The 282,828-nt window shown below is 40.1% G+C and overlaps 13 protein-coding genes, 2 long non-coding RNA genes and 1 pseudogene across 22 annotated transcripts in view; 5 read left to right on the forward strand and 11 right to left on the reverse strand.

The window, feature by feature from the left end:
* tm9sf2 (transmembrane 9 superfamily member 2) overlaps positions 1-3,928 on the reverse strand; it is a 20,562-nt gene extending 16,634 nt beyond the window's left edge. Inside the window, exons 1-3 of one of the 2 annotated variants that reach the window (XM_051959829.1) lie at positions 3,701-3,926; positions 381-448; positions 1-88 (exon numbers count right to left, since the gene is read on the reverse strand). The exon at positions 1-88 is cut by the window's left edge and continues 6 nt beyond it. In XM_051959829.1, the coding sequence (XP_051815789.1) occupies positions 1-88; positions 381-448; positions 3,701-3,817 (273 nt within the window). In that variant the 5' untranslated portion in view covers positions 3,818-3,926. Of the gene's footprint in view, positions 89-380; positions 449-3,700 lie in introns of both variants that reach the window. The other variant, XM_051959830.1, reaches the window with a different exon arrangement.
* Positions 3,929-8,856: 4,928 nt separating this feature from the next.
* piezo1 (piezo-type mechanosensitive ion channel component 1) lies at positions 8,857-84,552 on the reverse strand. The gene is given in 54 exon segments (XM_051960120.1): positions 8,857-11,073; positions 11,364-11,505; positions 12,819-13,008; positions 14,031-14,110; positions 14,210-14,332; positions 14,702-14,874; positions 15,353-15,445; positions 16,111-16,299; positions 16,839-16,986; positions 17,271-17,429; positions 18,489-18,550; positions 20,536-20,688; positions 21,283-21,430; positions 21,617-21,755; positions 21,958-22,204; positions 22,411-22,590; positions 22,957-23,145; positions 24,254-24,512; positions 24,718-24,897; positions 25,320-25,432; positions 25,527-25,699; positions 25,967-26,038; positions 26,494-26,638; positions 26,797-26,897; positions 28,541-28,606; positions 28,841-28,923; positions 29,225-29,314; positions 31,268-31,433; positions 31,796-31,892; positions 31,991-32,234; positions 34,535-34,691; positions 36,251-36,358; positions 37,289-37,493; positions 37,753-37,953; positions 38,104-38,229; positions 38,884-39,060; positions 40,434-40,600; positions 43,032-43,138; positions 44,541-44,699; positions 44,930-45,078; positions 45,371-45,558; positions 46,837-46,942; positions 48,517-48,697; positions 49,881-49,960; positions 50,166-50,269; positions 51,666-51,738; positions 55,146-55,253; positions 56,046-56,214; positions 61,715-61,928; positions 63,387-63,615; positions 66,150-66,291; positions 67,276-67,441; positions 68,405-68,500; positions 84,033-84,552. Coding segments are annotated over 54 exon segments (7,809 nt in total). The 5' UTR covers positions 84,097-84,552; the 3' UTR covers positions 8,857-10,944.
* A 3,120-nt stretch (positions 84,553-87,672) lies between these two features.
* Positions 87,673-89,220, reverse strand: LOC127537544 (uncharacterized). Its single transcript, XR_007947264.1, has 2 exons — positions 89,019-89,220; positions 87,673-88,836 (listed from the first exon to the last, which is right to left on the reverse strand). It is a non-coding gene; the product is annotated as an uncharacterized LOC127537544 (long non-coding RNA).
* A 65-nt stretch (positions 89,221-89,285) lies between these two features.
* cdt1 (chromatin licensing and DNA replication factor 1) lies at positions 89,286-99,412 on the forward strand. The gene is made up of 10 exons (XM_022200338.2): positions 89,286-89,978; positions 94,467-94,622; positions 94,762-95,063; positions 95,159-95,353; positions 95,790-95,935; positions 96,100-96,200; positions 96,409-96,597; positions 97,194-97,367; positions 97,509-97,710; positions 97,880-99,412. The coding sequence occupies exons 1-10, from the start codon at positions 89,553-89,555 to the stop codon at positions 98,041-98,043; spliced, it is 2,055 nt and encodes a 684-aa protein (XP_022056030.2). The 5' UTR covers positions 89,286-89,552; the 3' UTR covers positions 98,044-99,412.
* A 1,509-nt stretch (positions 99,413-100,921) lies between these two features.
* aprt (adenine phosphoribosyltransferase) lies at positions 100,922-108,450 on the reverse strand. Its single transcript, XM_022200339.2, has 5 exons — positions 108,057-108,450; positions 104,970-105,073; positions 104,040-104,173; positions 103,519-103,597; positions 100,922-102,050 (listed from the first exon to the last, which is right to left on the reverse strand). Exons 1-5 carry the CDS (start codon positions 108,272-108,274, stop codon positions 101,911-101,913), a joined length of 675 nt encoding a protein of 224 aa, XP_022056031.1. The 5' UTR covers positions 108,275-108,450; the 3' UTR covers positions 100,922-101,910.
* Positions 108,451-109,348: 898 nt separating this feature from the next.
* tk2 (thymidine kinase 2) lies at positions 109,349-118,332 on the forward strand. 3 transcript variants are annotated; one of them, XM_022200342.2, is made up of 10 exons: positions 109,349-110,075; positions 112,391-112,424; positions 112,646-112,720; positions 113,151-113,204; positions 114,993-115,082; positions 115,549-115,622; positions 116,035-116,123; positions 116,838-116,917; positions 117,102-117,182; positions 117,480-118,332. In XM_022200342.2, the coding sequence occupies exons 1-10, from the start codon at positions 110,047-110,049 to the stop codon at positions 117,558-117,560; spliced, it is 687 nt and encodes a 228-aa protein (XP_022056034.1). In that variant the 5' UTR covers positions 109,349-110,046; the 3' UTR covers positions 117,561-118,332. The 3 variants fall into 3 exon arrangements, with proteins under 3 accessions (XP_022056034.1, XP_022056033.1, XP_051816079.1); XM_022200341.2 differs by having other exon boundaries at positions 109,352-110,075; positions 112,387-112,424; XM_051960119.1 differs by lacking the exon at positions 109,349-110,075 and adding an exon at positions 110,938-111,559.
* si:ch211-189a15.5 (uncharacterized) lies at positions 117,479-131,907 on the reverse strand. The gene is made up of 6 exons (XM_022200340.2): positions 131,429-131,907; positions 128,409-128,518; positions 127,645-127,771; positions 124,954-125,070; positions 122,647-123,160; positions 117,479-120,653 (listed from the first exon to the last, which is right to left on the reverse strand). Exons 1-6 carry the CDS (start codon positions 131,774-131,776, stop codon positions 120,397-120,399), a joined length of 1,473 nt encoding a protein of 490 aa, XP_022056032.1. The 5' UTR covers positions 131,777-131,907; the 3' UTR covers positions 117,479-120,396.
* A 495-nt stretch (positions 131,908-132,402) lies between these two features.
* On the forward strand, positions 132,403-151,884 carry nvl (nuclear VCP like). Of its 2 annotated transcripts, none has more exons than XM_022200343.2 (24): positions 132,403-132,458; positions 134,744-134,817; positions 135,122-135,192; positions 135,565-135,617; positions 135,869-135,959; positions 136,107-136,170; positions 137,651-137,854; positions 138,212-138,314; positions 138,527-138,603; positions 139,591-139,725; positions 140,093-140,194; positions 140,479-140,596; positions 142,191-142,335; positions 142,480-142,786; positions 143,435-143,656; positions 143,948-144,052; positions 145,486-145,548; positions 145,889-146,008; positions 147,015-147,114; positions 147,316-147,422; positions 148,814-148,890; positions 149,005-149,096; positions 149,849-149,946; positions 151,693-151,884. In XM_022200343.2, the coding sequence occupies exons 2-24, from the start codon at positions 134,761-134,763 to the stop codon at positions 151,735-151,737; spliced, it is 2,556 nt and encodes an 851-aa protein (XP_022056035.1). In that variant the 5' UTR covers positions 132,403-132,458; positions 134,744-134,760; the 3' UTR covers positions 151,738-151,884. The 2 variants fall into 2 exon arrangements, with proteins under 2 accessions (XP_022056035.1, XP_022056036.1); XM_022200344.2 differs by having other exon boundaries at positions 143,438-143,656.
* A 4,660-nt stretch (positions 151,885-156,544) lies between these two features.
* degs1 (delta(4)-desaturase, sphingolipid 1) lies at positions 156,545-165,905 on the reverse strand. Its single transcript, XM_022200345.2, has 3 exons — positions 165,632-165,905; positions 160,584-161,326; positions 156,545-159,286 (listed from the first exon to the last, which is right to left on the reverse strand). Exons 1-3 carry the CDS (start codon positions 165,711-165,713, stop codon positions 159,140-159,142), a joined length of 972 nt encoding a protein of 323 aa, XP_022056037.1. The 5' UTR covers positions 165,714-165,905; the 3' UTR covers positions 156,545-159,139.
* A 1,499-nt stretch (positions 165,906-167,404) lies between these two features.
* On the reverse strand, positions 167,405-177,661 carry fbxo28 (F-box protein 28). The gene is made up of 5 exons (XM_022200346.2): positions 177,370-177,661; positions 176,010-176,119; positions 175,089-175,227; positions 173,705-173,900; positions 167,405-171,133 (listed from the first exon to the last, which is right to left on the reverse strand). Exons 1-5 carry the CDS (start codon positions 177,556-177,558, stop codon positions 170,631-170,633), a joined length of 1,137 nt encoding a protein of 378 aa, XP_022056038.1. The 5' UTR covers positions 177,559-177,661; the 3' UTR covers positions 167,405-170,630.
* LOC127537542 (nicotinamide riboside kinase 2-like) lies at positions 177,627-178,936 on the forward strand (annotated as a pseudogene).
* A 1,683-nt stretch (positions 178,937-180,619) lies between these two features.
* Positions 180,620-188,183, reverse strand: polr1c (RNA polymerase I and III subunit C). Its single transcript, XM_022200347.2, has 9 exons — positions 188,065-188,183; positions 187,743-187,814; positions 186,920-187,027; positions 186,648-186,780; positions 184,483-184,614; positions 184,206-184,358; positions 183,330-183,479; positions 181,216-181,332; positions 180,620-180,943 (listed from the first exon to the last, which is right to left on the reverse strand). Exons 1-9 carry the CDS (start codon positions 188,134-188,136, stop codon positions 180,825-180,827), a joined length of 1,056 nt encoding a protein of 351 aa, XP_022056039.1. The 5' UTR covers positions 188,137-188,183; the 3' UTR covers positions 180,620-180,824.
* A 3,347-nt stretch (positions 188,184-191,530) lies between these two features.
* si:dkey-191g9.7 (uncharacterized) lies at positions 191,531-201,719 on the reverse strand. Of its 3 annotated transcripts, XM_022200350.2 has the most exons (3): positions 201,585-201,719; positions 201,069-201,391; positions 191,531-194,111 (listed from the first exon to the last, which is right to left on the reverse strand). In XM_022200350.2, the coding sequence occupies exon 3, from the start codon at positions 194,102-194,104 to the stop codon at positions 192,539-192,541; it is 1,566 nt and encodes a 521-aa protein (XP_022056042.2). In that variant the 5' UTR covers positions 194,105-194,111; positions 201,069-201,391; positions 201,585-201,719; the 3' UTR covers positions 191,531-192,538. The 3 variants fall into 3 exon arrangements, with proteins under 3 accessions (XP_022056042.2, XP_051816078.1, XP_022056041.2); XM_051960118.1 differs by lacking the exon at positions 201,069-201,391 and having other exon boundaries at positions 201,585-201,716; XM_022200349.2 differs by lacking the exon at positions 201,585-201,719 and having other exon boundaries at positions 201,069-201,564.
* A 4,660-nt stretch (positions 201,720-206,379) lies between these two features.
* ndst2a (N-deacetylase/N-sulfotransferase (heparan glucosaminyl) 2a) lies at positions 206,380-233,114 on the reverse strand. Its single transcript, XM_022200352.2, is given in 16 exon segments — positions 206,380-208,500; positions 209,259-209,361; positions 209,524-209,633; positions 212,938-213,108; positions 213,241-213,415; positions 213,921-214,044; positions 214,123-214,219; positions 214,445-214,503; positions 214,506-214,626; positions 215,633-215,761; positions 216,381-216,566; positions 218,093-218,247; positions 218,828-218,915; positions 219,410-221,081; positions 221,737-221,787; positions 232,969-233,114. Coding segments are annotated over 14 exon segments (2,718 nt in total). The 5' UTR covers positions 220,484-221,081; positions 221,737-221,787; positions 232,969-233,114; the 3' UTR covers positions 206,380-208,374.
* An 8,327-nt stretch (positions 233,115-241,441) lies between these two features.
* Positions 241,442-280,708, reverse strand: zswim8 (zinc finger, SWIM-type containing 8). 2 transcript variants are annotated; one of them, XM_051959901.1, is made up of 26 exons: positions 279,076-280,708; positions 268,634-268,787; positions 266,104-266,198; positions 265,803-265,975; positions 263,659-263,766; positions 263,451-263,532; positions 262,393-262,513; positions 261,707-261,908; positions 260,362-260,537; positions 258,858-260,187; positions 258,479-258,610; positions 257,398-257,577; positions 256,743-256,926; positions 256,110-256,208; positions 255,812-255,936; positions 253,226-253,547; positions 252,018-252,167; positions 251,558-251,780; positions 249,396-249,685; positions 249,032-249,255; positions 247,705-248,202; positions 245,631-245,808; positions 245,300-245,473; positions 245,095-245,214; positions 244,515-244,693; positions 241,442-244,188 (listed from the first exon to the last, which is right to left on the reverse strand). In XM_051959901.1, the coding sequence occupies exons 1-26, from the start codon at positions 279,251-279,253 to the stop codon at positions 243,985-243,987; spliced, it is 5,901 nt and encodes a 1,966-aa protein (XP_051815861.1). In that variant the 5' UTR covers positions 279,254-280,708; the 3' UTR covers positions 241,442-243,984. The 2 variants fall into 2 exon arrangements, with proteins under 2 accessions (XP_051815861.1, XP_022056045.1); XM_022200353.2 differs by having other exon boundaries at positions 252,018-252,173.
* LOC127537496 (uncharacterized) lies at positions 253,463-255,758 on the forward strand. The gene is made up of 2 exons (XR_007947168.1): positions 253,463-253,587; positions 254,314-255,758. It is a non-coding gene; the product is annotated as an uncharacterized LOC127537496 (long non-coding RNA).
* Positions 280,709-282,828: the final 2,120 nt, after the last annotated feature.

The following is a 282,828-nucleotide window of genomic DNA, read 5'->3' on the forward strand; positions in this document are numbered from 1 at the left end:
TGGTGACGGCTCAATTCTCTCCCCAAAGAGAACCTGACCCAGATTCTCTGATGGACGTTTCATTGTTTCCTCTGAGCAGAAGTCAAAACTGCAGAAAAAAAAGAACTCTGTTCAAAACACTGTGGACAGACGAAAGGTATTTACCTTCACTAAACTCATAAATACTGTAGTCTGTAATACTGATCTAGAGTTTCCCAACTCTTTTATTAGTTCATTTTCAAACTCCCAAATTCTCCGCATTCCATGATTTAGGGAGACCTCAGAAATAATTTTTGCTTTTGGACTAAGATAAGGCACAGAGAAGCTGTTTTTGCAACCTGATGAAATAAGACAATTTTGTTGAAAGTCTTACAAGAAACAAAACACATAGTGCTACTTACGCTGTATATTCATAAGGCAAAACAGACTCCACTGAATCAAGTCTGTTCACAAACAGTTCAATTTCTGACTAGAAGAGAAGAAAAGCAGACACATATTAGCAGAAGATACATTCACCATGTATGACCCATAACACCTAATATTGGCTTGTTACACATATATTGGTATCAGAGTACACCCCCTGTCAAAAGTTTTAGGACACTTTCTCATTCAAATAAATTTGAACCTGTCTGAAAACTTTTGACAGGGGGTGTATATGCTGTCAAATGTGCTACTGTTACATGGTTTACCAATATTAGAAAGGCTCTGTAGTACCCCGTTGTTAAAAATTGTTAAAACATTTTATTAGAAGCTTCATGTGCAACAGTGCTCTGCTTTCATTTCCTGCATTCATAGGGGCTGTGCCAGCTGTATTGACTTCTCTTTTATGCACACTGCAGCTTTCACTACGACCAAATGAGAGACATGGCTGCAAACACTAGTGCCCTTGCTGATCATCCACAGAAGCAGACGTGTAAGGCAAAATACAGTATTACTTCGCTTACAAAAGGCAAAAAAACAACAAAAACAAGATATAATATTACGAAAATGACACTCAAATGAGGAAAAAAAATGAAAGAAACAACAAAAATGAGACATAAAAACACAAAAACAAGACAAAATATTACAAAAATGAGACATAAAATGACAAATGAACAATCTAGTATTTTACTGTATGATCAAAACAACTTGTCGTGGTCTAGAAATTATTTTAAATTTATAATGCTGACAGTGAGGGTAAGCCCACAGACGCCGCAAGGTAAATCTGTAAGACATGTTTTATATCTACACAAACCAAAGGAACAAACATGCAATTTGTTAAGGAATGCTGGTGTGCTGAAAGACCTCCAAGAGTGAATGTTTAGCAAATGTGATCGATAACATAATGACATCTGAATCTCACAGCAAAACTCAACACTCATCAAGCGATATTCCAATCTTCTATTGTAAATTTTTGGTGAGCCCAAGCAAACCGTAGCCTCAGTTTCCTGTTCTAAGCTGACAGGAGTGGTACCTGGTGTGGTCTTCTTCTACTGATAAAGTGTAATTTCTCAAGGTGGGACGAGTTGTGCCCTCAGAGATGGGATTCTGCATTCCTTGCTTTTACTAGTGGTTATTTGAGTTACTGCTGCCTTTCTATAATTTGAACCAGTCTGACCTCTGGCATCACCAAGGCATTTTCACCAAAACAACTTCTGCTCACAGGATATTCTCTTTTTTGGGCCATTCTCTGTCAACCATAGAGATGGTTGCGTGTGAAAATCCCAGTAGATCAATAGTTTGTGAAATACTCAGACCAGCCTGTCTGGCACCAACAACCATGTCTTTCTTCCTCATGATACTCGGTTTGAACTTCAGCAGGTCGTCTTGACCACGAATGCACTAAGTCACTGCCATGTGACTGACTGATAACATATTTTTTATGAGCGGTGAAACACATAAACTGGCTGGTGTGAGTGTCCGTGTGTGTTTAGGTTTGTGATCTGAATGCTGTCTTTGAAAATAGAGATGTTTGCCATATTGTTCAATTAGCTAAAAAGATAAAACCAAATCAAACAGTGATCATTGAATGGCCTCATTAATCTCTGGTAGTTCCATCTATTACTGCTACACTCAACTCTATGGAAATATAGTCACCATTAAAGTACTGTTTGCCAAAGAAGCTCCGTCCATATTGCACAAAACCACTGTTGATAACTGGTCTTCTCCCCACACACAGACACACTGCCTTGGATCCAACATAGGTATGAGCAGTTAAGGTCTGATATTTACCCCACCTGTTCACCTGCATGGTGTAGTAATGATTGTGGCAGCTTTCTGCTAAGTATATCAGTCTGACAGTGTGCTAACTGTAGCTACCATAAATAATTTGTTTTCAACAATTCTACAACTTAATTTAGCAGACGCTTTTATCCAAAGTGACGTACACTACCATTCAAAAGTTTAGGGTCATTTCCAGCAGCTGATTTTTAATGGAATATCTACATAGGGGTACAACTGCCCATTTCCAGCAACCATCACTCCTGTGTTCTAATGCTACTTTGTGTTAGCTAGTTGTGTTGAAAGGCTAATTGATGATTAGAAAACCCTTGTGCAATTATGTTAGCACATGAATAAAAATGTGAGTTTTCATGGAAAACATGGAATTATCTGGATGAACCCAAACCTTTGAACGGTAGTGTACATCTGAGAGTAGATACAACACAAGCAAGGACCTAGAAAGGAGAAAACAACCTGGATAAGAGCCATGAAACCAGTTCAAGTTTGATAACAGGACTATGGAGTCTACAGGCAGCGCGGACAAAATTAGAAAAGCTATTCTTTCTCTTTTGGGGGGCTTTCTGTAAAGTTCAAAGGTGTTCAGTGAAAGCTGGGTTTTTAGTCTTTTCTTAAAGGCTGAGAGAGACTCTGTAGATGGAACAGAGTTTGGTAACTCGTTCCACCCCCGGGGAACCACAGAGATGAAGAGTCAAGCTATCTTTTGTGTACAGAGTGTATCTAGTTCATCCTTTCTTTTCAATTTTTTTTATTTTTTTTTTTAGAAAAAGTCAATGAGTGGGAACTTGTGCTTCACCTTAATAGTGGCATCTTGCTTGAACCATGACTTCCTCCAGCAGCTATGTAGAGTACAACATATCACACCTCCCAATATTTACTGTACAGTACTTTGTAGTATCAATGAGCTTGTTAAGATTCAACTACCCAACAGAACAATATAAATAAAAGAGGAAGGCTCTCGTAGTTTCTTGTAGCTCTACAGACAGTGGCCTAAAGTCCTTCCTTTTTAACAAAGCTTTTAATAAAACATGTTCCTGAAAATGTTACTTTTATTTTACATGTTTGTTTTGTTTTTATCATTTTATATCCTTAAACTGTAGCACAAATGAAACGTGCATTACAAATAAAATGTATTATTATTTCTTGTACGTGGGAACTTTTCAATAAACAGCATACCTCAAATAACATCATGCAACCAGTTATCATCACTCCTATTTACAGCAGGACTCATTTTGTAGCACAAACTAAATAAGGAGTTAGTCACAACCTAGTCAAGTTTAGTTACCCGTTTCTAGTTTGCTATCTAGACTGGGAACGTTACTTGACCTAATAAAAACAACTTCCTGATAACTGTAGCACCGGAACAGTTAGCTAGAACACAACGGCAGCACGTCAGGAACAAACGTCTCCTCTCTTTATTTACTGGGTGCTGTGAATAAGGAATGTTAGCTATTCGGTCATGTTGTTGAAACTACACTGGACATGTGTCACATGCAGTGTTTACCTTGCAGCCCGGAACTTTGTCGTTTCCGGGCTCACAGAAGCTGACGGGCGCCAGACCTGGGAGGTAGAAGGCGGCCGCTGGAGCCACAAGAGCCGCTGCAAGGAGCCACAGCAGCATGTTGAGCCGGACAGTCCTCGGACAGACGCAGCCAGCAGCTATCCCGCTCCTTCACTCCTCACAGACAGGACAGACGCCTGCATCCGGGTCTGTAGCAGGGAACAGCGTAGCCGGAAGTCCTGCTTGGTGGAGTGGAGCATTGTGGGATCGTGAACGGCCGACAGGAGGCTCGTCATTTCACTGATATCAGCTCAGAGACTCTTCGCTGCTGAGAAAGAGGAGAGAGGGGTGTCAAACTCATATTAGTTCAGGGGCCACATTCAGCCCAATTTGATCTCAGGTGGGCCGAAAACATTACAAAATGAGACATAAAATGACAAAAGCAAGAAACAAAATGACAAAAATGAGACATGAAACTAAACAAAAAAAAAAGAGATTAAAAAAAGTGCCAAAAAAACAAACGACAAAACAACAAATAAAGCAAAACACAAGATGACAAAAATAAGACCAAAAACACAAGGAAGACAAAAAGAAAACACTAAATGACAAAAACATGAGACAAATGACAAAAGGCAGACAAAAAAAGGGAAAAAAAACAAGATAAAATATTATGCAAATGACACAAAATGAAAAAATGAGAGGAACAAAAATGAGACATAAAAACACAAAAAATAACAAAAACAAGACAAAAAAATTACAAAAATGAGATACAAAAGAACAATGTGAACAATCTAGTATTTTATTTTATGATCAAAACAACTTGTCATGGTCTAGAAATTATTTAAAATTTATAGTTTTACTTATTTACTATCTGCAGTTAATGTCTTCTCTGGAGTTTTTACACTTTGAGGGCCAGATTGGACCCTCTGGAGGACCGCTTTTGGCCCACAGTGACAAAAGTACCAAACAGTTTGCTGATCATGATATTACCGTGCTTGATTGGCACCATAGAACCCCATGTGTGGTTTATTATCAAGAGGAAGACGAGCTGAAGGCTGCTCTCAAAGCAACCTGGGTTTCAACAACACACATGTACATGCTCTGTTACAGAAACTCTTTAAAGTCCTACAGCTGAAGTTGAATTGGAGTAAACTGGAGTAATAAAATGGCAACTAAAGGAAACCAGCATGATCAACACCTCTTTCATCAACTTTCATCAAAAAACAAACAACAAAACAAGAAATAAAGCAAAACACAAGATGACAAAAATAAGACCAAAAACACAAGGGAGACAAAAAGAAAACACTAAATGACAAAAACATGATGAGACAAATGACAAAAGGCAGACAAAAAGGCAAAAAAACAAGATAAAATATTATGCAAATGACACAAAATGAAAAAAATGAGAGGAACAACAAAAATGAGATATAAAAACAAAAAAATAACAAAAACAAGACAAAAATATTACAAAAATGAGATACAAAAGAACAATGTGAACAATCTAGTATTTTATTTTATGATCAAAACAACTTGTCATGGTCTAGAAATTATTTAAAATTTATAGTTTTACTTATTTACTATCTGCAGTTAATGTCTTCTCTGGAATTTTTACACTTTGAGGGCCAGATTGGACCCTCTGGAGGACTGCTTTTGGCCCACGGGCTGCATGTTTGACACCCCTGGAGTAGAGGATCCATCTATAATCTATATACCGCTTTATCCTCATTCGGGTCATGGGAGGCTGAAGTGTATCCCAGCTGACTGAGGGTGAAGGTAGGGGACACCCTGGACAGTAGTGATGTGAAGTTCAGCTCTTTTCAGAGAGAGCCGGTTCTTTTGGCACGGCTCCCAAAGAAGATCCGTTTTTTTTGGCTCCCAAATGGCTCCTAATATTTGTAGTCTCATATTTTAGCCTCACTAGGCAAATATGAATGATTTGTGTATTGATAAACCCTTTTGCATTCAATGTTTATATTAGAAGCCTCCTGATTCCCTCATTTTGTGCATTTGTTGTTACAAAAGCAGATATTCTTACTTTTGTTTATTATTCTAAAGAAATTGGGGGGGGGGGGTTTGCACAAAAAACAAATGAACAAAACACTGCACACAAACCCACCGAACAGAAACAGAATCGAACTTGGTATTCAAACAGTATAAATGTCCTCAGTGCTGGTTGGCATATGGAAAAAAAATCAGATGCCTGATCTGATCTTGGATGGGCTGATACCATTTCTTGATTTGATGATTATCTGCCCTCTTTTTGAGAAATTTCTCTTAGATGGAACAGAGACACAGTCTCTCCTCCATCACCTCACATCATCCACTGTGAAGACCGTAGGATGCAGTTAAAAGATCTGAAAGCATGTGGTCCATAGGCTTGTAAGATGTCCTCTATTGTTCTGGAGAAGGTTAAAATGTGATAAAATACTCGTGATGAGTGCTATACTCAGGATTATTAACCATGCCCGACGGGTACATCGGTGGGGTTATTGCATTTGGTGCGATATCTGGCTGGGTAAGTATGTATTATGTACACACGTGGACAAAATTGTTGGTACCCCTCAGTTAAAGAAGGAAAGACCCACAATTCTCACTGAAATCACTTGAAACTCACAAAAGTAACAATAAATAAAAATTTATTGAAAATTAAATAATCAAAAACAGCCATTACTTTTGAATTGTTGATTAACATAATTATTTAAAAAAACAAACTAATGAAACAGGCCTGGACAAAAATGATGGTACCTCTATAAAAGATTGAAAACTATTTGACCAGAGTGACATGATTAACTCAGGTGTGTCATTTAATTGACATCACAGGTGTTTCCAAACTCATAATCAGTCAGTCTGCCTATTTAAAGGGAGACAAGTAGTCACCCTGCTGTTTGGTGAAAAGGTGTGTACCACACTGAACATGGACAACAGAAAGCGAAGGAGAGAATTGTCCCAGGACATCCGAAAAAAAATTATAGACAAACATCTTAAAGGTAAAGGCTATAAGACCATCTCTAAACAGCTTGAAGTTCCTGTGACAACAGTGGCTCATATTATTCAGAAGTTCAAGACCCACGGGACAGTAGCCAACCTCCCTGGACGTGGCCGCAAGAGGAAAATTGATGACAAATTGAAGAGACGGATCGTTGGAGTTGTATCCAAAGAGCCCAGAGCAACCTCCAAAGAAATTAAAGGTGAACTCCAAGGCCAAGGTACATCAGTGTCAGATCGCACCATTCGTCGTTGTTTGAGCCAAAGTGGACTTCATGGGAGACAACCAAGGAGGACACCACTGCTGAAAAAAACTCATAAAAAAGCCAGACTGGAATTTGCAAAAATGCATGTTGACAAGCCACAAAGCTTCTGGGAGAATGTCCTTTGGACAGATGAGACCAAACTGGAGCTTTTTGGTAAGGCACATCAACTCTATGTTCATAGACTCAAAAACCAAGCATACGAAGAAAAGAACACTGTCCCTACGGTGAAACATGGAGGAGGCTCAGTAATGTTTTGGGGCTGCTTTGCTGCATCTGGCACAGGGTGTCTTGAAAGTGTGCAAGGTACGATGAAATCTGAAGACTATCAAGGCATTCTGGAGAGAAATGTGCTGCCTAGTGTCAGAAAGCTTGGTCTCAGTCGCAGGTCATGGGTCTTCCAACAGGACAACGATCCAAAACACACAGCCAAAAACACCCAAGAACGGCTGAGAGAAAAGCGTTGGACTATTCTAAAGTGGCCTTCTATGAGCCCAGATCTGAATCCCATTGAACATATGTGGAAGGAGCTGAAACATGCCATTTGGAGAAGACACCCATCAAACCTGAGACAACTGGAGCTGTTTGCTCATGAGGAGTGGGCCAAAATACCTGTTGACAGCTGCAGAACGCTCATTGACAAATACAGAAATCGTTTAATTGCAGTGATTGCCTCAAAAGGTTGTGCAACAAAATATTAAGTTATGGGTACCATCATTTTTGTCCAGCCCTATTTCATTAGTTTGTTTTTTTTAAATAATTATGTAAATCAACAATTCAAAAGTGATGGCTGATTTTGATTATTTAATTTTCAATAAATTTATATTTATTGTTACTTTTGTGAGTTTCAAGTGATTTCAGTGAGAATTGTGGGTTTTTCCTTCTTTAACTGAGGGGTACCAACAATTTTGTCCACGTGTGTATGTATGTATGCATGTATGTGGCTATGTCCGGTCCGATATCTCTGCAACCGCTGAAGTCAGGATAATCAAACTTGGTACTGAAGATCAGTCTAAGGTCCCCTGCTCATTTGTAGAGTTACAGGTCAGCAGATCAAGTAGGGAGGGAGATGCGTACAATGATCTAAATTGATACATATTGCATCAGTTGTATAGGGAGGACAGGGTTTTCGCCAGCAGAGGGCGTGGTTCTGCCCTCTACTGAGGGCTCATCTAGTTTCATACTATGCTGGGTGGATAAGGCCCTAAGCACAAAATGGGGTTCAAATTGGATACATAGAGTTTGAAAGACTAACATTCAGTGGTCTGTAGCTAAAAAGAAGCGTGACAGAAATTCAATTCTAAATAGCTAGAGTACCACTTGCTAGGTTGCACTTAGGTTGGCTATATCAGCTGTGTGTGATCTTATCATTTGTTGTGGTGCAAAAACCAAGTAGAAATATGTATCTTTGTCTATATCAGTGTTTACACAAACAAAAATAAAATGTTGTACTCTTTTACTGAAAACACAGATTTTTGCTTTGTTCAGATACAATCTAGAGCAGTGAAATCCTACTGCTGTCACAAAAAGTTTGATATTATCAGGGGTCGTGGCTTCTTACCTGGCAGGCATCGCAGTTGTCAGTCTACATGTGCAGCCTGTCATTCGACATATTAGTTCTACAGAATCACAACATGCAATACTTCAGTTCAACAGTGTACATATTCTTCATACCACATAGTCCTACCAACAAGGAGTAACAGGATTAAACAGAATAAACAAGAAAATGAAAATAAAAGAAGAAAACAAGTTCAGTCAGAGAGATGAGTCCAGCCCATCAACAAACTCATCCAACTACTGTGTTAGTATTTTATTTGTGATGTGTTTGTATTTGGTGAGCTATTCAGGACCATACTTTCAAACAAGGCTGTTGTAGTTTCTTGAAAGGATGGAACACTCACTGAGACAGAACAAGCTCAAGGTTTTTAATCGTTCATCGTAAAAAAAAAAAATCCACTCATTACATTTTATCTGGAAACATTCAAATCAAACATTTCTTTGAAAATGTAAAGAACTACAACTCAAGAAGCAATGAGCACTTTTATGTAATTTATCTCAGCTGTTCTGAGGTGTTTTGATGCAGATGAAATTTTGATTAAATGTCTTATCTCATGCAAATCAGAAATCCCAATTCTCAAAATATTAGAATATTTCATTTCGAATTTGAGTACATTACTGTTTAAACGGCATAAATACTGTGTGTCTCTCAGTCTAGTTCCATGCACACAACCGTGATCATGATCAAGACTGCTGCCTTGAAAGTTGTCCAGAAGGTGCTCATTGACACCTTCCACAAGGAGGACAGACCACAGAAAGTCATTGCTATAAAAGGTTGACCGTATCAAAGCATATTAATGGAAAGTTGACTGGAAGGGAAAAGTGTGGTAGGAAAAGGTGCACAAATAACAAGGATGATTACAGCCTTGAGAAGATCATCAAGAAAAGTCTTGGGAGAGCTTCATGAGAATTGGACTGAATTCTCACGGTGTCAGTGTATCAAGAGCCGCCAGCACAGATGTCTTCAGGAAAGAAGCTACAACTGTAATATACAGTCAGAAGATCTTACCTGAGCTAAGGAGAAAAAGAACTGGACTGTTGCTCAGTGATCCCTCCCGCTTTTCAGGTGAAAGTGAATTTTGCATTTCATTTGAAAGTCAAGGTCCTAGAGTCTGGAGAAGAAAATGATTTGAGGTGCCAGGTTACCTGCTGGTAAAATGATGTTTACCACTGTTGTCTCAAGGTTCAAAGGTCCTGGGTTTGAATCTCGGCCCGGGGTCTTTCTGTGTGGAGTTTGCATGCTCTCCCTGTGCATGTGTGGGTTCTCACCTGGTGCTCCGACTTCCTGCCACAGTCCAAAGCCATACTGAGGTTAACTGCTGATTCTAAATTGTCCACAGGTGTGAATGGGAGTCTGCTTGGTTCTCTGTCTAGTGACCTGTTCAGGTGAACCCTACCTTTGCCCTAAGTCAGCTGGGATAGACTCCAGCCCCCCATAACCCTACTGCCATCTGCTGGTGTTGGTCCACTGTGTTTTATAGAGTCCAAAGTCAGCACAGCCATCTACCAGGAGATTATAGAGAAATTTATTCTTGGAAATGCAGATTTTCTTTTCCAGCAGGACTTACCACCTGCCCACAGTGACAAAAGTACCAAACAGTTTGCTGATCATGATATTACCGTGCTTGATTGGCACCATAGAACCCCATGTGTGGTTTATTATCAAGAGGAAGACGAGCTGAAGGCTGCTCTCAAAGCAACCTGGGTTTCAACAACACACATGTACATGCTCTGTTACAGAAACTCTTTAAAGTCCTACAGCTGAAGTTGAATTGGAGTAAACTGGAGTAATAAAATGGCAACTAAAGGAAACCAGCATGATCAACACCTCTTTCATCAACTTGTCTCATCCATAGCTCCTGAACCTGTGACATGTAGTGATGTAGGACTGAAAGAACGTTTTTTTAATGTGTATCAAAACTTGTCTGCATCTGAAACATTCCTAAGTATCATTGACACCATGGTATGTTTTCCGTCAGCATACTACTGCTGTGATTGTGGCGACACCAAAGTTCAACCCACAGCTACTTTCAGCCACACAGTTACTCCACCTGGGTGGCTCAAATACAGGTTGTAAGTAAGATATCACTTGTGTTTGACCCATGACTATTAACAAGCACAGGTCAAACTGACAGTTGCTTTTTTGTTCCAGGAACATTATGTCCAGTCCAGCTGCTATCAGTCCCTTTTACTTTAGGACAGTAATTCCACTCTCATCCCGGTGGGTTAGTGGTCATTCAGCTGCAAAGATATGACAGCTTGTTTCCAGCAAGAGGAGATGTTTCATATTGCATGTCTATTGTGTGTCTCCTTTAGTGTGTCTCTTTGGCTGTAAATCCACTTGCATAATTGTGGAGTGTTCTGAAGAAGTCTTCCACTTGTTGTCATCGAGACATTTTTGCATTGTGTTGCTTTTTATAAGCAAACAACTCAGGCAGTCAGTCAGTGTCTGTCCTGGTCTTGACTGAGGCTCTCCCGAGTCCATTTGATCATCGTTTCTGGAGATCGATAGAGGAAGATGAGTTTGGAGTAAAGTTCCTCCTCCAACTCCAGCTCTCCTGTCTCACGCACCTGAAACAGGCCAACACCGATTGTTTGCGAAGGTAGATTTAAAAGAAGTGATGCTTCAAGACACCTCCAATGACACAAACAGAACCATGTGTCTTTTTTTAAAAAAAAAAAAAAAGAAATAAATCAAAGCTAATGGTGACTAGACTAGCATAACATTAAACATATCGTAGTTAAAGCTTATTCAAATTTGGAAATTTAATTTTACTCAGATTCGGATATGTGTATGCATGACAACAGTACATGCAGATTTAGTATGTGTGTGTGTTCATACGTAAGCACTGCAGACTAACCAGGAAGATGTCTGTGCAGAGCTTCAGGATGCGGTCCACACAGGGCAGCTCCTCAAACATGATGGAGTGCGAGATCTCACTAAAGAAACCACGCACAAACTTCCCGATGACCAAGACCACAGACACATAAAGACCCATGATACTGGAAGGAGAAATTAAAATAGACAAAAAAAAAAAGATTACACGCTAGCAGAGTGGGAAAAACATAAAAACTACTTAATGTGTCAAATAGAATAATCGGGTATATCAAAATATCAAAATGCCTAATCTTTGTCATAATTTATTTTATAAACCACAAACAAAGCACTTCAATTGTCTGCATTCAGCTGTAATGTAACAACATAGTTGCTGTGCATATTTAAAAACATCACTAGTGAACATTGTGGCACAGACACTGAACATAACCTGGAAGTTTGCGGAATCATGAAATCACCAACAGTTTAAATTCTAGTAAGGCTAAAGTTTTACAAAATTAAGGGCATTACTGCTTGACTGCAGGGTTGGTACCATCACAGGACAGTCGACAGCCCAGAAACATTTCTATGGTGGGCTTCAGATCTACTCCTGCTTCTCCTTTTTGTTCATTTTTGGATTAGTTGGAAGTTAGGAACTGTTAGGCACTGCCAAGATGGTGATGACCAGAGCCACGACACAGAACACTGAACCACTGTTCAGAAAACTTATGGCTCATGTCTTGGAGGATTTGCCCATCATTAGATACACTCCATGTACATCCCTGATGAATGGATTGAAGCAAACAGTTGGTATGTTTAAAAAGTTCTCAACAAAACCTGTTCTGAAGTAGGGCTGCTGCTTATAAATACTTCTGTCTAAAGTCTTTGCCTCTGGAGTTAGAAACTAAAAAACACAGACCTAGGTACTTACGATAAATTTAAGATTAAATTAATCACCAACCAACTCTAGCAGCTATTTTGACAACAACTGAGTCTGCAAATTAAAAACTATTAAGCACAATACAATACATTTTGATGTTTTTTTAGATCTCCCTTTTAATGGGTAAGTAAAGAATATTGTGCCTCATTTAATGTAAACATTTTTATTTCTTCAGTAGCTCCAACTTGTGCAGAATGCTTTAGGATAATGTTACTTTTAAACTGACAACTAAATAACGAAAGCATGGTTTTACCTTGCTGACATGTTTCAACTCTGTCTGCAATCTTCTTCTTGGACACTCCGAAGAAGACTGCAGACGTAGTCGAAACATGTCAGCAAGGTAAAACCATGCTTTCCTTATTTAGTTGTCGGTTTAAAAGTAATTCTATTCCAAAGTAAGATACAACAAAATGAACATAGTCCAACTATGTGCAGAATGCTGCTGCTTAAATCTTCAATGGCAACAAGAGGACTGTTCTGTCACCTGTGAGTGGTCATAATGTTATGACTTATCAGCATATATATGTATCCAACCCCTGTACACGTGTTTGTGTTCCTTACCCATATCCAGCCAGGAAACCCAGGCTAGGCGGACTGACTTTGTCATTGAATATTACCATGGGTAGAACACCACATGAGGAGGAGCCACAGCTTGCAATGGCAATATCCCACCACTCTTGGTTCCCACTGCTGCTAAGTGACCTGTCACTCTTCAGGGACAGGGTTATATTCAGGTAATCATCTTCATCATCTACAAAATAATCAGTCAGCTTTGTTAAAACACATACTTTGAGGTGTGAATTACAAATACACATAACTAAGTTTGGATCACCAAGGCACTATCATGTTTTCCATGAAAACTCACACTTTTATTCATGTGCTAATATAATTCCACAAGGGTTTTCTAATCATCATAGCCTTTCTACAACATTAGCTAATACAATGTAGCATTAGAACACAGGAGTGATGGTTGCTGGAAATGTTCCTCTGTACCCCTATGTCCATTCCAATAAAAATCAGCTGTTTCCAGCTAGAATAGCCATTTACCACATTAACAATGTCTAGACTGTATTTCTGATTAATTTAATGTTATCTTTATTGGAAAAAAATGCTTTTCTTTCAAAAATAAAGACATTTGTAAGTGACCCCAAACTACTGAACAGTAGTGTACATGCTCAGACTAACGACTCCATTTCTGTGAACACTGTGGAGCGGCACAGTTTCTAGTCAAGTGTGGCCTGCACAGTACCTCAGGCCTGTGAAAATGCACTTTTGATAACTTTAAGGAGGTGCTTGCCTAGAGAAATGCAGAAAAATGCAAAAAGATACTTGGAGAAAATAAAAGAGTAATTGCCTCATCACAAGTTATTCCAGTAGGGGGCACTCCAACACTATTTGTTATAATAGTTCAGTACTGTATGCAGGTATGCAGCACTAATAGCAAAGTATAGAGCAAGGTGTGCACCTCAGCTGAGCAGAGGAGGATGCAAGGTAGTATCCAGTCAGTGGATTGATTCAAATGATAAAAAAAACAGCATGAAGATGGAAATGCTTTTCTCAGTGACATAATGCTATTTTAATGCTTATAAGTGAATCTGACAGTTTACTTCTGATTCTTGATCTTGGTACAATCATTATTCTGTACTTTACTTCGAACTCATTTGGGTATTTTGATTCTTTAGTCTGATCATGGAATGGTTTTTGCTCCTTTCCTCTTGCTATGAAAAAATCTCATATTGTTAAAAGTGTAAAAGCAACTCTGTCAACTCTGACCTTCATAAAGTTGACTAACAGGTTTGGCCTCAGCTCCATTGGGGGCACGGATGTAGTTAGGGAACATATGAGGAACAAGTCTGGAAAAAAGACAACATCTGTTTGATACAAGTTTAAAGATTAAATAAAACATAAATCACTTGTATTTACATAAACCTCCTTGCAGAGAGTGAACCTACACAGGCTCAGTGCGATTGCCAACTAGCAATGAGGCCATTTCTGCTCTCACTGGGTTCCCTGGTTCCAGGTCTATTGAGTGTTTGTCAAAGGTGTGCTCCACTGTCCCACCTTTACCCAAGTCCCTGTCATGAAACAGACACAATCAGCTTTTAGAGACAACGATCAAAGATACATGTATCACAAATCATTAATCACAAAAAATATATCATAAAAGAAAATGGTGTATCAGAATTTAAAGATCCATATACTGTATTATTGTACATGGATAGTGATATTCTGTTACTGTTATACTTTGTACAAGTTAGAGTCTATTTTATTTTATTTTTTACAATTTAAACTGGTGTATTTTCAACAGTTGTATATTTTACACGGTGGATCTGCTCTGATACATCATACATATCACTACCTTGACAGTTACCTGGTTTGCTCTGTAAAAAAATATATATAATAGCATAATGTCACTGTTAGATTGATGATAGCCAATGGATCACCTCTGGAAAGTCCATGCCAGACGCAGCGTCAGGTCAACAGGACTTCCAAGCAGTTCTTTGATGACTTCCTGTCTGCTAGGGGGGCTGATCCTCCAAACCGATCCCGAACTACCTTCAATCTTGGCCGTCACAATGTCCTCGTAACTGTAGAGAGTGATGAACTGCATGGCTACCTAATCGCAAAGACACCCATGAATTAGTGCAACAGAAGGATGTACAGAAGAGCAGCAACCCAAGCAGGACACACACATATTCACAATAATGATCAATATGTATAAAAATGATATAAGAATTCTATATTTACATCAAGAAATTAAAACATACAGTAAGCTTAGTGTACAGTACGGATACAAAAATGGACAGCATATAGCGCTATTTAAACCTTTAAGCATTTTTTTCTCTTGGACATAAAGTTACATTTACGACACAATAGAAAATAAAGAGATCTGAATACTTTTTGAAGTGATTACAAATTCATACAGTGGAAGATACTTGTGCAGCTCCATGCCTTTAAAAGTCAAAAATTGAGACACTTAATGAATGACGTCGTGCAAGAAGTAGACTTACTCCAGCATTCAAACAGTAAGAAAAATACAAATAACTGTAATAAATCCAAGGGCACAAATAAATCAAAGTGAAATCAGTACGCACAGCATTGTCCAAAAATTTTTTGGTGAGGTTGTCATAATCTTCCTGTGCAAAGGGCTGGATGGACTGCTGCTGCACACTCATGGTAAACAGGGGCTGCACACACACAAACACACACACACACACACACACACACACACACACACACACACACACACACACACACACACACACACACACACACACACACACACACACACACAAAAATCACAGTAGAGGATTACATTGTTGCATCAACTGTGCTTCACATAGACAGTTATGACCCATTGCTGCTGGCTTTAGTTCAGTGATAAACTTATTTCTACACACCAAAATCTGGGATAATCATGGAACATGTATTTGTATGACTTTCTGGATTAACTTAGGAGCTAATTGATTCCCATCTTCTACTTTCAGTCAGAACAAGTAGAGTCTTGAAATATACCACTGTGACAAAATAACACAATTCAACACAATATAAGACCCAGATATGTAAAATTCATAACATTAGTTTATTTCTCTAGCTTTCAGTAGTCTCCATTTAAAGGCTGGAATAACCCCAAGCCCTTGGATAATTCATGTGCGAAAGGAGCAAAAAAAATTATATTAAGTGCAATAAGAAACTATAGCTACATTAGTTCCTATATAACAACAATATCTTTTGATTTAACACAGCACTGATACTATCTAATTTTAAAATTAATATACCAGCATTTACTCAATTTGTCTTAGTAATTTAACAATTACCAAAAAGAAGTACTGGCCATTTTATTTCTGCTTACCTCATATCCTCCTAGCTTGACCGTCACTGTGACATCAATGGGGTGGTTGACCACACCCACCACTGATCTGACCAATGATATGAAGAGAAGGGGAAACCAGATGATGCAGATCAAGAAGAAGATGATAAGTCCTCCCATTCCATATTTCACTATTTTCTTCTTCTTCTGCCCTTTAGGCTGCGGGTATTTCTGAAGGGAAAATATATGTTAAAAGATAAGAAGTATTTATTACACTTTTTGTAAATGTACAATATTCCCCACTTCATTTACGAACATAAACGAGGAGAAACCAGCACAAATCCATCTGAATAAAGTGGTTCTTGTCGGAACTGTGTAGCTGGAACCAATAGCCTCGGGTTGTGACTCCTAAGGAAAGTTTTCAATACAAATTTCAACATGATTTATAGTGGGGGCTGCACAGTGGAGCCGGTGGTTAGAAGTGTCGCCCCGCAGCTAGAAAATCCCTGGTTCATGTCCTGGCCTGACATCTTTCTGTATGGAGTTTACATGCATGGAACTGGAGCTTGCTGGCAAGTGTCTACTGGCTGCCTGTAAAATGCTAGACTTATGTGGTTCTTTCCATTTTTAAAAAGGCGTACCTGAGGTCGTATTGCTGTGTAGATTGTAGGCAGTTACAGTTTTCCCTTTAAGCAAAGACTTCTGTGCCTTCATGTACACAAAAGTAGGTATTTAGTGAGTTACTGTCACTGCACTCACACATCTCATACCTTCTCTGTCTCACGGCTGCATTTAATGATGAAGATGTTGGCATATATGTCCTCAACGCACATCCAGTTCGACAAAGACAGAGTGGTATCAGTCCACACCCAGTCCATCACTGCCCGCAGCTCCACCAAGAATGGGACCAGACGAAACCTATGCACACATTTACACACACAGCCGTCATCCTGTTAATACACCACACTGATTGTTGACCCATTTAATACTCTCATTTTCCTGTCATAATGAATTAGGGTTTATCTAACACAGATATGGAAAGGATCAGCTTCACTGTCTGACCTGCATTAATAAATTCTGAGTTTAACTTTGATACTTGGCATTTCTGTAACACAGTGTCTACATTCTACCAAAAACAGAAGGAAAGACAGACACAGATGGTACTTAGCGCAGAAAACTACATTTTTCCTTTGTGTCCATACCCTTGGAAGAGAAACAGGTTGAGGTGGTTGTATTTCTTTGTGAGGAAGTTGCCGAGGATACGAGTGGGGTATCCACAGCGGATCTGATAGGCTGACAGGCCGAAGTAAATGCACTTGACAAAGTACCAGAGCTGGGCCACAAAGTTCTGATTGAACATCCTAAACAAAGAAAAAAGAAAATTAAAGCTCATTAAAGCTACTATGGAGCAGTATTCTTAAGCTTCAGCTCTCTCTCTTTCTATATATATACCTATATATACACAAGCGTGGAAAAAAATAAGTACACTTGTTTTTTGGGGGGCGATATGCTCAGCAAATCACATTGAAAATTGTCATTTTCAACATTTAAATGAAAAAAACAGACCAAGCACTTGGAAAAAGAAAGTAATTCATCACAGCTGGACTAGATGGAGCTACAAATAAAACCGAAATCATTCCACTGGAAGGAAAATTATCTACAAGTGGCTTAGAATTCAAAGAACTGCCAATTTGTCTCGGACTGGCTGCCCAGCAAATACAGCCCAGGAGCACAGCATATAATTCAAAAAATGAGTCTCCAAGAACACTAAAAAGGATTCCCATGATCTGCCAGGAGCTGTTGCAACTGTTGGTGTCAAAGTGTCCAAAATCAGAAATAGAACACACATTTGAGAAGCACGGGATGCACGTCAGGACAAACTTTCCAGTCCCAATATTCGAGTAAAACTAGTTTGATAATTAATCCGGTGGCAAAGATGAATTGAAGAGAGCATTGTTTGGTGGCAGAAACAGCAGAATGTGTGGTACAGACCAAAGCCAGACCAAAAGACAGGGGTTTGAAATGAGCCACACATGCAAGAAAACATCCAAAATATCTTGCAGTTCAAAGAATTTCCAATTGAAAATTTTGAGCAAACTCATGTCAGAAACCGATAAACAATTAAGCAACACCTATAAGATGTGTTCAACACTAAAGGTACGCTTTAACTAGCCTTTTCCACTTTTTCCACTGAAGAATATTGCAACATTTTCCCTGTTATGCTGTTTAAGTGTATCACCTTACAATTGTCCAAGCAGTCATTTAGGATGCATTTAAAATGTGATGTACTTGCTTTTTATCAATGGTCTAAATTACTCTCTCGGATTAAGAAAAAGAAACTCTCTCTGATTTACTCAATTACTAGAGATAATAATCAGCTACAAATAATACAGTGAATGCTGAATTTAATTTGACAACACCTTTCAGTGACAGCAGGCAGGATGAAGAACATCCACAAGTGGATCCCAAAAACAAGGGTCACCTTGAAAAAGAATGACAGCAGGAGGAGAGGACAGAACCAACAAAAAACAATAAAAATGATTAAATATTTAGCATTTTGAAAAACACAGTAGATATAATCTAGAAACGAAGAGCAAATCAACTGTATACGTCATTCTAACAAATATTGCAGGTCACTCAAAGCCTTTCTTAAAGCTACCTAGTCTTCACCTGTAACATCAGTTACACGTGTTGTTAATTTCAAAGATGAAGCCTTCTAGGAAGTAAATCTGCAAGTTATGCAGAAAAGAGAGTTCACTAGCAAGGATCAGACCATTAATGAGGTAAACAAGGTGCCCGCCATGTGGAGAAAGCTTCATTGAGGATCAGTAGCAGTTCCCAGGCTAGCAGATCAACAAAGAAGCCCCCTGAAGAATGGAGAGAAGACTGAGCAATATGCAGATGTTGAGTGTTCAAGTAAAGCTAGCCAATGAAGACCAATGACCCGTTATTTTGCTCTGCTGTGAATGAAAGCAAAAGGTTGTTAAGATGAGAAGATAGAAGTAAGGAAGGAAACTGGTGTCCTGCCACCAGAATTGTGAGTTGTTGATGGTTAAAGTTGGGAACAGAGGCCAGTGAAAGTGCCACAAATAAGAGCAGGAGACAATTTAGGGTAGAGGTGAGACCAACAGGCATCCCAGTACCAGAAATGAGAGCTGTAGGATTGTTGGAGTTGGGGAAGGATGATGACACTGGCATCCTGGTGTCGGAAACTGAAGAAGATTGTTGACATGCAAGATGGAGGTACATATGCCACCAGTGTTCTAGTGTCAGAAATTTAGCATATGTGAGGGCAAGCGGGTGAAGAAAGACCGCTGGGTCTTTGAATTGATGTCTTTGGGGTGTTTTTGTAGGCAACAGCATATGTGGTGGCCGGGAGCCTTGACCTGAGGAGGAGGAAGGCTGGAGAAAGCAGACAGGTGCTAGTAAGGGGAGAGAGAGAGGTGAGCTGGCAACCCAGCGCCAGTGGAGGGATAGAGAGGTTGCAGAGAGAAAGTGAAATGGAGGGGAGAAGCTGTAAAAAGACTGAGGTTGATGGGGAGAGGGGATGAAGGAAAGATGACCTGGATCAAGGAAACAGAGAGAAGGAGCAGAGATGAGTGTCAGTAGAGAGAGAAGAGCTTGCTGAGAACAGGAGATATGAAGCAAAGGAAAGGGTAGCCCAGCGCCAGAAGAGAGAGAGGAAGAGATTCTTCAGAAGATAAGACAGTGAAGAGGTAAATCGCCTCTAGAATGCCAGATGTGGTGGAACTGAAAATAGGCAAAACTGGCAACCTGGGCAAAGCAACAGGGAGTGTGATGAGTTCATGCTCAGCACACAGCCACAGTGTCTGCTGGAGGGAGGACTGTTTTGGTCATTTATTTGTTGAGAGCTCCGGGAGTTTCTCAGGAGTTGAAATAGTTTAACTTTGTGCAGTGGCTGGTAAAACCTTCTTTTCAGTGGTCCGCTTAGAGGTTCCTATGGAAGCATATTGTGAAATCTGGGAGTATGACTGGTGCTGTTGAGTGCAGCAAGATAGTAACGGTACGTAGCCACTGGGCCATTTTTATATGCTAGACTGTTAATGCCTAGTCAAGGGGAAACCTGGACATAACATGAGTTGGTTCCCCTCTTCCCACTCCCAAGAAAGGCCAGCTGACAATCAAAGGGGCTGATGGATGTTTGAGATATCCATCATGAGTCCTGGCTGATCAACAACATTTGTTGTTCTGTGCACAAGAAGTAAGAACCATGGCAAGCAAGAATGAATCAGTGTGCAGAGCAGACCAGCATTTATAGACAAAGTGGCAGAAAGATGAGTATTTAAGGTGTGGTCCTGCTCCTGAAATTCAGTTAAATATTCTACCTTCATAAAATCCCCTCACTGGTTTCAAATATTAAGCCCTCCACCCTCTGATCTCTTCAAAGAGAAAATATAAAACCAGACAGATGGCTACATGAATGAAATTTAAATATATGGACTGAACCTGGAAGATGAGTTTCCCCAAGACAGCTTTGCGCAGGTATAGAGCCCTGTCAATGATCATAGTGCTGAACTGGATGAGGAGCATCACCAGGAAGGCCTCAGGTACCTGGTCTTCTGACAGACTGGAGGCTATGTCAGCTGCTGCACTATGTTTCTGAAGGGGGAAAAAAGACAAAATTCATATGGGATTTCCTATTTTCTCTGAATAATATATTATATTCCAATTATTAAATGCATTTCTAAATTTCATATATTTACTTAAAAAGATTTTTTTCAAAATGACAGTCATGTCTGCTAGTGGAAAAAATTGCAAAGTTATATTTTACAGTCTTGTAATATCACGTTTTCTATCGATAACAATCAAGCAATGCTATTTTCACACAGGGATCTAAAACTACTAACAGCTGCTTATTAAGAAGTACAAAAATATACAATTAACAGAAATACTTCACAGAAAATGTAATAAAAAATGTCATAAAACCTGCTATGACACTATAGTTTGGAATCTGTGCCAGTTTAGACAGGAAGACAAACACCTTTAGAAGCTATATGTCTGTTTATCAAAGCAGGAAACCATTACAGATCCTGACAGTTAGTAAATTGTATTCTCAGAAGTTGACACACTACCAATCCCTTACACTGTATAGAAAAGGGTTTCATTTTTGCTACCATATATCACTGGGAACTGACAAATAATCACAAAATCCCAACTTCCTTTCAACCATCTGTCCTTCCATCCATCTCTTACCCCAAAAGCCCAAAAACCAAAGACAATGATGATGAAATCAATGACATCAGTGAGGAACATGAGGGCATAGACATCTGTGGCAGCCCGATAGTCATCATGGAGAATATCTTTGAAGAAACCCTGAGCCGGCCTGTAAACACTCTGAACGCTGCGTGAGAAAAAAAAAAACATGGATTACATCACTGCATTACTGGAAAAAAAGTGATGACATTTCACTAATGTACCACATGCTTCTAAATCAATTGTATTAATCTTTTGCATTTAGCCATTACCATTGTTGAGCGTGCCCGGTGACTTTTGCTTTCAGTGACATCGCAGCTTCTACTCAACTTACCCAGATACCAAGGCATTTTTTATCTTGTGTCCTGCCATCAGTAATTTCTGACTGGCTTCCTCTCTCCTCCTGCCTTTATGCTTCTTCTTCTTCTTCCCTGGTTCCTTTTCAGAATCTGCAGTCTCAGCTGTGGACTCCTCTGCAACAATCAGAACCAAGAAGGAATTCAAACAGAATTTGCTCCACATAAAAAACAAAACAAAAGCAAGGACAGTTTTCACTTTGTTACACATGCTATGTCGATGTCTGTTGATTGCATTGATACATAAGAACAGCTGTAAAGAAATGCAGTTGGTGTTGCACTTCTACCATCACAGTCCACACCTAACAAAGTCACAAACCTTTATTGCGTTGTTTTTTGGGTAGTATAGTTTTTTTGCGGAATCGGATGCTGCTGCTTTTCTTTGAGACTTCCTCTGTCACTTGTTCATTTTCTCGCTCGATCTTTCCCCCAGAATCCAACATGTTCTCCATCCCAGGAAGCATTTCCTGTCCATCTATTGACACAGTGGTTGTTGGTTCAGGTTCAGGGGCTTGTTGGGAAGCAGCAGCAGAGCTGGTACTCGGTTCAGTGGAGTCCACACTATCCTATGTGGATGAAAAACAGATTTATAAAAACTAGGACTTCTGTCCTACTATCTTTTTTGATACTATAAAGAGTAAAAATCTTTTTAAGATAAACAGATAAGTCTTTATTCATTGCTTAATTAAGATATCACAGATTTGTTCAATGGCAAAAAAGTCTCTGATAGGATAGTCACCAGAGCTAAATAATATAAAGTGTTTGCTCTAACCTTTTGAGGTTGGTTCATTTCAGTAAATCCAAGGTTTTCCAGGTTGGATGTTGCATTAATTTGGTCCTCCTTCCTCTCTCCTGCTTCATCTCCTTCTGTACTTTTTCCTTCAGCTGTCAAACTTTCTGTTGTGGGACTCTGCTCTTCAAGGCGACCATCTTGGTCCCACAGGCCATATCGCTGCGCCCACACATAACAAAAACAAACACAAACACAGTGGGTCGCCTTTATGTGGCATGCTTATTTGTGTTTTGCTACAGTGAGCATGTGATCGAGGACAATGTTAGAAATGAAGATAGCAACAATAAAATCCAGATCTCTGTCTACAGAAGACTTTTTCACAGGATTTTAGTTTAAAAAAAAGTGTGTGGTTCAATCAGCGCCAAACCCAGGGCCCTGCCATTGTCAGCTGACACAAAGACTGATTCTAAATCAGCTGACACAATGATTAATCCTGGGCCAAATGACATAGTTAGAGGGATAGACTAGTTTAGCAACAAGAAGAACACTGAACCATCATGGCAATCATTGTCAAAACTAACTCACCATGAGCAAAGATCTGTGGAAGAACAGAGCCAGCAGCTGAAGAAGATCATATCTTATGTAGTTGTCAGTCTTTTCCAGGCCAAGGATGCGAGGTGGGAAGAAAGGCTTGTCTTCATTTACGGTCAACTCATAAACACTGTTCCACGGAAAGAATCCAAACTGGAAAATGTATTTAACCACCACCATTACCTGAAAAGAGGCAGATGAGAAAAGTGCAAAGACATGCTTCCCCATCAAATCGGTCAAAAACATACACAGTATGAACTATTGTTGTGACCTATAAAGAGCACTTCTACTTGACTAAATTACTGTAAGACAGCGGTTGAGTTACAGTGGGTCCTTCACCAATAATTGAGGGCTCACATAGCGTACACTGAACCAAAGCAAATAAAAAATAGATGCTTAAAGGATTACTATAGTGAGATCAGTGGGGTATGGTTGTGCCTGTAGGAGTTAGTTATACAATGTAATCATTGTATTGTCAGTGTTGCAAAGTATCCTACAAAACCTCTTAGTTTTAGGCTGCAACATAAGTACATAAAAACACAATTTTTGTAATTTTGCTAATGAATACCATCACAATGGAATGAAATTAAGAGGTGAAAGGTATTGTACAAAAATGTGGGTGAAGCTTTGAACCAGGGCTGTACAACGGAAGCTGATATTGTCCCATTCCACAACTTATCTACAATATATTTGTTGTTGCTCTGTCATATGCATCATCAAAATGTTGTCCAGTGGGCAAAAAAGTGTGCATATTGGCTGTGTTGCTTGGACTGACTGAATGAATTATTGAATGAATGTGGAAGACATCATTATGTGTGATAGAAACATGGACTGGTGGTGATACTGCTACCATCTTGGCCAAGAATATCTGCAGTGGCAGCTGAAGTAGGCAGTTTTTTTTGGCTTAATTTAGCAAAAAAAAAAAACATCCTAACCTTACATCAGTCTGCTTTGCAAAATGAATAAAAGGATGATTAAAATCGCAGATGGTGGAAAAAAAGATTTAAAAATAGATAATAAAGCTGCAGAGTGATCTGATGACAAATCTAAAGCATGATGACTGGTAGAGCTTTTAATCCTTTGTGCGAAACTGGGAATGGTGATAGTGTCACAGCGCAAAACAGGCCTGTGTTCTCAGATATTGTCGGATTTTTCAAATGAGGGCCACTGATGCTTTGGCATGTTTTTATGCACTCAGTGGCACAACATGAAACATTGCGCAATTTGCTTGTGATGGTTTAAAAAAGTCAACAAAGTTTCTTTGTGTATGTCTGTCACTCGGTGTTCATACCTCTGTGTAAACTATAGCAGTCATCCAAAACTTCTTGGTAGGTCTTGGAACAGCCAACATAGCCCATAGGAACACCAGTATGGGCAGGACCAGCGATATTGCAGAGGCACTGACCACATTGTTTAACACTATGATGAAATAGCACACTAGCTCTGAGTTTGCTGACAGTAAGTTGTACATGGCAAACAGCAGCTTCAACAGACGGTTCTGGTTGTTAAAGAACTCTCTGCTCTGTTCCAGCTCTTCAATAAAGAACTGCCTGTAGACATAGAAAGGGAAAACAATTTATAAAACAAATGCCCAGAATTAAAAGAGAAAGCATGAGTTGTAATAAGCTATTCTCCTACAGCACACCTATGACCCAAACATTCCTTTAGCAAGCATTGTGTTACTACTACTGTATATTTACTTACTATAATTACTGTTGCTTCACTTCTTTAGCCACAAATGTGCCCAGTATTTACCTGTCTCCAAGCAGCTCACTGGCTGTTCTCGAGTGCCTGTTTTGTTTTTGGTTTAGTGGCTCAGGTACTAACGCCATGCTGCTGGATGAGGGTTCTGGACTTAGGAGATTCCCAGTGCTGTTGAGCCTTCCCTGAGGAGTAGACGGGCCCGTCAAAATCCTGCTATCCACCTCCAGGCAGCTAAGACAGATACATTTGAAAAATAAGCATATTAAAAAGTGAGGATGAAAAGTGGCTTATTATATAAAAAAAGACTTTACATACATAGACCCTCCAGCTGCCAGCCTGTAAAACAGATGGTCAAAACAAACGCACTACTAATTACTACAGCAGGAAAGAAGAACCGCAGCAAATTTCAGCCTTGGTGTTTCGCTAGATGAAAGATCACGAAACACCAAAGGCACAGAGTATTCATCTTCTGATCATGCTCAGTAAATTTCATGGAAAACTTCAGCACTAAGAACATCCACGCTTAGGCAAGGACAATTGTCATCCATCACCTAGAATCTACAATAAGCCTGTGAAACCCTCTAAGAGAATGAAACCACATTCACAGCATGATGCGTTCTGTGTCTCTTACCCTATGACCCATAAACACTAACCTGTATCTGGTGGAGTTTTCTCCATCAGTCTCATCCAAACATGTCTCCAACGTGGAACTTTCACTGCCCTGAGACACCTGATCATCTCTGGAGTCTGCTGTTGTATGATGCTGCTAATCAGAGCCACAGGTTAAAGTGTGCATGTGTGTGTGCGGTCACTACCAAAGAGCAATTTTATGGAACAAAAAATATCTGTGCTGTGTTTACCTGCTGTATCTTGTGTATGATGAAGTAGCGTTCATTGCACAGAACAGTAGATGTCTCTCTGTACTGTTTGGTCAGCAGATTGAGCCACTGAGTCAGTCCGTCCACCATGGCCAAAATGATGGCCCACAAGAAGCGGAGAATATCCAAGATCCTCTGAACCATCTCACCATGACCTGCAGGACACAGACAGCAACAGATTACTGAGAGGTGCTTCAGGGAACACAGCAAAGGAAGCAAAATGTCACTGACTGGGGATTTTGTAGGAATCATAAAAAATGGCTTAATCTCCGATTCATAATTTTTTCACATGAAAAGCATTTTCACCCGAATCCTTTGGCTGGAGTAGTGGGGCAAGCGGGTTACAGAAGAGAGCTATTCATTCACATACTGTGGAGTGGATACAGCAGCATGCTAAGGGAGCAGAGACACTGTGAACCTACCAGACTCCTGTTCTTCTGGTTCCTCCACCTCATCGTGGATGACAGGCTCTTCAAAAACATTGTCGCCATAACCTAGACACAATCACACATGCAATTACTAGAAATGCTTCAATTAGTATGCTTGTGTGTAATCTGCTTTACCATTTACAACTAAAACGGGATCAAGATGAACTACAAGAACAATCAACAAGAAACTGTTGCATGTATTTGTTACATGGTTTCATGAGTTCTTGTGTTTGACCACTGCTACTACTAAAACTGCAGAGTATGTTGCAAATCCATTATTTTTACCACCATATCAATATTATACAACTTAATGGCTGATAAGTAGCAAATAAATGCAAACTGCTGATTATGAGTGTACTGATTATTTTCAGCAGAGATTTAAAAAATAAAAGATCACGTGGTCATCCTGAACCACAGTGTAAATTATAACAGCCCTGTTTCCCCTTCTATTTCACTCCATTTCTGTCTCCAACCATCTGAACTGTGAGATGTAAGAAAAAAAAGCATGTAGAAAATGCAACCTTCCACAGAGGAAGCCTCCTTTTGTGAATCCACTGCTTCTTGCTTCTCTTTCTCTTTTATCCCAGTCCTTTTCAACTGTTTCTGGCGCCTCTGACGTTCTCTCAGAGCTGTTTTCACGCTGCTTACCCATGCCTGGTACACCAACTGGAGAGAAAATTGGAGTAAGTAACACATTAAGCATACAGTATGTCACATAAAATGTCAACACTGAATGTTAACCGTTAAACTTTGTGACAGTTTGCAACACAGCAAACATTTGCAGCCATTCACTAAACACATTGCGTGAACCAGGCGTGTCTGACCTGACAGGCAGTCTGTTTCTGAGGCTTCTGCTCTTCAGATTGCTGTTCGTCTTCATCCTCACTGTCTGATTCAAAGAGGTAGTACTCTCCTGAGTGGAGCACTGCAAGGAGAAGAACCACGTTACAAACTTCTGTGTGCCACTTTATCACAGTGACAAGAAAAAGTCAGAGGACCCCTTTGGAATGATGCATCAGTGTTTGAGCTCACAAAATACGGTCAGATCTTCATCTAAGCTGAAATGGTGAACAAACACACCACATTGCAACTGCTCGTTCTTTTGTGAAAATCATTCTATGTTTCTTGCCGGTACTAAATACATTATTATTATGATTACATTATCATTATATACGTTGTAGTTCCCTGTCCAGGGTGTCCCCTGCCTTCGCCCGAGTCAGCTGGGATAGGCTCCAGCCCCCCCCACGACCCCAGTGAGGATAAAGCGGCGTATAGAGAATGGATGGATGGATGGATGGATGGATGGATGGATGGATGGATGGAAGTTGTAGTTTGTACGATCATGACATAAGACAGATGCTGATCAGAATTATGTCAATGCTTGCATTACAAGAGCAATGACGCTTGCTTGTTTTAGTGATGTAAAACCATTCAAAAGGACAATCCAGGATCCTTCTGCTGCTGTGAACTATGTCTTGTAAAAAAGAGATCTCAGAAGACTTACACAACTTAACAAGGTATACTTTGACACAATACAACTTAGAGAGTGTTTTATGGGCTGATTGAACTGGAGATGGAAGACAGAATTGTTTTGGAAGGAGCTCTGTAGAAGCTCAGAGATGCAGTAAATGTCAAAGTGAAGTTTATTTAGAAAGCATATTCAAAAAGAACAGAAGTTGGACCAAGGGTCTGTCCAATTAAAATATCAGATCATAAAACAGGATGGCTAAAAGACCTGTGTAATGTAAACACAATAAAGTAAGAAGAAGGGTCCAGGTATTTTCATATTTGATAAGAGGTTGCAGCACACACTATGGAGTCAGCAATGAAGTTATCAATATGAGAATATTTGCTTCAGCAATATTAAAAACATGAAGAAATGGAGAGGGAACACTGTCTAAGGCATAATGTGTAGGCTAGGACAGTGATATATGAACAAACTGATTTAAGACTGAGAGAGACTTAGCATCTAAAGCAAAGGATGAAGGAATAAAAGTAAAAAAAGTGTCAACAAAAAAATTTAGGAAAGACTGTAGGTTTTTCCACATTACAAGCTGTATAGCAGGGATTTATAACAGAGTTAAAAACACTAACAACGATCTCAGGCCTATGACTGACAAGATTAGGGGTGGTGTCATTCAACCAGGGCTCCAATTACGTTTTATTGTGTGACCCTAAATATCTCTATAGAACAAAGATACTTCATCATTTATAATCTGAACTACCTCTGGGTTGAAACACAAAACATCACAGAGGTTGAGCATTTCTGTCGCACTTCTTTTTCCACCAGCTTTGGTAATGTTTAATGGTTGTTTAATAAACACACATAATATGCTAAATGTCTTTGTTTTAGTCCATTAAAAACACTGTGTTGTCGATGAGATCACATTTTATGACCAATTCATGCAGAAAAACAGACAATTCAAAACAGTTTACTTTTTGTTCTGCTGCTGTATTTTGAGATTTTGTGAAGTCACATCAGAAGGACTGCTTTACATTTACAGTAAGCTTCTCATCTATCAGTAGTTTGTTCTTTTTATCCTAGATGAAATAAAATGATTGTCATACCTGTAGCATGGTCCAGCCATGGCTGGTGCCACTTCTTCCTGGACCTCCTCTTGTCTGTCTGACTCTCTGAAAGGAAACAAGAGAAGAATTAGACTTAAAAAAGGGCTTCTCAGGACAAACTTACTGTGATGTTGCTAAGGTGGATGGTGCAAGTCTAAAGATTATGAGGCCATTCAAATTCAACTGGTCCTTTATTTTTATGTAAAATTTAGTGTACTCTCATGTACATTACTGTCTGCTGACTGAAAGGACATGACAGGGATGGAACACATGTTTCACTGACAACTAACTGAGTCCTACCTGGAGTCTGGCTGCTGTTGGAATTTTCACTTGTTTTATGTCCATCTCTGTACTTCTGCTGCTTGGAGCGAATCCTCTGCATCCTAAGAGAAGAGGGCAGAAGAAAGAAGGAGTGGAGACAGAAGAAGTCAACTTCACCCATCTTTTGGAGTCTGTTCAATATACTTGTTTTTATGTTTGTTGCACACAAATGTCAGCAGTGCTTATGGTCTGTACGCTTTCTAAAAAAGTCAGATAGGCATAGTCATGCACAACATGTTTGATAAATAACTTTAAACACAATAGTATGTCATTTGATAACTACACAAACAATTCAATTTAATATGAGTTAAGTCTAGAGTAAATCAAAATGTCATCTCATCTTCCTCTACTGTGAACACTTACGATCTCTTGAGCTGTGACAGAGACTTCTTCTCAGCTTGTTGGTGAAACTTAATGTTCTTCACAATACTGGCTCTGAAGAGCTCAAACCCTCTGGAAGAAAAAAAAGGAGCTGTAATTATATTTATCAATAATAAATGCCATATGTAAGTAAATAAGAAGTCAATCTCTATAGCAGCCAGACTTCAAAAAAGTCTCTCAGTTTTGTTGTAAGTGTCTGTACATTTAGGATCTTCTATCTCTGTCTACCAACAAGGGCCCTATCTTATTTTAAATTGTTAGGAATGAGCATTTTAAATTAAATTTCATTGATCTGATCAATCTGACAGAGTAGCTTAACTCTCTTGATGTGAACTTCTGTCAGGATCCCTGCCTGCACCTATGACATTTAAAAATGAAAATGCAGGAGCACCTCGCTTTGCTTCTTGCAGTGCTCCTTTACAGGAGGATACTGTGCAACCTGAGTCATCCAAGCCAGGGTTTATTAAATGTACTTGCTTTTTTTGTAGGACTTTTGACCATATACCAGTCTACATATTCTTCATAATATTAGCTACACTTAATAGCAACCCCAAAGGACATGCTCAACCCACCAACTTTCTGATGTTGCTAGAGAACAGAATTGGACCATTTAGGTTTTGTACAATGGCTCTTATAGGCGGCGACTTTTAAACTGGGTTTAGGAGATCACTCTCATCCATATGTCACCCAAGCCATTATATATGACTTTTCCCAAAGGGTGAAGTTTCATTTAATGAGGTGATGTCAACAGATAACTCCTTCAGCAGGTCTGGCACTCTGTGACAGCACAAAGGTGAAAGCGATAGAGCAGCACAAGCTTCACGTTAATCATCTGGAATGGTTGAATGTTTTTTTGGCCCTTGTTCTAACACATACATCCATCCATTATCTATACACCGCTTTATCCTCATTAGGGTTGCATGAGGGCTGGAGTGTACCCCAGCTGACTTAAGGTGAAGGCAGGGTGACACCGTGGACAGGTCACCAGTCTGTCACAGTGCTACACATAGAGACAAACAATCACACTCACATTCACACCTACGGGCAGTTTATAATCACCAGTTAACCTCAGTATGTTTTTGGACTGTGGGAGGAAGCCAGAGCACCCGGAGAGAAGTCACGCATGCACAGGGAGAACATGTAAACTCCATGTAGAAAGATCCCAAGCCATGATTTGTCCCCAGGCCAGGAAGTGCCAACCACCAAGCCACCGTGCAGCCCTGTCTCTCTGCCTGTTGCTATGATGCAATACTCATTTTCTGTCACTCATAATCCAGACTGATGGAACCTATTGTCACTTGAACTGTGTGAGAGAATGGAGTTTACATCTATTAGTGGCATCTCAGATGTTGGTGAGGCAGCAGAGCATCTGTTTGCTTACAGAGAGTGGATAGTGGATAGTTATAAATGTAACCAAAGATCACACATCTTAGAGCCATAACCGTACAGGACTTTTAGTACTATGCATACAGTATGATAAATATTGCCACATCATATTAAATTGGGACTTAAGTTAAACTTGAACCAACTCCATTCACTGACAAAGACAGTGACATGTTTGAAAGTTCTGAAGAGCTATTAAGTGGGCCTTTGAGTTTAGATTATTGCATTGCATGTATTGTCACAGGGCTGCACAGGGGAGTAGTGGTTAGCACTTTGGCCTTGCAGGAAGAAGATCCCTGGTTCATGTCCCGGCTTTCCCGGGTTTTTTCTGCATGGAGTTTGCATGTTCTCCCTGTGCATGCGTGGGTTTTCTCCGGGCACTCCAGCTTCCTCCCACAGTCCAAAAATATGCTGAGGTTAATTGATTACTCTAAATTGCCCGTAGGTGTGAATGTGAGTGTGATTGTCTGTCTGTATATGTAGCCCTGCGACAGACTGGCGACCTGTCCAGGGTGTTCCCTGCCTTCACCTGAGTCAGCTGGGATAGGCTCCAGCACCCCCGCGTGTGTCTTCCTTCAAGCACCTGGCAGTTCTTAGCATTAGATCTAGTGCAACAGCTGTCAGTCAGTTATCAGTACATACCTCGAGGCCTGTTTTGCAGAAGCCTGCAGCTCTGCTATCACGTGCAGGAAATAAAAACTGAGAAAGATCCTCCTTTGCAGCAGCAGGCAGAGAAAACAGATGCTGTCCCAGATGATCCCGGCCTCTTCTACTGGGAGGCTGCACGTGTTGTCGCTCACTTCTTTGGCTGTCATTAAAAAAATAAATGAAAATAAGAATGCCGCGGATTGTAAGTGTCTGTTAAAACTACTAAGTAAATGGATTCTTATTTCAAAGACTCTGCATTTAGACACACTGTGATACCTATGCACAACTAAAGCTATGATAATGGAATCTTAAGTTGCAGTCCAAGCAGAGGAAAGGGAGATTGTTGGTGATTTCTTGTACTGTTTAATATGAAAGCACTTGTCCTTCAATAATCAAACATTCCCAAAAAATAAAAATGTAAAACAACTGAATTAAAAATAGTTTTTGTACAATTCTATGATTAAATACATGTGGAGATACTCCTTGCTCAAAAAAGCATTGTCATTATTATCACAGACTTACGATCATAGTATCCTTTGATTGTGCAAACCAAGCTGAAGAGCTGAATTACCCAACAGAAGCCCTTCTGCATCTCAGACACAAACACACACGCCAGGATCTAAAAAAGACGAGGAGATGGCAGTGCTTTTTACTATTGTAATGGAGATAGTCTACTAAAAGACCAAAATACAGCCAAATAATGAGCCGTATACTCACCGACAACAGATTTTTAGATATAATGACTGCCACGCTATAGATGATGAGACAGTCCCACAGGATGAGGCGGGTCCTTGATGGTTTGAAAAATAGTCGGGTTCCAAACAACAGAAAAAAGAAGCAAGCTAGCAGGTAGCCTAATCCAAACACAGAGATCCTAGTGGCCCCTGTGATGAAGACCACTGATAACACGAACCAAAAGAAGTGACGAAACACCAAAACTTTAGCCATGTCCAGGTAATTCCTGGAAGAGGAAGAGAAAATAAAATGTATGAATACAAATTTTATATCCAGACATTTTAGAAAAACAGAGAAGCAGGCAAGAAGAAAAACAAACTGTGAGTGAAAGCACAGGTTCAACTTATTTTGTCTCCATATTTGAACAAAACAGACAAAAATGAGGATACAAATTAGCTGCAGACAGTGATGAAGGTAAGTTTAGAAAGTTTAACACATAAAAGACTTCCAGAGATGTGTCCTCACTTCCTGTACAATTCCTGAAGTGACCATTTAAAAATAAAAAAATCTGTAAGATTCTGTTCGGATCTGGCTGCCAGTCAGTTTCTAATTTGGTTAACATTTGACAATTGACAATGTCCAAAGGTTTTTAATTAAACTAGAGTGCATTTTTCTGCAGAAAAAGCAGTATGATCGCTGCTGCTGAAGCTTTAAACTGCTGTTGTGCAGTTTCAGCAACTTGCTCACAGCTGTGGCAGCAGTTTCTCAGGTCTTAATGTTTCCTCAACTGGAAACATTTTTTCTAAATTATAAAGAACATAGGAGAAGGACCACATGAAACAAATTACCAGTAAAACTTTGGAGAGGACTGCCTGTGGGTTGTGCAATGGCTGGTTTATTGTTGAAAATCTGATGGAGTTCAGGATTCCTTGAGAGAACTTTAATATAAACAATTACACCATATTTAACTGAAATCTATGTGGAAGGGCTGGCCCATAGAAAAACACAAAACGTATTCTGAATTCAATTCAATTTACTACAGTTAAACTGAATCTTAGTTTTTTCAGTGAAGAGATTATCTCTCCACTCTTACATTTTTCAAATAACACGGATTTACCTCCCCCTGCTCATCGGGGTGCATGGGTATTTCTTTAAGACACATCGGCTCACTCAGTCATTCCCACAGTTTATCTGTAAAGCGCCTCTGCTGGTGTCAATTCATCTATAATTTGATCAAACCCTGTCTTCGAGCAGCCAAAAAGAGAGCTGGAGAGAACTCAACGAACCAAGGTTACAATGCAACCATACGTTCTCTATCGTCTCTACTACATTTTTCCTATGTGCAGACTAATTCTTTCAGATAATGCAGAGACAATGCAGCCCAAACACTGGTACAGGACAAACAAACTATTTACAAGTGTGCACTATTCACATATCAACCAAGCAGGGGAGCTGTGCAACACTTAAAAAGCTTAAAAAGCAGAAGGGCTGCTTAGGCTTCAGTGGATTTACTTCTTTCTGGGACTTGTTTTGCCTATAAAATAATCAAGTATCACATTAAAATCACCTCATCTTCATAAATCAATAAATCTTTGTTTTTGTATTGCAATCCTTTCAAATAAGGGTTTGAAAAAAAATGTTTTTTACTTTCTCATGTGGCATAAACATTAACTAGTCTCACCTTGTTGTTTTCTAACCTCCTCTCAACCAAAGCTCCACCTTTTTCTCTTGATTCTTTTTGACTTTCAAATTGTACTGATGACCACATTTGTTGGAGCTGCTGATGATATTTTGTTTAGGTGACTCCACAATGTAACCCCTCCTTTTAGGGTTATAGACTGCAGTCTTCATTCAAAGGCCCAGTTGACCCATATTTTAGTGACGATTGTCTGGAAACCATCTATTTGTTCAATATTATGTCCGAACTAATCTACACTATAGTTCAAAAGTTTGGGTCACTTAAAAACGTCCTTATTTTTGAAAGAAAAGCACTTTTTTCTTTGAAGATGAAATTAATTGAATCAGAAATACAGTCATTGTTAATGTGGTAAATGACTATTCTAGCTGGAAACAACTGATTTTTAATGGAATATCTACATAGGGGTACAGAGGAACATTTCCAGCAACCATCACTCCTGTGTTCTAATGCTACATTGTGTTAGCTAATGGTGTTGATTGTGCCATTAAGTTAGCAATTGAAAAAATGGGAGAGTTTTGATGGAAAACATGAAATTGACTGGGTGATCCCAAACTTTGGAATGCCTGCTGTCTCTTTTCCCTGTTAAATCTGCAGTATCTGTCAATGGAAGCACGAGTTTTAGAGAATTATCAGTCACAAGTGTGAAAGTAAATTAAACTGAAAGCTTGGTAGATTATCATTTATTTATATCATTATCATCGAAGTATAATTTATTTGTATTTACTCCTTTCCATGGAAGCAAAATAAAGAGGTATTTTAGGGTTACAGCTGACCGTTGCTTTCAGTTTAACATGTGTTTCATGAGTAGGTTTAAAAATAACACAGGCACAGCAGAGAAACAGCGGCTGACTTATAAATCGGACACACTTTTGAGAGACACAGTTTACCTGCAGTTGATGAAGTTGGGCGCAGGGTTAAACAGTCGACCTTCCATCGGTTCTGGTTCGTCCGTGTTCTCTCCCGCTAGAACCATCCACTCCTCCGTATGCTCACAGTCAAACACCTTCCACTGCTGGGACGCACACATGAGCAGCACAAAGTCCGCTGTGGACAAACACAATAATACAACACACCAACGCCATCATCATCATTATCATCATCATCATCATCATCATCATCATCATCGTCATCGTCATCATCATCGTTATGATCATAAGTACAGAACACTCGTTTCTGCCTCACATCTCCTTTAGTAGTGAGACAGAGTCACAGCATGTGTTGAGCGTATAATAAGAAAAGATAAAAGTGATGAAGGTTCAGAGGTTGCGAACACTCAAACAAAAGGGACTGGACAGTGTCTGCCTCATCGGTCACATTGGTTTATAGCAGGCCAGCATAGCTAACTGTGCTATCCTACTGTCTATCTGTGAAATAGGTGCCAAATTTGGTAAATATTTACCTTTATATATTTGGAAGACACCTGGATAGATTTTATTTTAAAGATGAATGTCAGGATTTATTGAAATAGAACCCTTTTCCTGCCCCCAAGCTCCTGTTTCAATTGTTCCTGTGCCACAATTATTTACATCCAAATTAAAATGAACAAAAAAAGACTTGATTACAATGTAAGGCAATGATAAACGAAAGAAAAGCATTATAATTTACACAATACAATGCTAACTTAATTGAACCATAGCAGTAGCGTGTACAGAGATGTATTGATATAGGCCATGGAACAAAGTTAACCAAATATAATGAAGCCTTTAACAAAGCTACATACCCTGCAACAAGTGTTGTATTTGACCCGGTTATGTTAAGTTGTTGATTTTTATTACGGCAAGACAATTCGCCATCGACTGTGGTCAGGCAGTTCAATGTTTGAGTAAATGAGAGATCTTAAGGTACTTACATTCTCCCTCACAGAAGCAGAGGCCTGTGTACTGAAGTACAGCCTTTAGCTAAACCCTTTCACAATGTTAACCACGTGTTAGGAAGCAACATTTTCTATATTATCAGGATGATATTTCCCAAGTGAGCAAAGGTTTTACATGCACTTATTCACCAGGCCACTAGAGGTTGCTTTGTCTTAACACTTAAATATTTGTCATGATGAGCTGCTGGCAAAACAACCCATGGTGTCAAACTAACATCACCATCCCAATGACTCCAGGACTAAAATCTACTTTAAGTAGCAGTATTGTTGGAATCCAGCATTTATCCACAGTGTTAAGTGTAATAATAATGCAAAATGTAACTAAAAACAGAATGCGATGATTTGTAAATCATTCAAACCCAATATACAATTGAAATGTGTACAAAACAACACGTAAACTGAGAAATGTATTGTTTTTGAAAAATACAGGCTCATTTTGAATTGGATGCTGGCAACACTTTTCAAAAAAGTTTAGACAAGGGAAAAGAAACCTGGAAAAGTTGTATAATGTAAATTAAAACTCGGAAATTATTTTCAGTTTTCAGATACATGCAAGTGATTATTTTATTTGATTCTCAGGGTTGCTTTAGATGAACGTATGTCAGATTTCATACACAATATTTTAAAACGACAAGGTGTCAGTGTGACCAAGGTAGGTGTGTTTTGTTCATCGGTGAATGAACTGACAGAAACATGCAGACACAAAACGTGCAGGCACAGGCATACAAACTGACCTATAAGGTTTTGGAGTTCGGCACAGTGTAGAAGTCAGGCAGATAGATCCATTTAATGAGAGCTGAGTTTATCAACACTGGAGTCTTCCACCGCCATGGGTAGTCTACAGGACAACAGACAGGGAATAAAGAGAAGTGCAGTCAGTCAAGTAAAAAATGTGTGCATTATTAACACTATTTAACTAACTTTGTACAATTCTGCAGTTATTATTTTTAAGAATACAGTAGTTCATTTTTATCACCATGTGATGTGATGCCAAATGGGCATAATCTAAAGTTTCCTTTACACAACATTCATTGTGTATGAGATTATTTAACTTTGTGACCTAAGTACTAAACTAAACATACAGGACATAAAGTTGTGCACAAAAGTTTACATAAACTCTAAAGACCATGTATATCATGGCAGTCTTGGGTTTCTAATGACTCCTGTAACTCTGGATTTTCTATTCAGAGGCTGCTGGTGGTGGTGTAACGGTTTGGGGGATATTCTCTTGCCACACTTTGGGCCCCTTAGTACCAATTGAGCATTGTTTAATCATCACAGCCTACCTGAGTATTGCTGCTAACCATGTCTATCCTTTTAAGACCACAGTGCACCATCTTCTAAAGCTACTTCCAGCAGATAATGCACCATGTCACAAAGCTCAAATCATCTCAAACTGGTTTCTTGAACATGACAATGAGTTCACTGTACTCCAGTGGCCTCCACAGTCACCAAATCTCAATCCAGTAGAGCACCATGGGGATGTGGTGGAACAGGAGATTCACATTATAGATGCGGAGCCGACAAATTTGCAGCAACTGTGTGATGCTATCATGTCAATATGGACCAAAATCTCAGACGAATGTTTCCAATACTTCGTTGAAAGTATGAAATGAAGAATGAAGGCAGTTTTTAAGGTACTAGCAAAGTGTACCTAATAAAGTGGCCACTGAGTGTACATACCGATAACAGCTGAACAACTGTTTTTGTGTGTATCATGGTTGTATTTTTGGCATCAAGTCACATTCAGCTTTAAAGCAGGACTCACCAATGCAGAGAGCGGGCGGTATTCCCACACACAGTAGATACTGGAAAATCATGAAGATGGACAGGAAGAGACAATATCTGGGCCAGATCCTAGCAATGGCTTCACGCCGCCGCCTCACCAACATTGCTACCAACCAACAGCCATGGATTATCACTAAAAAGTTCATCCGCTGGCCAATCACATTCACCGTCATCAGGAAGCAAATCTTTTTTTAAAAAAAGGAAGGGTTATTGACGATTAAAATCAAATAACAGTACAAAAAACTTAACTGCATTCAAAACACAGATGCTCTGGAATAGCTATTAAAACTAATGACTTTAGCATAAGATCTTCTTTAGAATAACATGAACAACATTTGCAATTTCTCCTGTTCACTGTTTTCCTTCATTTACTTTTACACATTTTAAATATTTTATGGTCCACAAAGTCCAAGTTCATGTGATGAAGTAATCTCTCCCAGCTACCTCCAGCCCAAACTTGTAGAAGGCGTAGTTGAGCAGATACTTGAAGCAGGGTATGAGGCCCTGGTCTAAAGTGTCCCTTGTGGCAGCAGGGAAGAGAGCAGGGATTGGTGGAGGGGATCGTTGGATCTGTCGGTAATGGTGAGCCTGGTGACGATACACCGTTGCTTCAAACACCAACAACATCAGCACTATTAAATGATTCTGCAAAAAGGACAGAAATAAAATTACTAGAAGGACTAAGTGGCCCCTTCAGATGTAGCCAAAGCACTTTACTGGGTCATCAGTCTGAGCATACCAAGGATTTTAAATGTATGGTTATGTAATCTTAATTATTTAGGAAAATGAATGTACCTTGCTGTAACCTAGAGCGGTAGCATCTTTCCTGATACCAAACCATTTGGCTGGATCCACCGGCTCCTTATACAAAGAAGAGTTCATCATCTCCTCCGGTAACAAGTTGGTGGAATTTGTTAGAGGCTGTGAAAGAAAGAAGAAATAACATAAGTTGTAAGTAGAACAATAACCACCTGATCACTCCATCTCCACTGCAGAACATTATTACTGCATCTACAGTTACACTATGAAAACCAACCAACGATGTCATAGTAAAGAACAAAGAGGAGACAAGGCGTATTTATGGTTGTTGATGGACAAGATAGTAGTAGAGTGCTTCCTCAGTTATCTTCTCTGTTTTTATTCCCATCTCTTTTATATTTTAACAGTAGCTAAACTATTTTTTGGGGATGTATAAAGTTAAATTTCATGGCAAATTGTTGGCTATGTAGAAGTTATTTTGACAACACATTGCCAGTATTCAGCAAAAAATGCTACAAACTAAGGGGGAAAAGTAACTGTCAAAATGAATACATTACTTTTATTTTTTCATACATGATATTACCACATGTAATTTCACATTGTGGGATTGTTAGATATAAAATTAGTTAAAGGAACACTGAATAGCCAGCAACTTTAAGTTACTACAGTTTAGCTGATTAAGTTGTGGGTTCTTTCTCTTATCCTGTTGCTTCTTTTTTTTCCTATATGCTCTAGGACTTTATGTTGATAGTAGTTCCAAACTGTATTATAACATCATTCCTGTGTTGATGCAGCATGTGTGCAAATGTGTCTCACCATGCTACAGTTGCGGGAGTACTCCTCAGGGTTGACAACACTTAGCTGGTATAGCATCTTGCACACAATGATGACACACACCCAGACTGTAGAAAGACAGGAAGCCATGGGCCTAAAGCGACCATAGGGCATCGCCAGGGACCACAACACCACCAGCACCAGATTCATTACAGATGGCTAAAAACGAGCACAGAACAGGAATGCATTTAGGTCATAATGCACACCAACTATACATCCATCCATCCTCTATACACCACTTTATCCTCACTAGGGTCGTGGGGGGTTCTGGAGCCTATCCCAGCTGACTCGGGCAAAGGCAGGGGACACCCTGGACAGGTCGCCAGTCTGCTGCAGGGCTACATATACAGCCAAACAATCACACTCACATTCACACCTACGGACAATTTAGAGTGATCAATTAACCTCAGCATAATTTTGGACTGTGGGAGGAAGCTACACCCCCACTGTTCCCTCCGCTTGCTAACACAGAAGTGCTTCTCTGGTCACTTACTGTAGCAGTAAGACTGCCACAACCAGGTGCTACAGCTTCAAGTATGTATAATCTAGTAAATATTAAATGACTCTGATCAGATAAGGGCAGGGGCGCCACAATGGTGTAGTAGTTAGCACTGTCACCTCCCAACTTGAAGGTCCGAGTTTCAAATCTTAGGATCTTCCAATGTGGAGCTTTCATGTTCTCACTAACTGCTCTGGCTTTGTCCCACTGTTTGAACACGTGACGATTAATTGGTGATTCTAAATTGTCCATACATGTGAAAGTGAGTGTGCTGGGTTATCTGTCTTTCTATGTGACCCTGGACTGGGTATACCCTGCCTTCACCTTAAGTCAGGGGGACTGAAATCCATCCCAGCTGACTTAGGGTGAAGGCAGAGTTCATTAGTCTATCACAGGGTCACACAGAGACACAGAGAACCAACCATACTCACATTCACACCTACAGACAATTTAGAATTACCAATTAACCTCAGCACGTCTTTGGACTGCCAGAGGAAGCCGGAGCACCCGGTGAGAACACACACTGGCACAGGGAGAACATGCAAACTCCACACAGAAAGATCCCAAGCCGAGATTCAAACCCAAGGACCTTTGAACTGTGAGGTAGTAGTGCTAACCACTGGACCACCGCACCTCCTCTTAATGAATACAATAATCCAAAAACATTCATTTCCAAAAATTTGCTCATCTTACACACTTTTCCCTAAAATATCTTTAAGCATTTGGGTCTACCATATCTATTGAATATACTGTAAGACAGAAATGGGTCCTTTCAACATTTGTCTGACTCTGTTATTTTGTTGTAAATGTTGAATGATACCCTGTGAAGCAAATTATTTCTGTTAACTAGTCACTTGTTAACCTTTGAAAAGTAATGTTGTCCCATGTTAACATTCTACAGCTGCAGTAAATACAACTGAACAACACGTCGCTTGTCAATAATAATTGAAGATATCCTATTTCCTGTGTGGTGTTTCATTAATTATCTATTCCATTCCTTGCACACATGCAGCACCATTCCTCCAGCATTTACCTCTTCAAGTGCAACCCACACAGACAACAAGGCCACCATCTTGAGGATGTGGAACTCCAGAAGCCTCCAGAGAAATACTTGAACTGTGGTGAGAATGTCAGAGAACCTTCTGGACAGAACCAATAACCTGTCCATCACCAGACCCCATTTACTGGGCATCAATTCCTCTAAACAAGGGAAAAGAAAAGATGAATGAACAAAATAGTGAGAGGATGAAGGTCAGACAGAAATCATCTGAGACATCAGTGCATGAGAACATTTAAAATATGCCTTACTGATTGTACTCACAGTCTCTAGACTACCAAAAGTCAAATAAATCAAACATATATTTTAGCATTGTTCTTTCTTAACAGCAGTATGAACATTCACTAATTGTAGATATGATCTAAAAATACAGCAAATACAAAGTATATGGGTTACTTTGAAGATCTGGCTGTTAGTAGTGCACTTCATAAGCCAGGCAAGCAGATACGGAGCATAGAATAGGTTATCATATACTGTAATGACATGCAAGACACAAGTCTCTAGTATTTAGTCCGATAATATTGCAGGACTAAGGGTGGCTGAGCTAGGCGAGGATCTTGGACTTCTGGAATTAGCATGGAATAGAGTCGCTGCCCTTTTGTGTCAAAAAGAGCCAGCAGAGGTGATTCGGGCATCTGATTAGGACATTTCTTTGAAGGTTTTCCAGGAACTAGGAGGCAATCACATCTAGTACCTTGTTCATTCTTTGGATAACTGTTAGCAACCCATCAGATAGCCACCGTCCTACTAACCCCTCGGCTGTTAGTGTTTTCGGGTCGGTAATTGACCTGGTGATTAGCCTCAAGGGCACTAGCTAAGAGCATACTCATCACCTAGTTCCAGTTACTGAGTCAATTAGCCTCCAGCCTTCTAGCCACCTCACAGGTCCAAAGTCAGTTACCTGCCAGCCAACAGGTCCCAATTTGTTACAGTTCCTGAGTCAGCTAGCCACATCCTGCTAGCCTCCTGCCACCTACTGCTCCAGTGTCAGCTTGCCACCTGCCGTGTTGCACAGCTGTCCATTGTTTCATTATAACCAACAGTGTTTATGATCTCTGTCAGATGAGCAGAACAATGTTGACAAAATAGGACGCATCCAGAGTAATGTCCTGCAGTCTGTGCATTGTTTCTATGATCCCATATAATTGTGTCAACATTAGCTTTTGGGTGGACGTAGACAAGTGTAAAAAAAAAAATCTGTGAACATTCCCTCAGCAAAAACAATGGCTGTAGGGAAACAGACAAAAGTTTTATGTCAGGAGTGCACAGCTTTTCCTTGACCACAATAGTGCTTTTAAACAGAACCCATCTCCGGGTGATTTTTTTTGTCACTGCCAGATCTTTGTCAAGTTGCAGCACTTCACCAAATCGGGTTGTAAGTGCTGGTGCTTGAGCTTTTGTTCCTGGGCTGGTCGAGGGCTCTCCTTCGCTTGGGTCAACAGTTTCCTTGCCCACTTCTAAATCTGACATAGCTGACATCAAGCCTTGACCACTGCAATGGTCAGCTGACGCAAAGGCCGTTCCTGAGTCAGCTGACGTTTCCTCCATTCCTCAGCTTTCAAATCAGCCGAAACAAAGGCCCAATCCCAATCTCCACTCTAACTCCAAAGTACTAGTGCTGTAGTGCTTAGGCATGTGATCTTGTGAGGGCTCAAAATGGTATAATAGGACAAGTGGAAAACGAGATACACTCAGATACCATATATCAGTATTGAAAAAGTGTATTTCAACTTCCGTTTCATTTGCAGTTTCATTAGCAGCTCAGTTGTTCACTCCAGGTTTTGTGGCATTACTATCAATTACAAATTATGTGAAGACAGGAAACCATCAACATTTGTAAATCCTACGTTTAACTGAAAAAACAAACAACTCTACAAACATGCACAAAAAACACACACACACAACGGCAAGCAACTATCATGCAGAGCTGAACGTTCTACCAATACACGTTACCCATTTCACTCTAAACTATGGGCAAAACAGTCTGCAGATGTGCAGAGTCACAGAGAGGGTTTATAAGAGTGTCAAACAGTCTGCATGCCTTCTGTACTAGATGATGTGAGAATGAGGCAGCCCTAAGCCTTCACACACTTGGCACACTTGGGAATATACATTAAAGGCAGTGATTCTGTGAGGACAGAGGATGGGATTGGGCCAAAAACTGTTTCTGAGTCAGTCAACACAAAGACTGTTTCTGAGTCAGTCAACACAAAGACTCCACATGAGCCAAGTAGCGTTTCTGCTCTTCCTGAGTTTGTTTCACAGCCAGCCGAAACAAAGATTGCTCCTGAGTCAGTGGACATTTCCGTGTTCCAGAGTTAGAGTTGACAGTCATCTTCTTCTATGAGTCATAGCTCACTGATTTCTCCTGGCCTCTCTCAGAATGCAAATATTTTAACAAGCCAGCTAAAAATGTACAACATTAAGCACCAAATGAGATTTGGCAGTGGTTTATAGCAAGGCAATAACGCAAAAATTGATTATAAAAGCAATGATGAGGTTAATGAGTCAATTTAAAAAAATACAGAATGAAACAACAGCAGCAACAACAGAACTAAGAATTTTTTTCGTTACCTTCATTTTCAGATTCCTCGTCGATGTTTGTCACCAGGTCTTCCTCCTCAGTGTTCAACCCCACATTACCAGAATCACTTTGTTCAGTTCTCTCACTGCTCTTCTTTCTGTAGGAAGATTTTTAATTTTACTTGTTACAGAAGACAAAAAGTATAATTTTTATTAGGTAATATGTGATGATGGGAAACATCAGCGTTAAAACAGACTTGAACATGAATATTCTTTTGTACATTTTTAGGGCATATTCTAAAAATAAAGAATTTGAAATGATTTCCTCTGGATTTACAGTAAAACATCAATTGGTCATTTAAGTTATGTCATTAAGTATGTCCTACATTCCAAGATGCTGCAATAATGCCAACTTTAAGCATGTTTCCATGAAAAGAAACATTCATTTATTAGTTCATTCACTAACTTGAGATTAAGGAGTTTATTTATTTGTTTGATGGTTTGGAGACTGTAACTGATTTTCAGCTTAAACAGATGTTCTTTTGTTATGTCTGCATTTTCTTCCCCTCATTTTCCATGGATGGAGTATTATCTTTACCACCACAAGACCCTATTTACTAAGTTGTAGTTCTGTGTCATTGTGTAAATTGTTTCTTCTTGTACAAAATACCTAATTTTTTTTCAAGTTCTTGCAGAGCAAAATTCCTTTCTCATCTCTCCCTCTCAAATACTATGACAGTACTAATGACTCAACTTGGATGCACAGACATATACATACGCAAATTTGTCCTCTATAATATAATGTGGGGCCACTAGTTAACCCTGCACATGATGTCAAAGCAAACTTCTGCATTAGCTTGTGTGTTCTAGTAGCTAGCAGAGTGATTGTTTGGACTGCAGCACGTACATCGCTTTAAACGTTTTCAAAGGATGTGACTAAGGTCTTATTGTTTGTTTTCTTAGTCATAGAACACTGTAGATGGAGCTGTGAGTGGATGCAGTTTTTTATGCTCCATGTCTCTATGCAACTGTGTTTATCAGTAAATCATTGACTTAATTAGACTCCACCCAAATATCTGGTCTCACTCAGAATTATCGCAAGGCCAACACTATAAAAAATACAGTAAAGATGCTTATACTATCGTTCAGAAGTTTGGGGTCACATAGAAATGTCCTTATCTTTGAAAGAAAAGCTGTTTTTTCAATGAAGATAACATTGAATTAATCATAAATACAATCTAGACATTGTTAATGAGGTAAATGGCTATTCTAACTGGAAATTGATGATTTTTTATAGAATATCTCCATAGGGGTACAGAGGAACATTTCCAGCAATCATCACTCCTGTGTTCTAATGCTACATTGTGTTAGCTAATGGTGTTGAAAGGCTAACTGATGATTAGAAAATCCTTGAATAACACGAATAAAAATGTGAGTTTTCATGGAAAACATGAAATTGTATGAACGGTTGCATATATTTCCATTTTATTGTGACTTTAAATAACAATGTCTGTTTGCGTCTTTAAAGAAAAAGAAAAAAATGTGTTTGGGTTGCATTACTTGTGTATGGGTGTAACATGGTCCAGGTCAGTGATTCGCATGAAGGGCTTGTGGAAGTAGTGCAGCTGCAGAATACAAGCCAGCAAGAAGAATCCCGGGATCAGAATACTGGTGAAGAGTTCGGACAGAGCAAAGGTTTCCAGACCAATCGCTGCCAGCCTGAGGATGAAAGGAGAAACGATTACACCTGTCTTCTTTCAGCTTTTTCTTGTATATATTTTTTATTCCTTACTTTTTAATATACCATACTATTAATATGGTAAAGTGTACACTCTGCGCACAGGGTGAAAGGAGCACAGTGGTTCCCAGGAATTTTAGAGTATATTTTGGCCCTGAGGTAAAGTATCAGCAAAGTTAAGACTGCCTCAAGCTTTTCTTGAAGTACGTACTGTTCTTCAGTGAATCCAGTAAAGTTTCGCCAGTACCCGGGGAAGTCTTCAAACTGGTAAGTGTAGATGGAGATCAACACCAGCATGGTGTAGGCCACAACAAGCCACCAGAAGAGCTTTAACATGCGTCTCCAAAGAGAATAATACACCTGAGAAATATGAAGAAGTTACTCATTGCAAGAGATTTTTGAAATAAACATTCAATTTGAAATCTAAATGCACAAATAACATTTAAAGAAGGTGTTGAGCTCAGATTAGTACAAAATTGTCACTGCCTAATTTTAGTTCATGAACATAATAGGATAAAGAAAATAATACTCTGGTCTGAAGTAAAAAATATATTTGTTTAAGTGAGAAATGTAAATGAAACTTTAAAAACTCTAGTCACTGACTCTTTGAAAGAAGAGAACCTTAGTCAGAGATCTGTATGTCTTTTCCTACCTGATAGAGACAAAGGCAGAGCAGGAACAGCAGCATGTAGATGATCTTGTATGCAACAAGTTTTCCAGCAAAGGAGACCATGATGAACATTCCTCCACACACATAGATCCAGTATTTGGCATAAGAGCTCATCACAATGCCTCCCAGAACTTTCAGTACTGATTCATTACCAGCCTCCTCTTCTGTACCTGTTTACACAGTTTGGGTTTGTGGACAAAGTAGACATTAAACCCAAAGCACTACACAAAACCTGCGTAGTTTAAAAAAGGGTTATTGCTGTAGGAGGCAATAAGTTGAAGTCCAACACATGCTGGATTTGTTTTTGTTGTCGGGCTTCACAAAGCCTAACAAGCACTAATCAAAGTTGGGTAAGTCAACCCAGGGTTTCTGAACCTAGCTATGAGGATGTTCACATAAAAGAGATGGTGTTGGCCACAGATGACCAATCGCAAACATGGACAGGTTGAGAGCGACATGGTGTATTTGTCAAAGGAGACCAAACTATAATCCTACACAAATATCCCAACCTGGGACGTGAACCAGGGATCTTCCAGCTGCAAGGCAACAGTGCTATCCACCGGGCAACTGTGCAGTCCACCTATACAAATATGAGGAATTTAATAATATAACAAAAGCTGGCAGGAAGCTGCTGACTTTTTGAATGAGTACATTAATAGTATCACTATTATCACTGCAAGTAACATTAACACAAAAGTAGATCTGACTAGGGCTACAACTGTGTATTGCATTGAATTAATGTGTTGCTCAGACATAGCCTACTTTTGTGTCATTTAGTTTAAGGCCTGTTCTTTCAGCTGCAATGCTAGTGGTTTTCACTTTTGAGAGGAAGTAAAGAACAAGAAGAGAACCACCCTCATAGCCAGTCTCAAACCTGATGTTACCTCACTAACCCTAAATCCTGCTTTATAGTACAGGCCTCAGTCTCACTGGAAGAAAGCGGTTTAGCTAAGGTTATGCTTCCCCTTTCCTTGTAATAATCCTCACTCTAAAGAGTTGGATTCCAGCATGAAGAATAACAATTTGCCAGCTTATGCCTTTACTTCTCCTTCACAGTCATTCTTTTTTCCCCAACCTATCTGAGAGTTTCTTCATAACAGATGATCTTATTCCCAACAATAAATTAGCCATTAAGTCCAAAATTAACTTAATGAATGCTAATGTCCTTTTTAGATGCTGGAAATGACTAAAAAAAAGCAGAAAATGACAGAAGAATAAACAGCAAGATTCACCTGAACATCCATTTGGGCGTTAGTTTTTTATTGAACACTTTAACAGCGGTAAGTTAGCATCAGTCAATATTCTTTTGTGTGTGTGTGTGTGTGTGTGTGTGTGTGTGTGTGTGTGTGTGTGTGTGTGTGTGTGTGTGTGTGTGTGTGTGTGTGTGTGTGTGTGTCTGTGTGTGTCTGTGTGTGTCTGTGTGTCTGTGTGTGTAAAACATGTCTGACCTCCTGTAGCGACTTCCTCCAGTGGTGTGGCCCTTTTCCTTTTCCGGCTGAAGTTTTCCTTCACTGATTGACGCACCAACAGCCAGAACGTCAAGGTAAATAATAGCTGAAGATAAAGAGGTAAAAATAGAGAGAAAGATGGAAAAACATGACATGACATGACATGAAAGAATTCAGTTCAGTGTGTTCTGGAAAAACTGAAACTGTGACTGTAATCAGCAAATGGACCCATCCCTTTCTTCTGATGTAATTTAAAAATTCTATTTTTAATTAAACGTTTTACAGTATTTATTGATAATGTAAAAGAAGCAAAGACTATAATAATACAAAACAACACAGAGGTCCTTCTGCTGCTGGACTTGGAATATAAAGAGCACATTTTTAGACTTGTACTCTCTCTGCTATTGTGATTATTCTATGAAAATGTTAGTAAAATTGGTCAATGGTTTTGTCTCACTCCATATGTTTAACATTACACTGGTATATCAGAGCTATCATTCAGCTTCATGAGCAAGTCCTTTTTGCATCCCGGAGTTATTGAAGGGTAATATTTAATAACTATCATGCAAAATTTCTAAATACCGTATTTTCACGACTATAAGGCGCACATAAAAGTCTTAGATTTTCTTCAAATTGTGCGGCGCGCCCTATGGTGCAGTGCGTCCTGTGTGTGTTGTTGTTGTTGTAAGGCGGACGTAGACCAGGTGGTTTTTTCCATGCATCACCATCGCAGTTGATCTGTGACTCTAGGCGTGCCCATCTCACAGCCGATGTGAAAAAACAAGTGAAGCAAATGAACTCTGAGCTTGCTGTCATTCCGGGAGGCCTGACAAAGGAATTCCAACTGCTGGCCATCGGTGTGAACCGGCCGTTCAAAGTAAGGCTGCGAGCGGCATGGGAGCGATGGATGACCGATGGAGACCACAGTTTCACTAAGAGTGGAAGGCAGCGCCGGGCGAGTTACGCCACAATTTGCCAATGGATTGTAGATGCTTGGGCTAACGTGGCACTGTTGTTCGAGCTTTCGCAAAAGCCGGCATCATTTCCGAGGCGCCGCACGGCACGGAAAGTGACTCTGACATGAAGAAAGTGAGCCTGGCATGTTTGATGGAGGTTTAGCGCAGCTGTTCAATTCAGAAACAGAGGATGAGGACTTCCATGGGTTTGATTGATGACGATTACCGGTAAAAAAAAAAAAAATGTGAATACCAAACTAAGTTTTGCTCCCGCTCTATTTTTAAATACGCACACTTGTGTGCTTGTTTAATCCGTGTGTTTTACCATGCCCGCGACTATTGATGATTAAAAAAATGTTAGTACTTTGTAATCAATACTTAAATAAAGCACAACCAAACTCAGTTTTGCTCCCGCTCTATTTTTAAATACGTACACTTGTATGCTTGTGTGTGTGTTGTTGTTGTTGTAAGGCCGACGTAGTAGAGGACACCATGAGAACGTTAAAGGGGGAAGTGTGGGCGTGGATTGTATATAAAACCCTCGCCATATAATCAGGTGCGCCTTATGTGTGTGTTAAATACAGTAATGGCACACATAACTGAGACTGCGCCTTTTGGTACAGTGCGCCTTTTGGTCGTGAAAATACGGTAAGTTCCAAATTTAACTTCATCATCATCATCATCATCATGCCACCTTAGTATCTACAGTTTGTTCTCATCCTACCATAGCTCCCAGTCTTAGACAGGGGTACTGGGCGCTGTCCAGTCCCAGCTGTCTGAGGCTCATGGTTCCCACAGTTGTTGGAAGTTCAGGCTGAAGCTCCATGGCCCAGACGTATTGCAGACAGCACAGAGCCAAGCCATAGAGCAGGATGAATGGAGAGCACAATGAGGCTGCATGCCGTCTGAAATAAGAAACAGCTAAATCAGTACGGGTGTATACTGTTAAATAACACATTCATATGGGTTAAGTCATAATGTAGACTGTTTTGTTAAAAAAAAAAAAAACAACATTATTGAAACCCCTTTAAAACTTGAACATCCAATCCAGAAATAAAAATAATGAACAATGCTTTAAACTGTGGATGTTTTAATTAAAAAGCAGCATTGATGGTCTTGCCGAGTCAAACGTTACAGCACGCCTAGTTCTCTTTGTCACAGACCATGAATAAAACATGGACACAGCAACTGTGATATCACCAATTGAACTACCTAATGTTTGCCTCATGTTTGATATTTATTTATCTATATACAGTAGTAACCTGTCAATCACAAGATAGCCAAGTCTGTAAAACATACCCCGCTTTATTGTCTATTTAACACTTTAAATTGCACCATAAATGACAAAATGAACAGCATACTGCATTCAGTGTTGAAACACCTAATTGAAACCTTAGATTCATTAGAAAAATGTTCACTTAAATAACAGATCAAAGGTGAAGTAGGGTCATTTTCTCATAGACTTCTGTTCAGGCAGCAGCATCTTTTCAGCATGCGGTGTAGTCTCCATTAGAAAGAACGCAGGTTTAAGGCACTTCAATGTTGGCTTCACTTGTCAAACCCAAGGCCTTTTATAAACACTTTATGTTCTTTCTTGCAGCCATGAGTGCATGTTCAGTGCTCATCAGGACATATCACTCAAGTCCACTTGATCTGTCACTGCACCGCATCCCATTTATTGTTCTTACAAGCAACCAATCAGACGATCCGGATCACGTCGCGATGCATTTTGAGAGACATCTAAAGACCTTAACGATCTAAGATTTTTAGATGTCACTGACCAAATTTGATAATGCTTCTTCTTTGATTTTCTCATTTATCTCAACTGAAATGTTAAATAAATACAATACTTATTTAGAGCAGAATAAAAAACAATAATTTGAACAAAGTAGAGCAAATAAGTATTGAGGAAAATAAAATCTGCCAACACCTCTGGCACGTGTGACAACTTTTGGGTGTTTCAAAGCATGTCTAGCCACTAGAAAAGAGCACACTGTTTCATAATAAATGTGTTGTCATGGCAAACACAAAACAAAGTTGCTTGTTGTAACATGACAGTTCTGTTCCAGCTACAGGTATTAACAGTACCTGGCACGCAGGATCCAGATAAGACAAGCCCACAGCAGCAGCACAAAAGTCAGCCAGCTGTGGTATGTGATACTCCAAACCTGAACAACACAGAAACAGCACAGAAGGACAAAGAGGAACTATTATAGATTCACAGTTAACTATCAGCATGAAGAAACAAGAGTGCCAAAACCATTCTTTGAGCAAAACTATTTTCATTTTACTAGTGTTAACTGAGTAGATGAATTAAGTATACTGTGTTGGCAACGTTACGGTCACTTTATAAATGTATACAATCCTGCTTACCATCATAGCTATGAGAGCACAGACATAACTCTGCTGCATGACCATCTTTCCCAGCAGGAAAAATGGACTTTCACTTCGTCGGCCACTGGAGGCCCCATTAACACCTGCAAAAAAATAAGTTATATTAATATTGAAAACATTACATTAGTACAAGAGTGGTCGCAGTGGTCGATCACAATCATGTGATCATCAGCAGGCAGCAGACGTACTGTTGACTTGTTGTCATAGTTGCAGTGAACCCTGTGTCTTGCAATAATACAGAAATCTTTAACAAATCCATGGATCCAGACTATAAGCTGCATCACTGCCAAAATCTAATCACTTGATCTTGATGTCATTTCTGATCTTCCCTGAAAATTTCACCCAAATCCATCTCTGAGTAATGTTTTGAAAGGACAGACGGACAGACAAACGTGCACCAATTGTCACAAAACTCCGTCGTGTGTCTTGGCGGAGTCAAAATAGGCCCCACAGTATTCTGTGCAATCAAAACTCAGTAAAGCTTTCTTTACTGAAATTTAAATCTTCCTTTTTTTTAGTCCACCTTTATTTCTGATAGAAGGCACAATCTTCTTTGGTGTGGAAGATACCAATATTACACAAATGTTAGAAGCTTCTTCTATTCTTCTTTTTTTCAGCCATTCTTTGTTAGAGAGAGAGTTTGAAACACTCCAAAGGTGTTTTATTGGACTTATGTCAGAGGATAACCTGGCCAGCTCATGGGGATCGCTTTTTTCTTCTTTGGAAACTTTTGGATCCTTATCATGCAGGATTATTTTCTTCTGCCAAGCTTGTTGAGACTGGCAATCATCTTATCAGCCAGTATTTTGCCAAATATGCTGGGCTCCATCTTGTTCTCATCTGAGCAAAGAATGTGTCCCAATGTGTATCATGCATCTTTCTATAAAGCTGCAGTGTTTTATCTTGCAGTTTTGTGCCTAAGCATAACTAAGGGCCTTCTTCAGGATGTTGTCCATAGAAGTTGAACTAATGTGAAAAGCCAATTTTGTGTCATTTGTTTGAATCTACCACCATTCACTATGGACACTGTCACTTTCAGTGAGATGAACACATACAGCAGGTGGTCCACTAATGGCAAGGTTATCAGTCCCCTGCCCCTCCATGTGCTGAAGCATCCTTGGACAAGACACCAAACCCAAGTTACTCCAAATTGTAAGCAAGCACCTTGCATGGTGCATTGGACATCACTGATGTGTTTGTGAATGGGTGAATGAGAAACACACTGTAAAGTGTTTTATTACACCTAGCTCAGACTAAACAGGCACTACATGAGTACTGACTCTTTACATATTTTTACATGTGACTGTATGTCACAGATGACTACTTCCAGATTGTCAAATGTATGTGAACCACCTAAATCCACAACAGACTGCCCATTTTATTTATATCTGATTATTTTTCTATTTTATGAAATGACACTTTAACAACCTCGTTTAATTATATTTAAGATTTCTAAGAAAAAAAATGAACATTGGGTACCCAGATCTGGCGCACTCTCATCAGCCACAGCTTCTCCTTTGCTACTTTCTGTTGTCATGGACAGGAGCATGAGCTGAAAGAGAACAGCACACAGACACAAAATACTGAGAGACAGATATCACAACACGGTCTCACGGGGATTCGTGAAACTGTCACGTCAGTTTTTGTTTCGGTTTCGTGCGCACCAACACGATGTCGTCATGTTTTTCGTGCCGCTCACCATGGATATCAAACTATATTTACTAGTGGACATATAGATACAGTTTTATTAAATGATGGGACTTGAAGCCCTATTTTCATGGCAACACGAAGATGAGTGCAAGTAGCACTTCAGATCTGTACTTAAGATATCAGGTTTTAGCAAAATGAGACATCTTTGGTTCGAGGGTGTTATTTTAAAGCACTATTCTGTCTGTGAGGCACAGCCGTGTTATCTGTCTGTTGTTTAGTTCTTTCAATGACTCTTGAGCACACTAGCCTGTGGAACAGAATTGACTGACAGTGGAAGTTATGACTTGTTTCAGGGTGAGGTTGAGAATCTTATGAAATATGCTTGCACATTGCTGCACTTATCAAAGAAATATCTGAACACATGCTGTTCTCCTCCTCTTCTACTATTTGTGTGTTACCATTTTCAAACTCCCCAAGTGGTCTAAATGTGTTTCTGAGACAACAAATCCTTTGAGATTTCCATGCTCTATTAATAGATATTTTATAAACTTTATTTCTTCAACCCTAACAATAATGTCTTTCCAGTAGGTTCAGTCTAATCATTAGAGTGAACCTCTAACATGAACTGGGAAATAGCACTAGACTCGTGCTTTTTCCCCAGTTCATATCAACCGATGATCCAATAAGTTTTATATTGCCGACTGAGGGACCTCTCTCTGCTCAGTCACTGCTCCTTAGTCTCACTATTTGCCTGCTTCATTGCAGGTAGAAGCTCAGTTTTTTGTTTGTCCTTAAAACGCAACAGTCTAATAACAATGATCTTAATCTGTAACCTCAGAACCTTCCATTCCCATGAACTATCACAGCTACCATGTGGGAATCGATGTGGTGAACAATTCTTGTATCTTGGAAATCGTTTCAGCCCAGGTTTCATAAGGTAATGAAGTCTAATTATTACAAGATTATATCTTATGTTCTGTTGACATGCTGTTGGGTTGTAATGTAGCAGGTCTATTCAAACACACAACCAAGACAACCAATCAAAAATGTTCTTTAATTCTTTGCCAAAAAGCAAAGAAATGTTGATTTCACATATATAGAACTGTGTCGGCGCTTCAGCAACCATCTTGGACACCTTATAGGGACAGAAATAGTTTACATTGCAGTCTCTATCACAGCATAAGCCACAGGGTCCAACATGTTATATACTTCTGGCCCCTTTGCTGTCACAAACAGTCCATTCCCAGACAAACAAACATCAGCCTCGACCATCACACGGACAACTTCTGTGCCTATAAATTGGAAAATAGCCCTTTTGCTTTGGAAGCATTCCTAAATCAACCACATGCACCACCACCTCACAAACCTCTGGCCCATCTCCTGCAGTAATTATATGCAAATAGTGTCATAACAGAAATTCCTGCTGCTGTGACCAGGCTTAAACCCCACCCTTCATGGCAGATACAAGCCCTAGCTGCAATCAGCATTGAGCCTGTGAATAAGTCTCAATCAACCTTGCACATCTGGATGCTAAAATTTTACCTAATTTTTCTCAGAATTTTTCCAAGTCCAGCCTTAAATTCTCAACTGAATTGAGGTCTGAGCAAATCTTCCAAGTCACTGTTCTCTTGCAGACAACATTAGCTTGTTCGATAAGTTTTCACTATATTTTACTACATTTATTTACTCCTGTTCCTTTATAAGATGTCCATCATGATACTGCCACCACTACGTGATGATGTGCTGGGAACTCTAGCCAACATTCCCCCCCCCCTCAACAGTGGCTTTCTCATTTCACTCTTAACATGAACCTCTTCTGGTGAAGAACCTAACAGTTACTGTTAGCACAATCTCTTCGATCATAGCTGCTGTCAGAGGAGTCACAGATCTCTTGGTAAACTTCCTTCCTCTTTTGTGCGAAGTCACTTAATTTCTTCAACATTTTACTATCATTAATCCTTGCTCCTGCCCCACACTCAATATTAACAAACACGACTTGTTATTTTCTTTTTTTATTATTTCAGTTTGGAATGAGCTATTTTCTAGTTGTAAATTGACCCACCTTCTTCAGTTTATTGTGATTGAGTTACATCTGATAAAAATTGATCTGTAAATGAAAAAGGCCTTCTGTGGAATTGTGGGTGGTGTGACTGATTCTCAAAAAACGTCTGTTCTGTCATCACTGGTGACTGGCTATTGTGAGATGCCACTTCGATTATCTAAAGAAGAAAGGCTACTTAAATGGTACATAAAAATCCATTTATATTGCAAAATAATAATGAAAGAAAGTCGTTTAGCTGGACTATTGCCCTGGTACTCATCAAAAATTTGTTTTAAATACTTCCGAAATTGGTGTGTATCCTGTACTCTGTGTGAATACAGATACTTTCTGTGTAGGGGCTGCCAGCCAATTGAACGTGTCGAGGTATTTCTATATTTTGGAAAAGAAAGACCTGAGGCTGCTCTTTGATTGGTAAAATTTCAGTCTTCCACTGAACACAGATCTCTGCAGGTCAGCACTCCAAATTTAGTTGGACAATTTGTAACGCTGTATCTCATGTCCACACCCTCTGTTAACTCGTTGTCCCAACTCCTGTTCTGTTCAGCAGAAGGTTCATCAACTGATATTGCATGGGAAGAGAGCTTAAGTCTAACTGCTGAGTTTCATCAGCCAGCAAAACTACAGGCAGCCATCCCCCATTCACCCACAAGACAGGCCATTACTGTTTAAAATATAGGTAGAAGTAGAAGAAGCCGAGAAAAGGAGACTTTACTGTACCAAGTGAAGGAAAGTGACAGACAGTTAATGACGGTAAATATGTTTTCAACCTTCCCCATGCTAGTTCCCTTCCTGGTTTTGGCCTCAGTGTCCAGGAAAATTTTGCTGTCACTTTAAATTTCCCTCTTATGGACAATCAGCTCCAGTGCCATACTGGTCATCACTGACACAGGCTGCAAGCAATGAATAGCTGTCTCACCCAATGCAGTGCCACAACCCCACACCCAGTAATCCCACATCACATGCTTGCAGACAGAGACTAAGGCTACAAAGCTCGTCTAGTTATTCTGAATCTCATCTGCATTGTATCTTATGTTGCTAACGGTAGACACAGAATGTTTTACGCAGAGAACATTAACTTAGGGAGCAGATCGAGTCTTGCAGAAAAATGCCATTTAGACACGCATCGCTACCTTGTAATATGACTGAATGGCATCCAGAATAGGAGGGGAAGTTATGGGCACTGGGCCATTAAAGTTCATAAAGACGGAACCCTAATGATGAGGTTCAAAAGAGTTACGAGTATCTACCTGTCTGTCTTCTTCATAGTCGTCCTTCTGTTGATTCCATGACCTTAACTCCACCATCTCTTTCTCTAATTCTTCCCTTTTCTCCAGCTGCTGCTCCTCATCAACCTTCTGGGAAAACATGACACTTGAGAAAAAAAACCAAACTGGTAGCATTTTAAAAGAAATGCTACAATGATTAAGAAAAGTTTAAGTTGTTTGCAGAGTCACAATAATAACGTTTTACTCTTACTGCCACAGCTGTTAAATACAGCGGGACTGTGTTCCCTTTTCAATCTGCCGTTGCCACCTCACTCAACAACTGTGATTTGCTGCAAATTACAATTGTATAGGAATGTAATGTTTTAGTACACTTGTTCAGTTGTAGTTCCTGCACGAATCTGTACCGCTGTTAGCCAAAATAACAAAATGTTTATTAAGTGTTCTTTATTTCAATATCAAGGCTGCAACAATACGCAAGTTATGTGATTAAAACCAAAACCACATCAGAACTTTTTTCAGTTGTTTATTTTGAGAAGTTTGATGACTTTTTATTTTGACAAATCTGAAACAGTCTTTTTTTTTTATTAACCATACAAAGTTAGTGTTTTGCCTTAACACTGGAATACGTAGATCTGTCTAATGAAATACCTGGAAATTAGCTAAAAATTGATCCAGCTATAAAACATGATTAGCTCATGCTGGTAACTGCTTGCTGAGCACACAGGGCTCCATTTTTATGTCTGTGCACATTTGTTGAACCAGCTAACTGGCATTGTGCCAGGTTGAACTGAAATAGGTTCTTCTACTGCTCTGGTTTAGTTTATTGATCAATTACCATGAGAGTGTGGCCAAAACAGCAGCACAGTGTGTGAGCACAATAAAATTTTAAAACTCTAATTAAATAAAAGAAGTGGTCCATACCTGGTTAGGTCCATTACATCCTGTTTTGAGAACGGTCACGATGGTGATATAGAGAAAGAACAGTATTCCTGGGTTGACATAAACTGGCCAATCATGACTGGTGTTAAGGTTGAGGTCATAGGCCAGGGAGCAGTTTCCTGCTATGATGATGTCTTTCAGACCGAACAGTCTAGGACAAAACAGAAACAAAGAAACAGAAAGGGGGGTATAAAACAGGAAGTACTTGAAAAACGGCATGTGGAAAAGTGTTTAATTACTACTATTGTCTGTATTAATACAGTGAAGAAAAATGTTAATTGTATAGCTGTAGCTTCAGAGTGCAACAACATTCCAGTAACATCAACAACTTGATTAACTTAATTACATTACATCTTTATTACAACTAAGCAGAAGGTCTGTGGAACTAACTTCTAACAAGTTGGAAAACCAAGATGGACCACAGAAAACCAAATGACTCTTATCCAACTAAACAAAACCAACTAAAAAGCATATTGGGGGTACGAGATTTTCAGTAAAATTGGGAGAAAATACTATTTTGAAAAAATGCTGCAGAATAGTCACTAGTGAACTTGAAACACTTCTCAGAAACTAAACATCTGCCAGATAACACTGAAGAACCAGGCAAAAAGCTGCAGATGGAGTTTCTAATGGAGTCCAAGAACCTGCAAAAACTAAGGCAGGAGTACCAGAAAAAAGAGGTTCCTGAGACTGTTTGAAACATGGGAACATAGTTTTGTGTACAATTGGCCATGTTAATGTTTATCATAAGCATTTGTGCATTTCATGTTTTGTTAGGCAGCTTATGAAAAAAAGAGGCTTCAGTTACCAAATCCGTGTAAAATGTGATTTATGCTCTTACTGACATGTGTGATACGAGGAGTCTGTGATATATGAAAATAATAGTGCGGAATCCAGAAATACGTGAAGTTAATAAAGAACTGGGTACATAAGTGATGATCTTAAGTGGGACAGGAAATAGATTGGTGAGCCAAGGGATTATCTACCAACTGTGGACCCAGAGGACAGAATGACATTGAGTAACACTGTTATTTGTTGTAATAATTGTTGTGCTATATTTGTTTTGTACCATGTGTTGTTTTATGTGTTTTCTGTTTCTATTTGCCTTCCACACAACAAAGGCAGATAAATGGGTTACATTCAATGCCACTACAGAAGATTCGTGTCTAACTAATGTACGATATCTACTGTTGCACCAAACGGCCTCACAATGAAGTCTGCAATGCAATTACGAAGGTGCATTCCTTCAACCAAGTTAAATGTCTAAATATGGATAAAACACCAGAACCTAATTAGTGTAGCATGTCATTTATCCCGGCTACAGACGAGCTGGCAAAGAGTTGGGGCTAATTGATGCCTGGAAATTATTTTAAGCCAAGTTACAAGGAATATACTTCCTTCTCTGACTCTAATCTGACTTCCTCCAGAACTGGATATATCTCCAGTCCTTACTTAGTCCATTAATGAGGGCCACAGTTGGAAATACACTTCTGTCAGAGCATGCACCTGTGAATGTAGTTCTTGCATCATCGGAGAACTTAAGAAGCACATTACAGTGGCATTTTAAAAACTCAGTGTTCAATCAGGAACAGTCATGGAGAGTCATTAAAACAGCCGTCTGAGAATTTTACGGTCACAGTGAGGGCTCTGTCAGTCCACGTGATATATTTTGGGTGCTGGACCCTGAGGATATGTTCACTGAATTTGAGAAAAACTGTCATTGATTAGAACCACTGACTTTGTCTTTAAACACAGTTCTTGTAAAAAAACAAACTATATACATTACATTATCAGTGTACTCAAGTGCTTCAATCTAGCGTCTAACCATATTACTTATGACACTCTTTTGATTTTTCCCATTCCTGTGAGCCATGTAAAGCTGAGCTATCCTAATGACAGAAATAGAAACAGACACCCTCAGTGTGATGACACTGGTATCCTCCGTAGGTCAATGACTGGGCTGATTGAAAGCAGCTGGTGAAGTGATACTGCCAGAGGGACTTATCAAGAACCCAGTGATATATTGATGGATGAGTGAGAAACTGAGATAGAGAGATTATAAGTCGCAGTGGAATGTTGCACTGCTCCTTTAGATTCTAGCTGGAAGCCAGTCATTCCACATGCACAAGTCCAGGAATCACATTCTTCACAGTCTTATGCTGTTACTCATGCACTGAAATTCTTCTTATTTTTTCTCTTTGTCTCTTCTAGCTTATAGGGGATTCTCTGTTGTTTGTTTAGAATATATAAAGTGCTATGAGATGCCATATGTTAGTTCAATAAGTACAATTGAACTGAACATTGTGCTTACAAGTTCTCTTTTTCTTTCTACAGGGATGCCAAACAGTCCAGAATGGTTATTACTCATATAGAATAACTATTCCCTGTTCTAAATTTAATAGAACAGATACGTAGCATTTGATTTTTGAACAATCTAGATTGTTCAGTTGGGCTCTAAGTTGTTAAAAGCCAGTTGTTGTTAGGGCTCCACATAAGCATGCTTTGTTCAAGCTAATTTAGTAGAGAGCATGGCACTATTTCATAAGAAGCCAACTCTACCCTTGTCCTAGGCCAAACTTCCTCAGGGAGGATGAATCTTATCAATTACATAAATCTATTGCCTATTTCTTGTACACTGTATTAATGCTATTTACCCATGACTTTGCATCGCCGAGCAAGAGAACACATGGCTGTTCCTGTAGTAACTAACAAACCTTAGGACCGATGCCCCTACATGATAATGATTTTAAAAGCAGTTCTTTGGTCTATCCATGGGTTAAACACAAAGAGTAAAACAAGGCATTTTGTAATCTAACGTACCTTCAGAATTGATTATGTGGTATTCATACTACACCGATCAGAAACAACATTATAACTACTGACAGGTGAAGTGAATAACATCAATCATCTTGTTATTCTGCTATGTTCTGCTGAGAAACCTTGTGTCCTGACATTCATGTGGATGTTTGACACGTACCACCCACCTAAACATTGCAGTTTAAGCAACCAATGTAAAAGTTGCAGCTTCTTTCTTGAAGTCATCTGTGCTTTGTAGCTGAAAGTTAGCAAGCGACTGTCCAGGCTTCCATTTGTTAAAATGTGACTCACCTAATTCGGTGCATGTGACTCTAGTTTCTGCTAGAAATTACACATTAGTGAAATGTAGATCATCAGAGTGCAGTGAATGTGTCTCTTGAGTTGTGATATAAAGACTACTGTATCTAGAAGGTGAGCTCTGTAAAAGGGTTTTGAAAAGCAAAAGTCAGATGATCGATCCAAAAAAAATCCTACTTTATGGAGTTAAATCCATCATTGAGACATGGAAGGAATATGGCAGATGTTTAAATCACCTAGAGTGGCCTCTATCAAAAGCTTATTGATCATGCAAGAACGAAACTAGAGAGGAAAGCCTCCAAAACAGGTATGACTCCTCTGAGGGAGTTACAACCTTCAGCAGCTGAGATCAGACAACAACTGTTGCCCAGACTCTTTGCCAATCAAAGCTTTTTTGCAAAGTGGCAAAGAGAAATCCACTGCTGGAAAGTTTAGAAGAAGATGTGTGAAACTCTGACAATAACTTAAAGACAGTTCATTGGTCTGATGAAACCAACATTGAGCTTTTTGGCTTTCAAGTTCAATGTGATGTTAGGAGGAAACCAAACACTGCACATCATCACACACACACCATCCTCACCGTGACGCATGGTAGTGGCAGCATCATGATGCAGGGATGCTTAGTAACAGCAGGCTCTAGAAAGCTTGAAAAGGTAGAGGGTAAGAGGAACGCAATAAAGTACAGGAAAATCCTGCAGGACAACTTAATGCAGTCTGCAAGAGAACTGTGATTTGTTTTCCAACAAGACAATGATCAAAGCATACAGAAAAAGCTACAAAGAAATGGTTTAAAGACAGCATGACAGCACATTATGAAGAGACTGAGCCAGAGCACAGACCTCAATCAATGAAGAATTTGTGGCTAGACTTGAAAAGAGCTGTCCACTCATGAGCCCCATGCTACCTGACAGAGCTTGAGCAGTTTTGCAAAGAAAAATTTGACAATATTGCAGTATCCAGCTGTGGTAACCTGTCTGCACAGGCTCACTGCATTAGTGATGACCAAATGTGCATCTACTATTGACCTGAAAGGGTTGAACACTTGTGCAAACACTGATTTTATATTTCAAATCGATTGACATCACTTTGTAGAAATTTGTTTTCACTTTGACATGAAAAAGTTGTTTTCGTAAATTCTTGTCAAAAAAAAGCCAAATTCTTCATGATTCAATGAGAAGCAATACAAGGGAAAAATCTTAATGTGAAATTATGCAATGAAACGTTTGTGAGATTAATAAAAGCAGTCACTTGAGAAACATTTTGAAGTTAAAATTTATTTATTTAAAAAATTTTCTTAGGTAATAACTTAATTTTTAATGCATTGTTATCAAGAATATGGCAACAGACTTGAACCTTGATTATCCCCCTGTAGGAGTGACTTCATGCCAAATAGCTCGCCACAAGCTTCAGTCTTTATTTGGAACCAACCTGCTTATTTCTTGCCTTGTAATTTGGCATGGACCCACCTTCATTCTGAAACAATGCAGATGCAACTAGACACTGGGGCACCTTGATCTGGGAGATCAGTTTTTGTGTTTTAAAGCTTTCCTTGGTTCTCCCCACAATACATGTGGTCACAGGGACATCAGGCTGTGTGGAGATGCTTTTAAAGCCTTTATCTTGACCATGTAAGGTTACTTTCTACCTCACCTCCTCAACTCTCTTTTTTCTCTTCAATTATTGTGGTCCAAACACCACAATGAAGACTTTACTCTTTTTTTTTTAGTATTAACAGAATAATGCCTTTTAAGGTTGAGGACATTTATGATAGTAAATGAATACAATAGAAGTTGGTCTTCCTTCAGTCAGGTCAAAAGACTCAGAGAAAAACTGCACAGCATCAAACAGAGAAGAGAACAAAACAAGTGGAACAGCATTGTGATCTTGTAAGCACCAGAGCGGGAGTGCTTTCCAAACACAACATCCCACTGCACAGCAACACTACAAGGTCAAAAGTGGTTCACCCTAGGGATATAACACCCACACAAAAGCCGAACAATGTCGTATATGCAGTCCAGTACAGCGAAGAGTGAAGAGAACTGTACAAAGGGGAAACTAAACAACTGCTTCATTTCATAAGTACATGGTACAACACATGAGAGCAGCAATTTACCAGCATCTCAAAGAAGAGGACAGTGACAGAGAGTGACAGATAGTGACAGAGAAGATCGGTAGTTTGACAGAAGAGTGACAGAAGAAATCTCTGTTGAACTGAAAAAGCCATTTCTGAACAGAGTGGGTGGTCTACAACATCAGATATCAGGTATAAATAAACTCATAGATCACTCCCCAGAAAGGTTCACAGTTTCCACTATTAATACTTTGTTTTGTCAGTCGCTACCTGACAAATTCACAACCATGCATACCTAAAGGCATGTGAGTCTGGTGTCATTAACGGGACATTAGCCATGTGTTTTGGGATGAGAATATATCCAGGTGAAAATGTCAACCTTTTTTAAACTACTAACTGGTTTACAGGCAGCTGAACAACTGATGGAATCATTTGAACTTCATGCACCGTGTGATAAAAGTCTTACCTGGCCCACAGACTGAGTGGAGGGAACAAGGCCTGGGCGAGCAGACTTTGATACAAGTACAGACAAATCATGTGTCCAGCAGTGAAGAAGCCCACCATCACACACAGCGCATTGAAGCCCACGTGGCTGATGGGAAGATGGCACGCCCACCATGTGCACATGCCAATGAAAAGCAGGAAGTAGATGGCTGAGAAGGCAGAAGGCTGTGTGATTCCTGAGGGAAAAACAACAGAGAAATGTTCAATATTAACAGGCAGAAATTCATGCCACAAGTTGTGCCTAGATGACTGCCATCAAACCAGTTCAATCCGTGGAATGAATTGTAATCGGTGGAAAGAAACAACACTTAATTCTCAATGAATTACTCAAACCCTTTCATTTTTTGGGGGCATATTTAAAGGAGTACAATAGCAAATATTGCTGCTTTCCCATACTCAAATGAAAAAACATATCAACTTCATCTACGAGCATCTGACAGTCACAGTGTGTGTTTTAGGACTTTTAACCCGCATGTAGTTCCTGCGAGTCAAATTGACTCGTTTTCAAGTTTCAAAATGTGGAAAAAATACATTTTCACAGTGAAACTTCTGATGTCCACATTTTCAACATTTCTGAGAGATTTTTGAACATTTTTTGGTAGAAAAAAAGAAATGTTAAAAAAATGTTTCTTTAAGAACAATTACAAAAAAATCTTCCAAAATCCAGCAAATTTTGCCAGATTTTGGATGATTAGTTGGAGAATAGCAGCAGCTCCTGGGCCGGCAGACTCCCTTGGAAAAGGAGAAGACAGGAAAAGGAAGCAGAAGTAAAGGGAGGGTGGGTGGGGCATAAGAAGTGAGAACGAACAATTGGTAAGGGCAGAGTGGTGTATATAGGCGTACAACAGGAAGGGGTGTGATTGAAGTGTGATCCTGCTCCTGAATCTCAGCTGAAAAATTTGACAGATTACTGTGTCAATGGCAGTGCAACCCACTGGTCAAGTCAGAGTATATATCATGTGGGCTAAAATGCTTTTAACAGCCCAGTTCAACTCCTGACTGGCCAGAACTGTGCTGCATGCCATTTCCAAGTTCTCTTTCCCCAAATTTCCTGTCAGCTTCAACAATGTCACTACTTCCTCTAGCAGTATGGCTACAGATAATTTTTTGGGTGCTTTCCTATTTTCTATTTCCTATTTCAAAACGATGGTCAGTGAACACATTCTCTGGGAATACACTAAGGTTCAAAAGTTTGGGGTCAACCACACAATTTCTCACATTTTTATCCATGTGCTAACATAACTGCACAAGGGTTTTCTCATCATCAATTAGCCTTTCAACACAATTAGCTAACACAATGTAGCATTAGAACACAGGAGTAATGGTTACTGGAAATGTTCCTCTGTACCCCTATGTAGATATTCCATTAAAAATCAGCTGTTTCCTGCTAGAATAATCATTTACCACATTAACAATGTCTACACTGTATTTCTGCTTAATTTAATGTTATCTTCATTGAAAAAAAATGATTTTCTTTCAAAAATAAAGACAGTTCTAAGCGACCTCAAACTTTTGAACGGTACTGTAGGTAATTTTTTAAGTAGCCTGACACCAAAATATTGTCAGATATATAGCTTGCTGTGAGGTTTAGGTAAGTAAATCTAAGAATGTAACTGTTGTTACTCAGTTCTTACCAGCCAAACCCAGTAGACACATGGCTAAGATCCTCCCCAGGTCCCGTAGAATTTTCCAGGCTGATACTTTCAGACGCTCAGCCAGCTGTTTGGCTCTGGTTGCTGTAGAAACCTCCTCATCAGGGTCATCTGGTATTGACCGTTCCTCTTCATCACCTGATTCCTCCTCCTCTTCCTCTTCATCCTCCTCCTCATCATCTGTTGTTCTGTCTGTCAGAATATCGTCTAGCTAAGGTGGGACATAAATAAAAAGAACGTTACAGTTACTAAATTACAGTTGCGTAGGTTTTCTTCAGGTACAGACAGTGCAGGTGCAGTGACCCTACAAGAATGTATTGTAAAATGTATTGTCATGTACAGCTGTGGCCAAAAATTTTGAGAATGAAAAATCAGAATTTTCACAAAGCCTTCTGTCTCAGTTTTAAAGGTGGCAATTTGCATATACTCCAGAATGTTATGAAGTGATTAGATGAATTGCAATTAATTGCAAAGTCCCTCTTTGCCATGAAAATGAACTTAATCCCACGAAAAACATCTCCACTGCATGTCAGCCCTGCCACAAAAGAACCAGCTGATATCATATCAGTGATTCTCTTGTTGACAGAGTTGAGAGTGATGACGAGGACCAGACTGTTCTGATCCGTCCTCAGAATATGACTGCATTCTGGACATTAAAGCAGGCTAGCCTTTGCATCTACCAGAACTTAAAAACCTTTCATTCACTTCCAGTCAACTGTAAATATCCCGGAATCATCAAACCATCAAATCCAGCCTCCTCCCTGGAGAACAAGCACTTCGCTTCTCTGTGTGCAACAGAAGGGAAAACTTGGACTGCTGACTATGCCTACGCACCGAACAACAGCTGAAAGTACCCGGCCTTCTTTGAGTCTCTTGGTAGTGTGCTGGAAGGGGTTCTACCAAGGGCCTCCATAGTTCTCCATGGAGATGTCAACACTAATGTGGGCAGAACAGACTGTGGAGAACGCTGATGGACAAATCTTGTAAACCAAAACGTGTTGAGAGTAAACTTGGAAAAACTGGCAAAGGCCACTGTTCGTGTGTTCGTCAACTCCCATGTCCTCCCACCACTTCTTGTAATAAACTCTCAGGCGTTGCTACTCTATTCATTCAGAAAGAAATTTAATTTTACGAGGTAATAAATAAAAAACATTATCAGCTCCTCATGATCAAGACGCTTATTTTACAGATCCACTTTCACTGTATAACACAACAGTAGCTAATCTCTTTTGACTAATGAAAATAGAAGATACATGTCACAGATGCTTTCAAAGTAAATCTCTCTACCCCACTCATTGGCTTCACACATTCAGTGAACAGAGACACTGTCTATTTTTTAGTCTTTTTAAGTTCTTCTGAAATAAATAGTTAAACCTGAAGTAGCGTCCTGTCTGAAATGCATTTAATGGGAGGAGTGCAGAAAAGTAGTGTAATGGTACAATGAAGACAGAAAAAATGTACCATGATTCGTTGCTTTTGAACAAAGATTACAGATGCAGTACTACCAGGTTCCAGCATATAATTACAACAAAGGTCAGACTGAGGATAAAGATAGAAACCCCTCCCCCTAATTACCAACAACTGCAACTACACATACACACAGAGTAATCTAATAGCCCTGTGAAGACTCAAAGTAGTACTAGCAAAACACTTATAATATGAAATGATAAGCTGTAACAGGTGCAAAGATGTAATGTTTCTGTTTACTGAGACAGAAATATCACACTAACTCATCCTCCAACAAAATCTGTTTTTACTCCTGTGTGTGAAAATATGATCTCTTTTAAACACAATGGCCTTTAAAAACAACAAAAGCACCAATTTGGGAACCAGACAGGTACAGTGGAGCAACATAGTGGAGCCCTTAGCTGTTAAAGATTCCCACATTTTTCTGCTGATACATAAACACAATTTGCATTGAGGGAATAATGTTGTTGTACTGGAAAGTGAAATATCAAATTGCTTAGAAACATTTTAACCATTAAAGGTCTTCAAATGTTAATACATTTAGACTAGGCTTATTATATTGTTAAAAAAATGTAAACACAGAAAAATGTATTTTAAATACTAGATTCTTCTCAGAAGTCACCTTTACACACTCTTTGTATTGCCTCAGCCAGCTTCATGATGCTGTCACCTGGTTTTTCAGCCGTTTTGCTGGAGTTCCATACTAACTATATGTTGCCCAGATTATTACATCTCCTCCTCCATGCTTCACAGTCTGATAACACATGCAGATACCATGTCTACACCTTATCTGTTTCTCTAAAAGAACAGTGATGTGTCAGTGGCAAACTAAACGTTGGTTAACTTGTGCTGCATTTTACTATTTGGTCTTCACTTTCTCCTATGACAATTTCACATTATCAGACAAACAAACAAAAGCAACGCATTCCAAGATCTCTGAAATCCTAAAAGCAGAACATGGTCCTGAGTGATTTGATAACCACCTTGGTGTGACCTCTTGGGGTGATTGTTGGGTGGTTGTTAGACTTCATGAAGCCAGGCATCGAAAATTATCCTGGCTATGTGGAACTTACTTTAAGGGACAGTCCCCAATAGTCAAACTAAACCAGATATTGTAAATGCACACTTGTTGTTGACTTGATAATAAACCTGATTGTCACTTTATATGACAGCACATCAGTAGTCAAACAGTGTGTTCACTTTGATTTTAGCCAACAACACAGCCTTGTCTTTCACTCTCTCCCTCTATTTCACACCATCACACACCCAGTGACTCACCGATGTAATGTTAGCGGCAGCCAACATCTCTCTGTTCCTGACCAACCGGCTGCAGAGGATGACTGTTACCAAGGCAGCCACGCACACACCTAGGTCAGGACACAGAAGGCGTATCACACCCCAAGGATCATCCAAGGGAAGCCTACAACACACATGCATATGTGGTAAGGTCAGGAAGGGAGGCGTGTGTGTGCAACAGAATAGTAACAAACTAACTGACAACTGTCATAGAGCAGCATAATGAGTCAAACTGATGGGGAAATAAAATCCCACAATGCAACACACTGCATTTAATAGTTGTCAGTGATGCTGCATAATGACAATGATTAACAGTTGTTCAACATCTCATTTTTCAAGTCAGTACTGACTGAAGTGTTGAATGTTCATTATATAGGACATAGTGAATTATTCAATAAGGAGGAAAATTCAGACATAGCCCAGAGAGGGAAAGCCAGACTAAAATCAAGCTGCTAAATAAATAACTTTTTTAACAATCACACAAAAAGGTAACATTGAGCATAGGAGCACGACATAAAATCATTATACAGCGCCCTCCATAATTATTGGCACCCCTGGTTAAGATGTGTTGAAAACCTTAAAATAAATTTTTATTGCAGAAGCATACTCTCACATTGAAAATTGTGGAAAAATGTATTACAGGAGAAGATTAGGTGCTGTTTTGTTGGCAAAATGGGGTTATACAAAGTATCAAAATCAGTGGTGCTAATAATTGTGGCACACATGATTTGATGTAAAAGAATTATTTCTTAATGTGTGATTTTTTTCCCGACTGAATAAATGCATTTGAATAAAAGGTTGGATTTTCCTCTTTTTTTCATTGTGGTCTTATATTATTTAGAAAAAAAACCTGAACTTAATAGAAGCTAAAGAACACATCTTAACCAGGGGTGCCAATAATTATGGATGGTGCTGTATGTGCAGCACCTCCATTAGGTCAGAGCTGGCAGAACCACTGATACACCCTACACATATGCTCAGCCTACAGAGGAAGACACAAGAAATGAGGTGTAGAAAAATGGCAGTAGGTACTCAGGACTTATGAGTCTATGGTAACATACAGACACTATCAGATCTATCTGTAGTGACAAGTGCACTAGTTACAAACCTGGACAGTCCTATATGCCTGGTTATGGTGTCCCATTGTGAACAGTTATCACCTATGGCAATATTGAGTGGAGGATACGTGTATAGGACCGTCTGGAAGCATATATGAGCCACGACAAACAGTAGGCTGGTGCAGAATACTGATTTGATAAACCAGCCTGTGCGACCTGGAAGAAAAGGAGATTAGAGGGATAGAGGAAACAGAGGTAAAACAACTGTCAAATACAACACTTTAAATGAAAGTCCCATAAACACAGATGGAAAAAAACAAATTTAAAGGAGAATTTTGGCATGATGGTAAATCCTCTTTTTAAACTGTCTTAACCAGAGTGAGACAAAAAGCTGTAATAAGTTTTGCCTAATTTAACCCTGGAACCAGCCGGAAAATACTAACTGAGCTCCATCAAAACTGAAAAATACAAGAACAAATGTAATGATAGGTTATGCTTTGCTTTTGTGTGTACAAAACCTGATATATCTTTTATTGCCCTGTGCCATATAGCTCTACAATTCATAATATTGGAACTGTTAATTTGAACTCAAGCCCACACATATCATGCTGTTACCACTAATACACATTAGCATAAAATTTGCAGTATTTCACGACAGAAAATAGTCTCCAATTAATGAATTTCCTATATTTGTGATGGGTTTTATTAGTTAATATCTTTTCAGTAGGAAGCAGTGAGCTCGGCACTGAGAACAGAAGACAGGGTCAAGAATTCAGAAAGTTGTGAGGACACGTTTCTCTGAAAAGGACTGAACAGACCGACAGCTGATATGACAAGTGCCATCCGAATGAGCCAGATGTGAAATAAGTGATATTATATACACAACAAGTGTTACTCCTAAGCTTGATTTCACTGCTTGATAGTGATCATCCTAGTTTAAAAAATAAGTTGTAACTAGTACAGCTGAGCATACTGTAAAAACAGAGTAATTTGCTATTCAGTACAAATGACAAAAATCAGTTATTGAGGAATGTCTTCAATGACATTGTTTTGTTTAGTCTTGTTTTGCTTTTGCCACTGTGTCACCAGTGCACTACTGTGATTTTGACACAAACTCCTATTCAAGGCTGTTGATAAAATGCCATGAGGCGTCGGACATGTAAACACAGATGATCTTACCTCTGATTGTGTGTTTGTTCGGACACAGGAACCATGGCAGTAACAAAAGGTAGAGGAAGTAAACCAGCGACAGGATGTTGTATCGCAAAAGACAAGCTGCAAAGACAAAAACACTGCAGTCAAACAAGATGCACAGATGCATTTGAGATAAAGACAAACTGAGACCTAATACACGTGCCTGAACAAAAGCTATGATTAAAAGAGGATGTAGTTATTGAAAAAGGGTTGCACAGTGACTCATCCTTCTATCCATCCATCGATCTATCCATCATTACCTCCACCAGGAGGTTATGTAATCACTGGAGTTTGTCTGTTTGTCTGTTTGCCTGTTAACAGCATAACTCAAAAAGTCATGGACGGATTTTCACCAAATTTTTACAGAATGTCCGGAAGAGCAAAAGTAACAATCGATTAGATTTTGGAGGTGATCCGGATCACCGTCTGGATCCAGGATTTTTTTGAAGAACTATGTACAATTGAGAGATGGCCGCCAGGTGAAAATCCGTCCATGACTTTTTGAGTTATGCTGTTAACAGACAAACAAACAGACAGACAGACAGACAGAAAGAAAGATGGCCTGGCAGAGGTCTGCGCTCTCCGAGTGCTTTTCTAGTTTTAAATGTATTTAGGCTTGGAAAAATCTGATACATATCTGCTATTTACCAAAGCCAAGAGGAGAGATCGTGGCAGTGAGGTTTTAGTTGCTTTGCACTGGTTCCTGGTAATACTAGGAGTTTGCTTTAAGGTCTTTCTCCTTGTTGACAAAAGACATAAGGACTAGGACTAATCTATATGGCTAATTCCCTTCCTAACTGTATATATTCAAGAACATTCTAATATTATGACTACATTATAATCTACTGTTGCTTTACTTGATGTTCCCAGCACCACACAAAGAAAATAAAACATGAAAGCTTTCTTGATTCACATGCCTAAGCTATGGAACACATATCAAGGAAGTCACCTCTCTAAATATTTAAAAAGTTCAAATGCTATGTTTTTACTTAAACTTTAAGTTATTTGTGACTTTCATAATACTATATTACCCCAACACAACTCATCCCTCTCAGAATGCAGACTTACTTGTGGTTCCTAAATTTTCACAAGTGGAATGGGAGGTAGAGCACACAAACTCTACCTCCTGTGGAATCATTTAATAGTTCTAAGGCTCTGACATTTAAGATTAGGCTTGAAACATCCTTTAATAATAAAGCTTGCTGAGGTGAACCTGAACCATCCCTTATTTATGTTGCTATTAAGCCCCTTTCACACATAAGCCACTTATCTGTTAAAGTTCCTCACCTTACCAGAGAGCGCCGCAGTACACACGGTATTTGTCACTTACTAGTCACTTCACAGTTTCACAATGAAGTTTTTCTTCCCCTATTCTACAAAGTGGTAAAAAAAAAAGGTTTTCGGACATCCCATGCTTCTGTGAAAAATTGCATTAAGAATCAATCTTATGTCTTCAAATGCAATTTATTTTAGTACAGTCAAACCCAAAATACCAAACAAATCCGAAAAAAAAGCTTTTTTATTAAAAGACACCATTTTTGTTGCAATGCTTCGTGTCTATATAAAGTCAGCACATTTGAAAGTTCTTCAGAGACAAAAATGGCTAAAATAAGGAACCTAACGCGGGAAACATGACTGAAGATTCAGATTCTCAGCCAGGAAGTCCAGATGCAGTCCTTCAGCAGTTGGATATACTCTGCAGAAATACAGTACAGATGAACCAACAGCTTGGAAAACAAACTAAGATCTGGGCGTCCAAGTGTTTCTTCAGCAAGAAATGACCACATCCTGATCCACATGTGCAGGTAAAACCACTGAAGACATCACAGAAGCTTCAGCAGCAGTGGTCAAACCAAACTGGTGTCCAGTGTTCCACCCACACTTTTAGATCATGGTTTAAGGTCCTACAAGGCTGTCAAGAAGCCCCTGATCAATGAGAGACAGAGGTTAGCCCAGCATCATTGGGCCCAAGCACACAAGAACTGGACAGACAGGAACTGGAAGAAGATTCTGTGGTCAGATGAGTTCGGTTTCCAGCTTTATCTTCCTGCTAATGTGAGGGTAGGCAGAAGGCCAGGAGAAGCATTATCTCCAGCATGTACATTACCTACTGTCAAGCATGGGGGAAGCAGTATCATGGCTTGGGAATGCATGAGTGCTGCTGGTGTTTGTCATCTCACTGTCTGGGATGACACATTGAACTCTGCCAAGTATTGTGTCATTCTCCAAACCCCCTTCTGCATGTACACTGTTCAATCAGGGTCAAAATTTGATGTTTCAACACGATAATGCTCCTTGAACACACCCAGGGCCAGTAGAACTTGGCTGCAGGAGCTCAGTATCCAGGCCTTAGAGTGACTAGCTCAGTCCCCGGACATGAGCCCCATTGAAAATCTGTAGTGGATTATAAAAAGGTCTGGTTCAAAGCATAAAACAAAGAATTTCGAAGAATTAAAAGCCGCAATTCCAGAAGAATGGGACAAGATTACCCCTCAACAGTGTGAAAGGCTTGTGGGGAACATGCCAGTCAGGATTAGAGCTCTACTGTATGCTAATGGCAGGACTACTAAATATTATTTTGATGATGTGATGGTTTATTTATTAACATTTATTTTTTGTTCAGTTTTGAACACCTTATCTGTTATTTGGTGACTTTGATACCGACAATGTTGAGAACTGACATACTGAAACTGTCAAGAATTTAGTTTTGTTAGTTTATCTTGTAAACAATAAACAAAAAAACACATTTTGCATTTGTGTCTGTCACACCTTTTGAAACACAAAAAAGAGTTTTCTATAAATATTTCATGATAATATTTGAGATTTTTTTTTCCACCACTGTATTTACAAAAGAAAAGGTGTCATTTAATTAATGTTTGTTTGGGGTTTTTGCTTGTTTGTTTGTTTGCTTGCTTGTTTTTGTTTAGATTGTGGCACTATCATTTCACCTCATGAGCCTGTCCAGATGCTTTACTGTTTGACGGAGTCCTCAAAAAAGCTTCACAAAACTCCTTCTGCTGGTTTTACAGTGCAACAAGGGGATTTTATTAGGTGTTGCTGTCTTGAAAGAATTAAGACAATCTGTGAACTTTAAGACCTGAAAATAAAGAAAATGTGCAGTCTGATTTCCTCCAGTTAAACACATGCAGTGATAATTATTTGCGCACCCAGAGCTGAGGTCTGGATTCAGGTCACCCTGTTGAGATCACAGCATGGAGGTAAGAAGCGTACTCTCTATCACCTGGTCCTTAATTTACAGCTTCAAGTTCTGTTTATTTAACGTGCACATCACTCAAATGCTTGGAGCCGTTTCAAAGTCAACAAGCACCGAGGAAGTCTTAGTACCATGTGATGTGTGTTTTATAAGTCACACATTTATTGAAAGGGAGATCATAAGACTACAGTGAATGTGTCTCTCAAGTGATGGTGGCACAAAGACACCAGTATCTGGAAGGTCCAGTCACCACTGAATCAGTACTCCTGACTATAACTGCTCTATGAAGACAAAAGAACTCTCCAAGCAGCTACCACTACCTATTCTTTGGTCTGAATAAAGCCGAATTGAGGTCCCTTGAAGACTTGCAAAGATAGTGGGTAAAATCAATGCAACAAAGTATATGGAAATCCTGAAGGACAACCAAATGAGAACCTTGACTTGGGCGAAGGTTTGATTTCCAGCAAGAAAATGATCAAAACACACAGCCAAAGCTACACAGAAATGTTTTAAAGACAACAAAGTGGATGTTCTGCATTGACCGAAGAATGGGGCACAATTGTGCAACAATGGTTGAGAATGATCCACACAGGCTCAGTGCTGTGGCTGCTGTCAAAGGTGCATCCACAAAGTATTGATTTGACAAGAGTGAATACTTTACTGCAGTCACTTAGTTTGAGTTTCATTTTTTAATCAATTGACATTACTTGGGAGAAAACTGCTTCCATTTTGAAATAAACCTGTTTTTTTAATGAATTGTGAACTGTGCTGGATTTTAGCTCTCATAGTGGACCAAAGTGTATCCTATAATAACATTTGTTACCAGTGTTTTTATAAATCACGTTGATAACATACACGACCATTCAAAAGTTTGGGGACACTTAGAAATGTCCTTATTTTTGAAAGAAGAGCATTTTGTTTCAATAAAGATAACATTAAATGAATCAGAAATACAGTCTAGACATTGTTAATGTAGTAAATGACTATTCTAGCTGGAAACAGATGATTTTTAATGGAATATCTCCATAGGGGTGCAGAGGAACATTTCCAGCAGCCATCACTCCTGTGTTCTAATGCTACATTGTGTTAGCTAAGGGTGTTAATAGGATAACTGATAATTAGAAAAACTTGTGTGTGAGTTTTCAATTGAAAACATGAAATTGTCAGGGTGACCCAAAACTTTTGAACGGTAGTATACATAAAATAAAATGAGTAAAATTAGAATTACAAGACTGTACAAACAATGAATTGTAGAAATGTAATATATCGTGTTAAATGTCTCTGGTTGAAGTCCTTTAACATCAGTCCTGTATTGATAAGAGGTTTAATCAGGTGTTAGCCTGCAGAAAAAAGTTATTTGCTGTACATGAGCTGCATGTGCTTCATTTGAAGAATGTTTTAAGACCTGAAGAGATTTTTAAAAAAGCAGCTCCAAACAAGAAGCAACCAAAAACAAGGAAAGCATTTGAAAATGATAAGTCTGGGATTCGGTTTTATAACATTTACTTAGCCATCCAAAATGTCTGGATTAGCCTGATCCTTATCCAACAAATGTATGATTCAGCTGCTCAGCACTTTACTGTCCACAACCACAGCGTCAGTTTCAACATACAGAACAAAGTAAGTGTTGAGGAGCTCCGCCCTGTGGCCCAGTTAATCATCAAACACACCCAAAATGATGTCTAGGAGCAGGCATGATAACACTGCTCAGTAACGACAGCACCTATCTCTTAGCAGCACTCTGCCTTCCATGTTTGTTATGTTTCCACAGCATGTCTTATTCATCCAGTCAGTATTTGTTTTTGTGTGATATTTTTGTCTCTCCATTGTCTGATGCAACAGCAGTTATGGCTTAATTATTAGATGTTGAAACTCTTCGTTCCAGTGCCCTGATCTCTGCTTCAATTCCTTTTTGTCACAGTACATTCACTTTGATGAAATCATTCTAGAAAATGCCCCTTAATAAATCAGAAACTGTTTGATTCAATCTCCTGAGTTGTCATGTGGTCTTTACTGATCAAACATGGACATAACATTTTTCTGCAAAACTGAATGTACAAATACTCATGACGTACTCATACACCTCATGACATACACTGCCATTCAAAACTTCAGGGTCACTTAGAAATGTCCCTTTTTTAAAACGAAATTTTTGGCCTTTATTATAGTGCACAATGGAAAGAGAGACAGAAATGTGGGAGGGACCTGCAGTAAATGGCCATGGGTCGTACTCAAACCCATGACCGCTGTGTCAGGACTATAGCCCCTTTATGGGTCACACACTAAAACAGCTGAGCTACAGGGCCGCCTTGAAATGTCCTTATTTTTGAAAGCAGTTTTTTTTTTCAATTTCAATTAGAAAATCCTTGTGCAGCTATGTTAGCACATGAATAAAAGTGTGTGTTTTCATGGAAAACATGAAATTGCCTGATTGACCCCAAACTTTTGAACAGCAGTGTACATTCTATCAAGTGTTTATTATTTATATGGCTTATAATTACTCAATAATAGTATTTCTAAAAGTAGCATATTTACAGAGAAGTATTTCTAGTTCATGTTTTATTTTTGTTTTAGGATCTGAGTTATTATTGAAAAGTATGGCTTCTTAGTCCAGATAGCTCTAGAGTTAATTAAGCTTTTCAGTAATTTCAACTACCTTCTCACTGGTTGTGATCAGTCTTTCTAAAAGCTCCATCTGCCAATAAGTTCATCCATCCATTATTAACCACACCTGACGTGTACGTCAGCAAGGTTACTGCATTCGCTTCGGTATCTGGCTGGCTGGGTAAGTATGTATGTGTGTGTATGTATGTCCGTTCCGATATCTCTGCAAGTGCTGAGGTCAGGATGATCAAACTTGGCACTGAAGATCGGTCTAAGGTCCCCTGCTCAGTTGTGGAGTTAGAGGTCAGCAGATCAAGGTCAAGGTCACAGGGGTCACTTAGCACATTTCTTGCATATTGCATCATTTGTATAGGAAGGGATATACGTAGGATGATCAAAATTGATACAGAGTATCATGCAAGGGCGTGGTTCTGCCATCTACTGAGGGCTCGTCTAGTTTATACATCGCTTAATCCTCAGTAGAGTCACAGGGGGCTGGAGTCTATCCCAGCTGACTTTGGGTGAAGGCAAGGGACACCCAGGGCAGGTCCCCAGTCTATCACAAGGCGACATATACAGACAACCAAACACACTCACATTCACACCTACGGGCAATTTACAATCACCAATTAACCTCAGCATGTTTTTGGTCTGTGGGAGAAAGCAAGAGAACCCAGAGAGAACCCACACATGCACAGGGAGGACATGCAAGCCCCATGCAGAAAGATCCCAGACCGGGACACGAACTGGGGGTCTCCTAGCTGCAAGGCGACAACACTAAAGACAGAGCTACTGTGCAGCCCTGACAAAAAAAAAAAAAAATCACTGGTTTCATTTAAATTCATCTTTCAGATCCTTGTATCACGTCAAGTCAAGCAGGGCTCATTATACTGGACTTGCTAGAGCCATCTTTACACAGAATTTGCATTAATTGCAATCTGCAGGAAACAAAATAAATGCAACAGGCAACAGCACAGCAGCAGGCAAAACCCCAAGAATAAGTCCACGAGGCTACCTGGAGGACGAGGCCTCAAGGTGGACAACTAACAGCACTACATTTTTATCCTTCAACTGATGTTTCTGTTGATAATGTTTCCATGTTCCACCTCTCTACCCTGTGATTTAGGATGTCTGATCGTGCTGTAATCAGTTCTAAATGTTTTATGCCTCTTTACAAGCCTCATGTTGCAGAATGATACCCACTTTGCCTTACTATACAAGTTTTACAAGCGCCTACATTTGGCTTCCTCAATCCTGCAGACAAAACTAGGAAATACTTTGAACTGACTGGAAAATGTCATTTTCACATTCCTCTAGTCTTTTCCTTTCATGGTGAACATCTCCAGGACAGTGCAAAGGCATGTAGAAATCTGACCTGATGTTTTACGGCTGCAAAATAACAACAATCATATCAGAAATTCTCTCACCTAGTGAAAACTAGAGGGACAAGTTTTTGCAGTCAGTTCTGTCTGTGTGCTTTATTTACATAGAGAAAAAAACATCAAGTCTGCTGCGCAACACCTAAAAACTAAGAGCAGAAAAACTACATGTGATGAAGGTGCTTTCCAACTCAGCTGTTTTGGAATGGAACATTCAGTGTGCGTGTGTGTGTGTGTGTGTGTGTGTGTGTGTGTGTGTGTGTGTGTAGCTGAATCCATGCTGACCAACTTTCCTGTTTTTATGGAAAAAAACAGGCACAGACATTTATAATTCACACACATACTCCCTCTGTCTCTCTCACACACACATAAACACAGCTACACTGTGTCATTACACACTATGTTGTGATAGTGCTGCTGAAGGTATTTAATGGGGAGTTGATGTTATAATGATTGGGCCCCTGAGTGTACAAGTTAACAATGAGTTAGGTGCATGGTTTCTACCATGACCTCAGTGTTTATTTGCTTCCATGACAGTAAAAACATTAACAGAACCACACAGAACTCTGACGGTAAACGTAGGAGCAAGTGAACATTCTAAATCCTGAGGGGAAAAAAAACAGATGTGCTATCAACTCTCACTAACGGACCAGAGATATGGATGTTGATTCAAAGTAATCTTTTAAGTATAGACATTTCCAGCATTCAGTGGTCTGCTGAGGTCGCTAGAATGTATACCAAAAACTTTAATTGGTCTGTTAACACCAGAAACTACACGATAAATCATGGCTGATCAAAACTGGTTAAAATATCACAAAGAACAGAACATATGACAGATAAAAGTCCCTTATCAACCTAGAAGGTTAGATGAAATTGTTCAGCTGCTACCCATGCTGCACAATTTGTACAGTGAAGTTATGAGGAGTTATGAGTTATGAAGAGTGATCTTCACAGGTGGGACCTAACTGGCCAGGTTTTCTATTACCGGACTATTCTATTACATTCACTGATGATGGGGTGAGGGCTAGAGTGGTGGTCATAATAATCTTCCTTCAGACTTTGTAAACATCAGTAGTCCATACCACTGTCAAACCAGAGGGATGGATAGATGGATAGATGGATAGATGGATAGAATGTGCAAAAAGTCCCTCACAAAAATAAATGTGAGTAGTACATGATTATTGTTGCGGGTTGCACAGTGGATTATTGGTTAGCACTGCTGCCTCACAGCTAGAAGAGCTAGTTCGTGTCCTGGGTCTGGGATCTTTCTGCATGGAGTTTGCATGTTCATGCTCATGTTCTGTGCATGCGTGGGTTTTCTCCAAGTACTCTGGCATACTCCCACAGTCCAGAAACATGCTGGTGTGAATGTGAGAGTGCTTGTTGGTCTCTATGTGCAGACCTGTGATAGACGTGGCCCTGTCCAGGGTGTCCCCTGTCTTCACCTGGGATAGACTCCAGCGCGCCCACGACCCTAGTGAGGTGTATAGACTAATGAGTGGTGTATAGACTATAATGAATAGATGGATGATTGTTATTGTATAATTGTATATTCACACAAAATGTGAAAAAACTTGCTTCAGTGTTAAAGCACACTAGTCAGCTAATAATATGTCCAAACATCTGAAGTGGGAACATCTTTTCCATTGTGTAGAGTTGGCATCAATGCATTTTAAATGTCAGAGCTATTCTCTTTAAACAATCTTTTCTATCTGCTAAATTCCAATTTTATGGGAACTCTCAGCTGTGAGACTATGCAGCCAGTGTGTCAGTGATGGTTTGAAACCTATTCTTTACCAAAGGATGTTTGTGCTTGCTACAGAGATTTGCTGTTTTAATGCATTAAATAACTACCAAGAAACCCTCTCACCCTTGAATGTGCACCTATTCCCTTGTAAAGCATAACTAACACATCATTTTTAATTTGGTTTACATGTGTTTAAATGGCATCTACAACTCCCAGAAAATTACCTTTGTGGTCAAATATTCCAGGAGTTAATGATCTAATAAGGACAAGCCAGAAAGAGTGCTGGAGGAGATGCTGTTCTGGTGCCAAGTTCTCCAAACATGTCACATCTTGGCTCCAACATGCAACAGCATGTCTTTAAAACAAAACAAAGAAACTCCACTTAGGAAAATCTGACATATCTGCAAAGTCTAGAAAAGGATGGAGAGTTTAACATTTTTAGAAAGCTGCTGCCCATTTTCCTGATGGTTTCAAGACAAAAGACCAAATACTGATGATGAGATCGCACCATTCATCTGCATTCCTCTCTCTGGCTTACTATCAAATGCCACACAGCTCACACATACTCTACGTATTTCTCACTAAGCCATAAAGTCTTGTTGAACTGCCATAGTGTGCAATGGATCTGACTCACTGGCTTAGTAGTGCTCATACACAATGCCCCTTTCTTAAACATGGTCATTTTTGTGTTCAGTTTGTGTATTGATATGAGAGATACATATCCACTCCAAGCCTGGAACAAACACAGGGTACGTGACGGAAGCACTGCTATTTTTGTGTTTTTGTTTACGATTATTTTACTGAGAACAAAATGTGGAAAATCAACTGCAGCTGCAACTACACTTCATTTGCTAACAAGACTTGGAGGTGTTCCCACACCAGCTTTTCCTGAAGCTTGTATACATTTTATTCGGTTTGATCTACAAGCCTTATGAAGATGTTTTAAAACATCAGTAACAAAGAAACAGGATTTGATGCAGAATGGCCATCTGGGATTTAATATATTTTTCACGGATGTTGTCAGTGTCAGTGCTAATAAAAGTCCAATGTATGATGCCATTCAAATGTATTCAACACCACTCTAACATGCATCGATCAGGTATAACATTATGACCACCGGCCTAATACTGTGTTGGTCCCCCTTTTGCTGCCAAAATAGCCCTGGACTCCACTAGACCCCTGAAGGTGTGCTGTGGTAAGATGTTAGCAGCAGATCCTTTAAGTCCTGCAAGTTACAAGGTGGGGCCTCCATAGATTGGACTTGGTTGTCTAGCACATCCCATAGTTGCTCGATTGGATTAAGATCTGGGGAAATGGAGGCCAAGTCAACACCTCAAACTCGTTGTTGTGCTCTTCAAACCATTTCTGAACCATTTTTGCTTTGTGGCACAGCACATTATCCTGCTGAAAGAGCCCACAGCTATCACGGAATACCGTTTCCATGAAAAGGTGTACATGGTCTGCAACAATGCTTAGGTAGGTGGTACGCGTCAAAGTAACATCCACATGGATGGCAGGACCCAATGTCGTCCTAAGCATCACACTGCCTGCGCCAGCTTGCCTTCTTCCCATAGTGCATCCTGGTACCATGTGTTCCCCAGGTGAACAACACACACGCACCCGGTCATCCAGGTGATGTAAAAGAACACGTGATTCATCAGACCAGGCCACCTTCTTCCATTGCTCCATGGTCCAGTTCTGATGCTCACGTGTCCATTGTTGGTGCACAGGGGTCAGCATGGTCACCCTGACTGGTCTGTGGCTATGCAGCCTCATGCACTGCATATTCTGACACGTTTCTATCAGAACCAAAATGAACTTCTTCAGCAATTTGAGCAACAGTAGCTCATCTGTTGGATCAAACCACACAGACCAGTCTTTACTCCCCACATGCACCAATGAGCATAGGCCGGCCATGACCTTGGTGCTGGTGCACCTCCTGATAGATATTGACCACTGCAGACCAGGAACACCCCACAAGGGCTGCAGTTTTGGAGATGCTCTGATCCAGTCATCGAACTATCACAATTTGGTCCTCGTCAAACTCGCTCAAATCCTTACACTTGCCAATTTTTCCTGATTCTAATACATGTTTATGAGGACAAAATGTTCACTTGCTTTGGCTATTGGCTATTGGCTATTTTTAAAAAGAAACTGAAAACCTATTTCTTTAATTTGGCTTTTTATTCTGGCTGATTTTATTGTCACGGCTATTGTTTTGTTTTAGCATTTTTCTTGTTTTATGTTTTTCTTGTTGTATTCCTAGTTTTACTCTGTTTTTTTTAAACTTTTATATTTTATATCACTTTGTTCAAGCACTTTGGGCTGCATTTTGTGCATGAAAAGTGCTCTATAAATAAAGTTTTATTATTATTATTATTATTATTATTACTTGCTGTCTAATATATCCAACCCACTAACAGGTGCCATGACGAAGAGATGATCAGTGCTATTCACTTCACCTGTCAGTGGTCATAATGATATGCCTGGTTGGTATATGTAAGTTGCTTTCTTACTGCTTTTTCAAAGAAGTATTTCCAAGAGATCCTGTAAACTTTGTTAAATGTTGAATATAAAGTTACTGAAATGCCTTTTAAATGAGGATTTCAATCTAAACAATTTCAGTTTTAGCAGATGACTAAACCTCTATTCAGGTGCCCCAGTCATAAATCTTAACTTTGAAATAAAGCTGTAAATACAACTGACAGGTTTCTTTCATTATTGTTATTTATTAGTATTTTTATCAAATTTGCCTGTAAATCTAAAAACAGTGGTTACACTATGAAACAGCAATCAAATTACCAATTTAACCATTCTGGGATTTTGTCACATAGGAAACAAAGCCTTTGCTCTTAAGCCCAAACCACCCAAAGTCTCCAAAGTTCACTGTGCTACCTTCCATATAGAAGACATTTAGATGAGGTGTGTGATTATTATTTATTATATTTTTAACATTTGAAATCAACATTTTGAAGATGTCATGCCATTCCCTTTAAAAGCCTGATAGAGCACAGTCAGTTCATAGTTATCTGGTTATAAGCAAGTTTGGAAACATAACCACTGAAGCATGCAGCTGTGTATGGGTAACACGTACTTTTTGCAAATGTATGATGAGTGGTATGGAAAATGAATGGACTGATAGGGTTCAATGCTTGTAAAAGCCGTAACTGAGTTTATGACATCTAAATCAAATGCAACAGTCACGTATATGAAGTCAATGCAGTAACACATAGTTTAGAGATGGCAAAGCATCACAAGCTGTGTGCGTGTGTGTGTGTGTGTGTGTGTGTGTGTGTGTGTGTGTGTGTGTGTGTGTGTGTGTGTGTGTGTGTGTGTGTGTGTGTGTGTGTGTGTGTGTGTGTGTGTGTGTTACATTGTGGGGACCTGCTTCCCTAAAATCACTCAACTGTCAAATGGGTGGGGTGTAAAATTCCTGGTTTAAGATCAAGGTAGGTGAGGATCAAACTAGCAGCTGTTTGGCTTAAGGAGGAAATGATTTTAAGTCCATATTATGTCTTCTGAAGTAATGGAAACATGAGTGCGTGTGGCAACATTTTGGCATCTTTCACTTCCTTTGACTCAACACAATAATGTAAGTGCTGAAAGAACCAAACATTCAAGTAGCTACATGTGACATCCTGTCAGCGGACTCCTTCCTTCTATCTTTGATTTCTCTCTCTTGCTCTCTTTCTCTCTCTCTCATTATCATCTACATAAACACATAAAAAATGGAGTTGTTTATAACAAAAACCTCACTATGCTCCCTACAGTACAGTCATTTATACACATTCTATACTCTATTATATTGCTGCTTTATTTGTCTCCTAAAGTGACATCAATCTGTCACTGACAAACGGGGTGCTTTGACATTAACATATTCCTCATGACTTCATTCAAACATACCCACCACAAAGACGTACAGAACCACAGCATGCTTGCGATATTTGTCATTCATATGAGAGTGGATAGTATATCAAGTCTTGCATGATTGATAACAACACAATAATAAACAAAAGATGGAATCTAAACTAATAACAAGCTTATCAAATTATGAAAACAACTAATATTCATCATTCTTTGTATCTAAGATGATGTCTGCTATGTAACTAATTAATTAACTGCAGCTTGTAAAGTGACAACAGTGTGTGAAGAAAAGCACACAGTCTGACTTGCCATTACATCCTGACCCAGAATGATCCTTTCCTCACGTCGTGGATAGTTTATATTTAGAGGTAATTAAGTAGTTTGGACTTGCGCCGTGTTGAAAGGGATACGGAAAGAGCTCTGTTACAGATTTGATTTAAAAAAATCGTGACCAGGGTGCTCAAACAAACACAAAGCCCACAAAACATGAAGTCATTAGATTAATGGAAAGGAGTGCATGTTAGTGTTGATAGGGTGAGTGATCTGTACATGTGTGTGTGCCTGATTACCTGTGATTGAGTACTGACCACTGTATTGGTGGGTTAGTCAGCTGTCTGTGGATTTAACACAAGACTTACTTTTACTCATTGTTAGCTGTAAACCTGTCTACTGACCAGCCAGATCAGTGGTGATGATTATAGAACAATCATCTACACCTGCATAACACCTATGGCATCATTACTAGAGATGACGTCCGCAAACAAGTCAGTCATTTGAATGGTCCGTTTAAGTGAACAATGAGAACTGGTTCGCAGTTACGAGATGGTCTTATGTGCAAATTGTAGAGCGCAGCGCATTATTTGTCAGAAAAGCATCTCTTTCAAGTCAACGAACAACTTACACCGCCATATGAAAACTCAGCACCCAACAGTAATAATGTCAGATGTCAGCAAAGAACGGACTGACTCAGGCACTAATGAGGGCAACATCTCCGTCAGTCCCTCTTCCACTGATTCCTCTAGTTCTGCCTTCACATCAGGTAATGTAAGACGCCACCCACCAATTGAGTATATATTGGTGGGATGTGTAAGTTTGAATTATTCTGATCCATATTGTGTCCTATAGCTGCTACCAGTGACTGCTTCCTTGATTAAAACATGTGATCCCTGGCTGATTTCTAAAAAATAAATTAACATAACAAGGAGCCAGTCTTTTGAACGACTCTTCAAAAGGTTCTCAAGATCCGTCTCTCTTCAAAGACCCATAAATCCCATCTCTAATCATTACTTCTTAAATACTGAGCGCCTGATTGATGTGTTGTCTGTGGATTTAACACAGGGCTTACTTTAACCCTTTGTAAGCTGTAAGCCTGTTTACTGGCCGACCTAATCAAGGGTGATGACTATAATATGATCATCTGTACCTGAATAACACCCAAGGTATCATTACTCAATGCTCACACAGTGATGATGTCAATCTTAACCCGAGGAAGAACAGCCATACACACCCACAGTAAGAATTCACTTACATTCTACTCAAAGGTTAGGGTTTGGAGCCATGGATGTCAAAATTTAGACATTTTCTCACACTTCATCACAGAAAGAGAGTCTACAAGAATTTCAAGTTCATATCTGGCAGGCAGGGAAAGACATAAAACAGGCGTTAGTTATCATTTCTAATTGAAATTTCATATAGTCTGGCACAAGCTGCCAGTAAAACCTAGTTAAGGCTTTTTTACATTTACCAATCAGCTACTTTAAAGTTCTGAAAAGTCTATACAAAAATATAAGGTGCTTTTTGCCAGGTATTCTACACTTTAACCTATAACTGTGATTCTTTGAGCATCCCAGAAAATGTATACTTTTCAAACCGCCATTAAAGCACATGGAAGGCTTCACAGACACAACACTGAGTCAGTTCTTGACCTGAAGGATGGATCAAATCTCAGCATGCCTGCACCTTTAAGTGTGCTGTAAATGTAATCACTCAAAGATGAGGAGCTCCCACTTCAAATGGAAAACGCAGATCTGGAGAGGGGTACGACCAAAGGATGGATCCTGTTATTACCTTGTCTAAAATTATCATCTTCAAGCAGGAAACTATTTAAGTATCAGGTTGAGAAATGCACAGGAAAAAAAGACATAAGGGCACAGAAAACTACTGACAGGATGACAGCTCAGTGTTACCAGCATTATTAGCAAACCACAAGAGACCAATGGCCACATGGTAACACAACTCGTGAAGGGAAATGTGTTAATATTGGCGGGCATAAAGTTGTCTGACATTACTCATAAGTTCAGAATGTCTCAGCCTGTCAGTTCACGCGCACAGTTGGTAGAAAACAACCAAACTAACCAGACTTTCTGAAGTCACTCCTCATCCAGCATGTTAAGCAACAACAACAATAATATAACATAAAGCTGTATAAGCAGTGATCGCTGCTTTGGAGACATTTTTACACAGCTGCAGCCGTTTACATTATCGGATTTCACCACCACGGGAAGAGAAACCGACACCGACTGTTCCAAAATGACTGAGATTTTTAGTGTGAGCTTAACCTGTGACTTTCTTCAGATCCTGTGTCCTACATGTAGTGTCGTTTGCAGTCACGTTAATTACCAGACACCAGAAATAGAGGAGGACTGCGGGAGTTTTACGGTCCTGTGTCTCACTGCTCCAGCAGTTACCACCCAGTGTGTTACGAGTTTCACTGTCCGCCTCAGAGCAGAGGAAACGAGTGCAGTTGTTAAACTTTACGAAACTTTTTCAGCACTTCTTTGTGTTCAACAATAACGAGCGAGTTACCTGTTAGCAGCGTGGAGGGCAGCAGAAAGCAGTAGAACAGCCAGACCACCACCTGAAGATCCATGTCAGCGCTGATCAGTACTCCCCCCGATAATCAACGACGATAGATCGATAACTACCACAGATTGGGGTTCGCTGTGTTAATAAACGGCTCCATCAGAGTTCACTGATGACACGTGACAATGGAATAAATAGGCCATTAATCCAAAATGTCCCCATGATCTCCCATGAAAAGCACACACATACACACACCAAAAAAAAAAACTTAAGTGGATGTCCAAGTTGAGAGAAAAGCTTCCGATTGCTCTCCTGTATTGATCTTGTGTGTGTTTCCAGCCGGAAGATCAGTGTCAAGCAGCAGATGAACGCGTTTCAGGACAGCCACCGAGGCAGGAGGCTATGGTAGCATTTGTTCCTTCGGAGGGGCCCAGTCTGAAGCTGCTCTGTTGTAGGTGGAAAATGTGATTCACAGCAAGTGAGTCTTAGGGGCGTTCATAGAGGAGCTATTCTCCACTGAGCTGCTGGTCGCCTCCCTGCAGCTAATATGGGACTAACTTTCACCTCAGTCAACACTGCGTGACTCTACAGTAATGCTCTACAATGTGTGTTTCACTACAAAGTTGTTTTGGTAATTGTATGCGTTTTTCTGTCTAGTTTTTTGCCTTTATGATACTTTACTGTCTCAAATTAACCAGATGAATCATAAATTAAAAATGTTACGCAAAGAAATGCATAGAAAAATAATTCCACATGTTTTGACTGGCAAGTATTATACATGTGTTCAGGCTGGTACTTGTGACATGACCACAACAATCAATCAGACACACATCCAAGTCTTCATTGAAGCTGCAATATGCATGTACCACCTGATCCAGACCACATGTGAGTCAACAGCCCCCTCTGCTGCACAACAACCATCCATCTACACACAGCTTAATCCTCATTAATTTTACTACTAATTTAATTATCCTCACTAATGGAGCCTATCCCAGCTGACTTAGGGGGTCACCAGTCTATCACAGGGCTACATAGAGACACTCACATTCACCTATGGACAATTTTAGAGTTATTAATTAACCGCAACATATTTTTTGGACAGCCCACACAACAACCAGCTCCAAAGAAAGTCCCAGTGTGAAAGGATTTCACTGTGACAGAGTAAGATATGATCAAAGGAGAGAATATCCAAATGTAAAAATACTCACTGAAGTGAACCTATTTCTGTTTTACTGGAGAAGTAGGCATGTCTGCTTGTGGGTAATAAAGATGTGTGTCTACTAAACTGGATTAATGATTGTTTTGATTGTAAAGCATATAAATGTTTCATATTCTTGTTTTATAAGTTAGTTACACAATAAAATCTAATATAGACTCTGAAAACAAAACATCGATTCATTCCCAGATTTCACACTCCAACTCAAAACACATTTGTTTCTAATTACCTATTCTATCTGAGCCCAATTGCTCTGTCCCTTGCATTGATTTTACTGTTTATAGTGTGCATTTTGTGTATATATGTATATGTCTGGAAGTTGTCCTTAAGTGCTAAAAAAGGCACCTTCAAATAAAATGTATTATTATTTGTTATAATAAAGTCTTTTCAATGAGAATGTTCCTTTGCCTGTATACAGATAGGATTGACTCAGTTCTAGAAAAAAAATAGTGGTGTAAAAATAAATAAATAAATAAATAAATAAAGACAATATCTTGATGACTATTGTTCGTGAAAAAAAATCAGAGGAGTTTTGTCTCTGCACCATTGACAGTGATATGTAGTATGATATCTGATGGTAATTATTTAAAATAATAAATCCTTTCCTCATTTTTCATTCCTCAAATTTCAGTCAAGAGTCATTATACTTTTTTTTTTTTTTTGAGTCATTATACGAGTACAGAATGGCAGCAATACCGAGAAACGCAACTTAGGAACTTCAGTGAAAAATGTACCAAGTCTATTAAAATATAATAGCATCGACATTTGATATTAGCTGGGCAGCTTAGCGATATGATGGGGACCGACTTGACAAAAGTGTCAAATTTTGTGAGGCAATTCTGTAGACCCTACTTATTAATTTTTTGCTAGGCCCCATCAAAATTGGCCAATGGGGCCCAGTCACGTGACGTCATCAATTTTTCCATAGCATTAATAGAGGAAAATACTGCATATACATTAGGGTGCATCGTTTGCCCCATGTCAGAATCTTAACTCATACGAGTCACCAAAATGTTCCTTTTGATAAACTATTTAACATGGCAAAGTTTTAATTTTCTGTGACAATTCCCATGTGGGCGTTGCCGAGCCCGAAAATACCAATTTTACACTATTTTCGCCTTTATTTTGCATCTTTTAGCGCATACTGTTGAACCCTTGATTGACCATAATGCACTCATAAAGACCATAATTTTGCTCAGTGAAGTCAAAAACACAGCCACATTTTATTATCCAATAGCTATGTTTCTACTTTGTTGGTAAATTTCCATGATTTTTTTCTCCATTTTCACTTGAAAAAAAACTTAGTTTTGGCATCATCCTAAGAAGTAAGTTAAATACTTTTTGTTCTTTAGATTGTACTGTGAACAAAGCTTTAGATCATAGCTATAGTTTGAGCCAAGTAGCTTCAAATAAGCATGTATTTCCTTTACCAGTGTTCATGATCTTGCTGCTAGCTGACACTAAATTTTTTTGCTTTAGGTAGTCTTAATGCTGGCTATTTCAGTCAATGTAACAGTCAAGAAACTGTTTATGACAGATCCTTGCAGCCATCATTTACTACTTCACTGAAGTGTAGCTTATAACTTTTGTTGCAGCTTGCTTGGCAAAATGGAAACAAGAAACCAAACGGAGATCTTCGGACTAGGGCCTAAAATAACAGAGGATGATGCTGTTATCAAGGGTGGTCGACTGCCGACTGGCATGCAAGTTCTGAGATGTCTTTGCTACCATCTTGAATCTGGTAGCTCAGAAAACAAGACCAAGTATGAGGCTGCAAAAGAAGTGGTGAAACAGATAGTCGTCTTCTATGAAAAAGCAAACATCCCTATGATCAGTGATAACAAAGCAGGCCAGAAGATTATGCGATTGTATGAAAATAATCAAAAGCTTAGGAGGATACCAGTAAACCAACGCCAATCAGACACTTCTCAGAAACGACTGAAGGATTCCCAGGAAGACCTAGCAAAAACAATGCCACTTTGGTGTCCAGATGCTTTGTCAATTATGAAAAATGAAGAGGACAAATCTTTTCTCCAGTCTTTGTTGTTGTTTTGGTTTTATCATTTTAAATGTATTTTTTGATTAGATAAATATGTCTGGCTTCAAGTTAACTCTCAGTTGTTATATCTTTAGTTGTAATTAATGCACTTAATGCGCAGCAGTTTTCGCGCATTAAACCCTTCGTTAACACAAATATTGACATTTTCAAGCCTCCTAATGCCCACATAGCAAATGTCCTATCTAACCCAAATTTTACTCAGATGTATAGTTTTTCAAAAGGAACAAAATGATACATGGTACAGGACAATCAGACAAGTTTAAAAATTTTATGGGGCAAACGATGCACCCTAATATACATGTCTAAGCAAGATGTTTTAAAAATTTAAAGGCAATATGATCAATTCAATGAATAAAATCAGAAAAGGATACATTTCAAATAATTTTTTAATCAATAAACATTCATATTTTGCGAGATATTTGTTTATGGTTTGACAAAACTCGAAAATAAGGCCAAAAAATCATCTCGCGACATTGTACGTAACTTGCTTCCATAGTGAAAATGACAATTAAACATTAATTTGTTTCAGAAATATTAGTGTTTATAACTGCTTATTCAGCCCCTTAAAGTTTTCAACATTTAGGAAAACGTCTTTAAAGCAATTCTGGCATGTACATCGGCAACCGCAGCTGGTACGAGTATGTGGATAGCCATTGATCTATTTGTCACAGCTGCACTTGCACCGTCTTGTGTATTGCCATCCACCTTTCCTGCAACCACATCTGGTGCCACATCCTCTTGCACCCTTGCATGCACATTTGACTAGTTGGCTGCAAGCTTCAGATGCTATTGGCAGTGTCGTCCAAAAAGGGAGCCAAGCCTTGCTGTCCTTGTCCAGAGTCCAGCCCCATCCCTCTGGAGATGGTGCTTGCTGCTGGGGCTGGTCAGCAGTGGTCCAAATGCTTGCCTGGTAGACAGCACGGTTTGAATGCTGTAATAATGCTCCCTGTGTGGGAGGAAGGGCTTCCATCATCATCTTGTCTCTGTGGCAAAACAGCTCTCTGCCGGCCTCATCAACAGAGCTCAGCTGGCTGGTTTTGTCATACAGGACAACTGTGAAACGTTCCAGCAATTTGAAGTGGTAGCTGTTCAACTCCATGGCAACAAAAGGATTCTCTGCAATGAACCTGAAGGCCTCTGTTACTGCAGAAACCTCAAAAATTGCATTTTTCCACGTACATGCTGTCAGTATGACCTGTGCATGTGGGGCCTAGCAAAAATTGAGAGTATTTTGGATGTAGATAGCTAGGAAAAAATGTCACACTTTTGTCAGATCTGTCCCCATCCGGTCAAAAAATCGACATAAGCTGCCTAACTATATCAGGTTTACAGGTTTACGGCCGATGTATTTAATAGAAACGTATATATATGTACAGTCAAGTCTCAATATGCAGAAAATGGTTCATGCTTTCTTGACATCAAGTTTAAATGACAGTATTTTTGGGGGGTTCACTTCTCCTTATAATGTCACCAGGTAGAAACATTGGTAAATCCGTTTGGTAAGTGGCATTGGTATTTTGGGTTTTCTTACTCTGGGACAGTGAGAGAAGAATGAGTCAGTATCACCATGCAACCATGAATGATCAAAGAAATCACCATGCCAGTAAAATCCTATGTAATTAAATGTATAGTCTATGGAAACTACTGTAACTGTTCCTTTAGCTTTCATCTTCTTCTGATTTGACGAGTTTAAAGGCGAATTACCGCCACCTACCGGCCTGGAGTGTGAAGCAGACGTTTGGTAGACGAAGAAAGACTCATATCCTCCAGTTTCCCTCATGAATTTTACTGGGTGGCTATAAGTGATACCTATGGTGATACTGTAATAGAAACGTTGAACGACAAAATAAGTTTCTCTGGTGCTGACGTCACTTCCTCCCTCTTTTTAATTCTCTCTTCTTCTTCTTTTTTTTTTTTTTTTTTTTTACAAATTAACACATTTTTACTCTACGAATTATTCTTGAAGAAAAAATAACTGTTGAAAAAGTTCCACAAAAAAAACCACAATGTGCAAATCTTTCAGTTTTGTGCAGACTCTTCTTTCGGCCGGTCCTTATTTTAGCACCTCCCATCACATTGGACCGGAAGAGGCGTGGCCTGGTTGATTCCGCGCGAAAATTCTTCTTCCTGTGGGGAGCGAATATTTCCGCAGTGTTTGTTGATGGGACTTATTCTTACCTCCCTCGCTTCATAGAACATCCGAGAAGTTTTTCGCTCTGCGGGTTTTTTGTGTGTGTCCCGGAGCAACATGTCTCAGGCTCGGGTTTCTGATTTCTTTCCCAGTAGCAAGAAAGGCACCGTCGCTCCGGCCAAGTCAGCCCCGCAGCACTGCGGAGCCTCTCCGACCAGATCAAAATCCTCTAAAAACAAAGACCCTTTTCTGTGCCCGTCCTCTGTTCGTGAGGAGTTTGTCCGAGTTATCGACGAGGCAGTGAGGCTGAACGACGGCGAGTCTGCTGCTAGCAACACCGCAAAACAGCCTCCCTGCAGTCCTCGGACACCGAAGCGGACGTCGTCTGATGCAGAGCTCCACGCCGGGGCAGCGGCCACCAGCGGGCACAGCGCTGCCAAGAAGAGACGACAGACGGAGGGACAAACTACAGCCAATGCTTCGGACAAAGGACAGAAAAGATCTGCAAGGAAGAAACTCATCCTGCCTGAAGAGACAGCACAGGTAATGATGATTTAGTTCTGCTCAAATTAATCAGCTTTTAACCTCGGTCTTGGAGACAAACGTTTTCTATTCACATTTGCTTTTCTCAGCTCCTCCCTGTTCCAGACCTGTGGGTCCTCAGCTGATTTCTGACCGGTCTGTATGTAGTAATGTGAATGTTGTGCCACGAACAGCAGGCAGACATATCGCATGTTTTTCTCATAGACTGTATATACAGTCTATATTTTTTTCTTGAACTTTCTGCTACGTGGAAATCAAAAAACTCCAAAATCCAGTTGCAGCCCTTTAAATTACAAGTCTTGTAATGACTGAGAGTTTCCACTAGAGCAAGGATCAGATCAGAAACTTTTCATAGAGGTGGCAAGATGGGGACACTGGAAATGTGTGGGTGGGGTGGCAGACAAAAACAAAAGACACAGCTGATTGTCTCAAATTCTGTTGTGCTTGTTGGAAACGATGTCAGTATGGAAATGAGGAAATCTTAAATACTGAGCGCCTGATTGATGGGTTGTCTGTGGATTTAACAAAGGACTTACTTTTACCCTTTGTGAGCTGTAAGCCTGTCTACTGACCAACCTAATCAAAGGTGATGACTATAATATAATCATCTGTAACTGAATAACATCTATGGTATCATTACTCAGTGGTCACACAGTGACGATGCCAATCTTAACCCGAGGAAGAACAGCCATGCTTAACCATGGTAAAGATTTACTCAAACAAATGTGAATATCATCTCACACTTCATCACAGCAACTGAGTCTACAAGAACTTAAAGTTTATATCTGGCAGACAAAACAGAGGAGGGACATGAAACAATCATTAGTTATCATTTCTAACTGGACTTTCGTATAAGCTTGAACTACTTGCCAGTAGAGCTTTGTTGAACCTAGTTAATGATTTTTTACATTTACCAATCAGTTTACTTTAAAGTTCAAAGAAGTTTATACTACTAAAACTGTAAGATGTTTTTTGCCAGGTATTCTACCGCATTAACCTATAACGGTGGTACAACAGTATGCATCCTATAAAATGTATACTTTCCAAACTGCTGATATACTTTGGTTTTCTTATTTCACAGTCAAAGACACTAATAATCTGATGTGCACAGATGAATACACATACTGTTGACATGCTGTGATAGCATATCCACACAATTCTGATTTTAATATTGATACATACATAACGTTGTGTGATAATTTATCAACATAAAAGATTTTACGGAACAAGAACATGTATTTTCATGATAATCATTGCTGAGCTAACCTTTGCCATAGGGGGTCTCGTTTGGAGAGGAGACAGAGATAGGAAAAAAAAATCATGTCAGAGATATTATATAATTCTAAGTAATTAATAAACTTATAGCTGTGTTGTGTTAAGTTGGGCCTGCACAGTGGATCAGTGATTGTTTGTTTCTATATGTAGCCCTGTTATAGACTGGTGACCTGTCCAGGGTGTCCCCTGTCTTCACCCTACGTCAGCTGGAATAGACTCCAGCCTCCTCACAACCCTAATGAGGATTAAGTGGTGTGTAAATGGTGGATGGGTGTGTGAAGTTGTACGCATAAAAGTGTGCACCTCTTTTGCTTCAGAACCATTCATTTTCATCCTCCTATTTGATGCTACACATATTTAATAAACTCAAAAGACTATTACTAACAACTGGAAGCAACAAAATGAACATCAGCTCCTGCTACCACTGAGCCATCTGTGTGTGTGCCTCCTTTGAGTAAAGACACACAAGGTCAGCTCAGGTTTGATCTGGGCCAAAAGTAGCCAAAGAGACTTCCAGAGTTACCGTGCATAATAGCCATGCATCCATACACTGCTTTATCCTCATCATAGTTATGGGGGGCTGAAGTCTATCTGAGCTTACTGAGGGTGAAGGTAGAGGACACCCTGGACAGGTCACCAGTCTGTCACAGGAGTACACAAAGAGACAAGCAATCACATTCACAGCTACGGACAGTTTAGAATTATCAATTAACCTCAGCGTGTTTTTGGACTGTGGGAAGAAGCTGGAGTACCCGGAGAAAACCCACGTATGCACAGGGAGTCATGCAAACTCCATGCAGAAAGATCCCAGGCTGAGGCTTGCACAGTGGGCTGGGACCTGGAAATCTAGAAAATTTGACCCCCTCCAAATTGCTTTTATTTTTGTTTTTCTTATAGTAGAATAAAAATCCAGTTCAACAACAAAAAAAAAAATCAAGTCAAACGGTCTATTCTTTAAAAAGTTAGGCCAGTTTGAATCTCAGGAAATTACACATTCCACAGGCGTAAAAAAATTGATATTTGAGCTTTTCATTCTATTTCTTTTTGAGAAATTAATAATTTTTACCTGAGATTTTAACAATATTCAGGTTTACCTGCTCCAAATTTTCTTAATTGCTAAAATTTAGAAGATTTCTGCAAAGTTTGGAAAAAATATAGTAAATTTTCACTTTTTTTTCTGAGACTATTTTCATGTACCACCCAGAATATTTTCACTTGCCATAAGCCAGATATGGGAAAGTATATATTTTCTGAAAGAATAGGATGTTAGGTGTTGAAAAATACAAGTGTCAGAAAATCTGGCTTATGGCAACTCTCACAGATCAAATTTTACTGAAGAAGGTCTAAGTTCCCCTGTGTGGACCTTGGGCGATTGATGTTAACACGTATGTATCGAAATTGTAAGTAGTACTTCTAATATACACATACTTTGCAGTATAAAAAGACTTCTAGATGTCTCTAAGTGTAACAACTGCCTTCAAATTTTGAAAATGGTCATTTAAGGCATCAATTTAGGGCAGATTTCATTAAAAATTCTTGAAATTTGGTAGATTTTTCCAGTTTAGACTTCATGTTTCACTGTTATGTTTTTTGTAAAGTAGTCATTTATTCTGCATAGAATTAGTTAATAAAACATTTGACGGCAATATCATGTCTCGCCTTTCAAATTTACGTTTAATCACCAAATTCCATCGGTGGAACCCTACACTTATGTCTAGAAAAATCTCCCTGCAGCCTTAACTTTTTAATATAATTTAAAGATATCTTTTTAGATGTATTCCCAAGTATATTGCAGTTGAAATGAGCCCTCAATCACTACCAGGGGATGATTTTTAGCCAAGATATTACATTTTTTCCAAAAAATAAGCCGAGCAGCCCACTGTGGCTTGGTCGCAAATTGGCGATCTTGTAGGCGAGGTGACGGTGCTAACCATAGAGCCACTGTGCAGCCCCAGGCAGAGTTCCAAAATTTTATAGGTTTTTTTCTTTATTTCATGATGCATTACATTTGCCCATTTAGAGTATGTGTTGTTGTGTGCAGTTTGCATACGACTGGGACATACAACTTTTTCAGAATGTTGCACCTTAAGCTGAGATGGTCTTGCTCTTACGCAGCCTGTGGTGCAAAGTGAGCTGTCATCAGTGAGGCTTGATCGTTTACACTCGTGCAACATTGAGATATGTTATCAGCTGCCCAGAGGATTGTGGCTTGGAGTGTCCAGAAGAGTGTGTTGATAAAAACACTGCAAAATGTGACTGGTTCTGGTATTTTTAGCATGCTACATTTGACGTGCTATGCATTGGAACATGCTAGATCTTTTTCTGACGTGCTATAGAGTGTGGTAGTTCAGATAGTGTCGGTCCAGATACTTGCAGCCTGCTCACAGATGCAGCACACTCTGTTGAACCTAGCAGCTTTGTACATTTGTGTCCTAATGCAGGTACAAAAGGATGTTAAAAGTTTAACAGAATTGCAATTTTATAACTGGCCACATGATAGTCCTTTCCATGACTATGTGAAGCATTTGACCATAGGCTAGCTGTCCGTCACGTCTCTCTTCTGTGGGCAGCAGACACACAGCTCTTATCTTTTCTGGTTGGAGTCTGCTGGTAGGACTCTGCTATTAATGCACTGTAGGACAGTAGCTGCATTTCTGTGCATTCTTGGCAGTAGTTTGGATGTGAAGAATACATATTTGCAACATAGTCGTCATGCACACACACATTTTGGGTTTGATGGGTTAATGAAATGTACGTCACGCAAACCTTCACGGTCTTACAGGTTTTGAGATATTAGTGACTTTATGTAGTCTTAAACCCATTATAGCAACAATTATATGACTGCACTTTCCGTGTCTGTCCCTGTTCAATTTAGCTAGAGAGTATAAATAAGGCTTTACCCACAGGCCTCACATAGCCCTTCTAGTAGCAGGCCTACACACTGCAGTCACAGAGTATACGTTGCTTTTTGTGTGTGTGTGAATGTAAATTGCCTGGATGTAATAACACTCTGAGCATTCGACAAGGGCGCTAAGTGCACCTGTGTTTTACCCAGACTTTGTTTTTTCTTCAGTGCTCGTCTGCTTTCTTGGACCCTAACAAAATGGCAACAATAAAAGACAGGTTTTGGTTTCCAGCAGGGTCACTCTGTGAATGTGGAAAAACTCATGACAATAAAGTTTGAGGTAAATCTATTCTGATGTGCATCTCCAGGCTGCAGTCCACCCCGTTCCCAGTGAGGCGATCCTGCAGCCCTTGACTCCATCCAGCTCCATTAGTGGACCGACTGCTGAGAACCAAGCTAAGCTACAGCCAAAACGCTCTCCACAGAGGAGCCAGGAGGAGAACCCTGCAGGACAAACTAAGAAGGTAACACCGCGGAGCAGGGCGCGCAGTTTTACAGAAAATACAAGCCAGCATTAGCATAATTTTGAGCATATGATGTAACTCTGACACTGAGATAAGTCTGAAGTCAACATTTTGATGACCCAATCGTTTAAATTAACAGGCTCTGTGTAAAGAGGATATTGCTGCTCTCAAGTCTCGCCTCCAGAGGATCAGGAAAGTCACAAAGGAAAGCACCAGCGCTGCTTCCTCAGCCTCAGCTTCCGCATCTTCCTCTTCAGCTTGTGTAGCCCCTAATGATACCACCCCCCCTGTTCAAAAGACCGCCACGTCTCCCACTTCTGATGCCAAAGCTCTCAAGCTAACTGTAGCACATGCCAAAGAGCTTGCAGCTAAAGCTGAGAGGAGGAGGGAAGAGAGAGAGACTCAAGAGGACAAACAGGCCGAGACACAAACTCAGGACAGGTGAGCTCATACACCCATACACCACAGGATCAGAAGCTTTCTGTGCACTTTCCCTAACATGAGGTCCTGTTTATTTATTTCCCTCTGTTGTCCAGCACTGAGCAGCCAGCATATCAGCGGTACCACACCCTAGCCCAGGCTGCCCTCCCAGGCCTCTCACTGCCTTACCAGTACAAGGTGCTGGCTGAGATGTTCAGGAGTATGGACACCGTGGTGGCCATGCTGCACAACCGCCGTGAGACGCCCACTTTCACCAAGATCAAGCAAGGAGTTCAGGACATGATGCATAAGTAGGTGGTGGGAGACACGAGCTGACATGAGTCAGATAATGACTGAATGAAATACAACCATATAGTCCTGTTTGATGTTACTGGTTGAGAATAATGCCTACTTTAAAAACAAAACACGATGCAGGTTTTGGTTGCTGGAATAGGTTTACACCTGAGCCTTGATTGTACTCCCATGCAAACAAACGTGGACAACTATAGACAGCACAGACGTGTTGTTGTTGCTGCTATTCAACTTATTTAGTCGATGATATCTGTTCATTCCATACTGTACAATGGGTCATATCTAGGTATTTTGCACACTCAATTTTGCTAGGCATGTACTATATAAGTAGTCAATGCAGGGTTGAAATCTAGACAGTACCAGGATGTGTTGGGACTGACTGCCACGCTGCAGATGCTAATAATTGTCTGTTTTTTTTTAAATTTCCTATTTGAGGCGGTTTGAGGAGAGCCACGTGGGTCAGATAAAGACTGTGTTCCCTGAGGCGTACTCGTTCAGACAGGAGAAGAACATCCCATCGTTCAACAGCAGCATAAAGAAGGGCAGCTACCAGCTCACTGTGGAGCCAGTCATTCCCTCTGGTTAGAACACACTTCTGGTTTTTTTAAGATGTAATTTGTTCTGTTCAAAATACTAAACTTCTGTGAACATTTAGTGTCAGTTCACCTTTTATTAACCACGTTGTTCTAAATAAACTGCGAACATGATTACATGTCCATTGATATTGTGTCCGCTGTCTTTTCAGGTCAGAATGAAGCCCAGCATGTGCTCTCAGCCTCTCGTCTCCTGGAGAGAAGGCAGATCTTCCACCAAAACCTGGTTTCTATTGTCAAGCACCACCACAAAGTCAGTATTTATACTGCTGTTAATACGTACCTTAATAATATAATAGTCCCATCATAACAGTAAATTAGGAGTTTCAAAAACAGCACACTCATAAATTTCAAAGTAAAAATCCTGATGTGGTATAAGCTGACATGGCTGTGTCCACTGAGAAGTGTTTGGTTGCAGTAAAACCTTCCAACTTCATTTTATACCACCTCTCTGTTTGCAGGCCTTCCTGTCCTCACTGGTTCCTCCAGTTTCTGTTCCAGAAGACAAACTGACTCGCTGGCACCCTCGCTTTAATGTGGACACTGTTCCAGCTGTCCAGACGAGTCCACTGCCTCAAGTTCCTCACACCGACAAACTGGTCACGGCTCAGGAGGTGCTAGACAAGGCCCGCGCTCTCATCACGCCCAAGGTGCCGTATCAGTTTAAGTGGTTTCTTGGCAGTAGTTCTGAAATTGATGTCTGATTTCTCAGAATATATCGGTATCAGGTTTTTATTGAACGCAGTACTCCTCCAAGGCTGCTCAGTCGTTGCAAAATTTCCGATGGATAAGCCCGCAGCAGTAGATTTGTAGTAGGATCGCAGTCATGTGATCGTCAGCAGGCAGCGTTCACTTGTTGTCATAGTTACAGTGACGCCGTGCTGCTATGTCGCAATGATAAAGAAATCTTTAACACATCCATGGATCCAGACTATAAGTCGCTTTGCTGCCAAAATCTAATCAGGTGGTCCTTGTGTCATTCCTGACCTTTCCTGAAAATTTCATTCAAATCCGTTTGTCTGTTATGGAGTAATGTTGCTGACAGACAGACGTACACCACAATTGTCAGTTTCTCACCCTTTAACACTCAGAGGTTCACGTATCAGCAAAATCTTCTCATTGTATTTTGTTTGTTTGCCAAATGTATCATTTCTAAAGACTGTTTATTCATCATATTAATTAAATATAAGCTCTGTCATCACTGCTCTTTCTAAATTAAATAGAATTTCTCGTTTCCTGTCTTCAGATGGAGAAGGCTCTGGTTTCGCTGGCTCTGAAGACGGAGGACAAAGCTACAGGGAGTAATGAGCCAAAGCTTTCACAGCAACCAGCAGCACCCCAAACATCAAATCCATCAAATGCTCCTGTGGCTCAGGTCCCAGTTGCCCTGAAAGGGGTGTCCCAGTCGCTGCTGGACCGGGTAGGTACACCAGGGGGAGGGTTCTTTAAGTGGGGAGTCACTAGTGCAGGGTTGGGCAGCATGGACTCGATTGTGTGATAAGAAAATGACGAGCATACCATGTTGTGATTTATCATACTGTTGGGTGTTTTTGTTTTTAAGATTCGGGCAAAGGAGGCCCAGAAGCTCCAGGCAGCCATGACCCGAAATCCCATCCAGGAGGAGCGCCTGTTGATGATGTCACGACTTGGGGAGCTGGCAAGGATTCTCCGCAATGTGTTTGTTGCAGAGAAAAAAGCTGCTTTGATAATGGAAGTGGCCTGTAACAGGATGGTGGCCAGCTACAGATCTACTCTCAGCATAGGTTGGTGCAAACGGAAAAGAAGAAATAAATATGCACGGATAATCGACCTTTTTAAAATCTTTTCGTAGTATTTGTTCCTGCTTCATGTCTGTTTGGGCAAGTAGAAAACGCATTCATTTGCAGGAGGGTTTGTCCGCAATGTAACTGACTGATCCTCTCGAATCAACAGGTGAAATGGAGAAACACGTCCGTCTGCTGGCAGAAGTGGCTGCTGACTGGCTGACCATTCATCCAATCAGGAAGGACTTCTACTTGAAGCTGAACAAGAACATGGAGCTCAGCATTGTTCTGGACAAACTGAGCCGCAGACTTCGAGAGGAAGAGAGACTCTGACAGACTTTTCATTCAGATTGAAATGACAGAATGATGACTGAGGTGGCCTTTCACTGAGTGCGCTCAGGTTCCTGCTGGCTAGTTGAAGCGCTGTATTTTTTTGAAAACATCGCTGCTTTGTTAGCAGGGTTTTGTGGCGTGCCCCTCTTGTGTTAATAGTTCTGGTATTCTTCCTGTGTTTGCAGGTTGTTTTAATTATTCTACTGTTAGTGTGCTTTTTTTTTTAAGCATCCACAAAGGTGTAATATTTGTCTACTGACTGCCAGTCTTTTAGGGATCAGTGTTCTACAATGTAGAGCTCATGAGTGTTTACATTTTAAGGGTCACTTTTTGATAATGTTTAAGAAATATAAGTATTTAACGGAGCACCACTGCCTCCAATTTCCTATACTGTGAATGCAGCTCGTTAAATATAATGCTAACTAATTTGGGTGACTTGTGTGAAAAGTTTTTCTTTTGACAGTGTGATGCCATGAAGTCAAGATCCTGTGAGGAGTCAGTGCTATGTTATCATAAAAGTTCTTTCTGCTGTGCTGACAGAAGTTAGTGAAAATAAAATTCTACTCACCTGTTAGCACCTGTTGTGAGTCTGTCACATCACTGCAACAGTTTGACTGTAACCTCACAGGTGAAACAAACTAGTTCATCCTTCGTTTGGAGGTGAGATCATTGAGGGAAAGATTTATGGTTTTGACATTTATGTCCTGTAAGCAAATGTAAATGTACTCCATGTCACAACAGTTTCTTCACTGGTAAAACAAATGAACAGATCTCATTTATTAAGCTTCCTGTAGAGCAACAACGTTTGAAAACATTCAACTTTAACTTCTTGCAAATAGCTACGACGATCCATCACACACACGAACATTAAGTAACAGGATGACCTTATCTTCAGGTCTTGTCTTAAGGCAAAACATTGTCAGTTCAATAAGTGTTGCACATTTTGTAATACAAGAAATGTAGACATGGAGAATTATAGAGCAGTTCTATACAATTAGATAACTTAAACATCCTGCTGTTGGGGCAGCAGTATTAACTATGCATTGGTTTGCAAAATGATGGTGATGAAGAAGATGCTGCTCTTGTGCAGGAGCTGAATAATGCGGCTGGAGGCGGTTGTAGCTCAAGCTAAATGCAACAGTTTTGGTGAAATCAGCACATGGTCCTGCTACCCAGCTTAGAAAAAAAGGTTGAACACAGAGGATGTGCTAGATGTGTTCTATCAAAGAAATGAGGTGTGAGTGACTCAGCCAGTCTGAGCTTAGTTTTAGAGATGACATTGTTTGACATGGAGAACATTATTGAACTCCATGTACATTTGAACTTGTTACCATCTCTAACCCTAAAAAATAAACAATTTAAAACTTAACATTTGTCTTTCTGTTAATGATCTAGTATGAAGTAATATGAGTAATAGAATTTACTACTTATTTAACTGTATGCTTGTTTATTCAGACCTTTGTCACATTTTTTTATTCCAACTTCTTTTTCCAACATGCTAGTGTTTCCATCCTTGCATATAGCAAAAGTAATGACTGCGATAATTAACTAAAACCAATGTGCAATCTTGACAGTAATAGCTTAATGAGAGAAAAAAGGTGAAAAAGTTGCCATGAGTGGTAGTGGGTCTAGTCTTGTCATGCAGAAACACGATTTTCCAAGATTTTGAGCTTTAACGAATGAGTTTAAGAGCTAAAAGGACAAAGCAAGTTCTGCTTGTAAGACAGAACATATTTCCTTAGCAGTTCTTATTATTGCCTTAATGATAATATATAAAATATTTTGAGATCACAGAGTATAGAAAAAACAAATATTTGTAATATAGTCGATGTAACAGAACATCTACACACAATGTGACAACATGTAGGACAGGTAAAGACGAGTCGTAACTAAACATCAGCTTCAGAAGTGGATGTCTCAACACAGGAGAGAAGCTCCTCAGGACAAGAAGGATAAAGGACATTCCTTTGATGACAGTAATGTCCACATGCTGGAAAAAGAGGACAGATGGTTTGAGAGAGTAAAGGAAGCCATGTTTGTCAAACTGGAACAGCTCTCTCTAAACAGAGGAGGAGGTCTGTGACACCATTTATCATGCACCTATAAGGCAGTGGTTCGGTCACTGCCCAGAAAGTTTCGCCATCATTAGCATCTTGAGTCCCTCCTGTCTTGGCTGATAAACATCCTTTGTCATGTAAAGTGGCAGCTCCATCATCATGATTGCTTCTTATTGTTGGTGGACCTACACCTGATTTCAGAACAACCACACCTGGTGGCATGTGAGTCACGGTTGTTAATTAACCATCAGTCATGTGACCCAGAGTGACTATTCTGTTTAAAACTGAAAAATGTCTTCAAAAAAACCTACAAGTCAGCGCCCCAGTAGCTCAACAGACTGAGTGGGCGACCCATAAATGGGGGCTATAGTTCTTGATGCAGCGGTCATGGGTCCAAATCCAGCCCACTGCCGTTTGCTGCAGGTCCTTACCCCATTCTTCTCCCCATTTTCCTGTTTCTCTCTCAATAAAAGCTGTAATAAGGCCAAAAAAAACCTTCAAAAATCCTACAAGTCCTGTTGATTTTTACTGAAGCTCCTACACTTACCATGACCTGGATGACTGACAATCTTCACAGACATGAGTCGTAACATCACTCATGCAGTATTTCCCACCAAGTTTGCTAATACTGCTACCATTAACCACTACTTACACATGACACTATCAGCAAAAACTAAGTCTGTTTTATTTCTTACAACTTTGTTTTCATAAGAGTGTGAGAACATTTCCACTGTAAAAACTCTGTATTGTGCGGTAGATAAATTTGTTTTGTATGCATAGAAATGGCAGATTCCCTTTATAATCACATCAGTCAGACAATGTATTTTTAGGCATAGATTTATAATCGTGTTTGAGGTTTGAATACAAAAGCAAAAGTTGTATAAGTGCTGAAAATCTTCCATCCTGCCTAGGACAACAGTGCTTACATGGTCACATCTCAACGGTACAGCTTTAAATGGAACAATCTGGTTGAAGTCTCCACATAAATAAACCTGAGGGTTACGTGTTACTTCCTTCGCCTCCACTTATTATTCTTTTGGCCTCTTATTGCAATAAATGGCATTTTTCTCCACCAGCGATGATAAGAAGTGTTACAACTCGGCTCCAAAAGTAGTCAGTAAAGGTCATTATTAAGAACTTCCCCTCGGAGTAATGAGCACAGTTTCATGCCTCCATCAAACAATAACACTTTAAGACCCTTTGAATTCTCCAAAAGAAAGGAAATACACTGAAAATAGCTAAGACACAACTTAGCTACAGTTATTTTTGTAAATACTCATGCCTGTTAGTCAGAGTAACGTATCCCAGCTAGCTAACTGTTCCACCACATTGTTAGCATCGCACAGCTTAACATCTCAAGTCATATTTCTGTTCTCAGTGTTAAATGGATATTGCACCTCCTTACTGAATAAATTAGATACAGATGAAGAGGACAATACAATAAAACAAAAACTGCTAAAAAAAAAAAAAAAGAAAAAAAGTATGGACATGGTAAGTGAGTCACAGGTAACATGTTCCCGCCATGCAACCTCTAGATCTTATTTTACACTTTCTAAGAACCCTTAAGGATCTGTGAGAATGAAGCTGTCTTCCTCTCTTAAGCTTAGTCAGACTCTAGCTGTGCAGCCAAAACATTAACACATCATGAATTAATGACAAAACATTTTAAATTTCAGCACTGAATGAAACTGAGAAGAAGATGCACGATTGAAATGAGAGGAACTGTGAAATTGTTGCTGAGTTGGAGAGGTTTCTTGTTTTCTTGCACCATGCACTTGACTTGTCTAGATTGTGGTGTCTCCAGAAGTCCTCAGTACTGAACCAGGGAAAACACATTGTGCAATTTCAGTTTGTCGATGCCGTTCAGCTCTTTGAGCTCGATGACCACCATGCAGCCCAGAACCTCAGCCTGCAGCTTCTTCATCAGCTCACAGGCCGCATATAATGTTCCTGCAACACACAAATCTTGTATTAAAAATTCATCTGTGCAACGTAATCAACAAGTAAGAAAAAAAAACATTCAGACATCTACCTTGTTAGAGACCAAGATAAAAATCTTAATATGACAAGCCGTTGATTAACCATTCTTAAAAGTCAGTATTTTTTTAAATTTTTTTTTTTTTTACATATTGTTACGGTCCCAGAGCCTTTGTCTGCTGTTGCTCTTCTTGCAGGGCTCTGGGTGGGCGGAGCTGCAATCAGCTAACCAGCCACACCTGGGAAGGGCAACAGGCTATATGAGCTTGCTCTGCTGTCTCTGCCACTCTGCTCTCTGTGTCTGGCTCTGCTTTGCCACTGCTCAGCTCCTCACTGCTCCACTCCACTCCTACAGCCAGCCATGTGGTCCTTGGTGGTATTTTGTTTTGTTTTACATTGACAACACACCACTGATTCAAGCTACCACACTCCATTATTATGTTTTGTTCTCAATAAATACTCTTTGGTGACCATTAAATCCTCTGTGCATTTCCTCCTTTGTTGCGGCATCCGGAGCCGGTCGTAACAATGCACAGGTGTAGCTTCCAGGTTCCAAAGCAGTATAACAGTTTACACACACTGCATTCTGTTTAAGTCCACCCAGCTCTTATCTACACACCGCTGAGCCCTCATTAGGGTTGCAGGGGGCTGGAGTCTATCCCAGTTGAAGGTGAAGGCAGGATACACCCTGGACAGGTCAGCAGTCTATCACAGGGCTGCATATAGAGACAAACCATCACATTCACACCTGTAGACAATTTAGAATCACCAATTCACCTCAGCATGTTTTTGGACTGGGCTGCACAGTGATGTAGTGGTTAGCACTTTCGCCTTGCAGTAAGAAGATCCCCGGTTCAAATCCCGGACTGGGCCTGGGATCTTTCTGCATGGAGTTTGCATGTTCTCCCTGTGCATGCGTGGGTTTTCTCCGGGTACTCCGGCTTCCTCCCACAGTCCAAAAATATGCTGAGGTTAATTGATAACTCTAAATTGCCCGTAGGTGTGAATGTGAGTGCGATTGTTTGTCTGTATATGTAGCCCTGTGACAGACTGGCGACCTGTCCAGGGTGTCCCCTGCCTTCGCCCAAGTCAGCTGGGATAGGCTCCAGCACTCCCTGCAACCCTAGTGAGGATAAAGCGGTGTATAGAGAATGGATGGACACTTCAAGGGATCCCCAAACAAATTACTGGCTTGAACAACTACAGCATTCTGAGTTTTACTTCAGCAGATTAACTTCCTTAAAGATTTCCCACTGAACACAACAATGAATGCTCTCTTGATGACTGTCCTTCATGTGAGAGGAATTCTCCAATTTTGTGGTAAAAGCAGATGGATAAAGTATGAGTCAGGAAAGATGTTTATTTGTGAACAGTGCTATCTAGTCAGACTGAATCCAGTAAACATGGTGGTTACAGAGCAGAAGCAGGACAAAATCCGTACCTCCAGTGGCTAGAAGGTCATCGATGAGCAAAACCTTCTGTCCAGCAGCCACTGCATCCTCCTGGACTTCTGCTTCTGCCTGGAGAACCAGAAGTAGGATTGTTAGGAAATATTGCAGATTAGATACACTGCAATGACGCCTGTTGAGTGAATGCAGACTCTGTGGTTCTTTGCAGCATCGAGTGAAACTGTTTACGACTAAAGCAACAATGAGGAGACAGCTAAGTTCTCTGTAAAGAAAAAATGTGCTCAGTGGCCCAGATATCTGACTGGAGCAAAGGTTCATATTGCAGTACTGACATAGCCAACTACTCTATGAAAATACAAATTGAGGCAGGTTTTGCAGTAATGGCTCATTTTGTGCCTTTGTCTTCTAAGTGGCACATGGTAGGCATTGTCAAATAAAGTGCCATTTAATCATATAAACACAATTATCGCGCAACCACAAATTTTTGAAAATCTGTTAATTCAACCCTAGATAGGATCATAAAACGACTGAGTGTTTGTGCATTTGTGCTTACCTTGCCATACTCCAAATCGTAAGACACAGACACGGTGGCTCCAGGCAGTTTACCTTTCTTTCTGATTAGGACAAAGCCAATACCCAGTCTCTGGGAAAGCAGAGGCCCAAACAGAAAACCACGAGCATCTAAGCCTGCACACAAACAACAGGAAAAAGATGGTAACAGGAGCACACATGAGACAGATACATGAGGCAAGGCAAGTTTATTTGTACAGCACAATTCATACACAAGGCAATTCAAGGTGCTTTACAACAGCAAAGAAACACATTCAGAAAAATGATTTAAAAGTAGACAAGCATTGCAAGCATAGAAGTAAAACATAAAAATATACATTAAAAGACAAGAAAATAGATTGAGATTTAAGGGAAAGCTGTGGTTTTCGGGTCTGTTTTAAAAGAGCCGATAGTTTGAACTGATCTCAGGTATTCAGGAAGTTTGTTCCACAAATGACGAGCATAATAGCTGAATGCTGCTTCACTATTCTTGGTTCTGGTTCTGGGAAAACACAGTAAACTTGTCCCTGATGACCTGAGGGCTCTGGATGCTTTATATGGAGATAACAAGTCAGGGATGTATTTTGGTCCAGGATCATTCAGAGCTTTGTAAACCAGGAGTAAGATTTTGAACTCTATCCTTTGGCTAACAGGAAGTCAGTGCAGTGATCTGAGGACTGGTGTATTGTGGTCCAGTTTCCTGCTGCTAGTTAGGACTCTGGCAGCAGCATTCTCAGCTGCAGCTGCTTGATCGATTTCTTGTTAAGACCTGTAAAGACACCATTGCAATAATCTAACCTACTGAAAACAAATGCATGAACACGTTTCTCTGAGTCTTCTCTAGACAGGAACTTCAGGGCAGGATAAGACTGTTTCTTTAAGGTTCATTGGGTATACCAGTTTACATTAAAAGGAATTTGTTCCACTTTCTTACCTACAATCAGATCCACCTGCTGATGATTGTTCCTCACATGTTCTTCAAACAAGTCAATTACTGCTGTGAGAGCAGCGGGATCCTTCAGGATGGGACAAATGTCTCTGTGGGATTCACAAACATTACATTAGTATGATCCAGTTATTTAAAATGAACATCAATATAACATGGATACCTGCATTATATATTTAACGTATTCCTCAAGCAGTTTACTTGGTTGGGCGACCTAAATATTTAGTAGCTGAAAATATTTAATTAAATACATACCAGTCAGAAATTTAGAAAATGCATTCTATTTAGATTTATTTTTACTATTGTCTAAATTGTATAGCAATACTCAAGACTTCAAACCGATTAAACAATGCAAACAGAACTATGTAGCACACAAAATGTGTTAAACCAAGCAGATTATGGTTCTTTTTAGATTTCCCCCAAGCAGCCACTGTTTGTTTTGAAGACATTCAGGTTCATCCTCGAATCTATCACCTATCCATTTTATTTCCTGTCCCACCTGCTTTTCACCAGAGCTTGTGTGTAATTTCAGCCTAACTGGAAAAGGTCCTGAACAAACACAAATATTTAATTAGCTTGTTCTGTACGGATGAATATTCAGTCGTTAAAATGAGAAGAGGGGCAGGTTAATGTGGTCTCTACCCTTAGGCCCAGTGAAACAGCCTTGACTTGCAGGTAGAACAATAAACATGCAACTGTATTAACTGAACTGTGTTTGTTATTTGGCAAGAATAAATATGTGCAGGCTGATGGATGAAAGTGCAGACAGTGTTAGCATTGTTGCCTCGCAGCTAGAAGATCCCTGGTTCGTGGAGTTTTAGCAGCTGTTACGGCCACCAGTAGTGGTGTGCCATTTGTTTTGAGGCGGTGTTTTATTGGGTCTTTGTGTGGGAGAAATTTGTGTGTGGGTTCAACTGTGGCTTTTGCAGAGTCTTAGGAACCCCAGCTGCCGGCCGTTTCAGCTGATGAGACAGAGCTGATGACGACCTGCACTCCAGTCTGGTTCTCCCCGCTCCTCTCCCATCTCCCTCTGTGCAGGTGGGCTGTGCCGGTTGGGTGTGGCTATGGCCCCTCCTCCTAATCTGGGCTATTTAGCCAGATCTGGCACACCTATTCTCCCTCTGCTCCTGCTGGGTGTTGCTTCTGTAGTTCGGTTTGGCTAGGGAGTTTAGTTGTTTTCTTTGTGTTTAGCTTAGTTACAAACTCTGTTAGCCTTCGTTATGTTTTATTCCGTTCTTTGTTTTAGCAACACCCACCAGTCTTGTGTTTCATTGTCACTTTTCCGTTCCTTTTACTACTAAGCAATAAATCCCTTAACCAAAACCAACACCATCTGGTTATTTTGTTGCATCCAGCCAACCCCGGGAGGTTGGATCGTAACAAGTGGGGGCTCGTCCGGGATATCTTAATGGTCCCACAGCTTTACAGGTAAGGTGATTTCATTGCTTAGTAGCTTATTTTGGTGTTGGTGGTGGGTAATAGGTTTGAGGTGGTTGATGGCTTTTGTGTGTGTACGAACCTGGGGTTTGTATTTTAAGGGGAGGGGTGTTACGGCCACCAGTATTGGTGTGCCGTTCGTTTTGAGGTGGTGTTTTATTGGGTCTTTGTGTGGGAGAAATTTGTGTGTGGGTTCAGCTGTGGCTTTTGCAGAGTCTTTGGAACCCCAGCTGCCGGCCATTTCAGCTGATGAGACAGAGCTGATGATGACCTGCACTCCAGTCTGGTTCTCCCCGCCCTTCAACCATCCGGATTGGGCCACCCTCCAGCTCTTCCTCCTCGGACCAATCAGAGGCAGCCAGGCACCACACCTGCTACCTATAAAGTGCCACCATGCCATTAGTCTTGGTGGCTGGTATTTTGACCAGTCCACCCTGGTGCCTCTTCGTATTGTGGCTTTGTATTGTTGTTCTGTGTGGTCTTTCGGTCTGGAAGCACTTGTGGTGGGTGCTACAGACAACTTCGACCTTCTGTTGGCTTTAGTTTAGTGTGGAGCCCTATGTATCAGTGGAGACTGAAGCTCCAATTCGTAGTCTGCCAACTGTGTGTAGAAGCCACTTTGTATTTTGAGCTTTTGTGACCTGTGCTCAGTATGTATACTTATTCGGAGGCACCAGTGTTTAGTTCGTTTTGTACACCTTTTGTATTAGTTTTTGTTCCTGGTGGTGGGTGTTGCTTCTGTAGTTCGGTTTGGCTAGGGAGTTTAGTAGTTTCCTTTGTTTGGCTTAGTTACAAACTCTGTTAGCCTTTGTTTTATTCTGTTTGTTTTAGCAACACCCACCAGTCTTGTGTTTCATGGTCACTTTTTTGTTCCTTTTACTACTAAGCAATAAATCCCTTAACCAAAACCAATGCCATCTGGTTATTTTGTTGCATCCAGTCAACCCCAAGAGGTTGGATTGTAACACAACATAAAGGAGAAACTCATTAGGCAGGTGGTCATGTATACCTGATCGGTGGAAATCTGATCAATATCAGTATTATTTCTCCGTAGTTTGTGCAATACCACTTGCGGATTTATGTAATATTTAACCTTCATCTGCAGTATTTTGATCTCATGATGCCTTATCTGTATTTTATTATGTGATACTAATTTACTACCTCAGTCGTATGCTTATCTTTACATTCAGTAAAGCATTGCACTTCTATCTTATTGCTTTTCTTCTAGGCATTGCATTTTCTCATGTTACGCAATTTGATTTCTGAGCAATATCTGGCAAGAGAATTTCTTTGGGGATTGGTAAAGTTTACCGTTATCTCAGGTCTCATAAAATCTGTTTATGGAGTGGACATTCAACAGTCACACATCAGCAGTCAGCACCCACACAGTAAACTTTCCCTCTCAGCCTGAATGCACTCCACCACTTCCTGACTTTTGGGTGAAACCACATACTTCTCTACGTGTTTAACACCAGAATAACTGCTTCCTTGGCAACAGGTGGCAACACGTGTCAGAGGCTGTATCAGGTGGAAGCGTTACGTCGACGCACAGCGTGTGGAAGTGGGAGCATGCGGGGATCAGGTCTAGAGATGGAGCTGCAGGGAAGAGGTCTGAATGAGGGCTGCTGAAGATCTTACCTGAACAGGATGCCTTTCTTCGGAAAATCTGGAAAAGCTCGGATGTGTCTGTGGACCAGCTGGAGCTTTGATACTGAGCCTGCTGCCATGCTAGCCGTTCGGTTCTCACCTGCTCTCTTCTCACTGATCCCTCCTCTCTTGTAGTCTTTGTCCCTTTTCCTTCCTGACCAGCGACCAATCAGAAGCGTCACCGCCCTCCTCTGGACTGAAGTGCTCATGTTTTACCATAGACTGTAAATATATAGTCTGTTTTATACACTGCCGACCTCCATTCAGTCGTAATGATTAATGCAGAATCCACACCAAACAGTCAAATATTTCAGAATATAATTATTATGCTTTAACGCTGTAAGACCCAAATAAATTAAAAAAAAAATGGCAAAAAATTATTATGATAATGGCAACATATAGAAAAAATAGCAAAAAATAGTCAAATAAAACTAAAATTAATAATAGAAAATAACAGAAAAATAATATGAAACAATACATAAATATAAATGTTTATAAATATATGAATAAAATAAATAAAAATAAATCTGATGTTGTATTTTTGCAACAGCAGGTTTCACAGGGTTAAGAATTTTTTTGATCTGACAACAGTTCAAATAGAAACCCGGAAATGTTTCAGCCCCCAGATCACCTCGTCTCGTTCTTAATGCTCTGAAAGCACTAATTATTGTTTGTTTACAAGCCACAGCTTCAGTGTTTAGAGACCATTTACTGAAAAGCACAAAGCTCCATCCTTCCTCTGTTGTGTGGGCTCCTTCGTATGGAACCCTGAGGGGTACTTCTACCACCAAATACAAAGCAATAAAAAAAATGGAATAAAAACAGCCACACGTCCTCTTAACCCTCCTGTTGTCCTCATTTACGGGAACAAAAAAGTATAGTTCCTTTGTCTGAAAAAATCCAAAAATTCAGCAAAAAAAATCCCCAAATTCTTTAATATGTGCAAAATCTTCAGGAAGAAATTCCAATAATTTCTTAAAAGTTTCCCTTAAAAGTTTTATTTTTAAAAAATGCCTCAAATTTGGCAAAAAAAAATCTTGTAAATATTTTCAAAAAATTAGTAAAAATCTTCTAAAAAATTCTTTAAAATATCTAAAGCGATTACATATATATCAGTGAAACTTTGTCTTCTAAACTTCCAATTTACAAGACATGTCATCTCATAATACTTCATAATACTTCAAGTCCTCATGTACACACGTTCATGTTGGACTGTCCCATGTTTGACCAAAAGAAGATTTGTCCAGAAGCAGTACTCATTTGAGTTTAGAGGCCTACTTGCTCACAGATAAAAACTGCTCCTCGGTGTTTCTGTAGAAACCCTGGCCAGGATGTGAGAAGTCAGACAGGATCTACTTTGCCTTGCTGAGCCCACAGGAGTATGCAGTGTCTTCCAGGCAGGGCAGGGAGACTTATCACCTTCTGCAGGATCTGGGAACCACAAATGTGAGCCTGACTACACACTGCTTTCTGTGAGAAGCCACAAAGGTTGGATCCTAATGGTTTAGTCTTTAACTATGCTGTACTTTACACACTTGTTGTATTATCAACAAACGTGATAAATCTAACTATATTATAATATTTCTCTCTGAAATGCAGGCTGTGCTTAAGTAAAGTATTCTGAATTAGTGAATCAGAATCAGAATAAAATATTTAATAAGGGAAAAAGAAAGGAGAGATGAGCAATTTTTACTTCGATTACGCAGTGCATTTCCGCCACACATTCCTTTCCCTGACAGCAGAGGGCGCTGCAGGGCTCTATTCTGCTATGGAATCCGAAGAAGGATCGCGTCGTTTCTTCTTCCTGTTTGATCCATGTAGTTGAAAACGAGTCCACCGATGAGTGTATGTTCTGTGAGATGTCGGCAGTTGTTGGTCGTTTCACGCTTTTTAGGTTCCTGTCTGCTCCGTCACGTTTTAGCGCTGGACGTAAAAACGGGAGAGGATTAGCTGCTGTTAGCTTCAGACCGAGCTGGACCGCATGGAGCAGCGCCAGGCACATTTCTGCAGGTCAGTGGTCCTGACAAGCTTCTTGTCTGATCTCACTGTACTGATTGGTTTTCTCAGACATAATTTGTGTGGCATTTCCCCAAAAGTACGGTGGCTCAGAGGGCTCAATACAAGCAACATGGCCCTCCTCTCTCTAACTGCGCAGCCTCAACTCCTCTCCTCTCTCCCTCGCAGCAGTTACAAAAGATAGTCAACAAGTGTTCAGCAAATTTACATGTTATCTCCTTGGAGCGTCAGGTTAAGATGTTTCTGTCAATGAAATGTGAGGTGTGGCACAGTAACATCTGGTGTTTTGTGCAACCTATCACTGTGTTTCAGATGAGCCAAACAGTGATCATTTACAGTATTTACACAAAGTTCAAAAGTTTGGGGTCACTTGGAAATGTCCTTATTTTTGAAAGAAAAGCATTTTTTCAAACGAAGATAACATTAAATCAATCAGAAATCCAGTGTAGACATTGTTAATGTGGTAAATGACTATTCTAGCTGGAAACATCTGATTTTTAAAGGAATATCTACATAGGGGTGCAGAGGAACATTTCCAGCAACCATCACTCCTGTGTTCTAATGCTACATTGTGTTAGCTAATGGTGTTGAAAGGCTAACTGATGATTAGAAAACCCTTGTGAAATTATGTTAGCACATGAATAAAAATGTGAGTTTTTATGGAAGACATAAAATTGCCTGGGTGACCCCAAACTTTTGAAATGTATGTGCTCAACAATTTAGCTTTTTATTTTACACACATGTGCAGTGAAGTATACAGGAGTTGTGGCACACAAAAGGGAACTATACAAATAAAGAGTGCCATATATTTTAATTGGGTGATATACTATATATATATACACACACACACACATTTGTCGGTCCTGGTTTCTATATTCCAGCTGTGTCACACCTCTTTTGTGTAATGGGTTCAGAAACAACTAGGGAGTACACAGTGAGGATACACATGTGCATCCAGAGCTCCTCCAGCCAGCTTCCTTGATCCGCAGTCCTTTCTCCTTGATATACATTTTAGAAATTGAGACATTCTTTGTGATCGCAGAATAAGATTGAGTTCTGAGTCATGGGCAGGAGGACAGAGGAGACGAGGACGCTGAAATCAGAGAAACGAGCTTTAGGAATCCACGTCACGAGCAGGGCTGACAATTGTGTGTGCACAACATCTATCATTCTTTATTTGTATGGTACTCTTTTATACTTAACTGCATGTTCTCTTTCCTTTCTGTCACATTGTTAATTCAATTCCATTTTAATATGTACCGTAAGATATGATGAACACTTCTGCTCATGTGACAGAGATCATAAAATACAGCAGTAGGTTATTACAAAACAATAGACAGATGATACAGCTGTCAAACACGTCATATTTATTTGACATCACTTGAAACTGATGGCTACAATGCAAAAATGTATTGTCATGTCTAAGTCCCACCAGAGATGCAGAAGGTGAGGAAAAGACTGTCGAGGAGGAAACACAGGTGCATCCTCGCCTGTAGCTCGTCCAACAACCTTCATCTATCTTTGACTCTTGTTCCTTGTTTCTCTTGTGATGGCACATCAAGATTAGTTTCTGAGTTGTGGGCAGGAGGACAGATGAGACCATGAGACTGAAACTAGTGAAATTAGACGAGACAGTGAAAAAGAGGAAGTCAAGTTGTACATCACATGCTTCCTTTTGCTTTCAGCGCAAACTGTAGCTGCTCTATACTTCTTGAAATGAATTAAATGAAAAAGCCTTTAAAAGTTCCATGTACTCTGTGCATTATGGGTGCATTCTAGTACGCTACTACTGACAATAGCAGAAAAATATTCCAGATCTCTTTTTTTTCTTTGTTCTTTGGGGTGCATTGTGTTCATATCTCTGTACACTTACATTTCCGGTCATACACTAATTTTCCTCCTTTGCTTTGACTAACTCATCCCTACATTACCGACTGTTGGCACCACTTGTCATTGTCCTTTACACTCAGCAAATTGGACTAGACTTAACAGTGACTCAGTACAGTAGCTCTTCATATCCAGACTGGGTAGAGAAGTAAAAGCGAATAGAAAGAGAAAGGATCAACCATTTTTGCTGTGTTCCTCAAATGGCAGATATAAGCATCAGTTTCCTTTCCACTCAAGTGTCCTAAAATCTAGAGCCAGAACTAATCTGTCCACCTACTTGGACACTCTGCTATGCCTGTTGTGAATTTTAGCATCTTTCCTCCTCCTGACCTCGCTCTAACCTGGTGACCTGAGAGAGGCTAGCAGTAGGAGTTTTGCTAAGACAAGTCTGATCTTACGATGTTGTCTTCCTTCCCAGGAAGGCTGGTGTCAAATGCAGAGGACAAGAAAACAGTGGTGAGCCTTCCTTGTATAATCTGTAATGTGAGATTTAATTCTCCCTGCATTCATTCTCCACAGAACTGATAATCTCGTAGGATTTGTTCTCCATAGTGATAAAATATGCTTCTCCATACTTCTTAGGATAAAATACAAACACACCTAAGATCATAGTTATGTTCTTTGTCTTCATTTCTGTGGACAGGATTTTTATATTGTTTCTCTTTCACTGTTTTCAGATCTGTATTGAGGGGAACATTGCCAGTGGGAAAACAACATGCCTGGAGTATTTCAGTAAAACTAGCAATATAGAGGTATATCATATGTCGTGCGTATTACAAGTTTTTGTGCATGCATTTCCATCAGGATGTTCTGTAGCTCTGACTCAAATTAGCTCGAGTTGTAGCATGGCTTTCATTAGCCAAGAGGAATGTGCGACTGAAGGTAAGCCTTTGGATTAAAACATCTTTAAAAAAATAGTATCAATTTTAGCATTTACACCCTGTGTGCTTCCTCTTTTTTCTTAAATACTTTGAATCACAACTTGTCTCAAAATTTAGGCTGTTAAATATTAGAAATGGTAATCACTCAAGGACTTATTTAAAAAAACAAATGCACACTGAAAACTCAGCTCTGAATCCAGATTTCAGTTGAGTGAGTTTTTACTGCTGAGTCATGGTTTAACCCAAACACAGGGCGTGTCCACTGATGCATTATTCCTCTCTCCTCTATTGTCTGCTCCAGGTCCTTACAGAACCAGTGTCCAAATGGAGGAATGTCCGCGGTCACAACCCTCTGGTAGTGTACAGGCCTGCATTATAACCATCAGCCTCTTTTAGATATGCACTCATTTCTGTTAATGTTACAGCATCTGAATGTGTCAGTTTCATTTCTGACACACACTCGTCGTTTTTTTTGTAAAATATACGGCAGCAATCTTATTAAGTTGGATGCGGTAACATTTCCGTATCACTTTCCACAGCAGAAGTCTGAACTGCATGCCATGGCATTAGCAGTTAGGAATGCATAAGCAGCGCTCTTTGAGTTGTGCAAAGTGATTTGGGCAAAGTTGTTTACACATTTTAGTACTAATATTGATCTACCAACATTTTAAAAAATGCAAAAGACAATTTGCAAGACCTACATACCTCCAAAACCAGAGAATTGTGGTTATTCATGTATGTGGAACAACAGAAGTAACCTCATTAAATACTTTCATATATGTAATTTTTTTTAAAAATTATACCTGACATTGGGATAGGATTGATCAGGATCTAGAAGCAAGCTACGATGTGATTTTCTTCTTATCAGAAAGATGAACTGTCACACACACAGCCACAGTTTATGAGCTGCAGTTAAATCATTTCTTAAATAGCAGATTTAGATCTGTTCCTTTTCTTATTAGTGTCTAGTCTGTTGTCTACTGTCTGGTCTTGCATGTATCAAAAACTGTGGTCCTCTCTCTCACTGGTGGGTTACTCTAAATAAAGCCATGTGGAACATTAACATATATATATAGAAGACTGTATGCCTATATTCCATGTCTGAAAAGGGCTATTACATGAGACCTGACATGAGACTTTTTAAGTGAAGTCAAAGCTTAAAATAATTTATAGAACAGTTCCAGGGAGCATGACTTTCAAAGTCAATCTCCAGTTATTGATTTAACAACTAAAACCTCATCTCTGTAGCAAAGTTACATTCTTAGAAGTTTAAATGCTAAAATAAATGCAACTTGACTTGAGTTTCTTAATGACATTTCACCTGAAAGGCTTCTTCAATTCTAGCTAAGTGGTGGCACAACACAGTAGAGCCAAGGAAAGGGACGCTCATTGGAGGACAGCATGTATATGTTTTGGCCAGAAGTGAAAGGAGAAGTGAAAGAAGCCATTTATGTCTGACTGGAATGGCCATCACTAAACAGAGGAGGTGGTGTCATAGATTGTACACAAAGATTTTACACAATGGACTTTGCCTCTAGGTCTGATAAGTAAAGTCAATGCAGAGGTGTCTTAAACCTGCATTCCTTCTAGTGTACCAGCACAGGGCAACTTCTTTGGTCGCGAAAGAAGTCAGATTATATAGAAGTCTATGAGAAAATTTTCATACTTTTTCCAGGATTTGTTGCCTCTGTAAACATTTTACAAAAGAGTTCATGATCTCAAGTGCTAATTTTAAGACTTTTTGAAGATAGCATGATATTCATTTTGTTAAATAGCAAGACGGGGTACAGGCAGCTTCATTTGTAGAGTCCAGTTCATACAGTGGTAATTGAAAGGACACAGAATCTTAAATATATAATTAAAATGAAGTTAAACATGTTTTTTGCTGTCATTACAGAGTAGACTAGGCAGCTCTCAGATGGAGTTAAAAAAGTAGTACAAGTGAATTTTGGGCCGGTAGTGGCATTGAGTTAAGAAGGACCACCAACAGTATCATACTTGTGGCTCTGATTACCCAGATCAAACTTTTTGTGGAAATTTGTTAACTGTTTGGTTTTAGTTTGTCCAGTTATGGTCGTAGTTGAATTGATTGTCTATATATCTGTTACACTGGGGTATTAAACTATGTGTTCTGTCATTACAGGCTCTTATGTACCAGGATCCTCAGCGCTGGGGTATCACACTGCAGACGTATGTTCAGCTCACCATGCTGGACAGACACCTGTCAGCCATGGTGAGCGTACTACTTGCTAGAGACACCCCTGCTTTCCTCTTAAGTAGTGCTATTGTGTACGAGCAATCACTGAACAAAATGAAGTCGGGGGTGTCCCTAAAGCCTGAGCACATAGGAAATCTCATAAACTATATGGTGCTGGTCATGGCTAAAATTCATGCTCGCCCAAAAAAATCACTTCTCTAACCCTAACCCAATGTTTCAATATGTCCATCCATGTCCCCTGATATGTCCCCTGATAAATGCCAGTTCAACTCTTCTTCTTTCGACAAATTAATATTTAGTCTGTGAAGTCAAAAATATGTAATTAATGAGATTTCCTATGTCTCCAGACTGTAAGGACACTCTGTACTGTGTTGGCATACAGTCCAGTCAAACACACTGGTCAGCTATAGGCTGGTGATGCAAACGTATAACCTCAGGAGAAAATCAACTGGATGCACTAAAGGTTTCTTCTTGGTTTTAGTCAACTCCTGTCAGGATGATGGAGAGATCCATCTTCAGTGCCAAGTACATCTTTGTGGAGAATCTCTTCAGAAGGTACCATTAACAGTGATGTCAGACTTAAGCACCTAGAACCTGTTAGCAAATGAGCTAAACTTGATTGATGAATTCTGTTGCATGACTGGTTAAATCTACATTAATACCTGTTGGAGGTGGGATACAACTGCTCACATGATGCTGCGGGGCTGTTTTTACTAGGAAACTGCACACTGGTAGTGGTCAATCCTCTACCATTGTTTACTAATTTTATATCTGAGTTTATCACCTTGGTGAAAATTTCAGTGATTTTGCCCAAACCAGCCTAATACAGCCAGATATAGTGAATCATAAACACTATAGAAAGTTGTTGTTTGCAAATTTTGATCATTCTTTGGTTTACAATGCCTTCTCTTCTGGCATACAAACATGGTAAAAAATGTCCTGTTGATAAATTATTCCTCTTTTCCAGTGGGAAGATGCCAGAGGTGGACTACGCTGTTCTCAGCGAGTGGTTTAACTGGATCACAAATAACATTTCCATTCCTGTTGATCTGATTGGTGAGAACACCCGAAACAGAAACACAGACACCTATTTAAAAAAGATTATGATAGAGATAAGAAATATAGCTGCTATGTTTTATTACTAACAGACACTCTGAATGTGGATGATTAATATCCATCTGTATGGTATAGTGTAGTGGTGTTTTCATACACCTGTCTGGTTGACATCTAATGTATTCAAACAAAAAATCATATTTTTGTTGCTTAGCACCAACACTCTAGTGTCTGCTTGCATGTATTTCTACCTCAGAAACACATCTTGCACTGTAATATTGTGGGAAAAACTAATAATACTGTTATATGGCTTTAATTGGTAGACGGGAAACACAGAGGCAACGTTTTATAAAGTTCAAGTTTACTTGATAAGAAGTATGTCCAGAACAATATCTTGATAAAAAGGGGCTCTGTTCAAAGTAGTTGACACATTTCATAACAATGAATATTCTGAATCTGTTCTTGAATACAATCCAGTGACAGAGGTTGTATGCAAATCATTCAATAGGGCATCATCTACAGAAATGGAATGTAACACGACTGTCATCTTCATCAAAACATTTTAATTTCCCCCATCTGTACCAGGAAGTGAGCTATTTACTGTTCAGACATGAGAGCCAGATGAACTTTAATTTCTCCTTTACATTTGTTCAAAAATCACATTCGAAGCTGCAGCAGCTTTTTGATGCGCATTCCGTTACTTTTTCTTATTTTCAGTTTATCTGCAGACGTCTCCTCAGACCTGCTACGAGAGAGTGAGGCAGAGGTGCCGAGAGGAGGAGAAAGTTATTCCATTGGTGAGGATGAAACCAACTCAGAGCACGTTTGTATTGAATATGAAAGCTGTCAGTCAGGCTAAAGGATAAAAAATAGATTTTAGAGAACTCTGAAGATGACCATTTTGTGAACTGGTCATGTACGTGTGTGTGTGTGTGTGCATGTGTTTGTATATATGTCCAAATGTGCCCCTGTCCCCTCCAGGAGTATCTGGAGTCCATCCACCAGCTGTATGAGGACTGGCTTTTCAAACGTAGCTCATTCCATCTTCCTGCTCCTGTTTTGGTGAGTGACCATTCACATGCAGACAGATCTCTGCTTTGATTTCTGTAGATACTGAACAATCACAATATATTCAGGTAATCTCACACAATCATACAAATTACACATAAAGCAATCCTGCGGTGTGCTGAGCTATGACCAAATACACTGTATTCTTTCTTTCTTCATCTGATGTTACTGCATGTTCCAGTGTCATGGTGACTTTGAAATCCTTCATGTGTCACAGCAGCTGCTTGGCTTTAAATCTGATGTGTTTCTAATATTGGAAGGAGGATACTGAGAAAAATTGTGTGATCACAGGTGATTCCCGCTGACCATGACCTCGAGGATATGCTGCACCACTACGAAGAAAATCGCGATAAGATCCTAGCATACCGTTGATGCTCAAATATAGAGTTAGGCACACTCTGAAGGACATCGCTTGTTCAAGACAAGATCATGAAGATGTGAATAAATCTGTTACACTGATTGTATTTTTAGCTTTTTGGCTTTGTGCCCAAGCAAAACTCAGTTCATATGTGTTTATTAGGGGAAAACTTCATCATTAACAGCTTTTAATGACTTAATAGTTTTACCAAAATGTATATTTATTTATTCTAACCTCCAACATGGAACCAGAACTAACTTCAGACCAGGTGAGACATTCCACTGAGTCTCTGCTTCATATAAACCATGAGGTTTTTTTATTATTACATTAGAGAGTTACTGAAACAAAGAACTCCAAGTGTTTAAGAATTGTGCTTAGAGCTTCTTAAGCAGTCACACTGACTCATTTGACATTGTCTACAGTTATTTGTTCAGTTGTTGCTTTCTAATGGATTTGTTTTGTCACTATTTAATGTAATAAACTGTGTTTACTAATTTTCATTTATTTATATGGATGGGACAGTACATATTAATGAAGTACAATCTCACAAGTTTGCAGTAAATAAGGAACATTTAGCACAGGGCTAACTTCCATTTGCTGGTCCTAGTTTCCTATGAACCTTGGGACTACTTTAGATAGAGAATACATGTATATCTGCTATAACTTGATTTAACTGATTTTGGAACCCAATAAAGGGTTTACTTGTTTTTCTCTTAAACATTTTGTTAAAAGAAACATTACTCTGACTTGTTTGTCCACAATAATCAATAAATTCTGTATTTCTAACGTCTGAAGAATTTTTTGCTCTTTTTTTGGTCAGAAACTGTTCAACGTCTTAAGTAGCAGAGCACACCTCACTTCAGGATTGGGCCAGAAGCATCGCGAGTAATTGTTTTTGAAAATTTCATTTAAAAAGTATTCATGTGATTACAGAAGCTGCCCTCACATTCAGATCTCATTTTCACCCAGCGACAACACGGAGGACACATCCAATGTGTGTGATGTGTAGAACTGATCCATTCATGCTTTGTCTTCATATTGGATTTCTGTAGTTTGTGAATTCACAACTTACTGTGGACGTTTAATTGAAAGTGGACATTTTAACAGGAGTAAGCACACTAGCAAATCCACTACAAAATAACTCAAAAAGCATAAATAATCAAAATGAATGACCTAGTCAAAGCCTGGATTTAAATATTGGGAGTATTTGAAATGGGCAGTGCATGCACATACATGCGATGTACACGTTCCTTCATGTAACCCACTGCTTATCTAAACTAAAAAAATCAAATCAGTAAATGGGACATTCAAGTCTGCAGGCAATCAAATATATTCAGAAGTGACTGACTCTGTAGAATTACTACTAATAGTAATGTGTGGATATGAATACCAGCAGGGAGGCAGTCATGTTTGGCTTTATTCAAATATATTGTTGGGTTTTTTTGTTAAGACAGCATTATATACTGATTCATTAGAAATGTTTCGCTGGGTTACATTACAGAAAGTGCATTGTATTGGTAAAGCAATGATCAACAATTTTCATAGAATTTCCATGATTCCTCGGACAACAGAAACCAAACATCATATTTATGTATCTGGACTCAATTTGCAATATTGATAATGGATCTATACAAACTTATTTTCTTTGAAAATTCAAGCTGAAAGTGTACCAAACTCAGTTGGATATAACCTGGAAGTGAAGTCGTACCTTGTTAGAGAGACCTTAGTCTGGCTTTGCGAGCCCTTTCTGAAGAGACATAAGATATTGTTTCACTGGTTTAATCAATTGCTTCAAAGAATTTTAAGGCTTAATCAGATTCAAATCTAAACCACAACAATTTAAATGGCAGAGGTGGAGTCTGCTATACTAACACGTAACTGACAGGTGTTTAATACACAGACTAAACAAATTTGAAGACTAAAATGAGCATGTCTGTCTCCAATAATGGTCAGTCGAGAAAAAAAATTGTATCTTTTGAATCTATATCTGCAACTGTGAATGATATGCTCCATCTCCTATAAATAAACTAGCAACATTATACAATAAACTTAAGGTTAAAGGCCTGTAACATTGAAAATGAATGCCATATTCACATCATATTGTTACAAGAAGCCAAGTGGGCAGACCCATTTACATCAGACTCCTTGTAATTCTGAGTTTAGTAAATTTCTGACAAATATTAAAGAACGACAGAGTATGAAATGTTAAGGGTCACTAAACTGTGGGAAAGTGTCCGAAGAGCAGTCTGTTCTTGCAGTTACACCATAACAAATTCCAACATTGACAGTATTTTCAGCTAATTAAGAAACTACACACTGTATCTGGTTACACAGATCATTTATCCAGACAGACTGCAGGACTAGCAGTTGGTTTAACCATCCTGGAATACTGTGCAAACTCTCCAGAGTATGAATACCAGGAGGTTTGAAGACAACTGTTGGTGAATTCTGTTGAAGTCTGTCAGTATATAAACAGTAGATTCAAACTCAGTATGCACAAATAGGATTGCACATTACAATCTTGCTGTGCTCTTTCAAATCTGTACAGTTTAATCTTGGCTTACAGACAGCAGCTTGTTTTGGTTTTGCAAGTGCTCAGTTCTTTTCAGTTGTCACGTATTATTTCTCACATTCAGCTATTGTGCTGTACTATATTATCTCTCATCTTCTCCTCAGCCTGTTTCCTCTCTTTAAGGAACATCTCCTTCCTGTTGACCTATGCTGCTATTTCCTGCACAGTTCAGACAGACTACTGTGCTGTCAGTCAGCAGTGAGGTGTGATGCTCCGTGGGCTGTTTCTGCTCTTTCATCACAGCCGGATCAGACAGAGAGGATCTGCATCTATTGGCATCACAGCTTAGTGCTGGACCTGTCGCCATCACTTGTTTCCTCAGATGTTGCTTCTCTGCTTCTCTCTGTACTTGATTTTCTCTCTTTTTTCCTCCTTTCATGATTTGTGTTGTCCTCTCCTTTTATCTTCACCTCGTCTTTGTTCTCCTGCACACAGAGTTGTCCCATCCTGTCTGCCAGCTCTCTCAGCTCCTGCTCCTCATCCATTGAGTTTAGGGGGGGCACATCTGTTGTGGCCAGTCTTTTATGTTGTCCATCTGTAAAAATCAGTGTTTTATATTTACACTAGACGAATTAATTCAGGTTCAGTCTAACCAGTAAAAAAGAAAATCCAAAACACATCAACTGTACATGAAACACCCACAGCTGTGAACAAAATTATTCGTTACTATACTTGTTAAGACCATGGATATCATGACAGTCTTGTGTGTCCAATGACTCCTGGAACTCTACAATTTTCTATAATAGAATTATATAATGTGGATCAGTGGTTAGCACTTTCGCCTTGCAGCTAGAAGATCGTCAAATCACATCCTGGCCTTCCCAGGATCTTTCTGTGTGGAGTTTGCATGTTCTTAGTAGAAGTAGTCAAAGATCCACCTAGAAGCTTACTGATGGCTAACAAAAGCGCCTTGTTGAAAATGGTGACAACGAACATTTAACCAAATATTAGCATTGCTGTATGTATAGTTTTTACAACAGATTTGTGACATGTCTAGAACACCTAAAATAAATCTGTGAAAGAACCAAAATGCATGATTGTGTTTTGGTTTTCTTGGAGGTGACAAAGATGGTTCAGTGATTCCTTCATAGAAAATTAAGAGGAGTCATCGGAAACTAAAGACTACCCTGATCTACGTCGTCTGTACAAGTGCAAACCTTGGTTCACAACTGTATCTTTGAGCAACAGTTTTGGGCAACCCTGTGCAAATTACACATTATGTTGATTTGTTGAACTGAGAAGAAGTACATATATCCACAACCGCAAATAGTGCTTCCTTAAATGTTGATGCAATGCTACCTTTCATTTGATACACTTAGAAACAGAAAGAATCAAGAATAATTTTAACACACATGAAAGTCTGGGCACACTGTCAGTACTTGGGCAGAAATCCCAGCTTGCTTTCAGTCATTCTCCCTGCAGAACACTTTAAGTTGTGAGATATTTCTTTTCTATTCGGAAAATCTGCATGTTTAAGGTCTCCTCACAGATTTTCATTGATATTGAGGTCAGAACCCTTTAAGAGCCTCTCCAAAAGCCCCAGGGGGTGTTTTGCAAAGTAATTTCTGGTAGATTTTGAAGTCTGTTTAAATAATTGTTGTGTTCTAAGTCAGCCTCTTCTTACTTTCACTTTCTGGACTAAGTGGAGGACATTTGCCTCTGTGCAATGTGTCCTTTAGCACTGGCTGCTATGCAAAACAGAATATTTCCACCTCCATGCTTAACAGCTCTTGATTTTATCAAATGCTGCTCCCTTTTCTTTAAATGTAATGACTGAAGGCAGAGGGCTCAATTTAAATTTTTTTGCCCTCATGGCTTCTCCATGCCACCATAAAAACTGACGTCACAGAGTAGTTGTCGGGAAGTAAATTAGTTTGTTGTCAAATTTTACGCTACCCACAGTTATTTGGACCGTTTGATAAGCTTGCTGTTAGTTAAGGTTTAGTCTTTGGCTTATTTGTTGCTCTTTGAACATCTCACACATATGGCAAGTAGCATCTCTCCATCGCTGTCTTGGGTATGTCTGAATAAAGCTGTGAGAAATATTAACACAAAAATGACCTCAAGTGCATCTCAAAACCTTCATGGCTTATAGCTCAGGAAAATCAGAAATCCAATACCTGAAATTATTAGAATATTTCCTAAGATCAGTCAAAGAAACAATTTATGCCTTGCATTTGCATTTATTTTGGACTTGAGAAAACACAGAAACACAACTTTCCATTAATATGAATTTTCAACAATGTGGCCTATCAGCCTTGTAGAAGATGTTGATGATCTTCTTCTAGGCAACTCTGAAATCACCAGGCTTCCCCATGATTGTGGTTAGACTTGACCACAATCATGGTGCATTGTATTTATACTGTTTGAACAGTAATTCACTCAAACTTGAAATTAAATATTCTAATATTTTGGGATATTACATTTCTTATTTTCATGAGCTATGAGCCACAATCATTCAAATTAAAACCAAAAAATAATTTACTGTAAATAGAACGAGTAGAATATGATAAATTTTCACTTTTTACCGGCTTGTTGCTGTGTACAGACAGAAGGCTCTACTGTGGGCTTCGGTTTCGGACTCTGCTCTGCTCTGGGTCCAGTCCTCAGTGTGATTTTCAGTGAAACAGCCTGAGGTCTCCCGAGCTCGTTGTCAACTCTTCCATCAGTGCTACTGTTACTGTTGCTAACGGCGTCTCCTGGAGCAGTGGTTCCTCCACTGTTCTTGTCATTACAACCACTGCTATCGCCGCTGTCACCAAGCACCTCATCAGCTTTACTGCCATCATTTCTACCAATGATAGTTTTAGCAGCAGCTTTGGGGCCTTTTATACAGTGTTTCTTGGGGAGCTCAGCAGCATGCACAGCCTTGCTGTTTGGTGCTTTCTGAGGTTCCTCTGTTAGCAGAGGGCGGCCCCTAAAAGCTAGGTCAGGGTAGGTCTTCTGCATCTCCATAATGGACTGGTCTACACTGTTGAGGTGGCAGCACTGAAGCTTGGGATTGGGGTTCGCTGCAAGTCTGGTGTCTAAATAGAGAGGTACCTGGGAAAATAAAACAGAGCTGAGTGCAGTACAGCCTGCAGTTCCTTGTCATGTCACTGTGCATTTTGTGGCTGATGATGTATTTTGTTGCACATTTTACATGCTTGGTTAGAGCACACCAAGTTCTATTCCTTCAGCTTTTAGATGCTGTCATTCCAACCTGTTATAACAACTAATTACAAGAAGTAAATCAAGCTTTGAATGTAGAATATTGCCTATTACTTTCTCTATCTGAAGAAAATGATTGATTTCTTTTCTTCAGGGAAATTTTACAATATTGTAGGAAAGGAGGCATAACTTAAATCAGTAGCGCCAACTCCCAACAGAAATCACATAACTCATTTTTGTGATGGAAATCAACCTCACATCTTTAAATGAAAGATAGGAATCTGAAACTGAGGAACGTCTTGAAAGATCCGGCCATGAGAAGCAGAAAAGGAAGCTTCTGGCTTTGACTCAGTGGGAGGGACAAGGCAGGGAAAAGGAAAATAGAAAGCCACCCCCAGTTATGATGCCCATTAAAATGAGCTTTTCATCAAATATTGATTGCTTTTTAAAATTAACTTAGAAAACCAATAATTGTAGCATGCACAAAAGTTTGAGTACCACGTCAGTAGTAGGCAAGATATTACAGATGTTATGAATGCTTCTGTTACAAATCTTTCTATTCTTTATTTAGAAATTTTCAGACACTATTCCTGCAGATTGCTTCAAGTTGTGAGATATTTTTAGGCTGTTTTGCACACTATATGATTTTGCTGATTAAAAAAAAATAACTGGTCATATTCATTATCGAATTAACCACAAAGTACTAGTGTAGGCCGACAGTTTTATAGCTTAACACAATGCTTAACATAACACGTGAGAAAACAGATTTTTCTACACTATGACAATATAGTGTGGAAGAGTTTATGTACACTACCGTTCAAAAGTTTGTGGTCACTTAGAAATGTCCTTCTTTTGAAAGAAAAGCATGTTTTTTTCCATGAAGATGACATTAAATTAATCAGAAATCCAGTCTAGACATTGTTAATGTGGTAAATGACTATTCTAGCTGGAAACAGCTGATTTTTAATAGAATATCTACATAGGGGTACAGAGGAACATTTCCAGTAACCATCACTTCTGTGTTCTAATGCTACATTGTGTTAGCTAATGGTGTTGAAAGGCTAATTGATAATTAGAAAACCCTAGTGCAGTTTTGTTAGCACATGGATAAAAGTGTGAATTTTCATGGAAAACATGAAATTGTCTGTGTGACATCAAATTTGAGAACGGTAGTGTAGTTTTATGTCCTTATGCATACAAAATGGTATCGTGAAAGTCTGATGTAGACAATCTAAAATATGTTACTATGTGTTCACGTGCACATACAGAGTATATATGTTCACTTGACTGAGTGCATCTCTGTTGCATTGGGGCCTTTACTGACTTATTCAACTGTTTGGTACATTGGCACACTGTATGTAAAAACTGAATTCAATTCTTTTTGATTAATAATTATGAGGTTGTCTTTCATGTAAAGTTTCGGAAAATATTTTAGTGTATTTCATATCAAAATCAAATACTTGATTTTAAATCTAAAGTGGCCTCATTGTGTACTGCTATTAAAACAGCTGGTCCATTGCAGTTCTCTCAACAGGAAGCTTTATTTATTGCTGATGTTCAAACTTTTGAACAGGGTATCAAATTATACTAATTGACATTGATTTCTGTTTGTTCCCACAGCCCTCTTTCTTTCTTTTTCCTTTTTGTCCTCCATTTCCATGCAGTCCACCAAGCCTCTACCCTACCTCTTCCTTCTTTCTCTCCTGCTCCTCGTCTTCCTTCTCTCCTTTTATTGTCTTTTTTCCAATCTGTTCCATTAGTTTTGTAGGCTGCACTCTCCTTTGAAGAACCTCCAGACACTCCTGCAGTGAAAGATTATAGGAACAGGAACAGGAGAGCAGAAATGGCAGTAAATAGCAAACAATATATTTATAACAAAAGTTGTAAGTACAGATGGTAGTGAAACAGTGTGTTCACCTGTCACAAGATGAGCTGCTGTTCAGTGTTATGTTGAAAGGAAACAATGATTTAAAAAAAAAAAAAAAAAAAACCCATTCTGTTTTTCAGTGGAACTGAATGAGACTGTTAGACAATGGGTTATCAGCAGAATTCAGGGAATATGTAGTGGTATCATCTCAGATTTTGTTGCCAGTTTACACATTTGTTATTTAGGACCCAAAATTAACTTCTGTTCAATATTTTTGGCTGACTTCTATGGATTTCATATGTTTACACTACATTGGTGTTGGTCCTCCAGTCCAGTCTTGTTTGGTGTTTAAGTTGGCACCAAAGTATTTGTAGTGTAAAAGAAGTCTATTTTCTACACATACGATGCATATAAGCTTGGTCACAATTGTCGTTCTCCTAACAATTGATCACCATATCTTTGGTCTTCTTCACGTTCATGAGGAAATAGTTCCTGCTGCACCACTCAACAAAAATGATCCGCCTGTACCCTGCACTCCAATTCCTGCTCTTCTTTAATACACCCCGCCACTGCAAAAATATCCACAAAATTCTGCAAGTTGTATGATTTTAAAGTCATATAGGAAATTTGAAATTGATAGACCAAATCCAAAATTGAGACAGGACGGCACTCCGCAGCACAAACTGGGGCCTTCATTCGACAGCTATTTAGCAATCCAGATGACAGTAGATGTGCTGGCATCAACCTGTGCAGCTTCTAACTCAGTAGAAGTGGTTGCATGGTATGTAATGTACAAATTTTTTATTCCACCAGTATTATCCACATCTGCATGAGACTGATAAGCAAACTGAAAAAGATTTGGAGTGGGCTGTGCCCGGGGTCCAAGACAGACGACAGCTAGTCTCTCCAGTATCTTAATGACATGTAACATTAGCAAAAACTTGTCTAAAGTTGTTGAGGCCTGATGGGGTGGCTTTCTTAGGTACAGGTATTAAACACAGTGTTTTCCATAGTGTCTTGCATCATACTCAAGTTGACTTCCTCGTGGCTGATACAATCAGGACCTGCAGCCTTGCCTTGGGGAGCTCTCCATAGCTAATTTTGAACCTGGCTGGTCATTGCAGGTATTTGTGAGAGCACGGTCACCCTGGTCTTAGATGTTCAAGTGTATATTCTGCATCATGCTCATCTACAAGTCCCTGATATAGTTTTGCTGGAGTTCATTCTATGGCATCTTTCTGTAGGAGTTCTCACACTCCCACACGCCAAGGTTCAGGTTTCACTAGACCTGAAGTTTTTCTTCTTTTGATTACCTCATTTCACTGGTAATCAGAAGTTTACTACTTGTAAAACAACATACAGTCCTAGTTGGGATGGTGGTATCCTTACAGAAGTAAATTTAGTCAATGATGGAGTTACCAATCTTCAAAGCATTTCTGCATGGCCGCACTGGTAAATATAGGGAGAGTCTACAAACTGGTAGACAGTTGAGAGAGTGGAGTCCAGATGAATATGACTGCAGTTTCCAAATGGCCATAAAAGCTGCTGGGTATTGGGACTGTAACTTAGTAACAGTGGTGTCACATGTCACTACCTTATCAGCAGATGGTAGAATTTAACCCTTTAAGCTTCAGTCAATTCCAGCCGTTTTCAGTACAAAAAATCGCTCATATTCTATTTCTAAATAAAAAAAATTACGAAAAATACGGGGAATATTGGACGCGCATCGGGAGGTGCATTTCCTTGAAAACGACCGCTTCGGGGATTTTATACCGACTTCAGGACATGTTTTGGACAAAATAGTTTACTGGCTTGTGTCATCTGACGTAAAAGGTTGGATTATGGCCGTTTTTTGTGGAATCTTTTTTTTGTGTGTAATAATAAACCCGGAAATGTGAGTCGCGCTGTGTGCTTTGAAGCCATGTATAGAGAACGGATGGATGAATATTTGTTTTTGTCGGACAAATGTGTTTTTCTCACCCGCTGTGGTAATCGCATCTGAAAGTGGTTTATACCGGCGGATTCATGAGAATCTAAGCTTTCCATCGGTGTATAGTGTTTGTATAATCGCGTTTGCACCCGTCGGACATTCTTGAAATTCCTATGCAAATTAGTAGGTGTACCGCCGGCGGTACACTGAAGCTTACACAATGATCAGCAAGCAAATAATATGGATGTTCCCTGACCTTCAATGACCATAAAGCAGAGATGTTAAATCATGGAAATATGTCATGGACTGCCTCATTTTCATTTACAAAAACTGTAATCCCTCCACCTTTTTTCTTACTGCTCACTGTAATGTAGGATACAGAAATGCATGGCCTACTGATTGGATCATGGAACACAGGAACATATAGAATACACTGGTTTTCATCAGGATTAGATTTTTGTACAAACACATTGTATCAGAATTTTCTACGAAAGGCTCGAAGGCATGATAAACTCCAAAAGTGGCCTTAAATAAAACAGAACACTATGTAATACTTGGTTAGATGATTTCTGATCGTACTTGTGGTCCCAGTTGATCCTTCTCCAGAAGTTCCAGGAGGTGGTAACATTCCACCCTGGCCAGCAGCAGCTCAAAGCCCACCAGTATAGCTCTGTCTGTGTTTGCATCCTCACTGAGCCTGAACTCACTGAAATACATCAAAGACAAAAGAGTAGATCTGAGGTAACAAAAAGTGATGAGAAGAGCAGAACAAACACTCTTCTCAAAAATGACAGGAGCTGACTTGAGCCCAGCAAGTTGGAAGCCACTCCCACTTCTTTGAGTTTTGTGGTATTTCAGTCAAGCATTCTTTGTGTGTCAATATTCTGCTATTTTTGACCTTGTACTGAAGACCTGGACTCAGTTTTTATGGCTGCTTCTTCTGTCTTATTGACTCATTTGGTTCATGCAGCCGTTCTTAGATCCTAATAAATTTATTTCATCTTTAACACGCTGTTGTATTGTGTTGTGTTTTGGGGCCCTTTAATCTGAGGCTCGACACAATCTTATGGACACTTCAGTGTTTTGCACGCACTACATGTTCAGACAGATATTTGTCCCTGACTTTTTAGTCAGTAAATTTAAGAAAAAGTATGAAAATATTTGTGAATTAGACTACTCTCCGGGTGCCATTTTCTTGAACTGCTTTGCCTTGTACGTACAAGTGGCCATGTGTATGGTGTCACTTTGTCCTCACATGGTTACATCCTAGCAGAAGTGGGAACAGGCTTTGAAGCTTAGTATTTATTGTCGCTCTTGTTTGGGTTCTTCTCTGTGTTGCCTACCTTTGTGGGGCCTTAGTATGGGGTAGGTAGCCGATAGATGTTAGGATTGACTGAATGGTAGACCTGCTGAGGACTGGCAGCAGACAGTAAACAAAAGGACCTGTAAATGTCTGAAAGAGAAACAGAAACATATTTTAACTATTATTACAGAAATGCAAATGAAGGATCATTTAGATTTCATCACAGCAAGCTATGTAGTCTGTTGGACATTTACTGAACATGTCACTTCTCTATAGCTGACATAAACTATCATAGCACGAAGATACTAGTTGTGTCAATTCACTGCCATGCACTAAAGCTAAGAAATATTTTAAGAAGTGTGTTCATATTTAAAATGTGACAAAAAAAAAAAACGTAAAATTTTCAAAGTGACATCAAACACCCACAAAACACAAAATGCCACGTTCATCAATATTCTGTTGCAATTTCATGTTTAAATGCACAACTTTATATATGAACAAACATGTTTACAGCCCGGTACAAAAAACCCTCACCCATTTAAATTGTACAAAGGCTCACAGTATGCATAATAAAGGTGTGGCCACCTTAGGACACTGTTTAGCCTTGGGAATGGGGAAAATGTGGAAAACAGCAAACCGCCTAAGACACCACCTATCGTTTTTTGAAACACTCGGTATGGTAGCTAGCTGCTGCCATCATCTTGGCAAAGTCTAACTTCTGTGTAATACCAAAGAAAAGCAGGCAAAGACTTTGAGCTAGGGCTGCAACTAATGACGCGTCGACTAATCGTCTGAGCACGATACGTCATCGAAAGCGGAAGTGAGCGCGCAATGCAACAGATATCACCATCCGACCGGAGCGCAGAACACAGACGGACATCAGCGCTGCATCATGCATGTATTATGCATGCACGATATAGCGCGGACATCTGCGATCTATCGTAAACACAGATGTCAGCGTTTACTATACAGCTGTATCTAAACACGGACATCCGCGCTGCATTGTGCATACATAATATATGCACGATGCACTGCCGACGTCCGTCCGTGTTCCGCGCTCCGGTTGGTGATTTCTGTTGCACAGAGCGCTCACTTCCGCTTTTGATGACGTATCGTGCTCAGACGATTAGTCGACGTGTCGTTAGTTGCAGCCCTAGTTTGAGCATGAGTAGAGCTCAGGAGAGCCATGCAAACATTCCACTGCTACGCTGATAACGTCCAACTATACATCTCCACCAAATCCATCACCTCCTCCAGCCTCTCAAACTCCCTCTCTGAAATAAAATCCTGGATGCAAACTACCTTCAACTCAACTGTGACAAATCTGACCTCCTGATCATCGGCCCTAAATCCCTCACCCAGTCCATCCATCACTTTTGACTCAATGTTCTCACACCCACAACCTTACAGACTTCACCCACCTCTCTGTTGAACAGCACATCAAACACAACACACTCTCCGTGCAGCTGAAACACTCATCCACGCCTTCATCACCTCCAGGCTTGACTGCTGCAATAGCCTCCTCTACAGCCTACCCTCCAAACTCCTCAATATACTTCAGCTCCTCCTCACTCACACCTACCCATGTGAACCCATCACCCTCGTCTTCCAAAATCAGGACTTTTTAATAGGCATTGTACACATTCAAGACAGTTTAGACCTCCACACATTTAACTCTCTCATAAAAACTCACCTCTTCAAGCTCATTCTTAGTGTTTTACTGTTTTATGCTTCTACAGCTGCTCTTTATTCTATTTTTGCTTTGTTTTTATTATTTGCATTTTACCTTTAGAGAATGCTCAGAAAGCACTATAGAATGATTCGGATGAACAGGATGTCTCAGGATCAGAATTGTCAACGAATGTGATGAAAAAATGTTCATTTGAAGATAAGCAGCGTAGATTTTGGTGGTTAAAGGTCACTGTGACCTCAAAAATGAATGACAATCTATTTTTGCTTCAGAGACAGTGGAAAATTCCTCACAAGTTGATTTTTATAAGATATCATTCAAAAATCCTTTTATATTTTCTTACTAAAACTACACAAGTTGTTTTCATTCCTAAACCTGAGTGTCTTCAGTAATAAATGTACAATTTTATATAATAAATAGTGACTGTAAGTTGCACTTCCCTGTCAAGCGTGCATAAATACCAAATAGGAGGTACTCTACAATCAATGATTATCATCAACGTCTTTTTTTTGTTTTTAAATCATAACTGATTAGGCCCAACAATAAAAAAAATGTTAGTCTAAAGCACAACTACAGTTATTATGTTCTAAAAAAATAGCAACATCTTGCTGAGTGCAAGCATTGCCAGATAATCTCTCACATCTGACGGACTACGAGTCTGATTGAAAACGAAATGTCATTTTCTACACAGAATTGCACAAAACAACTCTCTGTTCGGATGTTTACGAACATCTAAAAATATGTCCAACTTTTCTTAAATACTGGTGGAAAAACAAGACCATCTAGGCTAAATCCTTGCCTTTCCAAGGCTATATCTAAAAAATGCATTTGCTAATTCTACGAAATTTTCACACAAATTTCTAACTGGATAAAAAATGATGAGATCTGAATACTTAATATCCAAAAGGACAAACACAAACTGTAAAATGTATGTAAACTGTAGTTTGACTGGTTGGTAGAGGCATACAAACATGGGGTGGTATTTTTAGCTTAACTGTTGTATGACAGACTATATTTGCTTCACCTTCACTGAACTGGTGAAATTTCAGTCAGATGTGTCAAATTAAATCTATTTTAATAGGCAGATACCAGTTGAAGAAAACAGTGGATTCTGCGTGTGTGTGTGTGTGTGTGTGTGTGTGTTATTCTATTCAGGTACTGTCTTTATCTTTACACAGGACAATAATACAACACCTGACCCAAACCAGCTGTAATGGCAACACTTTTGTCTTACTTTGAGATGTTTAAATAACGTAACACATCTAATTCCCATCTAATTCTTCAACTGTAGTATTTGACACTTATTATAACATTAATGAAACAAAAAAAGATGGGAGTGTCTGAAAAAACTGAGAAAGAAAGAGTGCCACCTTGAGTGTCTTGATTTCCTTTTTCCAGGGTTGAAGAAATAAATTGAGGCAGAGAGTTTCCAGCAGTTCGGTGGCCTTGATAAAAGCAGACAAGTGTTTCCTGCAGTCTATGCTCAGAGTGTCACAACCTTCTGTCACTTCTGTTACAGCCTGGTAAAATGGGAACACTGTAAAAGTCCCTGAAGGCTCAGCGCCCCTCAGCAGATACTGAGCCGCCTTCTCCAGCAGCCGGGCGTCGCGGCACGGCCGAATCTCCGCACCCAGCTCAAGGTAATAGTTCAGGTAGTCCTCATAGACGTCCTGGCGGCTAACAGCCTCCTGTTCTCCGGCTTCGGTACCGTCCTTCATGACTGTCACACCGACAGCACACTGCTAACCTGTCAGACTATAACGAGGAAGTATTGCTGTCTAACAACCTTACGAGGAAGTGAAAGTGAGAGCAGCTCTTCCACCAGCCGACTTATTGGTCTCTGCTCTGTGGAAATTTTAGTTTTTACGGTTTAAACGTTCAAACACCTGGGCTTGATTCAGTGTATTATGTTAATGCTAGACTGAAAATACCCGATTATAAGTCAAATTATAAGAGAATTGCATAAAACAAAAGAATGATCAGCAAATCAGAGTAATTATTTTTTAAGTATTTATTAAGTATTACTGTTATAATAATTAAGGGACTCTTGTTATCTTTTTAAAAGTCACAAAACGTTACCACTGCTCAAGGGACAAATATTACATAAATTACATTATAGGGTAAATAGTGTAAAATGACAATGTCTTGAATTTTTGCATTTTTAATTTACGCTCACATATTTTAAATATGTTAATTATTGTTTATTAATAATTATATATATACATATATTAAATATTCTCTGTTCGGGTTATTATATACATGTAAAAATATGTCCAAATATTAACAGGGGCATGTATTTCGTGAAAATCCTCACCCGGATGTGTATTGTTTTTCACTTCCGGTATAACCCTGTCGCGTGCTCCTGTCGGTTCAAAATCAGAGGCAGTCCGGTCTGTGGAGGTAAGAGGACGCATTGCTAATGCTGTCATGTCACTTTAGAACACTTAGGCTTCGTTTTATAAACTGTTCTGAGGTTGTGTGTTTACTCCGAGCCCTTGCTTTCCTTAATACGGCAGCTCGTAGATGTTTTGAAGACATTTTGTAACTAATGCTGAATGTTTAGCATCTCAAGCTAACTTAAGTCACTCTAGTTTGTGTGGTCAGTGCACTGGACTGTTTACATCTGCTGGGAGCTCACCGCAAGCTGTATCGTTCACAGCTACCTTCTCACATTCAACAGGCGAATATTACAGTACTAAACATTTTACACTGGCTAAAAACTCAGTTCTGAACTACTACTAACACTCAAACAGAACATTTTCTATGGTTGAAAAAGAAAACGTATAGATCCACAAAACACTTGCTTATATAGTAAATGATGAAATGAAAGATATGCTAAACAAGCCCAAGTATGTTTTCAATGTTGGATTCCTCAGTGTAGCCACTGTTCATAACAGCTTTGCACACTCTTGACATTATTTTTGCCAGCTTAAATCTCAGAATAGTTTCTACAGCTCATCCCAAACCATATCGTTTGGGTTTGGACTGGGGGATTAGAGAAATATAATTCAGTCATTCAGACACAGGTCAGTTTGCCGTTATTGTTCCTCACGCCTTCAGTGTGATAGAGAGCGACCTGTGATATATGTAATTCATGCAAGATCGTGCAATGCATCAGGTGATATACAACAAAATAATAGTACAATAACACATAAAATCTAAACTTCAAGGACCTCATCAAATTGTCCAAGCAACCAATAGCCTAGTTTATTTTTAAAAAATTGAAAATATAGGCCATGTGTGAAGTTAATCTAAATACAACTTTGCCAGCAGTAGAATAAAAATATCCTCAAAGCTGTGACGGGGCTCAGGACTCCACTGGAGGTTATCCACTATTCAACAGATGATTTAACTGCAGCTTTTAACTTGTTAGATATTGACCGATCTACTTCAGGTGTTGGGAGTAATATATTAGTGCCAATGAATGAAGTTACTCCTGCTGTTCCGTGCGTAAATGTACACATCTTTCATTTTGAAGATGTCTGTATGGATACCGATGCAGCAGAAATTTTATAAAGTTAGCTGGAAGCAACAAACAAGGCTGAGATTGTGTGTGTGACAGCTCACGTCTGATGTGAAGAAAGGTAGACAGTGTGATTTGTTACCTGATCCTGAGGCAAAGCTTCTCCTAAATTGCTTTACACAATGCAAAGTACCTTTTGTGGGCTTATCCGTTCACTTTGACAGTAAAGTGAAGCATTTGAAAGAAACTAGCATCTGTGGATTACCTTGAATTTGGAAAATTTTCATCACTGACTGTGAGTTTGTCAAGGCAATAGACCCTTTTCCTTTCACTGATTAGTGTTTTGTCATGCATTTTATTGATCGAAGACTACAATATTGCTAAATGTGATGACGTGACACATATTCATACTATGTAGAATTACTAATAATCTAATAAGAGCAAAGATATTTTTTTTGTCTCAGCATAAAACTGTTGTACAGCTGAATTTAGTTACATAGAATGAAACTGATTTAGTTATCACAGATCACATATTTCTCTACTAATATGTGCTATAACTGCACCCAGTACTTTGGAGAAGCAATATGTTGGTGTAGATTCTCGGTCATTCAGGTCATGATAGTCCTAGGAGCTTCAGTGGAAATCACCTGGAACTCTCTTGTAGGTTCTTGAAGATGTTTACTTCTCATCCAAGAGCCTTCTTCTAACTGATTGTTACTTTCAGATGTTTACAGTCACTGCAGTCTACATGGCTAGTGGCCCATTAACGACTGAGGACTCATGATGTGCCTCAAGGTGTGAACAGCAATCACAACAGAGAATATGAATCTGTCATGTCAAGAGTGACTCCAGATGTTAATGATGGTGAAGCTTTCTTGGAAGAGATCTTGTCACTGCGTTATGGGTTCTCGATAATTGGTATCATGGACCCCTTCCTCTGTTTAGAGATAGCTGTTCCAGTTTGACATAGATGGTTTCCTTCTGCTCCTCTATCATGTGTACGTTGCTGTACTCAAAGGATTCCTTCACATTCAGGTGGAATGCTGAGTCTTGTCCAGAGCAGCCTGCTCTTCTGTGTTGTGCCGTGCTGTGAGAGGCAGTGATTTCACTGCTTGTGCTTATTAGCATTTACATAATTATTGTTTAAATGCAAGTGCAGAGTTCATACTGTGATTACCCTTTTTTAATTTCTCATTTTAGTCTTGTTCTATCTGTTCTGCAGGTCAGAGAAGCACAGACATGAAGAACAGAAGTAGTGGCTGTGTGGACAATCGGCTCAAACAAAGAGTGGAGCAGGTAGAAATCAGTCCTTAATATTCTCATGACATATGTCAGTAATATTTATTCAGCAAGGAAGGCAACTAAAAACAGCCAGGAGGCATTATGATAATTGTGTGGCCATCAGAGACAGTCATGAAAAAGATATTAATTGTGATGTCACATAAATATTACACTTAAGTCTGCCCTTCTTCTTGGATGCATTACACAATCTTGTCATGTGATTTTTCTTGTGGAGCTGATGGGCTCAGGGATTGGATCTCAAATTCTGATGTCAATTTTATTCCTTTGGATCATGTAACATTGTAAGTTCTGTTTTCAGTATCTGGCGTCAAGTAACAGTGAATATGTGGACCTTTCAGCCATGGCGCAGGACTTTCAAAGACTGTACAGGCAAGTCATGTGTATCTAGCTCGAGCCAAACCAATGACTGCTTAACTTTGCTATAATTTGCTCAACACTAATTGTTGTCGTCAGGCTAAACCACTAAATTTACACTAGCACTTCTGCTAAATGTATTAAAAGTATTATTTTTCTTTTAAATTGTCAGTTACGCTACTGTCATTGATATGCACAAGGTAAAGCTCCTCTAAGATTAGAATTAAACAGTTGTACAATATGCAGCCTATAAAAGTTAACACAAAGTTTTAAATATCTTTACCATGAATCCCAAGCTTCCATAGGAATGATTACCAAATGTTTGGCACATTCTGGTGTGTAACTCAATGTAAAGTGTATATTGATGAGGATGTCTTGTGTCTTTAGAATGGAGTATGGCAGAAGAAACAAAACAGCTTTTAGGATTCAAGTAGAGAAAGGTAAGAGAAGCAGAAATGCTTTGATTCCTTTGTACAGTGTAGTAGTAGTTTGAATTAAATGTCTTTTCAAGTTTGTTATCTGAATCTGTAAAATACAAAATATTTCCGTCTAATGGAAAGCAGATACGATGGTTTCATGAAGATGAATGAAATATTTTGGAATCATAAGAAAACAAAAGTAATTATGCTCATGACCTCTGCATCTTCATCAAGATTTCTGATTTGTCTTGTCCAAATGTCGGCTCTCCTAGTGTATGAAGCAGTCATGAAGGAGTCTGGCTTGAATGACCTGGAGGCCAAACATTTAGCTAAGAGAGCCAAACACAGCCACAATGACACTGGGTAAGGACATTTTATGCTTACTGACACACCTCAAAGCTCTGACCAGCCAGTCTATATTCTCTCTACTATACAAATATCCTCTTTTTTTGTTAATTTTGTTTTTGTTTCTTTTTAACAATTGATTCATACAAGCCTATGTGTTCACAGTGATGGGAGCAGCAGCTCAGAGGCGTCCTCTGACAGTGATGATGACCACCCTCTGGACAACGTTGTAAGAAATGATGAAAATTACATCTAAGCGCAAAATGCAGAACTACAGTAAAGTGTATCACTCATTATGAGGCTATATTTGTGATTTAACAGTCACAGCACTTAGTTCCACCAAGGCTGCACAGTCTTTTAAAATTAGGGACTTATATAATTGACAGTGTTGTAAAATGTTCAGTCTGCATCTGGTCTTAGATCTGTGTTAAAATATAGTGGTTGATAGAATAAAGATTAAATATATAATGCAGTTCAGAGAAGCTTTTATATTTGAGGGTTTTTGATGGCAGCTGCTCTGCCACTGAAGGTGTGCCTGAGACTGCTGATGATGAAGAATTAATTTTGTGCCATTCATCAGCCAGATAATTTAAAAACAGAACCAGATGTTACCTAGACTGTTGGCACAACAGAAATACATGCAGTTAGTGTCTCAACAGAAGTTTGAATTGATGATGACTTCATAGCTACCTCAGAGCCTTTGATCCTGCTCCTATAAAAGCATAAATAGTTTTCCCGGCCACATTTCCACGTTGGAAAGTCAGAAGACTTCACAAAAACAAACTTTCCTATAAAATGCTGGCCTTCAGCTGCTGTGGCTGGAGTAAAGAAAAGAGGTGTCACAACTTCAGAAATAGCATTTAGTGATTATTGTGCTGACTAATTTGGGTTTGATAGTTGAAGGATTTTCAGTAAAACTTAGGTTGGTGATTTAATTCACACATCCACATATTACAGATTCATCTCAAATCATTACAGTATCACAATACTTTTTTTAAAAGTAATTTCATTCAAAAAGGTAAACTTTGATAGGTTGCATATCCATTACATGTATAGTGAAAATATATAGCCTTTGTTTTTTGGGGAGGATGAATATGGCCTATGGTTCATGAAAATCAGAAATCCAATATCTAAATTTCTTAGAATATTTCATTCTGAATCTCAGTACCATATTTTTCTTGGCCAAGTTCAGTGCACACAACCACAATCATAGAGAAGACTGCTGTCTTGAAAATTGTCCAGAAGAAGATCATTAACGTCCTCCATAAGTAGGGCAGAAAGAAGGTCATTGCTGAAAAAGTTGGGCATTTCTGTAAATTCTAAATTGTGTCTTTGACTGATCTTGGGAAATAATCCAATAATTTGATATACTGGATTTCAGATTTTTATTTTAGCTATGTGCCATAATAATCAAAATGAAAACAAAAAAAGGCTAAAAAATATTTCATTTTACATGTAATGAATATAGAAAATATAAAAGTTTACCATAAATTATTATAAAAACTGACTTTCCTGTAATATTGTAATTGTTTTAGATCCACCTCTATTCCTAAAGTTTAAATTTGCTCTTTCATCCTAGACTTACAGTTCCCCTTGCTTTCTGGTTGTTGCACTAAGGTAGACTAAACACATCAGGAACTGGCTCCTGTGTGCACCCTGCTGCAGCTCATTTAGACATGAAATGTATTCCTGCTTTGTGCCATCCACAGCCCACCAACCACATGAACAGCTCTCTTACATCTCTGTACCGGAAGGGAAACCCTGCTCCTAGCAGTCCTGGCAACACAAGCAACCCACTTCCCAGTGCAGAAACCCGGGTTTCCACAGGAGGCTGGTTCATTGATAAATGCCCCGAGAAGAAAAACATCCTCATCGACCTGTGTGACGAGGAACCAGCTAATGCAGCAACAAGTGTAAGTAACCGTAAAGGGCGTGTCTGTTTATTTCAGCATGTCTTGGCTGTAACTGAGTAGGCGTTCATTGTACTGGTGGTTTTGCTATTATGTTGCCATTGATTTTGGTCACAAATGTGCACGCTATTGTTACAATAGTAACCACATCCTCGAAGAACTCATATTCCATATCCTTTACACGTTTTTGTTGATTATAAAAATCGAAATATGTTATTTGATGTTTTAATGGTGCTGTGGAAATAGTAGAAAATACTGTAAAGTCCTTGACTAAGGTGTGTAGTTTTGATTACTATTCTATGTTAAACTGGCACAGCTCAACTCATGCACTAACTGCTAACATATTTTTGTGATCAACAGACAGATTTGTCGATGCTAGAGCCTGAGAAGTCGCACAAAAAGTCAAAGAAAAGGAGTAAGAACCTAACTGAAACTACAGAGTCTCGCATCCCCAACAAGAAAGGTACCACCTTATGGAGTCTGACTATAAAAGAGTTTCTTACCATAATATTGAACACCTCGCAACAGTTTTTGCAGAGCTTGTGGGCAGTAACCATTAATCATTTTTTGTTTATTGTATCACATTCAATAGTTGTCTATTAATTGTCAAATGTAATGATATATCTGCAACAAGTCACCACTGTGATGTCCTTTATTATGTCACTTATTTCTTAGCAAAATCCAAGTCACCAGAGCTGCTGTATCCTACTCTGACGTTTGAAGATGTAGGAGGTAATGAAGACACATTAACGGTCAGTACCCTCCTTTAACTTGCTACTTTGTAACTGCACCAGCTTTTTTCCAGTGATGAAACGGACACAGCTGAAGTGTAGTGCTGTGTGTTCTAGGAGTCGCCAAAGGAAGATGTTTTTAAATCCTGTTGTGATTCTTAGCTGATACCACTTCTGGGCATGGATATATTGGCGAGAGATCACCAATTGATGCCTTGTGACCTATTTATCAGATAAGTTTGAGTTTAATCCCAACACTGTGAGAGGACAAGCAAAATAAATGCCCCACAACTCTTTACATGCTATTTTGGAAGCCCTGATTTGTCTTACTATATCTAAGAATGACGAGTGATTATTTTGGCAGGTTATCATCCAATCATCTAAGCCCATAAAATGTGGATCATTAGAGCTTCTACGTCTCTTTGTTTTCTAGACAGACAGTTCAGTTAATGTTTCAGTGAGACTAGGCCTGGGCAATAAAATAACAGTGATGGACGCTTCATCAATTGAAATAAGAAAATTGTTCAAGAGAATGTTTGATAGTTTCATTATTACATACAAAACCCCATAAAAGCGCGTACCAAAAACACAAAGCTCCACTGCATCAACAAACCCCTCCCTGGCTCATTAACAGTCTGCCGTATCCCTTAGTAATGGAGTCCCTTTGCCCTTCTTCACCTGCCCTGTGGCTTCCGTGTGGGACTCCTGAGGTGCGCTAGTCTCTCATCATCTCCATTCATGACCGCTGGCCTTCATCTAGTACAGGCTGCAGTCAGTGGGGACTTTTGGTTGCACTTGCTACAGGGAATTCAGTGTCAAAAAATGTCAGCAGCTTTGGCCCTTTTTGTGTATCTATGTCTCCAGGGAGTGAGCTTTGGCCATAGTTCATGCAGCTGGATGTCTTAACACTACGCAACAAGGCTCTACTTTAGCCTGTGTTGAGGTTATGCTATATCATCTATTTGCATTCTGGTTTATTACTATTACTATGATTTAACATTGTTGCAGGAGGTCTGTAAGCTGCTGATCCACATGCGTCACCCAGAGGTGTACCAGCAGCTGGGAATGGTTCCTCCTCGAGGCTTTCTTCTCCATGGACCGCCTGGCTGTGGAAAGACCCTGCTGGCTCAGGCCGTGGCTGGAGTGAGTATCCTGGAAGTCATTATTTAGCACCACTATGGGTGGACATGAACATGTAGAATCAGATGTGTTCTGTTACTTAGATCTGACTGGTCATTGTTTCTGTTATGACATGTTTGTGTTGTGGTATATTTGTATTATGAAGAGCATACAGTAGTAACTACACAGGGCTGGTCTTTTCAAATAAATTTGCTAACCTGATGATCCTCAGGACAAGTTAGAAAATGTGCTGCACCTTAACAAGGTATTAATCCTTTTCAGATTTTGCAAGCACACGCCTATAAAGCTATGTTTCCGACAAGGTCTGAGTAAGTGGGACGTCAATAACGGTTGTTTGTGTTAAATATCAGGGCATGGTTGTGTGTTTCAGGAGCTACAGTTACCCATGTTGAAGGTGTCTGCTCCAGAGCTGGTGTCTGGAGTTTCCGGGGAGTCTGAACAGAAGCTCAGGGAACTGTTTGACCTGGCTGTGGTCAGTACTGCTTTACTTCTTTTATATTGCTCTGAATGTGCGTGGAATGATAAAAGGCTGTAGACTAGAGTAAGTACAGCAAACAGAGTAGAGTGGTTGTTGCTATGATAATATTAAAGATAGTTATAAGTATAAAAGTGTTATGGTAGCAGGGTAACAAGGCCTTAGGGAAACCACATATTCAGCTGAAGTTTCTGTGGTGCTCTTGATACAGTACAACTGTTAATACTGACATATGATGAATAATTGACTTCTCTGGCTGTTCCGCTTCTTTTCCTCTCTAGAGCTCTACCCCATGTATCCTGTTCATCGATGAGATAGACGCTATCACCCCTAAAAGAGAAGTGGCCTCTAAAGACATGGAAAGGAGGATTGTAGCCCAGCTGCTGACCTGCATGGATGGTATGATACGCTGCATCCACAGTAACGTGTAATTCCCTTGAGGAAATCGTTGGATATTTAAAATGGTGTCTGTGAAATTGTAGATTGATGTGTCAAATACTTTCCAAGATAATATTTAACAATAGTGCTGATTACCAATTTTTTTAATGTTTCTGTAAATCATCAGTAGGTGCAAGCTCTTAAATCCAAATGATATCTGTAATTATTATTGTTGTTATCCATGAATTTCAAATTTACAGTTTTACAAAAAGCATCAAAAAGTAGTAGTATATTTTTAATTTTTGATTGAGATGCCAAATTACACTTATTCTTGATTAATTTGTGACTTGTCAGAGATTCTAATGAGCTAGCTCAAATATGTGTTTAAAAAATTAAATTCAGTTTAAAATCCTCATTCCTGTTCAAAACGGTGAAGCGTAATGAGCTCACTGAGAAAGACAGAGTCAGAATTAAAGCTCTTCATGATGCTGGATGGTCTTTGAGACAAACAGGGAAAGACATAAAATGTTCTCACAGTGTGGTCAAGGATGCCTTGGACTCCATTGCAAAGACTGGTACTTACGAAATGCGGCAAGGAAACCGAAAGCTAGATGTCAGGCACCTCAGGATTTGAAGTGCTAGAGACAGAAGAAAGACCACTACTGATCTTCAGACAGAGATTAATGCTTCTACATCAGAACCTGAAAAAGTCTCCAGAATGACCACAGCCATAAGCTTTTAAAATACATTTATTAGAGTTCAGTATATATCAAGGTACAAAAATATCCCACTATAAAAATCATACTATCCCTACAAACTGTGTATTTAGTCGTGGTTTTATTATAATGATGTTATCCTCATGACCTAACGCAGTGACAATTCCCAAAAAGATTACACAAAGCTGCAGGACAAGTTTCATCCAAACCAAGATATGTGTCTACAAAGTGGGGTCAGATATTTGAAAATATAGATTTTCGTAGTTATATTTGAAGAGCCACTTTGAAACTTGTCATTGCTGCTCAGTTATTAAAGTTCAATGAAAATATTTTTTTATTCATTTTTGTAACCAAGTATTTTATGTTAAAAATGTTTGACATGTTTGGTTTTGTATTATTGTGACATGCAACGACACGTGGTTTAGAGAATTTAGTTTGCTGACTTATGCATCATCATTTTTTTGTTAATAAGTGCTCAAATATGGGACTTTTCATGACAGCTCTATTTATTTTTTCATATTTCAAGTCATCTATAATGAATTTTGGTCTGCGTTTGTTGTTTTTTTTTTGGTTTTTTAATGTTGTCTTGGAAAGTATTTGATACGTTAGGCTACAATTTCACAAACATCTTTAGGAACCATAGCATACAAGAAAAAAATTCAGGAAAATCAAAGATAGTCAAGCATCAATTGTTTTAAAAACATTGATGATTTGAGATTAAATGACCTCGCATTCAGTTAGCATCTGACATTCAATGACACTCAACTTAAATCTCATACTAATGAATAAGACTAGTAGGTAACTGTGTTAAATAATCAAGCAGCAGCAGAAACATGTCTAATTTTGCATCCACGGGTGAAACATGTTAATAGTTTTTTCTGTTGCTTCCATCCTTACAGACCTGAACAGTCTGACAGTGACGGCTCAGGTCCTGGTCATCGGTGCCACCAACAGGCCAGACTCACTGGACCCTGCCCTCCGCAGAGCTGGACGCTTTGACAGAGAGATCTGCCTGGGTATCCCAGATGAAGGAGCTCGTCAGAGGTTAGCTATACACGATTATAGAGATCAATGATCAAAGGCTAATTATGTTCCTGGTGATACTTCTGTTCTGCATGGACATCGTCTCTCACTCTGTTTATAATAACACAGTTCGAAAACATAAACCGAATTCTTGTGCTTTGTCAGGATCTTGAAGACGTTGTGTCGAAAGCTAAATCTTCCGGAGGACTTCGACTACCAGAAGCTGGCCCGCCTCACCCCAGGCTACGTAGGTGCAGACCTCATGGCTCTGTGTCGCGAAGCTGCAATGAGTGCTGTAAACAGGATTCTACTGGAATCAAGGGGACTTCCACAGAGCCAAAACCAGAGCTCTGCTAAAGATTCTTTACCAAGCAGCGTTCAGACTGAGGCTGCTTTGACAGACGGAGAGGTCGGAGAACAATCAGACATCAACCCGGTTCCTCAGGAAGAGTCAGGACAGAATCACCTGCAGGTATGAGGAGCTACAGCAAGATATTTACACACATCATTCAGTATGGTATGGTAGACTGGCACTCAGTTACACTGTGTACATTCAGGTTATCTGTTAGGAATCACATCTATTAAAATTCCTTCACAAAAAACAGGAGTAAAAGTCCTGGTTTGACTTTGAAACAGTGTCTATCTGTTCACATAAAGCTCTTCTGTCAGTGTTTGTACAATACATCAGTAAGGTAACGCCTCAGGAAAGCATAGATGGACTTTAATAGTGATAATAGTGGTATATCTCTTGTGATATGCATCAGGAAGCTTGAGACATTTTCCAAGGCTGACAGCAGTGTTTGGCTGTAATAAATGTGTTTGTTGTTTCACATTTTAAGCCACAATGAATTCAACCTGCATCAATTCAAAACCAAAAAATAATGAGCCTTGCTTTTTGCTGTTGAAAATATTGTTAATTACAACTTTTATTTTGTTCTAGAGCTATTATCCTGCTATACGTCCAAACATTACTGAACTTTTATCATGTCAGAAAATGTTAATAATGTAGTGCTGCTGCCTGTCATTAGTTTGTGAGTGAAAGCAGTTTAGAGTTCTGTGTATTTCTGACTTGTATTTCTGTCTTTTTGTGTTGTTCTGTTCAATCATACGCTGGTTTCAGCAGGGGGAGCTGTGGCACCTTTTGCATCTGCTGAAGAACACAATGACACTGTCAGAGGAAGAGCTGGCTGGCCTGTCCATCCTCATGTCAGATTTCCAGAGCTCTCTGACCAGCGTCCAGCCCTCAGCTAAGAGGGAGGGATTTGCTACTGTGCCAGATGTCACCTGGGAGGATGTGGGAGCGCTGCAGGACATCAGAGAGGAGCTCACCATGGCCATACTGGTAAACACCAGACTTAGAGTTTTCATTTAAAGATAAGCACCCTGTGATGAGCCTTTTAGTTTTTTGGCTTTTGTCACACATTTACTTTACTACAGTCATAAGGTTGACAGAATCTTCATTTGTTCCTGACCTATCACTATTCTCCACAGCTGCATGACAAACACATTGAGTCCATTAGGGTGCAGTGATGGACTGATATGAGCTGACTCATGTTTGACCTGGTTCATTGTCACTGTGCTCAGTCTGTGGAGTGTTAGTACAGAATAACATGGTTGTGTGTGTCCCATACAGGCTCCAGTGCGTTGTCCAGAGCAGTTCAGAGCTCTGGGGCTTAGCGCTCCATCTGGAGTGCTGCTGGCTGGACCTCCAGGATGTGGAAAAACACTGCTGGCCAAGGTGCCCACCACACCAACACAATCATCCATGATAGTTGACTGTCTTTAGATAGATTCTAAGAATGGCTCTAAAATTTTGACTGGGACTAAAAAAAGTCTTGTAAGAGTTGTGAGTAAGATAGTCGTTTTCATTTAACTTCCTGTAGCTGCAAGTTCTTTATAGTGTGAATGACAACGGATAACATCACTCTCTGTGGAAGGCATCAAAAAAACACTGCTTGCCCTTTGACACAAAATAGCAAGATTAACTGATAAAGAACATGAAAACATGTGTGATAAATATTGGGAGCAGGTTTTTTAGTCACATGAGACCAAGATAAAAAATTTCTGCTCAAATGAAATCTAGCACGTTTCTGGAAAATAAAAAAGGCAAACTTGAATCGAATAAAACACCTTTTCAAGAAGAGAAGGGCAGAGAAACAAAAATCGTCCAGCAAAGAGCTCCTGAAAAAATACGTATGACATTGCATAAAAAGGAGATTTGGCCTTCAGTAATGACTTTACTGGGGTCGATATATAAAATGTAACAAATCTAAATGGTTATCAAATGAGTGAATAGCTCCAGCAGAGGATGATTTTTTAATTATAGGCTTTTGTAAAGTAAAAAAAAAAATCATTTAAGGGAAGTATTGGGACTGTGACTGAAAAAAGTACATCTATATAGATGTATCCATATTTCCCGATAAATTCCAGCCTTTGGTCGATATTTCACCAACTTTTGAGACCTGTAACATAATATATTTTTGCTATTTTGACATGCCAAAATGGTGATGTGAACTCGATTTTGTTAAACCACCCAGCTCATTTTGTGTATAAAACTACGAGTTGTTCCCATGTAATCTTCATGTGGAAATTTAACAAGACATGAAGCTTATTTTGCCTGATCAAATGTCCTATTTTTACTTGAATTTAATGCTGAACAGAGGAACTAATGATCGCTCAACTCAATATACATCACAATAAATGTCATTTGATTGAAAAATACCATGACAACTGTTGGCACTCACCAGATATTAACATCAGATAGAACCAACTTAAAGGATGTAGCTGATCAACACGGCTGTATAAACTTAACCATCGCATCCTTTTCCCCTTTATTTTGACCAGTGGTGATTCCAAGCAGCACTTCCTGTGATACCCATGGGCTGTGTGGTTCAGATAGCCTCAATCTGTTATCTGCTTCGTGCCAGTAGTACATGTTCTATGAGGAGTTGTGTGTCTTGTCACGATGGGTTTCAGTAACAATGGGAATGGGTCACTTCTTCAATGTCTGTTTAATTTTGTACTTTTTCCATTATCAAGGTGGGAAAAAAATGGAGCTGATGTCTAAATGAGTTTAGCTTAGCAGACGGCTAGCTAGGCTCTGTCATGAGGAGGAGACTGCTCGTTATGTCGCTTTGTTTCACCTCGTGTTCCTGTGCTCTCTCCTGACAGGCAGTGGCCAATGAGTCAGGCCTGAACTTCATCTCTGTCAAGGGTCCAGAGCTGCTCAACATGGTTAGTCACTGAGCGGGAGGAACGTGCTGATGTAGTGGAGGCAGACTGTGTATTGTTTTGTTGTTATGGAGAACAGCCAACACTAAAACACATCTCTGAGAGGCTCGTTTAGCCTCGCAGTCAGTGCGCTTCAAAGATGGTGTTCCTCTGTATGTAGTCGACTGGGCTTCCTTTAAGCCTGTGTTCATAGTCCCTGCAGTGTTTTTGTTGTCTTCATGCTCTTACACTAAATACAGTAGAAACTCTAGGAGCAAGAGCTAATCCACATTCCCCTCATTCCATGCACCATAAGTCAATCAGCTGCTTGTACTCACTGATGAATTTGTGTTTGTCTGTGCAGTATGTGGGGGAGAGCGAGCGAGCTGTCAGACAGGTCTTCCAGAGAGGAGGCAACTCAGCTCCTTGTGTTATCTTCTTTGATGAGATTGATGCTCTGTGTCCACGCCGCTCAGGCCATGAGGTGAGGCTTCATTGGTTAGATAGGACTTTATGTTGACATATCAGAATCTAGAGTGCTAAACACATGATTGGTGGTCTTGTGATGACAAAAAGGATGTTAACCTTGAGAAATAGATGGATTGACATCACTGGTGTAGAGAAATAAAAACAATCCATTGGCTGTTTCTGTTTGGGGCACGTTGTCAGTGTGTTGCACACCCCAGTCAAACACAATAAACAATCATAGGCTCTGGAAAAGAAATGTTTTCTATTAACAGCCACCAATGTCAATAACTTTTTTTTTTTACTGAAGATTTTTCTTTTGTTTAATAACCAAAGTGAAGAGTCCTAAATGCATTCTCTATTGACTGTGTATTTAATGTTTTTTTTTTTGTTTTTTTTTAGCTAAACTTGACTGGATTATTTAAGTTGTCAATCCCATTGTTTTTCCTGTTAATTTTTTATTTGCTTTCTTTTTTTTAGCAGATTTTCAAAATGTGTAAAAATGTTACATCCACATTAAATATACCCTCTTAAGACCCGAGCTTTGGTTGGGCTTGCTTTTCAGATTTCTTCTAGTTATTTGAGATAAGGAGTAACCAATAAATAGAATAATCGGATAATATCTAATATCTGATTGTTAGATTTTATTAGATTAATATTGTTGTTGTTATTGTTGTTACATTATTATTATTATTACGAAAAAAAATGTCCTCATATGTGGACACCAGGTCCTAGGAGGATACTCATTAAATCAATTGTATCAACACAAAACCAATCTTGTAATCCTACAATGTAAACAGCAAAATGTCCAGCATGCTAAAATATTACTCCAAAAATGAAGTAATATTTTCACTGTTCACCACACATTTCCTATAGATTTCAGAACAGCCCATTTAAGGAATTCTACGTGTGCTCTACTATAGAATACACACGTCATTGTGTGTGTTATATTCTGCTGTTCATATAGCTTGTTTTGTATTGACGTGGTGACATGCAGTGAAGGTGTGAACAATGTTTGTGTTCAGTCAGGAGCCACTGTGAGGGTAGTCAATCAGCTGCTCACGGAGATGGACGGCTTAGAGACTAGACGGCAGGTCTTCATTATGGCTGCGACCAACAGACCAGGTACAGATCTAGAATCAGTCTGACAAAACATTCTATAAGTATGCTTTTTGATGTATTGTATTGGTACCTTGTACTTTATCCACTACATTTCAGAGGGGAACACTGTACTCTTTACTCAACCACTAACAAGAATTTCTTTTACCAAATGCATCGCTTCTTGTTTTTCTAAGCACTTAATAACTGCTACCGTCTTGTCTGCAGATATCATCGACCCCGCCCTACTGAGGCCAGGTCGTTTAGATAAAACCTTGTATGTCGGTTTGCCACCTCCAGCAGACCGCCATGCCATCCTTCTCACCATTACTAAGGTATGTCATAACCAGACACCAGAGAGGACCCAAAGTAGATGGATTTATCCTTTTTTATTTGGAAATGCACAACAGGAATGCATAAACTATAGTATACCAGACCTTTCTCATCACGTTCCAATTTTAATCACAGAGGAAGCAGGAAAAAATACATGTGTATACACTCCCCTCCAAAATTATTAGAAGAGTGAGGCCAATTCCTTTATTCTTGCTGTTGACTGAAAACATTTAGGTTTGACATCAATGAATATGAGACCTGAGATCAACATTTCTGCTTTTGTTTCCAGCTAATTACATGTGGATCTGATACACAACCAAGAAGATAGCATTATTTTTCTGAACCCACTCGTTTTTCATGTGAGAAAAAGTATTGGAACATGTGACTGACAAGTGACTGTGTTTTGTCACCCTGGTGTGTCCCATCGCATTGATTATTCAAACAATAAGTAGCACTCAGTGTGTCCGTTCAGTTTCACATTTGGGTTTTGCCTGTGCAGACTGCATCTATAGGCAGAAGTGTAACCAACATGACAACCAGAGAGCTGTCTATAGGTGAAAAATAAGCATTTTGAAGCTGAGAGAAGACGGAAAATCAATCAGAGCCATTGCTCAAACATTGGCCATAGTCAGTACCACCATTTGGAATGTCATGAAGAAGAAAGAAACCACTGGTGTACTAAGTAACAGTTTATGTTCATGATTCTCACAGCTTCATTCATACACAAGACAGTGACAGAGAGGACCATGGTAATATGTTTTTTTTTTTTCCAAAAAGGCTTGAGTTTCCAGTGACTTCTACAGCTCTTAATGTTCTATGATGAAATGATTGAAGTGTGTCTTTGTCACAAAAAACAATCCGACATTTTTGTGCTTTCTTTTTACATAAACGTAACTTGAATTATCAGTTTCAGTGATGTAGAAAGTTGTTAATTGAATTGTCTTAGTGGCATGACCTCTTCCCTTCTAGTGAGTGATTAAGATTGGCTACAGCTGCTGACTTCTAAGAGCCAGTTTAAATAGAGCCCATTTGATACTCTTATTAGAATTAGCCACAAACACTGCAATGGAAAAGTCTAAATAGCTGAGTACAGATCTGAAGAAGCGGATTACTGACTTGAACAAGTCAGGAAAGTCACTTGGAGCCTTTTCATTGCAGCTACAGATCCTAAAAGCATCTGAGCAAGCAACTGTAAGTACAAAGTGCATGGTGCAGTCGTGTCACTGCCACAGTAAGGAAGAAAATGCAAACTGTCACCTGCTGCTGAGAGACAGTTGTTCAGGGTGGTAAAAAATCAACCAAGAATCACCACTGCATCTCAGACCGTCTCTGAATGTGCAGAAATGAAATAAATGTTGATGTTCGTAGCTGACTTAAGATTCATTTATCATAGGGGGGGACCAAACCGCGGCTTGAGGAGGATGTCAGTCTTGAAGAGATCGCCTTTGATGAGCGCTGCAATAACTTCACGTAAGTCCAAGCTTGTCTTCAGACACCTAGTCCTGTTTTTAATCTTTTGAAGAAACAGGTTGTTAACAATGAATGAATTCAATCTGAATGTGTTTTTGTTTATGTTTGATGCAGTGGAGCTGACCTGACTGCATTAGTGAGGGAAGCGTCTGTTAATGCTCTCAGGGCGTTCCTGAAGTCCCAGCATTCCTCGGCGGCTTCTTGTGGTAACTTAACTCACATCTCATACCTCTTAGCTTTTCAGTATTTAGCTTTTTAAGACAGAACTGTAATACTGTATGGAGATGAAGTAGTCATTGGAAAGATTCCCATGGTCTCAGTTCACTCTTCAACTCTGGTTATGTTTAGACATAAACAACTAAAAGTGTGAGCATATGTAGCCAAACAGGTTTGGAATGTGGCCCAAGGACCTAACAGGGTTACTTCCTGGAATTAATTCTTATAAGATCCACATAGTTTTTACAGTCATATTCGTGCTAGTGATCAATTTATTATCTGCCATTAAAGCTGATGGCACAATCCCAATCATCCCCATGATGATCATGGTAACAAAATTGTGGTCATTGCTGTATTCATTAGCCAATCAACAGTCTTTTTAAGGTTCAACAAAACAACAGTTATTGAATTCATCAAGTTGTTGTCTTACATTTGTTCACCGTGAGCTTTGATATAACCTTAAATTAGATTTAGAGTAAGTTATGGTGCTGTTCTACTGTTTTCTCCATGTAAACCAACCTTAGTGGCAAAGCCTCCTCATATCTTAAACTCATCCAGTATTCTGCAGTCAGCCCCTCAACCCAAACTGAACAGATCACAGCCAGTGTGTTTCCTCCCTTAGAAGTTGAACAAAGTGTTGAATGAACTATTGTGCAGTATAAAGAATGGAAACATGACATGGATGCAGCTTAAACAGGACTGTGTTGTGATCATTGGCCTAAAAGTGTGTTCATTGTTCCAGGTCACACTTACCAATCTGACTCTGTGGCTGATATCAGAGTGAGCAAACACAACTTTGAGGAGGCCTTCGGGAAAGTACGTCCATCTGTGTCCCAGAAGGTAAGGAAGTGAAAAACAGTACGGTGATTGTTGTGACCTGGGTAATGTGAATGTGGGCTTCCCAACTGCTGAGTGATCAGAGGCCATAGCACGTCATCAACACCCTGAGCACTCTCTGTTCTGTATCCAGGTGGATCAGACTATTTGTTACTGTCCTTTTCTCCCATCTCTCTCTGGCTCCCTGTCAAAAGGCCCAAAATAAATTATACAAAAAAGCTGAATGGATCGTCTGCTACGTAAAACAACAAGCTATCCTGTATTAAGTCAGTAGAATTGTGTTTTTGTTTAGGTTTTCATTTGCAAGTATTTTGATCGAACAAGTGAGCTAGACACGTTTATCAGCTTTTGGTAAAAATGCCCCGGTGCTGAACAAAGCACTGAAACATTTTGGTCCTTCTCCCCTGAATATGATAATGAAGCCAAAACACAATGTGTTTACATGACACTTCACACTCAGTTGTTGTTTTGTTTGCTTATCGTTAACATTCAATTCAGTTCAGTTTTGTTCATATAGCACCAATTGCAGGTGAAATTTTCTCAAGACGCTTTACAGAATCCATATGCCCCCAGAGCAAGCTGTAAGGCAACAGTGGCAAGAAAAAGACCCTTTTAACAGGGAAGAAACTTTGAGCAGAACCCGGCTCTTTATGTGGGCGGACCCATCTGTCTGCTGGCCGACGGGTTGAGAGGGGCAGTAGAGATAGAGGGTTATGTTTACATCAGTAAAAGTGTAGATACACTACTGAGCAAAAGTTTGGGGTCACCCAGACATGAAAACTCACACTTTTATCCATGTGCTAACATAATATCACAAGGATTTTCTAATCATCAATGAGCCTTTCAACACCATTAGCTAACACAATGTAGCATTAGAACACAGGAGTGATGGTTGCTGGAAATGTTCCTCTGTACCCCTATGGAGATATTCCATTAAAAATCAGCTGTTTCAGCTGGAAGAGTCATTTACCGCATTAACAATGTCTAGACTGTATCTCTGATTAATTTAATGTTATCTTCATTGATTAAAAACTGCTTTTCTTTCAAAAATAAGGACATTTCTAAGTGACCCCAAACCTCTGAATGGTGGTGTATTTATATTGATCCTAAGAGTGGCATCTGGGGGCCCAAACCAGACAATGGCCATCCGTGTGTTCTTGTTTTGACGCTGTAGCCAGAAGTCATACAAGATGCTGAAGAAACATGGAGTACCAAAAATTACTACAAGGAAAACAGTTCTTTGAAAAAGCTGAACATGTTGGTACTTGACAGGTTTCGACTGTTGGGGATTAGTACCTAGTGTTTGTGCTGCTCAGTTCTTGTGTTAGACCTCAGAAATGAGTTGTGTATTGAACAGTTGGATGGTTATTGTATTGTACGGGTCGTCATGGTCGTGCATTGGTTCAATATGCGTCCATTACTTTGGCAGAATCCCAAATGCTACATTACAGACATGCTGTCAAAGCAGACATCAGTCACATAACCGTCTTGCTATCAACTAGATAGCAGAACCAGTAGAACTAGTCTGAAACTAAACACCGCAAAATACTGCTTTTAGTAGAAATTTTAATTTCTACGTACATCCTCCATATACCTTCAACACCTAGGTGTGGAGTCTTGATAATTAGACTCATTTTCTGTACTTCCTCTACCAATGCGCTGTTGTGAAAAGTGACAGACAGGGCTGGGATCCTCCTCCAGATGTTTTTGAAGCTACTCACTGACCGTGTTGGTGTTTTCCATGTGCAGGACCAGAAGATGTATGAGCAGCTCAGAGACTCCCTCAGCAGATGACCGCCAGACCAGAACCACAGACGTCACCAGCAGCAGTTCAGCTTTTACACTGAGACTGGACAATGATTGTCATATATGTGCACACATTTTATTACACTTAAATTGCAATACTGATTTTATAATAAAAGTGAAACAAACTTGCATGCATCCTTGTGTATATAAGTATTGTATAAGCACCCGCCATGAGAAGTTATTGCATAATTTTAAGCCCTTGAGCTATCTTAGGGATTATGAGTAAGATCAAATAAGTGAAGATGAACTTAATGAACCCTCACCAGTAAAATTTACAAGTTTCAACAGAACACGGTGTAAGCACTGCTATGTCAGTGATTCTACTTGTTCACTTAATTTATGGCCTAATGCAGCCTTTATTTGCCTCATCTTTGCATAACCTACTGGGGTACGTAGTAAAACTAAGACTGATGCTCCTTTTCTTCATAGCTTCTGACATTTTTTAGAGAGGTTGCTGCTGTTTTACACAAAACTGTGTTTGTTAGTAACAAAACCATTAGTTACAATTGTACATTTTAAAGGAAACTATGCCTTACTTACTGGATACAGCATTTGGAAAATGATGAAATAATACTTACCAGGTTCCCTATTACATATTATTTGGCACACTGTATGAAAAAAAAGAACTAATTACAGGGCTGCCAACTTGTGACCAGACCTTAGAGAGGGATTTGGTTTGTGTGGGATGCTGACAAGGTGTCTGGGGGCCCTCCCCCAGAAAATTCTGAAAATTATTGATCCCGTTTCTTGCATTCTGGTCTATTTTAAGAGCATTTTGACAGTTAAAATCTTATGACAGAGAAAACATTAAGGGATAATAAAAAAAACATTGAGCTTAAAAAAAGAAATAAAACAGAGCAAGGGCAGGCAGTTTTGAAAATGGTTCTTCATGTAAAATATGGATGAAAGTTCTGTGGCTGGATGTGCAAAACACATTTCAGTATTTTCCATAAATATACAGTGGGTACGGAAAGTATTCAGACCCCTTGAAATTTTTCACTCTCTGTGTCATTGCAGCCATTTGCCAAAATCAAAAAAGTTCATTTTATTTCTCATTAATGTACACTCAGCACTCCATCTTGACAGAAAAAAACAGAAATGTAGAAATTTTTGCAAATGTATTAAAAAAGAAAAACTGAAATATCACATAAGTATTCAGACCCTTTGCAGTGACATTCATATTTAACTCACATGCTGTCCATTTCTTCTGATCCTCCTCGAGATGGTTCTGCTTCTTTATTGGAGTCCAGCTGTGTTTAATTAAACTGATTGGACTTGATTAGGAAAGGCACACGCCTGTCTATATTAAGACCTTACAGCTCACAGTGCATGTCAGAGCAAATGAGAATCATGAGGTCGAAGGAACTGCCCAAGGAGCTCAGAGACAGAATCGTGGCTAGGCACAGATCTGGCCAAGGTTACAAAAGAATTTCTGCAGCACTCAAGGTTCCTCAGAGCACAGTGGCCTCCATAATCCTCAAATGGAAGAAGTTTGGGATGACCACAACTCTTCCTAGACCTGGCCGTCCAGCCAAACTGAGCAATGGTGGGAGAAGAGCCTTGGTGAGAGAGGTAAAGAAGAACCCAAAGATCACTGTGGCTGAGCTCCAGAGATGCAGTCCGGAGATACGAGAAAGTTCCACAAAGTCAACTATCACTGCAGCCCTCCACCAGTCGGGGCTTTATGGCAGAATGGCCCGATGGAAGCCTCTCCTCAGTGCAAGACACATGAAAGCCCGCATAGAGTTTGCCAAAAAACACATGAAGGACTCCCAGACTGAGAAATAAGATTCTCTGGTCTGATGAGACCAAGATTGAATTTTTTGGTGTTAATTCTAAGCGGTATGTGTGGAGAAAAGCAGGCACTGCTCATCACCTGCCCAATACAATCCCTACAGTGAAACATGGTGGTGGGAGCATCATGGGGGTGTTTTTCAGCTGCAGGGACAGGACGACTGGTTGCAATTCAAGGAAGGATGAATGCGGCCAGGTACAGAGATATCCTGGAGGAAAACCTCTTCCGGAGTGCTCAGGACCTCAGACTGGGCCGAAGGTTCACATTTCAACAGGACAATGACCCTAAGCACACAGCTAAAATAACAAAGGAGTGGCTTCAGAACAACTCTGTGACCGTTCTTGACTGGCCCAGCCAGAGCCCTGACCTAAACCCAATTGAGCATCTCTGGAGAGACCTCAAAATGGCTGTCCACCAACGTTCACCATCCAACCTGACACAACTGGAGAGGATCTGCAAGGAAGAATGGCAGAGGATCCCCAAATCCAGGTGTGAAAAACTTGTTGCGTCATTCCCAAGAAGACTCATGGCTGTACTAGCTGAAAAGGGTGCTTCTACTCAATACTGAGCACAGGGTCTGAATACTTATGACCATGGGATATTTCAGTTTTTCTTTTTAATAAATTTGCAAAAAAAATCTACACTTCTGTCAAGATGGGGTGCTGAGTGTACATTAATGAGAAATAAAATGAACTTTTTTTGATTTTGGCAAATGGCTGCAATGACACAGAGAGTGAAAAAATTCAAGGGGTCTGAATACTTTCTGTACCCACTGTATGCATAATTGAAATAACTCCAGCAACCACTTTGTAACATTTGTCTTGGAGGATTTTAATGCACACACTCAACAGGTTCAAGTTCACCACATCAGCCAAATAAACAATAAAAAGTGCTTAAGCAAAAACAAAACATCTCCATCCATCCATTCTCTATACACCGCTTTATCCTCACTCGGGTCACGGGGGGTCAGGTCGCCAGTCTGTCGCAGGGCTACGTATACAGACGAACAATCACGCTCACATTCACACCTACGAGCAATTTAGAGTTATCAATTAACCTCAGCATATTTTTGGACTGTGGAAGGAAGCCAGAGTACCCGGAGAAAACAATCCCTGTGACTCTAAAAACTCAACAGCTTTACAAACTCTAAGACTAAACTCTCCACAAGGATCCAAAATATGTTGGACTTCTACATGAGAACTTTAATTATTCTTCATCTACTTCCTGAAAAGTTTGGTCAAAAAAGGCAAAAACTAATATTTTCAGCTTAACTAAAGACAGACAGTGATTTTTCTGCTCACATGTTGTGTTGTTGTAAACTTACTCTTTCAACCCCCTGGAAACCAGCGTCTGTCCTGTTTTTGTGTTGCTCCTCGACGACTCTAGACAGCCGGGTTGTAATGTTTTTTTGAACAACACACCATACTATGACGTTTTTACAGTGAAGGTTCTACTATGAAACCAGTTTGACATGTTCAGGTGTTCTATGTGTGAAAACTCAGAGATTTCAGGTATCAGAAGGTGGTTTTCAACTTTCTTTGTTAACTTTCTGTTTCAACTTTAAACTAAATTTCCTTCACTAAGCCAGCCCTCTGGACTTCCAGTAAGCTGTGTTCCTATTGGCTGTCCAGGTGCTGCTTGGTGTTATCAGGAACACCTGAGCAGCTCAGTGTCTTCCTGCTTTATGTCTGCAGTCAAACATTTCCTCTGCTTGTCTTCACTGAACCGGGTTTTGGTTCCGTTGCTTTAGTTTTTTCTTTAGGCATTGGCTTGCAGCTTCCAGCAGTAAAATCCTCTTCAATGTGTTTCTTGGTGTGTTTTAGGGCTTTGTACTGGATAGTTGTCTTGGTAAATGTGGTTCTTTAGCCACAGTTAGCTCATGGTGCTAACGTGTGTGACTTTTTACAGCGACCAGAAGGAAGACGACGAGAAGAGCAGGTCTTTAACCAGCATCCCTAAAATCCATGGAGTCGGATCCAGAGAAATGAAGGGAGGTCAACTTTTATCAGCCTCCGTCCAGATGTTCAACTTGATATCTTTGAGATTTTTAGCACCACAAACCTTTAGTATCACACTTTATTATCATTCATTAGGACTTTCATGGAATCCACCAGCAGATTTAGTTTCTGTTGAGAAACTTTATTCTTGTTGTTGTGGGACTGCAGGATTTAAAACTCTTCCTTCTCTTTGACCTCATGTTTATTAATTTTAGCGGAGAAAGTTATTTTATTGTCGATTAGTCTCTTAAAAATCAAATAATTGGATTAGTCAGGAGGTTTAAATGTCTTACTTTGTCATAACAATCATCAGTCACAATATAAAAATAGATGAAAGCCTCCTAGCATCCCTTCACTCCCCAATGCCATCACTTCTACTGGTATTGCACATATTCAGTCACAGTAATCATTTTTAATGAAGAAGCCTATTTATGAATGATAGGTTTAATGCTATCATATGCTGTCAAATAAAATATTTATGTTTATCTGTATTTTAGCTGTTATTGATCTTCCTTCATTACCAATAATCGGCATAGTCCCTAAAAAGACCATAATGGTCAATCACTAATAAGAAGGAAGATGTCATCATCTATTTATACAATCACAGCATCACTGTTTGAAACCTTCAAAGCATTATGGGATTGACAAGGGGAAAATGTTTTTTCTGCTGTCTTCAAGTGTACCAGCAAGAGAAAAACTTGGCCAACGGCAAAAAGATAAAAATTTTGAGGACTCTGGTGGAAATGCGGATTAAAAAGCATTTTAGAATGCCAATTTAGCATAGTACTTTATTTATGCATGTTTTGCCTTTAAGTTAATCAAAGTTAACAATACTGAATCTAAAAAATGTATTCAACTAATTCAGCACCGCCACGTACAATTTCATTCCAGGTTGCTAAATCTCCTGGCTTTAAATAAAAAACACAGAGGACATGACATCCATTGTAGAGGTCTGTACGACCTCGAGCTGGAGGAAGTGAACAAACAAACAAAAGGAAGACAGTAAAGCTCAAAGGTTTTTAACATTAATCACTTGTTCAGTTTTGGACATACAGTTTTTCCAAAGTGAGTAAATTCATAAAACTTAAATTAAGATCACAAACTGAAAATAAATGGTAAGTGACATGAGTAACAGAAAGCTCAACCTCAACAGTTACAGGTTGTATAAAGCACTCTACACTAAATGCTGCATGTTCAAAAGTAGAGAATGTGGGGGGAAAAGTGTCATAAGGTCAGAAAATATTAAGTTTGGTATGTAACATGTTTTATATGTTAAGTGTAACATGTAAGGTAACCAAGTCTTTCCACAAACACACGATGTCAAGCAGATCTGAGGTGTACCACAGAGCAAGTTTATCAGACTTCAGTGTGCGAGCTCGCTCAGCAAAAACTAAAACTGCATTCAGAGATAACAGCTATCAAGACGGTAGTTTTTTGTTAACTCAGGCTTTCTGCTTTAAACTCTGTGTGCTCCCATATAAAAGAGGCATTGACAACGAATTGGGGCTTTTCTTTTGTGCAAAATGGACGGATGGGTTGCCACTTACTTCACTCTACAGGTTTTTTTAGAATGTAAAGCGACCTAAAGCACTCTTCCTGGAAATGACACTAGAGAGGAAGGCCTGTAGAAAAGTGTTAATCGCATGCTGATATTTTTCACCAATCAATGCTTACGCTTTTTTGTAACATGAGAGCTGCACATTAGAGCTGCTAAACCCTTAAACCCCATGATGCCTTTTTGACAAGCATTAAGGTCTAAGAATCCATTTAATTTTTGGTCAAATGAAAGTGAAATTAATGTTATTGATTGAACATTCTCTGTAATAAATATCAATAGAATAATCCATTTTTAACTCTGTGTTCTATTGGCTACAGTCTCAACGGTGTAATTGGACTGAGCAAGTCGGGATCAAACAAAGCACACTTTCATAAAGACATATTTAAGCTTTTTCTGTATCACCAACCAAATGCATGAAGGTATAGTGTGTGATACTGTAACTGTACAGCTTCAGTCTGTGGTTTATGTAACATACATCTCAGCCTGTTTGCAGATATAACCTGTAGAGAATCATTGGGAAAGCAGCCAGTGAAAGGGAGGCACTTCAGCAGCTGATTTAAATCTAATTTGTGAACACAGCCTGCTCCGGATCAGTTTAGATCCACGGCATTAGTTGCCATGGTGATCTAGGAGGTTAAGTCAGCCACATTCAGGACACCAAAAACTTTGATTATAGGCACAACATTGCAAACTCAAGTCTTGCTTCACAGTACAACGCTCAGATCTCACAAGACGGCATCCTGCAACAGACGCAACCAACAAGATCACATAGAAAGATCAAGAGTTCAACTTTGGTCCACTTCAACAAATACACATTCTCCCTCTCCCCTCTCCTTCCTATTTTTGGTTTTGGTGTGTCTCTTGATCCTTTCTGGGGCTGGCCGCACAAAGACTTAGACTGGTCTACAATGAATCTTGCATTTATTGCCTCTATTAGCGGCTTACCACTGTTATGCAGTGAGCAATGAGAAGGAAACCAGTTTTTAGGCTCCACTGACACTGAACTGTTGTTCCACCTCCAAGTCATGAAGTTTTTTTGGGAAAATGTCCTTGTTGCTGTTAAATTTTGAAACAAGGCACACATTTTCTGATGAGCTCTGCCAAGTAGCTTAAAGCGGAAGACACTCGATATGTAACATTGCCAGAGGAAGAAAAACACAACTACAGTCAGTGACATTTTGAGAACAAAGTAGACTGATCACGGATGGATCACAAAGAATACGCTTTTGTGTTCATATCAAGAATTCAGAGTGTACTGCAATGCTAGCGGCCTGTGTAGTTGTATAGAGGCAGCATCATCATGTAACATTAGCATACTGACATATTTACCATGGCTGCCATCTTTTTAGCCTCTTACCATGGTTAGTACAAGTGAGGTAACTACACCTGAAGCGTTGTAGAAGCATAGTATCTTTCAGCTGTCTGTTAACATTTGAATGCTGTTTCACATTCTTGGCTGTTTTAGTCATTACTGATCAGTGTGCCGACATTAACGTCAGGGACGGTGAAAACAGACGATGCATAAAGAGCACTCATCGTTCAGTTCACATGAGCACAGCAGCTAGAAAGCCCTGAGCACAAAGCAGGTGTGGACAAAATGAAATGTAACAAACTGAAAGTCGGAAGATCACCAAAGTGATTAAGATTCATCCTGAAGGAAACTTGAGTGGTTGTACCAAATCTTATGGTAATCCACTGAATAACCTTTCTTCATTCACAATGAACAGTAAATAAAATGTCTCACTGTAAGCTGAATAATTTTGTTTGATCAAAGCCAAACTCTTTGTGCAGCCAGCCCAACATATTGCATGTAATGACCCTAACAAACTCAAAATAATTGTTTTTTAATCCAACATTACCTGTCCTGACAACAAGTAACTGACAAACATTTTCTGTGCCAGCTCAGGAACAGTAACATTTTCAAATTCAAGCACAACAATCTCCACCCTGATGCCACCCTGAAAATATTATGCAGAAGCTGTTAAGTTTTAAGAATGACGGCTGCGGCTTGGTGGATGCTGCAGCTTTGTTCCAGTGAAGCTACTCCTGTTTGACGTCGCCCTTCAGCCTCCTCTTGATACGAGAGTACGGGCTCAGTGCATCGTCCATGATGAAGTCATACAGGACCTGTACCCAGGATGTGTACTGAGGCAGGTCATCGTAATACTCCGCTGCAATTTTCTTCACCTGGAAACCAAAAGGAAAGAGTAAACACTACTGAACGTGGTCTTTTATTGCTTGCATGTTTTAAACTAACTGATCATTTTCAAGTGGTGATCTGTGACTGATGTGACTGTTAGTGGACACAGCTGAGAAAGCCTATGGATTGTAAAGAAACCAAAGTAACCTGATAATGCTGATACTGTCAGACCCCTTCTGAAACCCTGTGGCTTATCTGTATATTCTTTCTAAATGCATCCACTTCAGTAGAAAATGTTGGGTGTTTTATACATGTAGCTGTAAATGACTATAAAATAAATGACAACAGTTTCTAATCCTTCATCAATCTACATCTCCATAATTTCAACTTAATGGTAAATGTTATGTGAGGACAAGAAGCTCACAGAAAAAGCGACCACTATGCTTCTATTTTTATTTCATTATAGGTAGATGCAGGAAATGTCGTGTTTACTAAAACCTGTAACGTACTTAAAACAGTCACTGTGTTCCATATTCATAGTCAAGTGTAGTGTCTACAATGATAAAAGTTATTTCCTCATTTTACAATAGGAAGTACAGGTACATCTCAAATAATTAGAATATTGTGAGAATGCTACCTTTTTTCAGATTTTTAGTCAAAAACATAACCTGTCATATATTCTGTACTCATTAGTTGTAAAATAAACCATTTCCAGCTTTTTTGTTTTGATTTTGATGAAATGGCTTATAGCTCATGAAAATCAGAAATCCCGCATCTCAAATTATTAGAAGGTTTCATTTCGAGTTTCATTAAATTGCTATTTAAATCGTTTAAAGACAGGATCTCTTGGTCTAGTCCAAAACATGCCACCACAACCTTGGGGAAAGCTGCTGACCAGAAGAAAATGACCTTCTGTGTGACATACAGCTGCTGGGAACTGTATGATTAGATAATGGAAGGTGGAATGGAAGAGAAAATGGTGGTAGGCAAAGGTGTACAAGCAACAGGGATGACTGCAGTCTAGAGAGGATTGTCAAGACTAGTCTAAGAACTTAAGAGAGCTTCATTAGGACTGAAGCTGGTGTCAGTGCATCAAGAGCAACCAAACAAAGACATCTTCAGGAAAGAAGCAAGAAAGTGTTACATTTTTATTGCTTTCCACTAGCTTATGTCATTTTTTCATATTGGTCCACAGAAAAAACATAGGTTTTATTTGTTTTTGCCCATTGGCACTGCAGGTCAATGGAAAAAAAATGTTGAGAACTAAAATGGTTTGGGGGGTGTTGGTAGGGATGCGACAGCGTGATCTGTAAAGCATCTGACCTGTCACCCAGCTGTACTCACCATGGGCAGCCTTCGTCCTGGGATGCTGGGAAAGTCATGGTGCTCGTTATGGTAGCCCACGTTGAATGTGAGCAGGTTGAGGGAGCCGTAGTAAGAGTAGGTCTCGTGACCCTTGAGGAACATATAGTGCTCGGCTATGAAGTGGCCGGAGATGGGATGCAAGCCCATCCCCAGCATGGAGCCAGCCAGCATGTAGACCACAGGCTTGGCCCCCCACACCCAGTAGAGCAGGATGTCAAAGGCAAGCTGGAAGGTCACGTTGGTCACCTCCAGCTGGCTGATGGGCTTGGGGTTGATGCAGAGGGGCCGGATAGCATAGAAGAGCGGCTGCAGAATAATCCAGATGAATTTGCGGAAGCGTGTGCAGAAGAACCATCCTTCAAACTCAGTGGGGATGTCGACGTCGACGCCATCTCCACCGAGGTAACGGTGGTGGTCGAGGTGATAGCGTTTGAACGAGGCAGAGTAGGGCAGGCCGATGGGCAGGTTGGCAAACATGGCGAAGTAGCGGTTCCACATGGCTTTATTGTTTCCAAAGGCTGTGTTGTGGGAAATCTCATGAATAGCAAGGGTCATTGAGTGGTTGATACAGCTGCCAAATGCGTAAGTCCAAAACAAAACCCATTTCCAGTCCAAGTCTTTGACCAGATAGAAAGCTAGAAACTGTATTGCCACCATCATGCACACAATCCATTTTAGCTTTGGGTCGGGGCCCATCAGTGACTTGATTTCTGGATATTTGGCTGTGGGGGAAATACAAGAGATTTGAGGTAAATTCAATGAAGATTCACATCATTATATTAAAACAAATCTGATCAGCAATACTGACAAAGCTGATTTTGCAGGATAAATATAGAAGTATTAGCTAAAATCCTTCATGCACACATTTTACGAGCACATTCCAAGACGTGGACCGGACATATGGAAGCCAGTCTGGTAAGGGTCAGCTTTTCTTCCCAATTCCAGAGGATCTTTAATGGGCATTTGCTGTCAATGGCCATCATATCTTTTTCCAAGCTCCGTATTTATAATTTTTGTGTTATCATTCGTGATTGAAAATATAAAGGCACTTGTTCTGCTTGATCTTAGAGCTGCATTTGGCACCACAACATTCTATTACAGTGACTGGAACATATCACTGCGATTAAAGGAACAGCACTAGGGCGATTTAAATCATATTTTTCAGATAAACTGTAGTTTTACTATGACATACACACACACAGAAAAGACAGTCATAAAGTTTTACATTGTTCTGTGCTGCTGCAGATACTTTCCCTGGCCACCCGACAGATGCTCTGTTTAGCCGTTCTCGCTTTACAAAATGTTTTTTGTCAACTTCTGCACTAGAATTCACCTCAAAATAGAAGTAGTTAGCTGAGAGACTGCTGATGCTGGAGCGCTAATGTGCACTGTGAAGGAGTCACATCTTCCTCCAAAAATGGGAAATCAAGGGGCCAAAAAAGTGAAAGGAATCAAAATGAGAGAAAATAAGTGCCAACTAATTTCTGTCGAAAGGAAAGGGAGCACACCAGTTAAATAATGCTGAAGGAAAAGTCAGTCATTCAGTACTTGTATACAATAAAATAATCAGCATTAAAATTATGATATCACATATCATATTTAACCTCAGAAACAGCCAGCAGAGTGAAACAGAGTCCCTCATCCATTACTGACAGCAAGGTGACTTCATACAGTAACAACTAAAAGTTATCGCTAGCAAATATTTGATAATGAGGTGTTGCTGACTCATTAAAATCAGTTTAACTTTGGAACAATTTCAATCTTTAAATGCACAAGTGGGTCAAAAATGACCCAGTGAGGTCGTTTTCCTACAATACCTTTGTAATGAAAAGTTTTTATCATTTTGTTTTCCAGCTATTCCTAAAAAAAACAAACATGTTTTTGACATCATTCCATTTAATCTTTTTTATTACCTTTTTGTACTTGTAAAGCAGTTGTAATGTTTGTATTACTACGCCAGGCTCTTTATCACTGATAATAATCATATAAGAGGTGATGCACAAACTTGGAGGGGCAGAGCGCAGCAACAGCTGGAGGAAAAGAACGGAAAAATGTCAACAAAATGGATGTTGACATTCTTCTAATGCTGATCTGTGTAAAAGAAAGCTTGAGCAGAACCCGGCTCATCCTGCTGCTGGCTGGCGGGTTCAGACCGAATTCATGAACACAGTTAAAGAAACAGCTGGCAAATAGTTACTGTTAAATTAGTAGCCTATGTTTGTAGAATTAAGTTAAGTCTGTGTGCTCATAAACACCACATGCTACAAGCTCAGCAGTCAAATATTTCTCTGTCTGTATGCGATTATTTTTTCCAAATGTTTCGACACACTGACTCTTTCTGCTCTTACATGCAAATGACTTGTCGCTCTTGTGGCAACAAAAATTTCTGCATCAGCTGTAGTGAAGTGTTATAATACTATAATACGTTTTCTCCTCTTCCATCATCACCTGTGTGCAAAACAGAGTCGCTCCACCCCTCATACACCAGGTATTCTGTCTGTCGGAGCTACAGACTGCAACAGGTATTTACAAATTCCAGGGCGTGTTTAATACCTCATTACTTATCAAATGTTTTATCTCAGCGACTAATGGGAGATGGAAGAAAATCAAGTATGTAAAGGCATCCGGGTGATTTGCTGAAGGTGTCATTCAGCTCAAGTGAAACTCAACACACAGTGCTGTGGCTGTTCAGCCATTTTAATTCATTTCCTTAATAGATATAAAGAGCAAACACAACCTCCCACTACATGTATGTGTTCTAGCGACCTAAGAAGTGAGACGTTACTGCAGCAAGGCAAGTCTCAACAAACATCACATCAGTTTACATTACTGAACTGTGCTGAACTCCTCCTACAAGCCAGAGGCGCATGACTCCACAGTTACATTCCCAGCAGCAACAACCAACCTCTTAACTCCTACAATGGCACAAATCCCAGACAAAGGAAAGGTCAGAGGTCATTAAAACACTTGGTCTTTTGTGTGTGTCCCCGAGTTTGTGTTGTCTGTTAAATTAGCTAGCTATTTACAGATTTTACTTTGATTTCTTGCTAACACAAACAGTGGAGATGAATTAAAAAGCTGCAGTCTCAGTGATCATTAAAATGGTCTAAGAAGAATCTGGTACTAAGAGTGAGAGTCTGTACACAGCTGGGGTATATTTGTTTTATCTATATATATCATAATGATGTCTTTGCAAGTGGTGCTGTTCCTTAAATACGACAAAAAAATATCCCATACATCCCCATAGACAGCTATGATGGTACACGGGACACAACTTGGGGACACTCGCTGTGGAACAAATTATTTAACTGCAGTTTAAAAACTCAATCCTGTTTCCTTGTCGGAGACAAATTTATAAGTAATTAATGAAATTACCACTGTTGTTCCATGTGCGAATGCAAGCAAGTCTCTAGTTTTAGAGATGCTCATATGAATCTTGCTGGCATCTGAAGCTAAACGTATCAATAAATTCACGTTAGTCCATGCTCATAAAATAACAGAATTGCTTTCACATTTAGGACTTGAGCTGTGTTGGAAGTAATTAATAATCATTCGTTGATTGTCGTTAATAATTCACCCGATTCAAATTTCTTGAATGATAATGCAGAAGATGAAGGACATGTATGTCAGATAATGAATTGTAGAACAGCTGTAGCACCTCTATCTGTTCACTGAAATGGAACACTGCAGTCACCCGAGAAGGCGACAGCTCGGACTATGGGCAGTTCTGTGCTGGCAAGAAGAGAGCATTGTAGGGAGCTAAGCTAGCAATGAGTCACCATGACCAAGACTTCTGGCCAAAGGTTCACCTTTTTAAGATGAGACACACTGGGGGTCGGGGGGAATATTCGGATACAAAATTAATATCCGGATAGTGCCGTAGCGAACGAATATTCGGATATTCGGGTCCAGCCCTAAAAACCAATATAGTAAAATAAAGACAATGATGATGAATTGTCTGGGTTAAACCTCTATTACTCTAATAGCGATAGGTAAAGTACTCCCATTTGTGCAACCTTTAATAATTGAGGCATTCTGTGCAAAGGAGGACTTTCTAAATTTGATTTCACCCCTGGTGGCTGACCTTGTAATAGTAATATCATTTCTCTTTTTGATAAAATCCCTCAGGGGCGGTGTGGCCGTCCCATTCATTTTCCTGTATGCAGGAACAGATCTAAATACACGTGATAGAATGGTGCAGCAATTAAAAACATGAGCATCTTAAACAGCATTGGATTATCACAATGATTAACTCAAAATAAGTATTGCGGTAAATATTTACAGTGGATTTGAAAAACTGAAGAAGTTTAAGAGACTAGTCCAAGATTGCCTTGCATATTATAAAATCGGTTCATAATACTTTCTGGCCTTGCCTACATACATATTTAAGTTGATTGTTAATTTACTGACATTACTTAAGAGTCGCGCAAGGATTTGGGGATTTCTACTTCTGCTGGCTACTCAAAATGTCTCTCCAAAGACGACTAATCGTGTGCTAAGAAAACATTTTCAACACAAGGAATCCGTTTCTAAAACGTGTATTCCATTACGGTGTCTAAAGTATCTAAAGTCACAACGTTAATGCAACTTTACGGTAAAAAGTGGACACGGAGAAAAGTTGTATCAGGGAGTGGCAGAAAGACTACTGAGGCTTTACTTACAAAATGTGGCTGCCCGTTAGCCTAACACAACATCAGGAGGGTACATTAACCAACTAGCTGTAACTAGCCCGTATATATCACGACAACTAAACTTTTTGTAACTCCTATGGTAGTGGCTTTTCGTCGTTAAACGGGTCGTTAATTATTAACTTACGTTAAACATAACCAGGTCAGTTAACTGATACCGGTAAATCATAGGCGGATAGAGAACCGTTAGCTTAGTCGGCCTGCGTTAGCAAATGGAGTCAACGACTGCGGTGGCCAGTTAACCAAAGTTAGTCGTCATATTAGACACCAAGCTGACGTACTTTTATCTAAGCTGGCAACAGCTTTATCCGAAACTTGCTAACAGTTAAGCTAGCTCACCCAGAATCTCTTTTCTCCTGTCGGCATGCGGCTGGTCCGTGTAAACCCATTCGTAGTCTTCGCGGGCGACTCGGTTCCCCATCTTTGTGGTTACTGCCGTTCAACAACTGACTCAGACTAACAATTATCTGGAAATCACAAGATCGCTGTTTGAAAGGAACTTATGTAATTCTCCACCTCTTCTCTCCTCATACTGTGGGCCCGCCTGCCTGCCTGACCTGCCCCAAAGCGCTCCTCCTACCAGCTGGGTGTCACTGTGTAACAAGTCCGCTCTGTTACGAAGTACCGGCCTTTTGTTAGCTGCAGCAAGCTAATGCTATTCCTCCACCGAACTTGAATACATCAAGTTGTTTTTAAAAAAACTGTTTATTTGTTTTATTTTTTCCAATTGTTTTCTATATTTCAGTCTTATAGGGTTAAATACATAAGACATTTTATTGATTAATAATAATTACAATAGTAATTTATGGCAATTTAATAGTTTATTATAAACATACAATTTAGTGTTCTTTATCATTATTGCTATTTTTATATCATTAAGATTTTTAAAATAAAAGCATCATTGAGCAACAATGATTCTGTTTTTTATACATACATGCATATATATTTATACATATTTGCATTGGGCCTCTAAATTGAACTAAAACTAACAATTTTTTTTTCTTGTTAGCTTTTGTAAGTTTGTGAGGGCTATTTTTGTTAAAGATTGATTGCTAATGTAGTAGAGGTATTTTTTCCTTTGTTATTTTTGAAACTTGTCATAACAAAACGTGTTGCCAAACCTCTGAGAAGCCTGTTTGAATTTGTGTCTGTGGTTATAGATACTATTTTGAAATATAACAATTTTCCATCCATACAGAGGAAGCATACTTTAAATGTACTGAAATTATAAAGCATCTTTGAGTAAACTTTGAGTATATTTGAGCATCTCATTGCTGGGCCAAGTGTCATCCTGTTTACATTCTGAAAATATAAAGTGGCAGTATGAAAAACAATAAAGACTTATTGAAGATGAAAATGAAGCTCATATCTCATAATGAGCCATGGGTGATGAAACTTAGGCAAATGTTTTATGAATATTGGTTGAGTGCACTTAGATTTAGATTACGAGATTACATTTAGATCTGAGAACGTCTTTAAAGAAATTGGTGCATTTTACAGTTTGTTTGAGCTTATGTAACCTCACAGCACTCGTTAGCTTATTTAAGCGCAGGTCTGCTGCTGGTGCAGAACATGAAAACACTAGAACTTTCCTGATCTGATAAGGAACAAGAAAATTGCATAAACAAGAAAATTATGGCATGACAATGGATACAATCTCCTGAACATGGACATGCAACCCAGGAATTGATCCGTAATCATTGGATGGAATGTTCTGTTACATGACCTCTACATGAAGAAAAAAAAGTGAAATCAGAAAAGTTGGAGTGAAAATGGGGTCATGGAATGTGGATTGTACTTTAAACTCATCTTTCTTTTGTCTGCAGCATGGGCTAGTGAATAATTCTGTGCCTTTGTGTTTTGTTTGGGATTAAGAAACACAGGATGCACATTATATATAAAAGTCAGAAGTAGTACCTAACCCCACACATGCACAGACAGAGCATGCAAACTCCATGTAGAAAGATCCCGGGAAGGCTCGGATGTGAAGCAAGGATCTTCTAGTTACAAAGCGAAAGTGCTATGATGATATAAAGTACCCCACAAAATTACTGTGGTCGCAGAACATTACCAGTAAAAACAAACCAAAGAGTGTAAACATACAGACATATGTGGATATGTTAAGCTTAGATTTAATAGGTTTGATTTGTACATTTGTAACAGTAATGTGTGCAACAAATTCTTACAGTTTGCCCCCAGTTGGCCAACTCAAAGGATTCTTGGTATACATAGATGAAATATTTCACAATCTACACTTTAAAGTACATAAAGATTACCGTACAATTTTCTAAACTGAGACGCAGTCTCAAATTAAGCCGCTAGAATATATCTTCATGTGTTTTGCTGGCCAGTGTCATTACACTAGTATTCACCAAGATGGGAACTGCAATTCCAAAATGTCTTCACCAAAAGTTCATGCCATGAGTGGTTCAGGTCATCCAAACTACAGAAATGCTTAAAACAAAGAAAAAAAGTGCAGCCACAATATGGGCCCACAGCTAACTTAGCATCACAAGGCAAGAGACACATTTGTACAGGAGAGTAAAGACTGCCAGTGCACAGAGATGACCTTTTTAAAAATATGTGGGAAAACTAACGTCACTCTCAGCCATTCTACTGAGCAGCAGCTTCTTTTAATATTTCCAGAACCCCTCTACTATTACTGCAAACCAGGCGTACACTATGGTGATTCCCTTACACTACTTGACATAACATAAAGGGTCAAAAACTTTCAGCATTTTTTCAGTTCCCACTGGTGGTATCTATTTATGTAGTCAGGCAACATTTAATCTGCTTCCCTTATCGTTTTGGTATCAGGCAGACATCTTTGAAATAGATAACTGCATGGCATTTCATCACACGCGCAGATTTTTTTTCCCCACATTGGTACTCTTATTTTTTAGAACCATGTTTTTCATTGTTTTCACTGATTGACAGCTAATCCAAGAATTGAGGAGTGTTTATATGATGATGCGATTCACAGATTCTAATAACTCAACAAAAACTATGCGTTAAACTTCATTGACGATGTCGGAAATATGATTAAACTCAACTTTTATGACTGAAGGATAAGGTGCAGGTGAAAGCTATGTAAAGAAGCTTGGAGGTGGACCTTGACTTAAGATTTTGGAAATGAATCAAGGTCTGTGTTGTCATTTTTCTCCAGCACTTTCAATCACATCTTTTAGTTTTCAAACAAAATGCAAACTAGCTTTTCCAGAGTTTTCATCAACATCTAAAGTTCTTCACCAGCATCTGAGTTTTCACAGTTGCAACAAACAAAATGAAAGCTCTAGAAGAAGCTAGTGCACCTTGACTACAGATATTCTGCCAGCCTGGAGAACAATAGTTTCAACAAATCATTGACATGATAATCATTAACATGGTAAGTAGCTGCTCGGTCTACCTCTCTGATTTTGATCAACTCATTTTAGCGGACAAAAGAGAAATTTCATCCCAACATGTCTACATGAGCAGCTGCTAGTTTGCTTGTTTATTACACCTTGAAAATCAAAGCAAGTCATGACGTCTGAGTGAAATGAATGGAAATCAATAGCTGTCCAGAAAGTTGAGACGACACACAAAAATTAATGCTTGACAAACTTGGTAAAAAATATTTAGCTGTATGTTGTTAGTAGAAAGTAGGCGGAATATGTGAATTATGTAAAAAGACTAGCATTTTCCTCAAAGAACGGATGCCAAACACGGTTTTGCTACCAAGGGTAGTTGTAAACGTTCTTTGTCCTCCTTAGCACAGCACATACTGTAGTGTCTCCATAAAAGCAAAGCATGTACATCAGGTGGTTTCAGGCACACCAGACCCATAAATGATCTGTTCTTGCTGGAGAACTGCTAAAGACGTGATTAGTTTCTCACGGCACGGCCAGTGGGTTCTGCTGTCACTGCTGCATTATGAAGGATCAGAGACTATGATATATGTCAGTAGTTGCTGAGGCACAGTGGAAAAGAAAAACCGTTGACAAACATCTAAATCTATCCCTGGCAAGAGCCAAAAGGTGGCACATGGACTAATGCTATCCAAACACCGCCCTCTTCCTTAATTTAGATCCCGTGCTTCCTGTTTATGATTCAACCACTAACTAAGCAACCATTTTGGATACAATAAAAACAATTACCGACTAGATGATTTATATTACCCTTAGGCAAACTCTGAGGAAGCTAGTGTGAAGGAAATTAATGCTTGTGGATTTAGAACCAAAGTGAAGACCCAATATGAATTCTCTGATGACCAACAACATCCAACAATCAGGAGTTTAACTTGTCATTCAAGGATCGCCATACTCTGTATGTTTACTGCGATATCCTTCAGCTTCTTTTAAGATGTTTCTAAAATAAAATGTCTTTTGTAGATTTTACTTGAGAAACAGTAACTGCATTAATCACATGTATAATGTGACTCCTATTAGCTACAGTCCCTGACTATCTGAATTTCCTTTTTTTTTTGCACACACAAGCCTTCCAGTCTTCTCACTGAAAAGCTGTAATCATTTTAATGTAACTTTCAATAAATACTCTTCTTGCAAATGGCCACCCACCTCCCTGTATTCTGATTTAGTTAAGTGACTAAGATTCCTTGCAAAGATTAGGTTCTTGTCAACAAATTCCACGTGCAGAGTCAAACCAACAATGAACCTATTCCACAAAAACACAAATATATTATTTGGCTAAAGTCTAATATATCCCATTCCTTTGTGAAACAGCGCTCCATTATTGTGCAAAACAAAAAAAAGTCACACTGGGTGACATGTTCTTGCATTACCACAAACTGAGTTTAACTCATTCTCACATGCACTGTTCTGATGCCTGAAAAACTCATTAGAGCACCGACTGTGTTCTCTACTGAGAATAGTCCAAAATAAATGAAAAAAAGTTCTTGTTAGGAACTGCAATTTTCAGCTGCTTTAAAAATGAAACAATATATTTCTGAGACGTAGCGAAAGTTTATCATTTCAGTTGTTAGGCATTGATAGTTGGAGTGCTTTCTTGGAATTTGTTGACAAAAAAAAAAACAGAAACAAAAAAAAACAGAATAACACCCGGCTTTAACAGTCCTTTAGCAATACGAAACGATCAAATGTTGACCCCGTTAATGTTATGCAAAGTCCTGGATGACATTCTGTGCTCAGTGTTTTAGCGGCAAGCAGCTGCGAGTCATTTAACACTACTGTTTGATCCAACACCACAACAGGTGTCTGCATCACGGTGTGCGTGTGATGCATGTTGGTGGGGTGGAGGTTGGCATAGGGCATTGGGCATAAGGTGTGATCAGTCGGACCCTAAAATCAAAAAGAAAACTTAGACTAAATGACAGAGTCTTTTATTTCTTGCTGCGCAGCCGTTTGGATTGTCGTGGAAGGTCTGCGCTCTTTCTGGTGCGTTTGAGCGATGAGCCTGCCACACCCTCTGGCTCTGTGGGTGCGGCCGAGCTGCCACTTGCCAACACAGTAGCAGATGTGCTGGAAACAGTGGAAGACGCAGCAGAAGCGCTGGATGTGGAGGGGACAGCCGTTGCAGGTCTGGGTCCTCCCATAGCTGCAGCACTACTGTCCATCAGTTCGCGGAGCTTGTGTTCTAGCTCGGCAAGGCGGGCGTTTTGCTCACCGATCACCTGGGTTTGTTCCAGCAACTTCTGCTCCTGGTCTTGCAGCTGCTTCTGCTGCTCCAGTTGCTTGACTCGGATTTCCTGCATCTCTCTGCGCAGTACCGTCATCGACGCCCCGTTCACCTTCACCTGCTGCTGCACCTTGGTCATCTCAGAGCGTGAGGGGGTATTCTTAGCCAACAGGGACATGGTGGTCAAGGAGGTAGATGGACCTGCAACTGAGAGAAAAGGACAAAGGTTTAAAGGTCTTCAGAATTCCACTGCTTATCAAATATTATCAGTCAAATCATTGGTCGCTACCTACAGATGCACAAAAAACTCTGGACCACTGTCACGTCCAACATTAACCCTTTAAGCTTCAGTGTACCGCTGGCGGTACACCTACTAATTTGCATAGGAATTTCAAGAATGTCCGACGGCTGCAAACCCGATTATACAAACACTATACGCTGATGGAAAGCTTAGATTCTCATGAATCCGCCGGTATAAACCACTTTCAGATGCGATTACCACAGGGGGTGAGAAAAACACATTTGTCCGACAAAAACGAATATTCATCCATCCGTCCAATATTCCCTGTATTTTTCATAATTTTTTTATTTAAAAATAGAATATTAGCGATTTTTTGTACTGAAAACGGCTGGAATTGACTGAAGCTTAAAGGGTTAAGAGAATGATCTTTTGCATTCTGGGAGGTGCTTTACGGCCAATACATGTTTTCCCACATCCACACAAGTAAACATGACAGTAATCTGATCATTAAAACCCAAATCTGTAAGCATCCATGTGGACCTCTATGTGGATGTCAGTGTCCAGCTCAATATTTATGACGACGCAAAACGTGGTTTGTAGTTTGGTATGAGGAAAGACTGTGTTTGATTAGATTCTCTGTCATCCACACCTCATCAATAAAAGCACTGTGATTGAAATAGTGGCTGCAGGACTTTAGAGCTGATAACCTCCTTTTGATCCAAAATGATGCAGGCAGAGTTCTGACAGGAACCAGTAAGAGAGATCAGATTTCTCCCACATTAGCTTCTCTTTATTGGCTCCCTGTAAAATCCAGGACAAAATTTAAAATCCTGCTTCTCACATATAAAACTCTTAATGACTAAGCTGCATATCATCTTAAAGACCTTATTGTACCGTATCATTCCAACAGAGCCCTTACTCTCTCAGACTGCAGGTTTACTTGTGTTTTTGTTTTTTACTTGGAACAGACAATTTATCTATATTACCAGAGACTCCAGATGTAGAATAGGAGGTAGAGCCTTCAGTCATCAGGCTCCTCCAGTACATCTTTAGTGCTTCATTTGAAAATTATTGTGGTTGTGTACAGAGCCGAGATGCTAAAAATTGTGTCAATGTCCAAATATTTGTGTACCCGACTTTACCTTGCAGTATCAACTGATCCAGATACCATGAATTGGCCTGAAAGGTGCTGAACGTTTAAGGTGTCGGGCCACCTTTAAAACATCTACAAAGCATCCTGGCACTGATTCTTGAAGTCCATGGAACTTTACTAAAGGGATGGAACAATATTCTTGGAAAAGATATGCCCTTATTGAGAGCTTTAATAATGTTTTGGAGATCACTGCCTTACATGTTGTTTGAAAAAAATCCCCCATACGTGATCAACTGGATTTAGACCTGGTGACTTTGGGATACGGAGGGAGCATGGCTGGGCTTTGTTCATGTAACCAGAGTTTTGTGATTTCCTATTGCTATAATAATGTGTTTATAACCAGTACATATTGATGTAGGAAAACTAAAGAAAAAACAATGCCTGTGATTGCACTACAATCAAAATATGCATGTATGGAAGCTGACCATTCGAATCATTACTTAACTATTATCATATTTTTAACATGTTGTCGATGGTTTTTAAATATCATCATTGTCAAGACCGACAGACTGCAACACCCATTATTCACATCATTGTCATACTCATCCAACCACTCAGCGACCCCTCCTGCCCTGTGGATGAAGGCGTTGCCATCCTGTGAGACAGCACTCCCATGAGGACAGAAATGTTTCAGCATTTCAAAGGCGATCACTCAGAACAGCTATTTATTGATTTGCACCCTTTGGCCCTTCAATCTGAATCACCTGTACCTGGTAAGCATTTTTATACACGTCACACAGCATGACTGGATGTTAACTGCTTAGTTCTACCATGCAGTGTGCCTATGTGGCAGCATCTGCATTTGCTGTGTTTCTCCACAAATTTATTGAGGTTACAGTCACACATGGACTGAGCAACCATCGACACACACAGGGAGGGACACCCACACTCCTACATACACATGGATGGTCCAGACACAAGGCTGTGCTCTTTTTGCAGATCTTTTATCAGGGTTGAAACCCCGAAGGGACAGAATCCAATCGTGTTTGTGCTGGTTCTATTACAGGGTGCAAGTTGGTATACAGCACTTCCGCAATACTGCACAGGTACAAAGTTCTACTACAAAAGGGCAATGTTGCCATTAACAGCAGGACATTTGCCAAAGCCCATGGATAATGTGCAAACCATCCACAAAAGTTAAGTGAGAGCATGACTTAGCAAACCTGGAGTTCAATCAATGAAACAAAACCGTGTAACATAACTGTTTAAATTATTTAGTAAAATTTGTATTAGCTAGTAGAAGGGAGGAAATGCTTTCAGAACAATGATTGCTGCAAAAGTGAAAATAAGCTGCCAGTGTTAAATCAGCAACTGCTGGTTACATTTCTTTTTTTGTGAATCTTTGAGTTACTTTATGAAACCAGAAAAGAAAAACGTCAAGTACCTGGTGCAGAGCCAATAAGGCGGCCAGACAGGTCAGCCCCCGGCAGCTTCTTCTTCAGGATGGGGACAATCTTCTCATCAAAGTACTCCATGGCCATAGAGGAGATATCCCTCAACTCCTGCAGAACCTCATGAGCTCGCTGGGGGGCTCGGGTGGAGTTCACGTAGCGCAGCACACGGTAAATCTCATCTATCACCTGATAACACACACATCAAAACATGATCAAAAACAAAGAAAAACAACCCAAGACACAAAAGAAAAGACTGAAACTAGCTTATTTAACTTCGAAGGAAATGTAGTTCAGCCTTTCTTTAAAAAAAATACATATTTTGCAATCTAAACACCAAATAGTTGTCTACATTTAAGTCAAAACATGTACAACAAAAATGTGCTCAATTAGGTGAGATGTTAAATTTAACTAGTGCAGGATCAGCACAGACAGCAAGGAAACGATGTGCATGTCAAAGAAGTTGATGTCACAGTATTACAAGGTTCACTGAGCATTGTGAGGACAATTCGAATCTCTTACTCCAACTCACTGTTCACTGTTGTGGCCGTTGCATGTCATTTCACACTAAAAGTGGCATCATTATTGCTGACACATGCTGCGCTTTGGTATCATTTTAGTGGTCACAGTTTACAAGAGGAAAGATCACTATTCCAAGCATAACAACATCTTGAAGCAAAGACCTCTTTGTTCATCTGGAAAAGTAAAAGGTTTCTGTAAAGTCTTGCTTGATTACTATAAAGAGCTGAACTTTCAAGAGCAATATCTGCAAGAGTAACAAAATGGCATTCAAAATAACAATGGGATTTGTAATCAAATGACATAACTTCCTTCAACAGGATGTTATGCAGCTCACTTCATTTGATGGTAGGTGAAGTATTAGCACTAGTATTTTGCATTTTCAAATTTGCTACAGCCCACCATATTATGAGAGAAAGGGGGTGAAGGTCAAGGAACATTCGCAGTGAGATAATTTCAACATAAACATTTTTGCCACAGCATGATACTCTCACATTGTATCCTTCACACCTTTCAAGTAGTTCATCAATTATAGTATCTGTTGGCTTAATCTGATCTTTCTCCAAGTAACATTTCTTCATAGACTTATTTATCTTGTTTACAAGATAGGCCCAAATTATTGCCATCTTCAACACAAGGCCAGAATTTAAAGAATAGAGAGACCAAGCAAAACTGTGACTAACTTGCTGTTGCACTCCAAACAAGCCTTGTAACGAGGCTTTTCCACTGGTCTTCTTGTAAATAAATGGTAAATGGTTGTATTTATATAGATAAGTCACATTCACCCATTCACGCACACATTTCTGCCTGTAAAAACCCTACAGCTGCTGTTATGCGTGTCAGAGGCAGTGAGCTAACCTTTCCAGGGATGAAGCAGCAGAGGTTGGAGTCGACATATTTCATGAAGGTCATGTTGAGCAGTGAAAGGCGCGTCTCCACAGCAGCCAGGATGTCAGCGTGACGGGCCAGTGAATGGTTTCTCCGCTCCGACTCTCGTCTGGAGACAAACCATGGTAAACACATTGGTGAAGACAACTTCTTTTAAAGTTTAATGTATAAAACATATAATTGTTAAACACAGGTTCACTGACAGCAGGACAAGTCCATTCCGGAGACAGATAGAGAGATATGTATGTCTCTGGAGCTAGGATGGGTGACAGGACCATGTACTACTAGCACCCAAGAAACATGATCAGATTGAGAAAACTGATGACACATCTGGTCCATTTGGGTACAAAAACTCTACCCTCACAATCCTGGTCCTCTTCATCCTTGCCAGTGGTGAATCTAAGCCTCACTTAGCATCAAACACACAGGCTGAATCATTTAATTGGCCTCCAATTTATGATATGTGTTTAGTGAGAATAGTACACATGGACTCAATTTGATCAAGGGATGAGAAAAACGCACAGCAACTTCAACGATTTAATGGATCTACTCCAAACATCTTAGTGTTTGATAACACAGGACATTTTGAAAGGTCTGTGGAGTCTAGTGGGTCATAGCTGTTTTGGCAACACAAGGGGGACCTACGCAATATTATGCTTACCGGTGCATCTACCGATTTATTTTGCCTGATGCTGACCCTCTGTAATACCAACACCAACCACCAGGGGTTAAAATACCCTCAGTTAGAAAATGGTAAAAGACTGAACCCTAAACCAGTCTTCTAAAGGTTCCGTCTGAAATGTGTGATGTTACAATGCCCATATTAGTTCACGGTGAAGAAAAACCTCAACAGTGACGAACATGCTTGGCTTGCATCAGTGAGATACTAACCTCGGCAGCTGGGCTTTAACTTGCCTCTGGCACAGGCTGTGGTAACGCTCCACTTTCAGGAAGCCCTGATTCAGGACTCGCTGGCAGATCATATCCATGCGCTTGCACACCTGGAGAAGTCAGATGAGAGAGGTTCTGAGTACGAAAATGAACAGAAGAGTGTCGTACTTCTGCTTCAAGCGATCCAGGGAGTGGGGTGTATTTTAACATTTTTCCAAGACCAAAACAGGAAGATGTTTGCCAACCTAGGCTTCATACCACAGTTGTTTGGATAGAGGGCAGTGAGTCCAGTCCTTAGTATCAGAATTCTAGCAAACAGTACGAGAGGAAATGTTGGACTGCATACGTGACTTTAAAAACACAGTAAGATTTGCTGATAATTGCAGTCCCTTTCTCTTCTCTTATTAATTAATTAAATAATACTAAAGTCTGACATGCAAACTCACAGGCTTACTGGGAACACGCTGACAGACCCAAAGAGGCTAGAAGAAAGAGCGAGATTCTTTGCTTGAAGTTACTTTAAAGTCCCAAGGCTCAGTCCATTAAAGGGATTTCTTGTTTTGTCCCAATCCTTTAATACAAACCATCTTCTAAGACAGAACTTATTGATTTTTACTGTGGATTTGCAACCTCTCCTCATCTTCCGCATGAACAAAAATGGTTCAGCCACAACAAAACAGACCATATAAGTTAATGTACTCTAGTGTGCATGTATAGTCAGCAGGGGACATTATTTGTCAGTTTCAGGGAACTTTTAACTCCTCTACCTATGCAAAACAAGGGCTATGTAAAGGTAGAAACTGAGGCTGAGAGTTTTGCAAAGCAGACAAATGTTTAGAGTAACAACCACTGCAATATAGTCCACATTAGCCTGTAAGATGCATTAACAAAATCTCAAAATCATGCATGTAGCAGAATAACAGGATGGGCGTTAAAGAACTTCGCTGAAATGTAAAGTTAGTACAAGAGCAGATCATAGACATCAGCTATTTAAAGCCAGCCTTATCAAATGACATCAATAAGGAACAAGCAATGAGTGGCATGCAAGAATATTCAGGAATGTATCACTCAACTGAACTGTCCTAAGTTAGACTCAAGACATTTCCACAATCATTTTATTGTCCTGTATTTCAGCTTCTCCTTAGCCAGTAGGTCCTGCCAATGAGGCAGCGACACCGTGAGAATCGTGGGCCACGGCCACAACAACAATAATTAGACGGTTGCACAAACACAGGCTTTAAATAAAATTCACGACTACTTTTCTTTTTTTTAATCAGAACTAGTAACCAAAAATCAGCACTGCATCGGACTAGCATTAGCTTTGCTCCCCCTCAAGCTGGCTTGTTTTTGTTCTCCTTACCGACCGCAGAAGGCTGATTTCATCATAAGACAGAAAATTGAGAATCGTCTCAATAGCCACAATAGGTAGTCCTAACAGAGGGTTGTTCTGGTGCGGCTGGTCCGGCGGAGGGGTTGACTGTCGTAGTGACACCGCGTCTGAGTCCAACGACCCAACACATCCATCAACTCTTTCTACGACGGTCGCCATCTTGCTTAACTAAGGAGGAGGCGGAAGTGACGTTCCAATGGGAAGTTTACCACTTTAAGAGACGAAGCACAGGCACATATGTGTAAAGACCGTGGATGCTGTAGCAGTGTCGGGTTTCCTCGGACTCATGCGTCTTGCACATGCGTCATTCATTTAGGTTCTTTTATAGCTTATATGTCTTCTGTAGATATGACAACACGTCCCTTGGCCTTCACCGTTCACAAGCTTCTGGCAAGTTTCTGGTTGTATTTTTGACCACTGCCCCTTGCAGAATTGCTGCAGTTCAGCTAAACACTTGTTTTATGGCACTTATCCAGGTTGTTTTCTCCTGACTAGATCCTTACTTGTGTTGCGTCTACTTTCAGATGTGTGTCGCTTTGGATAAAATGGTCTGCTAAATCAAATTGTAGAATTGCAAATACATTTCCTTTCTGACATATACTTATGTATAGGCAATCTGATCATTCTCCAAATTCTGCATAGGAAAAAATTAAAACAAAAAAATTAAAGCTGCAAGCAGCGTTGGATGAATCCTCGCATCCTTGCTGGTCGGCGAATCCACACATGTCCACCAGGTGGTGCTGCGACTGAGAGTTTATGTCATCCTGTGGATGTGATGAGGGCTGGACTCTGATCACACGTAAAATTTTAGTTTTTGTCTTTTTTATTGAGCGAACTTTTCAGGGAGTAGATGAAGAATAATTAAAGCTCTCATGTAGAAGTCAAATTTGTTGACATTTTTCACCCTTTTCCAAGCTTTGACCAATCGAAGAACATGAAATACATCATTGGTGTCAGTGGCGTAACCGATGGAGGGAAAACCACCCTCACCAACCGCCTGATCAAGAACCTGCCCAACTGCTGCGTGGTCCGTCAGGATGACTTCTTCAAGTCCCACGATCAGATTGAAGTTGGTGAAGATGGCTTTAAGCAGTACGTCATCACTGCTCTGGACATGGACACATGATGAGTACGATCTACACGTGGCTGGAGAACCCGGTGAAGTGTGAGAAGTCTCATGGCCTTAATAACACCCTGGACACAGAGATGGTCCTGAAGTCCGACCACAAGGAGGAAGAGGAGACTCGCATCCTCATTGTGGAGGGCTTCCTGCTTTACACCTACAGGCCTTTGATGGACGTGCTAAACCAGTGTTACTTTATTTCCATCCCATATGAAGAATGCAAAAAGAGGAGGTGCTCTAGGAAGTCCACGGTGCCAGACACCCCGGGCATGTTCGATGGCCACGTCTGGACCATGGACCTGCAACACAAGAACATCTGCTCACTGTGAAAGATTATTGAGGGTAGCTTTTTGTGATTTCTATGCAGAACACTATGATGTTTGCTGAGCTGTGAACTATTAAATGACTTAAGAATGTGGAATATTGCTGCTGTTTATTATTGTTCTCAGGTTTACTGTTAAATGTGTAGTGTTGCTTGTTGTATTTTATTGTATTTGATTAAGAATATGGACTATTGTTACTGTTTATGATTGTTCTCAGGTTTACTATTAAATGTAGAGTGCTACTTACTGCATTTTCAAATTTACATTACTGTACAGAAAATTTCAGATTATTTTACCACAGATCGAGGGTGCAGATTGTTGTTGTTCACCGTGTATTGGGAAGTACTCATTTTGATTTAGACTGATTAGCATACAGAACCCTATGATGTTTCTGGTATATGACTGAGAACTAGTTTCTAAAAATACAGAATATTATTTCTTATTTTATGTGTGATAATTGTCAGTAAACATTCTAAGAAGTGGAAATTGACAGGGTTGTATATAGTGCTGTTCTTGCACAATATTTGTCACTTAACTGCCCTCAGGATTCTGTCGTTGAGCTTACAGTTTTACATAACAGGCAGATGCTGCAGCTAATGATGCTGTAATTCACATAAACAAGGAAACAAGTCATAATTTGAATGTTAACAGTCCAAAATGAAAAGGTCCTATACAGCTTTCCTGCTAGGTTAGAGAGCCAAAACAAACCATGAAAAATACTTTGTAAAAGCGAGAGGTCGGTAGCAGCTTTAATTTTTTCCTACAACTTTTTGGTGCCCCCCCCCAAAAAAAATCTGTTGTACCCTCCTGTGCCCCCCCCCCCCCCCCCCACCAAATTAATCTGGATCCAACAACCATGCCACGTTCAAAGTCACTTAAATCCCCTTTTCCCTATTCTGATGCTCAGTTTGAACTTCAAGTTATCTTGACCACGTCGACATACCTAAATGCAGAGTTGCCGATATCTGATAGACTATTTGTGTTAACAAGCAATTGAGCAGGGTGTACCTCATAAAGAGGAGTGTATGTTCATATAATGTAACTCCGTTTGTGGGCTGCTAGCATAGCTCAGCAGATAATCCTAGTGTTTCTCCATCTGTATGTGATGAACTTGTACTGAATGTTTCGATAGATTGCTTGACATACAAACAACTTTTACTCTTGTGGCAACAAACAACGGAGCCTGAGCTGGAACCCATCCATCCATTCTCTATACACCGCTTTATCCTCACCAGGGTCGCGGAGGGTGCTGGAGCCTATCTCAGCTGACTCGGGCGAAAGCAGGGGACATCCTGGACAGGTCACCAGTCTGTCACAGGGCTACATATACAGACAAACAATCACACTCACATTCACACCGACGGGCAATTTAGAGTAATCAATGAACCTCAGCATATTTTTGGACTGTGGGAGGAAGCCGGAGTGCCCGGAGAAAACCCACGCATGCGCAGGGAGAACATGCAAACTCCATGCAGAAAGATCCCAGGCCCAGGCCGGGATTTGAATGGGGGATCTTCTTGCTGCAAGGCGAAAGTGCTAACCACTACGCCACTTGAGCTGGAACCCATCCTATCTAATTTCCTAATCTTAAATCATTCTAATTCACTCTGCTGATGCTAGCCCCCCAGCTCCGCTAATCTTTTCCGCTGTTGCTTAAATTGTTAACGTTTTGACAGATTAATATATGACAGATTAATCCAGTCTGACTGATAGTCCAGTAATACAACCTGTTCTTCCTATTATTTTCAGAAGCAGAACTTAAGCCTAGACAAGCAAATATTACATTTTTATTACATTTAGCTTGTCAGCTTAAGCAAAACTGAGATATACAAAATACTAAAGATAGTATATACATTCTCACAAGTAAGTCTACTCATCGTAACAAAATTTGATTTTTGCTTTTATCAAAACATACGCATTCGATCATTGCCATTTCACTGACAGCATAGTATCAACTATCCACCCTGATAGGCATCCATTCAATCCATGTCAGCAGAGTCCAGTTCATTGAGAAACCTTTGACATTTGGCCATGAGGACTTTGATAGCCTCCATAACCAAGACTTCTGGAGGGAGGATGCCAGTCGATTCCACAGTATCTGTAAAAGAAAAAAAATCCATTAACTAATATGCAGCACAAATACAGCAATGAATAAGCTGCTGTGTGGAAAAACATTTAAGACGTTCTTATTTTACAGGAACAATCCAAAGAGTCATAATATATCACACTACTCGTATAAGGTGACTCCTGAGTTTATTTATTAAATTGGGTTTTTGCGTCCAGACTAGTGAGTTGTTGAGTCTGGTGGTGTTTTGAAAAGCAGTTTGAACTGGCTTACACATGAGTAACACACAGTATATATGAACATACAGATGAAATGGTCTCGCACTCGTCCGAGCTTCACCACATCCTTCAGGTCACTATGTCGAAGGACTTCCCTGCTGCATGTATCCAGACGACTGTTCACTACTTTGGCAACCTTTGTCCCTAAGGTAGGCAACACAAAAAGACAGAAAACATTTACAGCATTTAGAGACTTAATACAGACTCATACAAAATTTAACAATTTAATTTGAGATTAGTAAGATAAGACAAGACAAAGTTATAGAAATTCTTGTACAGACTGTTTTTAGTAAAGCTTCTTGTTTATGTGGACACTGAGGGACTTTTAATACTTGACGATATCCACCTCTCCTCCCTTGATGGTTATGGGTCCCAAGTGGTACTGTTCCTCCTGAAATCTACCAACAACTCTGTTTTCAGGATGTTGAGTTGTAGGGGGTTGATTTTACACAACTCCACAAATCGGTTCACCACAGTCCTGTACTCAGCCCTCTGTTCCCTGCTGATACAGCACCACTATGGCAAAATCGTTGGCAGGACATGGAGCGGTATCTGAAGTCAGAGGTGTAGACAGGCCCGTCCAACCTGCACCTGTGCCGCTCACCACTATGTCTGACACCATCTCTTGGCGACCTGATAGGTAGTTGGTGATACTGGACATTAGTAGTGCATCCACCTGCATGTCCTGCAGCTTATTCCTGAGCAGTTCAGGCTGTATGGTGTTAAAAGCACTGCAAAAGTCAAGATCATGACTTTCACAGTGCTGCCTGCCTCTTCCAGATGAGAATAAGCCCTATGCCTCACTCCAGCATGAGGCTGGTAGTCAAACTGCAGAGGATCTAGCTATGACTCAGCTATTGATCAGAGATGTTCATGACCAGTTTCTCTAGAGACTTCATGACATGTGAAGTCAAAGCCACTGGTCTGTAGTCACTGAGGGCTATGCTGCTTTTTTTGGCCACATTAACTGCGCATGATGTCTACAACAGAGACCATCAAGCTCAGGCTAAAAATGTGCTGAAAAACCACACAGCTGAGTAGCACATCCTTTCAGCAGTCTGGTGCAGAGGCCACAAGTGGCATACAAACACAGAGACTATGATCTGACCTTTAGTCATTCACGGTTTGTAATTGGAGCACACTGTCTTCATTGGGATTGTGCTGTAGAGGCAGATGTTTACAGTCTGTCACCTGCAAACATCCCTGCAGAATCTCCAGAGCGTCCTGTGACCTCCTCTGGACAGTTCTGGTGATCGCCAGTTGTGACTGGATAGCAGAAATGTAGATGATGTTGAGGAGGACCAGGTGTTGATATCAGGGTGACATGATTGAAATCCCCAGAGATGGTTGCAAAAGTATTCTGGTGTAGTGTCAGTATTCCCACAGTGACAGAGTTGATGACTGTCACAGGAGGAATGTAAACAACAATAAAAATAGCCTGAGAGAACTCTTGAGGCAAACATTACAGACAGACGTTTACTGCTACCAGTTCAATGTCTGGGCTGCACACATTTGTGCACATTAGCATGTCCAGGGTAGCACCACTTGTTCATGTAGAGAGCGTCTCCACTGCAACTCCTGCCTGCTTTCATCAAATGGAAGCCAATCACAACTGAGTTTGGGATGTTGTCATGCAGCCATGTCTCCATGAAGCACATGACAGAACCATCACAAATCATACTTGCTCTTTGTGAGTGATGTTAATGCCTCCATCTTATTCTCCAGAGACCTTACTTTAACCATTATAATCAGTCAAGACAGGGTCATGATCTCTGCTTCCTTAGACATAGCCTCCTCCAGCTCTACAGTCGCTGTACCTACTTCTCAGCCCCCTGGGGACTTCTTGCCAGTAACATGGCACTATTGGAGGCCCATCGGCTAGCCCCTGGTGTAAAGAATAGGACGCTGGGTGTCCACTGTCAGGACAGGAGTGCAATTTGAAATAAATATGGAATCAGAAAGTACTCTGAAAGTGATAAAAACATGAAATAAAGTCCGCAGCCACGCTGTTCTACTGAGAAGTAACATAGATTTTGATTAACAAATAAAGTACAGAAAAAGTGAAAAGACACCAACATATAAAGAGCAACTCTGGCTACCTTCCACCCAGGGCCAAGCCAGAACTGTTAATTAAGTCTTACCATTAACATCTTCCAGCTCTATAACGCCTGGTGAGAAGCAGCTTTTTAAGCGTTCTGCCTTCTCTCCCTCGACAGGCTCCAGGAGGGTGATTTCTGGGAGGAGACGGTAACTGGCTGTTGCTACTGGAGAGAACTTAGCATGGTCCTTCCCTGAACACAGAGCAGAAAACGCTACTTCAGAATTAAATTCATATCTGGACAGATATCAGATTAAATGCTGAATTCAATCTGATCTGGACAGATAATATCAAAGGTATTTAGGTTGCGTTGAGGCCTAACACCTATGAAAATGTGGGATTTCCCTATTCAGATGAGTCCCACTGATATTTCCGCTATGAGTAGAACAGTACTCGTGTTTGCCCCCAAGCCACTGGTACAGGTTTTCCGTTTCTGGCGTGAAATTCTCCACAGCAGTGCTCTAGTTGCTGTCTATCAGACACAGCAAGCTGAGAGGGTTAACAGGGTCATAACTGGCAGAGACTGTTTTGAGTTTTTTTACAACGTGTTAACTCATACTATACATTTTCATTCCTGAAGCCACAACCTGTGACTTGGGTGCTCACAGTGTACAGGTCAACTGATCGGCCACCGTGTGGAGCTCAGATTTAGCACAACCATGAAGTCAATGCTAGCTTTTGACCAGTGACAATTAAAGTGGAGTTTACTCAAACAAAATGGCTGTCTGCACTGCTAATTTAAGTGTTTCATTTCAGCTGATTGTGATCATACTGCATCAGTGAATGGACAATGTATTCTGAAGTATTTTATCACTTTTCTTATTGACAGTATGCAGTATGTATGGCAGCATAAGCTGTCATTTTTGAAAAATAAATAACAAAAATTTTATTTTTAGTTGTTGTTTTTTTAAACTCTTACCAATTCCTTTGACACAATGCATGATAATGTCCAGCTCCTGTCCTGGTCGTAGCTGAGCTATTAGGATGTCATCATGCACTGGCCCAATACTGGACTCGCCAAACACATCTGCCTGGTTACCAATGGGGACCCACTTTATGTCCCTGGAATAAACTGAGATTGTAAAGGGACAGTGGAGAAGACAGTTACTCATTTGTTTACATGCGATGGTCACAGCTAATATTTGTGAGTCTGCATCTGCCAACGATACCAGCGTTTGGTGTCAACTCAGACCTACCCATATGGTTCAGATAGAGCTCTCGTGGGTCAGAGTCATCTTTGCTGGCTCTGGGGTTCCTGCTGCATTTAATCTTCAGCTGCAGTTGAATTGTGTCAATTTCTGAACCTTCTTCCTCTGAAGACTCTTCACCTGAAATAACCAAATGGGTAGGTTAGAAAACAGTCGGCTTTGATGAACTGCTTGTGTTTTGTATATATTGTACTAAAAAAAAAACAACTTTTTGTAAATATCTTTTTTTGTTTTCTTATTTACAACAGCTGAAAGATTAGCACAATGTATTAATAAAGTTGCTCATAGATATCTAGGATTGGGTTAGAATAGGTAAATTCCGGACCCAGCTTATATCGGGTAACAGATTTTGGAAGCTCATTAGTGGCAGATGATTTCAGCTGTAGCAGATTAACTTTAAAATCTGCAAGTAACTTGATCAAAAGCCAAAAAAAGGATTTATTTTTCTTTGGTTAATATGCTCTCTTTAAGCCAGTGTCTGTACTAACAAAACATTGTTTGACTGAATGAGAAATAAGTGCTACTCTCAAACAACAACGTAAGCATTTATGAATAACATACTGATCTACAGTACGTTACGTTTATCAACTCAACAATTTTGATCAATGACTTAATTACTGGGAGCAAATTATGTCACTGTGGCAAATACATTTTAAATCAAAGCTGCACTCCAAAGCTCATTCTTTGTCTTTTTACTTTCAATACATACTACAGCTGTCCATTGTTTTATTATAACCTACCACTGTGTTCATGATGATAAATAGTACATATTTTACTTAGAATTGAAGTCACAACACGGCAGAATGTGATCAGAAAGTAAAGGTGCCAGACTGTCATTTTTTTATTCATCACACATGCAGTGTGAAGTATGAATCTGTTGTGGAACCTAAAATAGCATTTATACAAGTAAAGCAAGACATATGTTACAAATGCATCTCATATAATTAGAATATGGTGGAAAAGGGTGAACGCTTTCCATCAGGCATGGCTCAAACTGAAATCTATACATTCTAGATGCATCACACTTAAGCTGAAATATCCCAGGCCTTTATTTGTTTTAACTTTGACGATAACAGCTTACAACTCATGAAATCCCCCAAAATCAATCTCAAAATATTACAATATTTTACAAGATCTACACAGATCAATTAAAACCAGTATTTATAATGCAGAAATGCCCAAACTCTTTCTATGGGGTTCAGATCAGTTGGCTGGACAATCTAGTACTGTACTGCCATGATCTGTGAATTATTTCTGAGTAGTTTTGGCAGCGTGGGAAGAGTCCACGTCCTGCTGGAAAATCTGCTTCTCCAAAAAGCTCTTCAGCAGATGGGAGCATGTAGTGCTCTAAAATCTGCTCACAGCTTGCTCCATTGATTTTCAACTCAATTATACAAAGTGGACCAACACTAGCAGATGACATGGCACCAAATCATCACTGACTGTGGAAACTTCACACTGGATCGTTGGGCATTTAGGAGCAGCTTGGCCATTAGAATTTGACAGTTGTAGCCCATTTCCCAGACATGTCTGGGCGTCGCGGCTTTTCTTGACAATCCTCTCAAGTCTGCGGTCATCCCTCATCCCCCACTTTCTCCTCTCACACTTTTTCTTTCCATTCAGTTTTCCATTATTATGCTTTGATACAGCACTCCTTGAAAAGCAGTCTTTGCATCAATGTACTTTTGACAGTTACCCTTTTTGTGGAGGGTGTCAGTGATCGTCTTCCGGACAGCTGTCAAGTCAGAAGTCTTGTTCATGTTGCGTATACTCAGACTGAGAATTTAGAGGCTCTTTGCAGGTGTTTTGAGTTAATCAGATGATTAGAATTTCCCTTAGGACTGTGTGGGAGTGTCTAGGAGTCCTTGATTGACATCTCTGTAACCCACTGAGAAATATTGTAATAGTTTGAGATTGATTTTGGGGGAGGTTCATGAGCTATAAGCTGTTATCATCAAAGTTAAAATAAATATATTTCAGTTTATGTAGAATGAGTCCAGTCATAAAAGGGATTCGGACAGCAGCACAACTGGATAACGAGTGAACAAAATGTTATCCAGACCTTATCATATGCCATAAAGGTATCACACCAGAGTAAAATGGGCCCTGTGGTCAAATGTCATGTGTGTTAGTATTTTACTGTATTGTATTACCAGCGTTCCTGTACTCAAATAGTCGAGGGTCAGCTTTGATGGGAATGAGGCCTAATCTGTGGGCCAGGACTTCATCCTGGACGATGGATGTGTTGTTATAGATAAACACCTTCTCTATAGCCATGGTAGGCACCTGCAAATAAAAAAAATACAAAAATAAAATTAAATACTACTGGGCTCTGATAATATATTAGTATAAAATAAAAAGGCATTTTGTCTTTTATTATGAAGATGATATCCTAATGATAAATATGACTGAATGGAAATCTCACCTCTGCTAGTAAAATCCTTCTGAAGGCATTGGCAATGGCTGCATCAATCCCCACCATATCAAACTCAATACTGTTCTCATCCAGACTCACTAGGTCGATGCTGAATTTCTGCAAACAAACAGAAGATATGCATTTGTTTGCAATGAATTCATACAGTAATCACAGATCAGTTTGCTTTGGTACTTATCAAACCAAACTAAAGTGAACATGGCAAAATCTGTATTTGCTGTTGGGCATGAAAAGTGAAATAATGTTTTGCTTTGACCATTCTGAGCTCCTTAAAGACAAGCATAAAAACAATTTACAGATATGTCTAATATGTACATTTCTTACAGATTTCCTCTAAAGGTTACTTTACACAGTAGAGATAGACAGGAAATGTTGGAAAGAGAGCTGGAATGACAAACAGTAAATGTCCAGGCAGGCTGTGACTCAAACTGACATTTGCATTCATATGGTTTGGACTCTAAGCCGAGCAACACAGCTACCCAAATGCATAAAATATTCTTAATAATTTGCACATCCACAACTGGATCTGTCATTATGTCTACAAAATTTGTCTGAAGAATTAATATTTCTTATTTAACACTGTTCTGAATATGTTTGAGCTGACTTTGAGTGACTAATAATTTCCATACAACATTGTTTTGTTTTTACAAGGTTCAGTTCGTGAATGCTGTTAGACACAGGAGCAGATAAGAGCAGTGAAACAGATTAACTTGAGTCCTTTGAGGTTTAGAATTAGTGTGGTTAACAAAACAGAAGTAAACATCTTAGTTTACAGGTAAATCCGCCACACTTTACAAATGAGACCACATTTTACCTTTTGAAATTTCTGCAAGTCCCAAGTGTCATCATAGCCAGGGTAGTTTCCAGGGAAATCCGTTGTATGAACCTAACAGCAACACATACAATGAATAGCAATGATGTTTATTTGTCACAAAACATGAGTTACTTCAACAGTTGTTTTTTTGTTTTTTTGTATTTTTCTTTAGGTTATATAAATCTGGTTACACTGTTAGCTTACATCACATTTAGCATCGTGGGTAATGTTTACGCCTCTACATGACGTGAAAATGTGCCTCGCCACATCAAGATACACTAGATGTCGTGGTCATAAAACAACTGGTAAACAACAAGCTTACATTCTTTACACCAAATTCCCCCAGAATTACTCGAGTCCGTATTTCTTCCACGTTCTTCATGGTCGCGGCCATTTTGACTTATAGTCTGCGTGGCTCCGCCCACATTTCTTCTTCGTTGGTTCTTTTATTTTAGCGGCAAGCAGCCCTCCTTACCGCCACTTGAAGTACTGGGGTGAGAGCTGGAGCTATTTACCCCACCTAGAGCGGGAATTAAATTAAATTAAATTAAATATTTTCTGCTTCTCTTTTAATTTCTTACATTTCTTTGCACATTCTATTTTTTTTTTACCAGTATAACGTCTTTCAGACATCCCTAGTTGAAATACATTTCCAAGGTAGTTTCTTCCGGTCCAAATCTCCATATTTATTGCCTTAATATTTTTTGCACTGAAACACACTTTATTAAATAAAAAAACACTGATCCACAGATCCCTCTATCTGTCATAATTCACATATCCCTGTGGAATATGTATTTATTAAATTCAGTGTTTCTAGTCTAGCATGTCCTATCCTCAGCTTGTAACTGTCCTCATCATGCCTACTTATCACAGCGCTGTTTCCTGTATCCCAACTGCCTGCCACTCTGTAATGATGTTTTGTTTTTTTTATTCTTTTTGCTTCAGATTTACTAAGCAAAATGTCCAATGATCCCCTTCATATTCAGCATCTGTTTAGCTAATGCATTGAGTGTTTTACTGCCCTTTGTTCATGAATGAGCTGAATTACACATAACCTTGATCAGTACATTCATATTTTAAAATCTGAGCAGATTTAGACAGAGCTAGTTAACTACATTCTGTTTACTGAGAAATGTGAATGACTGCAGCGACATTAATGCTCTACACAAAGCTAAGTAACCAAAAGTTTATATGATATTTATAATCTATATCTTTAAAAATATCCTTGAAGATTTACCCAGCTGATCATTAACTGCTGCCATCTAACATACATCAGTATTTCCCCCACCCCAACATGAGGAACCGAGGAATATATTTTTTAAAGGCACAACAAAGGTGGCTGAAGGTGGCTCTCTTTTAACCTGCTAGATCACCATGGTAATATACAGAATATATCTGCTTTGCACCCCACAAGTCCTTTTCCACAGTGTATGTGATTCGTTCCAACCCCACACTGTTTGGAATAGCATCCCCATCTTCTAAGCATGATATCTTGATTTTCCTAATTGGAATTCTGAATGGATGACTGGTTTGATTCCTTTGGGAATCAAGAGAAAGAATGACCTGACTGGCTCTGCAGTTGGTCTGGAGCAGGTTATGTTCAGAGTCTCAGGTTTAAATCAACTTTAAGAAGAATATCACTATTCAAATACAAACAGTTAAGAGCATGACTGTTTTAACAGCGTCCATGACATTAGATTTTGGATTTTACTTTTGTAAAAGTTTAAATTATGGTCTGATGATGATACTAGAGACAATAAGTGTGTCACCATGATCATTAGAAATCATCATCTGGATACTATGGGTATTCATAGAAAAAACAATTTTGACAATTTTCCAAGTCGTTGTTTAGCTACATTACACAAAGTGATGGAAGAATGAATGAAAAGATCAGCATCCAGCACTGTTATTATTACGTTAGTGACTAAAAAGAGGACCTTCATGGGGCAGTTATCATTATAGACTGAGTGTAAAGCAATCTGATGCATTTTTTAAAACAATGTACTCATATTGGTTTAAACTTGTCGTGACAATGACAAGCAGAGACATAAACCACACAGTCATACTAATTAACAAGATATATACAGATTAACCCCAACATCAACATTTACACTAGAGGAGACCACATGTCCTGACCAGTTCCAACACAAATGCTCCATCAACATTGTGGAATATCTGATATTGACACATTTAAAACGTGAATTCAATTTCCTGGAGAACTGTTTAACAGTGCATTGACCCACACAAGGATTATTTGTGTCTACAAGAACTACATGTGGTAGTTAACTCCAACATTGATGCAATGTTTAATGTGTGAAGAAGAAATATTTAAGCAGTGATCTAAATTATCATCACACTGACTAATGTAATATTTCACAAACAATTGTCTTTTCATTAAACTGAAGTTATGAGAAACATTTTGATAGCTCTTGACCTTTTCTCTAAAGCCAGCAGTATATTAGACTTTTCTTAGCTTGAAACATCTTAACTTGCTTTTTTATTGTTTTGATGTTGTGAGTCACCCACTAAAGATGATTATTATGCAATCTTCACCAATGTCACTCATGAGATGAATCAAATAGGACAAAGATAACTTCATCAAAAATGCAGAGTAGATTTGCTGTTGGACCAGGTAAATAAATGTGAAATATGCAGATTATAAAAATGCAAAAATATGACAAAAATAAATTTACTGGCAAGGACTGCACCACCTGTGACACTTAAATGATTGGTTATCGAGCGAGAAAGTCAGTGTGATGATTATTAGAAGGAAAATAAGTGGCTGTGGTGTGGGGAAGGCTTTGTTGAAGATTAGCAGCAGACTGCCTAATGAAGAGAAGGAGGAAAGTGGAGGAAGAGAAGCAGAATGAGAACAATGAGTGTACAGGACATCCTGGCATCAATAGAAATATGATGGGTTTGGAATGTTTGAAGTTGAGTCTGTTCCTCGACTTCAGCTAAAAATTTTTACTTCTATGGTATGTATGATGTATTTACCCATGTTTGACCATTTATTTTGAACCTGTCAAGTTAAATTAATACAAATGAAGTTTCATTTTCAAAAGAATATAATGGAGTGGCTTGGTGGTTAGCACTTTCGCTTTGCAGCTGGAAGATTCCCGGTTTGCATCCCAGCCTTCCCAGCATCTTTCTGCATGGAGTTTGTAATTTCTTCTGATTTGAACCACATCTCTGTCTTCTGTGTTAACAAACTTGTTACCTGTATATGACGAAGGTGTTAGTCCAGATGTAATGTAATAGTTCCTGGGATGAGAGTCCCCAGGTTGTGTAGTTGGGGATTGGTAGATCCTGGTGTCCCCAGTTCATATCCCAGCCTGGGATATTTCTGCATAGAGTTTGTATGTTCTCCCTGTGCATGTGTGGGTTTTCTCCGGGTTCTCTGGCTTCCTCCAACTGTCCAAAAATATGATGAAGTTAACTGGTGATTCTAAATTGTCCATAGGTGTGAATGCAAGTGTGATTGTTTGTCTGTATATGTAGCCCTGTGATAGACACTGTGTCTCCTGTCTTCACCCTAAATCAGCTGGGATAGACTCCAGCACCCCCATGACCCTAATGAGGATTAAGCGGTGTATAGATAATGGATGGAAGACTATAATTGAAATTTAGTCTTTTTCATCCTTTTTCTATGGGCATTCTACCAACTGTCTAGAAAATACTTGCAGCTATACATTGTTTTGCATATAATATTAGCAGTCTGAAAATGGTCTGAAATGTTGTAGTGAGAGTAGTGTTAGTAGTGCAAATAGCCAAGAAGAAAATATACGCAGGGAACAACTCCTCCTTTTAATGGAAAGAAAACAAATCCATGGACATGTGTAGGTTAAACCGGTCAGTCACTTGAAAAATCAAAATTTGTCCATCATTCATTCAAAAACAAGGACAGCCATCTTGTTTTCACAGCCTGAAAACACACAATATGTACAGTATTAACTTATTTTGGGTGCCACACAGTATGAAATTCCCTTACAAAGGACATATTCACTCTATCTCCATTGATTTTTTATTTTTTAAAGAACATAGTGGTTAGTTAATTTGCCTTTTACTTTGACTTTTTCTACAGTATTAGTATGACATTCATTTCCTTTAACATTGCATGTGTTTGCTTGTAACATTCAGTTCTTATTGTGACTGTGCGGGCGAGGTGGTAGTTTGTTTTTGAGGCTGCAGACTAAGATTAGGATCAGCATTAGGTAAGAAACTCTCAATGCTTCCCTTGCCAGATATCCACAGGTGTCAGTCAAGACCCTAAATCCGAGTAATGCAGAAAGAGGAACACAAATTCCAGGAGGTGGAGAGCAGAAGCAGGGATGTAGTAAAGGGTTGATCTGAGGTGATTAGATCAGCATTTGGTTTGGACTCAGCTGAGGTTCAGTTTACTGAATTACATTCTACGCCTCAATTCACATTCATTACAAGCTTTTCAGATTAATATTATTAGTATTAGTAGTAAGAGTAGTATTTCTTATAGGGCTGTTGTATCAGATTGCTTAACTCTGTGTAAGTGTTTTCTTATTGAGTCTGTGTCTTGTACACGGTTCCTTATTAAAATATACATTAGTAGAGAGGCCCTCAGAAAAATTTGTAGTGCACAGCTACAAGAATCACAGTTACAGTCACTGAAATATTGAAATACTGGTATACAGGCCAGTCTTGTAAGTATGCAGATTACTCTATCTTTCACAAAGTTTCTGCTCAGATGGATGACATTTGAGGCTGAAGTTAAGGTCGGTTCAGTGCTCAGGTCTCTTCCACTCCATCTGTCAGCCGGTGAATCAGTCAACAACTTCAGTGCTCCGACTGCAGCAGACCGGGGTTCGGATGGAGCTCATCATTCTGTTTCTCTTTCTCTGACAGCTGGTGTTTTTGCCCTGACCAGATGTGTTGGTGTTTTGGCGTGCCAGCTTGGCTGCATGGCTTGCTGTTTCCTTGATCTGTAGCTCCAGGTGTCTCTGGATGGCTAGACCCAACTCCTCCGGGTCCACAGAAGCCCCGTACACTTCCCATGTCATCCCTTCTGCATCCCACTTCACCTCCTTTACTGGAGATTTGGGAGCACCACCCTGTTTCTTGCTTCCATGACTATCACTGTTTAGAGTCAGGATGCAGGAGGTCTCATTCCTGCACTTGTCTGTCAGACAGACCTCGGGGAACACATGAGATATGGCGGTCTGACTTGTCTGCACCCCTACGTCCCTCAGAACTGTGTGGGCTGTCATAGTCCCCATGTCACGGACTGTAGATCTGACTGGACCAAATGAACTGCTGCAGCACTCCTCCCTGCTGAGTGGCTTTTGGGATTGTGGGCAAGTGCCAGGAGGCATTGAGCGGATCCAGGAGCAGCTGAGGTTGCAGCAGCGCAGCAGATGTTTGGCATCCAGGCCCGTCTCACTGACGGAGGAGATGAGTCGAGGCAGGGTGAGGTGGTTGGCTGCAGGAGGAGGTGCCGTGGCACACTGAACGTTGCACTGTGGCTCTATGCCTGCCAGGCGTGGCAGCAGCCGGGATGGGGCTGGAATGGGCTGGGGATGGCAGTAAGCAGCAAACGTGTCCTCAAAATTATCATGGTGCATATAAGAGCCATAGCACAGTGTTTTGTCACATTGAGAGGGGAGATGGCCTTCTTCCTCAGCATGCTTTACCCTGACTGTTGCCTCAGTGGTTGAGATACAGATACACCTGCTTTGAGGCTGCTGTACACCAGATTCTCCACTGTTGGCTCCTCTGCAAATGGTATTGACAAAGCTGCACTGTTGCAACGGCATGGACTGCTTACAGGCCAGCTCGGAGTGAGTTTCAGTCTCTTGGATGCTTTTATCTCCTCCATGACAACTAAGTCCACAAGTCTCACTGTCTGGAGCCTGGGGGGGCACTCCCTGTTTGACCTGACATAAAGTGTCAGAGTGACTTCTGTGAACAGGCAGAGATACCAACTTTATACTCTGTAGTGTCCTGGCTGACTCAGGGCTGTCTTTGTTTGCACTCACACCTGTCCTGTGCTGGTGTGAGGGTGTATGTGTCTCAGCAAGACTCAGTGGGTGGCTTGGACCTCCAGGGATTGCACAACGTTCAGACGCACCTTGCTGCTGTTCAGCGGGTCGGCTGTTGATCCCCAGAGTGCCGCTGCAAGTTCCCTCGGTAGGAAGAGTAGCAGAATTTCCTTGACAGATCTTACTTTTAGCTTCTTCCTGGCACTTGTAACCTGCCGCTGTAGACGTGCTTATTTCCTGCGTAGAGCTCTTGGAGCTGTCAAACAGGGACTGACCAGAGACGGTAGGATCCAAGGGAACATCTCCCTCCAACAGGAACAACGTCGACACAGGATGCCCAGCCTCTGCCATGGAATACCTTTAAACAGAAACACAACATAGAGTGTGGAATACATTTGATCATCTCAGACACAACCAAACACACAAAATCAAATCAATCGAAACTTTTGTATCAGTACTGTCAGAATTGGCAGTAGACCGTGATATTCATAATTAGATCTTTTTTTAAAGTAACAGTTATTATAAATTGAACGAAAATAATACAAACATTAATATACTTGCTATTTTCACTATAGTTACGCATTTTATCCCTGTGACAAGGTGAAAGTCCCACTGTCATGTGAAAAAAAAAACAGTGCCAGGAAAAGGTATTTGCCCCAGTGCAGAAATCTTCAATTTCTGCATATTTCTCACACTGAAATGTTCCAGATCATCAAATTACTATTTATATTTATTGAATATCAGACAGAAACAATCCACAAAACCCTAAATGCAGTTTTTAACTGAGGATTTATTAAGGTTTTATTGAAAACCTATATCACCCCTGTGAAAAACTAATTGTGCCTCTAAACTTAAACCAAAACATTCATTTTGTTCTTTTTGAGCCACTCATAGGTGGACTTGCTTGTGTGTTTTGGGTCATTGTCATGCTGTGTAAATAATTTGTGTTGAGCTTTAGGTCATGAACTGATGGTGGATATTCTCTGGGAGGATTTTCTGTCATGGCTCCATCAGTTATGACGAGTCGTCCAGGTCCTGTGGAAGCAAAGCAGCTCCAAACCACCACGTTACCACCACCGTGTTTCACTGCTGGTATCATGTTCTTCTTATAGAATGCAGTATTAGCTTTATACCAGATCTCATGGGACTCATGTCTTCCAAATATTTCCAATTTTGACTAATCAGTCCATAGGATGTTATCCCAAAAGTCTGGGGGCTTATCTATATGTTTAGATGTCCATCTGGGTTCTTTTGTGACCTCCTTGATTAGATATCTGGGTGCTCTTGCAGAAATGTTGGTCATTGGACCACTCCAGGGAAGGTTCACCACTGTTCCATGTTTTCTCCATTGGTGGATAATGTCTCTCACTGTGGTTCTCTGGAGTCCCAGAGCCTCAGCAATGACTTTGTAACCCTCCAGACTGATCAATATCAGTGACTTTGCTTATCATTTGTTCTTGTAGCTCTATCGAACGTGGCATCATGTGCTGCTTTTTGAGACCTTTTAGCTACTTCACAATACCAGACAGGTTCTATTTAGTTTTGTTTCAATTCAACAAGTCTGGCAGTAATCATACATGGGTGTGGCTGATGAAACTGAACCCCATTCCTAAATAAATTTGGTAATTTGGTAGCGTTGTTACAATTCATTTTCACATAGGAAAGATGGGTTGGACAGCATATTTCTTTCAAAAAACAATCATCCTCTGAAAACTTCATTTTGTGTTTTCTTGGGTTATCTTTGTCTTGCATTAAAATTAGTTTGATGATCTGAAACATGTACTTGTGGCAAATATGCATGATTTCAGCAGGGGGGCAAATATGTTTTTATGGCACTGTAAGTCCATCCCATTGCAGTTGTAAACTTCACATTTTATAGTCTTCTGCATAATCCTGATCTGCCTCGTGCCTTCTCTGGATTCATTCACTGCCAGGTCTCTCCTCTGTAAAACCCCAGTCCCTGTCTTAACTTTCTCCCTGCTCTTGTATGTGCCTGCTCAGCTCTGCTCCCTAGTCCAAGACTCACCTAAGTCTTCTTGCTTTCCCTGGCTTTAGCTTTATTTTTTGATGGTTAACCATAGCTCTAAAAAGACATTACCTTGGCTGTAGTCTGCCTAACTTGTTACAGTGATTCTGCACTTGCATTCCCATCCCAGTCTTAACAGGGGGCAAATAAAGGCTTTGCCATTGATTCTGTATTACACTGGTGTATAGAGCAAAAATAGATTCTGTCCACCTGAAACAGCTATGGTGACGGAAGAGAGAAAAGAAGTGAGGAACACCTGACACTGAGCTGTCTCAGAAGGCCAGCCACAGCAGAGAACTACGCAATAGAGGAATATAAATGCGTAGTGAGTTAGGGAAAGAGAGAGCCACAGTGAGAGACATGACGTGAACCTTCCCAGGAGTGGTCAGCCTGCCATTATGAAAGATACAATGGTGTTTAGTCATGAAGTGCGGAGACCATCTATCTATCTATCTATCTATCTATCTATCTATCTATCTATCTATCTATCTATCTATCTATCTATCTATCTATCCATCTATCCATCTATCCCTCTATCCCTCTATCCATCCATCCATCCATCCATCCATCCATCCATCCATCCATCCATCTATCCATCTATCTATCTATCCATCTATCCATCTATCCCTCTATCCCTCTATCCATCCATCCATCCATCCATCCATCCATCCATCCATCCATCCATCCATCCATCCATCCATCCATCCATCTATCCATCTATCCATCTATCCATCTATCTATCTATCTATCTATCTATCTATCTATCTATCTATCTATCCATCTATCCCTCTATCCCTCTATCCATCCATCCATCCATCCATCCATCCATCCATCCATCCATCCATCCATCCATCCATCTATCCATCTATCCATCTATCCATCTATCTATCTATCTATCTATCTATCTATCTATCTATCTATCTATGCAAAATATAACAGTACAGCCTAGAAGTAATAAATGCACAGGAAACCTGTTCTTAATTTTGATAACATTGTGCTTGTTTTAAAAGTTCCTTACAGTGGTGCTGGGGACTCTCAGAATAGCTGCGGTTGGATAGCCTGTTTCTTATTGTATTTCTTTAGGGTAGAACACTTGAACTTCAGTGCCTTCAGTGTCAGTGACATTCATGTTTTTACATCATGCTTGTCCTTTGACCAACTGATTTGTTTAATGTGCTATCTGCATAGCAATAGAAATTTCTGCAATCTTTTCTGCTAATATTGTACGGGTAATAAGGAAAACAGTGGAAGGTCAAAAGTTTTGTTCCTCATCCAGAATGTTGCGGAACTTTATAACATTTTTTTGTGGGTGGAAAATTTATTGTTAACCCAAACCAATTGGAATTCAGTTAAATTCAATTCCATTTTATTTGTATAGCACAAACTTGATGATGATGATGATGATGATAATGATGATGATGGTCATCTGCTTTGACTGGTTGGGTCAGAGTGGGGATAAAAGGGGTGGAGGATAGCATGAAGAAGATCAGAGATGTGTAGCTCCAGATCCAGAGCCACATGTAGAGAGAACAAACACAGGACATCAGGTGAAACACAAAGTGACTGAAATATAGTGGTAGTATACAGTGTCCCCACATAGGAAACCTCAATAATTATATTTTTTTGTTGCCACAAATTAAACATAGCTATTATATTAAATATATATATTTGATTAATTATTAAATATATATTCAATTCAATATATTTAATAATAAATTGAATAAAATGTTGTTAAAATTTTATTTCATGAAAATACGTATTTTTGCCTATGTGTCCAGAGTTAAGGGACACCCTGTATAACTGTATGAAAGAAAGAGATGGGAGGGCAGAGGGGCAGAGTCAAGTGCATTGTGGGACACCCCGGCAATCTAAACCTATAGCAGCATAACTATGGAAAGTTTTTAGTCTAATCGTAAAAGTAGAGAGGGTGTCTGCCTCCCAGACCCAAATTGGGAGGGTTAGGGTTAGAAGTTGATAAGTGAAGGCTCTGTCTTCTATTCTGATTGTGGTAATAGCCACAAGTAAATCAGCAGTCTGAGAGAGTTAGGGCTCTGTTGGGGTAATATGGTACAATAAGGTCTTTAAGGTATGATGGAGCTTGGTCATTAAGAGTTTTATATGTGAGAAGCAGGATTTTAAATTCCAACCTGGATTTTACAGGGAGACAATGAAGAGAAGCTGATCTGGGAGAAATATGATCTCTCTTATTGGTTCCTCTCAGAACTCTGGCTACAGCATCTTGTGTTAGCTGGAGGTTTTGAAGAGAATTATTGGGACACCCTGATAATAAGGAATTAGGAATTAGGAAAAGTCCAGTCAACAAGTTATAAATGCATGCACTAGTTTCTCAGCATCACTCTGAGACAAGATGTTCCTGATGTTCAAGATGGTCCTTTCTTTCGTCTATTATGTAGACGAAAGAAAGCTGTCCTACAAACTTCCTTTAAATGTATGTTAAGAATATATCTTCATCAAAAGTAATTCCAATGTTCTTTACAGTAGAACTGGAGGCTAATGCAATGTCATCTCAAGTAACTATCTGGTTAGACAGTGTGTTTCTGAGGTTTTGTACAATATCCTCAGTTTTATCCCAATTTAAATTAAGAAAATGACAGGTCAATCAGGCCTTTATGTCCTTCAGACATGCCAGGAGTTTGAAGAAATGATTGGTTTCATAGATAAATATAGCTGGGTGTCATCTGCATAACAATGGGAATTTATGCAGTGTTTCCTAATAACATTGCCTAAGGGGAGCATGTACAAAGTAAATAATATTGGTCCTAACACAGAACCTTGTGGAACTCCAGAACTAACTGGAAATAAAAGGGAGAAATAAAAGGGAGGCTCAATGGATCTGTAATTGGTTAAAACACCTAGATCTAGAGTAGGTTTTTGAGAAGTGACTTGTTATAGTAACTTTAAAAGCCTGTGCTATGTAGCCTGTTAGTAAAGAGACGTTGATGATATTTAATATTGCAATGTGTGGTGCCAGCTATCCAACAATTTTTTGCCTCCATCTAGTTTCACCTCCAGTGGAACTAGCCCCTGTATTTAACAAACATCAAGCCCTTTATCTTCCACTGCATTGACTCTATGACTGCTGAGTCAACTTTATGCATGGGAGTCCCTCTTCCTAGTAGCTGCCTGTACAACGTGTCCAAGTCTAAACATACAGCCATGAAGAACTACATCTGAGAGTTGCTGGCAGAAGGGATCATCTGCCCCATCCTATTCTTCAGAGACCTCTTTGTCTCTGCATTGGCCTCCAGGGGTTGAATAAGATCACATTTAAAACAAATGTCCTCTTCCCCTAATTAGTTCTGCTTCTCCAAATTGGATCTACGCAATTCCTACCACATGATATGGATCAAGGAGGGACGTAAGTGGAAAGCAATTTTCAACATCTCTTGGGAATTTTAGTATCTTGGGGTGCCTTTTGGTTTTATTAGAGCCCTACCAAGTTTTCAGAACCTGATTGAGAACATGCTCTATGATGTGATCAACTGCCTTGTCTTCATCTAGCCTGACAACATCCTGATCTCTTCCTGTACCCCGAGGATTACATTTAACCTGTGCATCAGGTCCCTAACCCTCGCGTTGTCCTTACCAAAAAATATTGTTGCCTTGTCTGAAAAAAGTCCAAAAATTCAGAAAAAATTTCCCCAAATTTATAAAGATTTGCAAAATGTTCAGGAAGAAAATTCCTGAAAAGTTTCCCTCAAAAGTTTTATTTTTTTAAATAAAAAATCCCCAAATTTGACAGCAAAATTCACTGGTTTTTGGTTGATTTTTTCCTGAATGTTCTTAAACATTTTTTATTTGTTTTATTTCCACCAAAAAATGTTAAAAAATTTCCTAATTTTTTTTTGGAAAATGTGTAAGTTTTCACTGTCAAAAATATATACCGTACATTTTTTCCACATTTTTAAAACTTTAAAACGGGTCAGTTTGACCCACAGGACGACAGGAGGGTTAAGAGGTTCCATAAGAAGAAACTGTAAGTTTCCACAGTTTTTTCCTGGACTGCATTATCTCAAAGGTGCAGGTGAAGATGGAACCAGCCAAAGCTGTGGTGGATAGCTTCACACAATGCTCTAAGAGACAATAAGTTAACCTCTGCACCTTATTCTATCAGAGACTCTCAGCTGCGAAGAGAAATTCCAGCATAGAATACCATGAGTTGTTGGATGTCAAGCTAGCTCTGGATGAGGGGAGACATTGGTTGGAAGAGGCATGACATCTGCTCATTGTTTGGACAGATCACAAAAATCTTTCTTTTATGAATGTCTTAGAATACCAAGGTATTATTTCAGAAATACTTGTAGTACATCTTGTAATTTGACAACAAGGCAAATAATGGTGCGATCCAAACAGCAGTACATTTGCAACAGGGGGACTTTAAATTGATTCATTTAAAACTGATTTAAATTTAGAGTATACTAGGGTACGAGGTCTCTCAATGTAGCCGAGTAAGAAAATAAAAGCTGCTGGCACACACATGAGAAGGAATAGTTAGGAAAACAAATGAATCAACTAACCCACAAGCAGCTGGAGCTTAAACAAGTAATTAAAAGTTTGAATTGATCTAAGAATAAAAATGAGTCCAGTTGAAGATTGTTCTTTAAGGTTGTAGGTGCAAAGTCTGTAAATCTGTATTTCTCAAGTTCAGTAAAAACAGCCAGCGCCTGCAGTGTACTCCAGTCATTAAAGCATGTATGATCATTTTGATTTCAAAACATGATAGTGGTGTAATATAAGAGGGTCAAAAACCAGGAAGGGTCTTACAAATATATAAGTGTCATTGACTGTCATGCCTTATAAAGAGCGAAGGCCACCCAACCTCAGCACACAGCTTACAATAATAAGTATTGTTCTGATCACCAGTAATGAATCTGAATGCAGAGTGTTAAACAGCACTGAGGGCTTAGGAGTCCCTGGAGGTGCATGCATGTATTAATTATTATCATAATCCAATCCTGATAGAAAAGTTTCTTTGGATTCTGGTGCAGGTTTGGGAAATTTTCAGACATCGCCACATTCAAGGAAATGATTTGCAATATTTCTGGGTTCTGAATTTACCTGACTAGGGCTGGATCCTGTCGAACCACAGCGCAGACTTTTACATTTCAGGCTTTTGCACCCCATTCTCAAAATCAGGAACACACCCATGAACACATAACGAACAGAGATACACCAAGGTTCCACGAGCAGATGCAGTGAGAGGTCCGTCCAAACACGCACACACACAGATCAGCATATTTCTCAGAACATTTTCATCCATCAGCCTACCTCTCGCGGGGATCTACTTGCTGCTGAGTCTCTATGCTCCCCTTGTCCTCTCCTTTTGGGATGGTGATAGGTAAAAGTCCCTTACAAAGCCCTCATCTTCCTCCTCCTCGTCTTCACATCCACAGGTGACCTCTCTCCCTCTCTCTGCCTTCAACTCCACTACATTCACTGTGCCGCCCTTGATCCCTCTCTCCTGCTGCTTCCTCTCCTCTCCTGTTTCAGTCTCAGCTGCCCCTAGCTGTGCACAAGATGGAGGAGACTTTGAGATAATCCTCTCCTACATCTGATTACAAATGTAAGGATGCAATCTTCAAGACCCCGCTCTGTAACGAGAGTAGAGCTGGTTAGTGGTTGGCTTATCCAGCTGGAGTGGGAGATGGATGGATGGAGGGGGGAGGGGGAATGATAATGAGAGGAGATAGTCAGACAGCCAGCGTCACTGTCCCTCCGCCTGGGAAGACGGGAGCCGGGCTGATGTATGAATGAATGTGAGGAGAGAAAACAAGAAAATGGCACCTTTCTCTCTCTGTTCGTCTTCGTTTTCCAGCCCTTTCTTTTATCTTTACTCACACACTCACTCAGTTTCACTCTGACCTCAGTTGCTGCTTCAGTCGCTTACTCTTTGTCGATCGCTCACTCAACCTCCCCGTCAACCTCCCACCAACGCCCCCCCGCTCTCCATCACTATCCCTGTTGCTATGGAAACTGCAATACTCAATGGGTGTAAATGCATGTTTTTTTTTAGGCAGCAATGAGGTAACAGAGAGTCAAAACAATTTCACACATCAACTCGCTGCTTTTCATTTCAGTATATGTCAGAAACATGGAGGTCACCAGTGATGATGACAGATCAACAGATGGCTAGCCCAAGCAGACACTGCAGAGGTCGTGGACATAGTTTCTCTAACACCACTTACGCATTTTTGATTGGATGTTTTGAATCCTGGGATTTAGACAAACCACCAGCAACTTTACTGGACCAGAGAAATCAAAATTTGGTCAATTAGGGAGAGCTGGCAACAGCTAGTGGTAACCGCAGCTGACTGGGATTGGTTGAGAATATGATGGTCTTTAAGCAGTTTGACACAGCTAGATGTCAGTCTGTCCTCGAACTCATATACACATAAATGGGAAAAACTATTTGGATGTTGGAGTTCAATCTCATTGAAATCATGACCAATTTGAGAGAAGGAGCATGACTGAAGTCTCTGAGTGAGTTTCATATTCACACAATGTAAAACTAGAAAAATACTCAGAGAGCGCAGTATTCCACCAAGGCTGTTCATTCCTCAATATGGCATTGTCAGAAATGCAGCATTTTCTAAAGAAATGCAGCATTTGTTTATTATTTATTGATAATCAGAAATCACAACAGAGAATATAGACATTTAATACAGATGTACCCACAAACAAAACGACACAGGCGTGTGTTCTGCATGTGTATGTTATGTACAGATACGAATCGCATCACTTAAATATGTAGCAGGCGACGGGAATTGACTGGACATGGAAGCACTCTCACAGTTTAATTAGTTGTTCCTTGTATCAATTCTGATGGTAGTAGAATCGCAAACATGTGATCATCAGCAGGCAGCTGACGTAGTGTTCACTTGTTGTTATAGTTACAGTGACGCTGTGTCGCTAACTCACAACGATACAGAAATCTTTAAAAATCCGTGGATCCAGACTAAAAGCTGCATTACTGCCAAAATCAAATCACTTGATTCTTGTGTCTTTTCTGATCTTCCTTGAAAATTTCATCCAAATTCGTTAGTCTATTTTTGAGTACTGTTGCAAACAAACAGACAAACGTATGCCAATTGTCACATGGTCATAAATTACCATGTCACTAAGGCCTCTGAAATGTCAATCACTTACACTATTTCGCTGCTGCCTGACAGGACATGCTGGACAGGATTAGCTTTTTAAAAGCTAGAAATATAGAAATCTGTGAGAAAAAAATCTGTTGAAATGTTCGTATTTTTAGTTTGGTTATAATTTTGTCAAAATGAATAAAAAGCCAAGATGACTTAGCTTTTCATACCAGGGTCACTGATCCTCAGATTCCACCCAAAATATTGTTTAGTTGTCTGAAAATTTTCTTCAAAATTCTGCAAAAAATTTCCCCACATTTCTGAAAATTTACAAAACCTTCTGGAAGAAAATTTCAACAATTCCTTAAACATTTTCCTTAAACGTTTATTTTTTTTAAAAATCCCCAAAATTTGGCAAGAAAATTGCTGGAAAATATTTTTCAAAAAATGAGTAAAAATCTTACAAAAAAATCCTAAAAATATCTAAAATGATCACATATATATCGGTAAAACTTTTGATATTTCCTTTAAGAACATTCACCACATGCAGATTTTTTGATGAATGTTCTTAAGAAATATTTCTAATATTTTTTTTCCACCAAAAAAGGTTGAAAAATTTCCAAAAAAGTTGAAAATGTGAACATCAGAAGTTTCACTGTGAAATTATTGTTTTTTTCCCTACATTTTCAAACTTTAAAATAGGTCAATTTGACCCACAGGACAACATGAGGGTTAACAGCATTGCCTTGTGGCTAGAACGAATAAAAAACTAGACATGTTTTCTAGCACTATTTACCTGTGATAAAGCAGATACAACTGCTGAAACTTAGTGTCATGTTTTATACTGTTGTAGACTTCACTGTGCAGTTTACACAAAATGAATCCATACTTCGGCCTGTCAGCCTTATTATTTACAAATAATGTCTTTCCAAATTATCTTTGAAACATTACTCACGATCCCGCTGGCACTAAGATTATAGTTGTGTGATACTTACATAAACAGTGTTCTAGATGTCTCTCTAAGTCAGAGAGTGAGTTGCTGGGTGTGGGTGGTCGACAGATGTGCACAGATTAAGGCGAAGATTTTCTTGGAGCAGCTGTGTGTTTGTGTGCAACATTATCTGCTCTCAAGTAATGTCTCTTGGACGTATTAACATTTATTTTTGTGTATTTGTAGTATGCGTGTGTAGCTATTTTCGAGGAGCATTCCTTTATTTGTTTCTTTCATCATGTCCCAATCTCCAGTGCAGCATGACCACAGCTGTCTATTGTCCTGGTTCCTAAAACTGCTATTTTCAGGCTTTGCTGCAATATAGGCTGATCATGCACCAACCAATCAGCCCCACAGCAGGCGAAGACAGAGACAGTCCCAATCTTCACATTTGTGGACTTCATTCACTGCTTTTGGAACCTCTTTGATCTTCAATGCAATTATGAGGTGCACTGAAAAATTTGGACCTTTGCAGTAGATTTTGGAGAGACTGCACTGTGTGCCAGCAAGTTGGCAGAAGGAATCAGCGAAAAGGCCTTTCAGCTACTTGACTATGTTGACAGGCAATCTGTCTAAACATGTAATTAAAAGGAAGCATGTTTAGATAGTTTAGTACACGCTAGTTTTACAGAGCACTAACAACATTTTGTAAAAAATTTAAAATAATTCAAACAGCTGCCTCTAGACCAGTCAGTCTCTGTAATGCATCACTGGTCTCGTTTTTGTGGCGGTGACGCTCTACATATCTCAAAAAACGGACAAAAGCCTCTTCCAGATACACGCTTCTTTCAGACAGGTGAGCTCTCACAGTCACGCTTCAGAGGCTGCAGTTAAATCATTTGTTTCACAGCGGCTGTCCTTAGGTTGAATCCTGAGAACCATCACAGCTGTGGGGATGGTTTTCTTATCTACTCTGATATACGTGGCTTTTAATAAAAGTGTCTGCTAAATGAAATTGTAGAATTGTCCAAAACAATCAAGGCTGAACACCGGCCTTTTGGCTTTTCTAGGAGTGCCATCATTTTTGTCCAGGCTAGTTTTTTTTTTTTTTTTTTTTTAATGATTCTGTTGAACCAAAATTCAAAAGCAATGTCTGATTTCCATTAGCTAACTTTCTGTATTTTTTTCAAATTTATTATTATTATTGTCAATTACAACTTATTTCAGTGACCACTGTGGGTTTTTGTTCCTTTAATGGAAGAGTACCAACAACTTCGTCCATGTTTTTTTTCTTTTATGTCTGTCAGTGACAGCATCTGGCTGCTCACTGTGGTCCTTATTTATTCCATGTTTGTAGAGTTGCTTGTATCTAAAGTTAAAAATAGGGATTAGATATTATCAAGGCTTTTTGACTTTTAACCCTTTGCTAAAATGGACAAGCGATGATAAGGTGAGCAGCTACTTCAACTGTGAATGGAAAAAGAAGTTTGCATTCCCATTTAACAATACGGCAGCGCCTTGTTTCAAAACTGTTTGCTGTGATGATAGTGTGCCCTTTTTCTCATTTTAGGGTTCAGGTCTCAGAACAGACATTGGGATTGAAGGGAAATAGCAGCATCAGCAGTCTTTGCACTTCTGCTTGTAGTTGTGTAAACTCTGCTGGACTCAGGAGATGGACCTCTGGCCGTGGAGCTTAAAACCCTTTAAAGGGCGCTCATTTAAATAGTTTGAAATCCAAAATTTCAACCCTCGAGTGTTATTAGAGGACATAAGATTTTTTTACTTCTGTGACATTTTTCTAAGTTCATAATTTTCACATTAAATTCAAGATCAATGAAGCCATCATATATGGTTCCTTGCCCATTAGTGATAAAAAAACAACATTCCAAGAAATGTATACATCGTCACTTAGCACAACTACTCAACCGTCAAATGTGTGAGTTTCGTCATCTAATCATGGTTAGTTTTGCCCGCAAATATGGGAGAGGACCGTCTTTTTCCAACTTCAGAGAAAAGAGAAAGTTTGATCCGTTCCAGGCCTCTGCTGATTGGTCAAACGCTACGACGTAGTGTGCTGTAGAGTGATCTGTGCTGATTGTCTGGGTGAAAAGCACACGCACTTCTGGACCTCACTGAGACGCAGGAGCAACATTTAATGTGTGCGGAAGTTACTAAATATTAGCATATGCCTGATGAAGGGTGAAAGTGTTGCTTAGTGATGAAATGGTCTCAATATCAAGCTATTCCCACAACATTTTCTAATGTGACTATCCTTCCACACATTCTCACTCAGGCACTCAGTCCTTTAACCATTTGATGAGCAACATGGGTCAAAAGACGCCCATATTCCATTGAATATGGGCGTCTTTTGACCCATGTTGCTCATCAGAGGATTAAGCATGCCACAGGTAAAAAAAAGATACATAAACTGACACTGAGACTTTCACTCTTTCTGCAAAATGCACTGAGGTTTTCAGATTTCTATTGTAAAGTTTTATAGTTGAATGTTTCTAAATGGACATGAGGGTGAACGAGGAAAACAAACTAAAAGAAAAAAAAACCTGGATCATTCCAACCTCTTTATGTGTTTATTAGCGATAATACAGTGTTGGCCTTTTGACAGTTATACAAAACAAACAGAAAACAACAAGACAGCAGCTTCTGATTGGTCTGTGTTTTGGCTCTGACGTCTGCTTTCTTGTCCCGTGACATTTGTGGGTTCTATCCTCAGATGTCAACACAAGTGTGAGAGGGAATAAAGTGGGTTTAGAAATGTGTGTTGGCTTTCAGACGATACTTGACAAATGACAGGCTTTTTTATCTTTTTTTTTTTTTCTCAGGATGTAGCATTCCTACTGGCTGCGGTGCTCGTCTTCCTCTCACAGTCAAGCACCCAAAAAGCCACACTAGGTTTTAATAGCTGTGGTCCAGGGCCATGCCTCATGACCACACCATGTCAGGATCAGTGCAAACTATTCAACAATATTAAAATGGTATTTTTGAATGATGACAAAAATAAATAAAAAGCACTTTATAGCCCAAAAGTGATACTTTTCCTACTGTCTGCATTTGAGTGAAAGTCAGTCAACATGTCCTGTTCTGAGGAGTTATTTCAGCTTGGACACAAAAGAGAAAACCTGAGTTATAAACTGGAGACAAAGACTAAAAGATGTGACTGTTTACCAGGCAATAAGGCTGCTGCTGCTTCAATTTGGACAACTTTATAAAATCTCTTTCCTGTGAATCTTCCAACACTGCAGAAGTGCAATCCCACATGACCAGAAAACCCCGTTAGCAAAGACTCACTGGATCAGTTTCATCTGATACAACGGTCCTCATTACAAAACAGGATTCTCTTGGAGACATCAACATTTCAGCATTAATCTTGCCCCTTCAGCTTGGTATACACAATCAGTGGATGCATGATGAAAGGCAGTGGTTTCATGAAACCAGAGAACAAAATAACGCTGTTTTACCTCCACACTGAATGCTCAATGGAGCTGATCACACCCATGATACTATGAAGAGCTGAAGGAAAACCTGAACTTTCATGTTGTGGTCCAAGTACACTACAATGTCATTTGTATCAACTCAAACAGATAAAAATATATATTCATATATACTGTATAGGCTAAAAGCATGGTCATCTGAAAATTTAAAACAAAGCTGGAGAATGTAAGGACACCTTAGTTACAGTCTGTCATCAGTCAAAAACCATCTTTTCCTATGTAAATAAAGTAAATGTAATCACTGACAGGATTTCAGTGGCACAGCCTGGACCACATCTGTGTTTTAGTCATGTGCCAAATCTAAGCACTTGATCTTCACATTAACCCATCATGGTTAGTTCAATCCATTTTGAAAATGTCTGTCTGTAAAGTCTACAGACTGGAAAACTGAGCATTCAGTGGAACCTGCAGGTTCATGTACGTCTAACGATGAAAACCGGATGAGGACGTGGGCTATACTGTGTTCTGCCTGCTCTGTCTGTCTTCTGCCTCCTGACCGAACATATACAACCCTTTTAAAACTGGACTGCTTTACAATCATACTTGTAGGGAATGTGGAGACGTGTGCGTCCGTATCTGTGCATGTTAGTCCTGTATCCAGTGACACACTCCATATCCACAGAGTCACACTCTGTGGACTTCTATCCTCATATTAAGGCTGTCTGACCTGTCCTTTATGCCCCAAACCTGCTAGTCCACTAGATCCACAGCTGATGTGTTCGGTGAGAGCCTCATCCAGCACACTGACCGCCAGCACACAGGCTGCCCGGTGCTTGTGAGAGGATGGCAACAGATTGGGAGGATTGAATTCATTGATCTTTCCAAACAGCGACCAACACTTTAACAGAGATCTCATGTTGCACAGTCTTCTTTTTTCCATGGAACAGGAGCACTGGTAGGATCAGCTAAAACCTCGTAGCTCTTTCAGTGCGTGCTGCTGTTGATTCCAGATCAGGTAGTCCAGTCTAATCCGGAGCTAAAAGGCTCAATCCCAGACTCCGGTCCAGCTGTTCTGTGTAGTGTCTGCCTGTGTTTGTGTGAGCAAAGTGTCCTCAGCTCCAGCTGGTACTCTGAAGTTCTTGGCGGAGCCAGGACGGCAGTGGTTGGCCCAACCGATTCAGCAAACGCAGCAGCTCCATGTTGTGCTCACGGTAATACTCTGCCAGAAAAGAACGAATCTGCACACACACAAACACAGAGAGATGGTGAAAAGTGAGTGATATGGAGAGCTACAGCAAAAATAACTACCATGATATGCTGCAGACTCTTTGGACAAAAATAAATCTGTCACTTAAAGGAAGCGTTTCTCAAGTGTTGTTGTAACTGGTTTAAATCCGATCTCACTGATAAAGAGTTTATAGTTAGAACAGAAAACTCCTCATCTTTGAGCTAAAGAATGAATTATGGGTTCAGTCTTAGGTTCAACATGTCTTAATCTGTATATGCTGCCCTTTGGAAATGTCATCAGGAGACACAGCATCAGCTTCAATACAGATGGTGACATCGCCACATCTCCTGATGATCTCAGGTCAATTGATGCCTTTTTAACTGTATTGTAGACACTAAACCACTGATGGCAAAAGATATTTTACAGCTCAGCCAGAACAAAATTGAGGTCCTGGCCGTTAGCACTGAAGCTCAGAGACAGAAGCTTAAATCACAACTGTAAGCTCTGGCATTAAAACCATGAACAAGCTAAAAACCTTGGAGTCATCTTGGACTCAGCAATCAGTTTTGAGCCCCACATTAAAAATATCACCAATATTGCTTTATATCACTTAAAAACATTACTAGACTGCGACCAGTACTCTCTACAACTAATGCAGAGACACTAATAGATGCTTCTATTACAAAGCATTAATAAATCAGGATTCTTGCTTTAACAGCTTCCACATGCCAGACAATGAGGCAAACCAGTGACAGAGTAAGGCTTTACCTCAGAGCTCATGTCTGGATACCTCCTGCCTTTACTCTTCCCCAGACATTTGGCTCGACCTCCCTCCACTCGCTGACACCAGAAGCCTTTGCTCTCATCGTACCTGCAAAAACGTTATGTTATTTTACAATTCAGGAAACACCTTCCATGTGTGATTTTTGGAAACATCGCCTGGTTTCAGGCTAAACATGTAATTGTCCCTTTAATAGCAGGTGTTCTGGATGAACAGTGTAGGGTTGCATCTGTCCGTGTGAGTGTTACAAACATTAGAGCCTGGGTGTAGTTGAAGATGGGCGTGACTCCAAGAAATCTCTGGATTCCTTCCATTGCCAGCGCTGGGTTGGACCGCAGCAGGGCCCCGTCCACAATGTGCAGCTGAACACACGCATGGAAAGAGTCAGTGTCATCCATGGATCACAGCAACAGAGCAGGTTCATACTTTAATGGAAGAAGGAACTATAAGTGCTTCCATGCACAAAAAAGTTGATGATATATTTTGAGCTGTTAGGACCAAGCTAGTCCTCCTCACCGACTACCAATTCAACTTGAACACCTGACTAAACAATAGCAGTAACAGAGAGTAATTAATAGGATGATATCAAACAATGATTTCAGTGGGTGATACTGTGGGTCCAACACACAAAGAAACAAATGTATACGGAAAACATTCCATCAGGATTTTCTCTGCAGCAGCATCCAATCTGAAACACTGACCTCTGACATATCTGACTGATGCACATGATGTTGGTCCATGACCTTATGATGATAAACTCAATTAAGATGGATGAGCTGAAGCTAATTACAATACCCACTTTAAGTCTCTTTAACTGGAATAACATGTTGGTCACTGTGCTGACTTGTATCTATAGCAACAACATCCATCCAGTCCCTGAGTGAAGTAGGTAAATATTCTGTCCAAACTATGTTCTATAAAGTGTGTGAACTTTACAGGGTCAATATATAATTGAGGGACTTTTGAATTCTGTGGGATATATCTTGCATACATTTTTATTAAAAGTAAAAAAATGCATATTTTTATGTTCAATATGATCATGTCTATACAAATTCCATAATTATTTATGATGGAAAAAAATCATTTATTAAATAAAAAATTACTGGATATCACTAAAATGTCAAATAAATAACCGTCCTAATTTAATAACAACATTCTAACTAGCTAAACAATAATAAAATGAGCTGATTCAAAAATGGTCTTGTCTGTGTTCTTTTTCTTAAGTTGACATAATCATGACAGATATTTATTTTTTTGGCAATATATCAAATTTTATATGGAAAATAACAAATTGTATCTGTGTCCGAGAAATCACTTTCAACTAATTTACCCATTATTTACAAAAACACCTCTCAAGGAAGTGTGTTAATTCCAAATCACATGACCTGCTGCACATGATGTCATTTCCTCGTGAAGAAAAGACTGGCAAAACTCCAAGGCTTTCTTAGTTATTTAATATAAAGTAGTGTGGATTTATGGCATGCCAACAGGTTTACTACATTATCTTTATAAATAACTTTCAATTTTATTCAGTTCTATATATAATATTTAGAAGAATCTTTCTCTAAAAATGCCATGCGGTGTTTGGTTATAGGCGGCCATGTTGATTTTAGGCCTGAAAACAGCAAAAATGTCAACTATGACACAAAAAGTCACACAATTATACACTGACCCAATAACATTACATGTTAGCTATAACAAAGAATTAACAGTTTCCATTCCGCTCTTTAAAAATGATGCCATCAGTAAAAGTGAAACGCATACAAGTACCAACTGAATGTTTGCTGGGTTGCTACTGGTTACAACTTCTCCAGAGGATAGTTATAAAAAAAATGGCACCAATATTAAATGAAATCATGACTCATAGAAGTTACTGCTACAAGTCTATTATGCTGCTCCCAGGGTTGTTATTGTGAAGGATGTTGTCCCTGATGCAACATTTGCTGTGTATGTTGGACTTCTGTTTGGATAATGTTACTCTACCCCCTGGTGGCAGGTTGTGGTATTTCACTGAGCTGTAGTCATTTGTTTTATTGGTCAGTAGAGTTACATCGTGTTGCTACAGGTCTGAAATAATTTCCTAAGCAGAAATGAGGCATGGTCCATTCTTTATTTTCTTTCAGTCTAGTGGCCTAGAAAGCAATGTTTTTGAATAGGAAAGAACATTTGACTATATAAACTGAGAACATGACAAAGAGAAAGGCTACTATTACACAACTGGAAATGTAGCAACTTTCAAAGTTGGTGCAAAGTGTACTTGTCCTAAAATACGACAGAGTGTGCTTTATTTGTACAGCATATTTATAATATCTGGTACGGATATGAAGTCAGTGGACCAGATGACTGAAACTTTCAGTTTCATGACGTGAAACTACTGCAGTTTGGGCCAAGGGCTCTGAGGTGAGCTAACTCTCCTCTTACTGCAAGCACTGGATGAACAGAATAATAAGCTGGTTCTTGATTCACAATGTTCTGTCAATTATCCAGCCTAAAACCAGATTCACAGAGCTGCATCCTGCTGGCTTCATCAGTCATTAAAAGAGCAGTATCAGTTCCATCCAACCTGCTAGATTACATAATTAGACGTGCAAGTTTGAAATTGTGTGGGAAGATGTCTGAAAGGTGGATGTTGCAAACTCAGAGTTCTGATTCAGCATTCTTCAACAAAACAAACACATGTGAATGTAAAGGAGCATGTGAAATGAAGTTATGTAGGACTACGTAGATCAGGGGTGTCAAACATGCGGCCCATGGGCCAAATCCGGCCCGCAGGGCGACTTCGCAAAGAGTAAAAATTACTGAGAAGACTGCAAATAGTTTCCTGATCATGACAAGTTGTTTTGATCATAAAGTAAAATACCACATTGCTCATCGTTTTGTCATTTCTGTAATATTTTGTCTTGTTTTGTTATTTCTTTGCATTTTTTTGTCAGACTTTTGTCGTTTATCTCATTGCTTTGTCGCTTTGTTTCTCGTTTTTGTCATTTTGTTTCCTTTTTGTCTCACTTGTGCCTTTTGTCTTGTTTTTCTCATTTTGTGTTTTGCTTTATTCATTGTTTTGTGTCGTTTTTTTCATTTTGTGTTTTTTGTCTCGCTTGTTTGTCTATTTTTTGTTGCTTTGTAACCGTTTATCACATTTTTGTTGTGTATCATGTCATTTGTCTAATCTTTAGTCATTTTGTGTCTCATTTTTAACATATTTTGTCTTGGTTTTGTTGTTTGTCATGTTTTGGTCAGACTTTTGTTGTTTTGATCCGAAAGTAAAATACTATTTCATTCAGTTCCAGCTACCTGTGACTAAAGGTTTTGTGCTTTTTTATAGATAACCTGATCTGTAAGTTGTAATGTGTAAATGATAAACTGAGGCACAATGTTGTTGAAATTGAACTTATTTTTAAAAGAAATTAAATGTGAACATTTTCAGAATGGACATTTTGGGACTAAAACAAAGGAAAATTTTGCAGTTGTCGTTATTTAGAGATGATTCTGCTTTGATTTTACTGGTCCACTGGAGATCAAATTGGGCTGAATGTGGCCCCTGAACTAAAATGAGTTTGACATCTCTGACCTAGACAGAAACCTGCTATAGACTGACAGTAAAGTTTTTCATGTGGACAATGTAATGCCACTTTGTTGCAGTGCACATTAGCTGCTGTAGTGTATTACCTGGCTGGGCTGGTAGTGTTGCAGCCAGCGTTCGAGGTGGGCAGCATAAACCCCAGGATTAAGGCAGCGTCTCTGAAGGGCCAGCAGGTCTCTGGGGGCTGAGGGGCCGGCCGTCACCACATCATGGAAAGTGTTGTTGAGGGCTGCAGGATCCTGGTGGGCCCTCTGATGCTGGGGTTGTTAACACACATGAAACAGTAAAAAGGGGCTTCATGAGGAACGTGTACAGTCTGCTACCGGACTGAATGTGTGTGCGGTTTTATCAGCAGAGCAGATGGACTTGCAGAGTGAGATGGTTTTCACCTGGTACCAGGAGTAAGCTCTGTCTGACGGGTTGATGAGCACTGCTAGGATTTTGGCTCTGGGTAGCAGAGCAGCAGCTCTTTTAGGTGCCGCCTCCGTGTCAAAGTAGTTGGCACTCTTTTCAAACATGAAGTCTGTGCTGACATTGGAAGGGAATGGGAAGAAGTCCATGTACCTGAGGAGAACATAGAGAGACCAAATAAGCAAACATTCCCATCAATGGACCATTTCATTTGATGTTATTAACTGAGGACTTTCACTTTGGGGCATTCAGGACTTAAGTTATTTTAAGGTCTGGTTTTAGGTTGGATGTTTGGTTTTTTGGTTAATCAGTTGTTTCTGCAGATATCAACCAGTCAAATTTGATGCTTTTTAAAGCCATTCAAATGCTATACTGTAAAAATTTTAATGCCATGACCGTGAATTCAATAAATTACACAGGTTTGTTTTTGTAAAAGATGATTTTTATATGAAAACGGTCCCTACATTTCAATATTTCTTAATCCGGGCACCACCCCTGACCATCCATAGGCTGCAGTCGTTCTCTGAATTCCACGTTTTCTAGCCATTTTTGCTGGAATTTGCATTTCCCCATTTCCTAGCTCTCCTCTCCCTGGTCCAGGCTGCCGGCCACTTTACAAACATGCAGTTTTTGGCAACTGTAGCCAACCGGCCCTTACCAGTCGATCCCATTGTCATAGTTAGCGCCACTGAAGAACTGGATCTCCTCGAAGGTGGTGGGACTCGGGAAGGAGCTGGTGATTGCTGGGTGGAGGCTCAGGAATGAATGAAGCGCTGTAGTGCCTTTGAGCAAAGACATTTATAACAATGAAGAGAGATATCGACTAAGATGAAGATAAAAATATCGGGGGAGTGCAGTACCTGTTTTTTGTGGTCCAATGATGAGGAACCGGGGGAGTCTGTCACAGGTCTTTTCTTTAGACCAGATATCTTTGTGTCTCTTGTCATGACAAGGGTTCTGAAAAACAATGTAGTAGGCATATCTTTTAAATGACATATAGTAAACTAATTCCACAATATGTTTTAATTCCAGTGGTCCTGCTACATGCATTGTGTTTAATGCTTAACTAATTTACTCTGACTAAAAAGCTGATTATGCTTTGAGGATTTTCAGACACTTCTCAAATATACATTTTGTGTAAAAAATAATCAGTTTTTTAAATAACTAAATAAAAATACCCACCTGCCAGAGTGGGTCTCTCTCCTCTGGGAAGATCTGGAAGTATTTCTCGGCGAGTTGGATGGGGGTAATGTCTGCAGCCTGAGGTTGGTCCAGCACTGAACAAACTTCACCAAAGACTCAAAGGTGTACAGACCCAGACGATCATTGCCATAGTTAGACAGGTGGGTCATGAAGATGCTGACCTGAATTGAGAAAGGATAATGAATGTGTGTATTTTTTTTATTTAAATTCACCTGGAGTTGTTGACAGAACAAGTTCATAAGCTCAAACCAGTAGGAGTCAAAACTGGCAAGTGTTGACCAGCGGTTGGTAAATTCCTAGACTAACATCTATGAACTTAACAGAGAGCAGCTCTGCTTTTCAAACAGTAAAAGCAGGAAACATATGATTGCCTGAGAAATGATCAATATCTCCTAGTGCTAAAGCAAATTTAGGAGGAAAAATTATCACAGACCAGCCCTTATAAAATATTTGTGACAAATACCTAACTATTAAATGACAGCAACTGGGCTTGCATGGGATTGTGAGGCCAGACACAGTGGAAAGCTAAAAACTCTCCAAAAAATCCTGGACTATGCCCACCCACTGTGACTGGCACACCTCAGGAATATTCACTAACATGGTACTAGAGCTCCATGAGGATTAAGCTGTGTATAGATAAAGGACGTATGGATGTTCATACTGACAGCTGCAGGGAGGGAAAGTAGTCCCCATTTCCCAAACAATAGAAACACAGGGTGTCCCCTAAAGTCTGGACACATAGGAAATCTCATTAACTATAATTTTTTTGCCTCCACAGATTAAATTTGTCAAAGGAAGAAAGAGTTGAACTGGTACTTCTCAGTGGACGTGAAGGATGGACATATCGAAAGACAGCAGATGATTTTAATGCACTAACCGACTCTCCATACAAATTTTAATTCTTGAAAATATGTATTTTTGCCTATGTGCCCAGACTTTAGGGACTCCCGTATAGATCTACTGGTTTATGCATAGAGGAAAATTCATACTCAAATTAAATGCTGCATTTGCCTGGTTATAATAATAACTATTCATGACTACATCAGAGCTTTAAAATGCACAGCTATACACAGTTTTTTGGGTCAAGTCTCCTCAGCTGATTGCATTCAAGTCTCAAGCTGTTTTTCATGTTTTTATTTTGTGTGCAGAAAAACTGTTTTTGCTTACAGGATTTAGGAGGACAGTGAGGAAAAGCTCTCCTCCTCTGATGCTCTTGTCCAGCTCCTTTGAACCTCCTGGGTATTCATTATAGAAAATGGTATGGGTAAACAGACCGCACGTCTGCCTGGGTAACACCTAGAACACAGGAGAAGATCATTAATTGATTGGTGTCTGTCTGCATGCAAGTCTAGAATCGAAATGTTTGTGTTGCTATATTCATGACCCTCCAATTACCGCCAACTAGAGAAGCCTGCATGGTGCATGTTGTACTTTCTGTTTATCCCCACAGTGCAACAAAAGGGCAGGGATAAATTTTAACTGTCCCTGCTCACTAAATGGTCTGTCTGATAAAACATCCTGTTGAGGGACAGTTTTTTTTTTTTCCTTCCGCAAAAAGGACTCCTCTAGTTCTGGAATATACTGTACCCTTGTAACTATGCACCACACTTTCTGAATGCACAGGTCTCTCTTTTTGGCTGGAAGTACTATAATTTCAGATGTGTGATATACTGCTGGCACTAAACTAAACCTATAAAATAATAATAATACAGTCAGTGTGTCTCAGGTTTGTACAAAAAATATGTTGCGGACAAATTTTACAACTATTTTATTCACAGAAAAGGACAGACGTGATGCTTTTCCTTTATCATTTTTACACTTACCTCCACTTTTGACTGAAAACTTCAATTTAAGAAAAGCCTACTCATAGGAATATTACTAAAAGGTAAGTACTGATCAAGAACAGCGAACTGACCTGGATCCCATTGTGGATGAAGCCACGGCGGTATCGAGCTGGCCTCAGATGGGGGTATTCCTCAGTGCTGGTCACCTTGATTCCCCACACAGACTTCCAGGCCTCATAGAGCTGAGTGTGAACCGGGTAAACCCCAGAGTGGTGTGGAGCTACTGCATAGCCCATATCTGTTGGGATGCCATGCTCCTGGAGACAAGGAGGTGGAGCGAGAGGTGAGAATATGGACACGTGAAAAGACAGCAGGGAGACAGACAAGAAGCGAGTAAAAGAGCAACGAGGCAAGCATGAAGATAAAGTGAACTAAACCTCGTCAGCCTGATTCTCTTTGTTATTGTGTTGCTGATGACAAAGTGGAAACATGTTCGAGTCATGTTTTAAAGTATACAGCCCCCTAATTCATTACTTAGAAGTGTCTTTGGTAGCAATTACAACTTTGAGCAGTTCTTGGGACATTTTTTCTCCAATAGTTTTGCACCGCAAAAATCTGTACTATAAAGCAAGATGTGAAATTATCAAGGTAACTTCAAGTGGTTCACTTCTCACCCGGGCACATCACAATGGTAACTTATGCACTCCTCAGGAGCAGGTTAGGCTTCAGATAACAGATCAACGAATATAAAAACACAAAGTCTCAGTAAATGTCATCCACATTCCTAGATGTCCAGTGGAGTTTAAGTTTTTTGAGCTGGAAGCAATGTCAAAACCATTTAATTGCTATATTTGCCTTTCTATTAAAACATTAGAGTCTTATAGCTTATAAGATCTGCTATAAGCCTACTTATCCATTTGAATTATGTTTCACATTTGTCTTTTACTCGCTCCAAAAATCTGTCTAATATCACCAAGCAGATAAAAGAATAAGTCTTACAGCCACATGAACAAGAACTTAACGTAAGAAATTATCGTCCATGTCATCACGAAATTATTGATTTTTAATACTTGATCATGTACTGTTAAGTAGTCTTTTTCAGCAGAACAACATCTGCAATTTAGCTATTCAAATATATTCAGAACTTTCCTTCCTGACCTTGGCTGCAGCAGCTGTGTTGCTTTTAGCCTGGACCATGTTTTCAACTCCACATAGTGGCTTCGAAATATTGTTTGTGCTCCTTGTAAGAAATCTATAACGTTGGACACACTTTAAAGCAGTCTATACATCATCAGAGTCAGTCTAATAAGTGCTTTGAATGAATTTACACTGAACGATTGCAGCTGAAGCCATAAAACTAATTAAGCTTTTAAATACAATATATAGCTGTAATTGTGGTCACATCTACTTGTGCCCTAAGAATTTGGTAGTGATATCGATTAGTCTGTTAATATTTACAGTCTGCAGCATTTTCTTTCACTGCTGCAGTGGTGTTACTATCAGTCATTAATTTGTTGGACCATTCCACCTCAAATCACCAATTAAAAAAAAAAAAAAAAAAAAGTTCATGCCTGACCACCGTATGTAAGCATAAGCATATGTTTTTCAGTAAGTAAAACATGTAAAATTTTTGGTCTCAGGTTGTAACTTTGAGACTAAAACATTTATCCATTGAAAAGTAAACCTACAACACAAAAGGTTTCCATAAATAAAGAGGGTCTAACAATCTACACCAGTGATATGCAGATGTATACTGCAGAAATAAACACTTTCACTTATTCCAGTGCTGTTTTGACAAATACTCTTTAAAGCTGGCATCTGTAAGTGTAAAAATGCTGCAAACCTGAGCAAAAATCTTGTTGAGCCTCATCTGTTCAGCCAGCACACTGACGTTGTGAAAGAGGTGAGGCTGCATGTGGCTCCACATGTGAGGAAACCACCAGAAGTCCATCCTGTGTTGCAGCAGCATGTCATCTCCCTGATCCTCCTCATCAGTGCCTGACAACACACAAGCATGCATACAAACACAGAGACAGGCACACACAGCAGAATTAATACGACCCTATGGCACATTAAACACCGTTTCTATATCCATGTCTGTATGAAAGCAGAAATGCTTCTGTAATCAGTTCGCTCAATTTTGGTGCCACGGCAATCTCTGGTCTCGTTTTAAAGGTTAAACTGGACTGGTAATTATTTTAACAGATGTGTGCAAAAAATAAAACTGAAAAATATCACAATTAATGCATAAAGGAAAAGGTGCCTTCATGTGGAAATGGAAATCGAAAGAGAGGAGCTTGTCCTCACTTATTAGCATTCAGGACCAGTGAGCAAGACTTTACAGGAATGTTTAGAACTGTACATATACAAAAAAACCTTTCCAAAAAAAGAAAAAAAACACTCTCCTTGGATAAATAATTAAATAAAAATCTACTTTTACAACCCTATCCGTAACAGACTGGAATGTTAATAATTGCAGCAGAGATGATGAGATAGATCCAAACTTCCAAAGCTACAGCATAAGAGGATATTTCAAACAACAAACTGTGCTGATACACCAACATCAGACGCTCCATACCTGTGTGATAGAACTTTCCAGAAAATCCCAGGTTGAATGTGAAATTAGGGACCAGTGCTCTCAACTTGTTTTGAGTGTTGAGCAATGCCTGTAAAAAGATGACAAACACACCACTGACTCTGGTAAAGACACAGTAATGTTGAAATATTCTTGAAACCACCTGAAGCTCATACATACTGAATGCAAACATCGAGTTTTTGTTTAAGAAAATTATTGACCTTTGTTGATCGATTTTAATCTTAATATACTTAAAATATCTATGAAAATGGTATTGAACTGGGACTCGGTATTCAGACACTGGATATTAAGTGACTCAGATCAGATCAGGGGGCCAAAAACAACTTTATCAGGACATCCCTAGAAAGCAAAGGTCCACTATTTCACCATCTACTATCTGTGTGTGTCTGTTGTTGGCTGTAGAGTACGTCAACTGTGTACAGATGCTTTTGGAGATATTTCAGCAAACACAACTGCTTGTGGTAAAACAAAAACATGTCTATGAGCAGACAGTCAAGGCAACTTAACTTTACCTCCGATCATTTGTGGTGTCTTGTGTAACCACTGCTGATGAGGTTCACCTACCTCCACATCGGACACCTTCATACGGGTTCCCTCCTTGCCAACAAATATATCGTCCACGTCCACCAGAATATGACGGTCCAAGGACAAACACAATCTCTTTCCTGTCAGGTAGGCAATGGCGTCTACAAACACCAGTTTGTGAAGCCAATAGTTGAGATTATTTCCAAAGAGAACTCGCTGAATGCCGTCGTGAAGCCCCAAGTCCTGGACCACTGTGGCATGGAGGGCCCGTAAAGGGCTGGGTCCAAAATGTACCAGTACGTCAGAGGACTTTGTGCTGGCCAGAAGCACTGGTTCATAGGTAGAGTGGTTAGATTGGAAAATGGTCCAATCATCCCCTGGTAGAGAGCCCTGCTCCACTTGATTGGGCTTGGTGATGTAGAGTAGAGGAGCATTGGGGTTGATGCGGTAGTCCCTGAGTCCCAGGTGTGAGTGTAGAAAGAGAGGGAATCCTTTGAGCTGTGCACTGAGAAGTGAGTTTTCATTAGCTTTGAAGAAGCCAATGACACCTACTCCATATTCAGCACAGTACTTGTCCAGCAAGTCACGGTTCCATGCATCCAGATTGACATATTTTAACACATTTTCATAAATGATTAATGTGTAGCGTCCACGGTTACGCTCTGTCAGTGTGGGCATATCACCTTTACCTGGAGCTATCTCTGTCCGGTAGTGGAAGCGACTTGACTCTAATATGGCTACAATCTCCTGGCCCAGCTGAGAGTAGATACTCTCTACAAACACCAGAATCACAGGCTCTGTCCTGGAGCTGTCCATCGCCTTCACGTGTCTTAGTCGTCCCTGGCGTGGGGGAAGGAAAAGAGGTGCCCTCTGGCCACCTGGCCCTTTACCAGCAGCCCCAGTGCTCACTCCTGGTGACATGCCCCCTCCTCCACCACAGTCACTGAAGGGTAAAGGAGGGGCCTCCTTGATTTTGGGGCTGTTGGAGACATAGTAAGCTAGGAAGGCCATGGACAGCAAACAGAAGATGATGAGTGCCAGGATGAGGCGGTGAAGCTCCAGCTGGCGTATACCTCTCATTAGCTTCCAAACACCGAGGCCTGCACCCACCATGGTGTTGGAGGGTAGAGGCAGCACTGGCAAGCAAGCAGCACCAATGAACAGGGCAGGAGAGCAGAGAGGTGGAGGAAGGGGGAGAGGAGAGGGGAGTGGAGGAGGAAGATCGAGCAGTTGATACTGGCACTGAGCTGTGCTGAAGAATAGCCATTTACACTAGGTCACCATGGCCAGCATAATCCATTACCTGCTGTCTGCTTCTAGCTCTGCAGTGCAAAAACACTTTCAGCTAATTGAGAGAAAGATGGGAAGAAGGGAAAGATAGATGATTATTTAACTGATTGGAAAGATGGTTATCAGGAGATTGCAAAGTAAGAAATGGAAGTTGGTTCAACAACAGGTAAGAGCAGCACAAGTGATTTCTGTCTGAAGACCAGATGGGTCCTAGCTATAAGGCCCGACGTTCAGCCTCAGCTGCCTGCTGCTTGGTCTGTTCTGTTTCTCAAGCAGCTGTGCAGGGGTCTCTACATAAGGATGTGTCCATCTGTAGATGTCTCTGTCGTCTCTCAGCAGTGGGAGTGTTAGGGGTGGTAGTCTGTTCTTCGGGGTTGAACCCCTTCAGGCCACCTTGACAGGACATCCCAGAAAAAGACACCTAGAGAATGACAGCAAAGAGGGGGACGAGGATGAGAAGGATGAAAGAAGAGGGAAGGGAATAATTCAGTTCAATTCAAACACTTCATTTATCCCAGAGGGGCAATTAAAAAGGCACAAAGAGCAGCATCAACATAGTAAAGGACAAAAACAAACAGAACATCAGACAATAAAAACGACACAAAGTTCTAAATTTAAAAAAACAAAGTTCTATAAATTAAAAACAAATTCTATAATTTAAAAATAAATACTTTAATTTAAAAAATATTCTATAATTTAAAAACAAAGTTAAACAAAAAGTTTTACCAAACTTGGACCGCCTGGCGAGGTCATCTGTATGTCATGGACATTAGCCAGTGACATCGGACACCACATTTACAAAGATGACCCCTGTGACCTTGAAAATTAGGTCAAGGTCATCAAATGTGAACTTGACCTGTGTCTTATTATGGTACACCTGTGTACCAAATATGGTGAGGCTACATCAATATTTTATCGAGTTATCGCACGGAAACCAAATTGTTACAGACAAACAAGCAAGCAAGACCATGCAGCTCAAAACAATACCTTCTGGAAAACGACGTTTTTCCGGGCGGTAATAAAATCTCCAATTGGAACTATTTAACTACACATTTTTAAATTCAGAAATGTCTCACCTGGAAAACGCTGTGGACATGAAAACCTTCTGATCCTGGTCTGGAGGACCCCTGCTGGAGAAAGAAGGAGGGTGTAAAAAGAAAGAGAAGAAACATGCGGGTCAGACTGTGTTTCAGTTCAAGAACAATGATCAGCCTTTCTGTCTGCAAGGCTGTGCATTTTAAATAACAAACCCAAGAAATATCACAGTTTGAGGAAATAATTATAAAGAAATACAAGCAAGGCCTTGACACTTACATAACCTTCTTACAGAGTTTTGAAGGAGGTGGAATGATTTGGGGCATTTTGGAGAGAAGGTCCCATCATATTTTGCCATTAGTTACAGCGCGCAAAGCTTGCACTGTTCTGGTTTTAGGGTTGTTTGTAGGCAGCTAACTGAAGCACCATGTAACAAGCCGATGGATAGTCTATTAGCTTGGTTCAAGGGTCAAGAGTTGCTATTTCTGAAATGCTCAGTATTGAAGTGCAAAGTGTGACTGTTTCAGAAAGATGTGCAATAAGAACAAAACAGGATGGATGGATGGATGGATGGATGGATGGATAAAGTAAAGAGATTGTAAAACTGAAGTGCAGTGTGCATTGTGTAAGAGATGCAGTCATGTAAATGTTTTGTTATGTTTAGGCGCTTGTAAGCTGTATTGTCGCTGTATTACTTTTATAACTTTGGTGGCTTAATCAGTCTGTCCCTGCCTGGTGCATAAAACAAGCTGTTTAGCTGATGCTGGTGTTGAAAACACAAAGTAATCTGTAGCTGATTATTTAAAAGGAAAATGAGAGAAGAGGAGGTGGACAAAGAGAGGTTCAACACAGACACGCCTGATGATCAGAGGGCAGGTGGAGGCAGGAAGCTACTGAACCGATGACGGGAAAAAAGCAATTCCTCCACTTACAATGGCTAACACATAAGTAGGGGCGCAAATTTAAATGAACATTAATCACAATAATGATTTAAGCTGTGACAGAGGAGTGAAACCACTTCTTTGTACGCTTTGATGCACAGAAGCAGTACTACGCCACACCACTGCAGCCCCCTCACTCACTTTAGAGGTACAGGGTGTGAAACGGGTGCTCAGGGCAGCACCAGGAAGTATGCTGGTCCAGATAGAGTACTGCAGAAAGTGAGCAAAGAACGTGCCTATCAACTCTCATCTTTAATCTGTCAATGGCACAAACTGTCATCCTGTAATGCTTGATATCAGCCACAGCTGCCTTCAATGACTCCCCCAGGTTCACCTAGGTTGTCATGAAGGGTTGTTGTTAGAGACTGGTTTTAGAGCACATTGAAGCAGGCCTCCCTCCTACCCACACCAATTTTCCTACAGATCAAACCAGGCTTTCCACTCTGTGCTGAGCCACCTGGAACATCGAGGGCCTTCATAGACGGCTCAGCTTTTAACACAATCATCTCAGACATTCTGGTTCCAAACTATAACAACTTGGGCCTCCATCCACTCAACTATGTTTGGATAAAATAGTTCCTGACTAACCTGATTCAGACTGAAAGCTGGCTCCCATCTGTCCTCCACATTCAGCACTGACTCTCCTCCTCCTGTACTCCTTCTCCTTCTTTTACTGCAGTCCAACATCAGTGTCAAATCAGCTCACAATATGACACTGGCTGGACTGAACTTTGGAGTGAATGAGTCTGCCTACAGAGACGAGGTCTTGATTGAGGTGTGCAGAGAACAACCTGCCATCAAACACCACATAAACCAAACAAACCCTTTTTGACTTCAGGGAGAACACTGCCAACCCCGGCCTCCTCTATATTCATGGTTAAATGTATGGAAAGACTCCAGTTCTTCTAATTCCTCAGTGCCCCCACCTCTGCTGACCTCTCCTGGACTGACAACATCACAGTGATTGTCGAGAAAGCAGAGCAGTGACTACATTTCTTGAAGGTGTTCAGGAAGGAAAATCTGCATGTAAATCTGCTGGTGACCTTCAACCGTTCCTCCAATGACAGCCTGTTGTAACTGTGTGGTTTTCCAGTAGCACTGAAACAAACAGAAAGACGCTGCAGAGGGAGATAAATGCAGCACAGAAGATCACTGGCTGAAATCTCCCCTCCCTAATGAATATCTACAACCATAAAACATCATAAAAGACAATTCACACCTCTCCATCTTTCTGACGTGTTGCCATCTGGCAGGCGCTACAGGTGCATCTGTACAAGAACAAATAGATTCAGGGAGTTTCTTCCTCAGAGCAACAGAACCTAGATATGCACCGATGCCCCCTCCTCCTTTTCACTCCAACTTCTGCAACACTTCATAGACTGTGCAGTGCTTTTGCCAGCAGGCAAAAGCCTTAATGTCTATGAGTCGGGGAGGCTGTCCCTTTGCATTATCGTCACAACTTTCATGCTGCTGCTCATGGATGCATACTTTGCAGGAGAAACTCTTGCACCTAGCAATGAGGATCTAGAATGACTCTAAAGCTGTAGCCGACCTTCCAGATGAAGAAGAAAACAATCAGGGATAACTGATATGTTTCGTTTTTTTCCCCAGTGCTGACACGGATTATTGATAATCAAGAAAGGTTGATAACTGATATTTGGTATTGGTACGCATTAAGCATTATGCATTTACAGCATGTGATGGGAGGGAAGCTGCGACTCATGAATGGGATTCTTTATTAATAATGATTACTATTGCTGAATATGTGCATATGTAGATGAAATGTTGCATTAAGTGTTAGCCACAGGCTAAGAGGCACAGAAAACCTCTTGGTGATAGCCTTGGCCTCGTACTGCAAGACTGTAGTGTTCCTTAAAACTTCATCTACAACAGAATAAAATGATAAATCTTGTCATCTGGGCATTGTGTCATTTGAATAAAGCTGCACTTTAAGGTGGTCTTCTAAAATCACTCTTCAAAGGACTGTCTGTACACTGGTCCTGCTATGTAGAATTTGTAATTAAGTCACTGGTAGACAGACAGTGCCCTCCAAACAATACCAAAGAAGTTTATTAAAAACAAATGGCATTTCAGAAATATTATCACGTTTATGATACATAGGAGGAAAATAAAACAAAGAACGTGGGCTGAAGACTAATACAGAAGTATATTAGTGTTATGTATGACAAACATCAGACTGGCGACCTGTCCAGGGTGTCCCCTGCCTTCGCCTGAGTCAGCTGGGATGCATGTGTTTTGTATGGATACCAAATTGCATGACCTAAATATATAGCGGATGGTGGGAAACACCCCCACAATTTAATCAATTGTTTCTTGTATCATTTCCAACAGATAAGTCCCGGTCGATTTGTAGTAGGATTGCAATAATGTGATCGTCAGCAAACAGCATTCATTTGTTGCCACAGTTACAGTGATGTCGTGCTGCTATCTTGCAATGATACAGAAATCTTTAACAAATCCATGGATCCAGACTATAAGCTGCATCATCGCCAAAACTAATCACTTGGTCCTTGTGTGATTTCTGACCTTCCCTGAAAATTTCATCCATAGCCGTTACTCCATTTTTGAGCGATGTTGCTAAAAGACGGAAGGATTCACGTATGCCGATCATCACATAATTTCACTGTGTTCCTTGGTGGCGTAATAAAGAATTTTTAATGCACATTAGTACCAGGTATCACTTAAGAAATTTCTCAATTACCAATAATCGACATTGACCATCAAAAGAAACGTATCAGTGGATCCCTATTTCAGGCAAACCTAAAGTTTCAGCCTCACAGGTGTCATCTGGCCTTCAGGTTCATTTTGGGCCAATGCTCAGATACGAGCCAAACAAAAAGCAAACAATCGAAAAACACAGAAAAGCAGGAATAAAACTGAACTCCAAACCACAAGGCTTCAGGCTGAAGCTACAAATGTCCTGAGAGCAGAACACAGACTTTGTCAAACAGATGCTTCTGTCTGGTTCCCGCTACAGAAGTTGAGATGCTGAGGAAACAGCTAAAGGCAGGAATGGCCGGGTTGGCTGTGGTTGGCCGTCCTACAAAACAGATTACAGCGGTGTGGCTTAGGGCAGCCATCCCCTGTGAGGTTGTAGTGGAAACTGTGTCATCCCAGCTGGGCTTAGCAAGTTCTGCAAACATCAACCAGCTCAGACTCGCGGACAGACTCCTCAGCCTGATGGCCATTTCATGCTTTGTACGTGTGACGTGAATATCATCAGTCACACAAGTCTGCAAGGGTCTGTGCAGGACTAACTTTACGGCCACGCCGACTGTTTACCCTAAAAGCTCACTGACTGTGCATGTGTCAGGAAAACAAGCAGCACCTAAAACAAACAGTGGTTATGAAGAGAGATCGTACAGGAAGATTCTCAGACAGCCACACCTTTGTAATTCATCACCTACAAAGTTCGGAGGGGCTTTGTTTGTACATGCTTCTATCGACCAAACCCAAACACAGTATGCAGTCCTCATATCTCCAGAAATCCTATGCCGTGTTCACACACTCCTCAGGAATAACTACTGATGCAGGGCTATAGTCTCATCTGTAAGCAACTGCTGTTTCCTCATGTGTGTTTCAGTGTCCAATACGAGGTGAAATGCAATCAGCCCTGTAGCATACGCACGACTCAAAATATAGACACAGCTGCATCCACATCTGCAGTCCGCTTATCGACAAGGAATCCGTGAATCGGACATAACCTATAATTTGGCCTCCAAAATGACCAGACTTTATTCAAGGAAAACTAGAGAAAACAAGTTTATTAAGGTAGTTTTACAGGTGGCCCGTTGGCTACATGATGTTGTCCAGTTGCTTGTTTGCTTTAACAGACGAATGTTAGCCCATTTCAGACACTCCACTGCATTAATCAGGAAACAATTTGACTCGGTAACATTTATGCATCGCTTAACGCAGCACAGAGACAAATACACCACAGAATGTTCAATACACAGTTTTTGTCCCCTTCTTTTTCATGTAATTTGCTCTACAATTTCGATTAGGCAACAAATTTGAATTTCTACAATAATAAAACCTTACTGTGATGAATTAAACTCACCAATAATGAGTGTAATCAGTTTCTTTCAACCACAAATTATTAACAGGTGCTTTCTCTCAGCCGTTTAGAACTATCGTCTCCGAGTTTAATACCTGCAGCATCAAACAGTAGCAGAACCTATACGTATTAATTAAACTCTTAGAATATATACATCACTGTTCAAAAGCTTGGAGTCACTTAGAAATGCCTTTATATTTGAAAGAAAAACTTTTTTCCAATGAAGATGACATTAAATTAAACAGAAATACTGTTTAGAGATTGTTAATCTGGTAAATTACTATTCCAGCTAGACATCTGAAAGTAGGATCTCTTTCAATTTCCAACTCGCAAATGATTGAGTGAAAAATTCCATTGGGTTAAAAAATGTTCAATGGAATATCTACATAGGGGTACTGAGGAACATTTCCAGCAACCATCACTCCTGTGTTCTAATGCTACACTGTGTTAGCTAATGGTGTTGAAAGGCTAACTGATGATTAGAAAACCCTTGTGCAGTTATATTAGCACATGAATCAAAGTCTGAGTTTTCATGGAAAACATGAAATTGTGTGGGTGACCCCAAACTCTTAAATGGTAGCATATATATAATATATAATAAGTTGGGATTGACAGTGGATCTGTCCAAACCAGGATCTGACAGCCAACATGTCTTTCCATCAGACTGGTGAGCTGTTTAGGACTATTTCTCTGCAGTTTATGACAAACCTGCAGCATCAGACAGTAGCTGAATCCATGAGTGTCTCTAAAGAGAGAGCTGCACACATTTACGCATGGAGCAACAGTAGGAGCTCAACTAATTAGATTTAACTACAAATTATTTCAACATGGAGAAAGGGCAGATCAGGATTTAAGAGCAGGTCACACTGTGGTCTTTTATTTACCTCAGACAGGGGAACTGTTAACCAGTATCGCAGTTTATCAGCTACAGTTTAATGTGTCACGTAGCGGTCGTCCTCAGGTTGAATCTGTAACTTTCAGTTTTAGAAATTACAGATTAACTGGACCATTAGTTATTTGGACACTTGAATCAGACGCTGTTAGTTTAGTTTTAGTTTGTTAGTGTATAATTATGTTTTATACATCGCTTGCTGTGTTGTTTAGTCTCGCGTGAATGACAAATATTGCCTGTGTGCTGTGGCTTTGTTGGACACTGTGGAGTCTGAATGCAGGTGTAAATAATGTTGACAGAAAAGAACAAACAATTTGTTACACCGGTGGCAATGGACATTGTATGCAATAACTCTAGTGAAGCGTAATCGCACTTTCCAATATTTACTTCTCCCCTCCGTCACTGTGAGCAGAGTCTCTGCATGAAGCTGCAGTAACAGAGCTGCTCTGCATGAACAGACTGACAGAGAGAACTACTCTGAAATTGGAAACTGAAATTGCATCATAGACAGATGTCTTACTGTGGTGAAACTGCACTGAATGTGCAACACAATGTTCCGCTTATTACTTATAGCAATGACAGCAAAACCATTAACGTTGCAGCTTATTGATTCTGCATTCCTTTTCTTACTCTGTTTTGGTCGTTTTATTGCCTGCTGAGAGTGCAACTGAACAACAACCTGTTAAATGACTGGCTGTTTGTGTGCTACTCGCATGCTCGGTTATCAGGGATATAATTGACTGTTTAAGGGCCAGGAAAGGAACATCCCTGGTGCTTATTTACGCAACTTCTGAAAGCATCTGAAAATGCATTTAAGTAAAAGTAATGAACATTATTTATACGAGCCAAGGAGCTGTCTATCAAATGATATACATCGCCCAAGCCTAGTAGACATACAATAAAAATAAATTAGATAGCAATCTATAGTCCCTGAAAAACAGGCACTCTTCTAATCTGGCAGCAACTCAGTGTGTCTGCTTCATATCTGAACAAACATTTTGGTCACTTTTCTGTGAAAGTCACAACTGCGATCTTCCGAGGTGGGACTTAGTAACACCTCTCAGTCACTTTGCTCAGATTTATTACAAACTGGGATGTCCCTAAAAATATTTTTTACTGAAAATAAAACAAATCTTGAAATTTGAACAAACCTCTGAACCAATAAACATCAGCCTTAAAAATCAATATTCTGTTAACTGATAAGATGAAATAAACTCAAAGGTCATCATCCGCCTCCTTTGGTCACCACAGTGTTAATCAGTGAACTTACAACAGATTTTCTAAAATGCAAGCCCTTCATCTTCTGCCCTACTGGTCAATGTGTTTGTAATCTGTTACAATATTAGCACCAATTAATCGATTGGCCAATAATCATTAACATCCTTATGTAGTTTATTTACTTAATACTTTTTAAAAAACAACTGAGCAGATAAAACTAAGCGTGAGAATTTTCTTTAAAAATGCTAAAAGTGCTTTAATTACACGACGTCGTTTTTGTGTTTAGACTTAAATTGGCGCTAAGCATTAAAAGACTCCCCGTGCTGCCTTGCTGTATACATGCGGCTATAACTACCTCTGAAAAAGTATACTTTGATAAAGGATTTTCAGTATGCTTAACACTGCACAAGCCAGCCCTAAAGAAGCATTGGCATCAACCACTAGACAGACACCAGTTCACTGAAAATGGAAGGGAAATGATTTAGGCTAGATGAAAATCCTAGTTAAAGCAGAAATCAGCTCACGCACTTAAATACACTGCTATAGCTTTGTTACTCAAGAAGCCAAGCAGAAAGCCAGCAATCATGACCAGTCACCAAATCATAACAGAACAGAATTATTTTTTATTGTCAGTGCACACTGTGCAACAAAATCAATAATCCTGTCAGTGCATTACAAATAAACAGACTCAGACACACCTGATGATCAGAGTGCAGGCAGGAATATACCGACTGAACCAGTGAAGGACAACATGCAAGTCAAATAAACTAGCTAACCTAGTAGTATGGCTGCAATATTGAATGACTGCTCATCACAATCATGATTTTAGTTTCCAACCACTATATGAAAACAATCGACTGCGGTCTTTTTACATTTAAAAATGTGCTCCTCTCTTAACAGATGTAGTGCCCCTACAGCACGAGTGAATAAAATCACTTGATTTCATCTTGAACAAATCTGACATTACAGCGCCTTTTTTCAGTCTTTTCAAAGTTTTTTTTTTTTGCTCACACACCTGTCTGGGACCAATGCAGCCACTAAACAGCATCTACTGCAGAATGAAATGCGAAGTGTTTCACCACTGCCAAGTGGGAGGAACTGAGAATATTGGACACCCCAGTGCGACCAGTGAGAAAGTTAGTCTGGAGCCCTGAGTGAGCAGTCGATGATCCTCTGAAAGGCTCTCCTGTGTGCTGCTGTCGAACCTCACAGTCATGCACTAAGCTAGCAGCAATATAAGTTCACTAGCAGCTGTTCCTACAGATTCCTCAGGAAGTGGAGTGAGGTGGCATTGTTAGTCCAGAGGAGATCTTCATCAACATGTGTGCACAGGAACCTGAAGGCAGGGACCCTTTCCACTCAGCGATGGTGAACAGATCAGGCTCTGCTCGGGTTCATTAAAGGTCTATGATAAGTTCTTCTGTTTTGGTGGATTTCAGGATCAGATTGTTCCCTCAACACCACACCGTCAGCATCAGTCTTTGGACTTCATTTCTGTAGGCGGACTCATCTCATCCTGAGATAAGCCCAACCAAGTCAGCAAACTTAATCATAGTGTCAGAGTTGTACCTGATAGAGTCAGGCCCTCATATCATGGTTAGTATAAGACTCATGAGTAAAATAACTTTTTAGAAGCATGGGGTGCTGTGTCCATGAAATTCTACAGACCCAATTTCTATGTTTTTTATTTTTTCAATCAGAAAAATATGACTCATGCTAAAATAAAGTCATTAATCAGCTGACAGCTTGACTACATTCATGTTTGCATTTGTGTTATTATTGTTCTGTCTTTGTACTAAAATGATGTCAATCTCTGTGGCATCATTTAAACATGCCCATGTTTCCAGGGAAGTTTCAATCTATATGCGTATGAGGCCAAATAAAACCCATAACTGTGTTACAAGAGAAATCAAGCAGATCCGCTTAGCCAAGGGCAGGGTTTCCCTAATAGCCTCACCCTAGACACGAACACAATCTCGCTGTGAAAATCACTCCAGTCCCCTCCTCCTAATTATCAAGAGTTATCTCAGACATCAGTAATATGCTTCAGGACAGACGGGGGCCGGGGCACACAGCTCAGCACAAAAATAATAATAATAATATCAGTTTCATATAGCCACCACAGTTTCAACGTGTCACTTTGAAGCCTCACTGGTCTACCACAAGCTAATGAGAGTTAAAAAATGTGACTTGTATACATGACTCAAACAATGGGCACAATCAAATTGCCCGACTGCTTTCACATCAACCTGAAAGACTGTTGAGAATCTAATTCAGTATTCATTGTTATGTTAGTTGTGCCTAATTATCCAGGAAGATGTTTCCTAAACAGAAAAACACAGGCCTCCTCCCTCATAGTTGATTCATCCTGCAGGCGGTGATGTGATGTAAATGTGGTTGTTCCTATCCTATTGGGGTTGGGACTCCATGGATGGCAATGTAAATTGTTCCATGACAACAATGCAAATGACCGATATGTGGGTGTTTTACCAGAGCAGGTAGCAAAGAACAATCTAGAACTCTCAATAATAAAACCTAAAGTATTTCTTCTAACTGCAAAGTAAACTGTAAAATAATGCTTTCTGCGGAAAAGGTAATCCACCAGGACTACTACTGGACTATCACCAACATCCAGAAGCTTTCAGGAAAATCTGACATTTGCAACGTCAGAGGGTGAAAGGGTGAAAAGCTCAAACGTGTACATCCCAAATCCACAAAAACAAATGCAGTGAGTGGATAGCAAGTAGTGTGAAGTACACTGCCATTTGAGTGTATTGTTTCTGTCCCAATCATACAAAGGGTGGTAAGGCAATGGTTTACTGAAAAGCATTTACAACCAATTTTTAAAAAACGCAATAACTGGACAGCTGCTACAGGTTTATGATGGGTTGTCAACATCACTCTCACCCACATGTATGCCAGCAAGTGACATTTAAATGTCTCCATGCCCAATAAATGGACCAGTTTACCCAAGCTAGGCATCTGACCCAAACTGACCCCCAGTTGTTCGGGAGAAATGGCTGATTATTCAGCATTTGAAAGACAATAACTGATCGTGGCAGGTAAACATAAAAAATCTGGAGTAGCTTACAGTGTCAGCTTTACACATTTGATATTATCAATGCTTGTGTTAAGGGATGACTACAGAACAAATTTTAGAAATACACAAAAACTATGGCACTGGTAACTGCTATTAATCACTGGTGTTATGTACAGCAGTAATAAAACTGCAACTTGAGGAAATCACCAAACATCAGCTGATCTGAAGTGGAGAATCTGACATGTTTGGTGCATCGTTAGAGCAGTCAGATCCAGAAAACACCCGTTTCTTCAGAAAGACAACTCACTTTCATTTCGCAGTAATTCCGCGAAACAGCTACAAAGGTTGGCTCCATTCGCTGCTAGGATCCTTCACTAAACAACATGGAGTCGCCAGCAGCCAGACAAGCAGCCTCGATGGGCTTTTAGTTGAACATCTGCACTGATAATGTTAGCAGGATACTACCAGTAGCACTGACTGTAGCTGGCAGGCACTGACCTAAACATCCAACCTGGAGTCAGACAGCTCAACGAAACAGCTGGCGATCTGAGCAAAACCACACAGCGAAACACTGCATCAGGTACCATTACACCGAGAAAAAACATGCAACTTCTCCATAAACTAAACAGCAGTATGCAGAATCAGCACATTTACATCTCAGTATCATCACACGGTGAATAAATTTGTTAAAGAGGACCACAGAAACAAGGGAAACTTTAAAGCTACATCAACCATCCGCCGTGAATTTCAGCTAAAATGCTAAAAGCTAGCACTGGAGTGCACTACAGTCTCACTTGACGGTGGCTAATATTAGCATAGCTAACGCCAGTTTTCAGTGTCTCTGGATGTTAGTCGAACCTTTGCCTGGGGAGAAATCCTCTGAACTTTGTCTTCTTCGTGTTTTATCCGCTCTATCATGCTGGCATTGCTGCGTGTTGTTCAGTCGGCGAGGATGGTTTACAGTCTCGTAACCACTGGGATAACTGGGACATACAGCTAGCTGCTTCGGCTACGGCGGCGACTTACAAGATTTCACAGACAAATGGGCTCCTACTTTAAGACACCATGGCAAAACCAGAAATCTCTCCGCGGCGTTGAACTTACCAGTGTCTGTTCTCAACATACGGCAATCCAAACCGAGCAGTGTAGGATGGCGAGCTTCAGCATTAGGAGTTAAAAGTGAACTTCAGCGCGTCGCTTCTCAGTCAGCCATCTTGGTTCTGCTGGTGCGCTGGGCTCAACCAAATTTGGCTCACCGGGGGACTCTTTCAAATGCAACCCCCCAAAATATTTGCCTAAGGTTTGTTTTCAGAGACCAAAGTCCAAATTAAGACAGATAGTTCTCTGCTTTTGAGGACAGATAGAAGAAATGCCAATAGCAGTGTTAACACATCTTGCCTCTTAGCTTATATTACTAATGGAAAACCCCTGAAGTCACAGTAGCTACAGTTAAATTCTTTCAAACCTCACATGTGTTTTGGAAGCCAGATGTGCAGCGTAAAAAAGTTCACATTTCTAAGTGACTCCTGAGAAGAAATATACATTGATATGAGAAAAGGTCCGTGAACCAGTCTCATCTTTGCAATGCAATATCATAAAATCGGAACCACTACAATGAAGGAAAAAGCCCCAGTGCTATGCTATCCAGACAACTTTGTTGGAAGATCTACTCTGCAGGTTTTCATGCATTTCTTGTTTTCGAGAAATGCTGGCTGCATGGTTATTTTGAATGTGCAGTGCTGCTACCAGGCCAAAACACAACTAAAGAAATTAGATTTTAACCAATTGCAAACCCAATCAAAATTTTGGTCTTAAAAACCTTTGCTTCTCTTCAGTGGCTTATAAATAATTAAAAAAAAAGACAGGAACTGATGATTTTATTCATAAACGTTATATTCTGAATAACACAAAAAAATCATTATTTTTTTATTATTGCTAATGGAGATGCTTCTGAACCTTATAACAATTGCAATGTCTTAATTCATATCGTAAAATAAAGCAAAAGTGCAATTAAAATCTATAAACAAAAGAAAATCAGTGGTCCTCAAATGAACATGTCAGTGATGTCCATTCTTTCTTTGTCTTTTTCCTGCTATCCACTAACCCGATCACAATAGATGCTGTAAACTTTTGATTTTGTTTTTTACAATTATTTCATTGCTTTTTTCCCCCCCGAGAACCTTGAGCAGCACAATAAAGAAGGGACTGGCTGGTTCTGAGACACCTCATGGGTCCACTGGCTGTTTGGCTCTAGAGCTTAGTTTAGAACAGGGTTACTCATGATAAGCCACATTGTGAGCCGAATGCAGGTTGTCAGACTTTAATTGGTGGCTTGCATGCTACCTTATAACAATATAACACAGGCAATACATTTTTTTAAAAATTGCAACATAAACATGCAATGAACACTACACTACAAACACGCAAACATCCACACTATATTTCTCTTTTCATCTCAATGTTGTTTCCACCATTAATTCTATTAATTCCAACACCAGCTTACTTGATGGCAGTGCACCCTTGCAGGTCACAATAGCTCGGCTAGTCAGCGTGACATGCACAGAGCACAAAATGGATCCATCCATCCATTATTTATGCACAGCTTAATCCCCTGTACAGTTGTTGGAGGGGCTGAAGTCTATCTCAGCTGACTTAGGGTGAAGGCAGGATACACCCTGAACAGGTCACCAGTCTATCACAGAGCTACACATGCAGACAAACAATTCTACAATTCTACAATTTTATTTAGCAGACGCTTTTGTCCAAAGCCACGTACAACACAAGCAAGAATTCAGGCATAAGGAAAAACCTGCAGTAAGTGCAAAAGTGCTTCAAGTGCGATTGGTCAAAGGTGTTGCCATCAAGTTGCAGAAGAATTGCCAACAAAACAAGCACTCTCACATTCACATTTATGGACAATTTAGAATCAGCAGTTAGCTTCAGCACGTGTTTGGACTGTGGGATAAGGAAGGAGTAAATGGAGAAAACCCACACATGCAAAGGGAGAACATGCAAACTCCATGCAGAAAGATCCCAGGACACAAACCGAGGATCTTCTAGCTGCAAAGTGACAGTGCTAACCACAGAGTGACTGTGCAGCCCACAAATTTAATCACTTTCTAATTTTAAAAAAGACAAAAAACACACGGACATACACAGACTTGTAGGGAATAGTGAGGATAAAGAGTCTGAGGAAGAAACAAACAATCAATATGAAGATGCCGGAGAGGAGACAAGCAGGCAAATGGCAGGTGTTCAGAGTAAAAAACGAAAGACACGAGGCATACAAGATGAGCACAGGAAATTTCAAGAGAAATGGACAGAAGAATTCTTGCTTGTTTATCATGGTATGAACCCTCTTTGCTTAATATGCAAACACACCCACACCTGTTTCAAATGAAGCAACTTGGAGCGCCGCTTCACACTGATGCATCCAAAAGTCAATAAAAGTTATCCACCTGGCAGCGAACTCCGAAAGAGAAAAAGACCAGCTTATTACTTCAGTTTGTGAGCAGCAAAATCTTATTCACAGGCCAACCTCTACTGCAGAGCGTTGAACAGAAGCATCTTAAGCTGAAGGATGAATTTGAATCCAGATTCGGTGATGTGTATAAACATGAGGACATTTCAGTTGTATTGAAAGCCCATTCCATGTGGCTGTATCCTCTCTTACACCAGCCATCACACAGCTCTACCCTTATAATCGTGCAATTTGGGAAAGTGAAACAATTGAAGTGCAAACAAATGACTTTCTCCAAGTTGGATTCAGAGCAGGTGTTGACCGCTTCTGGAGTTTGGTTTCTGAAGCAGACTTTCCCACTTGTACAGAAAGTGATTTCTTTCTTTATGAGCACATACACCTCAGTCAGCATTTTCAACCATGAACACTATTATGAGGAAACCAGCTGACCCATGCGTATCTTTAATGCCTTACTGTGTTTGCAACAACAAACTATAAATACAGAAAGAAAGTCAAGGACCTGCATGCCAGCTTCCACTCATCCCCGTAAATACACCGATCAGGCATAACATTATGACCACTGACACTGAAGTGAAGAACACTGATTATCTCCTCAGCATGGCACCTGTTAGTAAGTTGGATATACTGTATTAGGCAGCAAGTGAACATTTTGTCCTCAGAGATGAGGTGGTAGAAGCAGGAAGAATGGGCAAGTGTAAGGATTTGAGCGAGTTTGACAAGGACCAGACTGTGATAGCTAGATGACTGGGTCAGAGCATCTTCAAACCTGCAGCTCTTGTCGGGTGTTCCTGGTCTGCAGTGGTCAGTATCTATCAAAAGTGGTCCAATGAAGGAACAGTGGTGAACCGGCGACAGGATAATGGGTGGACAAAGTTCACTGATGCATGTGAGGAGGAAAGTCTGGCCCATGTGGTCCGATCCAACAGACAAGCTACTGTTGCTAAAATTGCTGAAGAAGTTAATGCTGGTTCTGAAAGAAAGGTGCCAGAATACACAGTGCATCACAATCTGTTGCATATGGGGCTGCATAGCCAAAGGCCAGTCAGGGTGTCCATGCTGACCCCTGTGCACCACGAAAAATACCAAAAATAGACATATGAACATCACAACTGGACCACAGAGCAATGGAAGAAGGTGGCCTGGTCTGATGAATCACCTTTTCTTTTACATCATGTGGATGGCTGGGTGTGTCGCTTACCTGGGGAGCACATGGCACCAGGATGCACTATGGGAAGAAGGCAAGCCAGTGGAGGCAGTGTGATGCTTTGTGCAATGTTCTGCTGGGAAGCTTTGGGTCCTGCCATCCATTTGGATGTTACTTTGTCACATACCACCTACCTAAGCATTGTTGCAGACCATGTACACCCTTTCATGGAAACGGTATTCCCTGATGACTGTAGCCTCTTTCAGCAGGATAATGCACCATGTCACAAAGCAAAAATGGTTCAGGAATGGTTTGAAGAGCACAATAACCAATTTAAGGTGTTTACTTGGTCTCCAAATTCCCAAGATCTCAGTCCAATGGAGCATCTGTGGGATGTGCCGGACAAACAAGTCTGATCCATTGAGGCCCCACCACACAAGTTCCAGGACTTAAAGGATCTGGTGGTAGATACTACAGCACACCTTCAGGGGTCTCATGCCTCCACAGGTCAGGACTGTTTTGGCAGCAAAAGGGGAACCAACACAATATTAGTCAGGTGGTCATATTGTTATGCCTGATTGGTGTATGGCTGTAATTGAAAATTAATTGACTGTGCTTCTTTTTTCATTTGAGGATCACTGTTCTGCACAGTGAAATAGTGGTTAGCACTTTTGCCTTGCAGCAACAAGATCCCCGGTTCAAATCCCGGCCTGGGCCTGGAATGTTTCTGCATGGAGTTTGCATGTTCTCCCTGTGCATGCGTGGGTTTTCTCCGGGTACTCCGGCTTCCTCCCACTGTCCAAAAATATGCTGAGGTTAATTGATGACTCTAAATTGCCCGTAGGTGTGAATGTGAGTGTGATTGTGTGTCTGTATATGTAGCCCTGCGACAGACTGGCGACCTGTCCAGGGTGTCCCCTGCCTTCGCCCGAGTCAGCTGAGATAGGCTCCAGCACCCCCCGTGACCCTAGTGAGGATAAAGCGGTGTATAGAGAATGGATGGATGGATGTTCTAGACAGAAAGAGACCAGGGGTCTGATTAAGTCATCGAGGACCTCGTTTTCCTGTAGGGGCAGTTTGAAGAATTGACAAGTCCCGCAGAAAGGAGACTTCTTGGAATAGCTGGAGGTGGAATCATGCCTCCCTGGTACAGGTACTGGTTAGAACCTACTAATTACTGTACTAGCAGAGCAGAGACTGGCCAATACAGAGGCATGACTAGGTTGGGGGCAAGCAAACTGTGGAGTTTAAATAAACAAGTTGACTGGGAGCTAACTGAGAGGTAGGACCAGTCAGCAGACTAGCAGGCCAGTTGTTAGCCAACTTTTGGCCCACTCTTACCACCCAGCAGGGTGCCTGGGGTTTGGTTGGCTCAGCAACTGGGTAACACATGGAGCTAATAGGCAGGTGGTAAACTGAATCAGAAAGTGGGACAGGCACAGGCTAGCTGGAGGCTAAGTTCAGCATGACATCTGTGTGCAGCCCAAAATCTATAACGACCAAGCTACAAGGGCAATAGGGCTCAAGTTCAGCAGTTTAGTGTCCATGCAGAATATGTTCATATGGACTACTGCACATGTAACAAGCACCCTTTTAACAGCCAAGTCTAGGAGAAAATCTGGACGTAGCATGTGTTGCCCTCTCTCTCTTCCCACTCTCAAGGAAGGCCAGCCAAAGACCAGAAAGATCAAGAGTTTTTTTTTTTTTTAAAGCACCATTCACAGCTATCACACAGCAGACTGGCTCTTCATTGGAAATGGCAGAGAGACAAGAGGAAAAAAGATGTTTCCCTCAGTCTTAAAAGGCTGCTTCTTCTGCTGAAGCCATAGTTCCTCCACATCCACCAATCAGGGAGCTCCACCTGTTCTGGCTTCATTTCCTCCTGGGCAGGAGAGAGATGTCTGCTATCTTAACATAAAATGACCCAGGGTCATAACACCCTGCAAAAGAGGCTTCCAATCAGACTCCTGTGGCCTAGAAAAATAGTATAACAAGAACACCTAGATTTCAGTGGGTGTCCGCAGTTGTCCATGTGCATCTGCACCAGAGCATAATATAGGTTTTATTGAGCAGAAGAACAGGCTTGGTTTAGAAGGTACTAGATACAGCTAGACCTCAAACCTCCTTTTGGTACGAGCAGTCTCAGTCAAAGTCAGTCATGCCTGGAATCACCAAAAAGCCCAGATTTGGTTGAAATCATACTCTCCATTTAAGGTTCCATATGGTGGCGATACATTTTTATTGTGTTTTGTGGTTTTGTACTTTAAGTTGTAAAGTAAAAGGTGTTAAGCTATGAGGCCATTCCTTCTGCCATGCTTAAGCCCACCCTACAACTAGATAGCCTCCCAGCTTTACAAGTCAGTGAGGATTTTGCTGAACCACTACATTCCAGCTAATTAGCCAATAGTTGCCAAGCTCAAACTCTGGATAGTCCCACTGCCACGGCACTACCTGCTACTTTCAGATGAGTGATTCAGAATGAGCAGCTACATGGCGGTCCACCAGGTTTATTCATTTTCCAGAGCTGCTTCTGCTAACTCTAAAATGTCTTAGCCATGAGCAACGTATTGTACATCAGATGTTAGCTGACTGCAAGTGTAAACAGTCTTAAAAAAAACCAATGTCACCAACAATCAGAAAGTCTCTAGTCTTTAGGTTAATGTGGCTAATGTGATCATTATGCCCACTGGTCAGAGCCATGTGGATATTGTCATGCCAGGAGATGTTCAGAAAAGGTGAACACTGTGAAACCAATAAACAAGGACTGGCTATAGGTTATTGTGTTCTCATATTGCCTGTTGTGGTTAAACTTCAGCTGCTGTTTACATCAGTTTGCTTCTCTCCTGTATTGCAGGATTCACCTCAGAGCCATTTCTAAACTGTTGCTCTGCACCACTGAAATACTGATTTTATACCTACAATGCTATCTGACAAACTCACAATATTTATGAGTTAAAAACAACAGCTGTACTATTAATTTACATGATATTTACATGTCCAATTGTTGTTCAGAATCAAAGTTAGAAGCAATAAAAAAAAGTCCTAGTTTCACATATTACATCTACTCTAAGTCAGCTGCTGTGTTGTCAACTCTGCCCCCTGCTGTCAGTCACACAAGCTGAGAGAGTCTTTTTCCTGCAGTTGAGGTGCATTGAAAGCTACGGACACTGAAACAGCCCATTTAGAACAGGACCGTAACCAGAGGTTATATCATCATATTAAAGTGAATCATCTTTGCAGCATTTAGAGCTGAAAATTAAAAGACATATCCTGGGGAAAGTGTATGCCTCCAGTTTTTACTAAGGCCATTAGTGTTTTGAACTGAGTGTAGTCTCACCACAGTTAATCTTGTCCATCAAGCTTCTGTGCATAGAGTTTAGTGTCCCCTGGTCAGTTCAAACTATTATCTTGAGTTCAAAAGGAGAAACAACACGTACACAACGGCACCAGAAGTTGAACAGATACAGAAAACACAGCATTCAACTAAACAGATATAAGACATGACAACTATGTCACATAAAAACATAATTTGATACAAAGTAAAACTAAATCCAAAAACATGACAGACATTTGATTCTTCCCGTCAGTACTCACTGCACTCTTTTGGTTTATAGATGCTTTTGACTGAGTCATTGAAACATCCTGATGATAAGGAATTACAATAGTGCAACCCAAAAGTAACAAATGCATGGACTCGAGTTTCTAGCATCATTTTGAAACAGAATGTTACTTATTGTGACAGTATTGTACAGGTGATCAGAACAAAAGCAATTATAGAGACCTGTTGTGTGACTTTAAGTCCCTCTTGAAGTCATTGATGTAGCTTTGAAAAACTCATCTCTCACAATTTACATGTTTTTCTATGAAAATAATTCCTTCCTACCTTAAAATGGCTTTGATGTAACTCTGCATCGTTGCCTCATTTATGCAGAAGCTTTCAATTATTACACCAAGGCGTTTGATGTGTGTCCAAAAAAATGCAAGTCACTTCATTCTATTGCTCGCCTGCAGCTTGATCTTACCTGCTTACTTATGGTTCTGCTTGAACAATGCACAACTACTCTGCACAAGACAAAGGCAAGCTGTAATAGACCAAACCAGCATAATGACCTTTCTTCTTCATCAGAGTATTTGGACCAATTGGCCCAGAATGCCCCCTTGGTCTCTCTGCAGTCCCCTCTCATTATCCTTCTCCTGTCTGCTAGATATTGTGCCTGTGATCCTTTACATGTTCCAACTAGTGCTTGTTGTTCAAATAAAGATGCTAGTTTATGAGTTTGTAGACAGTTTTAAATAAAAAAAACTGATATATCTATACATTTTATGCCTGTCAGAGTTTACAGTTCCTACTGAGAAAGTCGGCATGTGTATCCTAATTTAAAAGTCAGATGTTTAAAGGCTAAAAGAAAGAAATTAGTCAGCTTGTTAACTGGGTCAGTAAAGGCCAGTATGGTGAGGCAGCAAAGTGTCTGCACAGCCCTCAATGATGTCCTGGATTTTCCTGTGACAGCAGGAACCTACTGAATATTTGTTAGGTGGTTTTAATGTGTCTGACTGGGTTACAGTATGTGCTGCATAATAAAGGTAGACCTACTTGGTTTGAGGTTGATCAATTGTAAAAAAAAAAAAAAAAAAAAAAGTCAGAGTAACAATTGTCAACATGTCCTAACCTACCTTTACTAAATGACCTAATGGTTGCTGCTTTAGTGAAAACATTTGTTTAGGCTGAACAGAAATGTGGAAAACTAGAAATCTGATGCACTGTGTTTACTATGAACTGCTGGGAAAAAGAAAATTCAGTATTGCCTGCAGAGCTGTTAACTGCTCCTACTACACCTTCCTATGGAGACAGTTAAGAACCTACAGTATAGATGAGAAGACTGATTTGACCTCACTAGAGAAAATGAATGACAAGCTCCACTGAATCCCAGACATCAGCCACAGCAAGGGAGTGTTTTGAATGATCTTTATTAAGTAAACTCTACACTTTTAGTATTGCTTTTTTTTATTCTTTTCACTCTAAATTAGAACCTTTTGCAATCAGCACATATAGAACTTTTCAATCAAGCTACACTTTTGAGGAATACAAAAATATCACAGTACATTTTCTACTAAGTCACCTTCACCTGTGAGGTCCAGAACCAGTTAGACAGGCAGGTTCCGAACCACAGCAGCTGCCTGGACAGAGAGCATCAACATGTCTGAAAATAACAGCACCATGGTCTATGAGCTAACCACACTGAAGAAAGGGGCCACTCAAACGCACTCACGTGTCATAACTTGTCGACAGGTCTGGGTGAGTGTTTGGACTCATGTGCATTACGCAGGTCAGCATAGCTGGGCTTTTCATAGCTAAACCACAGCCCCGTCTCATACAAAGTCGTCACTGAAGGTACGATCGTTTGAGGAGTAGATGCACTGTCCACACGTGAGACAGTCCACAGAGGAGTCACTGGAGTCGTATCGCAAAATCACAGCTGTAGCTTCACTGAGATACGTAAGCAGCACACAGTGAATTTGGGATACTGAACACCTCCTGGAGCCTACAAACTCAGACAAAAAAAACACAGACACAGTAGTGGGTGGTACTGATACAATGGTATGTATTCCGTTTTGAAGCATAACCTTTAAAGAAGCTGGCTGAAAAATGAGCCGCCCCGGCATGGACTGGCTGATCCATCGTGTGTGCTTTGCGTTAAAAATGTACGTTTCCCGGACCAACTACTCAGACCTCAGTGATCTTTACTCTTCTTCAGTTTTGTGTTTAAGTTTGTGATCAATTGTGGCCAGAGATGCCGATCATCCAGTCACAGTTGTAGTGGCGGGCGACACGGGGAGTTGGGAAGGCTCATTCCTGTTTGGTGTTACTGAAAGGACGCTGCACCTAGACATGTAGGTGGACACACTACATAAAGTAAGATTTACAATGTGTTTATTTAGGTGTACCTTGCTTTTTGCCATATATCAGCTCGGACAGGCTCCAGCCCCCATGTGAAGCCCCACAGGGTACAGTTGGTGTAGCTAATGGATGCATGAATGAATGGAATATGTTATCAGAAGTGCTTTCAAACTATATGTTTTGCTTTTATAATAACTGGAACTTTAAAAAAAAAAAACAAGGATGAGAATGAACTGATCAGTTTGGCAAATGTATATCTGGCTAACTTCACCACCTTCACTAAAAAAAAGTGCACACCTGCTTCTCTAAACTTGGATGTAGCAGATTATCCTCGACATGGACTCCTAGTTTAAGCATTTTGCTGAGCTACTCATTTGGATTCCATAAAGGAGGGCTGTGTATTGAATTTCAATGCTTCTTTAGAGTCAGTCTTGGGTCACGTAATGCAAATTTTTATGCTGTTTTACATAAGCTGAACTTTTGTGTAGTGGTTGTGGTAAGAAGGCATGACAGACTAAATATGACTATTTGTTTTGTTAAATGTCAAATCTTTTGTAAAGCATATATTTATTTAGCAAAAGGGGATTGGTTCTGAAAGTCTGTGCCATTTCATGACACATAAACTCGATAGATTGTGGCATCTGCTAGGGGGAAAAAAAAGGAGTTCTTAAAAAATAGATATCACCAAAAATGTACAACAAAACTCGATTGGCAAGTCGTAACAAAAGACTAAGTGAGTGTTGGACAGTTAGGAAGAGTCAGGCTGGAGGAGCTCTAGCGGGCCCTGCTCGGCTCAGCAGTGGTTACGTTACTTCTGGTTTTGGTCTGGAGCTGTGTTCACTTGTCAGGCAAGCTGAAATGTAAATATGGATCCCACACGACAACGACGACATGACCTCCGACATTCTCTCATTCTCTTCCCATTCCTCTCTGCATACATGGTATAGTCTGTACAAAGTATCAAAAAAGATTAAACAAAATTCTGAAAAAATCCTCACCCGTACTAACAGTAAAATTTCCAATATTAAATCTTGCTTCCTTGCAAATCCTCCTTTAGTCCCACGCTGCAAAGATTCAGATCCATAGTGACAAGCTTTTGGTTAATGAGGTCTCAGCACCTCCCACTCTGGACAGGAATGTTGCAGCATGAAAATGAGTCGCACTCAGTGGTTTTCATTCAAAACGAAACAAAACTACTAAACACTGGACATGAAGCGAGTATGGAGGGTGAGAGGTCCCCATCAATCTTCAGTTTGGGAGAGGTGAAGACAGGAAGGAGTACAATGTAATTCCACGGTTACACAAATATGAACCATGAGAAAATTAGAGTGTGGAGTCAGTCAGGAATACGGACAAGTAGGAAGGTGAACAGGCTTCTCCACTGAGCTCAGGGTGAATGAACACGTATATAAAAAAAAAGGAAGTCTGTGGGTTGGAACAGGAACCGACTGTGCTCCCTGTGTACACATTGCTAAATCCACATGGCAGGGAGCAACGTTTTTTGACAGAACCAGACAGCATAAATGTGGCCAGCTCAGTGCAGTGGCAGTAGCAATGCTGGAGGATCTCGATGCTACTCCTCGGGTTCAGTTCCACTCAGGGGGAGAAGGTCGCCATCTCCAGGGATATGCGCTGCCACAGCTCCTTGGTCTGCTTGCCTCGCTTCAGGTTCTGCAGCACGTCGTTGAACTGCATCATACCCATAGGTGTAAGGCAGAAAGCACCTCGAGCGCTGCGAATGATGTTGACAAAGTCGTCGTAGTCAGCGGGGGTCAGGTGGATAAGCCGGTGGTGAATGTACTGCAGGGAGAGAGAGGGAGGCAGTCACACACTGTGTCTTAAATCAGTGTAACAAAAATTCAGTTTAGTGCTCTTTTCAACCCCTATCATAGCTTCTGTCTCAATGGGAAACGAATTGTTGGGAATAAATGCCAGTTCTGATAAAAGAAGTTAAAGCAAAATATGATGTCGGGCAGGATTAGTGAAATGACTGCACTCCAGACCACGAGCACCACAGTCCTACTTGGTTGACGATGCCTGTTTATAGCTCGTCACAACAGCTACAAAACAGCATTTTTCTTACCGACTATGAACATAGCTTAGGCAGCGTAGCGGATGTACTGTACCTGCAGGTAGGCCTGTTGGCAGCGCTGGACAAGCTGGTGGAAAGCAGGGGTTCGGAGGTGGGCATGAATGTGGGCAGGGTTCAGCCTCTGCAGAGCTTCCATGATGATCTCCTGCAGGACAAACGGACTGAGGACGCCTTTTGCTGCTCCAACACAGAACTGGTACACATAGTTGACTCCTGACAGGAAGGAGGCAGAGGAAAAAAGAGGAGAGGACAAATTGAGTAGACATGAAAAAGAAGGTACAGGACAGTGCTCTGTGTGTGTGTGTGTGTGTGTGTCACTACAGATTTACATTAAACTTAAGGCAATATTCAGAACTGAAAACAGTTCACATACATTTTGGTTCATGTTCTCACACTGTTTTTCTGTCAACATGTCTTGTTACTAAGGGTTTTATTCTTTCCGTTTTATGTTGTTGTTGGAAAGTTAATTTATTTGCCTACTTGTAGTCTTGAAATGTTTTAATTCTGCTTCAACTATGTGAAGCACTTTGAAACAGTTGAAAAACACTTTACAAATGAACATTTCTAATCATTTATAATAGACTTGATTTCCTTTCATTTATATGCAGGCTCACCTAGCCTTGCAGCTAGTCCCAGCAGCCATTTAACATCCTCAGTGTATGGGGGGCTCCTGGAGAAATTGTTGGGATGGTCATTGTGAGCCCTCCTGCCCAGCATCTCCAACGCCAGCATGCCTTCACACAAACAAACATCAGATGTCACATTTGCATGTGTAGTAGACAATTATAAAAATATCATCACACAACACAAACTCCTTACCAACTCTGTAGGCAGAATGCAGGTAGTGAAGGCCTTGCTGGCTGATCGGTTGACTATGCTGGTCGTCTTCTGCTTGGAAAGGTGTGCTGACTAATGGGGCAGGCTGGGAGGAGAGAGACGGCAGTGATGCTCCCTGTATGGCCTGGATGGTGGGGCCAGAGTGGACGCTGCCAACTGTAAAACACCACATTACACGGATTAGCACCGACGTACAAATATGAACTCAGTCCATGGTACCTTGTTATCATTTTACCAATACAATACCCAAAAGATAGACTGCATTTAGAACAACACTGATAACTGCTGGTTTTAAACACAGTGTAGTCCTGACCTGCTACAGTGGTGCTGAGGGGCAGGCCGGTCTCGGTGTGGTAAGGATGGACGGCGATCTGAGTCATGGACGGTACAGGAACACCAGGGAAAGTGACAGCCGTGGCTGCCATGGGGGGCTGGGGGGCGGCAGCCACTGAGAACGGATACTGAGCGCCGATGAAGGCTGGATGCATTCCCTGAGAAAGCACACACACATAAGAAGTAAGTGACTGATCTACACTCACACTTCTACTACCACAAAAAATACGCACAACAGTTTTGTGTTGCAGACACAGTGCTGCAGATATGAAGGATGTGATTCCCAAAAAGTCACCTTTTGGTCTTAGCAGACTAGAGACTTTCATTCCGGTTAATTTCAGAGTCTCCTACATGCCTTCTGATGAATTCTATTTGAAATATAATATGAACTTTTACAGCAGTCGCTTTCCCTTTGCCAGTTGTTGTATCCACAGTGACCAACAGGTGTGACTTATAGCACTGATTGGCTGCACCTGTGATGGATTAGGTGAGTCTCTTAAAAAAATTTGCAATCACTTTTTACAGTTTATATCTTATTTAATTCAGATTACTTTGTAGAAATCTGTTTTCACTTTGACAGAAAATAATCTTTCTTTGTAAATTCCTGTCAAAAAAGTCGTTACATTTCCCATGATTGAATGCTGAGTAGCAATAAAAAAGGCCACTGTTCAAGGGGAGATAATACTTTTTATGGCATTGCATAAATATGTAAGTGTTTTGAAGGTGTACAGAAGTAGCTGAAACAAATTCTCTGGAGCTCATATAGACAATTTTAGACATCTTAGATTAGAAGGCATGTCATTGCATGTTTATTTCAACCAACCATTTCTAACCTAAAGATACTTAGTTGACTTTGTTATATGACTAAGTAAACTTGTGAAACAAAAACCAGTTAGCCTTTTTACTTATGAATCTTGAATGATAGAACTGCGAGTATATGTTCTGTTGAATATTTACCAGCTGTTGATGATGACTACACTACCGTTCAAAAGTTTGGGGTCACTAACAAATGCAGTTTTTTCAATGAAGATAACATTAAATTAACCAGAAATACAGTCTAGACATCATTAATGTGGTAAATAACTATTGTAGCTATAAACAGCTGATTTTTAATGGAATATCTCCATAGGGGTACAGAGGAACATTTCCAGCAACCATCACTCCTGTGTTCTAACGCTACATTGTGTTAGCTAATGGTGATGAAAGGCTAACTGATGATTAGAAAACCCTTGTGCAGTTATGTTAGCACATGAATAAAAGTGCGAGTTTTCATGGAAAACATGAAATTGTCGGGGTGACCAAAAACGTATAAACGGTAGTTTATACAACTACTCATTTCAGCTCAAATACATGAGGTAAGTTACCTCATGTCCTCTTTTTTTCAGTATGACAACTTTTCTACCCGAGCTAAGGATACAACACTGCAGTAATTCAGTTTGAATATTTCTGTGATTTCCACACAGAATTTGCAATGAACAGACAATGTAGAAATACACAACCAGAGCTGAAACCTGTAGCTGATGAAGCACTATGATTTGTTTGCCTTTCTTCGTTGAAAATCGATCTAAAAAGCTTTTTTTTTTCTGTGCAACAATGTAAAACTTTCGCTGGTTATAGCTTGTAAGGATTCTGGGCTGACAGTACACAGAATAACTTTGGGTGTTAGACTTTTGGATAAACAAAATGCAGTGTTTGAAAAGGTCATGGTGGACTCCTGGCAGTTACAGTGAGCATTAATTCACTATAATAAGGTAAATCATCAGCGAAACAAGAAGATCGTAGCTAATGTTTTCTGCAAATGCCCACTTTCAAAATGCTTTGATGACTTATGATTGAAATGATTTAAAAAAGAAATCGGTCAAACATGTCATGTTGAATGCACTGAATGCCAATTACCATTCATGTACACGACCAGTAAAAAGTTTGGACACGCTTTCTCTTTCAGATGAATGAGAAAGTGCATCCAAACCTTTTCTTGGTTTGAAAACATTATCAAAATCTGTGGTATCAAATTCCATCTGTGGACACATTCTTCAATATAAAGGAGTTCTGACCTGTGGATATGCAGCCCCAGTGACAGGAAAAACAGCGGGCCGGGGGACGTGCTGCAGAGGGTGTCCCAGGTATTGAGGGGTGCAGACTGTGGGGAGATGAGCCTGGATGGTGGTGTAGGGGTGGAGGCCTTGGCTGTGTGGGTGAGCCATAGCCTGCCCTGGCATGGCATGAGACTGGTAAATAGTAGATCCAACAGAGATGACCGGTACAACGGCCGTTGCGGTGACTGAAGCTGTAACCGCTGCCACCCCTGAGGACTCCATGTTGCCTCCATTGTCCAGAATACCACAGCTGGACTCTGGCGGCCTCCTGCCTGAACCCCCGTTGGCCCCACAGCGACCAGAGGTCTCCCGCTGCTGGCCCGAGCCCCCTCCCACCGACTGCTCATACAGCCAGTACCACTGGTGAGCCACCTCAAACAGAACCTCCGGGTACACACCTCCACCTTTGGCTGCTTCTTCTACTGCCATGCAGGCCTTTTCCAGCATCACATTGTCCTGGAAGGAGACAGAGAGAGATGATGACCGAAATGAGGACTGAAAATATATGATGAGAGGACATCGTTATGATTACTGGATTGATCACTTGCTTTATTTGTGGCAATAAATCATGAATTGTCTTTTTATACTGGTTCAAATCAGCGGAGATCACAGGTTCACTTCACAGCAACAGGTTCCAGAAAGCTAAACATCTAGTTAGACTTGAAATAATTTTAAGACCATTTTATCAGCCAGAAAAATAAAAGTCATTGGCAACAGGTATGCAGCTGCAGTAGATGTTGGTTCTGTTTTCTCCGTCATAATCACACTTCCTTTGACACCCCGATGTAGCCCCAGGGATGGGATCACTTTTCTTACCAATACAATGCCCTGCTGCTGGAAAGTGACCCGATGTCTGCTTTTCCCCTGCAGCAACACACCATTAGATTCCATTCTAATGAAAATGTCATTTTTTTTTTTTAATTTCTCTTTTATTATTCCTGAATTCTTACTAGTATTCAGCATGTCATATCTGTACATATCCATATGTATTTCCATCATGCCTCATCTATATATGAGAAAGGTGTACATAGTCTTTATTATGTCGTTCTTTTAGCCTTATTGTATTTCCTGTTTTGTATCTAACTGATGTAACGCGTACGTTTCCCTAGTGAGGGATCAAAAAGGTTTATCTTTTCTTAGTTTGTATTTCTTTCCTGTTGCCTCTTTACTTGCACTACACATCCTCACATTTCTCTGATATGACACCATAGTGATGTACACTACAAAGCACACTTACAATCAACAGGGCCCAGTATTTTTAACAGGGTGACCTATTATTCTGTACCTGTTCTTTGCACTGCACCAGGGCTCTTTGAATTTCATTAGGATTAAGGGCATGAGCGTGAGGCAGACAGCTTAGGGCCAGCTCTGCTGCCGCCCGAACCATGTTGGGGTCCCTGGCCCTTGATGCTCGGTCTGCCAGTGATGCCACCTCTGGAGGGGTGAGATGCCCATCCCAACACTCCACCAGAATGTTGAGGGCAGCGCTGCCGATCTCCATGGCTTGGCCTGAGAAAAAGGGGGAAGACACAGAATGAGAGCAGGAAGGGAAGTGAGGACATGGGTGGGTCACAGGAAGCAAGAAAGTAAAGAAAAAACACTGCAAGCAAAAATGTAAGTCTTCATTTTTTGGACTATTCCTCTCTCACCAGTGATCCAGGATACATGGGAAGAGTAGGTCCTGGACAGCCAGTTGGGTGAGACAAAGTTGTGGAGGCCGAGAGCATACAGGCCAATCTCAAAGGCACAGAGGTGCAGGTTTCTATGGGGCCCCTGGTGACCCCCACTGGCTGAGGGCTGGGTAAAAATGGAGGTGGAGGAGTTTCCTCCGGCTTTGATCAGCACCGTCTTGGCCAGCTCAAAATAAAAATGGGCTGCTGCTTCTGATGGCTGGTTGGGCACATGGGGCGCATGGCACTCTGGACGTCGTCCTTTGTACCTGAACACAGGACACATGTAATGGAAGTTAAACGGAGTTTATTTTTAGCCGGCCAGAATAAAAACAGAAATAGTGTAGAGTAAGTATTGCTACTTCTTGCACACTTTATTGTGTTAATTTTAAATGGACTGAATTGTCATTTTTGTTTTTCTACATTTTCGTAAATCTGTTATAAATAGCTACAGCACTCCAAATGGACATTTTTCACGTTAGATATTTTAACACGTGGATGAATTCCATTTCAGAGAGGTCCTGCTTTCACACATTCTGGTTCACTGTCAAAGCTTCCTTCGTTTTATGAAACTAAACCATTATTAATTCCACCTGTGCTTTTCCTACTACATCACATCTACATGGACATCAAAGACTCAAACCCCATACAACATTTAAGACCTTCATATAGCAGTTTCCATGAGCTCTGTCAGGAAGAATTTAGTAAACTGCACGAATCAGGACACTAAAGAGACTTACCTGAAAACCCTAAGCTGTATTCTACAGAGCACTAAAATCAGAGTTCAAATACTTTGATGGATCAAAGATTCCAATTGATTTTTAATTAAAGGGGACATATTAGGCAAACCTCACTTTGTGAAAGTGTTCTTATAGTAGTGTGTGTTGCAGTAGCCTCATTATGAGGTTCGAATTTGAAAACTGTCCGTTTCCTCCCTGCCTTGCTACACCACATTTTGTGAAAATGCCTGCTCAAACGTCCGATTTTGATTTGGGTCCGCTAATATTAATGGCAAAATGCCAGTTTTATCCATTCAAAATTACATCTGCAAGTTCATTCAGAGATTACGCAGCCAAAAATTTAATAAACCAAAATTGAATGGTTTATTGCTTTGTCCTTGCTCTGCCTCCCCACCAAGCTTAATGAAACCTGGCTTGGTAGTTTTTATGTCATTCTAATGAAAGCCAGACGAAGAAACAAACAAATGGCACTGAGTACATGTCTAAGCTTCTCCTCGGCGGAGGAATTGAAGTGTTCAAAAAGCGCACAGGACAAAATAACTTGTGAATCCACAGCAGCACTACTGGACATCAGATTGTTTTTCAATCAAACCTGCTTGACAAAGCAGACAGATCCTTCAAGGCAGGTCTGCAGGTCTATGATATGACGTTTGTATCATCCACCTGCATGAACACTGACTGCACCTTCTAAGCATTCAAGGAAGGGTTTTATCACAGACACGTACACGGTTGGCCTTTTCTCATGAAACAGTTTAATGGTTTCAGTCACCTTCCTCTATCATGTGTATACCTTTGATAGGAAGATGTAGTGAACTCCTCTCTCAGTTCCAGGAGTATTGAAGGAGCAACACTAAGGAGAGGCATGCTTTTCAGTAGATTTTAGACCTTAGAAGGTTAGGTGATTAGTTCCTGGCTCTAAAGATGATTAGTTACCTTATATTTTCTTATTCATATTTGAAAACTTTTACCTGACTTGCATTAAACTAACAGATACACCACTGTATCCAGGGTGGGGGAAGACACCGCTTTAACACATACTGATTCCATAATAATAAGTTACTGTGGTGTTATTATTTTTAATTCAGTGATTTGACACACTGGAAAGTCATAAATCTTCACAGACTTTACAATGTTGATGACGAGCAGGCTGCATTTGAAACTCGAGCACTACGGCAGTACTTGTGAACAGTAAAATGCCACTAAACCAACAGGGATACAAATTCTATGGAGTCCATCAAAACCAGTCAGCATTTAGATAAATAAAGCCTGCATGCACACAGGTTTATACGTGGGATTATTATTTGCCATGCACCATCTTTACCTTTGGTGCACATCTTGTAGCATGGACTTTACCTCCAGTTTTTAAAACAAACCCCTGATGAAGAGGAGCAGCATATTTACCTGCTGGTGTCGGCGCTCTTGGCCCTTGCCCCACCTCCTGCCCTGCGAGAGCCACTGGAGGAGGAGGAGCCCAGTGAATCAGACGATGAACTACTGATGCTATCACTGTCTTGGCCCCGCCCCCAAGATGCTGCTGCCCAGCCACCCCGGAGCGGCCGCCGGCTGAGGGTGGGGGAACTGTCCGAGGTCGTCTCCGGGGCACTGCTGTCGATACTCGCCATACCTGTCCAGACAGCAGGTTTATCCAATCATGTTTTGTATCCAAAATATGAATACTGGTTCACTTTTAACGTGAGGCTGTTTCAATGTGAAGTCTAGTATAGAAAACTGTGTGACACTAATTAAATATCTTACATTACATGAGCCTGGCTTAAGGTTCTGAAGTGTCAGAAAATATGGATGTAAGTTAAGCGCTTTCTCCAGACAAGGGAGGTAGTGTTCTGTGGGATTAAGTGTGTACCTGTGTGTTTCTTCTTCTGCCGGACAGGTGAACCCCAGCAGCGTTGGCTGTATCCACATCGCAGCCCCAGTGCCAGCCGACTGGGCACTGTAGTCTCAAGCTTAAATGGAGCTGATTCATTCTGCTGGTCATTTGAGGATGGAGGCCCATCTGAAACTGGAAGGACGGAAAATTAAGTCTACCAGAAATCCAGTAACTCAAATACCAGAAGATCCCCCCATATGTAGTACTATGGGTTCAGTACTACTTCTTCATAAAGGTTGTCAGCAGATGAAAGCATGAAGTTCTCTAAAATGTCCTTGTAGATGCTGTGTTGTCTTTGGAATTGATAAAACACAGTGAATCAACACCAACTGATGACATGGCACCAAAATCCTCACAGACTGCAGAAATGTCATATTGGACTGTAAACACCTTGGATTCTGGGTCTCTCCACTCTTTCTCCAGACTTTAGATCCTTGACTTCCAAATGACATGCAAAATCTACGTTTTTTTTTCTGAAAAGAGGACTTTGGACCAGTGAACAATAGTCCAGTTCTTTTGGTGCTTAGTCCAGGTAAGACACAAGACATTTCTGTTAGTAATGCTCAAGGTCTGTACCTTACTACGCACAGCGCTGTGAGATGAGTCCCTTTCTACTTTTAAGACACAATTGAAGACTCAGTTGTTCAGAGAACACCTAGGCACTTAATCTGACTCCACCGTAGGGGTAGAATAAGTCAGGTGGTCCAAAACCCAGCACTTATTTAGCGCTGACAAAGTGGGAAGAAAAAAGGGGGGGGTTGGCAATTATTCTGTAACTTGATGGCAACACCTTTGACCAATCGCACTTGAAGCACTTTTTGCACTTACTACAGGTTTTTGCTTATGTCTGAATTCTTGCCTGTGTTGTAGAATGACATATGAATCTGTGCTATATAAATAAAACTGAACTGAATTAAAATGCTTCTAACATTGTCTCTGCATCTGGTGGCTCTTGATGCACAGACACCCATGTCAGCATAAAAAAAATGTATTTGAAATATTTCAATTTATGTTTAATAAGTCGAGAATATACTATATTTTCGCTTTCTTAAAGAATTGATGGAAAATATTATACTTTTTTACAGTGTTAGAATTTTGACGCAAAAGCACATGTTGTCAACCAGAAGGAGAACATGCATTGTACAGAAACCTAACTGCATAATGGTGGGAGTAGAATTTCTCACCATGCTCTCTGTTCTCAGCAGTACTCTCCCCTGCTGGACTGTTCTGCACTGGGTTCAGTTCAGCGTGAGGAGCCACCTCCTCCCCAGTCGGTGCCACCGCTGAGGAAGAGCTTGAGGAGGAGGCTGCCAAATTGCTTGCAGGAGAAGATGAGGGGGCGTGTTTGGAGACACCCCCCGTAGCTCCGCTCACCCCGCTGTGGTTGGTGGCAGTATGCTTAGACGGGCTGCGCTGACTCCCAGCAGCTGGCTTACTCGAGTAGAAGGAGCTGAGAGTCTGGGGCTTGTGGGTCTGACTTTCCCGGTCCAACAACTTATCCAGTATCTAAAGGATGGAGAAGCACAGGAAAGGGAGAACACACGAGGTAAGAAAACCGTAAACAGCTAATGTACACTGTATGTGTGAGAATCAGAATCAGCGTATACTCATTCTTTTATTTGATGAGGTTTCACAGAGCAAATGTCAGTCTATTTTACTCGTATATTTTAGAAACTATGAAGAGCATAAAATAATATGTTTCTGCTACTGGCTCAGCGTCAGCTAAATTGTTTTCACCTCTCAGTATGGGAAAAGAAATTTGAAAACAGTAACACGCAGATAGCAGCAGGAGAGTACAAATCTAGCTGAAATGATCAGCCAACCACATACACCCACAGCTTACATGCGGTGAGTCAGAAAGTTAGATTTTATAACTGCTTTAACCCTTTGATGTGCACTGTGAGTCAGGAGATACCCATTTTCTACTGGATTTGGGTCACTTTTGACCCATGTTGACCCCATGTTGGGCATCAAACGGCTAACTGAATTTGTAGCCACTAGAGGGCAGCAATGGGATCTGTACATTGTTCCCAACGTTTATTTATTGATAAGGAATGAATACATTCATCAATATTTGTGTGAATGTGTCACTGCTTTCCAATTGAAGTCCTTAAATGAGATCTTCTAAAACCAATGAAGGGACAGGCAGTGAAATGCAAAAGCAAGACATTTTTATAATTGATAGGATTCATTTCTTAATAAGCAGATGCCTATGCAGACAGAGAAATACATAAGCCTCGATTTTTGACTCAAGTTTATGTTATTTTTGCAGGCATGTCATTGGGAAGTTACCAAATAAGTGAATCCTTGGAAGCAAGGGAGCGGAGCGACCGAGCCGGGGGGAGGGTTTGTCCTTTTCCCATGCAAGAAACTTTTGAAATTTAAAGGCTGAAATGGTGCATTCTGGTGAACTCTGACACCTAGAATTCTTTAAACATGAAGGCTTAAAAAAAATGTCTGTATGGGACCTTCTAGGCATCCCCCCAAAAACAGCACAAAGTCATGTTAATGTGATGACACCAAATATTTATACTGGATTCAAATTTGAACGAGCCACATGAAGTCATCACTATGTGTGCTTTCCGATCGACCATGGCAGTGAGCCTCTTCTGTTGAGGAACTTGTGGGGCAATGCCACTGGGTTGTTGCAAGTACACACTACTGATCCCGTATGTTTGGTCCTATTGTTGCGTCTATTGTGAAAAAAATTGCTGGGCATTTGGTGGTTAGAGCGCTTTTTGTACAATTTCCTGGCATGATTTTTCGTTTTCATGTGGTCTATCAGCGCTTGACATCCTCTGTCGCTGTATTTTGTGTCATCGTCGCACACCATGCACCTCGCTTTCCCAGCTACATCTAACTTTCCATAATGCTCTCCAATCGTTGTTTCCAACTCGTGCTTTTGCCAGCGCACTGTTGACAACTACGTGCGATCCAACCCTATACCCCTTACACCCCATATTTTTTTTCTCATTGAATTTGGGCGATTCACGTTGGGTCTCAAAATTGATACCTCGATACGCGAATTTTCGCGTATCTGCGACCAAATAACATGCCTGTTTTTGTCGTCTGTCCACTGAACACATGCATGTCCTTTTAGCTTTGTTTTGGTCGTCACCTGCTCCTGAAGAAAACATCGATCTCTTCAGCTGCTAAATTGTCCACTGTGCGTTTATAGTTTTTATATTCCCTTTATCACCAGTGGAAGTCATTTACTATATTTGTGTTCTGTAAAAGGCTCTTTGTGTTACGTCTATGTTAAGTTTAATAAAATAATGAGGTGAAGCATACTTGCAAGGTTAGTCTAGAAAGCTACAAATTACGTGGGTGTTTTAATTAGCTTTCCTGTGTAGTCAGAACCTGCTACTTCTCTGTTCATAGGTCAGTGAAGTCACCATCATGTGGAGCTCACACAGATGTAAATAACAAGCCCCAGCCACTTTTGTGACAATTCCAGTGAAGCTGTGAGTGTAGCTGTGACTGCAGTGCTGGCTTTAATGGTCAATTTAACTTCACTATGAGTATGTTGCAGTTGTATTAATGAAAATTTTGACAGTAAACAAGTCAGAGTTATTTCCGTTTTTACAGTTTGAAGCATTAAAGTGCCTTAGTTGCTGTAGTACTGTGGCTCATACCAAACCACGAATTTTATGTACAGTTACACACTTCCTTCTTTCCAGTGTGTCCATAATGACAATAAACATATCTAATTTTGGATGTGGTCAGCAAATCTTAAGATCCAGAGCTGACAGAAAACAACCAGGCCTTACCTTCTTGAGCTTGCTCTGGTCATCCTTATAAGTGATCATTAGAGCAAGAGCCAGATCACCCTTCACCCGTCTAGTGCCTTCACACAGCAGAGGATGCTCTGCCTCACTAACTGTGGTCTTCATACCTGCACAGGGTGGAAACAAGAGAAAAGAATCAGATGGAAGTTAGTGGGAGACCATGAACAGCACGTACAAAGACAGAGGACATGAGAGAAGTGGTCAGGATAGAAAAGGAGTTATTGATAAACACTGACAGAATCTTATTCACGCACAAATGCAAGAAAAAGAAGACATTTACCAAGTGCGGCAACAGCAGCCTCAAAGCCCAGCTCTTCATCCCCGGGCATCTCATTGTTACGGTTGCGGCTGGGCGGACGGGAGCCCGTTGGGGACACAACTGCACAAACAATATGGAGACAAGTGACAGGGATGTTAATTCTTTAAGTTCTCATTTACAAGATCTTAATTTAGGCCCAAAAAATTAACACTTTTTCTGTCATTCTCTATTGTCACTTAAATTCAGGCAGGCAGTTCATGTTAGTAAGTAGATGACTAAAACACAAATGTCTGGTTTAACACTGCCTAAACAAAGATAGAACACTTTAGATGACTAATAAATCTTACTTTATTGTATGAAAAGATATCTTAGCATCATTCACATTGATTTATAAAACCTATTTGACCTCTTAAGTGGCCTTGTGGTTAACATATACAATCACAATTTAACCATTTTTGAATGTCAGATCCTTCTGAATCCCACATGGAATCTGAACTCTAAATAAGTCATAAATGCAAAAAAATTGAAAGAAAAATAACACTTAAATTAAAGAAAATACTTCTTTTTTGCATAGAGTATTAGGCCGATCCTAAAAGTAAATTAAATATTTAGATTTACAATGTTGAACTCCAACAAACAACAATTATTGCTCACCTGGGGTACACAGTACATCGAAGATGAAGCTGGCCAACATAAGTGGCAGCACAGGTCGGTAATCACAGAAGTTTCCATCCCTAAGCTGCTCGGCTCGCTCTCTAATAGTTGACATCTCCACCAGACCAAGAGGAATCTTTTTCAACAGTGCCACCACCTCCGACTCCTGGTAGGCCAACTTCACCTGGTTTCATCAGCACAAGCAGTTAATACGTGTGGTACACCTCTCTGTCTCCACCTTCTAATGGCACGCTGACTTATGGATACACCATATACCGTAGATAATAACAGCTATGTTACAGTTCTCATTTTCATCTTCAATTAAATTTCTGATTTTACTAAGAAATGACCAAGAAGCTGAGCAAGCAATCATAACATGGAACCGTTCAATCTTTTCTGTATATCATTTAATATTTTTCTAACTCCCTCCCAATCTGCATCACTGTGCTGTTCTTTTTAAATTAATTTATTGTTTATTATTTATGCCTTTCCTGATGTGCACCCCTTCAGTTGCAGCTCTACACAACGATCATAGTCCCTCAGGACCCAGCACATCCTGCATACTACTGTTAATGCTGCTAATGACTTGTGCAACATTTGTGCACTACACGTTTATAAAATTATTTATGTGTGTGTGTGTGTAAGTTTAGCAGACCTCCAGGGCTTTGGTAGACGCTGGTGGTCTCTGGAGTTCCAGGGAGAACATGCCGGTGCTGAAAGCCAAGTTGTGGAGCTCTAGTCGCTCACTAAGGACAGTGAGCAGGAAGGCGGCTTTTGACAGTGTGTTCGTGGCTACCTGTGTCTGACGGCTGGTTGACACTTTGCTCTTCTTACCCTAAAACCAACACACAGATAAATAGCATAAAAATGATCAGAAGAAGAAACAATACTTCACTTCAGATAAGCACATCCATATGTAAAATGTATTCATTTTCTCACGAGTTAATATTTGTTGCTCACTTAAACAATGGTACAGAAACAGTGTCAACATAAAAGAGATAATAAAAGTCGTTCTGCGGGTCAAAATTGACCCGTTTTAAAGTTTGAAAATGTGAAGGAAAATATATATTTTCGCAGTGAAACTTCTGATTTCCACATTTTCAACATTCTTGGGAAATCTTTGAACATTTTTTGGTGGAAAAAAGAAATGTTAAAAAGGTTTCTTAAGAACATTTACAAAAAAATCAATTTGAATCAATTGATTTTTTGTGAATGTTCTTAAAGAAAATATTGGAAGTTTTACTGATATATTTGTAATCACTTCAGATATTTTTACTCATTTTTGGAAGATTTTTACTCATTTTTTGAAAATATTTACAAGAATTTTCTTGCCAAATTTGGGGGATTTTTTGCAGATTTTTTGGATTTTTTCAGACAAAGAAACAATATTTTTTGGCGCCCATAAATGAGGACAACAGGAGGGTTAACACTTCTCAAATTAAGAGGTTACATGAAAGTGAAAATCTATTTTTGAGTGAAAACTTTTTTATAGCATATCTGGCTTATTTTAAGACACCTAAGCTTGACAATCCTGGTAAAATATAGCTTAAAATAAGTTTTCCCAGCTAATTTTGAGATCTCAATATTGTAAATATCATCTTATTTCAAAAAATCTTACCAAGCTGTTTCTCCTTTGTTCTGTTGGCAGATCTTTTCACTTATTTCAAGGTAAAAGTTCCTTTAAATAAGTTTTATTTCTTGTTTTGAGAAGGGGATTTTTTCCAGTATGTACTTACCTTAGTCTGTGGCTGCTCCACTTTCAGGTCTGGAGGGTTGGCCAACAGGTCTCTGGCCAGTTCCACAGCCAGGCGGCATGCCTCATTACTGTAACCATGCGCATGGAGGGCTTCAGCACACGCAAAGAGCACCTGTACATAGACAAACACACACAGCAAAAGTGCATCAATAAGAGGGGCACTGGGCTTTCATATCTGTGCTGCTGAGCTTTTGTTCCATAGCATTAAATTCACCTGAGTGTTCACACAAGAAAACATTTGAAGACATTGTCCAAGACATGCCCGATCACATAACTTAACATTTTTCCTAAGAGGTTTAAACAGACTGCTTCAAGCACATAAGCAAGCAACATACAGCAATAGAGCCTTTCTTTCTTACCTCCATGCGTCCCTCTTGCTCAAGCGGTCTGATGCCTGCAAAGATGTCTGGCTCGTCCTCCTGGTGGTTGTCTACCAGCTGTCTGTCTGCTCCTTCCTCCGAGGCAGCGCTCAGGTAATACGCCTGATAGTCGTCCTCACCCACAGCCTCTCCTTCAACAGCTCCACCTGCTGCCTCTGCCCCATGGTTAGCTGGTCCACCTACAGCAGCAGCTCCGCTTCCTGCTGCCGCCGCTCCACTAGACGCCACCTCTCTGCGGCCACGTGAAGGCTTAGCAGATGTCTGTGTGGCGGTGCCTGATCTTGCTGTCATTGCGGAAGTGGAAGGCTGGTTACTGCCAGCCGAGTCTACGTCTTCTTCTCTGTTTTGGATAGGCTCCAGCTCCTCCTGTGCTTCTGTTTCTGCAGTGTTGGGCATGTCCATAACAACCACCACAGTTTCCTTGGATGGGAAGCACTGTGGAGCAGGTTGTACAGCAGGAAGTGCAGCCGAGGCATGATTGACCCGCTTCGTTTCAAAAATTTTGCTTCCTCCACTGCTACTGTTGTACTTGCGCGAGTCTCGGAGCAGTGGGCTTGGAGAGGGCAGCATCTCTGGTGGCGGGGGGAGGAACTCAAAGGTGTTGCTGGCCTCAGCCCCAAGAGCCAGGTTGCAGCCGTCATCCAGGCTGAGCTCGGCCAGATCAGGCTCCAGGGAGCTGTCCTCACTACTCGTTCTCCGCTTGGCACTCGCATGTTTGCTACTTCCTAACCCTCCACTCCCTCCAGGACCTCCAACAGATGCTCCCTTCACTCCTCCCTGTGTAAGTTTGAGCTTCCCTCCAGATGACGATCCTGGCCCTTTGTACATGCACTTCCCTCCTCCGTCCTCTAGGGACAGCGAGACGCTCCCTCCCAGACGGACAAGAACCCCACCTCCTCCACTCACTGAGAGACCCTTCCTCTTGTTCAGAATGGTCTCCTTTGGCCGCACTGCAACCTCCTGTAGTGACGTGTGACCGCTTCCTCTTCCTTTATAGTCTCCAGCTCCACCATCAACTCTACCTCCTCCCACTGATTCAGAAAATTCACTACCTCCTGCAGCAGCAGCTTTGACTCCTCTCTGGTACTGCACCGCCCTGGACCAGCAGAATGTGGCACTCTTCTTATCCGCACAGCAGTAGGTGATACCATCCAGTGGGTAGGCCACCTCCCAGTTGAAATAGCAGGACTCCACAGCAGGCTTGAAGCCCTGAAACAGTTTGTCCAGGGACTTGCGATGTTGTCCCCGCTTCACAATCTCTATAACTTTAAGGTGCCACTGCTTCAACTGGCCGGCCAATTCCATTCGCCTAGAAGAGAGCATACACAGCCTTTTTTTAACCGTCTTTATTATTTTGTATATCAAATATGTTGTCTAATAATATCGCAAGGTGATACATGCTGATATTACATAACTTTACCAAGGCAAAATTCTGTGACATTTTAACTGGTTCATTAGCAGTATGATGCGTCAATGGTCTGACCTGCAGGGGCTCATAGTGGGGTCGAGCACTGCCAGCCTCCACAGAACCACCATCTCATCACACATGCTGGCACAGGCATGAGCCGCCACCTCCGACTGACCATTGCTGCGCCCAGTGTGCCCACTGGCACTGCTGTGGGAGGCTGACGTCCGAACACTGTACCACCAGCTGATGATCTGAACACACACACAGAAAAAATGGGAAGATGTGAGTCAAAGAATGCATGGTGTGTACCAAGTACTTACTGTAACCTCTGTTACTCATGTAGATCATAGTCATGTGAAAAAGTGATAGTACAAAGGTTGATGAATGCAAGGAAGAATAAAAAATTGTGTCTGTTAGCAACATTACTTAAAAACAGACCAACAGATTTGGATGAAATTTTCACAAAAAGTCAGAAATGACACAAAGACCATCTGATTATATTTTGGCAGTGATGTGGCTTCAAGTCTGGATCCACAGATTTATTAAAGATTTCTGTATTATTGAGAGATAGAAACATGGCGTCACTGTAACTACAACAACAAGTGAGCGCCTGCTGATGATCACACAATTGTGATCCTACTACAAATCCATGTCTGCTGACTTATCAGGACTTATACGTTGGAAATTCTACAATGACTGAGCAGCCTTGGCGGAGTACTGCGCTCTGTGAGTGCTTTTCTTGCTTCTAATGCTGTACTGACCCATGACTCCTACATTTTCTACCGTCACATGCCTATCACCAGAATAGCACAGCACAATAACATGCTCCTTACATGTCTGCACTATCCCCGTTGTTGCTGCAAATTTCCCCACTGTGGGACTGATAAAGGCTTATCTTATGTCATGAATTCAGACCTGTCCTGGTATATAACCTCTATAAATATTACAAACCTGTATATTCTACAACATTATGTCATGTAGTTGGTAGGATCTAAGAAAGAATTTTTATTGTGTGTGTGATGAAGGAGTAACTAAGAGTACCTAGTATTGGTAGACATGCATTATTGTAAGGACTCAAACAGGATCTGAGGCAGAAACAGTGAAAGGGATATTTCTACTTTTGGCTGTTTTAACATGTGCAATATTTCCCCAGGTGCAATTTTATTTGAGATTTTTAAGCACTGCCCAAGGCTACCAAAAATTACGACAAAGATATCAAAATGTAATACATCTCGAAATGTAAGGAATATTCCATATGTACTAGGCGGGTTAAGTCTGCTGTCATGTGTACAGGAATATTATTTCATGTTCCCACTATTGTCAACTTCTACATTAGAACAGATAATCTCATTTCTGTGGTTTGTCATTTTTGCAGTGCCTTACTTTCAGCAGCTGGAGCTCACTTCGTGTCACACTATACCTGTTCGTAGGTGAGGCACTGTTCAGTGAGGATCTCAAGCAGTGGAGCAGCATTGCTGTCTCTTCTCTTAAACATCTCCCGGACAATGGACAGAAGGTTCCAAATGCCTTCCGGCTCTCGACCCCTTAGAGGTCGCAGCAAACACGCCCACTCAGCAGCTGCTGGCGGCTCCGTAGACGACAGGTACATAGAGTTTACATCACTGTGAACAACACACACACAAACATCATTAATGCTTTGGGAAGTAACACTGAGGGGCATCAACGAAGAAGAAAGAGGAGTTAAAACGGAGTTCAGATATGAAATCAACTAAAATTGCTAATCAAAATGAAGAAACATATCTAGTACACATTTTTTTTAAAGTTTTATCTGGATAACCCTGGTGATCTATGGCACACAGGTATCCACTATATTATAATTTAGCTGTCTTTTACTATGCCCGCATTCAATTCAAACTCTACAAGTGTTATGGAAAGGTCCAATTAACAAACGACCATGTGTTTCTTCTCCAACATACGGCTGATGTGTAATATTTACACCACATTTATAAAGTGGAGTGTACATTTGAAAAAGGTCAGGAAAGGGTTTGAGTATACACCCTGTCATTAAAGTGTGTTTCAGCTAAAGCCTTTGAGAAATAAAATCAAAAACATTAAGTAGAATCATGTAAGACAAGTAGCGTGTACCTGAAAACAACAGGTGAAGGTCCACAGAACTTGTGTAGAGTCTTTTTGATGTTATCGCTAAGGGTCGACTCATCCAGATACCAGGTGCTCTGATCAGATGCTGAAGGGCCTGCTGTTGGATCTTTATACACACACACACAGTACATACACATACATTACTAATTCAACATTTCTCTAAGGCAGCCACAGAAAATCTACCCCATCATGAAAAGTAGAAATTGGCAATTTTTCTCTTTTTATTGAAAGCCTTCCTATTTTTGTCCCACAGTGCTTCATGCAGACAAAGTGTAAAGTCACAGTGGGATAAAAGAAAAAAAAATCACTTTTTTTCCCCCCGTATTTCAGCACAATAAGTCTGAGATTTTCTTTCCATTTCCTTTTTTTGTGTGCTGACCAAATATTATTCCAACTACAAAAACACTCCTCTCTCCATCTCCCCTCCTCACAAGAGACGTAACAAGAACTGATTCTTCAACAGCAAGCTGATGGCAAATGGCTCTGGGAAGTTTGGAGGCCGTTCAGCACCTTGAGTTCTTTATCACATTCCTGGAGTCGCTCTAGAGCAGTGTTTGGGATCTGGGAGTGCTTGTGCGATATGTGTGGGTGGTTGAGGGTGTATGTGTGCGTCTACTTGGTCTGCAACAATGTTTAGGAGGTGGTACATGTGAAACATCCACATGAATATCAGGACTCAAGGCTTCCCAGCAGCACATTGCTCTGAAACAATATGATCGACGATATTCACTTCACCTGAAAGTTGTTTTAATGTTGTGGCTGATGTGGTACAGCTGTGTGATGCTCTTAATGTTAGCAGGTCACTATAATTGACATTCAGTATTTCAAAACATATTGTGTGCTTGTGTTTGTTGCAGAGGAAGAACGCAGTTGCTCACAGCGTGGCTCAGTGCAACTATGCAAAGACCCCATCTTTTATTTTCAGATAAAAGGTTGAACTAAATGACTTTAACTTCGACTGTGGTTCTAATATCAGAAAGCTCATATCTGCATGACTCAAGTTTGTTCTGTTATTAAATGTTAGGCACAGAATGCTTCTGTACCTGGAGCTCCACAAACAGTGTTGATAGCAGTAGATTGTGAGGAGAGCAGCTCATCCAGCAGACGCTGGGCTGTGGGTAGGATCTGGAAATAGAACAAACTTTCGTTATCAGATACTGTATGTGACATGAACCACAGAGAAATAATATACATTTTGCTAAATATCTTGGTTTATAGAGAGAATAAACTGGTCCAGTGTATGACAATTACCTGCTGCGGCAACTCACTGATGAGGTACTGGGCAAACTTTTGGAGCTGGTCCCTTTGCAGTCTGGACAAAGACTCAGAGACCGGAGCCCTCAGACAGACTGCTGAGGCCTGCACACATAGGAATCAAATTGGAAACTCATTACTGGCAGTATTTGCACCCATGTCGTATGTGCTCTGACCACTCACCTGTTGCTGTTGGGTTTCTAGCCAGTGCACATTTTTTTTAACATAAAAGACAAGGCACATCACAATGACTTTATATCAGGCTCTGTTCAGTCAGAGGGGCCATTAACCCTTTACCAGAAACCCTCTGAGTCTCTAACTCTAAAAAAAAAAAAAAAAACCTCTGTAGAACCTAATAATGTCATATTTACTAAAACCATAATACTGTCTGATAATGCAACAAAAATGTGTACTTAATTGAAAATAATTACGTAATGTCTTTGACCAGCTGTATAATGTACTAATTGATATTAGAATAACATCTTCACCAATAATGTAACATTTTCCAGGTGGGTCAGGCAGATCTGACAAGCAGTTAGCACAAATCGACAAGCAGTAAAATCATAGCTTGAAGCCTACCACTTTGTCTTTATGTCCCATCAAACCTTTTGGTTTTTATAGAGGGAGAAGCTCTCAGTGCGAGCCTAGCCGCGCTAGACCCATTCTGAAGACGCAAGGGTCTAGGCACGCTCGACAGGGAGGGAGGCGGGCTAAAAGGTTGTCTATCAAGTCACTCTGCAGCAATTGGGTAGGTATACAACCAATCAGCGCAATGAATAGGCTCCTAGAGCGCCGGAAATCAGAGGATGCGGGAGTTCGGTGAAGCCTTATTTATACAGTCAATGGGTGAAGCTCAAGTATATTACAGACATGTTAACAGAAAGATTATTCAGAGTCGGTGCTAATGGAGCTCAACGAATGTTGTCGTTTTTGTTGTCGACCCTGGCAGAGAATTAAATTTGTTGCTGTGGGTTGTCTAGCACGGCTAGGCTAGTTGTTTCTGTCAGAATCGTCGCGCCTCTGTCATCACTTAGTTACGCCCGCCTTCTGACTCTACACTTCATGGTGATTCGTCCGGCCAGTTTTAGGAGCATCCAACCTCAAGCCTTATGGAGGGTAACTAGACCCACCCTGGCAGAGAATTAAATTCGTTGCCGTGGGTTGTCTAGCGCGGCTAGGCTATCTCAGTGCAGTTTTGGTGGTAGTGCCTGGGTATTTTCAACTCAGCTCCCTTTTAGATCCACCCAAAAAATTGATTGGCTGTTTAATATCATTCACTTCAGGAGGAAAAGTGACAATGTCAACTGACATACAGTACTGCGTCATTTTAATGCATGAAGCAAGTGTTGTAAGATGCAAGTATGTCATGTGACCACTATTCCATTTGACACAGGAAATGATGTCAAATTGACACTGAAAGGGAACAAATATTTATATTCACTATGTATGCTTATACCTGGTGTCATGTAGACGAAGAAAAACATGATCACTGAAAGCTGGAAAATGGTACAGAGAATGAAAGTACGGTTCAGAGAATGGTACCCGAGGTATCCAGTGCTGCTCAGAGGCTTATCTAAGCTGGAATTTTTGATGTTTAGGATGTTGTTGAAAGCCTCTGAGTTTCTGCCAATGTGCATATGGATGTATGTTGCTCAAACCTCTGCACTTGACTTTTCTAAGAGAACCCAAACTTTTGAACGGTAGTGTATACCTCTAGACTAAAAGTGATCACAGTACTACATTATCTGTCAAAAGTTATAAGTTTTGGTCTTTTTTGGCAAAAAAGGCTAAACTAAAAGGTACCGGTCGAGGCAAATTGCCACCCTCCCATGGCCTGGCTCTATTGGAGGTATTTTTTTATCCTCTCCAGTAAAGGACAGTTTTGTTTCCCTTCACACTGCCACCATTTATTTTGCCCCAAAGAAAACTTTGGTTTGTTGGTTTTCTCTGTATACATTTTATAATGTCTTCACCTCCGCCTCAACTTATTACCTTGAGATGACATATGTTGTGAATTGGTGCTACACAAAAAAAATGTAACTGCACTGAATGGAACTTGCAGTTTGAAAAGATGTGTCATCACCTTGCCTATTTTGTCCGACCAAAAATCTTATACAGTTCCTTCCTGCAGACAAACTTACATTGTGGATCCTGAAAAGGCAGAGTGCCACCACATGGGCACACCATTTGGCTCCGGCGCCGCAGGTACAGCTGCAAGAGGTGATACGGCAGCGGTCAAACATGACTGCCACATTGTAGGCCCCTTTAGACTGACCGGACTGGCTGGAAACGACTGTAGCACTGAGATGGAAGCCTGGTAAAAGAGACACGGTCAGAGAAGACAATAGAATGGGTTGGGCAAGGAAACAAGTGCACTTTCTTTGTTCCATATTTAACACAGTCAGTTTAAATGGAAATGGAAAGAATGACTGCTTAACCTACCGATCTGCAGGGGGTCTTTGACAGCTCTGATCCTATAGAGCTGCTCTCCACGTTGGAATTCATCTGGACTCCCGTTAGCCAGGCAGGAATATAACCTTTAATAGGGTGAAAATAAACCCAGTTTTAAACTTAAGGTTTATTACATATTCATTTCTGGAGCATCCACAACAGCAACCTGAGACAAAGGCAGAGAAAAACCACCAACAAAAACACGAGGGGCAAGTGGCAAACATCATGATTTTTTTAATAGGGGAAAACATAAATACAGACCTCTGACATGTAAAAAATTTTGGGTACTCTTCCAAGTTTATAATCAGTACTTGTATGGCAGATATCAAAGTTTGTAAACATGTTCAAAAACCCAGTATTAAGTCCTTTTACTCTTGATATAGGACTTTTCAACACTCTTCTTGTAGACAACTTCAAGTTCTGAGATAAAGTTCAGAGCACAGCACTGGCAAAAATGACCAAAAACAAGACATTACTACAATAATGTATAAATGTCTAGAAGTTTTTTTAATCAGACTGACATATTTCATGTTTCTAATGTCCAATCTTACACATTGCTAAATTAGTCAGCACAATAATCACTAATCACAGTCGCATGATTGTTGTTTGTTGCAGCCTGATAATTGTGTTCTCCAGCTGTAGCCATAGCAGCTGAAAGCCAACACTTCAGGAGAGTATGTGCTTGCAAATGTTGTTGAAAATGTGTCATAGAAAACTACTTGTGTGTTTACAGTGGAGCTGAGGCAGCTAGGAGAATTGTTGGGGATTCTGTCAACAGTCCTAAATTCTCGTAGGACACTAATTGTACATTTTTAAACTGCCATTCACACATCATTTGAGTTTGGTTCTGGTAGTACAGTGGTGGTCAGAGGTTTACAGTGAGTCTAAAAATTACAGCATCAACATTGAGCCGGTGTGACTATGTCTGAATCAGCCTTACACATCTGGATCCTACAGCTTTACCTCGTTCTTTTTTGCAAAACTGCTCAAGCTCTGTCAGGTTTCACAGAGACGGTTAGTAAGTTCACCTTGTTGTCTCTAAAACACTTCTGTCTAGCTTTTACAGCTCATTGTGTTGCTGGAAAACAGATCTATCTTCCAAGTCGCAGTTCTCTTGCAGACTGCATCCAGCCGTCTTCCATGAATTCCCTAAACTTTGCTGCTTCATTTTATGTTCCACTATTACAGGCTTTCGAGCACTTGCTGTTCAGAAGTATCCCCAAATCCTGATCCTGCCACTGCCATAGGGATAGTGCTTTTGTGATGATGTGTCGTGTTTATGTCTCATCAGACCAAAAAACCTTCTCCTGCATGCCTTCTAGGGAATTCTATTTGACATTTAAATTGAATTTTTTTAACAGTGGATTTCTCTTTGCCACTCTCCCATGAAGCTTTGAGTGGTGAAGAAGAAGAAACAGTTGTTGCATACAAAGTCTATTCCATCCCAACCGCTGAAGGCTGTAATTCCTTCAGGAACTAATAGAGAAGATTTCTAACAATATGGTATGCAAGTTTTAATTTGGGGTTTTCTAAAATCAGCACAGTGACAAAATTAGAGAAGGAAAGTCGAAAAAATATAATTACAGCACATGTGATATTTGATTAAAAGTCTTAGCAAGTTCATTGTAACCAGACGCTTTTGGTAACCATAAATGAGCTACTAACATCCTGGCACGGTACCGTCTTTTAAGTGCAGTCCACATATTTTTGATAGAGTTGCGGTTAAAACTTGGGATGGGCCAAGGTTACTTTATCTGCTCCACTACCAGCTTTGATGTGCGTTTGAGATCACAGATGGAACACCCAATGTGTGAAGTAAAAATCCAGCTGTGGCTATCCTAAGGAATCCTGTGGTAGTCATCTTCCATGGTTACACCAATTTTTAGTAATGTAAAAGTTTCACTGATAACCTTAACAGTTGCTGTAATGTTTTGGGGGGGTTAATGCCTCCCCATTTTATTTCCAATGGCAGGCCTGAGCCTTCATCATTGGTTGTTTCTGGCCATCCTAAACAGTTTTCTCTCAGGTGAGGGGGGCCTTGGCAAACTGGCCTACATTTCTCAATAACTTTGGTTTGATAATCTTGGAATCTGCAGGTGCTTATAGCTGGCTCCAAGAGGCATTCCTCACTTGTGTAAATCTCTGATCGTCTTTAAAAGGTCTGCACTGACCTTCATATTGTACTTTGTGCTGGTGAATCCAGTGAGTGCTGTCACCGAAATGCTTTACGTGTTGGTATAGTGAAGGTAGAAGTGACAGTCAGTCATGTTCATATCAATCATGTTAAGTTGAAAGACATTTTAGAGCTTTCAGCACCATCAATTTAATAATCTTTTTTCTTAGTGATTCATGTTGCACAATAATTCCGCTCCACAGGAACAGAAATGGAAAAACTAAAGCTACAAGATTCATGTCCATGATGTGTATATAAACTTCTCTGAAAAACACTTTATGTGGGGGAAAATAGATCTTAAATGGCATCTGCAAATTTTACGTGTCATTGAGGTTAACACATTCACACCTGATGTCCTCCTCATTTTCAGGGAAGCTCCAGTAGGCGATGCGGAGCTGGAGTTGTTCTGGGACAGGGGGATAGACCTTCTCCACCACCTCAAATGGGATGTGGAACGCCACCTGCTTCGCTGACAACTCCACCAGTGGAATCACCTGACCATCTGAGGAAGACGGCACAGGAGAGGAAGATCAGTTTAGTCGGAAAGAAGAAAGAAACGCACGTTCCTTCATACCCATGTCACTTTATTGAAAGTTGCAGGTTAAATTATCGAAGTTAAATATTAAAGAGTACCGTAACAACAGGCCAGCAGGCTGAACAGCAGTGTGCTCCTGTCCTGTGAGGTTAAAACCTTCAAGCTATCTTACACCAGAATTTCTCTGTGAGCATGTGTGAGAATTGTTGAATGAGACGCAAATTGTAAAGCCCCTTAAAAACCACCAAGATAAAAAGTGTTACATAAGTTCAGTCCATTTCCAATTTATACGTACCATTCAGAGGCCAAAATGTCAACCCTGCCACCAAGACTCTTGCCTGATAGTCAGCTTACCATTCCTTTTTTATGCTCCTCAGGGACAAATAGAGGTCTCTCTCTAACTCTATATTTGTTACACAGTTATTTGCGGTACTTTTCATATGAATAACTAAGTGCAACACTATGAATGTCTTCCTGGACAGACTGAAAATATACACCCTGTTTTTGTATCATCATTTAACTGTTCTGCCTGTAAAATAAAAAAATGACACGCTGCTCTTTTTGCAGCTAATTGCTTTTGGATGGAAAATAATGCTGCTGACAGTGCTACATAACTTTCTTTCTTGGGAGTGTGTTCAGCTCTCACACATTTTCAAAACCGGATTCCGTTATTTTTTTGTCTTTTTGGATCAGCTCTGACCATTCTTGGGTCTCTTTTAAATATATCTTTTTATATTAAAAATTTTTCAAGTAAATAGACATTAATCCTAAAACCTCTAAGAAGAATCCATTTGATTATAATAACAGTGTAAATAAGACTTTCTTATTGTGCGCCATCCTTTGACAAAAATTTGTAAGAAATGAGTAACTCGAAGACCAACTTTGAAAGTTCCACTACGTTGAAAAGCTGGCAGAGGAAGTAATGAATGCACAATGTCAAAAAAAATCTACAGCTCAAGAGCCTCTTGCGATGGGATCAAACCAGCTGCAATTTCCATCAACATGTTCACATTTTAAACAATTCAGTAGTCATTAGTACATAAGAATAACGATGCAGCTCATTTTCTACCAAGAGTCACTGGAAAGAGTTTACCTGGTGGTCTATAAATGTCCAATAGAAAAGTCAATCAGATGACACAAAATTCATGAAACTATTTCTTTGTGCAAAGCTAAAATGTCTTCACTAGCCAGAACAGTCTGGCAGTTCTACCAACTGTCTGGATAAGAAAGTAAATCTGCAATTTGCCAGGTATGCTCCAAGGAAATCCCTCCTGAAGGAAAGCAACCAGAACACACAACACCACAAGCCTGACTAGACATTTGAAGGTTATTCACATAAAGGAAAATGTCAATTTTCAGAGTTAGCTAGCGAGCACTAATTTAAAAAGAGAACAGAATCTTTTAGCAATTCAATCACCACTCTCTTAGCTGTCACTTTTTATTATTGTTTGTTTCTTGCAGTGTACTTTGCTGCCCATGTAGCAGAACTGAAGATGCTGAGGTTCTCTCTGGGAGTGACCAGGATGGATAGGATCAGGAATGAGTACATCAGAGGGACAGCACATGTTAGAGGCTTTGGAGATAAAGTCAGAGAGGCCAGACTGAGATGGTTCGGACATGTCCAGAGGAGAGAGTGTGAATATATTGGTAGAAGGATGCTGAGTCTCCCACCGCCAGGCAGGAGGCCTAGAGGAAGACCAAAGAGGAGGTTTATGGATGTGGTTAAAGAGGACATGAAGGTATTTGGTGTGAGAGAAGAGGATGCAGTAGACAGGGTTAGATGGAGGCAATTGATTCATTGTGGCGACCCCTGAAGGGAAAAGCCGAAAGGAAAAGAAGAAGATTTTGCTGCCCATGATCTGTTATCTCCTATAAATGCGTATCAAAACTGATGGCTGACTGACTTGAAACACCATTCCGGCCATAGACTTTCTGAACTGCAGTTTATAAAGTCTGAAGTTGGAGTATATTGATGACTGTCCGTGTGTTGTGCTTATTAATTGGAATCTATTGTCATTGCCTCTAGGAAAATCATTGGTCTAACTTCTGTGTTGTGCACATTAGGATTATATTCTAATGTTCAAGAGAACTCTTTGTGCATCTATTTCCAAGAGGCAGGTATGTGGAGAGGGAAGACTACATCCAACATATACAAAAACAGACTCACGCACACTGTCTAATGCAAACATAAATCTATTAAAGCAATGTCTTGGAACTAGACCTTCATCAAGGAAATAGGGGTTTATTCTCTAAAATTGTATTTATCTTCTTCCATAGAAAAGCTACATTTGCTAGCCTTTAAGCTGTTCCCAATAAGCTCTTGGAGTAAATGTTCTTCCTCTAAAGCCCCTTTCAGACATGTAGCCTATTCTGTAAATCTTGTAGGAACTGAATGTGTCGGCTTCGTGTCTGAATGTGCATCCTGGTCACATTTCCATAAAAGTTGTATTTCTAGGTTGGAAGTACACTATTATATTAAGAGATGGCACACACAAACAGTGATGCATCAGGTGGTAGGAAGTGAGTCACATTTCAGCAACAATATTCATAGAAATCGGATTGATCCGGGCTAGGGTCGAGCGGTAAGTCAGTGTGTAGACCTACATCTTTTCACATCACACGGGTGAGATGCCATACACACAGAATAGCAGTTTAGCTTGCTGCTTCCAGCTTTTTAAAACTGCTCCCTTTATTTGTTAAGTACCTGCAGCAGGATCTATATTAGCACAACTCTTTCTCCAAAGAGAAAGAGTTGTGCGCATTTATGCACGGAGCAACAGCAGTAACTGCATTTATTTGTTAGAATTAAAAACTGTCCCTGACAAGGAGACAGAGTGGAATAAATAGACATCTGTCAGTTTATGATAATCTATCATTTTGTACAATATAAAATGTAATTAAGAACAGTGAAATGAGTTAACATTGCTCGACTACAGCAAATAAGTAAAGAAAAAGCAATTTGCTAAAATACTTAAGATACAAAAACTGTTACTAATGAAGACATAATTTGTGTGTGTGTGTGTGTGTGTGTGTGTGTGTGTGTGTGTGTGTGTGTGTGTGTGTGTGTGTCATCTGATAAAAGGGCAGCACACGCGCAAACAAAAGTTGCATTGAGAGCACATTGGACTGCGAGTGAGAGTAGAAAAAGTGATGGGTCTCAGATTACAGACCTCATTTCCAAGCCACTACTTGTGCTGCTGTTTACCATATATGGAGGAAAGCACTCTGCTCAAATAATGCCATCCTTGGTGTAAAGGCTCAGGGGCTCACGGTAACAGGCAATGTGAAAGCCATCAAGACAAGCAGCAACAGCTCATATATTATGTGGGAGTATATCAGTAAAAACTAAGCTGACTGGTTACAAAAAGTATACAATCATTTATGAGTGCACTACAGTTGCAGACAAAACAGTGTGGAAAACTGGGCAGGAATCTCAAACACTATCCTACAGGCGATTAATTTCAGTCTCCATTACAGGAGATTATTACAATTAGATTACACAATCCACATAAAAGTAAGTTACATCCTTGTTAAAGCAATTGCTTCAGGACAATGGTGTAGTTGGTGCTGTATCTCAGGGCTATGGAAGTTCTATTTGTGCTGCTAAACTTTGAGCCTCAACCACAGTGTTACTTTTAACAATCAAAACTATTACAAAAAATATTCAAGAATGTTTTTCATAACAAAAATACTACAACTAAATAAAATCTATTAAAAATTTAGTCAGCAAATATACAGTAATGATAATGTGACAGACTCTTAAAGGAACCAATGACAAACAGATGAATTACTGTTTAAACCAAAGTCTTATTGATTGACCCACATGCATCTACAAAATGAAGACTGCAGTCATGGTCTTGATTGGCTAAACACGATATCATCTGCCCGAAATATCTCATCTTCAGAAGTTGAACTTTTGCACAAGTGTTAATGAGAACGCATTTTATATTTAACAATGTTCTGTCGCTGCTTGCAATATTATCTGATGCTTCAGCTTCTTAGAAGAAACAGATTGTGGATTCAATTGAACTACAATCCATTAGAATCTTCATATAGATGTTTGCTGAGGAAATATGGTTATCCAATATTCTAGGTTCTCCTCTAAAGCTAAAAAGCAGACAGTGCACAGCATGGATCACCCTATTATCGGCCCAACTGACTACTGAGCCTGATATTCTGCATTTAATGATCATTTTATTGTTAATATCGGATTAAGTTGCTGCTTTGCAGTGAGGGTGGAATGATTAATTGATTTCAAATTAAAATTGCTATTCAAAACAAAGCAATTGGGAACAGCAGCAACTCAGCCACGACGTGATAGGCCACGTAAAATCACAGAGTGGGGTCAGCAGATGCTGTGTCGCGCAATGTGCAGAAACTCCCAACTTTCTGCAGCGTCAACAGCTACAGACCTCCAAACTTCTTGTGGCCTTCAGATTAGCTGAAGAACAGTGCATAGAGAGCTTCATGGAATGGGTTTCCATGGCCGAGCAGCTGCATCAAAACTTTACATCAAGTGCAATGCAAAGCGTTGGATGCAGTGGTGTAAAGCATACCATCACTGGACTCTAGAACAGTGGAGACGCGTTCTCTGGAGTGATAAATCATGCTTCTTTGTCTGGCAATCCAATGGATGAGTCTGGGGTTGGTGGTTGCCAGGAGAACGTTACTTGCCTGACTGCATTGTCTCAAGTGTAAAGTTTGGTGGAGGGGGATTATGGTGTGGGGGTTGTTTTTCAGGAACTGGGCTTGGCCCCTTAGTTCCAGTGAAAGGAACTCTGAATGCTTCAGCATACCAAGACATGTTGGACAATTTCATGCTCCCAACTTTGTGGGAACAGTTTGGAGCTGGCCCCTTCCTCTTCCAACTTGACTGTGCACCAGTGCACAAAGCAAGGTCCATAAGGACATGGATGACAGAGTTTGGTGTGGAGTCCTGACCTCAACTAGATAGAACATCTTTGGGATGAATTAGAGTGGAGACTGAGAGTCAGGCCTTCTGGTCCAACATCAGTGTGTGACCTCAGAAATGCACTTCTGGAAGGATGGTCAATAAGTCCCATAAACACACTCCTAAACCTTGTGGACAGCGTTCCCAGGAGAGTTGAGGCTGTTGTAGCCACAAAGGGTGGACAAACTCCATATTAAACCCTACGGATTAAGAATGGGATGTCATGTTTATGGGAGTGTAAAGGCAGACATCCCAATACTTTTTGCAGTAAAGGGTATGTTATGCAGTGCATCTGACCCAGAGTTTAAACTATCATGTCAATGGCACATCAATGGTGTTACAAATTTATTCATTCCTCTTTGTATGACAGTCACACTTTGATGGTATTTTGATGTGGCAATGCTAAATCACCTGTCTTAAATCTAATATATCTAAAATAGTCAACTAAAGCAGTTCTCAAACAAAGTATACTGGCTTATATCCCAGGCCTTGCAAAGAAATTCTGCCATAAAAAAGGTTCCCCTTCAGAAACATAACTCAAGATTTTCATGGTCATCCAAGAAAAGAAATCAAAATAAACAGATGACATTTTACTGAAAAGCACCTCCCTTATATTTTTGCATACAGGACAGTAAAACTTAAAAAGAACCTCATTCTCAACTTCATCTAAATTGCAAACAAAGTTTGTCCTTCACTGGAGTTACAATAAACCTCCCAGTCTCTAAAGCTAATGGTAAATAAATAGATGTCAACAATCCTATTCACCTACATGTAAAACATTTTAGTTTCACGATGCAACATATTTTCAAAGTCTAACACTATCACTGACTATGAATACAATCTGCTGTCACAAGTAATACTACTATTACTACTCATTTTTCTATTAACTTTACACTTTTCCCCCTCATGCAAGTATATATATAACTTCAGAACATATTGCACTCATATGAGAATTTGTTTCTTGTGTAAATTATATTATTGTAATGCAGTAAGAAACAGGGACAGTGTTCCTGTTAAAGAGTTGAGAGTGCAACCCTTAAGAAGCGTGGCTGGGTAGTAACAGAGTTCATGTTGCCAGCCTATGATTCGCTGTTGCCAGTGAATGACAGCATGCTGCCCACCAATCAGCTGTGAGCACAGAGAGAAGCCACTGAAACAGCTGTTCCTTTGTAGCTGGCCAGTGAGGAGCTGAGGGCTCATTCGGTCTTCTCACTGGGCGACTAGCTGTCCTACCTCCTAGATTTCTGCCTCCCTCTGTCCATGATTCTTCACTGGGTGATCCACCGCACACCTGTGGGATATCTAAAAGCTGCCTCCGCTGTTAGACACATTCAATCCTGTGCTGTTTTTTAGCTGAAATTAGAATTACTTTGACTGCACAGTTTATCTGAAAACTAACAGGTTAAAATTTGGTATTTCTAAACAAAACTACTCTGAGTTGAATAAATACTGACTGACCTATCTTCATTTTGGTCTGTTGTGAAACTACAGTTAGTGCCACATGTATCTCATTGGATTGCTGTGGTAAGTATGCCAGCTGTGCAATGCTGTCTTTGTTTTCCATCAGCACAAGGATTTCTTCTCCATTTCAGAGATACACTGAGGCACACTTCATATTCTCTGTCCTGCTGAGAGGAAACCAAGTCATTTCACAGAAGGAGTTGGATTCAGACACAAATGTATCAACCATTCATTTCAAATAAATTTAAGAATTAGAAAAGCTTTGAGTTTTGCCCCACTTTAGAAGCGTTGTTTCCTTGTGTTGTTGCCAATACAGAAAAATCAGAGAGGTCATTTAATGAGCTTTATCACAGAGCAAGATTCATTTCAACAGCAAAAATACCTATAAGATGAACCATTCATTGCATATCTTTTTACCTACTCTTTACAAAGAAGTATGTTGGGAGTTCAGTAGTGGATATCCTTATCTAATTACTCTCAAATATTGATTTGTAAGAGAAAAAAGAGTCATCTGAATAAATCCTGCACAAATTTACCACTGTAGGCTTCCTTTTGATTTTGGAGGGCCACTTTCAGGTCCAGCTCTGATTGTGTGTACTTTGTGTTTTGCCTGCACGCAAGCAGATTCAGCTTCAGTTTTTTGTGGTCAATTATTCATTTCAACCTTTCCTTCAATGTGCCATGCATTTCACCGACAACATTACACCTGACAATACCCTACGTCTTACCAACACCATCCCCAAGGGGGTTTGTTCAGCTGCTGGACATGCAGTAAGGTTGCTCTGCAAACACTACCGCTGAATGTGTGGATATATTCCTTGATAGGATTTATAGCATGTGGTATTCTCTCTTCACCTTTCATCTTCTTTGCTGCTGAGAAGGTAAACAATCACTGCTATTTGTCAAAGCAGAATTGTTAGTTGTTCTTTACAAACTGCCTGCAACTGACCACAGTAAACAAAAAAAAGCTTAAATATCTGCTGTATTAAGTGTTAACTTGTTGGCTAACATATTTGCCTCTGGATATTTCTTCAAGTTTCTCAAAAATTCAGATTTACTCACTGAGTTTTATCTGAAAGAAGTCTAATCAATTTGGGTTGAGGAAACTATTTCTCTAGTCGCACTTACACACCTGTATAAATAAGATTTCTGACAACAGAAGCTGGACACTATGAGCACCAACGGGAATTGCAATGAATGCATAGTTAGACCAGTAAAGTGCTTGCTCAGAATAGGCATATATTAAAGGGTGAATAAGAACTTCACTAATAAATACTGCCATATTACTGCGCATTTAAATTATTAGCGGTAATATGAAAGCAATGTTATCAGCTATTTGACTACTGAACTGAATAATAATATGGTTAAGCGTCCCTGCAGACGTGCAAAGTTAGCTTTAACCGGTCAACATTGTAGAAAGTTTAGAAATGAATGGGGATATTTTTCTCACTAGTTAGTGTAGACCAAACCAGAGCTCAAAGTAAAATCAAAACTAGACTTGAGACTGACTGGAAGGTTGTCCAGAAGAGAATCACTGACACCCCCCACAAGGAAGGTAAACCACAGAAGGTCATTGCTGAAAAGGCTGGCTGTTGGCAGAGTGCTGTATCGTAGTATATTAATAGAAAGTTGACAGGAAGGGGAAAGGTGAACAAGCAACCCACACATACGCATAGTGTGTGGATGTATATATATTTTATATATACTTAATGTATATTTAAAATATATACTTAAGTATATAAAAACTGTATTTAACCAGCTATACGTAGTGGAAAAGGTGAAACTGGAAAAGGACTGCCATCCACGCAACAAAACACACCTCTAAGCTATAAACTTTAACATATATTAAATAAACTGATTAGCGCTACAAGTCTCCAAGCTTCACAGTAAATAAATGAATTGGTGCTTAGACCTGTAATTCCTGGAAAATATCCAGTGAGCTTTCTGTGTGACTGAGGACTAAATGTTTCATTGCCAGAGCAACAACTCAGAACAGCTGTCTTGGACATAAAGTTAGCATCTCCAGTGTTCTACAGAAAACTCCACACAAATAGTTTATTATGAACTGAGAGCATGTCCACAATGTGTCACATGAATAAAAATAAGGGTCCTGTGTCAAACCCTGGTCAGGTGGAGGATTGCGAGGGATGGTTGGCTGACAGGCAGCACCCTGTCCATTAAAGTACGGTATCAGAAACAGCTTTGATGCAGCCTCAGTGACAGTAGGGGGTGCAATCATAGTTAGTCATACAAAGCATGATGCCCGTGACCCAACCATAAGGAACTACAGTGCAACAAACACCAGATAAGTGATACAGTATAGCAATGAATGGAAGGAGTGTCAGCAAATCCCCACCAGCATCACTTGGCTGGGAAAGAACTTTGGTGCAGTGAGGACTTTCAGAATTGTTGATGACATGAAATTGTGGAACTTTTTACCGTTCAGATCCATTACAGATGGCAGTAAACCTAGGAGAATTAACAGAGCAATACATTATTTTGTTAAACCTCTGGGATCATTTGGATCCCCCTAACGGTTTGTTTAAAATCCAAAAAAGACTATATATATTAACAGGTCATTCATATTACCCAAATTCAGCCAAATAAACACACCAAGGAACAAGTAAAAGAATGCTCTCTCCTTCCTAAGAATAAAAAGATTGATATATTCTCATACCTTTTCAACCATTTAGTATTTTGTGATGATTTAGCCCATGCGTTTTACCTGGAATGTGATCATATGTATTTCTCTAAAACTAACCCCGCCATATTTCACAGTATTAATTGCTCTGTGCGGTGATGCAAGGATGAGAACCACACTATGGATTTTAAACTGGTATAAAATGAAGTACAACTATGTCAACAGCTGTGACTATGGTAACTTCAATATGAAAGGTATGTAACCTTAAAAAAAAGGTGAACAATGTAATAATAATAAAAAAAAATTGCTTTTTTGTAAACCTTCTCTGACATTGGCATAGGAAGGTCGTTCACTTATGGGACAGGGGCAGCATCTAAACACCATTGACACAGGTCCACTCTGATTGGTAAGTTAATTATCACACAAAGAGGATAGCATTAATTTGTAAAACCAGATGTAAAACCACTATCGCCACCTTTTTGATGTGCTAATTGCATTGTTTCAAATTGCATTTTTAAATTTAAATCCATTAATCATTCAGTCATTAGATATTTTTTGGGTCTTCTACTTAAGAAACTCTCATCACTCTTTGTTAGAAAACAACTGAAGGCAAGTCAGAAGAATGTCATTATTTAGAACCCTTTGAGAGAAAAGTAAAAAAGGCAAAATTTTACTCTTGGAAACAAACAGTGACGATGGAAAAACATGGATGTGGTTCTGGAAAACCACCCCAGAGAGGAGCACTGGGTTGCTGCAGGCATTAACACAAAAAGACACACACACTGCATGGTGACTGACTGTTTACACAAATGCATTCAATTGTGGCCAATAGGTTCAAATATTCTCAGGACATTTCCATAACAGCATAAGCCATATAATAGTTAAATGGAATCACAGTACAAGTGCTCTTCCAAAAGGCTTTGAGAAGTAGCTTGTTGACTATGACCAAAAAGTCTTAAAAGTCTGTAAAAGATTAAAATGTTAGTCCATTTTCAAATAGCTGCCTATAAAGTCAGGTCCCTGTCAAATAGATACATAACAAAGCAAAGGGGGCACAGGAAGTGCTGCTCTGTTTTTTTTTTTTAAGTAAGCTGCTTTAATATGAGCTAGGGTCACAGTGTTTGGAGGATCAGTGCCTAAAATAAAGCAATAAAAAAGTATTCAGAATTAATGGCATGTGTTTGAGTGTGTTCTTCTCCAACCTTTAATCTTGACAGTAGGAGAGTTTGGTCCAGCGGACTGTTTCCTCCATCCCCTCCAGTTCTGACAGAGACTCTCGGCCTCGGAGATGAAGGAGCACAGAGAGTCTTCCTCGAACCGGTCCGAGTCTTCGAAAGAGAACCTCTCCCCATCCTCCCACTCGGCGAACATCAGTTCCATTACATCCACTTTTTAACTGCTGCGGAGTCCAGAGGACTACGACTTGAGGCCACGGTCCTTTTTTTCGGTCTAAATCAAGGGGAAGCCTGGCGAACAGTGTCCAACACTCGAGGAGAATCAAGAAACTGAAGACTGGGGGAGGGGAGGTTACTAGCGACCAAAACACAGCTGAGAGGCTTACCGCCGGGCCTCAGACAGCTACATAATACAACTCTGACCAGCCTCTGTTGCACGGCTAAGGGTCGGCGGAACTTCTCCTGTGTTTAGAGGCGGAATCCTAAATCCCCAACACAAGCATTAGTTATTCAGAATTTATCCACACTCCCCGACTAACTCCCCAAAGTGAAGCTCCCTTTACGGACAGACACTTTGAACAGAAGGTCCTCTCGTCTATTTGACCGTACTTTTGCTGTCGCTGAGGGGGAAAACTCAGCAGCTTAGCAATGTAGCTGTCAAACAGTCTAAAGAGTAGAGAACATGAACATTTCCTCTCCCTCACTCTGCAGCTATGAACACGGACACACAATAGAGCTTTTTCCAAAAACCCTGGCCGGGGTATGGGTGTGATTAAATTGTCAAGAAGTCATGAAGTTTCCTTCATCCCAACGTCCTACTCATCTCAGCAAAGACCTGACCTGCTCTAGATTACCCGATTAATTATTCTAAGACCGTAGCCATCCTAAATGTCCAAATAGAGACGATGTTAAAGTACACGTAGCAATAGTACTGTCAAATACTACCCTTGGTCTAATGTGCTAGTTGAAATGATATTATACTGGGCTGCTAATGGTAACAACAATTAGCCGACGTTAGCTGCTAGCCTCTTTTTGTTAACAACTGCATACTAGGATAACACAAATATATGACATTCGCTGCTGATAAGTATATTGATATTTAATGTAGTTTTCAACCCAACTAAATGCTTGTTCGGGTCGTTTTATCTTCGTTCTACTTCAGTCCTCAACGTTAGCTGTAGCACGGGAACGCTAACCTGCAAACGGCTAACTTCGGCTAGCTTGATTAGCTGTTTGTTTACATTTACTGGTGGTGTTGCACAGCGGTCGAACTATTAACAACTACATGGTAATTTATAATTACCTATCCTCCGGACTAATGCATTCATCTGGGTTACATTCGGTTCATATTTGGATATTAATCCCCGCTCCTAGCTATGTTTTCCGTTCTTTGCATTAGTACTAAGGGGTTTCTGTCTGACGTTAAAAGCTGGTATATTCCTTGGTTAGATCCGGTGGGGAAAAATAAATCAAACGAGCCCTTCGGATTTCTTCCTTCGCGACTGCCACCGGTTGTCCTGGTGTCTAACAATCGATACCTCCAAATGACAGTAGGAGCCACATATGGTTTCCTGTGTCCCCCTCGTCCAGGCTCTATCAAAGTATATCAGTCTGCCGGGGGAAGATGGCTCACCTCGCTTACAGCTCCTCCTCCATCAGCTGATCACAGCTTCCGGCTGCCAGCTCTTCAAAGACAGCAATTGAGACTGATTTAGACTCAGCTGGAAAAGACTTCAGAAAGGCGAGTGGTCGTAAAACACCACACATACTTTCACGCAGAGAATGCTGACAGCTCAAACCAGATAATGACTATTGTATATTACTACACAACTGATCTGTAACCTCCAGAAGTCTGTCTTGTAGTTAACAGCTGAGCTTGGGGCTACATGGTGGCACACTGCATTATGTCTGAGCAGAGGCGGAAGAGCTTGTCACATCCATTGCATAAGTGACAATGTAAACAATGTCATTTTATCATTTCCAACATTAAGAAATATGTACCTGAGAACCAAGATGAAAATTAGTTATTCAAACCTGTCATAATTTAGTGAGGGGGAAGTTAGTAGAGTTTCTTTTGCTTGGTCTACTCTGATAGGGCTAGGGCTGACAAAGTGAGACTATGTCCAGGCTGCGTGCACAAGAGTCTGTAAGGGTACTGGACTATACGTGCAGTTCATTTCAAAAATTTGGAAGCAACTTCAAGTTTCTGCTCACAGCTGTCTTTCTGAAAAACCAATATGAATTCTATTGATTTTGGGACGTAGTTACTGCATGATCAGACTTTGCTGTCACTGATATGCACTATCTTCCTCAACTTATCTTTAGATATACATTGAAGTTACCACACATTTGCTGAAGAAATGTTAAAAGAAAAAAAGAGCTTAGGTTTAGAGTCGAGAAGATTTATAACAGTCACAACTTCAGTGCAAAAGTAAAAAACAAATCACAGTTTGCATTATTCACTTTAGCTCTTCGGCTTTTGAGAGATTGCAGACAAAAATTCCAATAAATCTCAACTGTGTCCATATCTCTGATAAACTACTACAGAAATGTAACAAAAATACAGATTTGTACATTGAGGAAAGAAGGATACACTGAAAGACATGCAGGCACTTGAAGCCAAGGGCTGTAAATACTAAGTGCATTTTTGAGCATAACTGTCATCCATTCTCTCAAAAACTAATACCATCTGGAAAACCGAGAAGAGCTGTATGATTATTTTGTAGGCACTCACGCTAGTGATGGACATAGCCATAGATATTTTGTTTTCCAGGTCCATTCATGTCATTCTTTGGAATTCAGTATATTTTGATGGAATTTCTTCAGATTTCATATAAACATTCACAGGGACTTAACTGATTTGATTTTGATGGTCAAAGGTCATGGTTGCTGTGAACTCACAAAACATGTTCTTGGGCAAAACTGAAGCTAAATATGACAAAATTTTACACAACTGTCTAATAGAATAAACTTAAGAAGTGAAAAAAGGTTAGATGCAGAAAATCAAAGGTTGCTTCAGTGTGAACCATAACAATATAAAAAAAAAATTCTGACCATCATTCAGTTGTATAACCCAGAAACAGAGGTTGAGATTGCAACTCCATCAATCAGGCATAACATGATGACCTCCTGCCTAATATTAGGTTTCAGGGTGGAACCTACCTAGATCAGGTTTGCCCTGGTAGATTGCATGGATGCTCAATAAGATCTGGATCTGGGGAGTGTGGAACCCAGGTGAACACCATAGCTGTGTCGTGTTCCCCAGGACACTCCTGAGCAATTTTTGCAGCGTGTTGGGGTGCAACTGGCATCAAGGACTGCTGTTGCCATGGTGAGGTGGGGGTTGCTTGACCTACAATGTTTAGGTGGGTGGTACATGTCAAACATCCACATGAATGTCAGGACTCAAGGTGTCCCAGCAGAACATTGCATTATAACAAGATGATCGATATTATTCACTTCACCCGTGAGTGGTCATAATGTGGTGGCTGATTGCTGTATATTTTATACTTGGCCAGATATAGAATTTATGACGTTTATCTTGGGTGCCCATGTAATAAATGATTTCATACTCTTTACAACAGATATATCAGTCTGGACAGACATGTGTGCGTAAAGTGCAATTTCACTTTTTGGTGGACATGTAAAATCTGCTCCAAAGTGAATGTGACTTGAGACCGAAGTGATAGTTCACTTTTCAGCACAACACTGAACAAAATCATACAGTCAAGATGATGCTAGACAAGTCTCTGACTGTCCTTGCATGGCCCAGCCAAAGCC

Source organism: Acanthochromis polyacanthus, chromosome 15 (assembly GCF_021347895.1).
Source record: "Acanthochromis polyacanthus isolate Apoly-LR-REF ecotype Palm Island chromosome 15, KAUST_Apoly_ChrSc, whole genome shotgun sequence".
Taxonomy (NCBI): Eukaryota; Metazoa; Chordata; class Actinopteri; family Pomacentridae; genus Acanthochromis; species Acanthochromis polyacanthus.

Coding starts and splice junctions, on each gene's coding strand:
- cdt1 (XM_022200338.2), top strand. CDS start 89,553: ATGTCTCAGGCTCGGGTTTCTGATTTCTTTCCCAGTAGCAAGAAAGGC. Junction 89,979..94,466: donor TGCCTGAAGAGACAGCACAG/GTAATGATGATT, acceptor GTGCATCTCCAG/GCTGCAGTCCACCCCGTTCC. Junction 96,201..96,408: donor TTGTCAAGCACCACCACAAA/GTCAGTATTTAT, acceptor CTCTGTTTGCAG/GCCTTCCTGTCCTCACTGGT.
- aprt (XM_022200339.2), bottom strand. CDS start 108,274: ATGAGCACTTCAGTCCAGAGGAGGGCGGTGACGCTTCTGATTGGTCGC. Junction 103,598..104,039: donor ACGATTTGGAGTATGGCAAG/GTAAGCACAAAT, acceptor CTGGTTCTCCAG/GCAGAAGCAGAAGTCCAGGA. Junction 102,051..103,518: donor TGACCTTCTAGCCACTGGAG/GTACGGATTTTG, acceptor TGTGTGTTGCAG/GAACATTATATGCGGCCTGT.
- tk2 (XM_022200341.2), top strand. CDS start 109,913: ATGTTCTGTGAGATGTCGGCAGTTGTTGGTCGTTTCACGCTTTTTAGG. Junction 112,721..113,150: donor GTAAAACTAGCAATATAGAG/GTATATCATATG, acceptor TGTCTGCTCCAG/GTCCTTACAGAACCAGTGTC. Junction 115,083..115,548: donor ACAGACACCTGTCAGCCATG/GTGAGCGTACTA, acceptor TCTTGGTTTTAG/TCAACTCCTGTCAGGATGAT.
- si:ch211-189a15.5 (XM_022200340.2), bottom strand. CDS start 131,776: ATGAAGGACGGTACCGAAGCCGGAGAACAGGAGGCTGTTAGCCGCCAG. Junction 125,071..127,644: donor AGGATCAACTGGGACCACAA/GTACGATCAGAA, acceptor CTTTCACTGCAG/GAGTGTCTGGAGGTTCTTCA. Junction 120,654..122,646: donor CTGTACACAGCAACAAGCCG/GTAAAAAGTGAA, acceptor TGATTTTTACAG/ATGGACAACATAAAAGACTG.
- nvl (XM_022200343.2), top strand. CDS start 134,761: ATGAAGAACAGAAGTAGTGGCTGTGTGGACAATCGGCTCAAACAAAGA. Junction 140,597..142,190: donor GCTGCTGACCTGCATGGATG/GTATGATACGCT, acceptor CCATCCTTACAG/ACCTGAACAGTCTGACAGTG. Junction 143,657..143,947: donor AGCTCACCATGGCCATACTG/GTAAACACCAGA, acceptor TGTCCCATACAG/GCTCCAGTGCGTTGTCCAGA.
- degs1 (XM_022200345.2), bottom strand. CDS start 165,713: ATGGGGAACCGAGTCGCCCGCGAAGACTACGAATGGGTTTACACGGAC. Junction 161,327..165,631: donor CAGGAGAAAAGAGATTCTGG/GTGAGCTAGCTT, acceptor TTTCCCCCACAG/CCAAATATCCAGAAATCAAG. Junction 159,287..160,583: donor CAGGACGAAGGCTGCCCATG/GTGAGTACAGCT, acceptor TTTGGTTTCCAG/GTGAAGAAAATTGCAGCGGA.
- fbxo28 (XM_022200346.2), bottom strand. CDS start 177,558: ATGGCGACCGTCGTAGAAAGAGTTGATGGATGTGTTGGGTCGTTGGAC. Junction 176,120..177,369: donor AAATCAGCCTTCTGCGGTCG/GTAAGGAGAACA, acceptor TGACTTCTCCAG/GTGTGCAAGCGCATGGATAT. Junction 173,901..175,088: donor GCTGCTTCATCCCTGGAAAG/GTTAGCTCACTG, acceptor GTGTGTTATCAG/GTGATAGATGAGATTTACCG.
- polr1c (XM_022200347.2), bottom strand. CDS start 188,136: ATGGCCGCGACCATGAAGAACGTGGAAGAAATACGGACTCGAGTAATT. Junction 184,615..186,647: donor ATTTGAGTACAGGAACGCTG/GTAATACAATAC, acceptor TGGTTATTTCAG/GTGAAGAGTCTTCAGAGGAA. Junction 181,333..183,329: donor AGAGCTGGAAGATGTTAATG/GTAAGACTTAAT, acceptor TGCCTACCTTAG/GGACAAAGGTTGCCAAAGTA.
- si:dkey-191g9.7 (XM_022200350.2), bottom strand. CDS start 194,104: ATGGCAGAGGCTGGGCATCCTGTGTCGACGTTGTTCCTGTTGGAGGGA.
- zswim8 (XM_022200353.2), bottom strand. CDS start 279,253: ATGGAACTGATGTTCGCCGAGTGGGAGGATGGGGAGAGGTTCTCTTTC. Junction 263,767..265,802: donor GCCTTTTCAGGATCCACAAT/GTAAGTTTGTCT, acceptor CTATGTGTGCAG/GCCTCAGCAGTCTGTCTGAG. Junction 260,538..261,706: donor AGTGCCTCACCTACGAACAG/GTATAGTGTGAC, acceptor GTGTGTGTTCAG/ATCATCAGCTGGTGGTACAG.